This window comes from Bombus vancouverensis, chromosome 2 (assembly GCF_051014615.1).
Source record: "Bombus vancouverensis nearcticus chromosome 2, iyBomVanc1_principal, whole genome shotgun sequence".
NCBI classification, from domain to species: Eukaryota; Metazoa; Arthropoda; class Insecta; order Hymenoptera; family Apidae; genus Bombus; species Bombus vancouverensis.
This window is the reverse complement of record NC_134912.1, coordinates 9,989,019-10,202,123: the sequence shown is the minus strand read 5'-3', so window position 1 is coordinate 10,202,123 and position 213,105 is coordinate 9,989,019. Positions and strand designations below refer to the sequence as shown.

General features: G+C 37.1%; 8 protein-coding genes and 1 long non-coding RNA gene across 18 annotated transcripts; 5 read left to right on the top strand and 4 right to left on the bottom strand.

Annotated features, from left to right (window-relative positions):
* The first annotated feature begins 10,387 nt into the window (after positions 1-10,387).
* LOC117163250 (uncharacterized) lies at positions 10,388-122,456 on the top strand. Of its 4 annotated transcripts, none has more exons than XM_033345358.2 (5): positions 10,388-13,491; positions 101,655-101,896; positions 118,986-119,101; positions 119,904-120,234; positions 120,876-122,456. In XM_033345358.2, exons 2-5 carry the CDS (start codon positions 101,864-101,866, stop codon positions 121,080-121,082), a joined length of 687 nt encoding a protein of 228 aa, XP_033201249.1. In that variant the 5' UTR covers positions 10,388-13,491; positions 101,655-101,863; the 3' UTR covers positions 121,083-122,456. The 4 variants fall into 4 exon arrangements, with proteins under 4 accessions (XP_033201249.1, XP_076482671.1, XP_033201250.1 ...); XM_076626556.1 differs by lacking the exon at positions 10,388-13,491 and adding an exon at positions 63,730-63,845; XM_033345359.2 differs by lacking the exon at positions 10,388-13,491 and adding an exon at positions 80,602-80,832.
* Positions 122,457-124,255: 1,799 nt separating this feature from the next.
* LOC117163191 (BTB/POZ domain-containing protein 1) lies at positions 124,256-127,555 on the top strand. Its single transcript, XM_033345248.2, is given in 7 exon segments — positions 124,256-124,364; positions 124,367-124,655; positions 124,772-125,458; positions 125,539-125,698; positions 125,777-125,934; positions 126,014-126,248; positions 126,314-127,555. Coding segments are annotated over 7 exon segments (1,719 nt in total). The 5' UTR covers positions 124,256-124,336; the 3' UTR covers positions 126,476-127,555.
* A 277-nt stretch (positions 127,556-127,832) lies between these two features.
* LOC117163190 (uncharacterized) lies at positions 127,833-136,086 on the top strand. Of its 7 annotated transcripts, none has more exons than XM_033345245.2 (16): positions 127,833-127,892; positions 128,180-128,315; positions 128,386-128,518; positions 128,631-128,744; positions 128,817-128,938; positions 129,025-129,221; positions 129,301-129,449; positions 129,526-129,591; positions 129,665-129,822; positions 129,908-130,849; positions 130,919-131,146; positions 131,236-131,288; positions 132,477-132,580; positions 134,049-134,093; positions 134,185-134,397; positions 134,716-136,086. In XM_033345245.2, the coding sequence occupies exons 2-16, from the start codon at positions 128,274-128,276 to the stop codon at positions 134,982-134,984; spliced, it is 2,835 nt and encodes a 944-aa protein (XP_033201136.2). In that variant the 5' UTR covers positions 127,833-127,892; positions 128,180-128,273; the 3' UTR covers positions 134,985-136,086. The 7 variants fall into 7 exon arrangements, with proteins under 7 accessions (XP_033201136.2, XP_076483987.1, XP_033201135.2 ...); XM_076627872.1 differs by having other exon boundaries at positions 127,858-128,018; positions 128,185-128,315; XM_033345244.2 differs by having other exon boundaries at positions 127,858-128,018.
* On the bottom strand, positions 134,583-135,151 carry LOC117163194 (uncharacterized). The gene is made up of 2 exons (XR_004465431.2): positions 135,022-135,151; positions 134,583-134,962 (listed from the first exon to the last, which is right to left on the bottom strand). It is a non-coding gene; the product is annotated as an uncharacterized LOC117163194 (long non-coding RNA).
* LOC117163192 (uncharacterized) lies at positions 135,728-141,173 on the top strand. Its single transcript, XM_076627874.1, has 6 exons — positions 135,728-135,865; positions 137,791-137,921; positions 138,167-138,462; positions 139,122-139,315; positions 139,435-139,675; positions 140,130-141,173. The coding sequence occupies exons 2-6, from the start codon at positions 137,793-137,795 to the stop codon at positions 140,701-140,703; spliced, it is 1,434 nt and encodes a 477-aa protein (XP_076483989.1). The 5' UTR covers positions 135,728-135,865; positions 137,791-137,792; the 3' UTR covers positions 140,704-141,173.
* Positions 140,918-146,328, bottom strand: LOC117163310 (uncharacterized). The gene is given in 12 exon segments (XM_076627086.1): positions 140,918-141,552; positions 141,609-141,869; positions 142,378-142,431; positions 142,575-142,815; positions 143,188-143,366; positions 143,407-143,482; positions 143,544-143,693; positions 143,765-143,865; positions 144,313-144,370; positions 144,499-144,623; positions 144,747-144,831; positions 145,306-146,328. Coding segments are annotated over 12 exon segments (1,653 nt in total). The 5' UTR covers positions 145,396-146,328; the 3' UTR covers positions 140,918-141,319.
* Positions 146,329-147,167: 839 nt separating this feature from the next.
* Positions 147,168-158,000, top strand: LOC117163244 (modular serine protease-like). The gene is made up of 9 exons (XM_033345353.2): positions 147,168-147,393; positions 148,092-148,665; positions 150,773-150,877; positions 151,387-151,598; positions 152,708-152,923; positions 153,366-153,530; positions 154,105-154,403; positions 154,750-154,906; positions 155,352-158,000. The coding sequence occupies exons 1-9, from the start codon at positions 147,336-147,338 to the stop codon at positions 155,537-155,539; spliced, it is 1,974 nt and encodes a 657-aa protein (XP_033201244.2). The 5' UTR covers positions 147,168-147,335; the 3' UTR covers positions 155,540-158,000.
* Positions 158,001-168,274: 10,274 nt separating this feature from the next.
* LOC117163269 (NAD kinase 2, mitochondrial) lies at positions 168,275-171,791 on the bottom strand. The gene is made up of 4 exons (XM_033345397.2): positions 171,312-171,791; positions 169,287-169,371; positions 168,934-169,192; positions 168,275-168,638 (listed from the first exon to the last, which is right to left on the bottom strand). Exons 1-4 carry the CDS (start codon positions 171,671-171,673, stop codon positions 168,409-168,411), a joined length of 936 nt encoding a protein of 311 aa, XP_033201288.1. The 5' UTR covers positions 171,674-171,791; the 3' UTR covers positions 168,275-168,408.
* A 6,201-nt stretch (positions 171,792-177,992) lies between these two features.
* On the bottom strand, positions 177,993-184,832 carry LOC117163243 (uncharacterized). The gene is made up of 9 exons (XM_033345350.2): positions 184,789-184,832; positions 183,589-183,637; positions 182,971-183,515; positions 182,554-182,622; positions 181,728-182,468; positions 180,667-181,091; positions 178,496-180,231; positions 178,136-178,346; positions 177,993-178,051 (listed from the first exon to the last, which is right to left on the bottom strand). Exons 1-9 carry the CDS (start codon positions 184,830-184,832, stop codon positions 178,008-178,010), a joined length of 3,864 nt encoding a protein of 1,287 aa, XP_033201241.2. The 3' UTR covers positions 177,993-178,007.
* Positions 184,833-213,105: the final 28,273 nt, after the last annotated feature.

Below are 213,105 nucleotides of genomic sequence, written 5' to 3'. Positions count from 1 at the left end.
TTACAGAAAGCATGTCCGTGAATCATTCTGAAATGAACAAAATTTTCATGGTCACAATATATGAAAATCGTCTTTCTCTATAAATTACACAAGTATTTTAGGTCAATCACAATATTTTTTCTCATATATATATTTCTTTTAATAATAAGTTTGAATTTTTCCACGAAAAGATTGATTCTTCCAATAGTACACGCGACGCTGAATCTTTCCCTCTACGAATTTCCTTGACTATCGCTCACTTAGAAAGCTATCCAGTCTGTCCCAGTTTCCAGAATTACCCTGTACAACGCCGGTGGCCAGGTCCAAGTACGAAACTGGTGGTTCGTTCGAAGAGAAAGATCCGAACGACAAGTAACGAACCTTCGAAAATAGTTACGTAGGTCCACGCAGTCAAATAAAATCAGTGACAAATTGATGCGTGCGATAAAACAAATTTTCTCAAAGAGAAAGTAGCAGTTGGACATAGACACAGAGACGATCAAACAGAGATTTAATTATTTTCAAGACGTTTCGGTCAAAATAAATATTTTATTACTATTTAATATCCATAGCAAATTGTCTAAAAACTGCTTTTCTCTTTCCTTTCATTTCTCTACTTTTCTTCAGACATTCTGCTTTGCTATTGTTAAAATTGTTCTCACCATTGAATACGCAACTTTTTCTTAAATAAAAACATACGAAGAGTAAAGATCATGTATTAAATTCGAAATTGAAAACCGTTCATCCATTGAGACGAGAAAGCTCGGTTTCTACTAATATCCAGAAAAATTGCGTCATGCGTTTGTTTAAAAAGATCGACACTTTTATTGCAATTTATTTGATCTTTTTTTGTTACATATCTTTAATTATAACATTATCGAGTTACGTGTCGGAACGACTCATTCTCACCTTCCCACACAAAATACCAACTGAACGTGTAATGAAACCTTCTGATGTATAAATACAAGACATAATGAATCGATTTAAATGATCAAATGTACCGATATACATGTTCTATGGAAGTAAGGATAGCGTGGTCGTCAGCTGAGAGTCACGTTACTCAGGAGCTAGCCGGAATAAAGCTATATAGTGCCAGAAGAAGGAGAGAAGCAGGTGACGTGCATCAGATATGGAGGCGACGAAAGTGCGTCGGCGAAGATCCTATCTAAAAGAGGTTTAGGTGTAAATTTTCAGTCATTATAGTTGCCGATACTTCGACATTCTCAGAAAAAGATCTGCATTAGTGGACGTGGCTAGGTTAATAATCTATCCGGCTAACGTGCTATTAAGTAGGCGTTCATGAACTATGAAGATTTTCTACGTCGTTGACATCACGTATGAAACAGTGCAATCCAAAGACTAACGCGAATCTCTCGTCTTCGTAATCAGCATATATCAGACTGATTAATAATTACGCTCGACCCGTTTCACTATCCTCTCTGCTTACATACGTAACCGATAATTGAACAGTATTCGATCGAAATAAATTTCTACGTGTTCTGAAAAATCTGCGTTCGTAAGTTATATGCGATTCAGTGATAATGTTGGTAACTTATATCAAACAGGCTAGAATCGCTTTCGTAATATGCTTTTGCTAATATGCTAAATGAGAGAACTTTGCCGAGTATTATCGTAAAATAATGAAATTTGTCAGTTAAGAAAAACGTCCTCGTTATGGCTTTCAAAAGACAGTTACACGATAAGTAATTAGGAGTATAGTACTTATCTCCATTCGACGTCGCGGAGATCTTGCTATTCCATGAATTAAAAGGAAATCAATTTCGTGATTTTACGACGTTAATTTAAGCTTCTACGAACGTTCACTTCATAGAAATCTCATTATACGTGGATAAAAAGCCCGATTTATGAATATTTAAATATACACGGTGGATATTTACGCGGCAGTATAACTGTGGTAATCAGTTTCACCGTTTCCCGCCGCGTGTGTATATCGACGGTGACAAAAATTTCAGCCTCACCCGTCGAACACCACGTGAGAGAAAGATAAAGCTCGACGTTGGAAAATTTCGTAATATACGAGGAATTCACGTCTCATAGCGAACGGTACTTCACTCGGAACGGCAAAACGGAATTCGTCGTCACAGACGGATAGGAGAGCGCAAAATGTCTCGGCTACATTGCCGTATCTATTTTCATCCGACATGTTTTAGATGCTCCACTATTGAATCCGACAGGCGAAACGAGTTACGCATTGGCTTATGGCAGAAGAACAGACCAACGGAAAATACGAACGAAGAGGACTGATGTTGTATAGTGTGGTTGAACAACGGGACATCCGAGGTATTTCATCCGCCTTTTTACCAAACTGTCTTTTAATTTTTCATAAAACTTTACCGAAAGTAGGTTTTTGATAAAGTCATTTTTATTTAATATTCGTATATCTGTATTCGTATACCTAACATTTTTTCATTTATTTAATTACCGTTTCACGACCGTAACACTCTAATCTAATCCTATGAAAAAAATTTATTTGATATTCTCTACGACATATACCGCTGTTCTTAGTTAAAATGTCTTATCTAGCAGTTTTCCATTTCTCAAAATATGTTGAAATATTTGAAGTTGCCCGTGTTTCTCACCTTTTAAATTCATTAATTTTAAGTAAAACTATGTTGGTGTATCTTAGAGATTTTTAAGAATAGTACAGTTAGCACGAGAAAGGAGAAAAATGTTTAGTACGCTATTATTAATGAAGTCAAGAAAAGTATAGTGGAAATGTCTACAACTGTGTAAGCAACTGGTTACATCTGAAAGATTTTATCTCATAATAGAGGAAGTGCATGCTTACATATTATTAATTTCTTTGTTAAATAACAGATTATTGATCGCACGATTGCAACGTCCCAGTTAATTTGATAAATGAACTGACTTCATAAATATGAAAAGCATCCGCATTGTTAGCACAGAATACAAACTCGTTTCCTAATACATATTCAAAACCATCCGAAAGGTTAAATTCAACGAATTACACGCAATCCTCTAACCTTTTAACAATTCAACTAAACTCAACGTTATATACAAAAATTCGTATGTATCAAAGTTTAGACGTTAAACGCTAAAAATCAACAGTGAGAAAATTTCTCTAAAAGGTCTAAAAACATTCGGATCAAACTTCACGTGGACAAAGAAACATAATACATATTATCTATCGATTATTTTAAACATTCATAAATAGTTCTATCAGAACTACAAAAACGTATGATTCAAAAAATACATATCACGGAGATAGTTCGACCAAGGATGCTTAAACATCGTATGAAATAATTTACAGTTGACCAACGGTGTTCAAGCAGTGACAAAATCGTAGACGCATGTCGATACACGGCGTCGTGCTTGAGCAACGATGCAAGACGAGTTGATACGCTTATCGATGCGCTCCATCGCGAGATGTCAATGTTGAACAGTACCGCAAGAGCGCAGAAAGTATCGATTCCTGGTCGATTGCTCGCCAATTCCTGACCAATTTCTGCGGTTCTCTGATTCAGGGCAACGTGACGGTCGCCTCGCCTCTGGCGCCGTGGTCTGTTTAATTTTAGGGTATTACGCGTGCAGGCGGCAGCCTGGCCGATGTTAAAGGGTTCCTCAGCCTCGATATTTGCCGAGATATTATCGTGAAAAAGGGAAAAGGGAGAAGCCGTGGGTAACAAGGAGGGCGTGACCGTTCCTTGGAGCCGGGCCTCTAGGATGCCTCCGACACCGTTTCGCGAATTAGCCCCGTCTCTCATCATCATCGTCCATCGAGAACCGAGGAAATCGTCGTGACTCGGGGCTACTCCCCAATAAGCTGAAAACGTATCCTGTTCTTTGAAATCGTACAAGTCTGGCTCGCTATCGTTCCAAACAATGATACATGCTATTGGTGCGATTGCTTTAATTTCTTGGACATTTTCTTGAATACTTTGCGTATCATGAAGTTTGTATTGACTTTTCTGATTTTGTTATGTAATTATTTAATTGTTTCTTGCGAACAAAATTTTGGATAGTTCCTTGTAAAAGAAATGTTTCAGATTGAAATTCTCGTCTTCGTGGGACTGTATGTTTGTTTTTAAATTATAATAAGTATCAGAAGTTAAATAGAAATGTGCAAGAAATTTGGTAATAAAATGTTGGCAAAAGTAGGCTTAGGAAAAAGAAAGTACAATGACGGTGATAGTAACTTCGGATAAAGAAAGAGGAACTCGCAATGCATATACTGCTTTCTCATTTTACGTTTCTCATTTCAATCAATCCAAATAATTATTTATTCTTACGTGAATGATACCATCGTTTAACGATCAAGTATTTAGAATGTGTAAATATGCAAATGAAAATTAATCTACGTCTAAAATTTGCTAGATTAAAAAGTCAAAGTTAAAATATTCCTCAAAGTACGTCTACATTAGACTTGAAATAGAAATCCTTCTACCTGAGCTATCAAGGCGCCGTGCCACACCGGTTTTTTATCTGCCGATGAAATCGCATAGTACGATTATGATATTTGCATACATTTCTTTCTGGCTGCGAGCGATCGATATTCGCGATGTAAATGAAACCTTCTATTCGAGACAATCATCTCCGATTTTAATTTGCGGCTCCGAGGGAAAAAGCAGGCGTAATGCACATCGTGTTTTCCAACGATTCGAACACGTTAATCTACACCGCGATCGGGTACCTATGTTTCTTAGATGCGATCGGTAATAATTAATAAAGTCGCATGATAGATCATTTCGTGGTACGTTAAAAGCGTGTATGTAGCTACTAAAGTATAACTTGAAATTACTTTTTGCCTTTAGGATGAACAGACATTGAAGACACGCGTTTAAGTATGTTAAGTGATCTGCAATACAGTAGTCTCTTATTATAGGCGATTTAGTATACATGTGTATCTAAAACTTAAAATCTCATTTAAAATTTAAACGATCGCAGTTACTAGAGAATTAACTTTACCATGTTCTTTTGCATGATTGCTTATGCAAATGTATTTTTCCAACGTTAAAAAATATCTCGAGCTTGAACAAAATATGAGAAAATCGTTGTTGATAAGTATGATTCTTTGTTTTAACTTGAAATTAAATATTTTTGTAAAATATTAAAAATCTCTTTTGTTTGCTAACAAATGAAAGAAAGGTAAAAATAGAAAAATTCGAGGATTACAGAGAGATTAAATAATACTTACAGATTTCAAATCTTTTAGTTCATGTATATTTTGTTAACTCGATTATTCAATAAATAGATAGGAATTTTTCAAATTGAAAAATATGAAAGGATTAAGTTCTTAGTATCTTCATTTATGAATTAAGATTATTTGTTTTATCTAACATTCTCAAGCAAAGTTCTGATTATTTGCAACAGGAAACTGTGTTATCAATAGACAATTATATTCGATACGACTATAAATCTAATCAGATAGTTGCTATAAATAATACCTTTAAAAAAAGTCTCGAAGGCCTAAAGATACAATATCTCAATATACCAAACTTCTTCAGCATTTCCATAGATCAATCTCTAAGCAGAAAGGACGAGCGGCTCGTACGTTAAAGGAATATCGACATGAATTATTATACTAAATAACCACACGTATAATTATATATCGCAGGAAATATATTATAAAAGGACGTACTGTTGAATCTTCGGTATACTTAACAGTGACTGCACGATCGAGATATAAGTTTGATATCCCGGTTGCGTGCAGAACCATCGAATTATTATCGACTTACAGCGATTGAATTGCGAAGCGTGCCAACGATCGTGTATAGAATTTATAATCGATTTTTCAATAAACTCGAGAAACATCTATCCATTTTCGTCATACTCAAATTATATAAGTTTCCCATTCATCACAGAGACAATACAAGAAAGAAGCAACCGTTACCACATCAAATCAGATCTTTACACTATAGCAAAGTTTTAAAAAAACTGAGAAAACCTCAGTCAAGCCAGCTGGTCATCAAATGAGATACAGAAGGTCTTCTCATCAACCATCATCATAAAATATAAAAGATCTAAACCTAATCAGCAAATTAGCCTATAGAATCCTCATTTTGATTCTGATTACTGATATAAAAGGAACCAAAAAAGATTATATAAGCTCGTTCAATCGTTAATTGTGACAGCATTTTGTGAAATTGTATTTTCTCAGTATACGCTTTATTTCTTTACAAACAACTTATAAAAAACATTTATTTCATCGAAAAATTCGGTTATTAAATGTAAACCAGCTTAATATGCAACATACGAATACACCATAGAGCATGTGAGTTAAGTAGCTGCAAGAATGAAACGAATTTAACGAGACTAGAATAATGGCATCATGTATACACGAAGATTTCTCCTTCCTTATGAATTGCAAATAGATCTGAAATGGAAAATCTATAAAACTAGATCAAGGTCAGGTATCTAGATATTTAGACCTGGAAATCCAGAATCGATGATCTAAATAACTGAAATAACTAAAGCCTAGACTCGAGACTTTTAACAAAGGTTCATACATCTAGAAGCTAGATCTGCCGATCTTAGGTTGTTCAAAATGGACAACCAAATCACAGTTTTCAAGCCCAGATCTAGATAATTATGGGATAATTACTTCAAGTATTACTTATCGTTTAAAAAGGACTTCAGATCCTAGGTTTTTGACTCTGAACTGATCCTAAAACTTGGAAGACTTGTTCTAAACTTCTATATAGTCTTCTCTAGATTTCTATCCAGCTCCCGGTCTTCGGACCTAGATAACTCTGAGGCACAGCTTTAACGTCAGATTCGATTCAGACTTTAAAGTCGTAGTACTGGATCTCATTGCTGAACTCTCTTTGATATAGGTGGTTTTGAGATATATCAAAGAACCACTTTTCAATTTGGAGTTTGCCATTGAGACACTGATCAAAATCATAAAAATCTTTACTTTTTGTAAGGTTTGATAGCGCTGATATGGAACTTGACAAGTACTTTTTCTAATAAAAGGAATTTGCTGCTCTATGATTTAAGTTCGAATGAATAAGCTCATACATAAATTGTGCCTATGCTTTTCTATTATTCAATGTATGCACAAGATCTTGGTATATTAAAAAATTAGGTAACTAACGAGTTGAGATACGAATTGCAGACCTGTGAAGTACCCAAATCATAAATTTTCGCATTAGTAATGCTCTACCAAGAAAAATCTCTGTATCAATGTAAGTAGTTGCGTAAGAAGAATGATCTAGTGACTGCGGACAGTTGTTAAATTTGACAAAAATCATAATCTCGCGCTATAAATCCAGCCAGCACGGGCTTCCTAAGAGCTTTATCTGAAAAGACAGTGCGGATGGAAGGAACTACTCTAATCGAAGTTTAATCCTGTTGTAAGCACCAGCTGAATGCGTCTCGTTTCTCGCTTTATATCGTTCTTAAATCTTTCTCGAGATAAGCCTTACCAGTCTACCAGATTCTAAGGCCGTGTTTCCCTTCGTGAAGTTGCGAAAGAGTGAAATTTGCAGGTGGCGTAAATTCTAGGGTGGATGCATCCATTCTTGGAACGAGAACAAGGATAATTGAAGTGGTTGCAGTGGCGGGAACTGAGATACCGAAACGGATCATAAACGAGTTCGAAAGATGAGATAAGGAGACCATAATGCTTGACAAGATGAATTGCACAGTACATGAAGGGTAAATCCTCGAAGGTTCCTCGTATTTTATGGTTCATTTTGTTACGCTTTGCTGTTCAGTCCTTACATTGACACCCATCGTTCTTAAATCCTAATTGTTTAAAGACTAGTTGTCTTCAAAACGTACATAACTCGTCAAACGTATTGATGACTTTTATTTAGTATAGTGCATCATACCGATTTCTACATGAATATAATGTTGGACTGTTTGGTGCGAAAAACGCACTTGTAGATTATGACACAACAATAAGTAGTAGTATTCTACGATAATCATATCTTGTAACAAAATTTGTTTTCCCTAATCTAAATCTACTTTTAGTTTTGTACAATATACAAAGTTGAGTAAGTTTATTGCTTAACGTTTATTTGCGTAACGTCTCTGGTATCTTAATTGAAAAATTAAGCAAAATGGGACACATGTGTATAATACATATAATTTAGACGCAATTATTTGTTGCTCTATTAAAACTGCAATGAAAACAGATATAAAAACTGTTCAAGTTAAGAAATAAATAATTTACTATATTGCGCTCTAATCTTTTATATTTAGAGAAATAACTAAATTTTAGGTATTCTTAATTAATTGGACATACGTTTCTAAATAGATCGAAACAAACAACATTGTCAGTCATTTTTAATTCACCTTATATTAACTAAATATATATTCACATTTATAAGATACCTTCCTATTTAAACGCACACATATTTACGTGTTCTAAAACGACTATTCTTATTAAATTGACAAGTGATTAATCACAAAAGATTTCGTTCACTTTGATAAATTTATCCTATTTCTTACGATTATAACAAAGTATTTACGAGAGATTATAGTTAATGGATTAAAATGAATATAGAATTTTCCAATCTCATTAAATACACAAGAAATGCTAAATTACCATGCTTCCTGTAAACCAAGCAACATTTAAACATAATCCTATATAACCGGTTAAAGAAAAATCCTTGAAGCAAGAGTGTAAGCTTTAAACGATTTCGTGAGACGAAAATAATGTGTATTCAGAAAAACGAGGGGGTTAATATTGGCGCAATTAAAAGGAATCCAGTAATTCGCGTGACTCCGCGTTAAAAATTTTTTCCTGCTATTTTTAGTGCGGCGCCCTGTGTAGAGCGACCAGTATCTCCACGCCTGGTGCATCGAACCCCGCGATCGGTTCCAAGATTGAGGTAAGCGGCTTGCGAAGAAATAAGTAGTTTAAGCCTGTTCGCGTGGACGGAGATTGGTCTGACGTCGTCTTGAAACCGAGAAGTGGGGATGTTTTATGCATGGACCCTGCGTTATGCATCATTCCAGGTGCATCTCGAACAGAACCCGTCGAACTCTGGTTCCGTGCAAAAGACATGTCACGTTCGATCGACGAAGTGTTTCCGATAAAATATCGATTACGTTCAACCGATGCTGCGGTCGAGAAGTCACGTTGATTCAACGAATACGTTCATCCTCGGACTCAAAAAAATAAGTGGTAAATTAATGCTATAATTAAATCGATAAAGTGCTGTTAATTAGCTAAAGACTATTAGTTACAAAGATATATTAGTATTACGTGGACTGTGCAGAATATACGAACATTTAATATTAATGCTGTGCAAAAGTTGTTGAACATCGCTGATCTGATAATTTTTAAACAAACAGACAGTGAAATGTATCGTTATTTTTAAACTCAAGGTTACTATATGGTTCTAAAATAGCCCTCGGATTTATATAGCAACGTTAAAAGGCAACGCGGTTCACGAGTGAAACAGTGTACATACACAACTTTTCTAAAATACGGGAATTGGTTGCGTGACGGTTGATCTTCGGCAACGGGGATGTTAGACAGAAGCGTATTGGTGGGGAAACGTCCGAGGGAGAGTGGGGGCGTGCGTTACGCAGGATTTAGGGTTCTACGTGGTGGTGAGGAGCCACGACAGCACGGTACTCGTACCGTGGTGGAGAAGCAGCCAACAGCAGCACCAGCATACACGGTTTTGCCGTTGCGGAGAAGCCTCGCTGCTCTCGGTCAGAGCAGTCTGCGGCGATCATCGGCCCTCACGGTGTTCCGTATGGCCATGCGTCGTTCCAACCTTCCCAGCACCACGCCAAAATTTCTCATCGACCCTGCGCGAAATTACACCGCCGGTAACGTGACCGAAGACACTTTGAGAGCCACGCTCATTGAACCACGTCGCCGAAACAACACCGGAGGACGAGATACCGCTTCCAGTGTTTCGATCGTTAATCGACAATCAGGAGATCTTTCTATCAGGAAGCTGATCGTATTTTACATACGCGAGAAGATAGGAAGAGACACAACTAACGTCGCGAACTCTACGTCGTTGCAGTTACTCGTTAATGCTTGCTCGAAGAAATTGTTCAACGGAACAAACATAACCTTACTTGGTAGTAACAGATTCCCGCGAAAGTGGCGTATAAAAAATAAACTTACCATCATTCCTGACTGGAGTACTGAGAATTCTTTTGGTAATATCGTCGTTTCATCCAGAAAGTGTAAGCGCAAATGCGACGACGTTGGTGAAATCAGGAGAAACTTGAAATTCTTGGCCGGTGTTGTTAAACGAACACGAAGTACTCTTAATCACGAGGTCGGTCACTTGGTTAAAAGGAAGGCTATAGATATCGTATTTGTCGAGAACACCGTTGACGCTCTCACCATTGTTTATCCTATCGATTTTATATCGAGCGGCGTACGCGTTGCAACTATCGCACACGCACCCCGAACTTGCTACGCTTCGCATGCGGGAGGACCAACTCGCACGTACGGTCCACCTATCGCTCCACAACTCGACGATCGAGTCAGTGTTACTCTTGATTTCCACGCGAGCGCCGGTCTCGCCTTACCGGGGACGATACCATCGCGCCACTTCATTCGTTTTCGACGATTCTCCGCGTTTCCGTCGTCTCGCGTTCGGATCAGTCAAACCATAGATCGAGAAATCGAACGAACCGAATTTTCTCGAAAATCGAATCGTGATCGATACGAGCTGCCCACTTTGCCGCCTTTTCTCCGAACGTGGGACGTTCGCGTCGTGTGAAAACATTGAGAAAATGTTCAGTGTCGCAAGTTTATGGAGTTTTTCTTTCGATAATCGTTTACATCGAAGAAACTTTCTGAGAAATTCGTAGAACGCGTATTGTAATTGTTCGAATTTAATCGGTAATTTCGTTGAAATTCGTAATCGTTAAATCGGATTACACGAAGGTGGACGATAAAAGTACAAACGTTACGCGAAATGTTGAGTTTCAAAGTGATCAAGTGAATCTTGTGACAGAGGTATTCGTCGAAGATAAACGATATTCGAAGATTTCCGATTGAAGAACTTTGACGTTGAACAAGGTTAAAGTGTTCGCTTCGAGTTAAATCACACGAATCGCCTAACGACATCACACGAGATAACCCGTTATCGAAGTATGTGTACCGCGATCTGTATCGATTCGATAAACGTAATTCCTCAGTTATTTTCATGCTTGATGAGAAATTGAATTATCCGCGAGTATTATATTTCTTCACGATTCTTTTCGTTATTGAGGACACGTGTCAGCTCGAATAATCTTATCCATGTTTGAATCAAAATTAATATTCGTTTCGTATGCATTTCGTGTTGATGTGATATATTTTGTCGCGAGAACCACGGAATGGAAAAAACTCTTGGAATGGTTACGTAGACAGGCAACGACTGCAATTATGCATTGAACGAGACTAGTGGTGATTTCTCGTAAAAGAAAGTTAAAAGATCTCCGCAAGTGGCGCCAGTATTAACTTCTTCCAATGCATGGTGCAGCGTCGATATCGAGATACATAATTATTTAGAGCCACTTTTGCAGGGAATCTATACCCGTTGCGTAACAGCGGAATTATCCTATCTCGCTACGAACGTGTGTGCGTGACGTCGTAACATCGAAATTGTCTAAATTTGTACACGCGATATATATAATATATACGTCGAAGAAAATTATGTGGAAGAACAGGAAATTCCAATTGGTAAATTCTGCAATTTATTAAAAGCCAGCAAGCACTTCATTAGAAGGATTAAAAAGAGCGTAACTGGTTTTGCAAGAAGATTCAGGGAACTTCTTAAGATGGATCAAAATATAAACTGAAAATTCGAATATCGATCGATGACAACGGCCGATCGATGACAAATATTCTACGCAATCTCATTGGAGCAATCTTCATCCCCTCGCACACCGTCCGAATGACTCGTCCAGTCGTCGCGTCGTCTTAGACATATAAAATAATCGTTATTATCAGCGACGCTCAACAGCGGCGAGATAACGCGGACAAGAAACCTACCGACCAGAGATCAGATTGCGATCGATCTCGAGAAAAGAAAATTACAAGAGATCCGAACACACCACCTTCTGCCGGTGAATTCTATTACCGCCGGGGGGGAGGTTTCGAGGAGCATAGGAAGGATCGGAAGGAAGTAACGTATAGTCTTCGTCGTTAGCATCTTGGAACGTCATATATCTTGGCAGTAATGCGCACAAATTATGCGTCTCGCGCCACCACGGAGCAACGGCCATTGAGAACCGAGCAACGGTTGCACGTTTACTCTTACGGATAATCCAACATCCATCAATTCCTTCGCCTTTCTTGCTTTCCATATTCTTTCTACGCCTTATTCCACCACGCGTTTCTCCTTCTTCTCTCTTCCATTCTTCCCACCGAGCCCTTTCTCTTCCCTTTTGACGTTAAAGAAACGATCGTCCCATCCATTTGTTCAGACATCGCTTTGGGCGTCGTTTATTCGTGAAATTCGTTCAGTCTGCTTCGACGCTAACGCCTCTGCGGGGCACGAGATGCATTCCTCATCTACGTGACGTGTTGTGTCTTTATGCCGCGTGAATCGTCCTGGCAACCGAGCAAGGTGCACGCACGTGTGACCGGTGTTCCTAACAGTTTTCGTTGTTCGAGGAAGCCTGTTTCGTGATCGTTGTTATTTGGCAAGATCGCACGCCAAAGTGCCAACGAAATTTCCGATTTGGATTACTAATCTTTCTACATACGGATAACGATGTTTATATCGTGTAGAAACAATTGGTCAAATATTTATCGACGTTTCATAAGGTAATTACCATACGATGGTAGTTTCAAAAAGACAATAGAGATGCTGAAAGAAAGTGAAAACGCGCGATCGAATGTTTTCGAGACGAACAGAAGATCGTGAAGTTAGCGAGAACTTCAAACGTAGACTACAGCGACGCTCTGTCGGGGAACTTTGTATTTAAAATTGACATGGTGCAACGGAAACGTGTGTAGCGATGTTTATTCGGAATCGAGGAGATTGAAACGTTACGAACTGAAACATCTTTAAATATTGTAAGGTAATCTTTCTGCCGACTGTCTGGGGAACTTTTGTGACACTGTTGCACAGCTGTCAGTGAAGATAGGAAACATCGCGTACCGTTATATAGTATTCTACCGAGGCATCGTTCGTTTACCTAGATCTCGAAAGTGAACAGGCACGTGTCGAAAGTGCAATTGCTTCGCATTTCGAAGATTGTCAACATCCTCGCCAATTGACTCTGAATATTTTTAAGCATTACGAAAGCGATTGTGTCCAAACATATCAGCACCAAAATGTTCAAGTGTCTAATTATTATATTATTTATACACTTCTCGATATTTTTTATGTTACGGTAACAATTAAGTGAAGATAAAATGAAACATAAATAAATCGTGGAACGACAGTGAAATTGTTCAGTGAAGAATTCATAGAAGAAGAATAGAATTTCGACTTCCAAGATTTTCATCGAAAAAACATCATCGCGTCTGTGTTAAGGATAACATCAAGCTTGTAGTGACGACATTTGCCACGAATGGTATCTACAGAATTTCATGCAGTATTCGGTTTGGTGAGTACATATCATTATTACGCTTTTCAAAATTGCAAAATATATTTAAGGCTTTCGATGCTATTTGACATTTAATGCTTTGAATTGAATTAGAAAAATAGGTTAAAATTTACATTTCAGTATGTAATTATATATATGTCTACACATAGTTAAAAGATGCTTTAGGTCTTTATTCCTATTAAGAAATGGCACGAAATATCTGAATACATAGAAAATTATATACGTATATATATATTCTATTTAGGAACATATTTATTAAAATTAACTATTAAATTATAATAATAGGAAGATTTTTATTTACTTATTATGTAGCATTAGATTAAACATACTACTTGTGAGATGCTTAATGGGATGTATATTATTTAATTATTTATATACAAATTTATTTCCTCGTTCGCTTATATTTTATACAGCCGAATTTCTCAAGAGATACATTTAAAAATTGTTTGCTTATCGAAGTATAAACAATCCAAGTTAACGAAGATAATATCAATCAAAGATAGTAGATCGTCAAAACAAACGATTCATTATTACCGAAGTCTCAATATCGAAATATTTCGTCCTATAACTCTGTTATTGTAAAGCAGCCATATTTCACGACTAATTGCAACTTGTGTCTTATAAAGTGTGGAAAACCCATTCGTTTGCATGCACAGACATATGAAATAAAAATTTCGAACACGACGAGAATGCATGGTAGATGTCCGTTCGTTGACTCTGCTCTTCAAGTTTCGGCGAATCTGTGTTCCGCGTTGTTTCATACTTTAATGCGTTCCGTAGCTCAAATCAAGTTTTAAGGGATGCGATTACATTGATAATAAACTATGGCATACCATAGTTAGAACATAATATTTTTAACCACTATTTTGTCGCGACTCCAATGACGTAGCATTTAGAGTCCCGGTTGATGCTAATGAAACATCCAAATATATAGTTCGATATCAATCGAAAGATTAAAATTTTTGCTATTAACACGTAGGTTCTGATAAGGTATGTTTAACAGTTAAATAGAAAGAGAGACAAAAATTTTATAGAAGAATCTGGCATATTTTTTATAAGTGGGACAAGTTTATTGATATATCTCTGAAATTTCGGAATTTTTCTATTTAGTTTTATTTTTTTAGCGTTGCTAATAGATCTTAATTTCGAAGTACTAGTTAAGGGATATTAGTATCCAATGATCTAGTTAAAAGAAAATGGTTTCTCATTTTCCCTTCAAATAAAATTTCCAACAAAATCTGACAAGATCAAGCAAGTGTTTTCTACGATTATTGAGTAAGATAAGTATCCTTTCGCGAAACACGAACATTCACGCGATGCTTTATTGATTAACCATTACTCCACTTACGATGCCGCCGCGCAGCGATATTACCATGAATTAACATATACGATAAGAATGACGTTAGCGTTCTGTAAGTACTTCAATCGTATCTAAAGCTATTCAATCGTTAGTATTGCGAAATTGTGGCGTACGCGTGTTACGCATAGGACACCTCGATACAGTTTGATTTAAGTATACGCGGGCAAGCTTAAAATTCCCCTGTCTGAATATATGGCAAAACCTTGTCTTCAATACGCTACAACAATTTGAAAATGATATTAGAATGCTATTACATTAGAATTCCAGAATTATTAGACTTCTATTACGTTGTACATTCCATCTTATTTATTCGTCACAATTAGAACCGTTCGCAATGTAACACAACATTTACCAAGCGTATATCTACACACTTTATTAACTAACGTTAACCTAAATTCGATTTAGTAAAATCAGAAGTAATTCCTATATCAGCTCTCAAGTTGAACGTAACTTTTCACCGTTTAACGTCTTAATATACCGCTAAATTTTTCAATTTTTCGCATTCCAAGATACCATTATGAACTGAATCTGTTCTAAAATGGCTGAAAAGTGGCTCAAAACTATTCAATCTTTAAAACGCAGCCACGCGTTATGCAGTCACCCTAATACCATAAACATATTCGAACACGTACGATTGATATCGCCGATAATATTCATCCAGCCTGAATAAACACATCGAGCGAAGTTTAATACGACCACACAGAGGGAAACGAGCGATCGAAGGGAAGAAGCAGGGTTCAGTGCACGTGCGGGCACACCGCGTTCGCGCGCGTTTTCTGTGTAATGATGGTCCGTTAATATCGGTAGAAGAAACAATAAATTCACGTGCGTACCGAGGAAAGGTGCGCGGGTTTCGTAAATGGTAGATAGAAGGTGCGTGAAACGCGAGAGTGTAAATCGTAGTCTTACCGTTTCACCGAGGCACGCCCCGTTAACTCGTGGGTTAAACGTTAAACCCCGCCCATTTTTGGGGTGAGCAGCCAGATTTTGTTCTCCCTTTTACCAGACCGCCTTGTATCTTCCTTCTCTTCTTACGTCAAACACGGTTTTACACGAGAGAGAAGGAGAGGAACGTGGACGACCTCTCCACCGATTTTCTATCGGGTTAAGCAAACAGCGACTGGTTCTCACCTTTATCGTGATAATAGCTGTAATTTCGGCGGTCCTCGTCCTGGCGAGACGCGCACCACGTAAACCGCGTACGTGCAGGTCTTGAGATTGCAGACGCATCGTTGGTTGATTGCATGGCGCAGCTTCTTCGCGCGACCGCGATTTATTACGAGAACCTGTCCCACTCGTGCTGCTCCTCGATCGACACCGGCTGGTTCCCTTAACACATAACATAGGGTGTTCCGTGAATTTGTTTGCGATTGGAAGGAGCAGCTTCGCGATCGTGTACCTTTTTTTCACGGTGTTTATTTGTGTCGTTACTCGGTGCGGTATAGAGGGCGATGTGAAAAAAGAGTCGGGTAATTTAGGGGCGTGTAGTATTTGTTAAAGGAAGCAAAAAACATTCCATCAACGCAAATTAATCTTGGAAATTAATCTGGAAATTTGGGTATCTTTTTTTTGTTTGTTGCCACAGAAATTTAACTTGAAGTATATACTTATCTTCCGAAATATGTTTGTTTATCTATATCGATAGGAAATTGTTTGATTTAATACGTACTGTATTTATGCCTCTCGGTTATTCGATCATTTTTCTCACCATCCTATATTAATTTCTTGACGAGTTTTAATTATCTTTACGATTGTTTTATTAGTAATTTAAACTCGAAGAAGTATTTAGTATTTAAACGATACGGCATAGATTATTCATTTATCGTTAATTAGTTTCCTCGTTGTTATTCGTACATATAATATCTAACACTCTGAACAACTTGACTGTTGTCAGTTCGATACTTTACCGATAGATCGTCGAATAAATTTCGAAAGAACATTTTTCGTCTGTTTTGTTAATTAAGTTTCGATAGTGGTTCTTAATGAATTGCCAAATAAGTGTTCGTCTCGCCATGTTCTTTCCAAGATGTCTACTATTCCTTATCCATATCTTATCCAAGAAATTTCTAATCGTAGACACTGAATTTTTGTAAGACCTTTCAAAATACTGGTTTTCCATATGATCAACTTATTTATGCAATTTATTTAACTAGAGAAATCTTGAACTTTTCTTCGATATCCCAAGAATTTCTATTATCAATCGTACGATCTTGATAATTAATCGGTTATGTTCAAGGGAAACTAGTGTCATTTCTTATTAATTCACGAAGCTGTAATTTTATTAGAAATTTTCCACATAAAGGAAGCCTGAACGGGACTCATTGCACCCGACGCGAGCAAATCCACCTCGATCGACGTGTTTTAGTTGTTTTATTCGTTCGGTGTTTGCGCTACGCTGCTTACGAAAGACAAGCGTGTACGCGAGTGTACCCGGGGGTTCAATGAAGTGCACATCCGACAAGCGTGCGTCTAGACGTCGAGGTTCGGTGAGTAATGCTAATGTGGAATACATGATAATCGATGGGTTTGTACGGTAAAAAAAAGCGAACCTTTTTGACGGCCAGGTTATTTCAAGTGAGAAAACAGCTTGTCCCTGAAAATGGTGTATAGTACTTTCATACGGTATGCCTTTGACAATCTAGCTTCAAGAAGACATTTAATCCTAGAAGTGTAACTTTATTGCTTTTCTTCGATCGATCAGTGCCGATTAGACGATGAAATAAATTTTTCTATATAAATTAGTGAAGAAGTATGCGAGGAAAAGTTTGAAATTCATAAATACGAAGCTTCAGAGAAGTCGACACGTTTACATAAAATTTGCATCTTTTTATAAACATTACTTATCTCGTACATTAAGAAGATGTTGATAAAATTGTCTATAAACATCTATTGCAAATATTATACTTGCTCGTGGAAGATTCGAAAGATTCTAAATCATTTCAAGAATCATGCGCTCGTGATTGAAATTATACAACACCTATAATCACACTATAGAGAAATATCGTGGTTATATTCGACGATCGCGAACCTTGAACATGACAATGTAAATATTACGTAAAGTGCTTCACCGTTTTAATGCATATTTATATAAACGATTATTTCTCCTTTGCGCGGTGCGCCTCTTCAAATTTGCTATTTAAATAGGAAATCGAATTAGGCTTGACGATTAGCACGCGCATCATTGGCCGCCGTTCGCGGGACACTAAATGTCGTGAGCCATGTTTACCTAACGATCGTTCATTCAACGGTTAGTTATCCACTTATTCTTAGTAACTAGTTCCCGTCGCGGAACTATCTCGTTCTCTCGGATTCCTTTTATTTTTAAAAGTTCAAAGCTGCGAGTTGACCGTAGGAAACCGACTAGTAATTCTAAAACTTCCAAGGCTCGGTATGGTTTACTTTCGTGGCCGTTTGAAGTGGCGCTCATCTGCACGGGACCAGACGCTCGTATAGTACACATACGCTTTAGGATTAACGCCTTAGGATTCCATCTCAAAGAGTAAATTTAATTATCCGCGAGAAGAAGTTTACCTTGCGAGGCAAAATAACGAACACAATGTTAGTTCGTAAAAAGGTATTCCATAATAAATAATATGAAATAACGATATTTCGTAAGGTCGGTATTCTTTAATTTCATAGTTTACATATACTTTATTTCACTCAATAAATTATGTACATATATCTATAGTCAAACATTCAAGGAACAAATCCACATATTATAAATCGTTGCCCTCTACCGGATATGTAACTCCACTCCCATAAACAAACTCCCTTCCACACCCATCGATAGCCATTTAAATCGTCAAATTAAACCTACCAAAACTTTCCATTCATTTACAACGAGATTTATTCTCTCGGTCGATGCAACGTCATCAAGGAAACACGTAATAATAAGAAAATGGTTAATCGAAACGTCACGGAGAAATGATTCGAATAAAAAAGGGACGCGTTAGTCACGCACGGTTTGGCAAAGTTGAACGAACGTGGGGACCACGACCCGATCGAAATTGGCTCGGCACAGGGAAATCAGCGTTTACCGTTTTCGCCAGTCACTTCCGTTAGTGTAGATCCGGGCCAGCGACGGCACCCTACAGACTGTCCATCTAATTTCGAATGATCTAAGCGCGCCGGTTGTTTAGGCACGACGCGCGTCTGGCAACTACACATAGTAGTAGTTAGAGGAGTGAGAGCGTGTCGAGGGGTGGGGGTAGCTGTGAATGAAGCTAACCACGCGCTCTCTGAATGAAGGCGAAGCCACACTCGGTGGATCTCTCGGTGTATTTCCGTTCGTGTTTATACAGGAATGCGCCCGAGGAGCCCGGGACATTTGAAACGTAGCAGAACCTCTATCTAGAGGCCATCCTTTCTCCAAGGGTGCAACGGATATCCCACGAGGTATCAGTACCCACCGACTGTCGTCGTCCAAATAACGACTATTTTCGGACGCCTACTTATACTCACTTTTACGATCAACGATCCAACTGTTTCGCGCAAAGGGGTTTATTTTCAGTTGATTTTTAATATAATAGAACTGTATTTATTTGAACGGGATTTTAGTTAACGCTCAATTAAATGAACTTAAACCAGTTGAATCCACTTATATATATGCTGGCTCCTATTACACGAACGAATTATTTTTGGTAGTGAGAAGAATTTAATATAATTATTGATAATCACATGTAGCGTAGTTGAATAATTTCTGTATAATTTTTCTTGAATAATTTCGTTTCCCTTTGATTTACAGAGCGAATAATAATTTCGTAATAATTCAAGATATACAGATCAATTTTTTTAGAAAATTCTTCAATCGTGTTTTAATAAGTTTTCTAGTCAAATTTACTCTTCAAGGTGAAAGTCAAATTAGGAATATCTTAAAATAAATTTATTTGAAGTTTCAACTAAATCGATAAGTTACTACAGAGTTTTAGCGTCTTAACGTTTTAGCGTCTGTCTTTTTCTAAAAAATTTTGATTTTTATCTGATTTTATAGACGAGATATCTCGCTCATAAACGTAAGCAGCTTATTACCCGACTTTCGTTTCGTTTGTCGCGGTTCGTTTGCAAAAATCTGATTTACAGTCAGTTAGTTTAGCTGCCCCTGGTCCTCCGTTTCGCGACACGCGGCATGCCGCCTATTACCTGACATTCATTGCGAGCGATTAATGGCGCTTATCGGGGCTTACAGCGTGGGATTCGGTGGTTCTGTCGGTTGTTTTAAGCAAAAAGGTGTGGTGAAGGTGTGTACTGAAAAGTGGGCGCGGAACCTCTTTATGTAGTGCTTATACGTAGTCATGATTTTCGATCAGAATTGCTCTTTTGTTTTTTTGGAGAAAGACGAACACGGACAAGGGCCGTCTTTGTTTCAAGCCCTTCGATTGATTTTTCTTTTATAACATTTCCAACACTAGACATTCGTGTTTATAAAATATTTCCCAGAGAAAGTTGTTTATTTCTCCAAGTGTCACTCGACGTTTCAAGTCGTTCGATAAACAAACACATCGATTCTATGCAACATACAAGTTTCATTATCTCTCGATAACGGAGCTTAGAAAAAAGTTTTTAATGAGAAAAGGCAGAAACGATGTAAAATTCACTTCGATGATAACGCGTTGTTATCAGAAAACGACGCAAAAGAGGTAGTATTTTAGAAAAAAGAAAACAATAGATGCGCTGGCACGATCGATACCATAACTATGATACATTATATTCCTTTCACGAGACACGTATTCCTGCGTTTTGCTCCATTTCGTGATGGTATACTGGTATACGCCACGGGAACATTAGGTCTTTATCGAAATTTTCACGTGAGATAGGAGAGCTTCTAAGAGAGTTCTGTTTAAATAGAGATGTCCGACGCACACCTGTGTTACTGTAAAACGTTCATTAAAATCTACATAGGCGCCATACGGCGCAAAGAACCAATAGAGGGGGTCGTCTCCTTATCTGCGGAATGTTCGATAAAGAGTTGGCCGATAGTGTTCCTCGGTGTTTTGCTGTTTTGCTGTAAGGTAAAAGTTTCGATCTATGGTATGAAACTGGTACGTTTCACGGATCGAGTCCATCGCATGTTGTTTACATCCATAACCCTAGCTTTATCGGAGAATTTGTTGACCAAGGCGCCCTATCGATCAATTCGAGATATCTTTCAATCCTTTTCTGCAACAATATACCTCTATCGATCACCTATTGGACGTGATTCTGGAAAATCTTTTATCATTTCGCCATCAAACACGATGGAATTTTATCAGCTGCCTCGAGTGTCCACGTTTTCCAATTTCTTTTTTCCGCTGAGAAATTATCGGTCGAAGGGGCACGCACTTTTTAAAATATCTTTAACATCTAGATATAGATAACAAATAAGCGTTGCGTAATTCAAAGGTAATGACCCTTTCATCGCGATTAACAAGTTCGCAGAAAGTTAAAATCTCCCTTCCAAAGACTTACCGGTAATACATAAAACGGAGCAATAAAATGGCAGACGAAAGACTCGTATAAATTCTCGTAGATCCTATGCTGACCGGTGTTTACACGTTAATAGTCGTTGTTCGTAAAACGGATCAAATTATCAGCTCGTAAAACGACGAAATCAAGCCGCTTATCCCTGACGATGAGAGCGACAGTTAATTAAGGAACGAAACTCGCGTGTCCCAGGACTGGTAATCGCTTTAAAGGTAAACGCGTGTGTAACACGTATGGTTTGGTCGACAAGTCTTGGACCATTTCCGTGGCGATAGAATAAAAGACAAAATATGAGACAAACTGAAAGGTGGGATAAAAAGGAACGGTGACCAGGAGCGATTAATATCTCTGGGATCCGCCATACTATCGACCGATTTCGTGTCGGTGGATCGATGTTACGGTACCATTTCGTCTACCGTTATAACCGTGTCCACGATGAACCAATGACGGAGCGTATTCGACGCGACGATACACTGCGATTGGTCGATTACGATGGCAATTAACGAGATAAATTAACCCGGTGAGGTGGCTCGACCGGCTGCTTGGCTAGCTGTCCCCCGATCTCGCCACGGACTTTTCCGGAGATTCGAGCCGGTAAATCGTCTTTACGATGCCGCGATAATTGCAGGCGTCGGTAAGGCGATCACTTTGCCGATCGACTGAAATAGCTTTTGTAACTGTCAGGATTAATTAGTTATGCGCCAGCGATGCGCGGAACCGGCACGGCGTGACAGTTTGTCTCTAGAAGTTGGTGCGCGTCGCGAAATTCTCCCTCGTTTGGTCGCGCCTGCTTATCGGCCTTAACGTTTTAAGCTGACAACCGTGAGCTTCGCGGCCGCAGAATAAAACCTTTTGACGAAAGGTCACACTGTACATTTGGCGTATATTCGCGATACACTCACGAATCGGTTTCCCTTTTATTCACCGACAACTGCGCATCAAGGAAAGCTATTTGTCATAGCAAGTGAGAATTTTGGCCGAAATCCTTAGTCCGCCAAATCTATTTATTGCCATCCATAAAGTCGTATTTGGATAGATTATGGCTTTATTTGTCGTTTAACGCGAAATGTGGATTTTTTAGATCTCTTTTCTGCAGACGTAATATATGTTTATATTGGAATTTTCGGATTTTGCGACTTAGGTGTAATTATCGGTCAAGAAGATTAATTTGTTTGTTGTATGAATCATAGAGCGTTATGTATATTTTTATTATGCTTGTTAATCAATCTGTATTTGGAAAGTGTCAGAGTCGATACGTTCTCTCTGGAGAAATACATCTCGCAAAAAGACTGGAAACGATATAGGAAAAATAGCTAAAAGAAAGTTTTTTGGCTCGTTGCTTGACAAACCACACAAGCCACGTGCTTTTGTACGGAAGAGAAACTATTTCAATCAGACATTTATTGTAAAAATGCCACGAACTCGTAATTCATAATTAAAATTGGCAAAAACTAATTCTCTATCGTAGTTATTTTTCCATACGCAGAATAAATTTATGTTCGTAAATATATATATTAAATACAAAAATTGCTTTCATATCAACAGTTCAATACTAAGATGAAGTATTCAGATATCTTATAAATACATGTTCGTATGTGTCTACAGTGTATAACCTTTTAAACTGAATTTGTAGTGACTATAAAAAGACAAATGAAAATACCACGAACTGTGAGTGACGGCAAAGAAGCACTCGATGACATGGCGGTAGTACTCAGATTTAAGTACCAAGTACTCGAGATGGAGACGCGAATGACATACACTTTAGGCATTATAATTCCGTTTGTGGACACTTTCTCTTTACGATTCGGTATGTTCTTCTGTAAAAATCGTCCGGGAATTCGAAGCGCGACACCTCGTTCGTGGAATCTGTGTCAAAATACTCGAAATCATATGGGTCGAGATTCTGGAACGGTTTTCAAATGTTTCTTTTGGATGTTGAGTCTCTGTGATTTTCGAATCGTACGATCATGTTAATAATCTTATACATTTTGTATTATGAATATTCAACATTATTTTACGTTCAATATTTAATGAATTTAATTAATGCTTATTTAAGCAATTTGAAATGTTTGATCTTATCGTTTGAAACTCTCGAACTTAGAATGTCGAATTTTTGTTATTTTGTATTTTTGAGATTTTGAAGTGTTAAGTTATAAAATCTGCATTTAAATTCCCAGAATTTCCTAGAATTATTTCAATAACGTTTCATGCAAAGATATATTAACACGATCCAATTAAAAATTCTAAACAGAGTATTATTTTAATGTCTATTGCTATGAATATCACGCTTTGCTATTAATGTCTTCCACTTAACATTCGAAAGAATCACAACAAGAAACTCAATTTTTGTCGCTTGCTCGGCTTGTGCAACGATCGTTGCGAATTAATGATACAGCCTATAAAAAAAAAGTACGAAGACAAATGCTATCATTTTATCCGTGGGTTATGAAAGCGCATAGTTCGTTCCGTAAGGAAAACGCACGGTGTAAAATCAGTCATCGTTGCGGGCGTTAAGGTCGTAATTTGTTTCGAAACGTGCGAAGTATGCGTATTAGAGCTGGTATTATTTTTATCGACTGGATCGCGGCTAAGTGGAGCTTTATGCGCGATTGGGCACAATGATGAATTTAATTGAACGTTGATAATTAATCGGTTCTCGGCACGTTGACTGGGTTCACGGTGTCGATTTCAATATCTGCAATCAGCTTGCCTTCAGGTGGTTTGCCGACTAATGTCGATAATTTTCTTTCTAAAAACAGTGCTATTTCTCTTATGCAATATGTCTAATAACGAAATTGCCTCCTATTTTCGCCATCAATGCGTGTGATTTAAAAAATCACATCTATTTTAATCCGCGATTCGAGCGTAATACATAATTAAGTTTCGTTTAAAAACCGAGTTCTTAGAATATAATTTCTAATATCCTTTCGATACGTGGAACATTTTATGCCACCCTTAACCTCGTGTATAATAAAATATAAGTAAACAAACAACATTCGTAATGGACGACGTTGTATAATCGTCTTTCGATATCACTGCTTGGGAAACGTGTACAAATACTTGGTCGAGGTAGCCCGATAATCTTATCGATGCCGATCTGTGACCCACTTGAATGATTTATAAAGTCTCGTCTCGAGTATAATGAGTTTTTATACGTTTCTAAAATCGAATAGGAGATACGTATAGATCCAAAGAATCTTTGCTATTAGGTTTAATTAACTATTAAGTGTAAATCTGTTCATGTTAAAAACTGTAATTATAATTCAGTGCACTTAACCCACTAAAACGAAGCATTCGTCGTACTGTTCATTTATTCATAGGTTGGAAAGGAAATTCGTTCTTTACGTATCATCATTAAGCTTCAAATAGGCATTTTTGCAAATTAATATTTTTATGAACTAAAAAAAAAAAAAAAAAAAAAAAAAATGGTAGCTCTCTATTTTAAATATGTTTGCCTATTCTGCACATTTTCACACCTTTAAATTTCCTATAGATGAATAAAAACCCGGCAGTCTAAGCGTAATTAATTATAATATCACGAATATTTCGTATTTGAATTATTTTCGAATTAATTATCGTATCTTACGATTGATATTCATGTATTACGATCGTTGACTGTAGAATTACGAAAGGTGTTTTTAACTGAATGTAAATTTCAGTTGACGCTGCGACATCGCGGAAATCGATTCATGAAACCGCAGAATGTAATTTGAGAATGAACCATAAAGAAGAACGTTTCGGAGTAAGCGACGATCGACGGTGCGTTGACACGTGCCTCTTTATGCGAATTTACGCGACTTTAACCTTCGTCGTATTTTAGTTCTCGGCGTGGAAACGTCGTCAGGTTCGCGTAATGAATTTGTTACCGCGCCATCGATACCGAGAATTCATTTAAATTCGAAGACCAACCGCTTGAGATTTCAACTTGCTTGGAGAAAATTCGAGGGAAAGAAATCCTTTGTGATTGCCACGATACGTTTAAGTCACGTGTATACAGTGTAGTATACATACAATGGATCACGAAAATATTTGAATATCATCTTTGATTCTTATATTGGCCATGTTATATAAATCATTTTGAAATTTTCTTAGCACTATAGGGAGATACGATTGTCATTATCATATTGATAAAATTTGGAACTAATCTGAAAATGTATCTACGATATAGAAGTTATAAGATATAAGTCACAAATATACATTGTAAACATATACATGTTTAGTAAAGCCAGTATGACTAACCATCATAAACATATAATAAGAAAGTGTTTTATCGGGAGATTGAAAATTAAATTTAAAGAAATTAATTTTTATTTGAGAAATATTTTTAGATTGCTCGCGTTACTTTTATCTTTATTTTATTTGATTAAGATAATTGAAAGGAACGTAAAAATATTTCAAAAGACATTTTTCCTGACTGATAAACATTTGAAAAGGTATTTTTACTATTCGATTAATATCTGAAGAGATAAGAGGAGGAATGACGATGAAAAGACAAAAGAGATTACGAAAGGGGCATTCGTTCTCACTTAATCGAATTACTATTTCATGTATAACTATGTTCACTTGATGTGTCGAGTTTAATAAAATTACATAACATTTAGAATATTTGCATGAAAATTAATTTGAAGAAAAATTTCGAAATAATATCGGAATTTCCATCGGTGATTCTGATAATCTGATTGGTTAGTCGTGAATTACCATCGTGAAACGCGCGAATTAAATGTCGAATAATCGAGGGGCAACCGCAACATTAACAGTACACGCGCATGGAAACCGTAGAGCGATTATTATAAAGACGTTCGCGGTAAGTTTACGAGTCTCAACCTTACACGGGGATGCCATTAAACAGCTTGACTGATAGTAGGTACAAGTTACGTGCAAGTCTTTTGCGGTAACTAGTTATCGTCAGCTATGTAGATGATTTTTCGAACATTAAATAACACCCCGCGGAGGATAGGTTGCGAAGTGATCGCTGTTGGAAGATCGCTGTTGGAAGATCGCAGTAGAGATACGGAAGAAAATCATCTTAGAAAACTCGACGCACTTGAATCTCTACTGCAGAGAAATAAAATTCTCGTAAAATATATTTAAAAATTATTCTACCTCTCTTTTTATGAATATTTAATCTTTGAATATTCATCTTGCTATCTATAAACGCTTCCGATTATTCTTCATTATTCGAACGAATAAATATTATTAATATTCAAAATCATTTAAATTTCATAGCATTATTTCTATAATACATTAGGTTGACGCATATGAAACGTCTGTTATCAATTATATCGAAAAAGAACCAGTTTCATTACAAAAAGCTATGAATTCTAAAATCGACGATTGACTGAAGCGACGAAACCAGTTATTTGTTAAAAATATCTATTGATCAGGCTTATGTAAAATATTTTAAAGAAGCCATATCTGGTTAAAGATTTATCTTTACTTCGTTTTTTATTTTTCCCCTATTCTACATACCTGATAGGTTACAAATTACATACCGCGTTACATTATTAATTAATTACCATAATATCAGCATAAACGTCACTCTTTCCGAATAATTAACATCGCGTGCTGCCATTTGTACAATAACGTGTGTTTCATATTTTTCGTTCAAACGTGCGTATCGTGTCGCGCGAAAGTTTATTTCCACGGGAATTCTTGTCGGTATCACGAAACGCACTAAATCAGCCTAACGTTCGGAGGGTCAATCGTTTTTCGCGTATTGCGGGAAAGCCAAGGGTCAATTAGCGGCGATTTCACGAGCGAAATGATCGAAACGTTACGAGCGTTTACGCGGCAGTTACGATAAGCAGCATCGTAAATACGATTCACCACGCCACGGTACAATATGATGTTTTGGCACGCCTCGTTTAATGTTCAAGGGTTATACTGTTTTGACAAGGCGGAATTACTGCCATTTTATGCAAACACCGGTTTCTCAGTACCTTGGTATGTAGCAATCTATGTATCGTGATACATCCTGAAAATTGATGGGGCTGACGTGCTGCCATTTTTATAATTTCCCATAATTTTAACTCTCTGTAATATCACGTGACTTGAGAATTTATTTTTTAATTCTCATTTATATTCAATTTTCAGATCACAGTGAGAAGATATGATCAATTTTTTAAAATTACTTTTCCAATGATTCAAATGTATTTGTTTCTTTCCTATTAAAGTTGTAATATATAATTTACGTTAATCCAATCAATGGATACGTACGATGTTACGAAAATAATAAAAGGGGGGAGAAGGTCGCGGCAAATTAATTCGAGAGGATGATGCTTCGCTGTGAAAGTGTAGAAATGTCCACGACTGAAAGTGAAGGTTGTTAAAATTGACACACGATCTCACCTTTGAAATGACGTAATAACGAAGGACTGGGCGGTTTGTTCAATTACATGTGATTGTTTGCTGCGCGATAAGGATATAGAATGTTAGGAATGAACTTAGAGAAGAACAGAAGCAATAAATATTTTAATTTATCGGTTTAGGTATACGTAGATGCCCAAAGAAATGCATGTAGTACTATTTCACGTGAATTTTAAAGACTTAGTTATTAATATCAAAGTTTTCTAATGTATAAGTAAATAACATTATTGAGTGAACTTAACCACTGAACATTAAAGAATAATATCCATACTAAATGAATAAATTCACTGTATCAAAAATTTAGCAATCTCTAAACACATAATACATTCACGATCTTTTAAACAGATTTCCAGATTTCTATAAATCAAAGAATAAATTTTTACGAACCACCTCACCTAATGTAGTCAAGTAATCGTTCGAGTAAGCAAGTTCGACAAGCAGGAAACACATAAATAAGAACGCCTTTATTATTTCCAGTTTATTGATAACAAGGTTCCGTTTAATGAATCTTTCAAAGACTTCAAGCACTGGTATCAGGCGCAGACTGAACAGGACACATGGATATGAACGTCGGCTATGCAAATCAGGAAATTGACCGTGGGGTTCATTAGCCATGCGTGTAAGGCTAATTTTTGTAATCGGCATAATTCCTCATTGGCGCATACCCTTGATGCGAGCAGCATCAATTAAACACATGTAGGATGCTTGATAGACGCGTAATTAGTAGATACGGGTCGCTTATCCAGTTCCTGTTTTCTCGGTGTTCGATGCTGAATTATGAGCAGGCGAATTTGCCTTGCACGCTATCATAGTCGCCTGGTGCACACGAAAGTGGAACGTGATCTTTCATTTGAAAAATATTTGGCATACCTGCTCGGATACGAAGCTATCAACGTGTTATAGATTATGCGACTGTATAACACGCGACACGATCGTAGACCATCCACTTCTATCTATTAGTTTGTTTTTACGACAAATGATACATTAATGTCGTCCAAAGAGCTTTCTTGTAAAGAAAATCAAGTTATGAATACTCTGTATATTTAAAATTGTTGAAACGTTGATATTGGCTGATTAAGACATTTGGGATATGTTTGGACATTTTATAATTAACTTTGATTAGAAGATTATAACGACGATTTATCTGACAAGGAATTTAGGATTTCGATACAATCATTATAAATGAAAATCTTCACTGTTAGCTTTCCATTTCGTTAATTTTCAAATTGAAATTTTCTTCTGAAGATTCTAAATTTCTTAAGCTACTCGACGAGATTCCAATACTTATTTTATATTTTTCTGTGTAAATATCTTTAAAGATCTCTGAATTAATAATAGAGTAATTAGTAATATACAGTACATATAGAAATACACAACACGTAAAACACTCATTAATACGAGAACGTTTAGACTTATGAAACAGGCACAAAAATAATCCCTCGATTAACTCTTATCCCTTGTATTTTCGTATAATTCTCAGGACCACCTACACTCGGCTGCATCGATTAGCATCAAGCAATAAGTTACCGAATCCCGTAGCTCGAAGCTATGTGCGTTCCAACATTATCGGCTCATTTGATTCACACTGTCCTGTAATTTTGGTCTTCGCGGAAGAATAATGGTAGAATCCGCAGACTTTCACCCGAGGCAGCCGGATGGAGCTTTTGCAGGTCGTGAAGAGTATAAACCACGTTCGATGCACCTGCCAGATTTACATGACACTCGTTCCCGGTCGATTATCTTAATCACTATATCGTCTTGCACAGTTCGAGAAATTTTCTATTCTCGTAAATCTGATAATTCGATTTTGGGAATTGCTCGTTTCGTTTCGAAATTATTATTATTATTATTTTATTTCAAATGAATGTTATATTTCGATATATTTTATTAAAATATAGTTAGTTTCTAAATACTTGATTTTATTATTCGATATAATTCTTCTTATGACTAAAATATTTCAAAAAGAGAAAATATCTGAAGAGATACAAATATGAGGAAGAAACGAGAAGAACAGTAGCGTTAAATCAAGTTACGAGAAGAATATAATAGGTGAACAGAGTTTGAAAAACATTAATGTAAAAATATTAAATGTCGTTCGAGTGAAAATCGTCCGAGTTTGTGAAGTTTACGGAGCACGTTGGAGCTTTACATCGATATATAAATTATTATATCTTGATTGGGAGACTGGTATTTAGTTTGCGAAACGCGTTGAGTTTAGACGTTCGTGGATGGGTGCAGTTGATTGACTACGTATGATTATTCTGTTCAGATAAAGCAATCACACGTTCATAATCTTCTCGCGGGGAAATTAATTTGCACAGTTGCGGCAAATTTTGCTTGTTAAATTATATTTCCTCAACGATGCAGAAAGTTAAACTATCGGATTTAATTTACCTTAGTATAAATATACCGATCGTTTCGTTTCTTCGTCTCTACTTAAAACAGATTATATCAACGTACAGTTGACGATGAAATTTCAAAGTGTTTTGTGTAACACGCATAATATATTCACAAAAGATGTCTATAAGTATTAATATACTTTCTGAGTCACGGTATATGTATCTGTTGCACATTTAACGCAAATACAAGTACCATGCTTGGCGTCTGTTAGAAATGCTTCAAGCAGATACCATAAATACGAACAGATTGGAAATTACGCGGAGTTATCGAGTTTAGTTAATAGTTGGTCATTTAGCAAATCATCGAAACAAGCGAACCGCATTATGAAGTTACTCAACATAGGGCGATTCGTGAGTAAGTCGTTGCTCGTTCCACGCTGAGTAGATCGCCGATGAATATTTCACGTCGTCACACGTGGAGCAAAATGACCGATGGCCAAATCAAGAAAAAAGTTTGATTGTGCATCTAAAAGCTTTCAGTAGTACGTTTAATAGATTATATAACAGAGCCAGTGTAAATTAATTACCCAACGAAGATCAATACGCAGCGCATGAGTGGCGGTCATTAGTGAAAACATCGGATTCGATGAACTTCCAGGCGACAACGATACACACTCTCCTTTTCCTTCAAGGACAATGTCGTCGAGGAGGAGAGAGAACTTGCTTAAGAGAACTCGTGCGCTTCTCTCGTGACGGCACTCGATTTCTCTTCATAATCTCGGTTGAGCGCGGATGGACAAGTCTGGACGGAAAGGACCAGCGATTTATTTGGCGATTTAGATTTAGGATCAGAAGAAATCCTGATAAATTTCCGTGAAGAATTCCTGACCCGTGAAGCTCCTCTGCGAATGTGAACAGTTACCTTTTCCATTGATATGCTAATAAAACGACACACGAGTCGGAGATCCCGGATATTTTTCATTTTTACGGGAAGCTCGGACGTATCGTTCATCCGACCTCGAGCAACGTAGACATATTCCCCTCGTCGTAAAATTGCATAACGCGTAGCACCGTTCATCGAGATGTTCGTTCTCTTTAATATTTTTTTGTCATTCCGTTTACCACGCACGTGTGTGAAGGACTCACGGATATAGATTTTTGAGCGGCTCGAGAGGGCCTATAAACGTCGTAGGTAGTTTCTTCGGTCGTAAAATCGGCTTTTCCTGTCCCGTGCGAGAGTTTTGCGACCTCGGCGTGAAATTCGTGGGTTTCCCGTGTGCGATGGACGGCCACAGCGTCTGCGTGCCTAACAATAAGTACCTCGAAGATCTCCAAATTACCGTCGTAAAATTAGCAAACGGTAAACGACTGGGCGGCTAACTTTGCCTTGTAGAAATTTGTCGTCGTCGCCGCTACGTGTAATTTTCGACAAGCGCGCAGCGGTTCAGAACGAGCGGCTGAAAGCGAACGTTTAATGGTGCCATCCCTCGATATCTCGATTCGATGAAAATATAAAGTCTCGTAACGAACGAGTTAAATGTTTTCGTCGGTATGCACGTAAGAGTGCCAAGCTCGTTTAAACTGTGCGTGCGGAAAGGGTTACTTACGTTTCCTGAACTAAGTTTGGATTTCTCCATACTTGACACTAACAATAACTGGCGCGCGATAGCGTGGCACGTTCGCTTTTAGTGTTTGCACGCATTCGAAAATATCGTTCTGAGAACTTTGAAGCACCAATACGAGTATGCTATGTAAGCTTTTTTTACTATTAAAACATGAAATATTTTTCAAATCATGAACATGATGGAACATATATGTTCAGCTGGAAAATCAAATAAAAATAATCTTAATAACATGTTCGATTTTGTTGAATTCTAAAAAGTGACTCGTCGTGTTCGTTTTCCGTGGTCTTCGTGTTCCAATAATATCTATTGAAATATTTTCATTCCGGGTCATACAGACTCAAGGAGGATAGAAGGGTTACGAGATTAGACAAGCTGCATGACGTTCTCGAGGAGAAGAGGTCTGAAATAATCGTTAAGGTCGTACGTCAGATTACTAATTGAACGAATCAATTGTTTAAATCCTATCTGAGGGTCGATCGGCTGTTGGAAAGCTTTTAGCGGCGGTGTAATAGCTGTGGGTCTGATTTACGAATGTTTATTAGATAAACGGCTGTTGGACCGCTGCAGGCACTTCTTGGACCGGTGAAATTCACGCGACCGTATTTACACGTTGACAATTACGATCACATTGGTACGAATGGCGTAGTCGTTAACGACATTTTATGATTCGCGCAAATGTTTGAAAATATACTTCGGCGAATGATTAATATATTTAGTCAGTGGGATACGTTCACAGTAGCGTTGATTGTCTAAAGTCTAAGTAGATCGATCTTGGAGTATTGTACATATATATAAATTATTGTTTAGATCGCTATTGTTAAAATCTGCGAGTTTGAGGAAAAGAGAAAGCGAAAATCCAGTTATTTAAACGAGATTTTAGTTAATGCCCAATTGACTCAATTCTTATGGAATTTATTTACTTTAATGGGAACTTTTATTACGCAAGCAGAAGCAGTAAGTAGCGAGATGAAATGACGAACTGCATTATACGAGCTTCAATTGTATAAATTATTTCTTCTCTAATGAATTCAAACGAGTAAATTTCTACCATATAAAATAGATATAATTTCTTGGAAATAATAAAATGCTAACTTTAACGTATAAAGTCACAATGAGTGGTAAGATAAGGGATTAGGAAAATAAATTTGCATAAGATTGAAATAGATGAGGCATTAAAGTAAGAACATTTTTATAAATATAACTAAGTACAGTTTATTTATACTTAGCTGTGATTTTATAAGACTCGTTTATGTGTCTTTACATCTGATTGGGATGGAATGAAAATTTTATTAACTACGCGGAATGTTTTCAAGTTCTACATGCTACAAAGCCTATTTTATTGCTCGTTAATATCCTACGAATTCTCTTATTTTCTCTATAAAATTCGCTATATTAATGGTAGCATATATTTTTATTCGATTTTATGTACGTATCGAACGTGTTCCATGAGAGGAAAAATTCAGATGACGTTTGACAGGTATAATATTTAATGGTTCTGCATAATGTACAAGTCGTGAGGACTATCTATGAAAGGGTATTAGATAGAGTAATTATTGTTGCAACTATTTACCGTTTGTAATAAATGTATCAGTGCCAGGAGAAAAAAGAGACCGCAACACCGATGCTTTATGACTGGACGGATTTTTATGACAACAAGAAATGTCAAAAGACCGCTGTCAGATTAGTTGTAAATTAATGCTGGCGCCAGAATTCATTATAGCTTATGACTCATTAATACCACCACATTTCTCTGCCATAAATAGTGTGTATACTTCTTCTGAAGCGTGACTACGCTGTTTGACATTTTAGATCTTGCAACCTGATGCGGTTGATTGTTAATAAAGCCGTCTCTAAAATATTAACGTAATGTCCAACGTTATGGACTATTACCAACCAACATTTCAAAAGTACATAAACGATACTTTTCCATTCCTGTTTTACTCTTGACAATTCTTTACAAGTTTCCTTATTATGACGTATATGTATATACATATTCAAGGTGTTAATCTTACTACAGTGCGATTATCTCGTTACTATTTATCCAACAACATGTCCATTCGCATTAGAACTTTCTAACAAAACTCTGATTAAGATAATCGTCGTGTCAATAGAGCTAACTCGTTACTTTTTACCGGTTCACCGTTAAAACATACACGTTCCTATTAACCAAACTCTACTGCAAGTCTATCTACTTGAAGAAACAATTTGAAACAAGGTAGGAGACACTAGTTATCGAACTTTCACTATTGCTTTTATCTGAAGATATTCCAACAAAGTCGCATCTTCTTCAAAGATTCTATTCCCTTCGAAATATCCAGGAATTCCTTAAAACGGCACCGAATTAGTATAGTTATCGGTTTCGTTCAAACATCTAATTGTGGGAAATTCCCACACCGTACCAGCCATGGACGTACACGTACAAAAGAAGATAACGAAAGAAATAACAGAGGACGATGCAGCATAAAGATGTTTCATTTTGACGCCTGCACAGATTCCCTTTTATCTTAATTAAAGTTCCATCGGTATTTCTTTTGTAGTACCCTTTTGGCTAGGATCTATCGGGTGTCGGTCAGATTCCATCGATCCTTTTTCTTAGCGTTGTTTCGAATCACGAAATCCATCAAAGCGGTACCCCTAATGTCCTTAGAAAACCAAGTCGGCAAACAGGTCACATTAGTACAATTATCGAGCCCCTTTTCTAGGATCTAGCTGTGGGAAAACTGTCCACCGATAAACGACACGGTGGCGAACAATCCGTGCCCTTCGGTTTGTACAGCCAATTATTATCTTAATGCAGCGTCTTGCTAAAGCCACTGTCACACGTTGTCATTGACCGAGAAAGGAAATGCCTTGCTTCGTCAAAATAAAAATTAATAATGACATTTACGACGTATCTTCGCGTCGGAGAAACGAAAGTTTACGAAGTTATTCGGACACTTGCGCGTAGAAACTTTCTATGAATATACTACACGTGTTATGTAAAATATTTTGAAACTTCGTCGCTACCATAATGGAGCACAGCTATCGTGATTACGTTTGGTAAAATTTGAAACCAATCTAAAAATACGCATAATCTATCGGTCCTCGATCATGGTCGATAAAAATGCTGAATGTAATTGATAGAGGAGGTTGATTACACACTCGGTAAAAATTGGAATTGCTAGAAAGTTAGGAAGAGATCGGAGAAGTGTGACGTTCAAGAAAGATTGCTCTTGGACATTTTACGCATATTCGATTGGAAGCTGCGTTATGAAGGATTGACTCGATTTAAGATTCATTGGTTTCCAACGGAGAAAGTTTCTGTGGTTATTTTCTATAACTATCGAGTGCAATCCATACATCATGGGTCAGATACATGATTGCTAGTCTGCGATATGTCAATGACGATTACTAAAAGTTGTAAAAAGATACAAAGTAAAACCAAAGGAGGAAAGTTAAAAACTTTGATATCTTGACTTATAACTTTACGTTTCAAACGTAACGATTCCGATAACTTAAGTAGCTAAATATCAATTAATAAATTCTTCGTAACCACCTAAATCACTCTTCACTGTACATATGTTTAAACTGAAATTAATCGACACTTTCATCCCTCACGAAGCATTCTCGATTCCAAAAAGGACGACGCTATTTCACCAACAGCATTCCGCTTAACGGTAACGCGTCGTAAATATTCCAGGATCTAAATCTTCTGGCTGGCATCGCTGAAACGCGATCGGTGAATGCCGATGACTCGTTAGAATCGAAGCTGGACGCACGGATTATACACGGGCACGCCGGTTACGAAGTGCGTAACCGCTTTTCAATATGCATTTACACGAGGCGAGATAATATCGGGACGTTTATAACAGCCCTGGGCCGGTCGACTGCACCTTGTATCTTTACGGCGCTCGCAAACTTTCAGGTGCCTCCGTCTGACGCGACCGAATGGAGCTACCTTTCGCGACTTTTCTCGCCTCAACTCGCCGATAGGCGTTTCCCCTTCTTATCCTATGGCACACGCCGCCGCCTTTGCACGTTCAAACTCTGTATAAATCTACGTATGTTCAAACTGCACGCCTTTCGAAATTATATATATGTAGGTTGTATGGTATTTTTCTTTTCTTTTTTTGTTTTCCTCCTCTTTTTTTTTTTTTTTAAACGATAATCGAGTATTGTAGAACGGTTTGCATCACAACATTTCGACATCACGATAGTATTGTTCGCATTTTTGGATCATCGATATGAAACGTAGTTCAGCTACTTGATAATGGACGTTTATCGACTTATGGATAAAGGTAGTTGACGGCTATATGCAATTCTGTGGTTTTGTAAGTTGTGAACCTTTGCGTAATATGCGGATAACGATGACGATTGTTTTGGAAAATATGTGTTTACGTAACGTAGCCGGGAACAATGATCGTCGTCGTTCTGATAGATAACTCGTGTTAACCTTTAGGTGAAGATATTTAAATTCGAATTGGCCCATAGGTCGATAGAGTTTATTCTTATTCACTGTGAAGATCAACAGTGTATATATTAATAAAACTAAAACATCGAAGGTTATGTAATTTTTTTTTAATTGTAATTTTTCAAGAACAATTGTAGAAATTGGCGCTAAAAATGAACCCATTAAATGACTTATTAATATTTTGGCGATCTGTGAAGCGCTAGTATATATCTTGTAACTCCCATATATAGGAAACTAGTTTTCCAATTGATATTTGACCAATACGATCATGACAGTCCTGTTTTATTACAGTGCTAATTAGACGAAATTACAATACGTTTTATATAGCGCACGCGATACATAACATAAATAACAGGTTTTTGTGGTAAATGTTCAAATACATTCCTAAGCCACTGTACGTGTACACACGTAATGTATAGAGATGTATAGTCCGCAAGGAACAGATGGCTATCTGAATTATAGCACGAGGCATAGCACAAGTTACTGCATGGACACGTGGTTGAAACTGAGTGTTCAGGTAATTTGTTGCGGTGTACGTGCTCTCGAAGCTAGCATTGGACTGGATCCAGTATCACGTTCTCTGGAGCATCCGTGATATCCCGTGGTATCCCGATATCCGTCTGTCTCCCGAGATATCGACATGGTAGACAAGTAGCGACGATGGAAGCATTGCGTGATTGAAATTTCTAATCGTCGGCCTGTCGGCTGATTTGATATTCCATGCACAGAAAATCGTCGTAGGTTGGCTGTGTTAAGGGAGCCGAGAGACGACGGTGTTCCACATAAAGAATTCGTAGAAGGACGCGAGGATTATTTAACGCGAGCGGATTCTTAATTGACGGCCGTCTCGTTACCGATATGATATGTCTTCCAAGTTTTGTTTTCATTGTTGCCTTTGATTGGTGATGTAGTCGGTTGTTATTTTTTTGGATTGTTTATGGTTGTTATCAGTTGCAAACAGGATTGCTTGGTCGATGATTTCATACGTATGAATATTGATTCGAAAAACTGGTTCATTTGGTTCCAGTACCTTTGGCTTTCTTATTTTAAAGGATCGAACAAAAATATTGTTGCGTGCGTGTGTATATATAATTTTTAGCCTAAAAACGTTTTGAATGTTAGTCTAGTGCTTTTCTTAATAAACTATTTCCGGATGAATAGAATAAGATAAATTATGAACGTCAGTATAGACAGCGCACAGTATATTGAAAGGATACTATGATAGAAGAAAATGGAATGCCATCTTATTTGCATAAATATTATCCACGGTTGTCAGAAACTACTCTGTTCCTCTTCTCAAATTCATTCTCTGCGTAATGTTAAGAGTCAAAATGTTGGAAATATTTTAAACAACTAAAGACTCTAGAAAATTTTTATTTTTAATTGCATTATATTCTTAACTTTGTTACATTCCTCTTTACTAAATAACCGCGTACAAAAGTTTCAAAAATTTAGAATAATTTAAAAAGCTACTGGTAAAGAAACGGGATTTTCTAGCAAGCACGCGATTCCTTTGACCTGCAATTATCCTGAAGAAACTATCTGTCATCATACGTAGAGCATGAAATTGTGGAAAGCTGGTTCCATGGACTCTCCATGGGGTTCCTTGGGTGCCGTCGTTCGCGTTGCCCCAGAACCCGGCGAGAAGAGGGGCAGAAAAAATGGCTGGTTTCTTAAGCGCCAAGCAGGTTTACGAGACGTTTATTTCCGCTCGGTTGGCGATCCACCAGGCGTATCAGAGACGCACGGTGGCAGTTCTTCGTCCGAGTACGAGTCCTTGTCGCTCGTAAATCTTGCTCGCAACAAGACTAAAGGATACGTTTCGTGAATGAGTTACCGGATCCTCGCTGCATCGGCCTAACGAAATTAGCCCTCGGGGTGGAGTCCGATCGTGAATAAATTCTTCTTTATCCTCGTGTCACTAATGGACGCGATACTGACACCACAGCAGTCGGCCTTTCGCGCTCCAGCACGCCGTTCAATTTCTTTTTGTTTGCTTTCTTCCTTGATATGATATATGTTACGAATATGTTGGTTTAATGATTTTAAGATGATTGGTTTTGCAATGAAATATACTTCAAGGAAGGGAGTAATGGAATATAATTCATGGAAATTGGTTCGTGTTGGACGTATGAAATATTACGAATTCCTGGTAACCAATTTTGATGGATAATAGAAAATATCTGCATCGTTTTTTAGTAACGTTAAAAATTGGAATTGAATCGAGCGGTTTTAAAATATTTCAGCGCAAACGTTCTTTTCACTAATCAGATTATTATCAAAGTAGAAAGAAATAATAATTTTGTATAGAATAATCGAGTTATATTTATAGGATTAGTTCTGTACCTTAAAAGCGCCCGTCGTTTAAATCGTTTATCAACTTTAATCCAATTGATCTATTGAAACAACTTTCTTGATTTCTGAACAACAGAATATACGAAATTAGAACTTCTTGTCTGTCTTAATCTTCGTGTATAAACCTAAAAGTACAGAAAAATTTGTTTTGATTCGAGCCTATTAATCTGATACCGTACTAGTTTATCGATCAGACGTTTGTTAATACGTACAAAAGAAATTGTGAAACAAGTTTCAAAGGAGATACCGTTTTGAAAGTCGGTTTGTGACATCCTGATTGTCGATTACAAATATACTTTATATCTCTGTCTCGTATCTTGTCACAGATTCACTCGATTTAATTTACTCGAACGGATACACAAACGAGTAACATGTTTATCCGAGTACAACGTCCTGTTTGCATCGAATGAATTCATAAACGACACGACGAAAACGAAAGGGTTAGACATTCATTAAAGACACTACGGTTGTCGTCTCGCTATAAATGAATACTATTCGTATTATAATCACACCGTATAACTTTCGTCTTTCCCTATTGTCTTCTTCTCCAACTTCTGTTTTTACGATTCTCCAGGACGTGTCGCACGCACGTTGTTATTTCGCTCCGGACACAGTAAAGCCATTTATCGTAACGATTCGGTACTTAAGCCTGCCATTAGTATTCCATTATGATTTCGGTATACCTTGTACCTTTGGGAGACTTGAATTACATCGGTAACATGTATTACAAATGTGTAAATTCATGAATCGTACTATGAATATATATTAAGTATGGATGCGCCAGTGTTATTTGGGAAAAGAAATTTTCATGCATAATCAAACAGAACGAACTAGCTAGGAATTTTATATAAATAAACTAACCCCTCTACCTTTCATGAAATGTCCAGTTTGAAGATAGAGAAACATTCAAAGTTTGGAAACTATTTAATCTATTAAGGACCGAGCAGTAAAAGTTGCGTAACATTGTTAAAAAATGTAAGTGAGATGAAAGAATTTCTATAATTTGAGAAATATAGGTAATCGCATTAATAGAAAATATTTATTCAAATCACATAAGAAAATCCCTGAAGTCTCTTTCAATCTCGGATGTAGGTAATTATAATATTATGTCGTCTGAAAAGTGTCTTTCTTTTACAGACGTCTTTTACAACAACGCATCTTTATACAAACATGAAACCTAATCTGTCAAACGTTGTGATCTTTATCTTGATAAAACAAAATGGATCATACGTAATTCAATAAAATGATACAAAACGAAAAATGTTGTGCATTCATTATTTCCTTGTAAAACGAAAGAAACTATTCGGACGACCTAATATATAGATTCGATCGATCGTAATGATGTAAATCGATTAAAAAGAAATTGCAAACGAAGCGTAGCGTTAACGCCTTAAATTAATATCTTCCCAATTTCATATTTCTGCTTTCTGATTTCTTCACACTTCTCGAAAGATAACGGGGGGTAAAAAATAGGGAAACGTATCTACGTACGCAATTTGCATATTAAATAGCCTCAGCAACGAGACAAAAAGTTGATCGTAATGACACCATGTGATCGTTCGTGTCAAACAAATTGAGCGTACCGACATAGGGAAAGTCTGTGCGTAAGATTTCGATATGAGAGCGACGTACTCGAAGGTGGCTCCTCTCTCTGTGGAAGGATATCCGGAGTAGCTGGCATTATTTTACACGAGAGTAGACACGTAGACGACCGGTACCAGGGGAAGGCCGAGCTCGAAACAACTCACTCAACCTGATCCAAAGCCGGCAGGCATCAACATGGTTTCTCTCTACTATGTTTGGTCTGTCCGGTTTCGTTCCTCTGTTCGTTCGTCCTGCTTGAACGTTTGTCGGCTGTCGGGCAGGATGATCCTTAACGCGTGTTTTGACGCGATTAGCGGCCACGGTTTCTGAACAACGCGGCCCATTGTTCCCGGTGCGTGATCTCGCGTGTGAACCACCTCGTTTAGACGTGTTTCTGCGTGGTCCTTGCCAAGGACATGTCCATACTTCTCCGCTTTCAAGCCTTTATCAGGATTAATCCCGTAAATCGAACGATTTATTGGGATTTAGAAGCTTTCTTTCTTATAGTGTAGGGATTTTGGAGGGAATCCTAAGAAGGAATTTTTTTAAGTATGATTATATGCTTTAATCTCTTATTTACGAGTAGCTTTGGAGGGATGTTAAGGTAATTCAAAATCACCTTCGATATATTTGTTAAGTTGGTATTTTTATTCTCGTACAATTAGTTAAATCAATCGGGTTGGTTTTAGTCCCTACAAGTATAAGCGTTGTTGCACGATTGAGATTCTTGTTCATTATTATCTTGGTTTACGATAATCTATTAATTATAAAGATATGTAGTATACAATCATTTAAATCATGCGTATAACAGTAATTCAGTTTGTCATACAATATTCATAAGAATACTAATCTTGAAACGTCAATATGATATGTTAGTTGATAGAAAATTCTCAGCAAGTAGACTTGCATTAACTCGTTTTTCCCATTCACCGATTCAATAAATTAACGATACGTAAAAGACTGACATGAAAGATCATTTTCTCTTAATTAAAACATCTAGCATACTTAATTAGTACAATTACGTCATTGTGTATTTCGTTCGCAATTCCATTTCAATTTTAATTGCATCCAGCGTCGCTCATTTCAAACCCCACACCTCGAAACTTCACTCCTCATCGATAAGCAAACCTTTCCAGGGTCGATTTCTTTTCGGATAATGATTAAATTCCTCGAACGGACGACCCAATGAGAACTAAATCACGGGACGGCGATAAAATCCAGTCACGCGTTCTTTATCGCGACACCATTGATCGAGCTCGAGCACTTAGCAGTCACGAGTCATTAGGAACTGATCAGGGCGTATTTCAGGTGCCCTGGATGGAACGAAATGCCTTTTCCACGCGACACGGTATAATCAGCGAACAAAGCGATGGCGCGCACGCGACGCGCAGAATCAGGTATCCGCGCGGAACGAACCAACTATGTTGAGCTAAGCTATGTTCTGGACGCGAGATCGATCGCGAATTCTTTCCTAGCGCCTCGAGACACCGTAACCACCGGATAATATACGCGTTGGCGCACGCATAGGAGCAGGTACGAGCAATTAGATTTTTTTTGATGCCGCCAATCGGCGCCAATGTCGTTGTCCGTCTATCATGGAACATCGATCGGGCCAATAAACGACCGGCTTCGTTGGAGCCGCGCGTAATTTCACCGCGATACGGGACCGAGTGATTGGTAGTTGGTTCGGAGGCCGTATTTATCGTTCGATCGTTAGACAAACAACGCGGTCACCTTGCATAATTCTAGCTGGAGGCAGCGGTGGCGGCAGCAGCCACAACAGCGTCCTCGCGTCGTCGTTTCGTGCGCGGTTTTCCCGCCAGACGTTAAATCAACCGCGGCGTTCTTCCGGCTCTCGCGTTCGTTTGCCCTTCGGCGTCGAAATCTGACTGATTTATTGGCTGACACCTGGTTAATGATTGCGCCGGTTCTCCTTCCCCCTTTCTTTTTTCCTTCCACTTTTTGCAAACCTCGGCTTCCAGTCGCGATAAATAGTTTGTCGTGGTTGTAACTAATTGTCACGACTCCGTTTCCAGTTCCAGAAGGCTGCCACGTGTTTCTGTGTGATACATTGGCGCACAGGGATTTGCGTGACTGTCGTGTTACAGCTTTTCTTTACGCGGGGAGGTTTTGTAGATGTTTGGTTCGATTTTAAGGTGTTTTTGTGAATTGTTTGGAATTGTTCGTGAATTGAATAGGATGGACCGAAGTTGGAAAGGAATTGTTTCGTAAAGATTGCTTAGGCAGAGTAGTTAGGGAAGCTTGAATTTGAACAGAAAATGTTATTTTTGTAAGATTTAGCATTAACGAATAATTGTTCAGATAAAAAGAAGTTATCGATCGAATTTGAATCGCGATATTTTATTTTAACTTCTTCGTGATAAATCACTGACATCAGAAGTAATCCAATGTTAGTTACACCTGACTTTGATTATTTTTAACAAATGTCGTACCATATACATTTGAAGACGTATATCCTGTTATAGATATTTGAAAATATGTATAAATATAAGATTTTATATTTGTATATTCTTTGCCAAACAATGTTATTTCCAGGAATAAGTTGTAGGATCCAATGCAACCGCGTTATCGTCATTGCGTTTACACATCCATCACAGTATTAGTAACAAGCGTAGAACTGTACTGTTATCAGCTTCAATTTCCACGAGTTAAACAGCGGATTCCGAGTATCATCCATTTACCGCTGATATTTTGTCTACGGCCCTTGGTTAGGTATAAACGTTGCTCGGGTCGCGCCACATAACGCGTAAATCATTTGAAAACGCGCGTTTATGCGTCTTTGACTCTCGTATACCTGCTGAATACGACCGTATAAATCGGGTGCTCTAACGCTTGATATATATCTTTTGCATCGGACGATTTAAATGCGTCAAGCTTGAAACTATTTTAAAATAAACTATTTCGAAATAGAATATGTTCTGATTATTCTTACAGATGTTAGCGTGGTGTGTCTTAAATACATAATATAATTTCGAATTATTCAACAATAATTTCCGAGGCCAACGATCAAACATTTAACAAAACTCTATGTTAATCTCGCAACCTATAGATATTTACAATAATACGTATGTACGTAATATGTCTCACGGAAATATTTGAACACCTACCGTAAAAATCTTTTGTGTCCATATCGTACGTGTGACGTAAAACATCTTGAAATTTCATTAGCATTGTAACGAGACGCGACCGTCACACTGCAAACATTGACTAATCATATACTTTTGTGATTTCCCTGAAATACATACATAACTTGTACTAAATATACTATTATTTCTGTATATATATTTTTAGATTTGTTTCAAACCAATTCGATTTGATTGTACTAATGTAATCACGATAGTTGAATCTCATAAAAGCGCTAACGAAATTTCAAAATGTTTCATATAACACGCTTAATATATCCGTAAAATGTTCGAATACTTCCTCGAGCCTGTGTACGTATTCTCCTACGTAAGTATCCTGTCGAATTCATCGATTGGTTCAATTCACTGTCAGTTTCTATCGCCACTCGATAATCACCAAGCAACGGAAAACCAAAAAAGGAAAAAGTACAGAAAAAAGAAAGGAATACGTACAAATAGGAACATGTTCGATTATAACTGTTTCGATTATAAGGTGTACGCATGCCAAACGGGAACTCTCACCGATAAGATGTCGTCTTGGCGTGCCGTCACGCTGGTTGACAGTGCAGTAATTGAGACGCGATTTCTCAGCGATAATCCGACAGGTAAATTACTCCAGATACGTAAGCCGTTGTCTCGTGAAGCGTTTGACCGTCCTCACGGGCCAGTTCCGGCTCGTTATATGCTCGTTTCGTTCGACTGTTCTGCTTTTGGTAACATCGTGTACGGGGAATCACCTGTGCGTGACAAAACCATCGAGGGATTATGTTTTCGTGGATTAAGAACAACGTTGCTTGTTACCGTTTCTGTCATTCATCGCGGATTCGAAGGACCGTGAACAAGCACCGATGTTACTCGTTGCTTACACCTATGTCTATTTTTGATAGAGTATGCGTATGTGATCGAATGGCGTGTAGTGTACACGAAGATAATAAGTATGCTAATTTTGTCGATGGGAACGATAGCTGCGTCTTCTTGGCGGATTAACATATAAAAATTGTCGAGGAATACGTTTGTGTAAGACTCATTTATCTCCAGGAAGATGTTTCAATATAAGATTATCGAGATCTTAATAAAAGCGTATCGTGTAACTTTTAACCAACTCTGCTGGATACTTGGAATTTGTGTTTCGTGACGCGTAGTTCATAAAGAAGTTATGCAATTATACGATATGTATGTAGATAATACGTATAAACGAAGCGTATAGACTCTGCGATACTGATCTTATTATATCGAAGTATTGTGTACTTCAATCAGGAAAATAAATAAAAATAGGTTTCAAAAGGTTGGATGTTATAATTTTCACATTTCCTTTCCTCTTGCCACGAAACATAGATATTACTTAAGAATTCGATATTACAATTTATACATACGATATTTTTACATCTACCTTGTTACGTATTATGAAATTGGAACGATCGAGCCAGTTTTCATCTCTCGTTTAATCTCGACTTATTCGACTTAATCTCACCGCAGAAAGTTCCGACATTTGCCAATAAAGACTTCGATCGGAGAGAAAGCAGTGTCGAGATGGAATTATCTCGGACGGTTTATTCGAACGCGTGTTCTTCATCTTTCGATCGATTCGATTTCACGTTGATTACGGAGCAAACTCGGCCCGAATTTTAAAGCTTAAAGGTAAACGGAACTGAACGCTTGAAATTATCCTGCAGCACCGCGATCGAGAAATTGGAACGTCAACAAATTGTTACGAATCGAGTTAAACTGACGTTTATCTTAATTCCGTTCGAGTACGTTCTTGAATATTCATCGACATTACGAGCGTGCGGTACTATCGATTAGTTCAATTATTCGTGTGGGATAGTACGATACGACGGCGAGAAAGATACGAGCCGCTTTTCCACGTCGTAAAATAAGTTTCTTCGTTTCGTTTCACCATTATCCTGTGTGGTTGGTAGATAAATTTCGTATTCAAACGACCGAGTAGATTCACGGTCCGGTGTACAAATTGAATGCTCTTTCGACCACGAGCCGAGATACCACGGCCCGTCTCTCACGATAGAATCCGAATTTTAAAAGGGGACTAGAGGGAGGAAACTCTTCGCCCAGTGCTAATAAATTCTGTATCTTATTGTGACGCCACGATAAATTCCTGGGGTGGATAAAAGGAGGCGCCGAACAGTACATGGCGCCTTCTCACACTCCCTCTATACAAGTAATCTCTTTTATACCTGACCTTTCTTCCATTTCCTTCTTTATATCCTTGTTACAGTTATAATATACAATGCACATATCGTATATAATGAAACAATCGTAATCAGATAGTTATCTATCCTAGGAAGTAAACGTATATACAGGGTGTTCTAGCTTTCTGACTAAACTTCCATAAATGAGAGAGGAAATGTTACATAAACATCGGTCACTTGAGACTTTATTAATTTATTAAATTAGAATAAAAGTAGGAAATATGAAATTATATTAGGTTGTTTCGTTTTATAAGAAAATAATAGACGTACAACATTTTTGGTTTTATATTATTTTATGTGTATTTGTGTATTTATTATTTCTTCATAAAACTAAAGAACCATTTAGGGCAACTTAATACCATTCGAAGTAGAAATAGTTGAGCAATATTTACCTAGTTAAAGACAGAACAGTATTCTTAGTACTCTTGAAAATAATTATTACGTAATTGCAAAATTACTGCACCCAAAATTCGCTCCTTGCCGAAGAAATAGAAATAGCTGATCGAATTTTTTCCTTCGTGAAGTTAAAAAAAAATTTCAAATTTACCAAATGTCCAGTTGGACAAATTGTAAAGTACAAATTAAATAATAAAAAAAAAAGTTCAATTTCATTCTTTTTTCCTCTTGATACAACTAATGGAAGTTACATCCAATGCATAAACGAACTAGATGTAAATATCGCCAATCTATTTCTGCTTTAATACCATAGTAATTTTTCTTATTCTTTTAATTAAGCTTCGAACAACGTATGTTTGTATAATATCTTTTTTCCCCATCGATATTCACAGAATACAGCAATAAAGTTGAGAAGACCTGGGATCCTCTGTATGTTTATAAATTACTCACCTACAGTACCTACTAAAAATTAATATAGAAGTCCTGTGAGTCTTTGTAGATGACGTTTCCGCTTAAACGAACGAGAATTTATTGAAGAAAGATATTTATGCATCTAAACGAGACGCCATTCGAGCGCAATCGTCAGAGGACTAGAATTATTTTAAGCGGCGGGCATCGGGCTTAGTTGAGGGAACCAGGAGACAAATATTTTCTTTTCGTCGGGTAAACGCGACAAATCGTGCGTGCTGCGTGAAAGTGTGAACGCATGCACGCACGTCGCACAGAGTTGTTCACACGGTGCATGCGTGCGTGCCTGGAAATCGGAGAATTTTTCATGAAATATCCGTGAACCGTAAATTATAACGCCCGATCCTCTTGTATCGAGGAAAGCGTGTTTGCAATAGGACCTATTCAATGGTTCTAAGCTTCAAGGAAATAGAAGCATATGGTCGACATGCTGCTTTCGCGTTCATCACACTGTTCGTCGCTGTTGCTTTTGTGCTGAATCTTCGAATTTTTGTCAGTTTTTGAAACACTTTTCTGATACATTTTTCTATATCGTTTGATACCACATTTAGATATTTTAGGTGAAACTCGTATAATATTAAACTAAACACTTGAAGCATCATAAATTCATTACTTTGAAAGTTAGCATTGGGTTTTATTTTTCTTAAAATCTTCAAATCTTTTTATTCATTCTAACTATATCTCTTTATAATGCAAGTATGAATATACTTCATTAGTATCAGGTTGTTTCAAAAATTTCTTTCGTTTTATAAAGAAATAATAGATGCACAACTTGTTTTATTTTGTATTATTTCATTGAATTGTGTATGATTCTCCATCTAGTGGAACAAAATGGATCATACATAATTCAATAAAATAATACAGAACAAAAAAACTTGTTCATCTATAAAACGAAAGAAACTTTTGGGAAAACCTAATAATGAAATCAATAATTAGTATTAATTCCTAGTATTGATTATTTTGCCAACTTTCTTTCGAGGTATTATATAGTTTTCCATGTAGATGGAACTGCTCAAGTTTTCCCAACGTAAATACGTATTAATCTCGAGATTACAACGCAACAAGGACGGGAGATGATTCTAAATGAACTCGGGAAGATCATAAGGGTATTCCACTAGGGAAAATCCGACCAGTCACGCTGCTTAATCCGAGGAAGCAACCACGCTAGCCGCAAGACTGCTCCAAAGAACAAATTGTGGAATATAACGAGTGGTCGAACGAGATCGACCGTGGCTCTGACGGCGGGAAAGAATCGTTACTGAAGTTCCACGCGGAGAATTAATCCGATTCATTGATCGACGACTGATATTTTTATTAAATAAATATGAATCGAACGTGGAGGCACGATGTGTCGATCTATATATCCAGATTAGATGAACTTAATTCCTAGTTGACAACAGTAATGCCCTGTAAACTGCTTTGTCGCGTTAAATATTCGCGCCAATAATCCGTAACATTTTATATTTTGCGTCGATTTTAATCCTTGTTCGATTCTAATCGATTTGATGTAAATTAAAGTTCTTCGATGACGGATGTTTATCTCCTCTTACTTCGTTTTAATGTTCTCTAACTTTATCGCAGCAGTAGACATTTTGTGAAAGTTTCGATGTGTATGCGTATTTTTTATAAATTTTTCACTTAAGGACACTAAGCACTATTTCGTTCTTTATTTAATATGTAAATTGCGTGGCTTCTGAAACGTCTAATTTTATGATACCCACAATTTCCTACGGTTCTTCATATAATCCAAAAATCATACACAATATACAAAGACTTGTCAACGCGATAAAAAAAACCTATTCGAAACAGATACTAGCAGAATTAAATCCTATATTTACACACAAGAGCAAATCCTCTTTGAACGATACATAATAAAGTTAATACCAAACTCGATATATTCGCTGCTGAAATTCTACTTAATACGATCACGTCCAAAAGTTGAGTCCAGCCAATTTCTCTGAGGATGCAGTTAACAAACCAGTAAAAAGAACACTTTCGGTTACGTATATGTACTACGTTTGCGGCACAGATAAGTTAAACACAGCGTGGAGAATGCGTGCAGCGAGCAACAAGTTGCAAGTTCAATGGAAATACAAGACGTTTACGATTGATAAATACAGATTATATGGATGAGTCGATTTCGTCGAGAAAACCGAGAATCGCACGAGTCAATAATAAGCGTGTGCAGCTACCTCCATGAACGATCCTCATTTGCATGCGTTCCGCGGAGTCCGTAATATTCGTTTATTTCTTAATAATACGGGAGAAAGCATGCGGATATGCGTACGTGCACGATCGCCTCGTCGAGCATTCATTGTTGCAAACTACTATTCGTATTCGTATCACATATATGTATATGGATCGAACTAACATAAATCAACAGCTTGCAAATATTCTTCGAAATATCGATTTTTATCGAGTTAAATACCATCTCTGCAGACACGCGGGAACTTGTAAAGATAATACAGGGTGGTTGGTAACTGGTGGTACAAGCGGAAAGGGGGTGATTCTACGCGAAAAAAGAAGTCGAAAATATAGAATAAAAATTTTTCGTTTGAGGCTTTGTTTTCGAGAAAATCGACTTTGAATTTTCGCTCGGTACGCGTGCGGTACGTTATAACGGATCTCTCTGTAGATCGTTGTCTCGATGGAAAAATAAAAAGAGAAAATTTAAAAAAAATTTTTTATTCTACATTTTCGACTTCTTTTTTCGCGTAGAATCACCCCCTTTCCGCTCGTACCACCAATTACCAACCACCCTGTATAATACGAGGAATCTGCGATACGTAGAAACGCGGTACGTCTAATTTCTTTGCCATTCGAATACGATAACCTGGACGAATGATTTATTCGTATAACAATAAACGGTGGAGCAATTCGTTAGGTCATCTAACGCAACGACGTTTCAAGAGGTTATTTCGTGGAAGGGAAACGCATAAACTGGAGCAGAATTATTATACGTGCAATCTCGTAGCAAAAATGATTCTCTTCTGGTCTAATTTTTCACTTCTCAAAGTTATATAGATTATTAGGAAATCGTAACCACCAGGATATTCTAAGCTTGTCGCGGAACTAGAGAAACCCTGATGATAGTCGTATTTCTTGCGAGTGTCGATATCAACGTGAAAAAGATTCTGGTCTAGCTCGTAACTGTGGAACGACGGGGACGCACATTTATGACGGACATAATTCTTATTAAATTACGCTTCTCGTTACGGATGTGGCCCCGTTCGACGTGGCTACATTCCTGGCTGCGGCGTGACAATACTTTCGAACATAGAGAAATATTATATATTCCACGGCTCGCACCTTCGTATCCATACGATGATTCACGAAAGTATTCGAACATTTGGGGACACATTTTATATATATTACGCGCGTTATGTGAAACATTTTGAAATTTTATTAGCACTGTGACGAGATCCGATCGTCGTGATTCTATTATAATATATATATGTACATTGTCCGATTGGTTTTAAGTGGAGAATCCAAGAAGTTTTATGTAAGTCATTAATCTCTAAATCAAACAAAAAAAAAAAACATGTTAGGTAATATGGAACTATATAGTTTATAGCATGTAACATTATATCTTGTGATAGCTTTCCTATAAAAGACGGAGGTGTATTTTATCATGTTTCTCCTCTGAAGTTTTCAAATATTATCGACATAACAATAACGATCCTGTCTCATTACATTGCTATTGAAATTTCAAAAAGTTTTATATTAACACATGCAATACGCATATAAAAACTTCCCGCGATAGCTGTTCGAATACTTTCGCCAACCATTGCGCACATATCGGCCGTGTACAATTGTCGATTGACGAACCCGATCGACCGGACTCGTAAAACGAAAATAGCGAATTGAGAAACGCGTCGAACCTCGAGCACGGGATTCGAGATATCGAATCTCAATCGGCGGTCGTTTGGTAGTGTTCCAGGAACCGGAGGGCCTCGTCAGGGGGTCCTCTAAGACAGGACCGACTATGAAATCGAAATCGAAAGCGAAGCGTGCCGGTATTAATCAATTTCGCGCCCCGACTCGAATATATGAGCGCACCAGGCTACCTTCTCCGGGTCGAGACGCGAGTCGGATTGGCTCGTAGCACGGTTGATCGATTAAAAAGGAGCAGAGCGAAAATCGTACACGACCCGGCCAATACGTCGCCACGCATGCCACGTAAAATGTAAACGGGATAGGGCGGCGACGCGCGTTTCTTTGCCGTGGAATTTCGCTAACCTGTCGTGCAAACACGCGGCAGACCCGAGGAACGGCTATTGACTAGGCTGACCATTTTAATGGCGCCAGAAATACCGCACGGAACGGTCACACTTGAATACGTCTTAGTATTTCCTTCAGGGTAGTTGACTGACGCGAGGAGACCACTTTCTATGGGGATGATGACGATTCTCGAAGATGACAATCTCGTGTCGTCGAGTGATGAACTTTGATCGTAAAAGGATGTTTTATGGCTGACTTGCCGAATCGTCGGGAATGTATCGATTACGTACTTCGGTAGGGGCAAGTGGGATGAAATATGATGGTAATAAAGTTTTAAAGTCGGCGTATTTATTGTCGTTGGAAGTTAGTCGTAGGTTTATGTTGATACGTTGGTTCGACTGAAATCGTGTTTCGAGGTTAATAATCGGGGAATATTAGATTTTATGGCGGTTTTTATTTCGATGACGGTTGGCTTGATGGTTTTAATACGCGTTGAATAAGCTCCTGTTGGATATGGACTGTTTTTAATCCTGTGAATGCTTTGCTCTTAAGAACGTAATTCAAGCTTTTCGACGTAGTAGAAAATAGCAAATTTAGTACGTAAAATAGCATAGGCTTCCTTTATCTTTAGTTTTTTCTTTTTTTATAAATTACAAGCACAAGTTTGAAACGTTTAGGACTAATCAGAAGGTAATCGAAGAACGAAATAACTCTGTTTAAGCATGAAAACCATCGTTTGAAGAAAATTGCAAACTTCGCGAAGCTCGCGCAGCAATTTAATGGTAAGAAAATAAGAACGAAGAAATAATATACGTGCTATTGAAAGCACTATACTTGTCGAGGAAAATTAATACTCGTCGCGAGGCATTCATTTTCAAACATAATTACTTTCCTTCCTATAATTACAATAATCGTTGCCGACGTGCAGGTTTCGATTACCTACGTTTAATATAATTTAGTATAATTTAGTCGTCCTACAGAAACTCAGATGTTTCTCCTATCGTTTACGTAATATTGTCTCTCTGAGAATTTTTTCTTCGCGTTCGAGTCGCGCGAATAAATTATGCAACGACCAGAATTTCGTGTTTGCCTATGTAATACGAAACCCAAAATTAATCTTAGGTATACCGATACTATTGTCCAGTCATTCTTTCAACATTATATCTCGTAGTTCCCCTTTGATTCTTTAAATTTAAAACTCTAAATCTAGAAATTTTAATTTAAACGAAGACCACGCGTGGAAAGACACGATGACGTGAAGACACGTGAAAGGGCACATTTCCTGTCTTTTATAGCACAGCAGTTTTAAAATTCAGTATGTTGTCAACTAATTCTACATCGAAATTATTTTTGTCATTTCACTTTGGCATCGAATAGCTGTGTTTGTCTCTTCACCGTTGAAAAGATATTAGGAATTTTAATCATTATATACAGTCTAATATTAACTGAGTTAAACAGAGGCATAATAAACATAACAATTAAACTGTTATTATTCATCTATCTTTAAAAGATTTGTTTCTCTAAATCTATTAGATTATTCTCTTTTTCAAATATTCAATACTCGGAGAATACTTCGTTCAACCTCCAAGTGACATAAAACTGAACGGACAAAAATGAGCATCGTAATATCTTTGCCGTGTAGTCGTCAAATATAGAAATCCAAATGTGAGAAATGTGTTGTTTCCTTCTTATGAAGTAACCAACGTAGCTTTTACGAGTTGAACGATCAGTTTTGTTAGGAAAAATAGCAGAAGATTCATAACGCGATAGTGGACGAGAAGTCGGAAAGGAGGAGTCGAGTGGAAATATGTAAAGTGGTTGCTGGCTGGTCGTCTCGTTGCTTGATATGATTCACTGGCACGATAAGAGAGAGAATCGGCCTGCGAACGAGCTAGTTTTACGAACAACGTTGTTTCGCGTTTAGCGTCGAAATGCATGCACTCTGTCAACGACGAAATACAAAATAAAAATGAAACAAGATAAATAATCAGTGCATCATCGATTGGTCACACCTCCTGGTAACTTATTATTCATTACCGTAGCAACGTTGAACTGGTTTAGAAATTGTGCGTCTCCGTAAATAGCGGTCTTGTCTTCAAATTACGATGGATACGTCGACTTTGCTTAAGGTGAAACAAAGGCAACAAGTCGACGTAAGATCATTGATTAAATCTACCGCTTAATTTTACTTGACAACTCGTTATCATAGGTCTATCGTGGCCGTGGAGGAATTGTGCTACATCGTATGTGGCTTCCATACTAATGAGCGGGAAAATTGTTTATGTAGCGGAGGAGCAAAGGGCATGATACCGTTTAATAAATTTGAATGTATTATTACAATGTTACGAGCGAATATTTCTTTCGAGTATCTTCTATTTTCCGTTCATTCCTTCGTTTCAATTTTGCAACAACGTGCATAGACGTTGAAAAACCGGAATGTGAAGTTTTAATTCTAGTTATTCTTTCGTTTTACAAATTAGCGAATCGAGATTTAAAAAATAACAGAAAACATATAAAATTTGTATCTTTGATTAAAAATGTCTTCGTAAAAATATATTCTCATAGAACTCGTTGCAAATTGGCAATAATTTGAGCAAATTTGTTAATAATTTGTGTTGCACGTAGTTCGTTTAATGCGCGATCGATTTCATCTAGCATTCGATGAATTTTGTGACAATCCAAGACCCTACCACGTATACACGCAACTTTGCTTGGAATGTCGCTAACTGGGTATGCAAATACTCATGTCCGGTACTTATACACTGCTATTGGCCGGGCGTGCCATTTAATGGCATCAGAAACTTGAAACCTGGTTCGCGTGCTTCGAATGCACGCATTTCGTGTCTTCGCCTCGTAGAAATTATTTTTGATCCCTTATTACGATTTACTAATCCTAATCGTTCAATTGAGTACAAAAAGAACTTGGAATGTGCATAACGACATGCTATGAATTACACGTTTTATTATACACTATTTCCTAAGAAAAATAATTACAGTCATTGACAAAAATCTCTGTACATCTTGTAAAAGGTCAATTTTCCCCTATTATTATTATTTCTTTATATGTTAAGGAATAAATATATTTTTATACATCACTATATCTATATAGTTTGATAAAAGTTATAGATATATTCATAGATGATTATTTTATAAGATCCGCTTAAATAAATTTATTTATTTCTATAAAATTTATTTCTAAAAAAAAAAAAAAAAAAAACTGATACAGTCATCTTCTAAAAGGATATACTAAGACTTTTACAGACAACTGTGTTTAAAATAACTCCTATCACAAATACCAAAAGAAACCATTCTCTAACGAGTTGTCCAGATTATTTCTAAAGACCTTTGAAACAAAATTCTCTGGACCCACTAAAGAGAATAATAAAAGCTAGTTTCGTTAGAGGACATGTGGAAGCAATGTGGTTTGGAAGCACGCGACCGCGCAACGGTCTCTCCTCAGGAGGGAAGAAAAGAGATTTATAAAGCAGCGGAACATTTCAAAGAAGTCGTCCTTCATGGTGCGTTGACATACAACCTCGTGCGACCTACCCATCTAGAACACTACCTAGAAAACTGAATTTGTCGGCCTGGAAACGCGGAACAAGGTAAAGACGCAAGGCAACGGCGTCCCGCTGTGCACCCCGTTGCGAGGGGTCAGCACCCTCGTGTTGACCACGTGTATTCCGTACCTTCCAGGCAAATATGCCCGATGAAATCATATCCGTAATATATGTGAAGCGGTCTCGTGTTGATTTCTTTGCCATACGAATTGCCATACGAATTGTCACACACACACAGATACGAATTGTCGATTCTTCGACGTTTCAATGACCGGCCTCGCTATTGCGAATAAATTTCGCTTTCGAATAGCGTTTCATAGAGATAGAGATGCAAGTATATTGTTGGGTTTATGGGATATGATATTTTGCCTAATAGAGGGAATGCGATATAGATATGGAAATGTGAAAGAAAGAGATGTTTAAATTTCTTAATTATTTCGTTGGTATCGTTAAATTGAATTTAGCATCAAGTCACTTTGCTTATATCGAAATATGAAAGAGAGAAACGTTTAAGTGTCTTAATTATTTCACTGATATCGGTAGTTTGTAATTGACAAATTTCGAATAAGTAGAGTAGTAAAAGTTGTCAGTGCTGTAGTAGTTATATATTACGAATTCTGAATAGGTCATAAAAGTTTCAGATACAGTTAACGTGATACATTAGTCCATCGTGTAATGTACTATTAGAGATGTTTAGGTTAATGGCATAGCGATCAAAGTTACAGTACTTTAACTTCCGTATGAAGAAGTTTAGTGCTCGGTCGTTAACGAGCTGCCGCTATGAATTGTTACTATGACTAATAACCAACTATGACTTATACGACGCTGTATATTGTAAATTTTAATATTATTTAATATCGTTATTTTATCATAGAAATCTCGCAGGTGACACGTTGAAGCTCGATTTAATTCTAAATATAGCTACACGATTAGAAACGATCTGCGCGCAGGTTTAACAATATTCATCAAATAATATCAATTGAACTTGCAGTGCACGTTCGACACAGAACATTGGTTACGAAATGTATTATATCGTAAACTTTGTTCTTTACTGTCTGATAATTCCGTTCACAATACCCAATTCGAAAAGCTAGAACAAAGCTAGAACAATACGATATCTTAAAACAAAATGTTTATACGTTTGATACGCGCATAAAGTTTATTCTATTCTCGTATTAAAATTGAATAATGGAATGTATTGAATTATTATTAGTAGCTAGAAGCAATTGCATTCCACCGTATAGGACGCAGATGTTGATAATCGCACTTGCTCTGTGATATATCATTGCGTAATATCTTATTTAGCCGGTGCGCGTTTCCTCATCGAAACGCGGACATTTTTCCGCTCGAGAAAACGCGAACACGTCCATGAACAATACTCTCGATCTCAGAATAAGGAAAAATATACGCTCTATTTATATTCGAATATTTTCTTCGATATCACGTAATCGATGGTAAGTTCAAATAAATTCAAAGCGTTATGTTATACCGGAACGATAAGTGTACTTCTTGTTTCATAAGAGCATGAATAATTTGATAGGAAACAGTAATATTTAAATAAACGACACTGTTTCACATTCATCTACAATTCCTATGCCACGATTTCTACCTTCGAAAGGATTAACATGTTACTATGATGTGAGACTAGTTAGAAATAATGGTTCGACTGTCAACCCACCCAAGAGTGAGTAACCTAAGATTTTAAATCGATATGACAAGGAACGAACGTTATTGCAATCGTTTAGGAATAATGAATATATCTTTATTAGAATTTCAAATTCTTTAAGGACAACATGAAAAACTGGATAATTTTCCGGATTTTTCTAACGATTCGATTCCACACGTTTACAAGTTACCTTATCCTACATGAAGAACTTTCATAATTCATAAGGATCAATTTACATATGAAGCAAGAGACACAGTGCGTACAAAAATTACTCGCATACTATTGTATTTATTATAACATTTACATACTAATTAATTAGGTCCGGGCATATCAAGTTTCGTATCATTTACTTTTTAAAAATAAAATGTAGAATTTGCTGAAAAAGAAAGAGAAGAGAGAATTTTCATTGGAAAATAATGATATACGCAAATATCTTGTTATATTTTTGTAGCCACCGTATCGACAAGTATTTATAATTTCTTGATCAAATTTACAAAATAGCCAAAAAATTCTACCAAATGTCCAAATCGGACAAATTGTGAATGTAAACAACTAAATAAAAAAATTTACAAATTTTTTACTTATCTGTTTTGGAAACTCTGAAATACTCGAAACGCTAAATGTTGCATAATGCAACGTGACACACGAATGCGGTTCCACGTGCATCCATGTGTTTTTCTGTTTTACGAACCACTTGTGGCCCAAACGAGATTAACCCTAGCTTTCAAAATAAGTGTAAGGAGAAAGTATGTGACTTGCAGTGAAACCTTCTTTTTTTCCATGCATGTCGACTGATTTACATGGCAGCGCACTGTGGATCGTAATCCCCATAAGCGCCACATTTCTTTCATGCTCGAGGAACCGACACATGGTTTTGTATTTGTCCCCGGGTGCACCGGTAAAATTACGAGCTCGTAACTGTGAAACGTCGAACGATGGAGAATAATTTATGTGCTTGATTCGATGCACCCCCATTTTTACCCATATAATTTACTTTTAATTCGAAAAATAACTATGTCAACGTTGAGAAAGTGATTCTGATCGTACGACGATGATTCGATCCGGATTTGTTTCATAATAACAACGGTGATTGCTCGAACGTGAATGCATATATAATAGAACCGTGGAAACGTTTTAAGTTGAAAGCAGATTTTCGATGAGTACAGAGGACAGTGAAAGCAGCGTGAAGTATAGCCGGCATTTCTGTTCTCGTTGAGATTCGAAATATCGAACGTCTAAACGGTCATTAATTAGTAGGCAAATTAAGAGTAAACATTTAAAAATCGTTGGAATTCTTTTTTTTCAAGGGCCCACACGTGTGATGCCTGCGTGTGATTCTGAAGTTAACCAACACATCGGTCCTATACACACGCATGTACGTGAATATCATGGCTGTTAGTACTTAACATACATTTTCATATGTCGAGTCCCACACCGGTGATTTATAAATTCCCTTAATGAACCTGCTCGAAAACGAGCACGGTGGACACTTGAAGGCTTTTCTGTTCAAGTTCTGCTCTCTGCTGAAGAAGATATCATGTTTTTCTGTATATTTTTTTCCTTTCTTTCTTCTTTTCTTTTTTTCTCTCTTCTTTTTTTTTGTAACGAAAATTAGAGAAGAATTATTAGAGAAATGGATACGAAGCCAATAATCGCAGCATGAGGTTCACATTTTATTATCGATTGCCACCATATCACGGTTCGTGCTTCTCCACATTTGCACATATCGTAAATTTGATTTTAGGGTTGGCAGGTACATCGTAATAATTTATGTGCCACAAGTTGACGTTAAAGCCGTTGCTTCGATTGCGCTGCAAATCAAAACAGTCGCATAATCTACGATCAAAGCTAGTTCCACCGCCTGCGATTCCGAGAAACTCTTGGCACGACGCGACGCTGCTTAGAGACTTGGTCTAACAAGACGCCATTTCGAAACTCGTTCAAACTATCCGGGCTCTTCACGATCATTACAAAAGTGTATCTTTGATACACCATGTCCCTTAAATAATTTTAACGGCGATGTCAAATTCTTGCGAAGAAATAAATAATGGCAATATACCGTCTATTGAATTACGACGAACATAAATCTTTAATTGTCTAGGATTAAGATAGAAAATCTATAATTAAAGTAGGAAGAGTTTTTGTCTACGGCAGACTTGCTTTCGCGGCCTCTGTTCTCGATTTATTTAATTTTACTTTCGTTCGTTTCCAACCAAATTTCGAATATTTATACAAACTCGCGTTTTCATGAATACGACTAAAAAACTAGCATTTGTTTCGTTTATTAACACTTTGCACTCCGAATTTTATTTCATTTTCGTTGCCAGTCAACGCTTTTAAGTGTTTTATTTGAAATTTACTTTAACTAAAAAATAAGACAATTTAAATAAATAAAGGAAGAAATAAATTCGCTTAAATACCAGTTCTATTCACGCTATTGTTGTATTTTGTGATTTTTAAGCATATGATATATCTTGAAACAATTTCCAGAATGCAATCCTGCTTTTCTTTCGCACGTTTCACAAAAAAAGGTGGCAATGAAAGAATGTCGAGTGGAACTCGACAAAGGAGCTCCTGAGATAAAAACTGTCGAGTCACACTGGACATAGGAGTGCAAAGGATCAAATATCATAAGGATATTCGGATATTTTATATTCCGTGCATTTTACGTATTTGCATCTCTTTAAGCAAAAATTATAAAAATTTTGGAATCCATTCTTAAATCTCCTACTAAGAAGAAGCGAACCTTCGAGCACTATACTTACGTCGCACAGAATGTAAACACGTTAATGATATTCACATTCGTTCCACGTGCATTAAAAGTATGATGTATAAACCTCTCTCTAGAACTTTTTAGTAGTTTTTAAACGACGGCTGTTTATCTGGAAGATAAAGGATCCCGAGAAGTTGTGGTAGAACGTGCAGCAGCGAACCTCGTGGCATGACACGAAATGGGATCAATTAGGGACGCTTCTTCTCGGCAGATACAAAGGGCGGGCTAAAGGGGAGGGCGGTGGTTATTTTATTTTCTTGCGAATTTCCATTGCGCCAGAAGGGGCTCACGCCTCTCACCGCCCACAATCCTGTCGACTGTCAGAACTGTCAGTGTTTCGTGTGTCGGTCGGCTCGCTGGTTTTAATCACCAGGCATATCTCGTGTTCTTCGTTTCTCTCCGATTCTTTCATTCTTTCCGTTCTTTCTTTTTTCTTTTTTCATTTTTCTTCTACCTTTTATTTTCTCCTTTTCGCATTTTTTCCCCGTCAAGCAGGCTCGTGACCGTCCGACTTTGATGGAAGTAATTAGTACGTTTCCTACGGAATTAGTCTATTATACTTTATTACCGTGGTTAAACGATAACCAATTATTATCACAAGTTACGACGTTATAAGCGGATACACTGTTAGTTTCGCCCTTAAATTTCTGTTTGCCTCATTTTCGAAACTCACTTTTACGTTGAATACTTTTACGTCAGACTTTATCGAAGGATATTTCCGATATTACTACCTAATTGTATGAATAATGCTTCATATAAAGTATACTTTATTCTGTCGTTGTAAAACACTAACGATGATTTCACTTTCTACGAAAATTATGGCAGTAATTATAAAAACTAAATACCATAACAGAAATTTGAAGAAGCAGGACTTTGCAACAAATATGATGATAAACAGACATTCGAGTAAATTCCTATGAGAATTATGAAAAGAATTTCAGAAACTAAATACTACAACAGAAATTTGAAAAATACGAGTTTCAACAAATACGATGCGGAAGAAGAAAAAGGACTTGTAACAAATATGATGCAACAGACATTCGAGTAAATTTCTATGAGAATTATGAAAAGAATTTCAGAAACTAAATACTACAACAGAAATTTGAAAAATACGAGTTTCAACAAATACGATGCGGAAGAAGAAAAGGGACTTGTAACAAATATGATGCAACAGACATTCGAGTAAATTCCTATGAGAATTATGAAAAGAATGTCAGAAACTAAATACTACAACAAAAATTTGAAGAAATACGAGTTTCAACAAATACGATGCGGAAAAAGAAAAAGGAGTTGTAACAAATATGATGCAACGGACATTCGTATGATAGCTTGTAGAAGATTTATGATTATTATTAATCATGCAAGGAGACGTTGGAAGATCAATCGCAATTATCATTCATTCTTTCCAATGATTTGATTTGGTATAAAAAATTCGTCCTAGGAGCAAAAATGTTTCTCGTTAACGCAAAGGTTTCCTTATCGTTTTAAGAAAGGTTGCGACTATTCAAACAACCGGTTAAGTACCACACCGAAAGCGTTAAGATGTGCTAAGAGCCCATGGCATTCACGCGTGCACCCTTGCGGCCGGGTATTTCCGCGGCTCCGTAACGTACCGTTTGACAATATTATAAACGCCTTCGTTTAAGCTGCATTCAGCTCGGATTTACGCCATGCAGCCGGCCCAACTTTGACACTTGCTATTTAAGCGATTCGCATTTTCAGAATTACCGACCGAATTCACTACAACTTATTACGATTCTCTTTTTCTCCTTTCAGTTATATCACTCGGTGTGTTTTAAAATAGCGACGACCTCATTTTGTCAGTTACATACGATATATAGCTTCTGCGATATTGTATGTGCACAAAGAAAATTATAAGAAAGAAAGTTATCACGTTATTGTCCTCGCTGTGATAACGAATTCCAACGAACATTTAAAGGAAGAAATTTTCTTTTAAGTTTGACTTCAATGTAGACGTTAATTGCATCGAACGATATATGTAACATTCTTGTCGTAAGATTTCTTAAAATTGTCTCATTGTTCCCCCCCTCCTTTTTTAGCTACAGCATTTTCAAAAAATTGTCAACACGTAGTAGCACTTTCTTAAATTAACAAGTAGCGATTTACTTGATTAAATTTGCAATTTACAAATTACCTTTTTTTTGTATTATGTAACGTTGCCTAAGATTTTATTAATTAATAGCTTTTAGCGAGACTTTCAAAGTGAAATTAAAAAATTGAATTACATACCTGATTTGAAGGAAAACGTCGATACTGTTGAATCTTCGGCTTTCTCATTCAGTCCTTTCAGACGCGTTCACCTCGTTGAACTGAATCGTAGAACATCTTGTATCTTGTAATAAAAATTTTACTATTATCGTGGGCAATCAGCGTGACACAGAATTCGTTGGCCTAGTCGACGTCAAATTTCTCACATTGTTCCCCACCAACATGTGTCGTAACATAAATTCCAAAGAACTTGTATTTAAACGCTCGAAACAAGCTTTAATTATGAGACGACTATTAGAAGATTTACGCACAGCCTTGTCAATTACATCGTCTTGTTCTTATCACAGAGTGCTGATAACTATGAACCATGAATAAGCAAACGAAGCCGAGCCTGTCCGTGGCAAAAGTCGTGAAACCACTTATCGTCAACGACTTCTGTAATATCGTCCCCGATGCAGCATGTTTCATTAAGAAATTTCAAAGGATCTCTCTTTTACTCAGCATTCATTGAGACTACGTCCAATAATGATATTTGATAACAAATGAACGCAGCATCTTGTGTACTGATATGACAAGAAAATTCCGTTGGCTATCTATCTTTTAAAATTTAAACTACGAGGATTTGGTTAATTGTGCGGAATTGTTGACTAGTTTACAATGAAATGAAGAGAATAGATTATTTGATAATTGACTGGAAATATTTATGAATAAATGTTCGCTGGAATTATTAATATTTAGTATTCTTTTATATATATATAAAATAAATTATATTAAATAAGTACATATATATGTATTTATTATGACAACTTTTCTGGCTCATAGTTAATGCTTTTTCGTTTTATTGAAAAATAACTTGATGTTTCTCTGAAAGAAAATATGGAATTAATTCAAGGTAATCGTGAAACTTGTCATTTTTGTCTGATTAATCTTTTTGAATAACGAGCAGGTACATGTCAATGATTCGTTAATCGTTTCTGCTAATTATTTCAATTAGTAAGTTAGTAAGAAATGAGTAATTTATACTCCTCCCTGTTCAAGGATATTAGTACGTGAAAAGGCAACGTGAACGTGTCGTGCAGATTTCTGAGAATGCATTACGTTCAAGTTAAAGTAGAAGATAAAGCCATCGTACATAAACGGGAAATTAGTCAAGCATCGAATGAAATATTCTTCTTGAAATAAAGATTCTTCGTTATCTAATTAGTCAATTAGCGAACGCAGAAGAAAAAGTGTTTTATATGTCCCTTTGCCGAGAACGAGATAACTATAGAAAATGTTATATAATATTGCTACTCACCTCGAGAATTTTATTACGAATTTTCAAATTTTCATAAGTTCGCATAAGTAAGCACGCACATTTTTCTATTATAATTTCACTTCGCTGCTAGTTTTTCACAAATGAAAAATTTGTACGACCCTTCTTCTCCTAAAATCCCCCAATTAGTAGAATTCTTTGCACGAGGTATCCACAACTATTTTACAAAATCAACTTACACCGCTGCCTGTAGACCGTAGACTGTAGACCCTTGAACACATCGAACAGCGACAGCTAATCCAAATGTAAGAATACTTTCCAGGTTCGTGGCTCGAAACAATGGTTTCACGCCGAAAGTAAATACACGAAGGTGTTTCTTATCTAGTGGAAGGGTATTTGTTTGGTCGGTTCGTGTTTCGAACCCTTCTAAAAATTTACATAATTACTGTGAGAATGGTAGCTTCTTGGCTAGCGCCACTCCACGAACCACGAGATATTCCACTCGTGTTTCACTCACGCCCTTTGATGGATTCGTTTGCTTAGGTGGAAAGAGGCCGATCTTTTGTTTCTGTATCTTGTTGCGCGCACAGGGGATACACTCGTGACGATGGGGTGTGTGCAGCGTCTTATTCCTCGAAGAGCAGCCAAATCGTGGCTAGTTGGAACGCGAAGCTTTTCAGCTTGAGAAGAAGATACGCAGGTAACGCGTCATCTCTTCGAACAAGACGGAATTCCTTTTGAGCCATTCGTCTTGGGGAATTAAAACGTGAGAACGATAAATAATCGAGCCGACGCGAGAAATCGCCTGGTTGATCGTGATCCCGATGGATCGCTCTTTTTAAGGAGCTTTGCTTGTATGGCGCGAACAGCGGGAAATTTGAGATTTCACGCGGCGGAAAAAAGAGGCGCGTTTTTATATTTTTATTCAAACAACTGTAATCGAATAATTTTTAACGTTTCGAATACAATAAATCCAAAGTGGATACGTAGATGTAGTTTGGAAATTCGAACGGGACTTCACATTGACACAAGTGTTGTTCGAACGATGAAAATTTCGTTGTTGGTCATTTCTCGTTAAGTTAATTTTCTTAAAACGAATAGTTAGATGTTCGAAATTTCATCTCAGGGAAGAAGTAAATTTCAATATTTCGGTTGAAAAGTTTTGCGCACCGATACCCTAATCAAACAATTTCTAATGCGTATTTCAAATATGATAGATCGAGAGTCGAATCTTACATATAGTCGGAGCTTGATGAATGGAACAGGCACGGAACGAGTCTCGGTTTGTAAGAAGCATACAGTGAATTTGAAACGTCGGACTAGATTAGATACTGCGAATGTCAGTCAACCGAAATCCAACTCGCTTATTACGCACTCCCCTTCACCCACGCTTAAGAAAATAACATTCTTCGACTTCCTCGAGGCAGCGGGGGTGGCCGGCATAAATATTATTGAAACAGTGCGCTCCGCGTGACGCTCCACAGATCACTGACGTTCCCATATTTTTTTTCTTTCGTTTACCACGAACCACCGGATTCGTAGGTGGCGATGACGCACGTCATCGATACGTAAGAACACTTGGTGGTGACGTTCAAGTACAGTATAATCTACGGCGGGAGCACGTTGAACGTTATCTAAGAGCGGCTGTCGGGCCGCGTAAGTGTAATCTACGATCGAACTCTGCAAAGTGTTAGATAATCGAGTGAGAACGTCATCGACTGCCGGCTGTTAACAGGTCTCTTCGTCGTTCGACCACTCATTCTTGTTACGGAGAGATTCATCGCCCGCCGTGTCGTTCCCTTGTGGGGTCAATCACGAGCGATGTTTCATCGTTTACCAGCAACCAAGCTGGTGATATCCACGTGTTTGATGATATGACATCAGTCGTCTGCGAAACAGTAAGTTCTTTGTGGAATTTCTTAATCTAAGAATAGATTTCCCCTTTTTTGTACATCAATTGCTGTATAGACAGGGTTGTATTTTCTTATCGATCAGCTTGTAATATTTGCTACGTACGCTGAACAGGTTCTAAAAATTGCGAGGGAATACTTTCATGATATTTTTTTAGTGAGTTATTCGTAATATCCTCCACGACGTTTTATCGTCTTTTAATTTACTACCCATAAGTCAGGTCAAAACGAACGAATCAGAAACTATTTCGAAGCGGTTCTATCTAAAATCTAAAGCTCATTACTAGATTCCATAGATGTAATCGAGCGTTGGTTTTTGTATATTAGACGAGAATGAAAAATTATCCGTTGGCGATGAATTTCCTCGTATTTTCTATAACTCTACCCTTTTCTATGAGATCTTCCTTTCCGATTTTACGATAGTAACAATCTTCATAGCATTTTTACATCGAACTCTGAAGAGATCATATTAATCGTAGAGTAATCTGATAGAATTATCTATTCAAAATTAGAAGAAATACTCTTTGAATATTTGCTGTGCGTGTCCGCACCTTTCAGTTTCCCACAAATGCGTAACAATCGACAGGCTAACAATCACCAACGTGCACGTACGCGATCAAAGAAAATGGATCGATTGAAACGACGAGACAGAAGCAGAACCCGTAGGATGGAGTCGATTAGAGTGGCTTTATGGTACACTGTGTCATATGTGACAGGAACGACAGTGGTCGCAGAAACAGTTCTTATTATTAGCCGGCATCCCCTGTCTCGTACATTGATTTACTTCGACTGTCACTGCTCGATAAGCTGGTCGTAAGTCGTAATGCATTGCCTGGCGGTGGGTTTGCCGTACGGATGCAAATATATCTCGTGGCACCGGTTGAACCCGGTTCGTTTCTTCGTCTAGTGGCGATCGTATAAATGTTCGTCACTTAACAAGATTCTCGGATTTCAGAGAGGCAGTTCCGCACCGATATGTTGCATTTAGACGTCGCGACAGCGCGTTCGTCAGTCTTTTCACGCAGGGTGGTTCGGTGGTCTCCGACAAAGATTGAGTTGGTACAGCTGAATAATGAAACTGTTCATTTGTTACGTGTAAAGTATTCATTTATCTGAAAGAACGTTTCAGAAATGAATCGAAGTTGTAAGAGTTGAAATTTCCCTGTCTATTTCGAGGATTTTCTATTTGTAGTTTCTTGAAATTCAAGAGGGAATATGTAGAGTGGAACATGGTAAACCTATTTCTTATTTTCCGAAAGTAGAATATGTGATTACTCATTCTATGTAAGCATCTAATATAGCACATTGAATAAAACATATTTCTTCTTATCTGCTTTTAGATTTACGTAAACGTATAGGAAACAGAGAAAGTTCATTAATCATAAAGAAAGAGAACAAATTTACGCTGTCAATTACCAGTCACGTTCATTTAACATATCCTTCGCTTTCTCAATTTCGTGCCCAATGGACTTCTATCTAAATACACCTGCTTATTATTATGATATACTGGATACATAATATATTAAATATATCGATATATCGACTGAAATACCAGCGTATGAAAGAAATTATAACACCAGATATTATCAAAGAAACACACTTCATAAACTTCATTTTTATGAAAATAACATTACCATGAAAAACCATTATACCAACTACTAATCGATCAATTTCTCAAACCAATGAATTTCTACAATCTTCCTTAAAAAAGAAAGAGGAAAAAAAATGTCTTCTAATATCTTCTTCAAGCACGTTTAGATGCATTCCTTTGAAAACACGAAACTACAGCGAAGATTATTTTACATTTCGATAGCAATAGAATTTAACCCGGGGACCGATAAATCAATTACAGATTTGTTTCCAATAAATCGCGTATCTTGAATCGATTCGATTTCTTTTCGAGCGTAGATTGCATGCAAATATCCTCAGGGCCACGGAACATTTCAATCAAATCCGGTTCGCCTGCCGTCAATACGCATTAACGTTCTTCATTTACACGGCACTTGTTAAGTCTTGACATTTTATGGTGGCGCCGTCTGACAGGCGTGACAGCATCGGCGCGGCAATGCACGTTGCGACCAACACTTAATTGCCGCTTAATAACCACCTGAGAAAAGTTCACTGGCATTGTCTACAACCTGGAAAAGAAACGTCGACGATCGATTTGCGATCGCTTTTACTACCAAGGATCGAGAAAGGCCGAGAAAGAGCAAGAAAGATCAAGAAAGATGAATAAAACGCGCCTAACTTTCTCTCCATGCCGGTTTTACCGTGGGTCGATGGTTTTTCTTTCACGTCATCGGAGAATCACCTTATCACCGATTTAATTAACATTTCGCCAGTTGGCGCAGTATTAATGCTCGTGGAATGTTGATTAAAAATTCCAGGAACAGGGGGAAAAAGTCGACAATTCGCTGGTTTCACGCGTTCACGTGTGTCTAATAGCGTCAACAGTCTGGTTTCGTTTCGTTCGCGATCCAATTAGATATCTCCGATATCTACGATTTTAGGTTTGCCAATGTTCGTACTCTAAAACGTTCGGTTAATCGTACGCCCGGTATAATTAGTTTCGATTTTATCCAGGAAAAATGGCTTGTTACCACAGGTTCGATTAGAGGCGACACTTACTAAAAGTGCCACTTATTGACTCCACTCGATTCCACAAGATTTTTCCAATATTCGTAAGTCGATCGTAAGAAGGTATTGGCTGGTGATAGGAGTTTCTATTAGATACATTGTATGTATTGAGCAATGTTAACTCGATTCGTTTATCGTGAAACGGAGTTACGAGTCGATAAGATAGAACCGCGTTGTTCAACTATTTTCAGAGGTATGCCGTATAGTATATTGGTATACCGGACCGATTTAGCTCTTATATTATGAATTCGCAGGCAGATACGATCATCGAGAAAACCAATCGATTTTCAATTTTACTTACTGCCCCTTCAGGTTAATGACGTCCGAGAACTGCACGATACCGCGTTGTACAAATGTGATACTAACACAGAAAGTAAGCATTACTAATTTTGACATAACCATTTCGTAACGTGGTAGAAATAGTTTGCCGATGAAATTTATTCGACCATGAATCACGTGCCGTTTGTTACTTATCGACAGAATTAACTTTCGAATGATTCCTCATACTATTTTCAATTGTGTTCTCAGATATTATTCCACCAAAATATTAACTTACTATCTTCGTCGATTCTCATCGATAGAATATTTGAAAAATAGTCTCGGATTTCAGAATTCTTTTCGTTTAAACAGGATATTCTATTTAAAAGAAATTACGATATCGTAGTTCAGTACTATATCTGTGGTAACAATACACACGCTAGAAAGAGAATTATTTTCTTTGAAACCTTTCATACTCCATGTGGTATACGTGTAACGTCGTATTTTAGCATTAATTAAGAAAATAAAAGATGAATGTATCTGCCTCCGGTAAAATCGATCCTAAATTTTAGCATCAACATCGGACAAAATTTCTCTCTATAATTAGTCATTGATAAAAGAAAATTCTTTCACAGCTTGAAATAAATTCTTTCCTGAAGGGATGAATTACAGTTTCTCTTATCTCGAAATATGTGAGGTACATATAACTCGTATATAATATAAGATGTGAACCTTACTATCTAGTTAACGTTGTTTACAAGTGCGCATAAATTTTGTGTGTCATAGTAGCCTCAACTTAATATGAATAATTCTTCGTATGAATATGCTAACCCTGATACCAATTAAATGCATATCGATTCAGTTCCGTTTTACTTAATTTTGATCATCGTCCAAAGACGCACTCGACTTCATTATCACATGTACTAAATCTCCCAGCTAGTTAATAAAGGCAACTGAAGATTCCTTCCTTTACGAATTGCTCAAACAAACTGTCTAACCGATTTGTTCCTAAATCGATTTGTGTCTAGATCGATTTGTGTCGACTAGATATACGAGCGTGAATAATCTTTTCATTGCTAAATATATGTATGTATATTACTTGTAACACGTGCCCGTAGCCAAGATTTAACCATGACGCAAATTCACGCAGTGATTATAGATTAAAAATCACAGAAAGTCATGCACAGTGACAAGGGAGATCGGTCGATGTAAATAGAGCGAGAGAATTTTTAGGGAGCGGCTCTTTTACATCGAAAGCTGTTCTCAACGCATTTATCATCCCCCTGTTCAATTTAATCCTACTTAATAGCGCGCATACGATAAAACTGGATCGCTTTGTAATATCTAACACCAGGATTATTTTTTCCCGATTTTAGGTTAATCCGTGATGATTATCTGTCTTTGACTTGCGTTCCATTTTTTCTTCTTGTTCTTTTTTTCTTTTTTTTTGAATAGGAAATCTTGAATATAATAAGAATGTAAATGATGGTAATTTATAAAGGCGAAAGGGGGCGCAAAAATGTTAGAAAAAGAATTTTATTAGGTTTCTTTCATGCTAGGAACAGCATGTTTGGAATAAAATTAAATTGAAAAAAGAGAAACGAGTGCCATTAGAATTACCTACATAAATACCGAATTATATTGTTATATCCATAAAAGTTGTATTGAATTTGATCTGCTTCTACTTTTTAATAATACAAATATTGAACGTCGTTATGTTTAATCTTTAAGAAGAATCGAGACACATTTGATCAGCGTTCGCAAGCAGGTTTCCAATCGTGCGATAAGCTGGCGCGTAATTGGTACAGCTAATTATAATCATATACGGCCATTTCTAATTAGAATCGTAATAACTTTAATAATTGGTCGTGAAATATCGAATCAATGCGAGATAGGTACCTCACCGCGATATTTATTCATGCTATTTATTATTATTTCGCTTATCATCCGAGTGTGTTCATATCAGGTTATTATATTATAATTAATTCCAGTTTTAATTTTAGCGTACAACCCTGCGCGCAATTATTCACTAAAAGATTCTCGTTTTTGAACGATGGAACTGGTTCCAGCGGGATAGTGTTTCACCCCTCGTAATTGCCAATGCTAATAAATAATTTGCTCTAGCTATCATATTAAAAAGCAAATTTTCTCGTAAATCAAGCTGTGCCCGTAACAAAATGACACGGTAATCCATTAAAAGGAGTAGGATAATAGCGATCTTCGTGGAGCAGCCGTGATTTAAATTAACATTCCTTGATAGTTTGTTTCACTTCAAAATTGCTCTAAGTGGCACAATGTATCTATGTATACCGTGCCCGTATAAATCGCATTGATATCGTTAGAGAGTAAGGATATCAGAATCGTTTCAATTTTTAATCAAGCAGCATAAATTTAGCACGTTGGAGTAATTTATGCAACTTGTCCATTATGGAAATTGGGCCTGGTGATTTCCATAATGACCTAACGTAGGCTTTTCGCGCAAATCGGACTTTGCGGAAGGAAGCTTCTTCTTATGTACGATGATAAGCGTTTATCTTTAGCGTTGCCATATAGCTGTACAAATAGGAATTGATTCTTTGTTTTGAAACGAGTAAATAATTAATAAACTAAGTTATGAAATAGGAGTTTGGGATATTGATTATTTAGGAGCGAGAATTTTGATTTCATTGTTGTCAGATAAATTTCGTCATCGTTCCACCTATTTGACATAAGACCTCTATGGGCAATTAATCTTATTATATATATCGGGCCCACTCCTGGGTTTACTCACAATGGGACATACGTTATAAAATGGTAGAGATTAAATGTAGGAGTAGACATTTACGATATAATAAATTGTTTACTCGATAACCAACTTCAGCGTTACAACAAAGTTTTCGAAGCATTAAACGACCCACTAACATTCTCCATTACTTCGAGTAGGCGATCCTCTCAACAATCTATCATTCCATTAATCATTCCACGTTACAACATTCATTCGATAATTCATCTTTCTACGTTACTTTTCAATCGCATCCTAATTGGTCGTTAATTGGAAAACATTACCAACTAATGAGCATAAATAAAATGAGTATATGAATCATTAATAAGTTGGACTAGCAAGGATCGAATTAAGTAGAATCAGCCCTTTATAGACAAGTTAGACCGTTGAATTTATAGGAGGGAAATTATTCCATTCTTCAATTTCTTCCAGCGAAATTTTTATTTTATTGAGAAAACGTTTCGAACATTTGGCTTCAAAATTGGCGATATAGTATAGCAAAGACATCAATGAATATTTCAGAATTTTGAAAGTCTAGAACAGTAAAAATGTTTCATTGCGCGGGCATAAATGGTCCAATTTGCTTACGCAGAGCTAACAAATACTCGTCAAATGACATTGTTCAACGAAAACTGTCGAACCGATCGAAATAACTAATTTATAATTTTTCATAATATCTTCATAAATGATCTTTTGTGAACTATAAATGTTTGATTTTGTGTTATATGTAGATATATCTTTTATGTATATAGATACATTTTACACGCTTCTCGTGTGGCTTTCTTGGATACAAATCTTGTACGTATGTCGTCGATAATCCTACTGTCAATGCACCTTAAATCAATGAGAAAGATGAAGGTGGTATAACAAATAAAAATTTCAGAAAGAAATGGAATAAAATCGATAGAAGTCTGATAGAGAAGTAACTTCAAAGTGCACGCTTAATGTACACTGTTTCGCAATGCAGAGATCTCCCCCATGTACCGACGCGATTTATCAAGTTGTAAAACGGCCAATGGATGTTAGCTGTCAGGTCGGCCGAGCAACGATTTGTCATCCAGCCGCGGCAGCTGACTCCCGCTACGCAACAGAGGGTTCCACTAACTTTGTTAGGATTCCGTGGCAGTCGGTGCTGATCGCATTCTGACATAGCTTTTACGCGACTGTCAGATCGATATGGGCCCCGCGAAATCATCCGATAAAAGCGTGACAGTCCCAAAAAATAACGTGCACTTTAGATGTCACTTAAGTGTGAATAATAAGCTTCCAAAAGGGCAGAGCTGAATAACCTTTCTAGTCTCGAAAGTTTTGTTGCGCGAGGACATAAATAAGCAAAGAGACAGGTGTTTCTTGATAATTGTAGAACTATCGTCTTAGTCATTCTAAACAGGGGAAGATAAATATAGCAATTTGGTGTATTTAGAGGGCACGAGTCACTCATCATTGAAAAGATTATAATCTTGTGTATGATTGAATTCGTGCTATTTAAAAATTTTTAGAAAATTCCTGATCAAAGGTATCTAATCTTTTGCTTTATTATCATTCTTTTTTTTTGTGTGATTATGTTAGAGTTTGTTATTTACGAATTAGAATGTCTAAAGTAAAAAAAGCGAAACATTGAAATTTCTTAGACAATTTTTATCTGGTAATTTACAGTCTTGTAATTTAGAATAAAAATCAAATTTAATAAAATCGAATTTCGTTGAATTCACTTTATAATAGTTTAGTTTTAATAGTTTAGAGATCTCGTCTTTCAATTTTTGATTATCTTCATACTACGTTGAAACAACGAATTGCTATTTAGAATAAAATATGGCTGATTTGGATGTATAATAAAGTATAATAAAAGATACTTTATAAAAGTACAACAGGCATTTCATAACACACTATTTGCACACATACGTTATAGTTATCGTAGCTTATAGCTTAGGTTGCTCGTGTGTCGAACGATAGAAACATTCATTAATGGTAATTCAAGACCCTTTAAGCTTGTGCATACGACGAATGGAAAGAGTATTAATATTAAACAATAGCTGTCAGAAATAAATAGCAGCGCGTGTCTTATTAGTACCTTTTCACGCATGCTTAACGTGTCTCACGGAGCTCGAGGCCATAGATGAAATAGTAACTCTCCGAGCGAATTTGCCTACCGTGACATTTCATTTTACTCGGGACAATTTCATTTGAATTCACAGTAGCCTTCGTTTTTGAGCCACTGTCGCGATATTCAGTCGCTCGATAATATGTAATTAGTCGCAATCATGTCAACAGATATTAATCCTTAGATATCCTTTGAGTAGAAATGACAGATCTGGACTGCACGAGATCTGTCACGTGAAATTCTCGTATCCGGAGATACACAAACATAGATACATTATACATAATACGATGATACGAGACTTTAGTCAGATCATCTTCCAGGAGCAAATAAAATTATATCAATTTTCGACGGAAGATAAACACGTCTCTGTGTTTTGTTTAAAATAATAGCGGATTATTTTTCGACAATTGTTTCTAAGCTAAAATAAAGGCGTATTTGAATGGGAAATTTAATTAATTAAAGGACATTCGTAAGAGAAAAATTCTGTTATTAAGAATGACAAAATCTTTGATTGTAGGAAACTTAAATTCCAACAGAGAAACTTTTACGCTTCTCAACATGCTAACGCATAACAGTACTTGTTCGTAAAGACTTTGAAGCCATAACAAAATCCTTTGGATGAATAGGATGTTACGTATCGTTTTCTGTACGTAGCTATTTCATTATTAGAGAAACATACGCTTACATATGCGCATTTGCACTGATCTCTTCAAACGATCCAAACACATTTGCTTCAAAATAAGTCGTCAGATAATGAGTTAATGTATGAATGAGACGTAAGTAATATACATGATTGATAGTGCTGCCTGTCAAGACAGTTGCTAACCTATTTGAATTACCTGTAATTATTACTCTACATTGAAATAATCGTCTTTTTCTTCGTCGACGACTTAACAAGCCGCTTTAACCATTACACAAACCGACGCAATGATAGATACGAGAAAATCTCGCAGTGAGTTAGTGGTCTCGCAACAATGAGAAATTGGAAGCGGTAAACGAAGCATATGGTCGTAGCGGTGCGTTTCCATGCATATTAAGCAGAGAACCCGAGGGGCTCGTAACTATTCCACGTACAAGAATAACTCCGACGTGCTACGCTACTGAGGAGAACCAGTAAGCCGCGTAAACGACCGTAACACAGCCGTAATATTTTTTCACACGGCTGACAATTCGCCGTGTCTTTGCGAACACGGCTCCTTACAACTTTATCTACGCCGAGAATCTTGGGAACGACGTCGCGGAAACTATTCGAAACTAAGCGTTCCATCGTTCGAACGTTTCCTTTTCGTTTCACTTTGTTAACTTGTAAACAACTGGTATGGAACTTGCTACATTATCTTTTCAACGTTACCATTACTAAGTTCATATATTATCGTCAGACCTTGCTTTCAAATCAAAGGCATCCTCACATCCGACGAGTAATGCGACTAACACCTGTGTTAGCGTGACTAAAAAAATCAGGACAATAGGAGACTCTGGTATGCACCTGCACCGTGTAATTGGAATGTTAAGACGGTCATAGTTCTACGATTGTCTCTTGGATATCTTCAAAATTTAATCGTTCGATGATAAGTAATTGCTTACACTTAATTCTAATAGAAATATAGTAATAGAAAAAAGATACGAATAAGGCACAGTGTGATAAACGAGCTATACGAAAGTCAAGTTCATCAACTCTATCGAGGGGAATCATCTGGTTCCTGAAAAGTTAAACGCTGTTCACGAACGTATTTTCAATTTTGTTTATCGAATGTTTCAGGAAATGAAGTTGATCTGGTTGGTTTTTAGTAGTCAGTAAGTTAATGTCAAAATCGAAGTATTAGGTTGTCCGATAAGTTTCTTTCGTTTTATGATGAAATAATAGATGCAGAAGATTTTTTGTTTTATATTATTTTGTCAAATTACGTACGATCTATTTTGTTCTGTTGAGATAAACACCGCGATATTTCACAGGCTTATTTTCACGTTTGTACGAAGGTGCACTGTTGCAAAAAACACGTTTGCGAAAGAAAGACACTTTTCGGACAACCTAATACATATTATCTTGTATATAGTAACTAAAGGCAATCACGAATATGATACTTAATAAAGGATCCAGTTTAGTTTGCGTGTATCAAATTTAACCTCGCACGTAATTGCTCTCGAAGTTAGTGCTGGAAGATGGAATCATATATCGAAAACTTGTTCCCAAATTACCAAACCAAACTGAACAAGAGTAAGTATCCGCTTAAATCCCCTGGTTGGTGTTCGCACCTGTTTTTGTGAAAGATCCACCGGGAATTAAGGCTGTGAAGAGATTGCGGAATGAACGAGAGCTCTTGGGATTCAGGCTCGTTGGTATGCAGTCGGCTTGGTTTCTTGTAAATTCGCAGTCTCTTTACCGCGTAAAATGACGTTAGACCGTTACAGCTTCCTCGTGTTTTCACCCCGTTTATGCATTATGCAAGTAGAAAGCGGGAGGCGAAGAGAAGGTGAGAGGGCCAAGGAAACCGGGCACGGATAATAAGAGGGCGGTCAATGATGCGGGTTTAATCGTCTCGTGAAACACCTAAAGCCACGTATCCACCGGATATCGCTACTCAAAATATAAATATTAACTGTAACGTTCATCAACGTTCGAATTTTTTAATTTAGATATCTGGCAAATTTTAACAAACATTGACAAATGAAATATTACATTCAGAATATGATCAGTCAAATTTTCTATTTCTTTCTTCTTTTTTACAGAGAAGCTATTTTAAAACTCAGCGCATTGTTAGATCTCAAAATTATTATTTTCTTCAACTTTCTACGGACGTAAAGGAACAACACAATTTTCTTTAATGTAACAACATTGTTTTAAAGCCATACAAATTTTCACGATCGTTCACAATTGTTTACGCTCTACGTCCTCTATCTACCGAAGAAAATTCACTTTAACGAACGTTAGCGAACGTTTGCAAACATTGACAAAAGTTTTGCCCGACCAATGGAAATCTGCCTTTAAAAAGCATTCGCGACGAATATCTGTTAACGTCAGATACGCGATTTATATATCAATTTCCACGTGCATAACTTTCTAAAGGCTGAACCGTTTCATAAACGTTCATAAACCACTTGCGTCTGACCAGTGGATACGCGGCTTAATGGCTATTCCGCGCAGACGTCATTGACCATCTTCACTGACGACGAACGTCTCTCGTCTCTTCGAACGCCAGAACGCTGTTTTACATACCATAAATCACTGTAACAATATCGGCTCGACCATGTTAATTTGCCTGATATTTTTCATTATACCGGAAGCGATATATCTGGACTGGTTTTTGGCGACGCTACGCTTTTATGCGTTTTTTTTCCCAGAATTCCTTTCGCCAATGATCGAATGGACACTTTCGTCGGTGTGGATTTTGATGGAAATTCAGTTCCGGTCAGATGTTACTAAGAAGCAACGAGAACGTTCGTAATCGTCGAAGATAAAAAGTGATAATCGACGATATCCGATTTTTACGAGTACTTAGTCTTACATTTAACATGTTGCGTTGTAAGACGTAATTAGTATAGTGGTGGTTTTATCACGTAGGTAGAAACATTGGGAAATTTACAACGGGTGGTACAGTGAGTTACGCAACTGCTTGTTCTCCCAAACTGCCTATTTCTTCTTCCAAATTACCTCAAAGATAAAATTTTTTATGGTTTCATAAAACCCATCTTACTAATTATGCATTAAAATTTCTATCAAGATACGGGAAAGAAGAATTCTTCCGAAAAGTATGCCAGCAAGATCGTAATTCGTTATTGATCATAATTTATAAAAAAGAAATATAAACTCATTTCCACGTCGAGATTTATATGAAAAAGAAATACTCTTAATACATTGATAAATATCTTCGTTTCATCGTTATCTCCTAAATTTCCCATATTATTTATGAAATAACTTGACTCGAACAATCGTATAGTACCGTTCATCCCCATTGAAATGGTTTTCGAACTTGTTGGTACGCAATATCCGGCGAACGATATCCTCGGACTGGTTCGTCGGTTACTGCACAATACGTGCACGCGCTTTCAAAGCAATCCTCGCAATCAGGAGCACGCAGAGCAGTGCACTGGCAATTTCGTTAAGTAGCTGTTCTCCCAGTCCCGGCTATTTGCACCAATTGACCGTTTACCGTTAAACAGTTTGTACATACCAGATTCCGTCGCATATAATTACAAGTAGATTGGATACACACGGTATCTGTCGGAGGCTCGGCGCGAAATTCCGATCGTTATCTGCCAGCTCGGACTTAAACGGAACTTATTACTCGTCGTGTTCCCTTCGAGGTCCATAGAATTCGAACGACCTATAAATACCCACCGTTCCACTGGTCTCCCTTCCTTTCTTCGTCCGCTAATCTATTCGTTCTCTTCTCCTTTAACAAACTTGAACCGCTCCGAGAAGAGAAGGTACTTCTTCGGAAGCCACGATCGACTCGGGTAAGAGCGTAAAAGCGGGCTGACCTTTAGCCAATGTGTAACTCGTCGAGATTGGACGTATGGTAAATTACCAAACGACAACCAGTCAGATAGCATCTGACACAACATTTTTACGGTTCTCTGGTTGGCGCACGAGGGGCCATTACTTACTCGTAATGGGATTAAGGGCGCGCTGATGCAATCCTTGCCGCGAACATCGACGCCAGGAGCCGCCCGATCTTCTGGCTGTATTTCTTCTACTACCACCCGCGCTTTGTGGCTCGTATTAACGTCGGATTCGAGTATCTAGCGATAAAACGTTGTCGCCAACGCGACGTCACACGAGCTATCTGGAATCGAAGCGCGACGGCGTTAATCCGTGAAATTGTAATTAAATTAGCCCCTGTCTGGTCTTGTGTGCCGATAATTTGCATTATGCGAGAAAGAATACAGAAACGTGACTGCTTATCGATTGCTACCGTGAATCGAACGGTTGCCGCGGTAGGTTCGCGTGTCCCTCGTGCATTGATTATGTATTATGGAGATTCTAACGTTTCCTTACGTGACTATACACGTACGCACGAGACTCGTTTTGGCCATCCAATCCTTTATATCGTGACTTGTTTCATGGAATTATATCGCATGTCTTTATTTTTATCATTATATAATTATATCTATATATCTCATATATTTCAGAAGTGACGCATACAGCTCGAACAAGTTTCTTAGGAAAAACGAAAAGCTTGGAACTATTTGCAACAGCGGTTAAATATTGTTTTTGTAATTTTCTGTTCTTAGTCTTTGAAAGCCTTTTTTGACGATCTTCTTCTAACACAGGATTCAATTACACGTTTTAAATTACCACAGTTTTTAAATACACGTACGATGTATGATGATTTAAATCCGAATAGATTTGTCGTACAGCAGGAGTTCATTTTCGTCGATGTTTTAATCGTGTCGTAACGTTTAATCTTCCATTATCAATCTAACCCACTCAGCTTACTATTACACCCACAAACAGTTCTTTTCCTCGGAACTCTACACTAGGACACCTGTCTCGATCCAACCTCATTCACAAAAATCACATCCTGCACAGTACACTCTATAAACAAGTCGAAACAACACTTCGAACCTACCTTGGAACATTAACTTGGCCGGTTCGTTACAGCCGCGCAACACCATGATCACAAATCTAATTGAGCCAGTCGGTAACGAGGTTTCGAATATCCAGCAGCAGAGTGACACGAGAGAGTCCAACATCTGGTATATCTCTCCCCCCGCGATTTCGAAACGATTCATTCATTCGTCCCACACCGACCGGTTATTTTCATCGCACGAAACTGTTGCTAGGCCCTTGTTATGTGAACACAGGGCACGCGGTTCCCTCGCCAACAATGAGTCGTTGTCGTTGCCACAGTTTACCAGATAAGGCGGACGGCTACCGCTTGGGATTACTCGACCCCGTTCCCGTGCAACTGGTCTAAAAAGTCGAAATCAACGACACCCGTGTGCCAAGCATTGTCGACTGTATCGACAGTGAATAACGTAGCTCTGCTACCCGTAACTATGGCGTGAACGTAGGATTTCCTGTGTCAAACAAGAGCGTCTAGACGTAGCACGCAGACATGATCAGACAGATTTTCTCTAAGGTTACATGGTTAGGACGTGCGTTCCGACAAAGTGTCGTCTTGCTAAGCGAAACATCCGGAGGCCGAATCTGTATACAGTGGCTGCAGAAATATTTGCACATATTTTTGTTTCTTAATGAAATCTTTTCCTGTCAGAGTCTATACATTCTTACAGTATCAAATCTTCATAGTCACGCGAAAGTAGTATACTGTGTGACACGAAATTTAATATACTTGGAATTAATTAATCGATATATAAATGCTATAGTAGATAACGGTGTGCAAACACCTTTTGTAGCCACTGTATTTGATTGTTCGCGTGTTCATTGGGACGACAATTCGTCACAACGCGTATTGACTATAACCATAGCCGTGAACATACACTGCCGCGTCTCAAACTTATCATCGTTCGTTTCTAACTGTGGCTTGATTCCATGTGTAATATTTAAAGTTCCAAGAAGTTCTATCAGCCTGCAATCTCATTTCGAATTGCCTACAACTGGGAAACCCGTTCTGGAATCGTCCAAGAAGCCAATCAAACAGTAAAGAGCAAAAAGTCATCGACATTTATCGCCGATAAATCTGCAATCCTCGTTAGTCGACAATTAATCTAAATCCCCGTCAATTAACGCGACGTCGCGATCTGGATCGCGGTTGTCCACAATGTCCACGCCTCGAGCACGGGCGATCGAGACCGCAGATTAAACGTCTCTTTCTCTTCTGCGACGCGTAACCTGAAAAATCGCCGTGACATCGGTCCTTTTAGAATTCTTGTTCCCTTCTTTCCGCATCACAGACTGATCGATACGATCTCGATCGACGATGTCGCTCGATAAATCGATCCCCGATGCGATCTCTTCGTTGGCGTCTGGGATCTTGTGGCGGTGACATGACAGCGGAAATGGGCGCAGCAGCTCGCTTCTGGGTAGCAGACATTCACCGTCTGGTCAACTTTGCTTTCAGTCGTTCAAAAGTCAATTATATCTCTTTAACGTTGAAAAATGTCTCAAGTTTGAACAAAATATAAAAAAAAATTGTTATCGAGACGAATAGTTTCTCGTTTCAATTTTATATGAAATATCTTCTCAAGTCTTAAGCCATTACAAATCCTTGTTGATTGCTCAAATTAGAGCAAGTACGAGATATAAAAATTTGAGGATCACAGAAGATTTACGGTAGGATTTCTGCCAATGTTGTCAGACGCGTTTATACCGATTTATATGTTTGGACATGATCGAGTACGTGTAATAACGTGATTTTGAAGTATTTAACAACGAACGTGACTTCCAAGATTGCAGCGAAACACGAGAGAATTGTGAACAACAGAAGACAATTTACTTATGCATAAAAACGTGTTTACCTTGGAACGAAAAGTTTTCTGCATCGTCATAATTTAAAAAAGATAATGAGATGACTTGCTTCGAGCAAAACACCCTGTATGTTCTCACTTTGTTGTATTAACTCATCAAAGAGTTTTAGTGCTTTTATTTCCGTAATTACCGTAAAAACATCATGTTGAACTGTTATTGAAATAAAAACGTAATTATACATTTCTTCCCATTGTACTTTATTAATTGTAATCACCAACACGTTTATATAGTGTACACACATGACGGTACGCCTAGTACTTCTAGGGTTAAAAATAACAACTCAACCAGCTCGCATAATCACTCTTCTCACAAGTAATTACCTTTCTCTGCTCATTAAGATAAAATATTAAGCGTCGTACACAAAGCGACCGAGTAATGAAAGCAAATATAATGTTACCGTGAACCGCAAATGGAGCCGGATAGTTTCGACAAATGGCGGTAATTTATATCGTAATTCATCGGTTTGTCGGTCTGTCTTACGCGTCATTCTCACCAGATAAACACGTAAATCGCCGTCCATGGCTAACTACCCTCGTATACATCATATCGGCTGTATTATATTCCTCTTCCTCATCCTTCTTTTCATCCGTTTTCTACGTTCACGTACGATCCATCTTGTTTGGCGCGTGCCGAGGGCGATGAGCGAAACGCGCGTTCTCCAACGTGTGTTTAGACCGAATATTTCTTCGGGAACGTGAAATTGCAACGGGAGATATAATTCAAGGCCCATGAAGTCACGTTCCATTCCGTTAAGTCGACTCTCGGCTGCTCGATCCGATCGACAATTTATTCGAGAATTATTAATGCGCTGTAGAAAGGAGAAGCAAAAATTGAAGAAACCGTAAAATATGGTTTGAAGCCTTACAATTAGTCAGATTAATCAAGTTACTCGAGCTTAAGACTTCTGAGTTTGTTGAAAAATGTTGGATGCGCGTGTATGAGAGAGAAATTAAATATTATAATAGAATTCCATGAATGGAATTCTTATTAACTGGAGTTCGCGAGTTAAGTTACGTAAATTTGAGATGTTTGAATTCATAAAAATTATCGGATGAAAATAGGCTCGTAAAAATTATATAATATGATGAATATTTTGTTGGAAAAAAGGGAAATGCGTCGAACAAAAATTGAAGATGTGCTTCCTTTGGGAGCATTGCCCAAAATTTTGTTCCAATAAATGAAGTTCGACCGGTATAATCTAACGTGGTGCTTTCATCAGAGCAACAACAATTTTACGCTACGTACGCTTAAGGCGTAGGTATAGCTAAGCGCAACAAACTAATCGTAAATTCTGTAGAACCGACGAAACAATGACGCTAACTATCTGAAGCAACGTATAATTATCCCCACACGTGTTCTGCTTCCGTACAATAAACGTTTATGCATATTTCATAGTGATTGTCATTTAAATCGGACCTGAAGCAGTTTAAACGGATTCCAGGAACGATCGAACGCTTGAAATGGAAGAATGAAAAAAAGAAAAAAAGAAAAAAAAAGGAAAGAAAATGGGATCGTGAGAACTACACGGTGGAAAAAGTGGAAAAAAAAGGGAAACTAGAAAATACTTGTGTCGCGATCGAAACGACGGAAACATTCCCTGTTTAACTTTGAAGTTTACCGAGACGTTGACATCGATACCGTGCTATAGTGATGCAAATGAAGCCGCAACGCGGTTCCCTGGTACTAGTAACAGACCTCGTATGTTTGAACGTTTGTCGCGAGGACGATCTCTACGAAGCGAACGAACTTTTCACGGTTGACCCATCGCTGGAGACGAGAATTTTCAGTGAGTACATATATTGCCCAAAAAAGAAAACATAGCACGTTTGTCGTTCGTTTGTCACTGTGCAGGGGACGGATACTTTGAAACACGGTTCTCAGAATGGTTTTGTTTATGTCGCGCGCTTTTGATTTTCGATTAGAAAGTGCATTCTCCTGAACTATGTTACCTAGACGTTTCTACATAGTGATATCTGGCAACTGGATTCTTATACGTTTGGAGACAGAAAGAGGAATGTTTTCGGGTTTCGTAATAGTTTGTGGTATTGTTATTACACTGCGGAATTTTACGCGCTTAAGGGAAATTTAAATGTAAGAAATTTATAGAATACGTGTAATATGCAAAAATGGTAGGTGAGTTTAACGATGAGTTTAATAGATGAAAGAAATTTCTGTTACTACAAATTATAGATATAGAAAATATTCAGAAAGTCGTACATTTAATATTCTATGTTTAATAATTCTAACTAATATTTCCCATTTCTTGAACTATGTAAACATATAAAATTCCATACACGTCTATAGTTTAGTCATGAATAGACTATAAATATATCCATATTGTCCATGCATTTATGGAAAATTTCAATTTATGTAGAAATTCGCAGAGTACGTATAAGATGCAGAAAGATTGAAATATTCCATGTATTAAGTAAGTGAAATAAATCTCCATTTAGGCCCCGTTTCTTTTATTATGTTCATAATGTATAAATATGAAATTGCGTAAATATTCGCAATCTAGTCATGAATATGTATAATAAAGAACAAACTCTGTCGATTGCATGACCGTTGTCTAATATAAATCGTGAATAATAGTAGTATCAGATATACGCAAGTGCGAATAGAATCGTCACGATACGAAAGTATATATTTTGATTCGTAACATGTGTTTTGTGCCGGGGAACGGTTGTTTGACTCATTTCGCTTTTTATGCGTAAACCGAGAAGGTTGAGCGTAATGATTTATAGCCATTCGAATATTGGATATGTCATAAACTGTGCTTGCTTGTTCATGTGTTTAGAAATTCTGATGTATGAATACCGAAATGTCTTCATTTTGTGTAGCCACGGTTATTTAAATGCACGTATGTTGACAGCGTTTCAATATTCAAAGATGCTTGAACCGTATTCTTATGAAAATTTGAAAATCCAGTTCTGTGAATTTCTTGGAAGATTATCGCTTTCTCCAAAAATATTATCTACTATGTGAAAAATGGTTTATAAATCACTCGTACATTATTGAGATATATTAAATTCTTTTCAATTATTCCAAGTTTGTTCACGATTATGTCAATTCGATGAGTGATATATTACTCAAATGCAAACTTATTCAACGTATATTATTTGGAAATATACAACGAATCAGTTTAGTAAACTACGTTGTACCTCGATCTCTTCTAAACTTTGTCAGATATGTCCAATTTTCCGAATCAGTTTATTCCTTCGAAACGAGATTCGTTTTAATATATAGCAAAAAACTCGACTGTTTTGTATCATAATTCATGCTACGTGCGATTATATATACAAACTATTTAATTATGTATGAACAAACGCACGCTCACATAAAAATCATACGAACGATAAATTATAAAATCCACAAACAATATCAAATATTGCTTATGTCTGCGTTTCAATTTTTAATAGTTGAAACCCGAACGTATTCTTGGCAATCTACAGCAAAAATCTCTCGTATCTCATCTCCATAGGAGATAAGTTGGTCGAAAATTTCAGAAAACAAGATTTAGGGATTACCAAATGATGTAGCGAGGAAAGCGGTGTTTAATCAGAGATGCCTGGCTTTCTTCTTTCTTTCGTTGGATTCTCTCGTCTCGTTTTCGGCGTGGCTCTACCTGCCGCATTGCTGGTGGCCGAGTTTCACGTGCCGTTAACCTTGAATCCGGATTTAACGGCTGCGTTTATGCTAATATACCAACCCAGCGAAGAAAGCACGCCGCTCATGGAACACGAAGTAAGTTCCCCGTGCACCTTTTTATCCCGCGGGACCACCGTGAACTAATGACAATCGGTTGGAAAGTTGCGTTTTGCGAACGCGTTCTCTCCCCCTTTCTGCATCATTTTAAATGCATCGATAGCATGTTAGACGATAATTGGTCGTAAAGGACGATTAAAACTGTATGCAAATTCGATGTAATTCAGCGAGCCAGGCTTTTCTTTTTTCCCCAGGCAATCACGTGTAATGATAACCGGCGAACATCGAATGTTTGCTTAATAATTTTGAAAGTTACGCTAACCTTGTGTGGGATCGTGATTATAGATCAGCTGTGACGCGAGAGAAACCTGTTGATGGAAACTGATGTTGGCTGTTGTCAGAAAACGAGGTTCATGTGGATGTTTTAACCTGTTAACTGGGTTATTACTTTAACTAGAAATTTCTATAATCACGAAATTAAGAGTTACAAATAATTGAAAGGAAGAATTTAAGGAATAAAAGTAATTTTTGTATACGCAAATATGATGTTTAGCTTTAATGAAAATGAAAGAAAATATTACAACATAGAAGATTTATAAACACAAACATTATTATGTCAAAGAGATTAGGAACTCAATGGAAGCATTAAATTCCTCTTCGGTCAACAGATTAAGTGCCAGTTTCTTGCGTCAAACTCGTTTGTATCAGAATGGCGAATAATCAGCTTTTTGTATACAATTGCATATGATGCCCGAAATTTAAAATCACATAATACGTAATCTTTTTTGCACATTGTCACCGTTTTGTAATCGTTTTATTCATTTTAATTTTAAATTTTACGCGGTTTCGCTTCATGAATTTAAATTCGATTTCAATGAGACAACACGAAACATTGTTAAGATATGGATGTTTTCAATATTTTTATAGAAGTGTGTATTCATTATATATTCATACGAAGCAACTGGAAACATCGTATAAAACTACACTAATTTTCATATTTATCGTTATGATGCTTTTAATAAATTTATATTTCTTTACCAACTGTCAATCATCGTTGTTCGTTTTACAAATATCCTCGTTTAAAATCAAAGTTGTGGAATTACTTAATGGTCGTCGTCTTTATGCTAATTCAATTTTTTATTGAACTCCTTACACATGATTTAAAAAAATATATTTCATACGTCATTTCTTGTTAAAGTAAGATTTAAAATTAAAAGTACTTGAATACTATTTCCACAGACAAAATGTTTGACGTTGCCATTTTACAAAACTGATCTAAACCAATGCTACACGGAAGCCTTATCGAGATCAACGATCGAGTTTCTAAAATTTACATACCAATTTATCGCCTCATGTTGGCTAAACAATAGCACGTTCAACGTGGTCGAAACATTGTCTTCGAAATGTCGAAAAAAATATTTAAACGACTGTAAATGTCCTGGTTGCGGTTTCTCAACGCTGTAGTTCCGTTTTACCTGTAAATGTCGCGGGGGTGGCTTGTTTTAACGCATTTCGCGGTTCGAAGATTTACATCGTTCTGTTCTCTTCCCTTGAGAAACGACGACGTTCAGCGGTTAAAGCATTGTTTGCAACGTGCACCAACTTTCACGAAGTCGATGTCTCCGTTTGTTTTTTTTTTTTTTTTCAGACAACGTGAACGTCAATCTTCATTTTCTTGCTGAGCGATTTCTGCGCGAGCCAACTCCGACAGGTTGGCTCCTCGCCGACAGAACGTCAGTTTCCTATTGAATCGGTTGTATACGATATTCGGGTTTCGTTTGAGTTGCACTTGTGCAAGGAATGCATTTCATGATATCGGTAATTGATTGTGATCGTGTAAAATGTGTGGTAACAAAGATTTATTTACGTAACCCAGATATTCTCGAGCGCACTTTTCTTTTAAATAATGCCTTTTCGTGTTTGAAATTTAAGTCGAATATGCGATCGTTTATTACGTTACAACTACTTATTTGTCCCAACTACGTGTACATTTATCTGTGATCAAAATTCTTCAACGATAAAACGTTGCTTGTACAAATTTCAATATCGCTATCCACCGAATTTGTTCAAAAACCATTAGAAAATTCTTATCTTTTACATTGTGGCAAATATCGTTTAAAAGATACCAGATATTTCATTCCTGTAAACGCCAGAAGCAGCGTCGAAGTTTTTCTGAAAACGTTAAAACACGTACCATTTGTTAAACCAAGAACGAGAAGTTCCCATAAAAATTGAAAGAATTTGCCAAGGTTAAGTATGATTTCTAAAGTCATGAGTCTCTTTCTCAGAATATGAAACAAGATACCAACGAGCGGTGATTAATTACAATGGTGTCGTATTGTCCTTACGGTTCATTATTATTAAACAAATCCACGGTCTCGCGGATGTGGCTACCTCGATTTCTACGATTCGCGGCGCCGCATATATCGTGGTAATGAAGGCAATTCATTCGCTTATTCACCGTGCCGTGTTCGTAGGAGTAAGACATTAATGTGTGCGCGCGCGCGATTACCGCTTCGCCAAAGCGCACCACGAATCTTGCTAGAGAAATATAAACGGCGGGGATGACGTGGGCGAAAACACGCATTGAGATGTGTTTCTTTTCTCGCCGGCTACCCACCCGCAAGTACACGTTGCCCCGTCAGTTCTCTCGTTGATTTTGCACTCTCGGGCCTGCGACAGGAAAGCGAATTGCAGCCGAATGATTCATGTGGTCACGGTGGTCGCGAACGCGTGTGCTTGCTTTCGTTTCACGCAAAGGGTGCTGGCCTGTTATGTTTTGTTTCTTTTTATTTAAAAAAAATTTCTTTTTAACGTAATTGGTAAAAGATGGGAGAAAGTTTTTGGACGATATATGCATTTCACGTCCGATAGCTACGTGAAGTATTATACGATTTTACTTTACATAAATTTTTCTCTTATTTTTTAATTCCTCTCTGTATCTTTATTCTATGGTTTTTCTAAACCTTGGAAAGTTTATGTTAATTTTTATACAGTGTTTTATGGTCTAGTATTTTAGTCGCGAACTTGCGTTCTGCAAGTGGCTGGTTTTGTTTAACGAAAACCGTGCTGCCTATTTTTATTTCCTTTGTATTCTTGAGAAATATTTTTCACCGCAACCGCGGAAAAAAAGCGCGAGAGATTTTCCTGCTTTTATCTGCCTTGTTCGGTTTTTGTATTTTGGCTTGTCGTGGGTATTGAAGAGTTTATGTTAAATTTCATAAATGCAAGTTTGATATCATTAAAGTTCTGTTTCAATGTTTCTGCAAAATTGCAGTGTTGGTATTTATTCTGTGAGAGATGTGAATTTTAAATACGTATAGATTTATCAGTTAAAAATATATATAGTTTTACTAGTTAGAAGAGTTGATTATCTGATATCGAGTTTACGGTGTGATCGAAGATAATGAGCTGGCTGACACTAGAACGTTTATTGTGGCTAATGTCAGTAGGGTAACATTTGAAATTAAAATTTGTTATTTCAACAGTTCATACTACTCCCATTCAAATCAAAATACGGTGAACGATCCATCAATTGTTCTAGTAGCGTACTATATTTCTAAATTAACACTGAAATATCTGAATAATCCATGTTGCTTTTCGTGTATCTAATTATTTATCTTTCTCGAACCAACGAGAACCAAGAACCAAGAAGAGAACCAAGAAAGAAAAGTATAAAAGCTATTAAATTATATTTATTTCCAATTCAATATTAATATATCTGCATAACTTATGGTACTTCTTTTGTATTTCGCTATTCATGATCCTCGATAGCTTTATTGATTCCGCTAAATATCTTCCGAGCAATTGCTCATGCTCGTAGCGTTCGCTTGTATTTCGTATCGACCAATTAATCATTTCCCAGCTGGCGCGTGCATAAAATGTTGAAATTGTCCTGGCTGATCGCGTCGAACGTCTCAACCAGTACTTCCACTTACTTAATCAATCTTCACGAACGAATGAATATTGAAAACTCGTGTATCTGCCGGAAAAGTTCTCTTACACGCGTGTTCGACTATGATAATCGCATGGATGATGAATTCAGGTAGTATCATTTCTAACGATGCATCGTTTATCCTCTTTTCATTTTAATTGACTTATGGAATCGGAAAAAGCACAGGTAGGAGTTTGGTAAACGAGCACTCGTTTAGGACGGAGTATCAATATGCGTTGTGCTATTACTCGTCAATTAATTGTACCAGGTATTTGAGTTTATATTTGTAACTGCTTTGTATTAATAGTAATTGTGATTCGAGCTTGCTACGATCTTTGGATTCTAATCAATTTAATCAGATTTTTATTATTTCAAGAGACTTTGTAATTGTATCGTAATTGTAAGGAAGAAAAAATAGGTATTCTTCCTATCTTTTTCAAGATCGAGAGATCTTAAAAAATTACATAAAATATATTTATCTGTTAAACGAAAAAGATTTCAAGAACCTTGTTACAGGGTGTTAGTTCTGATATGTTAGATTCGTCGTCGAATGATAGAAATCTTTTGTTCGATAATAACAAATTTTGGAGAAAATTAAAAAACACATAGATAAAAGACAAGGATTCGTAGGGAGAACTGGATGTAACACGTGCGTAAGTTCTCAAAGCGAGAAATAAATTCCAAGATAAAAAGATATTTCAATCGAAAACTATCCAGGAACCGTAGCAAAATGAAAAAAGTTATAACTAAAGAGTTAATCGCTTATCGTATAAATCTATTCAAAAAAGATCTCACTTTATCCTTCTTCGTTCTCTCTCCGACTGGATTCGCGATTAAATTATCGTCCCATCAAAACGTGTACCTGTTCGTCCACACATAGAAAACACTACGAAATAGCCATGTTCGAAAATATCGAGGTCACCGTGCAATCACCAGGACGAAACGATGCAACGAACACGAATTTCAGGTTTTCGTGGCGAAAAAAATTATTAGAATGGGTTAATGCGTAATAAAGTTGGTCCATCGTGTTTCTTAGCCTGTGTCGCTTTAATTGGCGACTGGTTTTGGAACCAGTCTTCTTTCTCTCTCTCTCCTGTGTGCCTTCGCTCACCGATGCGTCGATCTCGCGTACCATTCACAAACAACGTCATGAATGAGTTCTCACCCTCGTCGCTCCATCGAGAACCATCTTTTCTTTCCTTTCTTCTTTATTTAACGATACACGCAGTCGATATAACTGTATTGGTATAACTGCGCCGTCTATTCGTACGTCATACTCGCGTAAAATTGTAAATTACGCTTCTCCCTACGAACCTTGATTGCATTTTATGATCTTAATCCTCGGTATAATGCTGCACGCCGAAGCGTGAGGTATATTTATTTTAACGATTTAAGTAACACGTCGCGAGAGTTCCTCTTCTTTCCTTTGTCGTTTATTCTGTATGGATCAGAGTTGTTTCGTAGAAAGGATTAGTAGAAGTAGAATGAACATCTTTTATGCGGTCGGTTTACAATGTCCGAGCGTGAAGGCAGCGAAATCCTATGTGGAAGAAACGATTTCGACGGGTAGTAAAACAAGCTGGAAAATTGCTTTCGTACGTAGTACGTTGCAAAGCGGATCAAGGGATCGTGAAACGGGTACTAAATTGGCAAGCACTTGGTTGATGTTAAATTGACTCTTATTAGACTCGACGAATGCTATATCGACTTATTTGATATACGCATATCAATCTCTGGAATTGAAGAGTTAAAGCGTGTTCCTTGTAAATTAATTAATTAATCGTAGCTTCGATACTTTCTAACGTTAATAGGATTTCACTCGTTCTCTACTTCCGTCAGTTTTAGCCAAGGAACTTATCCATATCTTTGATTGATAAATTATTTATAGAGCTCGGAGAGAAAGTGGTGCGTGTAACGAAATCTTTAATTTGAGTAATTTCATAGAAAAATCTGTATGCTTTCGAACATTAAAATACATCGCTACAGGCAATCATAGAAAGGTAGAAATTCATTAACCGTTTCTAGTAGTGGCCATGGTAATAATAATGGTAATAATAATAACATGGACTAATCACTTAAAAAAGAGTACGTGTAATTTTTAAAGTAGTAAAAATGAAAAAATGAGAAAGCTATAACAATGTAATCTCATTACAAATAATATTGAGACGCATAGTGGTTTTTGCAAGAAGCTACATATACTCACTGTATTATATACCACTTTTCCACAGATCCTCGTCATTTAATTATATCTATTATTTTTCTGTCCCGTTATTTTCCATTACATACATTATCTATTACTCCTTCGCACCGGTAACTATTAATAAACCTAAGAGGAAAAAATACTAGAAATGGCTTGGACAGCTTAATTAGTCAAAACTCTGATCGCAACTTTCTTCACGGATAAATTTCCAGGGTGCCACTGGCGAACGAAGTTTTTCAATTAAGCTCGTCTACCCCCCTGTTGCGTGCTTTCTCTGTGGGGTTTCCTCGCATGCTAAGACGTCAAATCGCTCACGTTACAAGCCCTAATAGCCAACGTCCGCAAATTGCCGTACAGCCTCGCTTCGACGGCTGGAAAAATGCGCGATTGTCGAGGGATCACTTTGGAGAAGCTGGTCTTGCGAGGCGTGTCTGAGCAATCGCGTATAAATCACGCGACGACCAGGGTTAAGGAAGTCATTATTAAAGTATGGGCGAGAATCACGTCGTTGTGCGCGAGTCATGAGTGATACGACGTCTAACGGATTTGACGATTAGCCTCGGACACGTTGCTCTTGCTCTACAGCTACTCGTGGGCGTTTTACACCCGGTAGTTGTCAAACGGTTACCACTGGTTCTTATGCAGTTGATTAAGTGCGTCGAGCACTTGACCCTTGCTTCCAGAATCGCGAAAGCCGCACGATGAAAAATCGCGGGACGCGATTAGCGGCCTGAATCCGATTCACGCTCTACTTCGCGGTTTATGATGGTTTCATCTTCTTTCGGAAAAGGTAAATTTGTTCGTTGACGTTGGCAAAATATACCGCAACTACGTGAACTTCTTTCTTATGAAAGATTTTACAATTAGATCGTAAATTTATATTTGTTACACGAGATCCGGGATTTTGTCATTTCTCCAGAGCCCAGCAAAAGATAAAAATGAATGGCATCGCATCATAAACCGTGAAAAATATTTGTATGTATGTTACAATATGTAATACTTGATTTAATTCCACTGTTTAGTTAGACTTTAATTGTTTTACATCACATCTACAATTAGATTCCTGAAGTTATTGAGAAATAGAAATCAGAGAGTCTGATAGATTTTGTTTCTGTAGAATTCAGGAGAAATTTAGGTTCGCTTGAGTTTGCGTGTCAGCCTCTTGAAGGGAAAGGGTTTGAAGCATGGAGCGATGTAGCAATTCGAATTACAGTATAGCAACGAACTGGAAGTTTTCTTCCAGTTATCGCGATAACAAAGGAGTTGTCAAGTTAATTGCAGAATTGCAGAATCTCCGATATAAGAAATTAGAAAGAAACGAAGAAACTTACGAATCGTTTTCTACGGACTGTCGATTATATATTCGCTTCCCGACTCGTAGCAAAGAAGCGCGTGGTCCGCCAAGCACCTTGTGCATATTACCGTTTCTTCGACTGTACAGGAGCAGTGGAAGAAGTCGGCAATGGCTGGTAATGGGACAACTTCTTCGAGCATCCAAGGTATCCAGGTGTTACGGTATAATTTACAAGAAGGGGAGTAATGTTACTTCTCGATGTAACCTCGTTCCAGGCATCGATGTCCCCTCGAGGGCAGCGCGTAGGAGAGTTTATAATACGTAGATCGAATCAGGTTCGGCTCGTCTTACCGATCTCGAGCTTGTGCATTAATCGTTACTTTATGTAAATTGTACCAAATCGATTGGAATATTGAAAGAGAAAGAAAACGAGGAAATCAATGGAAAAAAGGCGGCGAAGGATAAAGACGAGGAAATGCCGGGGGACGAAGAAAGAGAAATCGTTTATCGAATAATCTCAACTCGTCCCGTGCTTATTTATCGATACTGATAAATACTTTTAGCTTATATTTGCTATGCGTTTCTCGACTCATTAGAAAAATCCATTCGACTAGTTCTTCCTTGATACACGATCATTGGGTAGGAGTAGCCTTTATTCGTCTCGGTGATTATTCCATAAAATCTACGGCCATTGAAACGCACGCTATGAAAAGAAGAAAACGAGGAAACAAGAATGAATTAGCAGCTCGTTATCGGTGGAAAGACTCGCGAGTATGAAATTGTAGGTTGCTTGGTGACAAGCAGAAACTATGAATCACATTTTGTAACGTTACCCTAGTTGCTATATACGCAACGGTGTTTGGAACGCAGACAGATAGCGAGATGGACAGGAAACCTCGCCAACAACGTTTCCGCGCGTAAAATCCACGCCAATCGTCCGAACGCTGTTTGTTTTACTATGCTTCCTCGTTACCGAACACCGTAAGCGACGACGTAAATGAATGGTTGCACGGTCATTAAGACGCGTCGTCTAACCAGGAGTAATTGCGATGTCAAGGGGATCGTAAAATCGTCACGACGCAACTGTTGGATTCTTGCAGCCATTCTGTCAATGGTTTTCCACTCTGACAAGGATATTTATAACAACGAACACGCATTCAGCTTCGGGTTAAGCGACGTTCTTCGCTATTATTTCAGGAATTTGCAATCTGTAGGGTCTACCGCATAAACGAACTGTTGGTATTCTTTGCCTTTTTTAGTTTTTCAAATGTTCTCTGTAGTTTTTTCCTGGGTTGTTAAATGATTACCAAGGAAGAAAATTGAATATAACAAGCTAGGGTTATTTGAGTCGGTTAAGTTTCGACATCTTGAAATTCAATCTTGAACTGCGTGTAGAATAATCAAACTTGTTGCATATTATGAAATACCATTGGTCTTTGCTATAACGACGAAAGAACGAGAAAATATCGCGTACTTTAGGTTTCTTGAATCAGCAAGGAGGCATTTTACGAGAACTAATAAAATGAACAACAAAATTGTACACAGGCTACTGAATTATATTATTATAATTTCGAATGGGGATATTAATATTTGACGAACGAACAACTTCTTTCACCTCGATGAGTGAAAGTTACGTATTTCGAGAAAAATGATGCCCATCAAGCTGCCAATCTATAAAATATATTTCGCTTTCTATCACACCACCAATAACCAGTTAAATAGTCCATTTTTTAATGTAAATCGCTTAAAAATCGTTCATAAGCATATTTGGCGAACTTTACGAGGCAAATTATAATACTTAGCTTGTTTGAAATATCCTTGTAAAAAAGGTAATCGCGTGTTTCATTCGGATCTTTATCATAATCTGAAACTATATCTTGCATTCTAGACTGATCTACACGAAAGCAGCTTTTTCTTTTCTCTCTTGCTACAAAGAACGAACGCCAATGTGCATTAGTTCTTGGCATTAAATGAATCCTATGTACAAAGGATTTATCGCGTTATCGAAGTGCTAAAATAGTATCGTTAATATCCGATTTGATCATTGTTTAATATATTGCAAGAGGCATGCTTTTATGTGTTTTCGTTATCATTGATGTTTCGCGATAAGGAATTAGGTATTAATCATCCGTTTCCTTTTGTTACAGTAGAATTTATGTTTCGTGGAAGTGCCAGTAAAAATAGTGCATATATTTTAATTAATAATTCCTGGCATTCATTAACAAGCTTGTTTATTACATAACGAAGTATGTAATTAGGCTATAATTATAACTTCTAATATGCACATGTATTGTAATTCAGAATCACAAGGCAAACACGTATGAATTCATTTTTCTTGATGTTCTAATTGTAATGTAAATTTAAATGTTATTTGATGGTTAATATACTTACAGAATTGGAAAGAAGACTTTTTAAATACAAAGGTACAAATCTTGCGAAACTTCCTGAAATATTTTCATTACGAAAATATCTACGAAGTTTTATAATGAACCCGATCGTAGAACGTTATGACAATCGTAATTCAAGATGAAACAAAGAGAAGAAAATTGATAATATGAAATGTAAAATATGAGAAATGTCTGTTTGTCTCCTGTGATCTTCGATTATATGATAATTTATTATTGGATGGCGTGTAACGTGCAACGTATAGCAAGATAATTCGAAGTGAAGATCCAAATCGTCTAAATAAAAAATAAGACCAAAAAAACGTGGTACTTTCAAAAGGTATAAATAAAAAGTGATGAAGTAATCATACATAGTTACGAGATTATGAGGCGCCAGTGCTATCGCACTGGATAACTGCAAGTAATATACGTACTCATCGATATTATCGGAAATCAGTAAGATCTTGTTGGTATATGATTCAAAGCAAGGCGTCTATCAGTTTCCTTTCTGCTAAATATCGACATCCTATCGCGAATCTTCATTTATCGATATTTCATAATAATGTCTATTGCACGAAGAATTTATTCTCGGAGACATTCTCAAAGTTACCAATCACTTTAGATATACCTCGATCGATCGTTCCTTATTCTTTTAAACAATTAGAACAACTAAAACCGAAACTTAATTATTTATCCGAGTTCTATGTATATAGCAACTTGTGTGATGAATTTATCATTTATCTCAATACGACCAAATTCGATCTTCTAAGATTCATATTTGAATTGGTGTGAGAGGTGATCAGATATTTCCTCTGTGAAGTATAAACATACAATTGTATATGATATCATCGAAATTAGAAAAATATAATCGAACTTTGTCCTATGCAATTGAATTTTCTGTAACCAGACTTATCAGATCTGACCAGACGACTGTAGAATCTATTGTTACTAGACTCTATCAGACTTTATTGAAAATAATCAAATTACAATCCATTGTACCCTATCGAGCATCACTAGGATCTATTGAACGTCACAATAGTCGATTGGAGTCCATTGATTTCATAAATCATATTCGCTCGAAGCGTTACGGACTTTATCAAACATTATACAACACGATAAAAAATTAGTAGACTTCGTTAGACCGTATTAAACGCAATCTAATGTTGCTTGACTTTCTCGAATTTGATTAATCATTCTCGGAATTTGAGAAACTCGATTGAACATTGACACGACGTTCATAGCCGTAACAATAAATTGAACTTACAATCATAGATGATTAACATGTCAATTATGCTATCATCTGAATTTGAATTCCACGGGTTAAGGTTAATGTCCTACTTTGGAATTTTGAATCTTCAATTTAGATTTGCAATTCGATTTGTTTTTCAGATTCAGATTTTGTATTCGAGATCGAGTTCGTGATCGAAACTTGAGTTTCAGATCTGAGTTTATTATACCGAATGTTAATATCTGTGCGTTATGCGCGAGTTGGATTCTCGACTGAACTGGTAGTTGAAATTTAAGTCAGAAATTTAGCTTTAAAATTGGAATCATCGTCGACACTTAGGTTCTGATTCTCAGATCAGAATTTAGACCTGAATTTATTGCTGGAATCCATCCAATTTCGATGTTCGTTCATAGCTGAGATTTCTGTTTCTTGGCTCTTTAATTTCGGTTCCTGACACTCGGGAATTAAATTTAAAATTTGGTTTGCATCGGAATTTGAATTCAGATGGTCTAGATCCAAGCGTCAAGGTCTCGATTTACATTTACCGCTATGTACTTTGTCAATGTACAATTCAGTACGATATAATCTTGGTTGTGCGGAAGATCCGTAAGATATTACAATTGGGAGTCTATGATAGGATCTCTTGAACCTTATTCCAATTAAAATCTTTTCGATTCATTCTTTCTGATAAAATAGTGTGGATTGATGTCGTTCGATACGCGATCTAGCTGTATGTAATTGCATGCAATCGTATCTGATATGTTAAATTGAATTTCATCGTGCGATTAGATCTCCAATGATTAACTAATGATATAGAATTCTATGCAAACAAGATTGACTACATTTTTCGATATTTGTTATTATGTAGCGATCTGCTACACTATGCACTAAGTTATAATTAGATCCAGTGACTGTGTTTTAATAGGAAAGCTATCTAGTGCGACTAACTGCTTCTAGATCATATAAATCATGAACGACAATATAAAATATAAATTTTTCTCCATACGTAAACTTGAATCGCGAGCCACGATTGGATCGCGTTCCATTGTGTGTAACATTTTAATAGCTTCTTATCTGTCATACGCTATCAATGTCGCCGATGAAAGACAATTTGTATGTCAAACCGAATTATCTTCATCGATCAATGATCTGTGACCACACATACGTTCATGCGACCCTCTATACCTTCATTTAGCTATGTAATGACGATAATAACGATCGTTATTGCACAACTAAAATGAGTAATTACATAACATTGAATACTATCAGGAAACCTAAAAAAAAATAAAAAGAATAATGGAGAGATTATTATCATTACGAGATGCAATTTACTTGTAATCCCGACGAAACTCGTCGAACTATAAAGTTTCTTGTACAAGTTTAAATCGTTCTCGACTGGCAATTAAAGTGCAGCCTTTCTATCCGGTCCGTGATCGAACAACACGACCTGATCACCGTCGATCGATCCGTAATATTCGCCAATCGATATTTCACTATGCCTCCCCGATAATGTACAGTAATAGCGTGCCATTTGCATTCGAGTCGAATACGCGGACCGAGGCGATACCAAACGTCACAACTTGTCCATTATTCATAAATAACATTTCAATTAAAGCACGATCTGCCTGAGCGTTTTGCAATTTTTCCGCCGTTTTACGAGGACACTTCGAAGCAAGATCGTTTGATTTCTTCGCGATACCGTAAATTACAATTATTTTGATTCGCGTATGTAAAAAGCCGTTCGAGTAGGACAGAGGGGATTTTTTAAGATTCAATAGGAAGATTGTAAATTATTCATCTACGACGCGTGTCGCAAAAGTAAAAGCCAGATTACTGTATCGTTATCGTACGTCGAAATCGAGTTCGTATATATTCTACACAAAGGGTTGTTCCAGGAGAAAGTTCCTCGATTTTCGATCGTAGGTGGATATTTTTCATGCACATCGTGATACGGTTTCGTGATCAGTTTCACTTTCTACCAAAAGCTCGCTTCCTGCCTCCGCACTTATGACGAAATGCTTTACGACGCGGAATTCCTCGGTTTATCTTTCCCGATGAATCACGTGCTTGTTCCTAGAGCCGATATTTCTAAGGATAGACGATTCATTGCTCCTAACGAATCTTCTAAATGCTCACTTCGATATATTCTCCTAGATAATAAAAGGAAACTCTGCGTAGCTTAACTTCTCGTATTCAGCGTTGTCCCTATTTCTACGTTTCTTCGTATAAAGCCAGAAGAGCTAACTTAACGGTTAATCACACGATAAATTGGTACAATAACGGTAAAATAGAAAATTTGATTTACTTCTTCGTTTGTTATATTCCCTATCGACTATGATAGCTTCATTCTTCTTTTTTTTAACTTCTTCCTTATTCGTTTCGAGAATTTCTACCCCTGTGATGAACGATCGATCAAGAATGGACCACTCAACGAGCAAATTATTAAAAATATCTGAATTTTTGCATATGTGGGTAAAGTTTAATTCTTGAGAAACCAGACTGTTAATTTATAGAGTTGATCAATTAAAGTTTTGCGTGTTTCAAATATTCCTCTCTAAGAAGATTATATTAAAACATACTATAAAAATTATCTAGTATCTTCTTCCAAACTATACAACCTTCTCAAAGAGGAAACTGTATAACAACATTTGTAATACTTTTACGTTGGGATTTCGATGCGTATCTTTACACGATGTTACCGGCATTTACCAATCAAGGTAGGCTCATGCAAAAACGAATTAATTCACCGCACAGCGTGTCGAATCGGCGGACACGTGTTCGCGGTTTCGTGAGTCGGGATAACGCAGGAAGGTGTTCGTGACGTTCGGAGCAAGGTGTTCGTGACGTGCCGCCAAGTCTACATCCGATTAGCCATCCACGTCGACGTGCATCGCTGATAAGTCGCGATGATGCAAGCGACGTTCGAAATGTCAGTGCAAGAGGAAACGAGGGCAAGTATGCCGAATTCTCCCAGCTAAACGGTAATTCGATCATCACCGGTGAAAAGACCTAGATAAGAGATTCCGACACCGTCTGTCGCCGAATACCTGTACGTTATCAACGATTTCGTAAGAGGAGCAGCTATAAATGACCGGTGATGTTATTATATGCTGTGGTCATACGAGTAGCGAAACGATGGACGTGGATTTCGATGAATATCTCAGGCTGCAGTGTAGTAGAATTTAGTTTTATATTTAATTTATTTGAAAGAGATTTTGGTTAGTGACTGGTTAACACGTTGGATACGCAAGACACGGATCAGAGTCAGTATATATCTTTTTTTTTTTATTTCATTCTTATGTACTTTTTCTATTCTTAATACGCCTTAGATTCTCATGATAGACCTATATACGCACTTACTTTTAAAAAGTCACAAAAATGTGGAATTCAAAATTTGCTCGTTAAAACGAGAGTCGTATTTGTATCGAATGTGTGAAATGAATTTTTATGATCGAGTGGGTTTCTTAGTGAGAAATCTTAAATAGCGAATCAGTGAATTTATTCGATACTATTGTCTGACCTCTTAGTGTTATACAAACTCCAGCTATAAAATCCTATGAATTCCACATATGACCGCTAAGTATGATATCATTCCTCGATAAATGAAGTTTTATTGTAATATCCATTTAAATGAATTCCCGTTGATCGAATCCGTTTTTCTAAATGCGAACAATTATATAAAATGATGATAAATCATAGGGAAACGATTGGATTCCTATGATATGAAACCGCTCGTTCTACGAAAGGTTTAAGTAATCGAAGGTCTGCCGTAACATGAGTATCGATATTATTACAACGTGCGTCATAACACAGGTTTTTTTCAATGCTCGAGTGAGCACACCGATAATCCGAAATTATAATCCAAATTTCCAACGTGGCGGCGATAATCCGAAATGATATTCCTAATCCGCTTACGATTACGCGGTAGCCGGACTTTCATCAAACCGGTGAACGCCCCCTCGATTTCATCGAACTTCCCATGAGTTCTTGAGCTACTAGCGAAAAGAGGATTCGACTGAATGATGATAAACAGGCTGATTCGTGGAATCTGTTGGTGAGTTGGTTTCTCGGTGACGGAGACCGTGATAATGGTTTCGTAAGATCTGTTGATGGATCTTGCGATTATGTAGATGAGTGCATATTTTGGAATCTTTGAATACGTTTGATAGAGTTTGTCAAGCAAAATCGATCCTGTAAGATACGCTCACGAATGGTTTGTATTTAGAGAAGTGAGGTTACTGGTGAAATAAATTACATTATTTGAGAAAGTGGGAAAAATGTATATTTTAAAGAAATGTTTGTGTAACATTTAAATTATATACCGAGTATTTGGTTGTGTCATAAATGCTTCTTGTACAATACATGTACGAAAACAGGATTAATTTATGTATGTTGCAAAACAACCCAATATTTAGTGTCCATTAATGATAAATATTTATTATGCAATACTTGATAAATATCATGAATGTCATTTGAAATAGAAAACGAGCAGTTAATTCACTCTAATTACTTACTACTTTTACCGACAAGCGTTCTCTACTATTTAGTAAGAATTTTTGACCGACATTCCTCTGTTTCCTGTTCTTTTAATTGCCGTTCGATCGATTTCACAAGTGTTTGGCAATAGAGACGATCCACGATAAGACTGTTCTCGGATCGCTGTTTAAAAGTAGATGCAATCAGATCGAGAGTGATTTGCATGGAATAAGCTTTACGATCGTAAAGAAAACACGACGCAGTTACGATGCAAAGCAGTCGGCATTTTAACCGAGCCGTTTCGTGTTCACGATGATATTTAAAAATCGTGAAGACCTTTCCCTGTTTATAGTCTCGTTTGACTGTTGCAATCATTTCATTAATTAAAAAAAAAAAAAAAAAAGAAGCGATCTTAAAATACCGACAGAATTGGAAATTTGAGTACACTTGACAGGCTATAATTATTATATCATTATACTGCATAATTTTATAGTATAGAAATGACAATTGTATTTTAAAAAAGACATTTATTCACCTCATTTTTTTTAATGAAATAATTTATAGTAATTGATTTATAAATCACTTCACCGATGCCATTGACTCGCTAATACATTCGCCTAATAAATTGGAAAATTAATAATTCAGTGCAACAGGTTTCCGTAATTTAACCACCTACACAATATTTTATATTGTACACTCAGGTGTGTGCGCTTCTTGCTTCGGTCGTCGGAGTCGCGTGGACTTTTTGTCACGAAGCCAAACTGGTTCCGCGAGACTGTGTAATAGGACACCATAAATCTTCCTTTTCTCATCAGAAATATTTTAGCCTCCCTCCTTCCGCAATTAATAAAGTCGCGCCGTTACTTCTTCGCCGTTTAAATTAATATGTAAAAAATTAATCGAAACGCTTATGAGGTAAACGCCTATAATGAAACAATTGCATTCCCGCTGAAAATTTCTTCTCATTTTGTTTTAACGAAGCTTCTGTATTTGATGTGATAAATTATGAAACTTAAAAAAAATGCATACAATCAACTTGGTTCCTGAAAGACTCGTTTTTAAAATACATTGATTTGTCTTAAGATTTTCGAATAGCGACGTATCATACTGTGTCGATTACAAATGGACAAATTCAAGTTCTACGAGGTAGAAATGCTCGAAAATACATTTAAACGAGTATTTGATAGATCGCGCGCGTGAAACCGTGGAAAATCGCTTGCCACCCCGTTTACCGTTCGAAATGTAACTCTCGTCCATTACATTACGTGAGAAGGCGTGTTTACACGGTGTGAAAGGCGTCGCGGCTTCAGGACGGACCAATCGATGATTTCTCGAGAGTCATTAACTCATATAACGAATGATCCTGAGAGCGGTGAGCGTTTGCTGGATCTGTAATACCGCCATGCTATAGCTATGCCTGTCAATCGCGCCGGTTTCAAGAAATCACGGACAGTTTCGCGATCTAAAAACCGACAACGACTGCTCGTTTCACCCTACTTTCAGGTGAAAATCCATCGAATTTCTTTCCGTGTCTTACTGCTGTCTAACTCTCTAACTCCCGTACGCATTCAAATTGCAAATTGATAATTCTACTCACTGTGTCAATTCATAGCAGCGCCAGTAGAGTCTTTGGTTTCGCTTGTTTTTCAATCTTTCCAGTAAGAAACTATGATTTTCAATAGAAAGTTTCCGATAGAAATGGAATATCGTGGTTTGGAAATCGGAGGATTAAATATTTCAAAAATTATCCTCAAATTTGGCAGAGTAATGTGAAAAATATCAAAAGCTACTATATAGTTAAACAAATATTATAGATTATCGATAGAAGATCGATATTAATATATGCCTATAGACGTTTAAAAAATTGTCTACTGCGAGTAAATCTGACAGAATAAATTAGCGATAGATATTTTTAGCTATGAACGGCTTTCAAGACATTTTCATGTAATTTATTTATTTGATCGTGACCGGAAAGCGTAGGTTCAATGTTTAGATTCGGATTTTTATATCCTCTGATTTTACCTGTTTAGTTATCCTTGAAAGCTTTTCCATTTTATTTCATATATATAATCATGTACATAATATCGCGACATAAACTCGTTGGTTTAGTTTTGGGGATTTTAGTTTAGTTAGCGTTTTTAATTTTTAGTTAACGAAGTAAAATATTTACTGTCGTTAAATCACGCGGAAAATTGGTAAAAATAAAGTCGAGAACCATGTTCGAGGGAGAATGCCACACGTGCAACGCTCGAGTTTGAATGCATCACTTCGATAGGTCAGTGCATGTCTGACATGAACGTAATTGGTATCTATCGGAAACACGTCAAGATAAGATATCGGTTAACAACGTTATCGTGCTCGTCCGTGTGACGCGAAACGTGGTTGTCTTCTTTTAACCGAAACGCCGGCGTTTAACTTGGCCTCGTTACTTTTATCGACAAATCTTAAAGATCGATCCAGTCTAGCGCAACGTTCCGCGTCGCGCGATCGTGTCTTCTCCCAGATATTAACACTGTACTCTGCTATTTGTGATACGCCGTTTTCAGTCATCCAGTGAAATATATTCTCAAATAATCGAAATAAAGTTCATTATTTTCGTTGTGCTCCATCTCGCGCAATAAATATAAGCTTCGTGACAGGTTGCTCGCTCTGCTACAATTGTATTCAACTGAAGTAAAATTAAGTTGCGGTGCGAGTTTATGATATCATAAGTGACATGTATCGTACAAGGTATATTTTTCTTTGGAAACGTATACACGTAAAATCGAACTGTTTTCACCGTGATACGTAAACTAACACGTTTTCAAACGAAAGTTCCTGTGGATAGACGTTAATTGATGATGTGCTACTGAGGTGTTAAATTAATCATCGACGGAGGTATCGATAAGACTTTATTAGAAATTCCTCTATTACGGGCTCTCTCGTTATAAATAGAAACGAAGAAGAGAAATATAATACCTTAAGTCAATTTTTCATTACCAAGATTAAATCTTGATCGACCGGGCTGAGTTGTACGGTTGTTGGGTTTCTAACCATTAATCTTGTTTATCGTTTTCTTCTTTGTTTTCTTTTTTTTTTTCGTACGTCATTTATTATTTTCTGTTATCTTTTTTACATAATATAGGTTATTGCAATTTTCTGCTTTCTTGTTTTCTTCTTTTTGCATTTATGTGACTGTGTATGTATATCTGGTAATAAAAGAACTAAAGAAAACGAGAGAGAAAGAAAGAGAGAGGAATCGTAATTTTCAGTCGTATTATTGCTAATTAATTTATACGTTAATCATATTGCTATTAGGTGTATTACGTATAATACATTTTAATTATATATTTATATCATTTATTTATGTTTTAATTTTTACTGATTATAGTTCTCTTTTTTTTACAGATCGGCGCAGGAGCCATGTCATCGGATCGGCACCACGGATCGCGAGAAATCGACGTAGAACCGGGAGAATCGGATCACCTGCCGGATACTTTCCGAACCGAGTGAAATCGAATACAAAAGATCGTCGGCCAATAATCGGGGATCGACACACGTGATCGGCCCACAACAGCTTGCAACCTACGGCCTCCCCGCTGGCCTGGCCAGCTACTATGCGAATTGAAGCTCTCAGCACCCTCGTCGCGGTGAGTTTGCCGTTTTCAAACCTTTCAACGCGATAGATATCACTTCTTCTCGGTCCATTCTTCGCTATGATCGATATATTTAATATTTGAGAACTGTATTGTCATTTTTGCGTGACCGATTCGGTTTTATTGCGTGAGTTGAAAAAAGTATACGAAAATGACGTTTGTTTTATTTATAGCAGAATACATATACAGGGTATTTCACCTAACTTGATCATCTTAAATGTCTTGTTTATTTTTTATGATAGGGGACAATTTCAGAGGAAGAGAATATTCGGTTCAAAGGGGCAAATGTAGTGACGGGCAAAACAATTTTCTCGAGGGCACTTTTTTCGAGATTCAACGATGTGCAATGTGTCGACGAGAAAATCATTAATTTCAATACTCGTTCGGCGACGGTAAACGAAGGAATCTCAATTTCATTGGAACAGTGTGTTGTGTAATTGTTCCTGATGCTTAGAAGCAGAATGTTTCCCGATCGTTGAATGGAACGTGGTGCAAGAATTTGATGGCCAGCTCGATCGTCAGGTCTTACGCCACTTGATTCCTTCCTGTAGCGTTTAATTAAAAAATAAAGTTCACAACGATACTCGCACAACGCCAGAAAACATGCGAGAAAGGGTTCTATACGGATGTGCATCAATTATTATTATAAGTACTTAAAAATGTAGAGAAATCATTCATTTGTCGTCTCCAAAAGCGTATTAAAATTAATTTTGAACACCTTTTGAAATAAATATTTTCCACTGAAACATACAAATCTTACCTTTACCTTCTCTCCATACAAACGCGATTTTCTCGTCGAAAAATACGCGAGGATCAACATATTGAATTTGTTTTTTTATAAACTATAAGACTGTTGCAATGAAAATGTGTAGTCCCATTTAAAAATACTTCGATGTCTTTGAAATCTCGAAAAAAGTGTCGCTGAGAAAATTTGTTGCCTATCAAATTTCCCCCGTCGAACCGAATATTCTCTTCCTCTGATACCTTTTGCTATCATAAAAAATAAAGGAGGTACGTAAAATAGATCAAGTTAGGTGATCTATGCTGTATAGCAACCTCAATTTTAAGGTAAATTATTGGAAAGAGTATATCGAACGATCCGATATATGTACCTAATATGAGATTAAATAGGATTGGAAAGTTTACAAATTTCTTAATATGAAAATTATCAAGATTTTTTTATTTTGGACCAATTACTTAAATTCCAATATTCCCCATTAAAAACGTAGTAGTACTCTTTATTTCATTATCTATTTTCTTTTTTTTTTTATAGCTTTTTACGGCGATAAAATTTAAGTAAACTTCGTCCGTAACAAACGTAAAGAAAAATTACGAACTACGATTTAACATCTACGTATATTAAGAAGCAGGCTAAACTATGGTTAAAGTCTATGAATTAGACTTTCCCTGTTCTTTTTATATCAAATAACAGATGTAGCTCGAAAGCACCCCTAAATCGCTTTTGCCAGACGTTGTTGATACAAGAATGTTTCATAGTTTTATTGGCAAAACAGTGCCACGTTTATTTGGCTAGCAGGTGTTAAAATAACATTTGCATAAATCTGGCTTACCGCTACAATAAGTAATGTTGCGCGCATGTTAGTGCCGTACAACTCGAATGCCAACACAAACGATAACCGTGATAACTATCCGGATTTAAATCATCGCCCATGGAGAGTGGGTGTAATTACCGTACTATTCTCACGTACTTTCGACGACATTCAGCCCACAAGATCAAGAATTGCACGGTTGAAATATATTCCATGATCCGAATGAATATCAAGATTCGTTGTTCGCAGGATTATAAAATTTTACAATCATATTCTAACGCCGGCTCATCCTTTTTCTCTCACTCATCATTCCTTTTAGCTCACTGCTGGGCGTCGTCGGTTTATTTTATTATAATTTTCGGACATAAATCCCTGTGGTCAAGCCAACCAACGATTAGGTTTTTCTAATGACCAAAAATTTCCAACCCACGCGTTCTTCCGTTCATCGTCGGCGACGTGTCTTTCTTTTTCACTATTCTTTCACGAGCGTTAGGAAATAATCCGGCTCAGAGGATAAATAAAGCAATACGAAGTTTAGTACCTGATAAATCAACGTCAACTTTGTTGCACTCTGTCCTCTATTACAGGTTTTTATAGCCAGTGTGCAAAGCAGTTTCTTCGTGGCTTTGAATAATTATAAACATTCAGTGTCTTGATTCAATAAACATAATACCTTTGAACAAAATATGTTGGAAGTAATAAGATGTAGAAATTTATGTCAGCCCGCCATGAGTTGGTCTTTTACGACCTGAACTATCAAGCTTCGATGTGCATCTAATAATACTAGGTTTAACGATTACAATTAATGTTTTACGACGAAAATAGATATTCGCCTTCCGTACATACGTATACTGCCATGCTCTAAAAATCGTAATGTTACAATATCGAATACTACTACATGTAATAAATAACCAGAAAATGTCGTTGTCCCACTATAAATTCCAGTGTGTGTTAAATTAAACCATAACTTCAATCATCGTCTGTCGACCCACGTTTAATGATATGAATAGCGTGTTCGATACCTCAGTTATTCACCCTCATCGTGGAAAAATTTACAATACTCTGGCACCTGCGTGATATAATTCGCTATTCTTTTCGCATTCCACGGTCCGAGATTTTAACGAGATTACAGGAGATATACTGTTTCTTACGGCTCGAGACACGTTACACTGGACTCGAGGTGTTCGTGAGCTGTTTTAATGACACGGTTATTCGGTCGGCGGCGTTGCGAGAATATCGGGAACGCATTGATTTTTGCGGCGAAGATCGATTACCGTCGGTGCAAATTAATAATACTGCCTTTCACCGCGAGATTTCCAAGGCGATTCGCTAGTCTCGACGCGTAGATCATAATATTAAAACGCATTACGAGCAATGCGACAATGGCGGGAATCGGCGCCGGTCTGGCGTTCGTTCTATAATCAGAAGTCCCTAAAACCAGATGACTCGATATCGAATAGTATTAGAATTACTGAAGTAGATTTACGACAATACATTTTTGAAGATTTGTATGGTTGTTCGTGTATAGACGAAGATCCGTTCCTTTCTTTATCTCTCCCCTTATCTTTCATTCTGATTTCTTTGGTGCAAGATTTCTTTGTACTTTAGTCATTGATAACTTTAGTATACATTGAATTTATTGGAAAAAATATCGATATTTTCATGTTACGCTCATTGAATATTTAATTTAACAAATCTTAAGAATAAAATCAAAGACGTTTATTCTAATAAGAAATCCTAAAAACTGAAGAAATCTATGGCAAATTATCTTACAATCATTGAACCATCCACTATGATTTGAGCGCATGGAGAATTCTTGTCATCGACGTAACGAATAGCAAATAATTACAATACGCTTGGAAACTATTGGAATTCCTTCTAAACATATGTATGTTTTATATTTTTATCTTTTAGAATTTATCACGTATGGTAAAGGGACGTTTAATCCCCCAAAAATCTTGCAGCCAACTGTAAATATACCATGCTCCAACATAAATTCCTGCTCGTTAGACTTTGCATCTGAAGATTTCGCGAGGAATCACGATCCTCTGGTTTTAAAGAGATTTGATTTATTACTTGCCGCTGCGAATTTGCCTACTCCTGTTTCGTGGAGGTAATTGTGGTAAAGAATGCGGAAGTTAGACATGCTAAGATACTCGTGAGTTTTCGCGTTGCTATGTATACATGTTATACTCGTGGGAGGTGATTTAAGCGGTTTATTTAATTAGTTTCTTTCTATTTCGTGCCGCTATCCATTCTTTGTCTCGAAAGAAACGATTATATATCAGTTCTTGGAAGCGTTATCACGTTATTAATGGAGAAAATTCCTTTCATCTTGTAGTAAATTCAAGTGCTTCTGTTTGACGAATCTCGTTGTTTGAGTTGAATTCTTAATTGGCTAATTCGATACTGTTTGATATCTTAAGTAATTTTCTTATCAGCCTCCTTTCTTATAAATAATCCACAAAGATATCTATATATAAACGTTATTAAATGTTAATACTTCTTTGATATAATCATTTCAGTTTATATTACCAAACACCGTAAAATTCATAGTCCATCAGCCAAACTTTATACGTATTCCCTATTAAAATATTCAACAACCTATCATTAAAACTAACAATCGATAAACCACTATTTACGATCGAACTGAAAGTTTCCTCTTCCTTCGATCCACACCGCTGTAATCATAACCCCGATATGAACCAGACGAATCCCATTACCATATGTATAATCGCGATTTCTACCAGCTAATTAGGTTTAAAGCTTCCTCTTTCGCACCTGGAATTAATCTATTCTATACCGCTACGCGAGGCGTCATCGAGTTTCCTTCGATCAATTTCTGACCGGAAGCGCACCTCGATCCCAATCATTTCGCGGCTCGCGCGATCGCTATCCCTATTAAAGGCAACGGCCGATATCGCATACCAGTTTTATCTGGGCGACATTACGTGCTGACGTACGAATATCCCTAGCCGATTAATATCACCATCGCGATGTTGTCCCATGATATTGATAAATGATAATCGCCGGTGCGCCGCGGCCACGGCGCGCCCCCTGTAACGCAAATAATTTAATAATGGCAGATTAACACTGTCGCGGACGAGAGGTAGGATCGGCTTGCGAACGACGCAAGGAAAATCGTCGAGGACATTAGTATGCTAATCGTTTCGTCGGCGCCAATGGCCCCAATAAATAATTCTCTTAACGCGAGAGTCGGACGACAGCCTGTCCGCTGCTTGTAACCGCTACCGTTACCTGTTCATCCCCCATGTGCACTGCCAGCCTCGGTCACGGTCTCTCTTCGATGATTTTCTAGGTTTATCACGGTTTCACTAAGAAAAAAGAAAGAGAAAAGAAAAAAAGGGGAAAAAATGCAGACATCGGCGATTCATCCGTAATCGCGCGATAAATTACATAAAACGCTATATTTCACTCGTCGTGTATCATTCGGCTTGTCCCTCGTGTATCATTATCAGGATTCAGGATTATTTTGCTTGCCACAGCGGTTAAAACTCTCCTGCGGACGCTCGAAGCGAGACGAGTAAACACGGACCTGGCGTTCCAGTGATAAGAGTTGTTAAGCGCAGGCTCGTTGTTGAGCAACCTAGCAAATCGAGATTTTTCTGGTTTTCTTAGCTTTTCTCCAGGGGATTAGGTGATTGGGAGATTCAGGTTGTGAGTGGAAGATCTTGGAGCGTGATGTAAGGCTGTTTATAGGCAAATCTATATTTATTGCTTATCGACCTGAGAAGGATACGTTGGGCATTATATGAATGACTGATCGATGTGCTTATCGACGTATTACGTGTGTATTTGAAAAATTTTATAAGACTTTGCAGGTGTCCTGTTATGAAATGATAATTATTCCTAAATCATGATAAATAAAAATACATTGGAGTAATTGTATTTTAATACGATAATTTTAGGAACATGATCATATCGAAACGTAACACTTTGTGCATTTGTCATGAACGCGACCCGTGTTTGCCAATATTATCACACGACGTGTGTTACTCGTGTGATTCGATATTATAAGACAATGGGATAATATGACTAGCAGAGGTGTAACAACGAGTAAGAAAAATCGATCAATCATGAGGACGAGGGGGATTGCGAGTCTAACAACGCTACGCTATAGCATCCAGTTACTTTTATGAAACTTTCACGCTAGTTTCTCGTTGATGAAAGGATGACGTTTCGAAAGAAATCACGGTATGTTCTTTTTATTAACCATTAGCTCTTATCCAAAAGCAACGTGAGTTCTTCTCGGATACTGGTTTGAAAATTTCGCCAACGAGAGATAAGGCGAGCGTTAAAAATAAAATTCATCGATCACGCGGTGATTTTGTGGAGCAAAACAAGGCGTAAAAATGACAGCACGCGTCAACTTTGGCGTTAGGAAATTAAGTCACGATTAAATACATCGTGTAATTTCTCAGTTTCGCCGGTGTATAATTTGCCCCTCTAATGACAGTGACTGGCTAATTAATTGATCGGTAGCGAATAAATCCATGATTAAATGATCGCGTGTCTCTCGATAATGATACTTTGAATATCGCGCCGGTTAAGTGGAATAAGTGTGCTCTTTCACCAAGCCTCCTGCGAAGAATACCTGACGATCGGTCGAATACACCTGCGATCGAGGAAAAAAGGCAAGAGATCGTCTTTCAGGGTTTCGAAGCGAGCACGATTGAAATACCACTCGATTCTATTGGGAATCATACGATGACGTTGTGTATCGATTTCAAAGCAGCCGGCCTCCTCCGGCTGAATCATCCACCCACGCGTGCTTCTTACTGTTAGTGATCTCCATCGCATCGTTCAACTCATCGATCAGTTCGTTCTTTCATTGTTAATTCGTGGAACTATGAAAGTAGGTGCGAAATTTTCACGGTGTCAAACCTGTGTAACTTTGAATTATATTTTCGTCTTTTTGAAATTATATTTTAGCTACTTATCACTAGATTGTAACATTATATTAGCACGAATTGATTTATTTATAATAATTATTAATTTCAATGTTGTTATAGTTGGTTGCTTTTATAGTGAGAAATTCTGTTTATGAAAGAGTAACGATTTTAACAATCAACGTAGATTAATGTTCATGCAATAAGAATAGTTTGGTGGATATGAAAATTAATTGTATCACTGTGTGTCTACTTTAGAATAATTCAAAGTATAAACAGAAATTTGAGAATTGAGAAACGAAGAATTTAATAAGATATTTTTATGCCAACCAAATTTCTTTTTTATATAATTCTATCATAAATAATTAAACAGAATTCTCTAATACTTACACGTTTTCCTCTTTTTTAATTTATACAAGAATATCATTCAGACACGTACAATTAGTGTAGAACGCCTTCTGCTATTATCATCGAAACGCATCGTGGCTATCGAGCCTGTAATTTAAAAGAATTTAAAAATAATATATTACGAATCGTCGTTGGAAATATAAAAGAGGGTTGGTCCACACGAGTGGACCCTGTGTTTGCTTTGTTCCGGTTCTTTATCTTCCGGTGATTTAGCGTGTCGTGGGTGGATTTTCGCCTCTGGCGCGTTATCCTGTAGAAGGGCTTTTGGTAGAAAGCCTCTTTCGATAGAAATCAATTCACAAATGGATGACGTTTCACTATTGAAAAAGTGCACATTTACTCGTACAATATGTTTCAAAGCTTGAAAGGAATATGCTTTTTTAAGGATTTTGTCTCGTGATAGTAGTCCGATTAATTTCTACTTGATCTTCATTTTATATTATATAAGTTAAAATTTTATTGAATTTCAGCATTTCAGTCCGCTTAAAATATTTTTAACCAACCAGATTCATAAATAAGAATTATGAACGAGACGAAGACCATTTTTACGATATGTGGTAGAAATTCTTTTTTACGTAATCATCAATTTCCACACGTACCGCAAAACGAAAGGTCCAAAGTTACGCATCCTCGAGCTTCAAATATGTGTCCCCCCTTTTTTCTGTAGAAATCTTTTATTTCATCCATGTACTTATCAGATTTCTGTTTTTATCATGTATCGTATTATATCACATTCTTTGTAGGAATATCCAATCATTCTATATTAATTTCTGCTTCAACTATAAGTAGTTCTTCCAATTAAATAATTCTCATTCAAAATATTTCCGCTCCTTATTTCCAATCTCAATGCTCTGATATTTTCTACGATATTCAAATTCTTTCTTTCACGCATACAAAAATAAATTTCATCGCTGATAAGTCACAGTACACTTAAACCATGGAATTCGATTCGTTTTCGATCTTTACACTCCTAAATTCAACAAACCACAAAAAAGAAGCGATTCCCAGGCATCTGCGTGGGTTTACGCGTGGCGCAAGAATCGTTAATTTGTCGCGTCGGGAAGTACAAGCGTCCTGCGGTCTCATGTGGTCCTACTCGCTCGTTTATGAACGACCTTTACTATTGTAAACGTACGCAGGATACGTGGTGCAGGATTTACGCGTGTACGATACACGTACGAAACGGTGAAGCGACTAACCAAATATTTATACATGTCAATCATAAGAGACGACGAAGCGTCGTACGCTGTCTAAACAGGCCGCAGGGGCCTCGTGCAACGCGCAAGCCATCCAGTAGCGTTCAACATCGTGGACCTTTCCGTTGCTCGTTGCTCTATCTCTAACAAGCCTCTCGATAGTTACCGTTTGTCATGCGCTCAAAGTCGTGTTTGCTTCCCCATGGAAGAAAATCATAGGCCGATCTGTAAGGCCATCTAATTTTCATCTCGACTGTTGTTTAAGTGAAATTACAGTAGACTAGCCTACAGTAGCATTGCCTGTTCAGAATAAAGAATGTAATGTTTCTGATTCAAATTGTTTCATGAGCTCATTTCTTAGGTATTTCTTTTGTTTGATCTTTCTATTTGTACTTTTACTTTATCTTTTATTGACTTTTCTAATTATGATTACCGGTATATTTTCCTTTTCTTTAATAAATAATAAATGTAACGTGCATGTTAACACGCATTTAATTCAATTATTATTTCTGAAACAGTAATCCTTATATCTATATCTACTTCTGACGTTAAATTACCAGCTAAGGTTTATATCTTTCTTCGTACGAAAGAAAAAAAAGAAGAAATACAATTAATCCAAATCTAATTCAAATTTGCACGAGAGATATTAAACAATGGAAATACTACAAAGTAGCCCAGAAAATGGCAAAAGGCTGTTGTTGAAACTCTCGGTAAACTGCTATAAGTCACAAGTGCGTTCGCTCGTGGCAGATGCACAAAGAGTATGCTAATAATACGAGTCGTTGCATTGACGTTCAATAAACACGAGTTTCGAATTCTATCACGAGTTTATCCAGTAAACCGCTATTAACGTTTGCACACGACAAAACGCGTCAAGATGGGAGGATGCTTCACTTCAAAGCCATTCCATTTAATTCAACGTTCATTGTAACTGCATTTGCACGAATCCTCAATAATCGACCATCACCACGTCGACCACATCATAGACGTCGAGAGTTTCGTACTACTTCGATCATTTAATCATCGTAAAAGTTTAAAGTCTTAAAAAAAAAAAAAGAAGAAAAAAGAAGACGGTGTACCATACTCGAAGAAACCTTGCTTTCCTCCATTATTTTATTCGATTAGTTTAAGCAAACACGTATTTAGGTGTATGTATGTAAGTCGGTTACCAATTAACGGCCTGCTTGACAAATTTATCGACGACTCGAAATTCTATCCCGATCTGCTCGCGAATTTATGATGCGTTCCGCGTTCTACACGCTTTACAACTCTTATTACGCTAATTGGTCCTGCCATGTGTACGTATCTGTTTACTACCGTTAATTTGCACCTTGGTTTTTATTTCTCGCGTAACGAGCCACCGATCTTTCTTTAATATATGCATACTCGACTGGAGAAAGTTCCATACAACGGATTACATGCATAATCGACAACTTCTTTCCACTGTCTGTGAGCTGTTGCGATTGCGGAACCCTATACAGGTCCGTGGATCGAGCCTTTTCTGCGGCTCATCGTGTGATCGCAGGTTGTCAAAGGTTAATAAGTTCTGCCACTGACATTTTCGGTTGCCGGATCTTAACACTAGTTACGTCTACGGTTATATGGCTCCTAGGGAATAAACTTAATGCTTAGGAAGGATTAGAGTGTACGATTAGCATAATCGAAGTTTACTACTAAAGTACATGGTTGGACAAGTGATTTATGGTAATAAGTTATTATGTACTATTAGTTCAGCGGCTCAACTACAATTTTATTAATACTCGACCTTTTACGATCAACCGTGTATTTTGTTTCAGTCTATATCGGTAATTTACGAAGTTAGAGATATTGTACTTAGAAAATCATTCAAATTGTATCAAATAGTATGAAAATATCTTAATATCTACAGCTTGACACTTGATCATGTTAATTCAATTAGTTGCATTAAATTTATTAATCATGTTGTTTATGGAGCACGGCCAACATTTTAGATTTCGTTTATTTGTTTATCGAAAAGGGAGCTAAGGGGCTCCCAGATCACGTTCTACAGTTTAAACTTTTCGTCTGATCTTGATATTTTCCTATTATCAGCAACGAGCAAAAAGTAAATACTTAATACTACAAATCTTTAACAACTAGTAATACAGAAGCGTAAAGCATTCGATATTGGATGAGAGGCAAAGGAAATAGCTTGTCATAAGCCATGAAGATAAAAGCGACAAAAATTGGTGTAACAATGGATTGCATCGCCGTCGCCGTATCCTGGTGGCAACATAGCAATTAGGCGTGTCTATGATTTTCTCACGTTCCACGCGTCGATCCGCCGCAAAAAGCGAAACAGGGACGACGGGGATTGCGTAAAATTTTTATGCACATTTCGAAAGACCTTTCGTCGCAGCCAACGATGTCGTAGACGCGATATATTCAAATCACCGCCACCTTATTACGATACGACAAGCTTATTACGATAGGCAGACGGCGTATATCGAGAGCCACGGGTGTATACGCGCGTCTATCTCCGGTTATTTGCCATATAACGGAACAGTTCTCAGCTCTACGGTGAAACGTTGAGGCTCGTGGAGACCTATAAATTATTGCCGTACGTCTATCCAATCGCAGCTCGGCCGGCTGGTGAGTTAAAAAGAATCACGGACCAATGGTGGCAGAGAATGTCCAACGCTCGTAACTACCGCCTCCGGTTCAGGACGGGCGCAGTAAAATCGGAAATATCGCCGTAGAAATGCGTTACGCTATCCGATCGATCGACGAGCGTATCATATTGTATGATAATCGTGGCCGATATCGGTTGTGGCGATCCATCATACGGAATTCCATTCTCTGACCTGGAAATTCGTCGCCCTGTCGCGCGTTGCACGCGAAACGATGCCAAGGATCTCCAGGAGTAAAAATTGTAGGCGGTAGCCATTTCGATGGTTGATAGGCGAGCTGGTCGCGATGCGATTTCATTGGTTGAAACGGACAGCTAGGAAACCGTGGAACGATTTCCAGATTGTGAAAACCGTGTCGATTGATCTTGTTTTCTATCCCGGGAGATTTGTTGCTTCGACAGTCTATGCAGGATTTAAGAGACAGTTTAATTAGATGCAGTGTCGTGCTGTGCACGGTGTATGACTTACGTCAGAGAGTAAGAAATAGATTATTTTTTATTTCAGATGAAATTCTATTGCCTCTTTGTTGTATGCCAGTTGAATGTCTTTCAGATTTTATTGAAGAAGTATTTCTTATTGAAAGTACATTACATGTACTCTTTGATATTTCATAGAAAGCAAATCTTATTTTACTTAAGAACGTTCCATTCAAAATTATTATCTTTAATCATTTTAATCACTACTTATAATACTTGTTTCTCTTTCAATAAAAGGGTTAATTACAGAAATGATGCATTTTCACGTAAAACAAAGTGACTCGGTAAAAAATTTCCCCGTTATTCCATCTACTCTTCACCTACAAAATGCTTGTATACTCATTATTTTAAAATCGTAATAAAATCAAGCGACTCTAGGATTAACTCTTAATTAGCTTTTTCCGTCTAACCACGTTGATCCAGTATATCGAATTAAATTAACTCGGTGCGTACTCGTTCAACGTATTCTTAATAGACCATTAGGCACGACTTGTGGTTGTATTGCATCGTCACTTAGAGCACCACGGACGAGTTCTTCAGGTAGCATAAGTTTTCGCGTGAAATCGTTGCGTCGACACACCCTCTTCGTACGGTAAACCCTAAACAGACAACACGAACGCATAAACTCTGGTTGTAAGAGATAATCCGGTGTCCGTACACATACAATCCTGATTTTCGACTGGTAACCCAAAGTACAAAGAACCAGATACCACGCGGGTGCACAAGCGTGAACAGACATAAAGAAACACGTCGATAGGTCCCGTCTTTTCGATACCAGCGTTGCCTCTTTGAATGTTATCGGTCTACCCTGCACGACGCGGTTCATATATCGAGATGTATGTGTATATCGATAGTAGTCTCGCTTGTACAGAATGCTGGTTTCTATTTAGTCAAGGCTACCTGAAATTTTAAATTTTGTTTAAATAATTGATGGTCGTTCCTGGCGGTAATAGTATTATTGTATGGAGATTAGGAAAACGATAGATTCCTTACAAGATTCTTTAATCGGATTAAAATACGTACTTAAATTTATTGTATAGACAATTTTTAAGTGGGAGGCTTTAGTTTATATAAAATTTTATTCGCAGATATTAAGAAATAAATATCGCGTTCTTACGATAAATTAGCTGTTTCACGTACGTGCAATATTGTGTATGCATGTTACGCAATGTACAATATTGTATATGCGGTATTTAATAAGCTATTGATTAACTAGATAAATTTCAGTCTCCAATTTTAGTGCTTTTTACGTCTTCTTTACAAGACCATTCAAAAACTATATTTCTTTTATTTTTAATATTAAATTTATTTTTCTCGCACGTTAAAGAGCGACAGAAGCTTGTGTTTCTTGTATTTAACGTCGACGGTACAATATAATCGATCGTAGTAGCGTGGTTTTGCTACTACATTGATAATTTGGCGATTTATTAAAATACGAGATTGCAGAAGTAGAAGCTTTTACTAACAAACCTACCATAACATCGTTCAACCGCAACAGAGGGTAACGAGGAGATATCGCAAGTTTATAGTGGCAGTTCATCCAAGTCCCAATATCTTCCCCGGACCCTGATATTACGAGGTTAATCTGAAAGTACGTGTCCAATAAATCCTCCCGCCGAATATTTCGTATCTCACATGTAAAAACCACTGGTTGCATTGAACCTCTCATTCCCTGACTTATAGCAGATCGGCTCGTATTTTTTCTCATACAAGAAACCTCATCCCTCTACAGGTACATAATCAGGAAACGAGTTTGCAATTCAAATGCCATACTTCATAGCCTTTTTATACTTTGCGTCTCACATGGATGGTCTTAAATATTTATCCTCTAACATTTTTCCGATCTTAGTGTTCTTGCGAATTAAGAACGATAATCGATGACACAGAACGTGTATCTTTACAAGCTATAGACTATGTCACAGCAAAATTAGCACGTTCTTTTTCGTTTATTTTGTTATTTTGATGCATAAGAGAGATTATGCTAATTTATGATTGGAAAATTACAGTTAGAATTAAAAGGAAAATGGCGGAGCATGGAGGATGTTATAAAATTTAGTATTCAGTAGATGATAGACTTGTGTACTGCAAGTACGTAGTAAGTAGCGTTGTAATAGGTTTGATCAGCTGGTAGTTCATGAAGTGATTTTTATTCTATTGATAAGATCGAAATATATTCGCAAAGAATGAGATCTGCGAACTACGCGTGAACAGAACAGATTTTCGTGAAATTTAACTATTTTTATTTTTTAACCATTTACAGGCAGATCGTTCCAGATCGTTCGTTCGATGGAAATTTCACTCGAGAATTAAAAAAGACCCTTACGAGGCTTTTAAACATTTAATTGAACAACTATATAATTGCAAGATTTTAAAGATATTCTGGAAATCTGAAACAGAAAAAAGATGAATATGGACGTAAATACGAGAAATAGGAACTTACGCTTTGTCATCGTAGGATTAGTTCATCGAATAAATGGTTCACGAAAAATTTCCTCGTCGATTGAAAACTGCACTTTGCAATTTCACTTCGATGATGTGATTAGGGTGAAAATTAGCCGTCTTTCAAAACGTGCCAGTGCACGTTGCTAAAGCACGTCGTGGAGACGTGTCTCGTGGAAATATCCCACGACGATCGTGCGTACGCGAGCTGCCAACGAGCGACCGGCTAATTTCGACTTTCGAAAATACGCTTGGCATACCGGCTGACTGGGCATTTCATTATCAGGCGGAAGACGACTCCGCAACGAATTCGAGACGCTAATTAGCGTGTTTCGGGCCGTGGTTTGCCTCCTAACACACTGGTGGGATCTTTAAATGCGTCGTCGACTCGCAGTACCGCTCGTGAGGGGATGTATACGATTTAACGGAGTTACAGTATCCGCGACGAACACGATGTTACGGTACAATATACTTTATGAGCCGGAATGAGTAGTGCTTTTCAGTCTGAAAGGAGTTTCGTCACTGTTTGTATAGATTTTTTTAACGTGTCACCATAGATACACTCATGTGGACGTTGTTCGAAATACGTTTTTTGTTCGGTCTCACTCGTTAAAAAAAGGTTTACACGATGGAAGCTCAGGGCTTCGATTGAGTTATTGCATCGAAGATAGAGGAACCTTGGAATAACGATACAATTTATGATTATGGAAATGTTTGAACAACGAAGTTAAAATTTACGTCATAATAAAAATATGTGCCTCGATTATTGACTATTCATTTAGCAAGGAATAAAAATTGCTTTATAATAAATGGAATTATCAAGTTCGAGTAAGCAAACTCGACAAATTATTAACGATAACTATTTTACAACTAACGAACAAGATTAATAACTTTGAGTTGTAATTTGTTGCGAATGAAAACAGACTGAGCGATCGTAACAGAGTTTGGAAGATCGAATTAACAAATATCTAATGTGTTAATTGCCACTGTCGTCGGATACTAAAAGAATAATTTTCACAGACATATATATACTTAGAGTATTTAGTGGAGGAAAGATGGTTTTAGCTCTTAATTGCTACACGAGTTGGGTAGGTCGTACTTTGCATAAGTTAAATTTTTAAGCAAAAACAGGCGACAGTGATAACAACAACGTTCGGCAATAAATTCACCTTCAGCAAGCACAACTGAAAAATAAAAAGTAATTATCATTTTCTGATCTTGCTAATAAAATCTCCAAAGCGGTTGAAGTATTCGTACGAAATACCCTAACGACGTGAAATTAAAAAAAAATTACTCGGAACCTTTAGGAATTCCACGTAAATAGCGTTTGCCCAAATTTGGCAAAATCGATAAATCGAGTCTCTATTTCCTCGTAACTTCCACCGACTCGTGCTGTATCTCAAATTCCAACTCCCACATTCGCAATCAGCACGAAGCGTATCTCTTCGAGTACCGTTCACTTGGCGATGATTATTCCAGTATTTCAGTGGAGTCAGCAATTAACGATAAACATTAAGTCGTCGTCGTAGTCGGCGTAATGCCGCGTGTATGACGCGGTTCGTATAAGGAGGATCGATTAAAATCGCAGTGCCAGTGAGAGGAGGCCGGTCGGCGATGAGGCAACAAACCGATAAGGATCCGAGAACTCGGTGTGTGGTCCGTTTGTGTGTGAATATCCGGCCGATCAGAAACAGCGTTGGCCACATCGCGACGTCGAGTTCCTCGTACGGGAGGCGCCAGTTAGTTAACCGCCTCAACCCTGAGGGACGATGGCTTAATTAAACGACACGGGCGTCGAACGCTATCTTTTATTGTCCCATTTCTATAAATCTCTGGAAACCGAGCCCTCTTCGCTATTCTAGACATCGTTGCCTGCCACTGTGCGGGATAGACAGACAACATCGTAGGCGCGACACTGTTGAAATTCTAATTTGTGCTGCTGTATTCGTTGAACGTCGTGAAAAGGAGGGCGTGGAGATTCGTTACGGACGATTGGTGAGACTCGTGCATGTTACAGAAGATTGATAGCGTCGTAAGATAAGCACGATAATGGGAATTTGCGCGCGCTCGATGGATCGTTAATGCGCTAATTTAGAATTCTGATGTGACGATGATTGAGGATTATGGGATAATTAGTCGTTGTAATGGTGAAATATCTGTGAAATAGGATTTCTAGTAGTTAATGGAATTGGATAGGAGTAGCCTCTAATATGGGAATATTTCTGATACATCGTTTTAAATAATCATTAATGTTAAATGTACGAATTGAATTTCTAATTCAATACGGAAGTTACCAATGCTGGAATAAAATAGATTTTCGTGTAGTTACTGGAATTTTTCATTAATAAGCCTACAATTTTTAACGGAAGATCTGTATAAAAAAAGATAAATAATATTAATAGCTGTTTTTTAACACGATATAGATGCAGGAAAAACGTGTTGGATCTTTACCTATTTATTTAAAAAAAAAATGATTTTTCATATTAGTAGTGACATGAAATATTTTAATATCTGAGGACATACGGATCCTTTTATCAAAGTTTCAATTCACCTAGAATCTTCTCAGTTTGAAGATTTTCTTACGTATAGCACTGTTCACTTGAACCCCTCAATCAGTAAAACTAATCAAATTTTACAAAACTCCATTTCATTTCTAATTCGCGAAGTTAATCACGACTTAATCAGACAATGACTTAAGCGATTTATGCAAAATTTCGTAGGACACGATGAGCGTATTCTTCGGATGTTCGTAAGGGCGACTCCATAGCATCTCGTGAGAAAGTACCGGTGATACAGGATCGGTATTAACGTGCAATAAACCACTGTGTTAGTCACGCAGCGCACATGAGCGCTGGTACGCGTTTATAGAGGTGAAAACATTAATTCGGCTTATAATTTTTATGCAAAACAGGCCTCTCGGGCGTTCAGCTTCGCTCCGTACGATCGCTCGTCTTCTCTTTCTCCCCTCTTTTGCCAAGACTTTCGGCTTAATTGCGGAATATATCTTGTCGCTAAGAATTAGAAGCCGGCTCGCGCGATTCGTTCACCACCGTAAGCCATTTAATTCAATTTTATCGATGTTTCGAGAGAAAGATTACCCGGTGCTTCCTTCTTCTGGTTGTTCAATGATTTATGTACATTCGTTGCTCGACGAGTAGTTCGATGGAATCGTAACATCGAAGTTAGCGAACATAGCAAGCTATTGCGTTATATTTGAAAGTATTAATTTTCTATGTAAATATTCAGAGAAAGTTTAAAGAATCGGAATGTATAAAAGAATTTAATTGGCTTATCCTTATCTTCTCGTGTATTTATTTCGAGATTCTTAAAAAATGAATTTTCAACAAATTCCATTGAAACTAATTTGTATATAAACTTCGAGCACTTTTATTGAACGTTCACACCGAACCAACGATAAATTAGAGATTCAATGGAACTTTTTCTTTTCTCTTGCAGGTGGTTTGGCTGACCGCAGTCCTGTGCCCGCGGCTTGCTGCCGCCAACAACTTGACTTTATCCTTCTCGTCTCGTAAGGCCAGGCAACATCCATTCAGGGGACATATCTCTCGCTGGTAAGTTTTCACTTTCCTCGCTACTTCTCTCCCTTTCGTTATTATAATATCAATAAACGCGTGTTCTTCTAACAGAGATATACTAATTTTATTGTAAGACATACTATGTGTATCGTAAAACGATCGACGATACGATCGAGAATACGGTTGACAGAACGAACGACGAAATACCTTGGCATCATTCAAGCTTGGCATCGCGCTCGCAAATTATATCGACACGCCAGTGACACTATTTTGCACGGTTGAATTTCAATTTTCAATCAGCAACCGTGGCGCCCGTATATCTCCTACGCTCCACGACGCTACGCCATTATTTATCCTGTCTGTCACGAACTGTCTTAATTATTATTAATGACTCGTACAAGAGGTTCGACAGGTGAATACGGAATTAGGGGCGAATTATCGGTTCTCGAGCGGCTTTTTCACTTGTCTTATGCTACATTCTGTCGCGTGTAGTTTAGACACGAGTCATTTGCTTTTAGAAGCACGCGTGAAATGTTATGCGTTCTCTGTCGGGTTTCAAGTTCTTCGATTGCCATTGCTTTGAAATGTTACGCATTCTCCCGAGTTTTAAATTCCTTGATCGGTCGTCGTGCTTCTCTTCTTCGTATCGTAAGCACAGCTCGTAGCGAAGCCTCGATGGTTTCAAGTTCTTCGATTGGTTTTGCTTTGAATGGTGTGCATTCTCGCCGGTTTTAAATTCTTCGACCGGCCTTCAACTTTTTCTAGTTCCTATCATAGCTCAGTAGTGAAATTTCGATGGCTGTTTGAATCTTGTCTAAATGTCATCTGAATGTTGCAGGACGCAGACCTTTGAGGACACGACCAAGCGGATGACTTATCGAGAGATGAACATGATTCTACGACACGAAGGAGGCGAGGACGGCCTTCCAGTTGATTGCTGCCCTACGGTAGAGGAAATGGTGGAACCGGTCGGCGGTCGAAATCGGGAAAACATGTACGTCCAGCTGTATCGGGATGGTCAGAACGCCCAGAGGTTCTTCGAGTACTCCTGCAGGCCAGACGTCCTCGACAAGCCGTGCAGGTTCATCGACCGGAAGTTCACCAACCAGTCCAGATGTGTGCAGAAGTTCTCATACACTTACGCTATCATTGAAAATTCTGGATCGACGGTACGTAATGTAAAGTGATCCTGATCTAGTTTCCATTAGGCTTTCGCGAGTGCGTCTATTCTGTCGATGCTGTGCGATGTGTTCGTTACCCGTGATACGTATTTCGAGCGATTTTTACTAAATGGAGCCAGAGATTAAAAGAATCTAATTCGTCTATTATTATACATATATTTTTTTAATTTATTTACTATCTTTACAATGGTAGTGAAACTGATTTGGTGTTAATATTATTGCGATTGAAAGGTTCGATTAACGGTAGATCGGAGAACAAATTTAAACCTTAAAACCGATTAAAAAATTGTCCTTATTTTCAACGACAGTATTGTCCATGTTTTTCCTCGATGGAAGAAAATAGGATGAATGGAAATCAGTTTTCATCAGTACAGTCATCGATCTAATCATCTCAAAAACAGTAACTTTATATTATACAGACAATTATTATAATACATATATGTAGATATTAGTATGAACAGAAACTACTTCAAATTGTATGCCAAAAATATCATCAGTTCTTAGAGTATCATAGCGAAAGTGTAAAACTAGCTATTCTTGTTCTTGTTCTTGCCGAGGTTTCGGCAAGTCAACACGACTTTAATGTAAAAGAATATATTATCCACTTGAAGAACGTGTTCTGCTCACAGGGCGGAAAGGAGGAACGCGGGAGGCATCGGCACAGAGAACGCATGATCCCTACGTTTCCCGGGAACACGGTGGGTGGATCGATGTGGACGTTGGACTACATTAAGGTGCGAAGTGGGTGCAGCTGCGAGGTCATGCCGAAACCGAAGAAAAAGAAGAAGTACAAGAAGAGCAAGCTAAGGGACCAAGATTTGGATTCGGAGACCTGAGATCTGTATTACCGTGGGATCAGAACAGATCCCTCTACCTCCGTGCACGCGATACCACCGATAAAAAGAAGATTGCGATCCGATCGAAACGCGTTCCAAACCGATGCAAAATCTAATGTGACATGGAGAGTATTCGTTTTTCGGATTGTACAGGATTAAAATGTTACCAATGGAAGGGTTCTCTCTTTTAACGAGGATTGAATATTATCGTTAAAAGTACTTTTTTTTACGTTAAAAGTGCCTTGATGGAAGCTTGTATCGTTTCTAACAATAGATCATCGACGATAGTTATTATTTTAGAACGATTCTATTATCGTATTTATTATATACATATAAGTAGATAACAAACTAATTCAAGAGTATGATAAGATATTAATAAGATTCTAGAGAGGAGGTTCCGCCAAACTGTATTCCGCTTATTTTTAGTAAGATTGATATTTTTAGATAATGGTGAAATATAAAGTGTAGTAGTACAACAAAGTCAGTAGAATCTCCTTCGAATGAATAAATAGTGGATAGACTGATATTACGATTCCAAGAGTTGAACGTGAAAGATGTTTGAATATCTGCGTTTTCTAAATTGTTATTGTAATTTCAGAAATGTAATCGTATGCTAAAGAGGAAGCGTACTTGATACATTGTCTTGTATTAGTAGCAGACGAATGTCTCGATTAAATTTGTATTTAACATTTAGGAAATATTTTCATTTTCACCCGCGGCCAGTTATTATAGTGTGCTCCTATAATGCATGTACATTCTAAAGTTACGTTTATTTTTAAGTTGGAGAGGAGAGGTAGATTTTATATTTATAGATTTTATCTCTAATTGTAAGGTATAACGTATTATGTTTCATAGATCTGCGATAGATATGATTCGTTATATATGGATAACGAGAACCAAACAAAAAACTGCTTAAATTTATTTAACGTAATAAAACCCTATTTAATTAAGCGATTAAGTCTGTTTTATCTTTTAAAGCACTGACTAGAAGAATTAGAGGGTGCAACGAGCAAAACGTTGCATTAGCTAGTAACCATGACGATTATTAATAAATCTGAATATATGATAAGAAGAAAGGAATAGAAACTTATTGTATAATCTAAAATATAAGTTACAGGATATGTAGAATTTATTTTACGTATGATGATATATAGGTACTTTTATACGAGAAGATAATTTTTAAACATATATATAGACAAAAAGTTTACATTAATTTAACGCATACGTTACAAATAGAAAGCTGCCATTATTTTAATAAAACTTTACTGATTTATCTGTCGTTTTGTACATATAGAAAAGTACATAAACATTAACATAAATACGCTTTTATGCGTTATATTAGTGTAATGTATAAATTATAAGACAAATAACTTTTACATTTAGAACTAAAAACGTTCGAGAATGTTGTACTTAAATAGTTAAAATCGTATTAATTAGATTAAATAATGAACGTATTATAATACCAGTTTTTTTAGTTTAACATATTTATGAATGTACTATAGTAAATTACGTCGTACGTTTAATTAGCGAGGAACCTTTCCAATAAGCATATTCTCTTTTTCTATCACTGTAGTTGTCGTATTAATATTCTAACAAGTGGTTTCAACTTGATAACACTCATGTATTATAATCAAGCATTAGGCTTACAGATTTGTTTTCTGTATGCCATGTATACATTGTACATAAATGATATTAATACAATTGTTATAAAAGTATTCGTTATTTCTCTTCCCGCGCTGAATGCAGTAATTGATTTACATTTTTATTCATAATCATATTTTCTTTTTTCTATTATAAATTCTTTATTAGTTAATTTATTAAATATATTTGTTGATTATAACGCGTTACAACGCGATCTACCGAAGGTTCCGTTAGGCAGGGCAGATTTATGCCACCAAGAACAATCGGAAAAATGAAATTTTATTGCTACGACCGTAATGTACTACGACAAAAGTACATGAGTAATTTAATGGATTCGCAGTATCATGTATTTTTAACTTCCTCACAGTACTTTTCCACAGCTCAATAGCTGAGACCTTATGGTAACTAATGGTTCCTGAGATATAACTCATACACTTATACTCCATCGGATATTCCACAGGGATGTACATTCTACCACCTTGACGTACATCTGCGCATAATACTGAACCCAGCCTCGATACCTTTTCTAAAGGCATAACGTGCAATGAAAGTGAGGACACGAGGTATTAAAAATGCTGAAACAGTGCATTTTAGCGAAACTGCAATCATATCTCAGAAAAGTCAAGTTAAATTGTTATAAATTGCTCCCTAATTGCTTCATACGTCGCAAAACCATTTAAGTACATATGATAAAAACATCGCTGCGCATTTCTATACACATACACACACCAATTTTGTGCGTGAATATATTAAAAAATCACAATCAGTCAATCGTCATCAATCTATCCCCTTCAATCACACATCGCGGGAGCGAACAATTACAATCCTTGACCAAGCGTGAATCTTTCAGTGGATTCTAAAATGTTTATATTTAAAACGTTGCGAAGATATTATAAGATATGATTGTAACTAGTGAGTCTATTATATTTGCAGTAAATTTGATAAACTATTCATATTTACAAAATTAGCATTAATATTAGAATACAATATAATATTTTAATGAATCAAAAAAATTATCCATTGCATTCTTAATACCTACAGCGTCCTCTGCAAGAAATAACGTGAACTATATTTGCAAACCACGAGTCAATTACGTAGATAACAGTTTTCAACATCTCGTTCTTTTGTTTGTTATCTAATAAATATAGAAATAATTATCAACATCATGTAAAAATTCATGAAAGTTTATCTCGAGTAAATGTTAATTGCATTGATTTCATTACGTACTTCTGAATAGAGTAAGTATGTATTTGCGTTATAGATGCACTGACTATACTATAAGCGATCGAATACCTATGCATGAATATCCTGTCGTAATAGATACGGACGCTACGGTATAGTCTGTGGCAACTGGCAATCTAGCAAGCAGAATTTATTTCAGTGCCATTCGCCAAAGCACATGTATGTAGCCATTATGAGTGGTACCTGCCAGTGAACAGGTGAAAAAATTTTGTCTATACAATGACATTTCTAGTTTTTAATCATTTATTTTAATACTATCATGTCCAATTCTTTGATATTCATTTGTGCAGAACGTTAAGTGAGCGCAACAAGACCAACGAACTGATGTGAATGATCGTGCCGCTTTTGTTGACACGATTCTGAATACTTCGATGAAACGGGATAATACATCAAAAATAATCCGTTTCATTGTGTGAAAATGTCCTCGGAATCTCCCTTGAGCGATGTGCCAACTGTCGTGTCAAGACTGCATAATTTGCGCTTAAGTCAAGAAGACGGTGACGAACTTCAACAGAATGTAAATCTCGTTGTATCTGGCGATTCGTCTCCAGAACCTGTACGAAATACCCAACCTATTGGCAATGTTATCCTTTCACGTGCCAGACGTGCGCTTAATTTCGTTTGCGATGAAGATCAATCAACTTCATCAACAGCAAGAGCTGGAGAGTCTTCATCATCGAATGGTGATAAGTAAGTACTTTAATAAATCTTTCGTGTTTCTTAAAAGTGATCAATTTTAAATCAATTACTATTATAATACTTCTATAAACAACATTTTCATAATTTTCTTGATATTAATTTTTTAGTAGGCCTCCAACAAATGTAGCAAATACGTTGCATTTGGTAGGAATATCTCAAGATACTGCTACTTTGGAAAGTACTTCTACGAATGGTCAGGCAACAGTGGCTTATAATTGGCAAGGTACAAAAGCAACAATGCGTGAAAGAATTGTTTTTCTTTTTAACAATGAAATATTGTCGGACGTAAGCTTCATAGTAGGAAGGGGAGTACAAAAGCAGCGTATACCAGCTCATAAACTAGTCTTGTCTTCTGGAAGTGCCGTTTTTGATGCAATGTTTAATGGAACACTTGCAACAGCTTCTTCGGAAATAGAAGTACCTGATGTAGAACCTGCTGCTTTCTTGGCAGTACTTCTTTTTTTATATACAGATGAGATACAGATAGATCCTGAAACTGTGATGACTACGTTATATACAGCTAAAAAGTATGCAGTGTCTGCTTTAGAAAAGCACTGTGTGGATTATTTGAAAAATAATTTAACCAGTGATAATGCATTTTTGCTCTTAACGCAAGCTCGACTTTTTGATGAATCACAACTGGCTGCAGTATGTTTGGATACTATTGATAGATTTACTACAGAAGCTTTAAATGCAGATGGATTTACAGATATTGATATTGATACATTAAAAATTGTTTTGGAAAGAGACACCCTTCGTGTTAGAGAATCTAAAATATTTCAAGCAGTTTTAAGGTAGAACAGTATTATATATGAAGTATCTGATATTTGATGAATATGCGTATGTATAATTATTTGTTATTTCATCTGAATAGATGGTCAGAAGCAGAATGTATAAGGCATCGTTTACCAGTTACCCCAGAAAATCAGCGGTTTGTTTTGGGTAGTGCTTTTTCATTGATTCGTTTTCCCTTAATGTCAAAAGAAGAATTTACAGCTGGGCCAGCAAAATCTGGACTTCTTAATTATTCAGAAGCTAGTATCAATTGTATCATTTAATATATATCCTATATATATTTATGAAATTACTTATTTAAAAACTATTTGTTTTAGGTTCTTTCTTTATTCTCATATTTTATATTAAATCCCAAACCAGTGGTAGGATTTCAAACAATGCCTCGCTGTTGCATGACTGGTAAAGAACAAACTGTATGCAGATTTCAACATACCAAAAGTAGATGGGGATACAATGGGACAAGTGACCGTATAAGGTGATTTTCAAGACAAAACGTAAAGAGAATTTCATGTTTATAGTATTTTATATAATTTAGATATATTCTTCTTTTTTAGATTTAGCGTTGATAGACGCATATTTCTTATTGGCTATGGTGTCTATGGTAGTATGCATGGCTCTGCTATATATGAAGTATTAATAGAATTGATACATACTGCTTCTGGAAAGGTGATTGCTACAAATTCAACAAGTTTCAGCTGTGATGGTTCAAAATACACTTATCGATTAATGTTTAAAGAGTTAGCAGAAATTTTACCAAATACAATTTACACTGCATCAGCAACATTTAAGGTCGGTATATGATAGTTATTTTCAATGTATTCTTACGTTGATTATCATTGTGCATTCTATTTTAGGGCCCCTATTCTCATTTTGGAACTAAGGGTTTAAAAACAGTCATGGTGGATAGTGATTCAGGGAATGGAAAAGTTAAGTTTGAATTTAGTATTGAGACTGGAGATAATAATGGAACATCTACCGATGAAGGACAAATTCCTGAACTTATATTTTACACTTAATAACTCATGTACATAATAACGACATTCCTTTTTATCAGCTTCATTGTCTTTCAGATCTTATTACATTAAATTGTTTTGTATAACAAATGTTATATATCAGTTTCTTTGTCAACTATATATTTTATTACAACTGTGTGCAGTTTACATAATGAGCATGTTTAAAAGTTTTTTAAGCTCTGTTTGTACTGCAAGTTAAAAAATGTTTTATATCTTATATTTATAATTGAAAATATTGAAAGTGGAATTTGTAGATTTTAAAAGGGCCTTATTGGGAGAAGAGACTGATTCGTGCCACTGATGTAAAATTAAAATTGAACTAAATTACTTATTTTTAATTAATTATTTTAATGGCAAATTTCTTCAAAAAGTAATTTTGGAGAAGGTAACCATACATTGAGTAAGTTACAAATATTAATATATTTATGACTAAGGACAATCTATTTTTCTATTTCTTCAAACAATATGTACATGAGTGGTATATTTATACATATAATAGTTAAGCTTTATGTGGCAAAATAATAGATGAATTTTCATTGTCATTGTTTAGGACGTCTTTCTGTCAAATAACTTTTTTCCTGAGAAATATATAAAATAATGTAAAATTCAAATAAATAATCAAAATCATTATATTCTGCATGAGAAAACAATATAATAGAGTTTAAAGCTTAACAAATATTTTTTAGAAGAATTATTAATAAAAATGTCTATAATTTTTGGTAGGAAGCTATGTATTATCTAAATACGTACATATAATAACTAAATAGAAACAATATATTGTTATTTTTTTAGTATTATTCAAGTTTAGGAGTTGTAAATGTAATATTTTAAGAAAGATTAACGCATTTTTTGTAACAATAGTACATAATGAATTTTTCAAGCTGTTCTTTATATTAATTAAATGCGCAAACTAGTCAAATATGATTTATTTATATTTGCACAATAAACGAAGTATATATATGCATGGCGGCGCGATATTTCTGTCCATAGCACGCAATTATTTATATTTTAATTATATTATAAAATAAGAAGATGCACATATTATAATGAAAAAATTAAATAAACTATTTATTCAATAAAAAATTCCTTGTATTATTTCTTTCTTTTCCTCTAAACACATTCTGGAAAACTATGCTTTAATTTTAATTTAATCTTGATATTCACTGTGTGTAATATAAAAAGATATTTCCAATACTTTACATGCTACTTCGATTAAGGGGATAAAATCTATAATAACTTATCGTAAAATTTTTTAAAATCATAATTAAGGAATACATGAAAAATTGAAAATATTACTTGTTTAGTTACATAATCTTTTGTTTTTCATATATGTAAAATTAACATGGCAACTTTATCTAATACGCGCAAGTCTGTCACTGTCACAGCGTCTCACACAACGATAGAGTACTAAAAAATGGTAGTAAGTGATTTGTAGTACCGATTAATAATTTTGCGATATCATTTTAAAATTAATTCGCTGTTAAGTATTTTGATCGCGAGTTTGTCATGTGAAATCGTAAATCACTCTTAGATTTAGTAAATAACGGTATGTGTAGCAATAAAATTCAAGTCATTGGTGTTTAATTGGAAATTTATTACTATGTATCTGTAATAACCTAAAATTTATACCATTTACGTGATTTACTTACAGCTAGAAAAGGAAGTATCGTAATGGAGATATTACAATCATTTATTTACTTTTTTTAGTACAGTGAAAAATGTTCGAATGACGTTAATCTTCTGTATGTGTTGACGTTATGAAAAAAGAGATATTCGGCAAAGTTGTATATATTTTATCCCTATGGCTAAAGGAAAACTAAGGGGTTCAGATTCAAACAATAAGGTATGTTCATGAAATAATTTAATTTTGGTATAAGTATTTTTTAAGTTAATTTTATTTCTACAACAAATAGTTAACAACTTCAAATGCAACCTTTAAAAATGGGGAAACATATACATCAGAGTTTGAAATTAATGAAATACCACCTAGTGCCCGCACACTGCTTACGAAGGGTTACATACAAGATGAAATTAATTCTTACTCAGGTATATTTTTTATATTTTATAATATTTTCTTGTGGAACTTTTTATGCTACATGTTACTTAAATCTATTTTATATAACAATTATTTATGTTGGACATGTTAACTAACTTTTAGGTGCTACTGTTTCAACACGTGGACGTTTTATGACAGAACAAGAGAAGTTACGTTGCCCTAATGAGCGACCTTTGTATCTTTATATACAAGGGCATGCAAAACATAATGTAGATTGTATGTTGCTTTACTTCTGTTTATTTCTCTTTTGCAAATTGTTAATAATTTAGGATTTTATCCTCTTTACAGCGGCTATACAAAAAATTAATGAAATTATTAAAACAGAACATCAAAGTTCTTTAAATAGGCCAAGTAGATTTACTAATGCACCGCCACCTCTTATGAGTTTACATTCCGGAGTTACATCTGTGGTATGCAGTACTTTTATATTATGCATAGTTACTAACTATGTGCATATATATGTCTTTTATTGTCATTAACACAATTATTTTTATAGGAAAAAATCTGTGTTGGGATAGAAAATGCTCCAGAAGGATTTGATTTAAGAGGTAGAATTATAGGTGCAGGTGGAGCAAATCTATTATACATTAGGGGTGAAACAGGTGCAAATATAACTTTAAGGGGTAGAGGGTCGCAATTCATTGATCCTGTTTTAGGCACTGAATCTCCAGAACCACTGCATTTGTATATAGAGTAAGTTGAATTATACATTTTCTTTATAATAATTTTGAATTTATAATAATTAATTATATTATACATTCTGTTTGTATAGGCATCCAAAGCCAGAAGCATTACAAAATGCAAAACAGTTAGCAATTAATTTAATCCAGACAATGCAATCGGAATTGCAATCATATATACAGCAGCAACCACCACCAGTACAATCACAGCAAGTTATAGAACAGTCGCAAATGCCACAAAGTATGAATCAATTACATTTTATAAACATTAAATGTGATTATAGATTTTCATTTGTTATCACTTTCATCTTTTATAGCACAATTTCAAACCATGAACATTGGTACTTTGGGACAGCCTAATGTTGTTACTATACAACATCAAGGTAGAGCACATACACTAATAGTTCATGGCTGTTAGAAATTCTGTCTGTAATTGTCGCAAATCATTCTTAACAGATATTATACAACACCCACAAAGTAGTGTAGTAACATTGCCAGCAACCATTCTCACTGCTACAGTGACTGGTGCACCAGGCTCTGGTATAACAGTTCCTCCACCTGGAGTACACATTCCACCCCATTCTGGACCATTGGTACCACCACCACAAACACAGGTAACAAACAAACAAATTTATAGATTTATTTACTACCTATTAAATCTAATATTAGTTCTGTTATAATGGAATGTTTTGCTTGAAGGAAATACAAACATTTATGCCACCCCCGCCAGTTGGACAAGTACAATTAATTGGTCCTCCATCAACAGTCAGTCAAGTGCAATATCAAATTCATCCTGGGCAACCGCTACAAATTCAAGGGATTCAACCTGGATCACAATCATCACCGCAACCTGTAGCCCAAATGTATGTTATGAGTCAACCACCGCCACAGAGTCCAGCTCAACAAAACTTCATTACAAGTAGTAGTGCGCCAGTTAATGGTGCAGTTTCTTATGTTTATACACAACCAAATGTACAAAGGCCTTCTACACCGCCACAAGGGATAATCGAAGCTGTTAACGTGAATTTACAACAGCCACCTCCAGCAGCTCCAATTAACATAACTCAACAACCACCTCCACCATTATTACACCTTCATTTTCCTCCGCCAAACTTCCCGCCAAATCAACCACCACCTCCAGTACCACAAACTTACCAAATACAATATCAGCAGGTGCAAGCAGCTGCATCACAATCTCAAACACAGTTTGTGTTACAACCTGGGGAGCATATTGTTCCACCACAGTTGCAGCAAAATCATGAACAATCTCAGGCTGTGGCTCAGCATATGTTACCACCACAGTTTGAAAGTCATGCTCCCCAATTTCATTTACAAGTACCTCCTCCGTCTACGCAAACATTTTTGGTCCCTAATGCTCAATCGCCCCAACATCCTCAACAACATCCTCTTCCTCCTGGTGAGGTTCAACATCAACAAGAAGGACCAGTGGATCAAGGGCCACAGCCACAACCAGTACCACCTCCGCAAATTGTACCACCGCCTGCTGCTCAAATGTCGAACTCTATGAATGTTCTTACTAGTATTCCACCGCCGACGCAAGCACCTTCTTCACAAAATGCTCCATGGCTATATCAAGCACAACAACCGCAGCAAATGATGCAATCGCAGGGACAACTACAGGTAATGTTATAGTATGTATACATTTTTATGAATTAAAGTATATATGAATAAGAATGTAAAATTTAATAGGTTCAGATGCCACCCGCAAATATACCTTTACATAATGTACCTCCACCGCAAGTTCAAGCACAGATACAGTATCATGCACAGCATATGCAATATCAGAATGGTCACATACCTCCTCAAGTACATTATACAGTTCAACCACCACCTCAACAGTTTGAGCAAAAGCCTGATTCCCCAGAACAAAAGTCTCATGGCGTAAAAAGAAGATTTTCAGACGTTGAAACAAATTCGGTTAGTTTTTAGAATTCATGTCTGATAAAATAAAAATTTACTACTGTATAAGACATTAAAAACTCAAATAAACTTTTGTATTATAATAGGAAACATCACCTTATCAGTGTGGTCCTCTACCTGCTCAGCGTCATGGAACAGGGTAAGTAAAATCGTTGAAACTTTTATTCACTTACTTTTATTAGATATAGTTATGTCATTTATACATATGAAGTAAAAGTTTCTTGCAATATGCGAGAACACTAAAATTTATTAGGTGAATAAAGCAGGTTTAATGAACCTCAATTATATTTAAATACATATTTAAAATACAAAATAAACATGTTTATTTATAGTGTCTGATTAATATTAAAGCTGAAAAAGAAATATGTATAAGTATACACATTTAATGTTTGCAATTACATTTTGTATTAGTACCAACTGTGATGGAATCTCTAATTTTGTGAAAGCTGCTTAATAATTCATTGCTTAGATACGAAAAAAAATTGTAACTTATATATAGTCATTTTATTTTATATTATAGTAAGCTTAAACACATGCAATTCAATAAAATTAAATTTTTTTCAGAAACCTGCTTTGATCAAGATGTACCAAACTCAATAGATAGCAGGAAGTTTTTTAGTTGTTCCTTACTCACAAATTTATAATTATAATGAAAGAAAAAATAAAATAAAATAAAAAATAAAAAAGCAAAATATATTTGATATTATAGAGTAAGGAACATCAATTTATTCTTGCAACTATAATTTGGTATAAAAAATTTTACATATTCACAATCAAACTATTTTCAAATATACTTATTCTGTTTTTTACTTGTAAAAAAGTATAAAATTAGTATAAAGATAGATCTGAGTAATCAAAATGTTTAAAGTAAATGATTGTGAATATAACTAATTTTTTCACAGAATATTATGCAGAGAAAAAATATTTAGGTATTTATATATTTCTTCTGGTAAATTTTTTTGTAAATATATACACTGTCAGTATTGCTTATTTTGTTATTATTACTCTCAATGAAAATAATAAAATGACATTACAATAATAAAATTACAATACTAAAATTACAATACTAAAATTACAATTTATAAATTGTGTAAAGAGTAATCTAATTCTTTTAGTATAATATTCTGTGCTATTAAGTTATAACACAATTAAGTACTTTTTAGACAAAGTTTGGTATCATTAACTATAACCTGGAGACACCAGGTGCTTTTAACATTTCAGAAATATCCATGGCTGTGCATCAGGTGATATTTGCTTAAATTTTGAAATGTTTACTTTATAATCATCAATTGTGAATTAATAATTTGAAACTGAATTGTTTAAGCAGAGAAGGTGATCGACAGCAACAAGTCTTACATGGTCCATCACAAGCAGCTGCAGGCCTTCCTCATGGAGATCGAAACAAGCTGCTAATGCCACCTCCACATCAAGGTCTGTAACTAAGAGTATTCAAAATGAAAGAATGCTGGATACCTTTTGAAAATTAACACGAGTGTAGTTCTTCATAGATAATAATGATTAAGTGCAATATATTGAATGTATTTAATAATATACATATATTTCTTCAAAATAAATGTTTTAATTTCATTACATGAATTAGTCGGAATTAATAATTTTTATATTTATAACTCAGTACTGTCTTTATATTTTCATTTCAGATGGGTATCTAGCATTGTTTCTTAATACTCTTAGCTTGTAGTACATTACTTACTGTAAATATATTTTTTACTAAACAATACGAATTTGCCCTTACTCTTAATCCATATGTCTTAGCGATTCGCTTTTTCATGTACTCATCCGGACACATTGCAGATAGACTTCCGGAATTGTCTACGAAGTTTACGATACCACAGATAGATTGCTTTCCATTTATCTTTATTTGTTATTATTTAGAATTAACAAAACTTTCGCTACATTATATTATATAATTAAAATAGTTAACTTAAGCATCCTAATTTTAATGCTTTTTCATATGTTTTTTATTAAAGTATGTATATGTGTTTTCAGATCTCTGTGCAATGAAGTGATTTTATATTTCAGTGATTACTTTTAACCAGTATTAACTATAATTATTATCGTTCGTGTTCTGTTGAAATGCATTCTATGTTTTAATATGAGTATTTTAAGTTTAACAAGTCGAAATGCCAGGGATATGTATCTTGGAATTAGATCTCTGACGCTGGACATGTGAATACATGGAGCAGCAGCCTGTCATATTGACATTAATGATTCATGGTGTTTACAAATTATTTAATGTAGCTTTTTCTATAAATGTGTACAAAGTTTACAGAGTAAAAATGTTGGATTTGTTAAATAATTGTATGCAATTGATTTCATCATTTGTTTTACAGTGAATTGAATAATAATCTGATGGATGTCTTAAAGCAGGAATTTGGGTGATGGAGATGAAAACAAATTTTTAATAATAAATTTTATTTTGCAGATCACGAATGAAACAAACAACATAAACTAAGGAGGCTTTACAGCAATCGTGACCTAATGTCATGGATATATTTATTATGCGCTTCCAGATGCATTTAGTCGTCATAATCACTATTTTTTTTCTTTCTTAAGAAATGGTGAACAGCGTGAAATATTGTTAGTGTTCCGTAGAACTTTAAGAAATACTTAGAGAATTTATCACTGCGCAGTATTGATTTAAACAAATCAACTAATATTTTAATCTGCATATTAACAAATTGTAGCTTGAGTTTTAAGTAAAAGGAAAGGATATATTATAATTTTATTTTATTTTTAATTTATCATTAATTAATAGTTGTATTACAATATTTCATCACGTTATTTGCCATATTTAATTTTATAATATACTTTACATATAGTTATTCCACATCATCTTGTATATGTACTTTATTTCATTTCATGAATTTTCATTATTTAGGTGAGAAACGCAGCTTGGATCAAAAAACTGCAGGCATAAATACAGGTATATCTAACATTTGTTCTGGTATATTTATTTTTATGTTTCCTATAAGCTGGAGAACAAATTTCATTGTATGTATAAATGTATGTAATAGGAAATGAGCAAAATCCGATCGGAGATTCGATAAACATACATCCTGGAGGACCGCCTCTGCCTCCTTCACTTCCACCACAGGCACCATGGCAAACACATCATGTTAGAGTTCCATGGGGCAGACCACCACCAATGCCAAGGGATGGAGAGCATCAAGGAGTGTGTCCTACATTACCTCCAACAAATATGCCACCACCACAAATTAGACCCAGAGGTATTCACAACGAATAACGATACTGTCGATAATTGTATAGTTGTATATGTTTGTAAATAAAATCCACATGATTATGTCTCGATTTTAATATGGAACACTTGATTATGTCTAATAAATATCTAAGAGAAGCTTTTAAAATTGTACGCCTACAATTAATGTGGCTTTCAAATTATTTAAAATAATCATTTATGTTTCATTATGTTTTGAAATAGCTCTTCATTTATTTGTAATTTTCTTTACAAGAGTGTTCATTTTTTATATTTTACTCCTAAATTTCTGTGTATAGAATAATGATTAAATGTTTTCGTAATTATCTAGGACACATTGAAGGTAATCGTTCGCCTATACAAAATGCGATATTGGAGCATCCGTTGAATGTTGAGTATAATCAAATGCCACCGTATACGACAAAACCTCCTCCTTACAATTCACACCCATTGATGCAATCCATTTGCAATCCACCGCCACCACCACCGCCGCATCATCAGCAGCGACCGCAGCATCCTCCTCAAAATGTGCAGCATTATCAGGTGCCAATTTCACAGACATATCAACCACCGACTTCCTGTCCACCGTGGATGAATTAAAATATGATAAATACGAATGGAGTTCTTACGTTAGTACCTTAAAAGATGGTTGATGCAGTCCGTCCGATTTCACATCGTGTCTATCAATAAATTTGTCACTATCAATAAATTTATACGAATGTCGTTGATTCTAAAGAGCATAATGAACGTAAATGGATGGTATTGCATTATCTTATCTTTATCGAATTGTTCCTTGCGATAGTAACTATTTCATTGCTAATGTGTCGTTGCAAAGATGCTGTTCTGTAAAAAATGTGTATATTTTACAAATTATTTATAGCGAATGTCTTAAGGGTTTAGATAGCGAATGATAGTATAAACGAATTTATAAATGCAGCGTTACGAACGAACAATGCGCGTGATCAGTGAGATAAGGAATTTGATCTATGATGCGTAATCATGTAACGCAGAGACCGCGAATGTGATTCGCGATTTGCTAGAATGAGTATATATGTGTTGGAAGCGTGGCGGGTGCATACAAGGAGAGACGATTCTGATTAGTTCCAAGAATTGCTTTAGTATTCACGCACATACATAATCACACGAGGACTTAGAAGTATAATTTTTTGTATTCGTAGAACGTAATTAATCCAGTCTCAAATTTATCGTATAGGCGTCTATTCCTTCTTTTGTTGTTGGCATACTTTATACATACCGTACTTCTATCTAAGATAGTGTATCCCTATGGTGTATACGAGTTTCTATACAAACGTGAATAAATCGTTGCCTGTAATTTTACCAGGCGTTGATATTAAAATCGCGGATGTCTCGTTCATGTGAAAGTTTTTCGTAATTCTCATACGAATCTGTCAAAGCAAAATGTAAATTCATTAACTGCTGTTATAGTACAATATTTTTGATTTAACGATTAAGTAAATAGGGTTAGTATCAATTATCATCATTCGTGTTTATATGAAGTGATTCTTGATGCACTATGATATTTTATCGTTATAAGTTTAAAGCGTCAAGCTCGAATCTATTGAATTCTGATCGATGTATGAAATCTTTTGTTTTCGTTTAAGTCATTATATTTTTATGATTTAGTTATAAATATAACTTTCCGGCAAAAAGTAACTTTTTCAATAAATTAATTTGATAGCAATAGTTTCTTTGTATTTTGGATATTTTTCTTTATGTATAACTCACGTATAACTCATTTAATTAGATCTAAAAGATCTAATACTACATAAATATCCATATCTCTAAACAGAATGTTATTTCTGAATTAATAGTTTTAGACATATTTTTAATAATTTATTTAGAAGAAAGTATCTTCATTCGCTACTTTTATTACAATTTATTAATAAATAGGAAACCATACTCCGCTCTTGATTGCGCAATTGCGCATTATCTTTTATGCTCGTATCAGTCGCACGAACTGACAAGCTACTTCTATCTGGAACGAGTGATCATACCAATGGGAATTGTAGTCTGTATAAGATCCCCTGCTGGCGTGTACATTGACCCATGGACACAATAATTTGAGAATTTGCCATGGCATAATTCACGGAAACGATTTGGGACGAACGATTTATACATCGGGTTAGCTTGGAACATTTACAAGAAATAAAGTAGTTGATCCTCATATATGTACGGTAATGGCTATTTTCAAATAGCTATTACTTTAAATTACAACTGTTTTACTTTGATATACTGATGTAATCAAATTGCAAGAGTTTTGGAACTATTTTATTGAATGATATTAAGTCCTTAATTTTTTAAAATCGTCAGCGCACTTTTAATTAACTTCAACCAATGTCAAATAACATTCCTCAGTTATTTCATCGTTAATTAAAATTCTGATAACGAGAAACGATGTATTTTCTGTTGATTATCGATCACGAGATTCGTTCTTATTATTTTTCACCCATTTCCAGTAGCGATTATTTTATTGTGCCTTGTATAATTAACTATGCAATTTTTCTTAAGACTGAGAACGTTATCAGAGAGTAATATAATTTTCCTTTCTAATGGTTTCTATTTACTTTCATGAAATTTAAATTTATTTCGTTGATGAAATGTTAACTTAATAATTATCCGATATCACGTAGAAGCTTTCATATACGTTCAACGGATCCACATGTTTGTTTTGCAATTATTCATTTTGACGAAACTTGAAATTAACAAGATTTACTATTCCATTTAGTCAATGGATGTTAAAACAGATCTGTTTTTGCTACCAATCGGCTATCGTTCTAATTAAAGTCGTTAAACGTTTCGATACGGAATGTGCGGTGATCGAATATTGGCTTAGGTTTTCATACTGCACGAAATTCTGTTTAATACAAATCCAATGAAATCGTACGCTGCCGGAATTCTCTATCGTTATACAGAGCGAACTGCACGCCAGAGGCTGTAATAGAATCAGATATCGTAAAATCGTGCTGGTGCAATTAACAGAAGACTCTTAGATTTTCTAGGAATAATATACATTTAAAACGGGCTATCTAATTTAAAAATCTTAATTTTTAAGTGATATAATTTCAAATATATAAATCAACAAAATTCTCATTCAATAGTTTTAGTTTTAAGAATCGAAAATTTTTCAATGCAAAAAATTAAATTTACAAATAGAAGACTGTCGTTAGTTATTGTACTATACTTGTCATTTGTATTAGTTTCGAATTGTTCGCATCGATAGGAGAATCGAATTCGATTTTTTGCAAATTATTCGTGAAATAGCGCGACTCACTTCAACGTCGATTACCATTTTCCCCATAGCAAACTTAACCAATTACTCCGAATGATAAATTGGACATTTTTAAAATTCGGGAAATATTCGAACCGGTTCATACGACTTTTTCAGCCATGTCCCAGGTTTGTCCGTCATCCTCGCATCAACTGGTCGCAGCCGCGGTAGCTTTTCGCCGGGCTCGACGTAAATTTCCGAAAAATTTTGGTTTGTATAGCAACATAGAAGAAACAAAGTTCGATAAGGTAATTTCACTGCTAATATCCTACAAATTTTTTCGGTATTCGTGTTTATGTCATATTATATTGAACCAGGTTATAAATCCAAATTAATTTTTTTATATATCATTCAATGGTTCGATCTTAAGAATTGCCTGGTCTTGGGATTTGCAGCTGCTTGATTTAGATTGTTAAATTTAGATCAAAGATTTCTGAAACGTTCTTAATAACATTTCTTTGCAAATTGTTGTCTTTGACAATGTTGGAATCAGACTGAAAGCGTCAGCGGAAACGAGGAGCTAAACGATCAAGAAAATTCGTCGCTTCCATCGAGAAACTGTTCAAACGGAAGATCGAATCGTGTGGAAGCAAAGACATTCTGGAACGATGAGTGCGGCGAAAGTGGCTCGATCAAGGAAAACTTACTCCAGAAGCCAATAATCTGCAGTTGTTGTCGTAAACGTAACGATCAATGCAATGCTGGAGATGCACTCGACATCGTCCCAAGCAAAGAGCACAATGGGATCACGCAGAAAAGCGAATTTTCTAAATCGGAACAAACAGAAAGGTATGGCGCATTTTGTACACGAGAATCGATTAGCAGGAACGTTTTAATTTGACAAATATTCTTGTGGCCAGCTGTTTACAGTTTTCGTAGTAATTTTAGAAAAATACGTTGTAATTATAAGAAGAATATCAAATTCTAATTTAATTGTAATATTTCATTCTTCTATATGATAGTAGTGAGATATTCTGAATTAAATCACACAATTACGACACGAATTTATATGTAGTATAGTTTAGTATTCACAATTTAGATTAATCACAGACGAAAGTAATATCATTAAATCAACCGTAATATTATTTTATGAGTCTTTATCATTTTTAGCTTCAAGCAATTTTCAGAATGTTATTAAAGACATTAATTTATAAATGATATATTGAAAACTGAGAATTATGTCAACATCTAGTTCATATCTTATTGTATATCATACATTGAGCGATTTTACCCCGAAAATTTGTTGATGTGGTCGTTCGATAATCGCAACACGCCTCCGGACAAAATTTTACAAAATTGAAATTTTTAACCTTCTCCTTTTTTGTTTCAATTTTACGTCGGTGAAACCAGAATGAAATAAGAATTTTATTATCTGGTTATCAATTTTGTCGTATAAGCACTAGAAGAATACAAAGAAGTAACACATACTCGTTTGCTTCTTTTTTTAGTTGTAACGCGAAGGCAATAAAAAGTTTCATAACGGAACCTCGAAATTCTAGTCGTTGTCGTGGCTCATATTCTTATTTTCCAAGACGAAACCCGAAAAAAACTTCCACTAAATTGGATTCCGTTAATCTTCTGTACGGCTGCGATCAGAACGAAGTGGACAATGTTAAAAGCAGCGACTCGTCCGAGAAACGAAGTAAATCAAAGTTCCTCGCGTTCTTGAATCTGCAGTTGTCGATAAATCGAATTTGCCATTGAATTTGTCGATGTGAATTATATTACTGTGAATTATCCTAATAATTTCGTCTTGTTTAGATTACGATAAAGACGAGCACGAGTGTAATGCCGAAGGGAGAGATCATAAATCGTATCATCGAAACTCGCAAAAGGATAACCACCCATCGTCGTCTAGTATTTCGCGCACATTCCGTTGTGCGAAACATTCGACTCTTGATCTTCTACGACCTCATCGGGATTATTGGTATCGTCAGAGTCGTCATTATTGCTGCCATTCTCACGATCACTGCCATCATCGTTGCGACAACGAGTACAACAGGTTAATAAAAATAAGGTTACAGCATAAGACGGGATTAGTTTGTATTATTACAGAACTGTGTCAGAATGGGACTATCTATAACTCCTTTCTTGTTATAAGCGACAAAATATGACAAAAGTTTGTAGGTAACGTTAAATTTTTATTTTACATTCATAAAAGTGCTTGTAAAGTGCACTTGGTGATAGCAGGTAAACGTAAAACATACGAAATATTTATCTGTTATTTTCTACATTTATCCTATTGAGGATTCAAATCTTCTATATTTAAAAATACTAGGGTTGTAAATTTTGTTATAAGCGAATAATGGGTTAAAATGTATTTGGAATAAAGTACACTCGAGTTGTACATTTGCAAATTATATAGATTAATCGATCAGACATGAATTTTAATCATTCAATATTATAAGTCGTCGAAGAGTTAGTTCACGATCTTTATTGACATTTTTTCCAAACAGTTATTCATCAAAGGAAAAGCGTCTCGCGTCAGACACGTGTCTCTGCTCCTCAAACTCCAACAATCGGAGAAATTGCTGTTCCAATGACCAAACCCCGCACGAATCTATCTGCAGTCATAAGTGTTGCGCGAACAATTCAGAAAAGATTTCGACGGTGCAAGAGCAAAACGACGAGGAACTGGACGATTCCGTGGGCACGATCAATCACAAGGACTCTTTGTGTATTCTGGTGGAAAAGTACAAGACTAATAAAAAGTGCAAGCACAAGACATACCTCGGCGGCCCTGAATTCTCGAGCGAACGAGCTAAAGACGAATGCGATAAATCGTTCACCTCGGAAACCAGTTGTCAACTGGATGAAATCGTGAACGCGAAACAAGGGGAGAAATATTCGAGCAGCAATAAATGCCGTTTCCGAGACAATCGTGTGTCGATGGGGAGAACGTGCAGACACGGCTGCGGTCCGATCTTCAGGGAAGGGGATTGCAATCAATTCAAAAACCTCAAGTCTCGTTTAATAAAGACTGGTACTTGTTGTTCAGCGAAAGGCACACCGTGGAGACACACGTTTTAAATTCAACGAAGATTCTTCACTTCGAGTTCCACTTTTTCATACCAAGTTTTTGTATTTATATAGTTTCTAGTTCGCACGTTCGTTTGCTACTCGTCTTTTTTACATACAGTAGCTAGCTGCTATAGATGTATTTATATCGCTATTTATTGGTTATTATTTATTAAGAAATTCGAGTTTAACAAAAAAGGTAGAAAAAAAGATCATATCACATATATATTTTGCCTTTGTACGAAGACACCGCTCTATGTATTTAACAAATTTACATTAAAACCACTATAAGATTTCTGCGTACAAATTTTCATTGTAATTTTTATCTTCACCCACAAAAAGGGACAAAGAAGTTTCGAACAGTAGTTCAAGGTTGGCGCACCGTCGCTCCTCCGGATGGTTATTTTTTAAGGTATATTGCGCTAATAAAGTTAATAAACTTATTTTGGAAGTATATTGCTTTAATAAAGTTAATAAACGAGCGCATTTATATCATTCCGCTACAACGGGTTCTGTACCGCCAGCCTCTTGGGCATCATTTGGACACTCTTGCGTCTCTCCTTTTTTTCTTTTCCATCTCTTCCACTTTTCGCTCCGTTTCTTCTACTTCTTTTGCCTTCTTTTCTCTCTACTCTTCCTCCTTCTCTTCCCTTTCTTTTTCTTCTAATTTTTCATCCTCTTCATCCTCCTCTTCTTCCCTCTCTGCTTCCTTTTCTTCCTCCTCTTCTTCCTTCTCTGCTTCCTTTTCTTCTTCCTCTTCTTCCTTTTCTGCTTCCTTTTCTTCCTCCTCTTCTTCCTTCTCTGCTTCCTTTTCTTCTTCCTCTTCTTTTTCCTCTACTACATCTTCTTTCGTGTCACGCACTGTAAAGATTTCGTTATTAATTACCATGCACAGCGTATAAAATTATCATTAATACCTTCGTCTTCCTCGATTTCGTCGACGAGTTCTGACCGCTCTGTTTCGGGTTCCGTTTGTAAATCCGGACTTACGGTCAACGGCTCCGTAATTTCAGTTTCTGTCGCTTGCAGTTCTTCCGTTTCTTCTTCTTCTTCTTCTTCTTCTTCTTCTGTCAATGGTTCTTCCCTGTATTCTGTTCTCGATGGTGGAACTCGTGGTTCTACCGGGCGATATTTAGGTTTGGGCGCAGGTTCAGTAGGCACAACTTCCTCCACGTCTTCTTTAAATTAAAATTTTCAATTTGTAGCGGCACGCTAATAAATTCAAATCTTATTGTTGTTTTGCCTCGGAGCATCAATATCGTAGGACACACACATATTGTATTAATAATCAAAGTCCGAGGCAAAACAATGTCGCTGTTACTTTCAACCGTAAAACGCAGTCGAGTTCAAACTTTCCGACTGTCCCCCGACTGATATAAATAAACGAGCGAATTAACAAGCGAGAGAGTTTATCAAGCGAGAGAGTTCAGCAGTCGAAGATATCAACGCATCAAAGTGTATACGAAGTTTCTCGACACACGCGCGTATTTATCACGATTAATTATAGACCAGGACTTGTGCTTTGTATCGAGGCATTACAAATAAAGTGCTCACGACACTTAGAATATTATATCGATATTTGAACTACCTCATCCTCTACTACCTCTACAAATCCTGAATTACCTCTACAAATTTTTCTCTTATATTATTCTTATATTAATTTTTTGAGTGAAATTTTCTAGTTACTTTGCTCTTCGTATTCTTCCTCGTCCTTCTCGTATTCGCTAGATTTTAAGTCATCTAATAAATAAAACCAGTATTATTATGTACATATGGGAAAGTGTAATTTTTGAACAGTTCAGTTAGCTTGTTATTTCAAAAATACTAAATTTACGTATCACGTATAAGTATCGTATATGTATCATATATATTAAATGCTGTACTTTCTTTTATTAAGCGGCTCATCCTCATATGTTCTTTGAAAGTAATCTGAAGTTGCGTGCTCGTGGCCATCATTTCCTCGCGAGTGCCATATTCAGTGGGGATGTCTGGGCGTGAGGTGATCTTTTCAAAAATCTTGCGATGTACCGTATCGACGACAGCTTCAGCGACCATTGTCTGCGTTGTCACCAATTGTTGCACGTCGTAGCATCGTCTTCTCGCACGATATTCTTTGTAAGCTCTCTGTTTTAAGAAGAAAAAAGTAAATCTATCGATCATTCGTATTTCCATAAAAAATCCATTAAGGCATTGCGTATTTTATAAGATAATTTTACGTGAATTCAGCAACGAATTAAGATCAGCTAGGTAAATTTATTAATTTTGCTGTGGCTGCGGATAAGAATGCTCATTATCATGAATATGGCTAAAACTGTAGACCCTACTATTTCCCAGAACCTACTTATTTTCTTATCTATTAAGTATTATAACGAGTACTATACCTACTTTGCATATTGCATGCATTCTGTGCTCTTTTTCACTTTCAAATTTCCCATAAATGTATAAAAATGCGCAGTCTCTCGTTAATCACTAGAATCATATGCATCGTATCGTTACCTGGATAATTGCAGCAGCCTCGTTGGCCTTTTCCAATGTTAATCCAGAGTCTTGGTACATCATTTCCATCCAAGCGACCGCTTGAACAGCTTCCACGGGTTCGAGTATACGTTCATCCTTCTTCAGAGGCGCTTCTTCCGTTCCCGCTGCGAACATCAACAGTCAACAACGTCGAATTTCTCAACGTATGCAGAATTTACACCGAATTCGTGATATCACGATCGTGACGTGCGATTACAATCTTACGAGCGTCGATCCTCTGATTTCTTCTAGTGTAGTATCCGCGATAGGCAAACTATGCGTGATTAATTATCAAATGATTGTTAGTAGCGCCGTGTTAAAAAAAGGAAAATTACTTTTACGAGTCTTGCGGCTTTAGAAATTTCCTCTTGCGTTGCACCAGCTTTCCTCAGGATGTCCAGCGTATTCCCCACTGCTCTTTGCCACTGAATCTTCCCTTCAGCTTCGTTCAACACCATTCTCTCGTAATGGCCACGAAACGCAGCCTGATTTTAATTTATCGATCCGACATTTTAATATATTTCACTTCGAAAGTACTTTTAATCGAAACACTGACTTGTATCACTGTGGCAGCACGCTCTGCATCTTCTCGTACAGCTCCTGTAGCTTCTAGAATATCTCGTATCGATATCATAGATTTTTCGTCGCAGGTTGGATCTACGTTTAAGATAGTTGTACGGGCAATTAAAAACACTCGATATTACTTTGCTGCAATTGCTGTAATCGCGTGTATTATATTCTTTCATCGAGAGTTCGTGATATAAAATGACGTAGATAATACTGGTATTTTTAGTTTTACAACCCCCGTTATATCCACTTTATGATAATATAATAATTCTGAGTTAACATATCAAGCCATTCCTCAGCTTTTACCTCCCATATAGATAACCATTCGCATTAACCGAGGGTCGTAAAAAAATTTCGATCTAAAGGATCACTAAATTTCCTACGATAACGATCATGGCTACCGAAAAGCCGCACGTATCTTTATTCCGCTTCATTTTATAACTTTACCCTCAAACGAGTCCGCGTTACAGCCGGTCGCTTAAAACAATAACGTTTACCTACCAGTTTCTTTTTACGATTCATTCCCAGTTCTCTTACCTTCGCATGCCTGTACCGGTTGCGTGTCAACCTCGTCCAAATACTCGCGGAATGCTTTCTGGGAAATGAAAAAAAATAAAAAGGAGAGAGATACTAAAAGGAAAATTGCAGAAAGGGAAGGAAAAAGGAAAAGGAAGAAAGGACTGGAAATATCGCGTAGCCATCGACAAGCGGTCAGCACGCGACAATAAAATTCACTTGGATCCGCGGAGCCGCGACTGCGATCTGCTCCAAAGTGAAACCAGTCCGGTAAAGTATGCACAGAATGGCCTGGCTCTCAAGTAAAATGTTGTTTACCACTTTAACCGCAACTGAAACGATAGACTGTTAATAACATGGTCACTCGTACCGAAAATAAAGAAATAAATAAAGAAGAAAGTAATGAAGGAAGAAGATTGCGGAAGAAGAAGGATACATCGAGAAGAGAAATGTACCTTTCGTGTTTTCGCGTGTGATCAGAAGCGTATCCACGTATTCGGCGATAAAGGCGATTAAATTGGCTGGCTGGGAACGAAGAACCTGTTTCAATTATTAAATTAGGAATTAACTGTTAACACGAGATTAGAGATTACCTCGATAGGAAATCGAAGAATTTATTGCATTTATGATCGTATTTTATGATAGTCTATTACGAAACGTTCAGCATTCAGTAGAATGTGTATGTGCTACTTACATATGCAGATAAATAGTTCGTTGTTAACGTTAAGTGCTGTCCACGTTATGCGATTGGAATTTCTTTCGACGTTTAGGAATGTAGATTAAAAAGAAACAATTAAAAAGAAAAAAAGGTATGGGTTTTGCAGATAGAAAGAACTAGACGTAATTCGAATGAATATCTTTTTCTTTATTGAATTTCTATGTATGTATTTATAAAAATGACTAAAAGAAATTATTAGTGATTTACATTAAAGAAGTTTTTGTAATTTTATCGCGACCGTAATAAATTTTATATAAAATCGTAGAGTATTTTACGAATTTAGTAAAAATGCTTACTTCCCGCGAGATATCAGTGCACAATTCCCTTAGTCCTTCTGGTACCTTGTATATATGCTTCGCCCCGTGTGTCTGAAGCACTACGTTCATTTTTTAAATCTATTCAATAGCTGAGTGTAAAAAAGAATCGTGATGTCTATAAAAAAAAAACAACCCTCTATTATTTCGGGCGTTTTAAACGTCGTACTCGATTTTTCAGTCGTTGTTCGAGGCGAAATGAAGTTCTCTTTTGTTTTGCAATTTGCATGACGGCTGCATTCAATTCGTGCTCTAAATGTTCCACGAGATCGTGCTATCAACCTACCGGTGCTTCTACTTTAGAACTACTAAATTTATTAAAAAGGAAAAAAAATATATAATATTTGGTATTTCGATTGTTTCAATGCCCCTGGATGATACTGCGCGGCGGTCTATCATTTTTTCAGAATTTCCACGACAAATTGAATTATCCTCGAGAGTTCGTTAGTATTTGCTATTGCGTTAATCAATTTTTTTCCAAACTCGCTGTCTAGTTATTTCGTTTTTAAAACGAGATTCACACATTCTACGATATTTTCGAGCGAGCGCAATCATCGCGATGACTGTGTTGAAGATGCCTGAAACTCGTAGCAATCTAACGAACGAACACACAGATTCACTCGATGTACAAGCGAATACATACATACATATGTGATGCAATGAAGATACAGATTCACGTAGAGAATTACGCAATCGCAATCTGTCTTGCGCAACGAATTTCGCATCATCTTTGAACAACTTCATTCAGAATTAATAACTTCTCTGGAAATGCTGGTACACGCGATAAACATCTGTTTTCATCGTAGACAAGCATAGCAGTTCATATTAGACGCTATATTGCCATATCGTCTCCTCCAGGAATGGAATAAAATGTTCTCAGTGAATTTATCTTCTAGAATCTAGAATATTCGCGACGAATCGATTTAAAGTGGTATGTTTGTTATATTACGAATATACCGTATATATATATATTACTGTTTTGCATATATATATATATATATATATATATATATATATGCAAAATATATATATATATATATATATATATATATATATATATATGCAAAATAGTCGTCCACGAATTGTTTCGTATCCATTTATAGAAGGACAATTTGCATGTTTGATTGTGAGCTCGCTGATAAATTGTTTCGTGGAAGTGTCATTTTAAAACATTTTTTCGAGCTTCACACAATAGACGTCTATTAAATAATCTTAGTCTTTTTTTTATAAATGTGATTATTTTTTTTTTTAATGTTCCTTACGGTTTTGTTTATAAGCCGAAACTTTTCTCGCGTATAGTTGATAATCGATTTGGTAATTTTTTAATATTGTTTATACGAGTTTCCGATGAATAATCAATCAAGGATACCTTTTATTCATTTTATCGAACATACCAACATCACGTGAGTTTGTGACATTTCAGCGATGATTAAAACAAATTACGTAAAGAGATCAATCAATTACAGATAATCGAATAAAGTCTAAATAATACAATATCAAATAGGAAAACCATGAATATTCAAAAATCCCAAAAATCCCAATAATCGATAATTATAATCAGCCACTCGATTCCACGAAAGCCACTTTACGAACAGTTACACGATTTTACGAAATCACTCAAAAAATCTTCCTGTATCGATTATTTTCTCCCGAACTTTTTTTCTTCCTAAATCACAACTAATTACATGCAAAAACATATATGTATATACACACACATTTATCAGATTGGAATTTTCTGACATGTTCACGGTCATCGTGTAGCCGCTACACTGTAGTATATTTTTCGAAGGATCCTAGAGTCGACTTTCGGTTTGGTGACGACACGAAGTGAAGGCGACCAGTTCATCGTTGTCTGTCAAGGTTTCCAGTTCTCTTGGAACTCGTGTGTGTTATCGTGGCACGCCCCAGATATCCGTGGACGAGCAACAAATCGGTTTTTAAGTCGCCACGATTGTCAGTCATTTCTCGACTACCGTCGATGGTCGCAATGGTATTGCGGAGTTAGCACAGTTATGAATGCGCGCGTTGTACTTTTGGTGGTCTTCTTGTTGACTGATCTATCAGCGTCGCGTGAGTAGCTGATGTTAAGCTCGATTTCCACGACTGATCGTCATCGAGTTTTATGGGGGCAAAAACATGTGCATGGCGTGCGTGGGATACATAGGGAGTGCAACAGTTGCGCTCCGAGCGATTTTTAAATGGTTGCTATTGGTTGATGCTTTTTGGAAAAGTTTACTTTTTCTTTTTTAATATAGGGTAGAGAATTTAGCGAACGAAAGATAAGAGCGCAGTGAAGATAGTTTTGGTGACTGGAAATTATATTTTTTGAGATGAATAATAGTTCAGATGTGTGTTTGCATCATTTTGAGAGATCTGAACGTTTAGCAACACTTTGTAAATCAAAATTACCATTTTACGAAACAGAGCTGAGAATTTCAATAGTTTATCATTTTTATCACACGAAGACTTATACACTTTGAAGAAATAGCATGTTTTTAAATTTATAATTATATGTAGGTGTTCGTCTTCGAACGAATGGTAGATTAATTAATTCACTCATCTTTAAAAAAGGATTCATTGCATCAAACTTTAGTTATCTTTTCTTAAACGCTCACTGAAGTAAACATTTTAACGAGTTCTTTCATAACTCACGCCTCTTCCGGAAGCGACTCGCATGACAGTCACGAACCGGCTCGGCATAACAATGTGCTCACGATAACGTTTAGAAATTTATCATCACGATGCAATTATTATTTCTACCTTGTTAGCGGCCGATCAGAACGACGCTGGCAGATTGAAAAGAAGCCCACAATGGGGACATTCCCCTGATCCTCCTGGTCGTGGACGAAACAAATTTAATGCACAAAGAGGTCCTCCAGGTGGTCGAGGGCCTCCTGGACTTGGTCCACCTGAATTTCCACCTGGATTATATCGTGGTGGTGGTCCTCCTGGTCTTCCACCTGGATTGAATCGTGGTGGTGGTCCTCCTGGACTTCCACCTGGATTAAATCGTGATGGTGGTTCTTCTGGATTTCCACCTGGATTAAATCGGGGTGGTGGTCCTCCTGGATTTCCACCTGGATTAAACCGTGGTGGTGGTCCTCCTGGACATGAACCCTCTGGACATGGGCCTCCTGGACATGAGCCTGGTCCACCTCCTGGTCCATCTGGTTTATATAATAAAGTTGATAAAGAAAGACAGAATTTCGATTATGACAACGACAAACCACAGAAAAACGATAACGTGTCAAAAGATTCATCTTCGAGAGATGGTACACCGCGTGATGATGAAGAAATTGAGATGTTCAATGAACGATTTTCTGATGACAAAACTCGGTGCAGGTGAGTTTTGTTCTTCAACTAAATAAGAATGAAAAATATGATTGGTAGATTTCTCGAGGTTTTCAAGTTTCATTGATCCTTTTACAACGGATTAAAATATCGAAGAAAGATAAGATAAATGAAATAGAAAATAATTTCTTCATCTGTTACTTCCAATTTTGTATAGAAAATAAACGTTAACAACTGCGTTATGTATGCACATGCCGGTTTTTCTGATCGAGTCTCTGTCAGACAACGTTGCTTAAAAGTGTTGTATTTAAAAGTGTAGAAACGTGAAAGCTTAAAACCGTATACCAAACGTACGTGTAATACGGTATTTGCATATGTTGAAACGCGTAGTCACAGACCTGATCATAAGGACTGTATTGGACTGCGTGGTTGATAAGTATGCTTGTGAAACTGAGCAATTCGAACGTTCAAGAATAGCTAGTGATTCGGTCACGTAGCAACTGAATATTATAGAATTGATTATGTGAAAGATACTTGGAATAATTTAGAGATGGCAGGCAGCCTGATGTTAAATGTTATGTTCGTCTAAAATAATAGCAACATTGTTCCTAGATGATCTCGATCCATCTCTGGAATAAGGAATTATCGCAAATTAGAATCGAATGAATATCTAAGTAAATTGTTCACTCTTATACCATAATCGGAATATTTCTTTTTATAATTCCTAATAGTCACGTTAAATTTCGATCGATACGAAATAAAATTATTGAGTACGAAAGAAAAAAGTAGGACAATAGGGATATGGTAAATTTTAATTTATAATTAAGCAAAATGAAAAATATAGCCGATGTATAGCTTGACAGGTTGATAAGTCTGTCTGAATATCCAAGTATAATAAATGGACTCGTATATACTCGGCCGTAATATTTCATAATTTGCATGAAATAAAAATTAAGTATCTATCAATTCATCCATAGACGGAAACGTTTTACTTTAGAAACGAAGACATGTTTTTGGTATTTTTAATATTGCACTTCCAAGTGTATTTTTATATATATAGTAGATTGTATTTTCGTTATCTGCATAATTCGAAGGAATCGCGTAATAAGCGTGACATACGATACAAATGACAAACAGATGAACAATAAAATTCGTAACGATTAAATACGATACGACATGATACGATACGATATCATACGATACGAACGGTATCGTATCGCGCGGATTGCTTTTCAGTAAACGCGTATTCGACAATCGAGGCAGTTTTGCTATATCCGGCTATGAAATATTTCGCCCATCCAAATTGTCCTAATGAATTTCAGTTAACTAAAAGTGACAAACGCGCGCCATGGTGAGATTACTGATGGAAACTCGATTCGGGGAACACGATCTACTCGGGTAAATAGCGATAGAAACAAGTGTACGTTTGTAGCTTGATTTCGAATCGTTAGTTTCGCTTCCTGTTAACTGATACGTGAAATCCGACATCGCTATACGATACCATTTTGTATCGAACAATCGTTCTCCTTTCTTTTTTTAAATTCTCGTAATTTGTATATTGTAAGTGCTTCATTTTGTATCGGATTTTGTTGGAAGTTATGAGATATTCGAAGAGCAAACAGTTTGGATCGTTAGATTGAGCAAAATGAATCTGAAGCGGAGGAAAATTTTGTATTAAAAATTCCAGTCAGATGATGATTCTAGATTTAGTTTTTCAGTGAACGTTATAATATTATGAAGTTTTAGATAAAAGAGCGCAGATAATGGAATATAATATATTTATATTTTAATTCTTTCCAGCTTGCACGTCCAAGGTAGCTTTTAGAAAGATTTATTGCAATACAGGATCTCACATAATAATGGCCCTTACTTTAAAAATTATCCTACGAAAATTAGCCTGTCATTATTTCTAGAATTACATTTAATCTATCTCTTTTCAAGTTTGACCGTATTAGAGTTAATGTTATTACATTAACGCGTTATGATTAGGAAGAAAAAATTCGTCCCGAAATGGTTAGACAAATTTCTCGAATTTTTCCCTGATTCTGTTTCTGCTTCCTCTACTTTACCTGAAATGCAACGATACAATCACAGAAATACACTGCACACCATGTGTTTTCAAACACGTAATCAACGTTTGTTGTCATTTCGAAAACAGGAAAAACGAGTTCCGTTGTGGAAGCGGCGAATGTTTACCGAAGACAGCAAGGTGCGACGATAAATTCGATTGTCGCGATTTGAGCGACGAACGCGAATGTGACAAGTAAGTTAATTTACTTGGATGAAAGATAAATACAAGTCACGACAAAATATTTAAGAACCAAGAAGAAGTACGTGTTACACGCGACATTTTTCGATTGTTTGCGTAGAAAATGTTATCAAAAATGCAAAGATAGCGAAACTCAGCACGTTGATTGTCGCAATGCTCGTCGATGACCCACGTTACTAAAGCTTCGATAATGATTAAAATAACTTTTCTTTTTTTTTTATTTATGATATAAATTTCATGAACTAAAACTTTTTACAATGTAAATGTCTTAGATAACATCGTCGCAGAAAAAATGCACCAATACAATATAATATGTTGTAAGAATTAAATGTCATAGTATAGTATATTTTATTCCCAGGGAAAAATATATAAAAAGCGTGTGACAGTCAACGTGCTAACTAAGAAACGGCAAAAGAAAACTCTGCTGTAACGAATTCAATTATTCTCTTATTTGCTGTCCGTTTAATTACGACACTGTTAATTATCGTGGCTGGACATTGTAGAAAATCGGGAAACGGCTGCGTCCTTCCCGAACAACCCGAAGGTGGAAGTTACGAACTGGGTGGCTGTGGTAAACCTTGCCCGAAACGTCCCGGAGATAAAGTTCCTAGTAACAGCATTCTGAATTACACCTGTCGGCACAATTACATTTTGAACGGAAGTGCCGTTCCTGTTTGCTTCAACGACAAATGGTACAACCTGCCCTCGTGTCTCAGTAAGTTCATTAGATTACAGATTTTACTAAATTAGCGAAAGTAATTTACGTCGAGAGTTCTGTAAGAGTAAAACAGTGTCGATGGAAAAGAAAATTCAGAGATCTCGATTTAGAATTATCGACGAATTTATTTTCCGACAAATTCCAGCTTGATTTTGATGGCTGTAGTTCCTTGTTTTATGTCGCGCTTTATTCAATCTATATTATGTCAACGTATAAGTGATGTAACGATTGCATGTCTCCATGTAATTATTACGAGTTATGATATTTACAAATAGTTAAATATTAGATGTGTGCAACAATGATTACTGTCGTGTTTGTGTTGGAATAGTTAGAGATCTAGCGCTAACGTAAAAAGAATCGATTAACTATGCGACTGGACTAATTTAAACGATGAAAGATAAAGAAATAATTGTACAACATCAAAGGTTTAGTCTTACGAAATGCTAAAATTTCAAGCTGCATGTCTGACATTTTTTTAAATCTATCTTATGATTTATACTTCACGCACGTATAAAACTGAAATTTTTCGAGAAATATTTATTTGGTGAAATATATTACGATAGAAACGAGCGTGAGCCATAAAGATTTCTCGGTTCTACCGTTTACCATTCTACCATTTTCAACTCGAATGATAGTAATAGATTCTAGTTGAACTGATTTCGAATCCGAGAATATTCGCTCCATTTGTTTAAATTAAATCTATATAGTTAACTAAATAGGATTAAATTTATTTAATTCACTGGTATTTCGTAAATTAATTGATTAATTACTGTGTTATCCAACGTGTTATTTGAATTATTGATTATTCCCTCTTCGCTGCAGTTTTTCTATCCCCAGCTCTCCTGTATAAAATATACATAATTAAGAATCACATGACTATAGTTTAAATAATGACATTTCAAATATAATCAGAATAATAACGTTATAATATAATACTTAATAAATGATATATTCAACAATATTTCGTATAAGTGGAACAAGCTTTTTTATAAAAAATATTGAATTTAAAGTAAAAAGCGAGAAAAATAGAAAGAATCTTTTTATTATTTGTTTAGAAATTAATATTTCACCAATATTTCTCTTTCATCAAAATTTCATTGCAACAGGGATATGTCCACCATTGAACAGTACCACGGTGAATATTTTATGCTCGTACCAAGGAAACGAGGTGTCTTGCACCGATCGAATTAAACCTGGAACGGTGGCGACTTTGTCGTGCAAGTCGTCTTACAAATTGTCCGTGACGAATGACCCAGCGTATCGTACAGTCACTTGTCTAGAAGACGGATTATGGGACCGTCGTCTTTTCCGTTGTCTTCCAGGTAATGATGATTTTACGTATCTTGTTTCCAACATGCTGCTCTGATTCTTAGAACAGAGCAAAGACTAATTTACACGCTTGTAATCATAAATAGTACGTTTGCAAAATTAATAACAGCAGTTAATACATTCTTGATAAATTTTGGTCATTGAGACTGAATAAATTTTGTACAAAACAACAGACTAGCCACAAACTGTTAAGTGTTTCCCAAATGCATTTTGTACTTGGAAGGATCTCTTTTTTTAAATAAATTAAATTTTTAGAAAAGTGAAGACATAGAAACGACCAATGTTATTGCATGTCGCTAAAAAAAGAAAAAAAAATCTTTTATGAGAAATATGAATCAGACATTTTATGAATTAGCCTTGCTTGTTTCTCCACTGTTATTAATTCAAGCAAGGTCTAATGTATTCGATCTAATTTAATTTATTCTGCTTCGTCAGAGTGTGGAATACCCATTTCACAAGGTAACACGTTGGTCGTGAACGGATTCGAGGCAAAGTTCGGAGTATTTCCGTGGCATGTTGGCATCTACCGCAAAAACTCCGCGAACGAGTACGAGCAAATTTGCGGGGGCACACTTATAAGCAACAATCTAGTTGTATCAGGTAATTTCGTTCGAGAAAATAAATTCCTACTTTGAAATCACGCGAATATGTTTGGCAGTTGCATTTCATATTCACAGATAAAATAAAAGATATCACAAAAAAGTGCTTTCCATCAGCTACACTGGCGTTAAGTATTTGCAATTAGTGTGCAATTTAATTACACGATATTTAGTACAACTATACATTTCGCATAGAACACGGAACTATTTAAACAGACAATTATCCAATATATTATTAAACATCGACATTCAACGAGATGGCTATTCACGCTGTATGTTAATTTCCTACCAAACACATATGTTTGCAACGAGGATCTTGTAATTTTCATATGCATTTTCAGATAATTTTTGTGACAGTAATTGTGACAATCGTGTCTCATAATAATGCTAGTAGTATCTCAAAATATTTCATATAACGCATACCATATGGACGTTTTCTATGATAAATGTACCTTTGAACCAGAGTATATATTTTACATATTTGCAATAATCTGAAAGTGTCCAAATACTACTCGCATGCAATATACACAGTAGCACATATCACGGATAAAGGATGGCAAACATTGTTTCGATAGCTGCCCACTGTTTCTACGACGAGGTGTACAATACAGTGCTTGACAAATCGAAGTACGCGGTGGCAACGGGCAAGCACTATCGCGATTGGAACACGGACGAGAATTACGAGCAAAAATCGATGTTGGCCGAGATTTTGACACCGGAACGATATATAGGGGCGAGAGGGAATTTCGCTCAAGATATAGCCCTTTTGAAATTGACTAGTTCTTTCGAGTTAACCGCTCAGGTGCGTCCGATCTGCATGGATTGGGACAATATGTACGAACGGAAACAGCTGCAAGTTGGCCAAAACGGAAAGGTAAGATCTTGGTTATTAATTAAGAAATATCCAGCTACGGCAACGTATTACCTTGATTAATTTCAGCCAAGCTGCAACGCTATTTTCTCGCCAGATTTCCGGCCTTTTTACCTACCTTTCCTCTTCCGTGACTGGTTTCAGCTGGCTAATTAAGTCACGCTGGATTATATTTCCGTAATTAATTCACACGCCCGTTATGCCGCGACATCGTTCTATTTCAGCAATTAATTTGATTCCCATCTGCCTGCGATTTTCTTTCTTTATTTTGTCCGCTTTGTTATGAAAGTAATGTGCTTCTAATTGGGAATCGTGAATGGTTCCAGGCTTTAGACGTTGTTCATTTCAGGCTGTTGGCTGGGGCAAAACGATTGAAGATACGCCTAGTAAGGTCCTGCAGGAAGTGAGCATGCCGTATATACCGTATGACCAATGTTTATTGGCTGTACCATCTGATTTCCGGGGATACATTACGTCGGACAAGTTCTGTGCCGGTAATTTGAATGGTAAGTAGACGTTTAGAATGAATTATATTATCAATCGGTGAATTTTATTAATTTTTTTCAACTATTGCACAATTCTTATCTATATTTTTAATTAGATGTTATATACCTTCAGAGATTATAATCGTATTAATACAGATACTTGATACTTTAATAATTGTTTTTTTATTTTGTTTTTTCTTTTTTTTTTTTAATAGGTGATTTATAATTTCCAAGAACCTATTGCAACGAACATAATAAATATACCGTGTGATTCTACGTTTCAAAATCAAAAAGTCGATTAAGCAGTACACACGCACAGTTGACTTGTATTTCAACGTTTGTTTCCATCGTATCGTACAAATGCTAGTAAAGGAAATACATTGAAACTCAGTCTAATTGCTATGCTATGTTTATCAGCAGCGGAAATACAATTGACAATAACCATGATAAATCATTCTATTCGCAGGTTCCAGTCTCTGCGAAGGTGACAGCGGAGGAGGACTGTTCTTTCAAATGGGGGAAACCTGGTATCTACGTGGTATAGTTAGCGTCAGCCCAGTGAAGGACTATAAGTGTAATTACCACACCTACACGGTGTTTACCTCGACTGGTTTTTTCCGGGATTGGATTCGCGATGTTTTTATCGCTACTTAAACAACACGCACGTCCACTCGTTTCGTAAACTTACAAGCTCGTTCAATGATCGAGAATTGAGCGATTCTGTATCTGATGAACAGCGAGAGCGTGTTCGTCAAATTGGCTTTCGTCTGAGAATGGAAAACGTCACCTCAAATGAGACGAGAGAACGTCATTGTAGAAAATGTTATCTTCGAAAAATTACTTCGTTACAAGCACCAGAATTGCTTTTACATCGGTGAAAATTTGCACACTTGATCTGGAGTAATCATTTCGAACGAATAAACTTTCTATTTTTAAATAAATTAGATAAGTCGATTTATGTCGATTAATAGCTTGAAAAAGTATTTGTCGCGAATTTCTTTTAGAAAATATTTTCTATCATTTATGTGATTATCTCGTTTAATAAATTTCGTAACATTTTTAATTTTTCCAATATCATGCGTAGTTCGTAAACCTTGGCAACTTGGCAAGCGACTGCTAATCTCGCGTAAATCGTACTTTCAGTTTTCAGGAGTGCAATTTTATAGGGTATACGTGCAATATTTTTTGTGCGTCGTGTTTTCGCAGCAATCTCGCCGCGATAAACGTTTTACCAGAGCAACAGCGCTGTAACACAAACGGGCAAAGACATTTCGATGATTCACCAAAAAACAAAAAAAAAAAAAAAAGAGTGCTGTTTGATCTACGACAAAAGCGCGATGGCTGTGGCGCTGAAACGGTCCAACCGGGCTCTAGAACGAATACTACCTTTGATATTGGCTTTATCCGGCCAGGGATCTAAATTAGCACCGACTCGTTATTTATATCGCAACTCCGTTATTTATGACTCCGGCTCGCCGCTACATGAACTTTTTTGTCCGATCCGAATGTATCGTATTTCCTGTAGGAATTTCCAAACGGTGTCGAGATTTTTTTTTATCTACGACGATGTTCTGCACCGTAATCCGCGTTGACTTTTATTTCACGGCTTCGTCGACTTCGATCACTTTCATTTGCGGATAAATTCAACTACGAAATGTGTTTACCGTTAATAGATTTTTTAATCAGTCCATTGCGGAGAACGCATATTTATAGGGAAGGAAATGGATGCCAGTTTTATAGAACGGTGCACGAAATTGGGAAAAGTCATATCTTTTTTCTGTTTGCTGTTAGAAACAAATGTCAGAGGACAAAAAGGAGAATAGTTCCGGGAGGACTAGTTTTATCTCTTTATCGATTTAGAATCGTATATTTTCGTGTTTACAATAGGAGGTGTATGTGCATTATAAAGTTATTAATTATACAGAGTGGTTGGTAACTGGTGGTACAAGCGGAAATGGGGTGATTCTACGCGAAAAAAGAAGTCGAAAATATGGAATAAAAATTTTTTTTATTTTTCTTTTTTTAATTTTTCCATCGAGACAACAGTGAGATCCGTTATAACGAGACGTGATAAAGTGCACGCGTACCGAGCGAAAATTCAAAGTCGATTTTCTCAAAAACAAAGCCTCAAACGAAAAATTTTTATTCTATATTTTCGACTTCTTTTTTCGCGTAGAATCACCCCCTTTCCGCTTGTACCACCAGTTACCAACCACCCTGCATATGAAATTTGTTATTAAAATAATGTAAACTTTTTGGTTTTCGTATTAGTAAGATACTATGAATTTTGGATATCAAGTCAACCGTATGTGAATGTTAACGATGATAATGAACAGCGAAAATATCGTGGAGATTAGATCTTATTATGAAATATTGTACATTTTTTAAAAGGAGAACAATTTTGAAATTTTGTTATTCACCAAAAATTATCTTGATCTAATATTTAGAACTAAACTGTAATATAGGATAGCTAAACAGAAGGTTCTAATCGAACAGTATTTTAGCAATTAAAAACATCATACGTTGGTGAGTCATATTAGAAGATTAGATGTGAATGTGTAAATCTAGCATTGCTAATTCCAAGTCTATTTAGTATTATCTACTGTTTACGATCAAGATTTGCAATATTGAAAAATTCTTACTCATCTTCTAGCGCGTGCGATGTTGCGAAGTTTTTCTATTTATAATATTGTACGTAATTAACGAGAAAAATTAGATAAGAACGAAATCGTATTTTGATATAAAGCAAGGATCGCAGAATCTGCGTGTAATAATGGTCCAATCACATTGGTCTGTCTAATACGATAACAATTAATTATTTAATTAGCTGGTTTGCAATCGTCGACGTCGAATATTGGCAGAATGCTCGTATTGAGCAGTGTGCGAGACGCGGTATACGTTTGTGGCAATCGATGTTTGCTTTGCATACTATTCATACGTTTATGGCTGACGCGTGTTTGCCCATTTGTGAACGGGCTTGCGATTGTGCAACTAAAGGGGTAGATGGATTATTTGATAAAATTGATACTCGACGTTTAAAACTTTTGTACGTATCACGGACAGCATGAATACGAATACAGCAAATAAAAACGATTCACCGTTTTTTTTATACATATGTATATGTATATGTATATGTATATATATATGTTTCAATGTTGATCGCGTGCATGGCAGCGAGAAATTTTCATTTGGAATTGATAAGCGTGAACACATACAGATATTTAAATCGCAACAAACGCGCGCGTAGTGGGTCAACGTTTGCCTGGATCCATAGTTTACGCGAGCGAGATATTTCAATATTTGAAGAACGATTGAAATTATTATATAATAGTCTCACACATTTATCTAGGAGGGGAAGGGATCAAGCGATTTGTGGAGTTTGGATTTTGAAATAAAAGACTGCGAACAATTAACTTCCATATTCAGGCTAAATTCCAACGTTGATTTTTCTCCTTTAAATGATTCAAAGTAGATATTTGAATAGCCTGAAAGAATTTTAATATAATGTTCGTATCTTCTATCTATATATGTACATCCTATAGAGGGTGTACTAAGAATACCGGCCAATATGCAAAACGAAATGAAGATATTCTTTGGTTTGTTGGCAATCTGGTCGATCTTCGACGTGCTCAATGTTTTTGGAGTAACGGCCCTGTGAAATCCTTCGTCCGCTGTTGAAAGGAAGTAAGTGTGACGGATTATGTCTTGGTAATTTATTATGTAATAAAAACGGTGACACGTAGTCGATTGGTACTTTAGATGTTGAGATCGTAGATTAATAGCGAAGGTTTTCCTCGATGTCGAAGGGTTTCTTATAAAGGCGAACGATTTATTTCACAGACTTTCAGCACAGTAACAGAAGGTATTTCTCACAGGATCGGCAGTTTTGTGAGCTCGACCTATCATGTAACCAGAAATATGTTCGGACACGTGTTGAGCGCACTACAAAAATTACAGTGACAAGTGTTTCCTTTAAATTTAACAATACACACGATGGTATATTTTTTATCGAAACAACGAACGATTGTTATATTTGTTTTAATGTTTCTGGTTATAAACATGTAGTTAAATATGTTTACCATGTGACGTGTTCGTATAGTGGCGTGAAATATAATCAGCCGTTTTTATTGCAGTCGGAGATATTAATTTTGTTAAAAGATCTGGCGAAAAGGCGAAAACAAAGAAGAAAGTTCTTTTGTGTATGTAAAGACAGCTTGAAGGAAGCTGTAAGGGATTCTCTTCTGGGTTTTCTTGGTCTCGCAATCTTTCGGTACATTATTGAAGAAAGATCAACAAATGGAAAGCAACTTTTATCCAGAAAGACACAGAATATTACTTCTGTTGCCATTTCTCTTTGAAACTTTAATATTTGTTGTTTCATTCTTTTACACTGGACCAGAGATATTTTCCTCGAAAGATTCTTCACACTTTTAACGCGTACTATTTTTTTATTAGAAATCCAATTATCGAAGAAAATTATTCACATTCACATTCGCATCCATATTCGTTTAAAAATTAATTATGATCAAAAATCAATTATCCTCTATCTGAAGGTACAAAGAACGAATATAGGAAGATGGCGAACGAAAAAGTTATTAGTCAGGAGGCAATACGCGTTTTATCATTTCTTTCAATTACCACCTACGATTTACCTTTATGAATGAGCCTGGAACGAGTATTTTAGAGACCTCTTACGTCGACGGCGTTAGGGGTCGGTTGGCCGGCGCGTGGCTGTATTTTTCTTTGGGCTTTTAATTAGTCCGGTCATTAATTAAACACAACTTAGCCCGGTTCGGAACCCGGTTGCCGCCGCTGCTCGACATCAGCCGGCTCCTAACCCTTTTTTTCCGGTTCACCATCCACCTTTTCTGTTCCGCTTTGCTACACTCCACGAATTTTTACCTAGAATGCCTCCAACGTGTAAACATGCCGGCGCCAATTTATTTCATCGCGGGGAACATTTTAAAACAGCGGTCCAGGGGATAGTTTCTTCCTTCATCCTGCTCTCTTCGCTCTTACAACGCACCTCCACCGGTTGTTCCTCCAGTCCCTACGAATCTCCATTTTCTCCAAGGATCAAGTTAACGCTATGCTATGTCTGCGAGCTGCGGTTTTTACTAAAAAATGTATTTTATCAAAACTTGTGTTTAAAACGATCAAACGGGTTTGTAGATGGAAGTACACATCGCTGACGTAGTACGTATTAAAACACTATAGTTTTATTGACAAACTCTAACAAGCTTTGCTTCGTTTTAAATTATAAGATACAAAGGGAGAGATTTCTCACGAAAGAAAATTATAAAATAAAAGACTATAATATACAAAAAGCACATTTTTTAATGATAAAATAACTAGAAAGTAGAAGTAATTAAAAGAATGAAATTTGTACTAAATATTGTTCCCTGATGCTTACAACTGCCAATGCACGTATTCTTCTTTCTTTCAATTTCTATCAATCATTTCACCGTTTTATCAACCTTCTTCTCCATCTTTAACTTGTCTTCTGTCTGTTCTCCGCTGTCTGTCTTTTGCCAAGCACCAGTTTTTCTCCTTCTCTTTCCGTATGCTTGCCTCTCTCGTCGCGATTTACGAGGTTGCGGAATAGCCGCAGGCTTTGAAACGGAGAAAGCCCGGCAGGGATAAGTGGTCGTTTTGTGTCTACGCCGGCTAGAGGGTGGTATTTCTTGTTCGGTGATTAATGCAGAGTTTTATAGCGGCTAGTATTATCGGGGAATATAATATTTATGTAGGGTGTCGGAATTGATGTTGTACGGGCGCCATTGGTTCCGTGAAATTACCCTTCCGTTGTTGCGACAGAGCGCAATAACGTCGAAGCAAGAATTTGCCTGCGGATACAAGAAGTTTATACTCGTCGGGTTTCAGTATAGGTTACGTATATATATATACATATATATCGTTACGAAATAAGAAGGCTGACTTGAATTTTCGATTTATAAATTTTCTCTGGAAGTCAAACAGAGAAGATGTTTCCGATCGAATACGAATCGACCTCAAATATTTCTTTCGTATTTGGTGTGTAACGAACGGTGTATACGTCGTGAGGATTGGTCTTTTCCAAGCTTCGGAAGCTTCAAATTTCTTTCATTAAATTTACAGACGTAATTCTAAATGTTATCTTAAAACCGGGGCCAACTTGTATCATTCACGTCGTCGATTAAGATTGGGTTTCTTCTAACTTTCAGGATTCCTTAATATTCCTTCTATTAAAAATAAGATGTATCATAGTTACATTTGCAAGAACTAGAAGGAAATTAATTGGTCTTTAATAAAACTTCCTGTTCCGTGATTGTTCTGAGAAGCTCTTGCATCAAACAGAATATAAGATCTGATTATTAGATTAAAGCGACATGTGAAAAACGAACATGGTGTTCAAACAAACAGATTTACAATGTATACTATATATAATGTATACCTCGTCCTTAGACAATGCCCATAGATAAACAGGTTAAAAGGTACAGCGATCGCGACGTCTAAGACCGAACAAAAATATCTTTTACAATAATTTAACGATCATCCTCCTTTCAATTGTATTCTTCGAGGTAGGAGGATCTCTTTTATGTTCTTATCCTTTGAAATCTTTTAATGGGAATTTTCTACGCGGATAGCAAGGTGACTTAACTGACTGACTGATAATATTATTGTACCCTGTAGAAATGGAAGAACTTTTAATACGCAAGTCTGGAACGAATCGAGTTATTTCAAGGCAGAGGCAAGGCCGACGCGACCTCCACGGAGGATGGTAACTGCTTATAAATTGATTTCTGAAGAACTCTTGGATCTACTCATTCTTGTTTCCTTTATTATGAAGTACGATCGATGGTCAAGAAGAACCTTCCTTGTTATAATTGCTTTGGAAATTCGAGAATTGGACAGATTTTGACGTTTAATGTTATTTTTCAATTTACTAAAACGCGATATGATTTCCAGTCGTGATTTATATTCCTATCCGTTTGTATGTTTCGACACTGACTATTATTATTTGTTGCTATATTATTATATAATTATCGTATTATTGTTTTATTTCTAAATAATTCAATTACGATAGTCATTAGTCCTTGTTCTTTCGCTAGAACGAAAAATTCCAATCAATAGCAATCCTTTATTCTGAAAGAAAAATGTCGGTTCTAAAAGTTAAATGATCAAAACGATTGTCGCGCATATTTGGCAAGCTCTCGCATCTTCAAGATATCCGAATAAAAGGTAGACTACTTGTTGTAGTAAAGCAGTTGAAAAGTACAACTGATAGTACTTCGATCACAGCTGTAATTACAATCGCTAATTAAAGAAACGATATCACACTGACAATCTTATCCATTCCACGAGATACAAAAGCATTCGACGCGTTTTCGCTTTGAATTCAACGTCATTGATACTCTTTGAAAAGCAAAGAGAGAGGGCACAGTTTAACGCGATCGCCTCCTGCTGTTGGAATGGTCGCACTGATAAACCGAATTCCCCGTCACTTCGATAAGGCAGCGAAACAAAATGGTCTATCGCCATCCCTCGCTAGCGTCTGCTAGGAAAGAATCGCGTTGCTTTCGTCGGTCTTATTGTGATTTCCGATTCCGTTCGATTTGTCGTCTCGGCCGATTCCGTTCAGTCGCTGAACTTGCAAATGCAGCCAGGTGCATCGATCGCGGACACTCGGCAGCACGACGCGACGCGAGGGTGCAACCAGAGGTTTGGGCGGATGGGGAGGGGAAATGGTCTGGAGGCGTACCTGTGTAAAGGGGAAAACGAGCGACGAGAAACGATCGTGAGAGCTCGTGGAGGGATAGAAACGGGCTGCATAGAGGCGCGCGAAAGAGAAATGGATAAGAAGAGGACGTCCTCGTTGGTGGAGAGCAGACAGAGGGCATCTGATAAAAAGAAAGGGGACGAGAAACAAGTGACGGTGTGAGAGAGACACGTGTAGAGACAAGACGGAGACGACGAGTACAACGAAATGTTAGAGTGAACGGTGATCGTTTTATAGAGAGAAGATGGTGGCGTGGGTCGATCGGCGAACAAGCGACGACCGATGCAAACGAAAGGTAAGATAATGGAAAATCAGAAAGAACGAGCCGGTTGGATTGTCGCGGGGCCGGAGACAGGTGGAAATGTAAAATGGCAATACTTCAAATTCATTTGCGTGACAATCTCCGGTTCCTTCCGCTCGATCGACCGTCTCTCCGCCTCGATAAAATCAGAAGTTCGTCTGCTCGAAAATCGGAGGGCTGATACTAATACGAGAGGAGGCCGTTGCCGAGGAAGAAACGTAACACGTAAGGCGGCAGGAGAATCGTTGGACGAAGAAAGAAATAGGGGAAAAGAAGGGAACGAGATGGAAATCATAAAGAGGAAAACGAGAGGTGAATATTCTTGATCCTTTTCGGTAGTTCCGCGGTTCGTTCGCTCCGACGATTTGCCCTCAAAACTCATTGGTCGTGGCAAAAGGGAAATGAGCCCCGGCTCTCTTTCGTTTACCTCCATCGTTCGTCTTTTCGCCCACCCTCGTAACAGCTATCTTCCGAGACACTCGCGTTAATTCGCCGCCGTTGTACGATTCCTTGTACCACGATTTGGGGTATAATTGTCAGATCTACAAGGCTCCATAACATCTTTCGCGTATATTTATCAAGTATCACCGTAGATACATAGAGCTGGAAATTAGTAATAAACGTTAGAAACGAATAAATTCTTGTACGCTGTCATAACAGTCGTTAAATATTTAATCTATTCTGAGAAAAAATTTCGAAATATAAAATAATCAAAAATTCATCCATCATCGATACAATATGAACGTGATCGATCTTGAACATTGCGCTCTCAAATTGAAATTATCAAATATTTATAAAATTTCCTTTACCCCAAGGAACCGAAAATCTTCTCGATATCGAAATAAAACTTCAACGATACGTACTTACAATTTTTATACCGCTATTAAATACTTTTATCGGATCACGCGTTACGAAAAGAACATTAAACACGGCTAAAGTATCGAGATTCATTTAGCTTTTGTTTCTTGATAACATCGACGAGTCCAATTTCGTTTTACCGTTCTCCCTCACTCTCACGCGGTTACCGTAGCCATCAAATTTCCCTGCAAAGCCGAAACAGCCTTCACAGAAAGAAGCGGAACAAGAATGAATCAAATTACACAGGCACGCAGGTGGATTAAAACGCTAAAGAGGAAAGAATTTCCATTGGCCTGAAAAAATGACATTAGCGAAATCCCCGTCGGTCCTTTTCGTTTTCACCCTTCCCTCTCTTCCTTCTCTCGTCGCGATTCTTTGTTTCTGCCAGTATACGCTCTTCCTTCTTTCGTTTCTCTATCCTCCTTCGTCATTCTCATTTCCCTTGGCCGTTTCGTTTCGGTGCGCTCGTTTTATTTCACCCGCCTCTCGTTCAATGATCCTCCAGCTCCCTTCCGACCTTTTCGAATTAACGTTTCACCACGAATCCGCAAATAAATTTCGCGAACCACTATTACCGGTCCGGCCAGGGCAAGGAAGTAAATCTCCGGATAAGAGAAACCGACCACCGTCGTAGTTATCATTGAAGAATTTATGTGATTTCGAACGTCCATTAACTAGTTTCGTATCGGTGGACAGTTAACCGAGAATAGAAATTGAAATCAAACCGCGAGCGAATCGACTGAATCTATATAGATGAGTGTTCTCGAAATAGGATACATGAATCATCCTGATGGTATCCTGATCTTTAATTATTTCGAAGGGAACGTTCTCGATGGCGAAGCACTCGAGCTTTTCTCTTTGCCAAAAACAACGTGGAACTAGACGTTAAAGATAGTATTCGAATGTATTTGCGCTCCGGGAAGATTTAAAGCTTGGAAATTTTAAAGACAGTCTTGAGGGTTCTAGAGTTTCCAATGCTCCAGATTCTCATTGTGAGCGGGGTCAAAGACTTGATGTTAGATTCAAGATTTCGATTGGGTGTAAGGTTTCCATCGGATTTTCAAATTCAATAGGCGATTCATGAATTCGATTGGAATTGAATATTCAGTTGAGTTCAAGGGTCTGATGAAACATAAAGAAATAGAAATAGTTCGATTGAAATTAAACGAAATATATTAAATTGGATATAAAGATCCAGTCGAGTGGCATTTCAGAAAATTTTATATTGTATCGGTTTTTATATTTTGTAGCTCTTACGTTGCACGTTATAAACTCGAGCAAATACCGTAGGCATTGTTATTTCGCTAATGAAAGTAAAATTTATCTGTCAATCTACGTATTGCTTTAATATTTGTATTGCGCTAAGTAGGTTAATTTATCGTGTCACGCTAAAAATAGGATAGTAACAGAGAAGGAAAGATGAGTCCACGAGATGGGTCCACGAGAAGAATAAGACGGAAAGTAAGGGAAGAGAAACGAAGAATTATAGAATTTAGTAGTAACCAAGGGTACAGTGCATTCAGGTCGAATGTTGGGCAACGTACGCAAATAGAATGCGAAATGTCAATTACGCCGTTCGTACTGTGCTTTATTAAATTCCGTTTCAGTTATTAGAGTTTGCAGAAAGTTCTGGAAATGCTCGAGACACGATACTGTTTCGTTAATGCGATACAGGAACGTAGAAAGGACGATCAACGAGTACACTTTAAAACCATTTTCATCCTCTCTTCAACAAACTTCCGATATTGTATTAGTCAGTGTTTCAATTCAATATGTATTGAAACCATTGTGTTTTCAGTTTCTTGGTATCTCGTCTAATCCCCAAACTGCTTTAACTCGTGTTAAAAATTTCGTTTACGTTTTTTATCTTTCATCTTTTTCACGTCGATTTCACGTTCATTGCTTTTTATAAAATATTTTACCTACTAACTTGGTTGTTTTTCAATTTTGTGTTCAATATTGGAACAAATAGGTCTACAATAATACAGTGTATCTTCTCTTAATCAGATCGTGTAATCGTTAATTTCAAAATAAATTTAATTTGATATTATGATATTATTTGATGAATAATTAATAATAAAAAATAATCATCGATCACTATTATCGACCAAATTAAGGGTCAATACAGAAATTGAACAAATTCTGAGAAAGGGGACGATCGATATACTTGAAGTTTCTGTAAAAGTATCAAATTTCGCTGTTCCAAAATTCCCAGTTCTGTTTCCTTTTAGCCGAACCTTTGTTGGGTTGGAAGCGTCTAAAACTTGTGCGAGCAGAAGACAGCGGCGTTCAATTACGAAGTACAAAGGCTTGGTCGATGTCGTCCGTTGTTCTTGGTCGGCCGTGCGTTTGTTTGTCTTCGATGAGTCCGTCTGGGGCGGATCTCCATTGTTCTTCACGGATTGGGTCTTTCGTAGGGATTAATGAGACTGGTTCTTGGTTTCTCAGACATCCGATTGAGAACCTATTTTAATAAGTTAATGATTCTACTCCCGAATTTTGTTGAATTTACCCTAATTAGTCTTCGTAAGGTTGAACACTTTCTAAATCCATTATTCGATCGACTATTCTATGAAAACAAAATTATCCGAAATCGCATGAACTGTTTTTGTCTTCTACGAAGAATTTTTCCAAACAACTCTATTCAAATTACTATTCTGATGTTTTCTTGTTCTCATAAGTAGAATAAAGAAATTCAGATATACAGTCACCTATAAATGTCCTCGTACACCAGAAAGGCTATTTCTATTTAAATAAAGCACACGTAACACGATAACATATTTACTTTCTAACATAGATATAAAGCAATAATAAAATAGCTTTTAGACGTCTTGGCATAAAACAAACCACCTTTGCACTGAATTTTTGTGACATTTTAGTTTAATAGAAGTAGACTATAAAACATTCCTTTTTATAGAGTATACGAATATTTTTGACGATGAATTGGTGCAATGAACTTTTGGCTCAGTTATATTCAAAGGGCGAAAAATATTCTTCAAATTGCGAAGTGATTATTGACGCAAGTTCAAGGATGAGAATTTTCGGGCATCGTTTTAAATAACACTAAAGTTTCCGACACATTCGGTTGGTACGCGTAAAGCCCGACCTTTACAGCCTTTCAACTTTTTTACAACGGCTGCTTTACGTGCTTGTCCCGAAAATGTCGGTAGTGGCTACTTTACTTAGGTATCCTGTGTCTCAAGTATCCGCAATTTGCGCTCGAGGAGTACGAAAACAGTGCACATAGCCGAACGAGTATGTATACAGTAATCTGCATATAGGGTGTGTTGTTAACTGACAAATTTCGTTTTCAAGCTTCCTAATTACAATTCATTTAATACATTTGGTAAATTAAAACAATCTTCCGCCAGTTTGAAATAAACAGAATTAAATGGAACGCCAACAGCGCGCAGCAAAGAATTTCTCATTTAAATAATTACGAAATCTGCTGCAATTAACCTTTGACAAAGTGTACTTATATTTTATTTTCATATCTTTTCATTTCTTTCATTTGTTTGATATACTTCCAGGTTTATTACTACCGTTTTATGACATCGTCTTCTTCCTTGTTCTCGAAATTGCCTGTGAAGTGTACTATTTTAGAGTTTGGAGCGGTGCCACGTATCTTTTTATTTCTATTATACCATTTCTTATCTCGTCGTTTTCATTTTATAACTTCAGTCTTTCCCTTAGAATTTTAAGCTTTTTCTTTTTCTTTTTTCTTTTTTTACTCTTGTATAATTTCATTTTTAATTATCACAGTTCCAGGCGTACTTTCATGTAAGAATACATTTCTGTGAAAGATCTTATCTTAAAAGATATGAGATAGGAGACACGAAGCAGAGTTAACTATATAATAAAGTGCTATTATTTCTGGTTAAGAAATCCAAACCAGGATTCGCGTATTTGACCAGAGCAGCAAGTAAACCATCCTGTATACCTTGCGGACTGTGTGAGTATCTTTGAATGTTTATTCGTACACAAACAGCAAGTATGAACACCTGATCTCGAAGGTCGGGGTGTCTGCGGTTCAGCCAAAACCGAAATTACGGGGTTAATGGAAGTCTGGACGTGGTTCGCCTCCTTGCAAGGAAACGGAAAACGGAGCTGGAAAGGTATTTCACTCTCCCTCTTGTTGTAGAAAAAGACCAGGCTGCCCTTTGCCGGTGAAATAACCGGCTCTTCCTATCTTTTGGTCTCAGACTACCTTCATTTTCGGAACAAATGCGCGCAATTACTTGCTACTTTGCCCTACGCCTCCGTCATTAGAGATAAATAAGAAATCGGACTGCATTAAAGCCGAAACCGGAAGATCGTAAAAGGAAAAGCTCGCTTGCTTCGTTTGTCCATATGAAAGAAAAATCGTTATTTATTAGAGAATTTTTATATGCAATTTTATATTCCGCATAAAATAAATTTTCATAAATGGAATAAGGTTAAACAGTAGAAAATAAAAATACGAAACGGGAAGTAGAAAAGAGAAATGCGAGAAGAAGTTTACTTTTAATTTGTCGATCGGACACTTATATTCCTGTGAAAAGATCTACCACATAAGCTCGCTTCCTGGAGAAACTTGTTTTAGTGCAGCTACATGATAACTGTACATCAAGTGAGCATGATGCTTTTCAACGAATATTCAGGTTTGATATCGAAAGTTGCGATAGTACCGTCGTTGAAGGGCAAAGAAATGCTACCGTCTATCACCAAGCCAGCGTCAAAGCCACAGGATTTCACAGTAAGCTTGTTGCACTTTTGTCTGTCCGGGCAACATTTCTGGTTCTTGCACCGTGTAGTATGATACATTTCGCGGATCATGTATACCATGTTCAAATCCTCTGAAAAAGCATCTGCACTAAAAACGTTTTCTCAGAGCAAGCAAATTCGAGACAAAAGGTTCTATTATCATTTCTTCTACTTTATCTTATCATTTCTTATATTATCAGATTTTATCAAAGAGAGTTATAATTGTAAATTCTTCATTCACTATTATTATTTAGTTGACTATTATTTTAGTTTACTATTAGTTCATTACTATTTAGTTTAGTTCACTATTATTATTATTATTATTTAGTTATTATCGTAGCTACTATTTACTTGATCGTAATTACTGACGGTGAACAATTCAGTTACCTGGAGAATAGATGAGAGCTTGATGATATTTGTGGAGTAATTCGTTGGTTTCCTCGTTGCTTAATTTAATGCCGGTGGCTATTTCGACGATACATCGAACGGTTTCGGCCGATTGAATGTTAATAGATTTGTACCAGAATTGGGAGCCAGTACCTGTACAAACGCACATACCTGAACTTCGAATTTGATGCGGCTCTTGATCTTCAACTCTGATTTGTAATGTTATTGGTCTGACTGCCAAAAATTCTCCTATAAATACCTAAATTTCACGTAAGAAATATTGGCCATGAATTATCGAATATTCTTATAAATGTCGTATAACGCAGGATTAAAGGAAATTTCGTGCAACTAACTTCGTTCAATGCCAGCCAAGGCAAAGTCCTCTGCCGTGGTTGAAGTGAGTCCGCTATTTTCCTTTGTGTCGTTCGCGCAAGAGCTCTGAGAATTCAATTAACCTTAATTAAAGCGGTTAATGAGATTGATCAATGCTTGGTCGTGTTTTACATTCGTTTCTTCTTGCGTTTCTGCAGGAACGAAGGTGACGAAGGGAAGAACTTCTCGTCGAAGAATAAGAATACGTAAAAACGTATAAAGCGCTTGGTGCTCGGAGAAACGAGCTTATTTAGTTTTAATGGCATTAATGAAGGACGAGCGTGGAAGAGGACGAAGAAATTTTAATGAAGAGTAATGAAGAACGACGTTAATGATGAACTCTCGATGCATTTAGAATAACGAAACTCCAGCGATAGAGTAATTACATTAATATTAAACGTTTTCCTATAAATAGAAAATTCGATCAATATTAACGAATAATTGTTATTAAATTAATTAATAAACTTTTGTTACGTGTTACAATAGGTGAACTCGGTTGTAAAATATCCACAATATATTGATAACTGCGTGTATACAATATAATATTCACGATAACAATTATTAATAACTGGATATCATTTTTCATCGACTTGTATTTTTTTCAGTAAACTTTCTTTCTCTATGATGCACGAGCAAAGATTTGCGATCGATCTGTACAGATTTATAAATTTTACCTTTACGTTGAGCAACCTTTACAGTGAGCAAATTCGATTATCTAATATTCCTATATGATATAATAATTAAAGATATCAAAGTGACGATAGCATCTAAACAAACTGAATGCAATTTGTCTCACATTTTTCCGATAAATTGTACAAATAAATAAAAATCCACGATTCTGTTTTTTTCCATCCGTATAAATTACGATTTCTCGTAAAATTCCTGTTATATACAATTAAAAAGTTACGTCTTCTTTGTATAACTCGTAACTACACGGTTATTGTAATTTACAAGTTCTAACTGCCGAAGTTCCGGCGTACAGGAGGTTATAACTTGAAACTACTCGGTAGAGAGGACCTGCCGTGAAATGAAGACGCATTACGGCCTTTATGAAAACGTAGAATCGGCGATACGTACGGCTTACTTAAAACTTAAGAGAATAGATTGCCCGGAGAAAGAACTCCGTTATGCGATTCCTTCAAGGAGAGAGTGAGAGAAAGGTAGCTTGTTGCGGGCATTTTATCGTTTTTACCAACGTAATTTAAGTGCAAGAACCACCGAAGGAACGCGTAAAGTTTAATCTGCAGAATGGGAGCCGAAACAAAGACTCGAAACATAGCGTACGTAACAAATTCACGAGAATAAGAAAATAAATATTCTGTTGCTCGCGTGTTATTCTCTGCCTACGTTTTGTTGCGCACGTTTTATCAACTAATAATATTAGAGGAGTAATAATATTATGATGGAAGTTATGGCTTATAGATTTCTGTTGCATAATTTTAGTACTTCACGTGATTAGATGGAATTGGATGGCTTGCAATTTGTAAAATTGACGTGTAGAGCTGTACCTGATTTATTATCAAACATGTTACCGTGCCATATAAAAGAATTTATCGACGCTACTAATTTGCAACTGGTTGTTTGTAAAACTTCGCTAAAGATAGATATTATATTGCTTCAATTGCAATTCTGTTGTAAAATGGACAGAGTAATCTATATCGCTTTGAACAATTTTAGAGTTTGTATATTACAAATTGATAAAAAATGCGTTATGTGAATTTCAAAACGCGGTCGTAGATTTCAAGATGCGATAGAACGGAAATGACAGGAATATTTTGAACATATAGGGCATAATGTAAGTGTGTATGAATTGACAGGAGATTAAAAGTACATCTTGTGAACGAAAGTGGGGAGGAAGGGAAGAAGAGGAATCGAGAGTCTCGAAATAGAAAAATTTCCTGCAGCTACCGCATTGTAAAAGTAACGAATAAAAATGCACATATTGATTTCTGACAGGGTAGAACAAACGCGGATCAGAGAGAATAACTTCTCTATAATGTACCCACTCGGCTCTTTTCTCTCCTTGTGTACGGCTCTTCTCGTGTATATGAAAAGGTCGTCTGTAAAGTCCTTCTCCATTCATCACTGTTCGAATGCGACTTCGCATCAATAGCGTGTATTTTCCTGTATGAAGTCGCTCAAATATGCTTTCGATGTTCGTCGCGTATTTCGGAGGAAGCGTAAAAATGTTATTGTCGTTCGATCGGATGCTCGGATTGATGCCCAACACAGGTTTCACGTTGTCTGTAATTAATTTGGAGGATAGCAAAAACGTGCCATCTCCACCTATCGGAATCACCAAATCCGCCCAATTCATAAATTTCCATGCGTCTGCTATCCTGTGCAACGAAATATAAATAATATACATATAACGAAAGTTCGAATATTATCGTAACAAATATTATCATAGCTGTAATATCGATACTATCATCGCACAATTGTCTTAAGCAAACAACGCGAATTGAAAAGTACCATTCAATATTAAAAAAAAAAAAAAAAGGAACAAAAATATTAATTTGAAAATTTGGTAGAATTTATTTAGATAAGAATATTTTGCTGCAAATTTTTAAAATTACAAAAATCGTAAATTTCTTTTTATAGAAATTAATAGATAATATAATAATTCGAAAATAATGTTTATCGTATCTGCTGAACAGTATTGAAGAAGAAAATTTAACGAATACGAGTGAAGTTAATGAATAAGAGTGAAGCATCGTTTCTTATAATATGACGAACGATGAGATACGAAATGATAAATCTATTCAAACGGTTGTCAATGCGTTAACTACAGAGATAATTAAGCTACTATCTGAAAATATAAAAGTGAGAAATCATAAAGTCATAAAGGGAAAGAGACGCGAACATTTCTGAAGCACCCGCTCCATTTTATCTTTCTTCTTTATATTTGTTGCATACAGGCGTAGCCGTTTCATCGGGCATTAAACTTTATTACGTAATAATTTTTCGCGTTACCTTTTCGTAATAGAAAAATTGATGTTGAGCTTTTTTAAAATCGCTGCTAGATTTTGTTCGCAAGTAATCTGTTGTTGATGCTCGGTGAAAATTTCGTTCGGATCTTTTCCACGTTCTTTCAACATTGACAATATTTGATCTTCGTTCAGATTGGGGTTCTGTGATCGCAGGAACTCCAACGAGGATAGCTTCGAAACGCAGAGGACTCTACGCGGTCGATAAGGCGTATTGTTTAAACAATTAAAGATTTTCATGATTAATAGCGAAATTATTCTCGAATGGCACAAACTTTGCCGATTTAGGTTAGATTATACGAAAAATATTGAAACCTTTCCGAGCAACGCTCGGCGCAGTCACTTCAGATCAATACTAATTACACGGGAAAATTAGTTCGGTTTCGTTATGATATTAAATATTGAATCAAGAGATTGTTCCGTTGCCGTTGCTTTCAAATCAAATATCCAATGTATTGTGTAATATTTAAACACTGGCGAAGTTTCAACTTTATTGTAACGAATTATCGGCGAGTTTATCCCGTTTATTGAGGGTTGGAAATTTCGTTTCGAGCGCCTTTATAACAACATTATTGCTTGATAAATCCTGGAGTAACCAGACACATTTACCCTTCTCGCTGATGGTTTATTTCGTTACCTAATTCAATTCTATGAAATTGAGTGCTTCGTCCGATTTCTAAAAGCATGTCCGAATATTGCGTTTAAATTACGAGTAACATTAGGAAATTATAAACGAAATTAAATTTACACATAACGAAGAAAAGTGACTTTGAAGAAGACAGCCATGTATAAAAATTAAATAATTAATATAATTCCTACAATCTAGTTGCAACGAAAATGGTCAATCTGCATTTTACCGTATAAATTAATATTCAGTATGAATTCATTTTATTTGACGGACATACGATATAGAACGCCAAATATTAAATTGAAACGCGTGGTTCTAAATAAATTAATTAAGTTAAAATATATTTACTTACATTTTCCTTCAATTTTTATTTATTACCAATTAAGGATATATAATAATAATATCATTGAATTTGGCATCCACATGATTTCAATCATCGATAAAAAAATTTGCTGATCATCTTTTTTCGTTCAAGCTTCAAAATCTTTCACCATAGTCCTTACAACCGTTCTCGGTTTTCAAACTCGCGTCCTCGTCTCAACTTTGCAAATCACATCGTCTCTCTGCGGTTCCGTAACTTGCCAGCCAGAGAGTATTCGGTACTGATGACGACGTTGCATCGAGGTATACGTGTTCTTCTCAGGATTACTCACGTGTCCTAAGTGATACTTGGCACTCAGGCGGTGGCAGAGGCCGCGTGTCTTGTACGCTGGCTTCTGGCAAACTTCGGGGCAAAGTTGCTCGAAATTTTCGTCTCAATGGACACTGACCATTAAAGCCACTTAAGGTACCAGGATCTTCTCTTAAGCTCGCTCGTACGGGGATGTTACGCCGGCCACGAAATATTCCTGAACAGCGCGCTGTCGAGATTTTAGCCGAGGGACGCTGAAGAGTTCTCGAGTTTCCTTGAAAGCCATCGTTTTATGAGCTTCGTGACATTTTTACCTCTTCCCTCATATTTCCGGATACGCAGTAACCGCTTGGATTCACCGTTTTTCTCATCGACCTGACCGTGCGATAGTTTTTTCTCTTAGAAAATAACGGGAAAAAGGAGAAGAGAGGAAAAAAGAAGGGAGAAGAAACGAGTTTCCTTGGAGAAAAAATTATAGCGAGGTACAACGCGAGAAAATCGTACCCTCGGTGGCGGCGCATCTTGTACACGGTTTTTGGTCGAGTCGAGGTGGTCTAGTCGAGTTTCCGGTAGCTGGAAGACAGAAGAAGCTCGCGGTAAACTTCGTTGAAGTTTTCGTCTCGAGTATAGCTGACCGCGAAAGCCATTTACGGTACCGGAATGTTCTCTTAAGACCCGTTGTCGCGAAATATCCGAGCGTTTTATATTTTACGAGCCGCAGACTGCTGTTGCAACTTTGCTGCACAACGTCCGCTGTGTTCGTGTATAATATTTCTTTCGCGGGATGTGTGCAATTTCTTCATTGAAGATATATTATTACCGTTTTTATTTCTATTATTACTTCTATGTGTGTAATTATTGTTCTTATAGCTATAAAACATTGTTTAAAAATTAAAAAGTAAATAGAAGAAACAAATTTCTATGTACATAAGAAGCAGTGCTAAAACTATTTTAGAGTTGTAAATAATAAATAGATGTACATTTTCTGTAGATGTATCATTTATTTGCAGTATTTTAAAAATAAAATGAAAGGAATATAGTCAAAATATTGAGAAAGTATATGAGAAAAATTGCATCGTGTTTAAGCTGATAAAGATAATGTACAGGGTAAAATTACTCTTTGCGACAGTAATTATAATTACTTCTTAGCACGGCCCGAATAAACACGTACCTTTTTTTTTCAAAGCAACAAAAATATCACATTTCCTCCCTAGTCTCCTAGCAATTTTCTAAATTTCATGCATATGCAGCGGTAGCGTTTAAAATGCCTTGTTAAAATTGGTACTGCGGGACACGATAATTGTATTTCCCTAGAATTTTTATTACACTCGGCGACATGACAACGAGCCACCCGACAGTAATTACACGTCGTACGCAGGTTTTAGCTTGAAGCGGATGCTCCGGCTCAGAATTTCTGGTACGTTGGCCGTCGACGAACTTTGCAACAAACTTTCACGTCCTTTCCTTCTCCTTGTAGTTGCTGACCACTAGGACCACTTATAATGTCGCGACATCCCTACGGTGAAGAAATTTGTTTAGTCGGAACTTTCAAGCTCGGTCCAAGGAACGCTTCAACTTCTAGTCCCTCCGTCAAAATTATCCTTTCAAAATTATTGCACGCTAGGTAAAACGTAACATGTCGTGCAAATCATTTTTTATTGTTGTTGCTGGGATTCACTGGGCTATATTAACGTATTCACTGTGTCACATAATTATGCTTTATGTTAGAGCGTACGTAATTAGTGGGTTAATTAAACCTGGTTCAATTTGGGTTGTTGTTTAAAGTTACAGCGTGTTTTCACGTTGCTTTGTGAAAGTTTCAAAACGATGTTCCAGTCTTGTACTATAAAAATAAACTTCCTTTAAAGAATTTTTACGCTGCGTATTTTTATAGTAAGAAAATAAATAGACATTGCGAAAGAGATATTAAATGGATATGTGTAACTATCACTTAGTTATTATATCTTACTATATGTATAGTTTTATTATATACAGTTATGTGAAGAAATCTCTATAATATTATATTTGTATTATTATTGAAAAGCAAATAGTGTGATTCCTGTCGTCTTCACTTTTTTATTATTTTTTGCAACGTTATTATGAACAGCCGCGGTATCGTGGCATTGTGAACATGAAAATTACGTTGTCGAATAATTACAGTTTTGACCCAGCTTAAATACCATGTCAGCACCACGAGTTAAAAGAGTAACAATAACTAGCAGGAGTGTGACGGAATGTCTGATTTGTAGCTGTGTTGTGGTACATATTCGCGTTCCAAATATTATAGCCACTGTTGCACGGATAGTTCCTTCCACTGGTATTGTAGGCTTTGTCGACATTTAAGTAATATCGACTGCACGCATTGTTACAATTCGGAGAGTACCGCGCGCAAATCTCGAGCGATCCTCCAGTTATCGAGCACCCGTAGGTATTATTTATCCTGCCGAGCTGATGGCTTTTGGGGGTCCAACAGTCTGCTGTCGACCAATATTCGTTCGGATTTCTCCATCTGTTCGATAGAACGTGACACCAACTATTGGCAAATGATTCGCAAGAATTTATCTCAGTGGCAGTCGAACAAGTAAATCTTGGACCGTTTCTAAGCATTTCGCATTGCGTCATACAATGGCTGGTCGATGGGCGAACGTTAGCACAGTAAGACAGGTGGCCGCTTATTCTCGCGTTCGAAGAACAGCTTTCGTTCGTTCGAGTACAAATCGCTCTGCGATTCTTCTCAATTCGCGGTCTCTCGAACCAGATAGACGAACAATTCGATATTATCGTTTCTGTTTCAAATATATTCCTGCGTGGTTTCCGCGAATTCGTGTCGGTTTCTTTATCAACAGGAAGAAAATCCGCTGGGCCAACACAGACACTTCGCCTTTCATTCCATTTTTTATTTTGTTTTTCATCGGTATTTGCCGTTTCGAGAACTTTGTCGTCTGCCTCCTCCGATTCCTGCACCGTCGATAAGCTCCTCTTACATGCAAGCTCCTCTTGCAACATTGAAATCGTAGACGTCGTGACTATTTCTAAATCGTCGTCCTGTTCTTCCGATTTCAAGGATACCGTGTCTTCGGTTTGCGAACATTCGGCTATGGTTATATTTGGACACGTTTCTTGACACATAGGACCGCCGAATTGCGTTTTGATCACCTCAATTGGTATACACGGAATCGTCGCTACTAGACGAAACAAACGAACGTCTTCACCTTTGCCGTTCTTCTGGAACGATTGGTGGAATTGGTCTGAGGAGATTTTTCGCTGACAGCTTTCGGGAAAATCCGATTCTGTTACGTTCACGCCTTTGCATCTGTACGCGCGAAGTATCGCACATTGGTCCCCGTAATACTCTGGTACGATCGTTCCAGGTTCTGGTTCTGTTTCTTCGTCGGCTTGTAACGAGGACGGCAGATTCGTCATGGAATATATTTCCGTGGTTATTTGTATATCATCGGTTTCGATGCGTAATTCAGTCGAAGCGTCTTTAGTTCCACTCTTCATCTCGTAATTCGATCCTTGACAGTATTCTATTTCTGACCTTAGCAAGGATGCGTTTCCATGTTCTTTTAATTTCTTTATCGAACTTTCTTCATTGTCAGTGGAACTGTGTTTGGACTTAAAAATGGTATTCGTAGGCATTATTATTGTATTTTATAGTAATTTTCTTTGCAAGAACCGTTTCTTTGTTATTCTTGTATCTTTGAAGGAGCGTTTAATAAGATGGATTATACCTGATATCTATCTTTCCTGTAATCTTTAAATGACATTTTTGTTCTGATACATGTTATTACGTTATTTGTAAGGATATTTATTTAAATACATTTTTTAAAGTTTTGCTAAGTAACCACTTTTTGGGGTCAAGCATCGTTCAAAATGATAATTTGTACTGGTAGCTTCACAAAGATGTTCGGCGTATCTCTTGGCTATAAGCTTCGTTAACTGTAAACATGATGAATTACACTTACGATTTATCATGTGTGTCGTATGTTCCAAGTTTTAAGGTTATAAAAAATTATGTCATTTATCCATAAAGAACTTGAATATGTTTACAGTACTGTTCCATCTATGTAATGAATACAGGAATTAATTATAGCTCTTTATTGTTGCACTACTTCTGATACTTTTCTCATCCTATAGAGGTAGCTTAATATTATGCTTGAATTATTTCAAGGTTAACGATAGGATACAGATATAATAGTAAGTAATAGTAAGATATAATATTTCTAGAATTATAAATATAAATATAACAAAAAATAAAATTTGTATGTCATCAAGACATTTTACAATTAGATAAGGAATTATCGACTAAAATTTACAAGCTTCAACAAATTATTCAAACGGAGTATCCAAAAACAATATCCAACCGATCCTTTCATGATCTTACTCTACACTTTCACAACACAATAACTACATATATATATATATATCAAAAGACTTCTTACCACTGATTGAATCATCGCCTCTTCTTTCCGCAAGGTCCGCACACATGATTCGTCCCTAAAAACCCGAAAACCTTTATTCGAATCAACCATACTCCGTATAAGATCTATATTTCAGTAGATAAATTTGTAGACATGGCACCGTTGGTCGTGTTGTTTTCATTCTCTGGCGAATAAGTTGTTTCGGTCCTCTCATAAGTCGCGTGGTTGACCGACGCGTACATCGATGAATCGTATGTACCCCTCGATGTCAACGTTCGACGGTACACGGATGGACTAACGGTAACTCGTCTTATTCGTCTCTGATGATCGTAGTTGTCATATCTCGGAGACTGTCCTTCAGTGGCCGCCACCTGTATAGAATATTCAATTTCATCGTTCCGTTTTGTCTGACCATTAATTTCCACCCCTGCCTCCGGTGTAACCACGTTCAATGAATATTCAGCGGAATTCATCCGTTGATTGGTTACGACGGAAGCAAGACGCAAGCTTGTACTCGTACTTCGCTACCGTTCGAATCTGACGATTGTTCTTCATCCTCGCCATTTCCATCCAGGTTCGAGTGCAATTTAATACTCATCAGTACCTGCCGCTTTTTGTTGCCTACTTGAAACTCGGACAAGATCTGCGTCAGAATCGTGTTCGACGTTTGCATCTGCACGCTCACGTACATTTTCTTCCCGTTAAAATCTCTCGAGAACTCGATCGGTGCTGCACGATTGTCGACATCGGTCACCTCGTCGACTATTGGCGCTACGATCAATTCTTCTTCAAGTTTCTTTGGCGTGTCCATGGCAGTTTCGTCTATCGTAGATTCATCTGGTATGGGAACTTCGGCTGTTTCAATGGGCGTTACATTAAAAGTTTCTAAAACTTCAGAGTTTCTCGCGGGTGCTTCTTCTATGGATGATTCTGCTGTGGTTGTTTCAATCGCAGGTGTGTCTGTATGTGTTGCTTCGCTGTCTGTAGGGCCATCGGTTGGATCTACGGTCGTTTCATCCTCGTCTATAAGTGGCGTTTCTGCAGATGACTCAACCGAACGTACATTCTCCTCCACAGGTTCTTCAATATTTGGTTCTTCATTAGGTGCGTCCAGAATGACATCAGGTGCGTTCACAGTTGCATCAGATGTGTTCACAGTTGCATCAGGTACGTCCACAGTCGCATCAGGTACGTCCACACTTGCATCAGGTACGTCCACAGTTGCATCAGGCACGTCCACAGTTGCATCAGGCACGTCCACAGTTGCATCAGGTGCGTCCATAGTTACATCAGTTGCAGGAGGACTTTCTTCTCCGATTTGAGAAATTTTGGATGGTGGTTTATCTGGGCGTGCCATTCCTTTCTTCGGGATGCACGAACAAAGATCTGCTACCGGACCAGTCACCTCCGGTACAGTTGAACATATTATACGCACTTCCCTGATCAGCGTACATTGGACACCTTTTCCGATCACCGTGGATTTTGATCTCATTCTTTCTTGCTTTACTATGTCTCTTTGTACATCTTTTCTTGGAGTCGATACTCCTGTTCTAGCATTGACTTCCGGTCTCCCAGGCGTGAATGGTTGTCTTTGATTCAGAGACGTGGGTGCCTGTTTTGGCGTTATAGGGTTCGGCGATGGTTTCTTTTTTGACGAAGTAGCTGATTTTCTCGGTGTTTTCATGTTTTCTTTAGGAGAAGGGTGCAATGTGGATTCCACTTCTTGAATCCTAGGACACTCTTTTCTTTGAGGAGGCACCCTACTTTCATCTACATACGGTTCTAATCGGTTCGCGGTTCTTATTCTCTTGTGATACTCTATACTTTCTGTGATGTAAGGAGCAGTCGTAGGATCTAGTACCGCGCGAATGGAATTCGCTTGAACGCTCACGTCTAGTTGTATGTTAGTTCTATCCGTTTGTTGGTCTTGAGGAGTAAATTGACTCGTCGCCTGATTTTGTTGCTTAGTTACTTGACTTCTCGTACTGTTATTTTCGCGATTGCACACGCCCGATGGTTCGCCGCGCTTGTTCAGAGTCGGCTGTTTTTTCTGTTGATTGGAAGTATCGCCACCACCCTTTTTGCGAACGCTACCGTGTTTGGGATACGGTATTTCTTTAGAAGCTGCTTCGTTAGGAGAATATACGTTTCTGTGAACGTTTCTGCTAAGATCAAAATAGCACTCCCTCTCTGATTGAATCTGTTCTTGCGTGTCGCAGTTAGGTTTCCAATAATCATCTGAAGACAGGTGATAAACTTTAGAGGGAAATATAACTGGGATTAATTAGAGACTTTGTGTAAAAAATGATCGAATAAATGTAGAAATACGAAATATTCGGATTTATAAAAGGAACTATTTATTTCATGTAATAGTTACAAGATAGTTTGTCATATATTGTTAGTATTCCATCGCATTAGAAGTGTTAGGAGAATTTAACCCTCACACTGCATCCCTGGGCGATTCGCGTCCGTGTCATTTCTTCTTTTTCTTGGAACTGCAACGAGCGGTTACAGATTCCGTTTTACGTGTACCCTAAAAAAATTTGCCAGCTATGGAGACTGCGAGATGTCAAATTCATACAGAAAATATGAAAAAATAATTGATCGTATAATTAACAGAAATCCGACACGAGACGTTCTAGTACATGCAGTGTGAGGGTAATGCAAAAGTATTTTAAGGGAGAGGCGTACTTTGACACATAGGTGTTTGACATTCAGGCAATCCAGCGAGGCCGTCGCAACAGACATTTCCACAGCAATGCATATCGCAGTTGTTTGATTCCTGTCCTATTATTCCTTGCCAACACGTCCCTTCGTACATGCATTCGCTGTACATTTTCGATTGATTGCATTGGTTGGCACATGTATTTTCTTCGCAATTTTTCATGCATGTTCCACACGTGGAACGATCCTTCGTGCTCTTCTTCGAACGTTTCAATTTCGAAGATTGTTTCACAATCTGGCCAACACTCGTCGTCACCATTTTGACGAAACATTTATACGTCTCCTGTACCTGTTTTCGGATATCGCCCAATAAGGAACGTTCGTCTGTTTCGCATTGCTGACTACAACCAGTTGTCTTTCTCTTGATGTACATGTCACTTTCCGTTTGCGCTCTAGAAAATGGTTAGAAAATCATTTAAATGCATTACACTATAAGTATTACAATGTAAGTACTATAAGTAAATGATTGAATATATTCGAATATTTCTGCAGAACAAGTACTCTTCTATCGCGTTTCGATTTGTCTAAATTGGAATCACAGTCTATTTAATTTTAGTCAAAAATCGATAGAATCAAGAATTTTAAACTATCACAGTTCAAGTGTTTTGACCGTAAAAAATACTGAATAATAATATATCTCAACATTTCGATAATCAATTGATAAATTAATTTCCACGGAATCTAGTTATGATTAATAATTAGACGCGATTTACACTTAAAATCCTCGAATTATTACAAGTGAAAGGGTTGCTCCAAGAGGAAGATCGAACGTATAATATAAATTCATAATTAACTACTAATCGTAATAACAAGCTTTCACACTTTTCAATAAATAAATAAATAATAAATACAACGTAAATATCGAAGTTGCTCCGTTATCGTTGTAAAGGCTTTAATTACAGTGAAAAATTGTTTTCCTACGTTGTTGCAAACTGTTAGAATAATCCTACGTATCCTATATAATCCTAGTATAAATTCTACGGTAAGTTGCATCAATATTATACAATCTGAAACACGAACAAACTCACTTGCAATCACGTAGATCCTGAAAACTCACGTTTGACTGCACGATGCCTATCATCTCAGGGCTGAACGGTTCCTCGGGCATCTGTTCGATCGTGTAATCATCAAGATACATGCTCATGCTCGCGATTCTATCCGAACAGGTGCGTTCCACGGCACCTGGCCGACCTTTACAACTGGAACTGCATTTCGGCTCGCTCTTCTTCGATTTACTACGACACCTCAACAAGTCAGACTTGTTCCTTTTTACGGCGCTGTATTCTTTCCTCGGAGCGTCGTCTTTCAATAATCCCATCGAATCGTCGCATTGAAACGCTTGGACGGAAGTCAGGTTGCTCACGTTTGCCACGCTTTCGCCAATTTCCACGAACAAACTCGCTTTGGACGGTGTGCACTTTCTCGAGCAGAACGAACACGAAGAATGATCAGTTCTCGCGCAATTTTCAGTTCCTGCGAAATGGACGCGCTGCAGACACTGTTTGCTGGACGTGTGACAATCGTCGGGAGGGAAATCGCATTTTGGCTCGTTCTCTTCGTGAACTACGCAAGGTTGTTGAGAATTCACATCGAGAGGGCAGTAACAATCGTCGAAGCACTCGTTTTTAGGAGAGAAATCCGTGTTCTGCCACTTTTTACACGAGCCACAGTCGTCGTCCTGTCTTTTCACAGCGTAGGGTTCGCAGTTCCCGCAACAGTTCTCAAAGGTGCAACGGTAGTTCTGACGGTTTCCAGCAATTTGTTTGCTCCTAGGTTTAATTGGAAGCGAACTTTTTCTATTGAGAATAAACTTTTTCTTGGTTTTAGGTTGTGAGATACCCGCTGTGTTCTTACTTTTTACCGGCTTTTGGTTTGCTCCTGGAAAAAAATCTTCTTCGTTTCTGATCAGATCTTTGATTGGTGCTGTAATACAGTGCATGTTTCTTCGTGTGAAGTATTTGAGTACAATCTTAGTATAGTATTATGAAGATTTTTTATGTCAAAAGAAGTGAAACGTGTAAAAAAGAGCTTTCCTGTTGTATCGTCAATTTCTGTCATTTTAGAAATGTTCGAATATATACAGAATTAAAAACACAACTATGAAAATAATTTTAGCTACATTAACAATCATACGAACAATTTAAATAACATAGATAATTAACTGGAAAGAATAGGAAAGAAAATCGCTGCACCTTATGCCATATATCGCAGAAAAATATTACTCCACATTATCTCATTGTCATAATTACCACGCTAAAATAATGTACTCACTTGTTATAGCAGTGTTTAAAAGAAACGTTGTACACCGGTTTTTCCATTCCAACATTTTCACACGTTGGTTGTCGCGAGACAACGCTGATGTTTATTCCGCTTTTGCAGTTTCTGTACGCATCATTAGCTCTATTTGCATCGTATTCAATCACGCTGTTCCCATAATTATCATAAGACAGATTTGGATTTTCATGTTGGCAAATATTTTCACCCGTGAAATTGCTCGTGTTTCTATCGGGACAGCTTCCCTGGTAGCTCGAATCTTTTCTGTGTTCGTACATTTCCGCGTAATTTTCTCTCTGCTGGTTCCCCCTTCGATATTGCTGATTTCGGTGGAAATCCCGTTCGCCACCGTTTTTCACCGACTCGTTCGATCTTATCGGACCGGTTCCTTGCTTCCTTTTCTTCTCGTTTGTCAGCTGCTGAATTTTTTCGATGTCGTTGTCGTCGAATGTGCCCTGCCGCGATTCTTCCGATCGATTTCGTTGTTCGTCGGCGTAAACGTTCCCGTTGAAATCCATCAAGCGGCTGCCCCGCGCTGAAATCTACCGGCATGCAGCACGTTTATTTCGAGCGGGTGTGCGATTACCGAACGGCTGGACGATCATAGTGTATTACCGGTATTATTGACGTAGGCCAAAGGGCACGTACAAATGGCCGGTAATCTCTGAAATAAATTAATCACGGTCGATCGAGATCACAGACTGGAGAATGCTTGTGGTGGATAGGCTAAGGGTGGTTCGCTTTTTAGCGCATTATTATCAATCTGCGACGGTCACGCTGCTTTGCCACGTTCACTCTATGGGTTCATTGTGTCCGGTAAAATGCGTAATGCGCTCTCTGCAAACGTTTATGTGCGTTTAACGTCAGACATGATGAAATATACGTATAAGGTAGATTTCTGATTATTAAGCGAGTTGTTTGTCGCTGTCTACAGTACGAGTTATTTTTACACATAGCGAGCTGTAAACCATGACGGTGTTAGTCAAGATTTTGTGGATTTGTATTTAGTAGAGTTGAAAACATCGTATCTTTAATTTCATAATCGATTAGGCTATAACTTTATTCTTTGTTGACGGTACGTTTTCATGACCTAAATAGAAAAATATGATCAACTGTTTACAATAATAAACGTAGGATATTATTTCATGAAGACTAGCAGTAGACAAGCAATACACCACTATGATTCTCAATCTACGATGGAATATTTTATTATATAGTTTGGTACTTAAATGTCTCACAACAGATGTCATATATTGTCTCATTTTTTAAACATATTTGCACTATCACATTCCTTAAAGCGTGTGCATTCATTTACTTGTATAACTATTTATTCCAAAATTATAACAATTAAAATATACCTATATATTTCAGTAATAATATATTTAAAAGGCAAGAAGATGGCACAGATATTTTAGATTGTATAGACTATTCAGACAAAAACTTAGAATTTTCTTTGGAACAACTTTGAACATACATTAATTATCAAAGAAATAATAACATGTTTCGCAATGTTTCGTCAAATAGTTTCTGACATAAACCCAATCCGAATGCTTTTTCAACCACGCATCTCTCACACTCCATTTAACTCGCTTAACTCATGCAAATTGTTCGTTCACCAGAAAAATACATTTCCAAATGCTGAGTATCAAACTATCCGTAGCTGTAATAAAATTTTACACGAATGTTCACAATCCTCTGTGTGTATGACGGCAATGTAGGAAACGAATGTCCACGTGGCCCAGTAATACCAAAAGTTTGCGACGATGCGATGGTCCAGTTAGTCACATTGTCGAAGCAGCGAAAGGTAACGTTTACTTTGGAACTTGTACAATTTGGAATTTTCCGGGGTTAGTTGTCATTGCCGAATCGAGGGAGGCCGAAGGTTTGGTTATGAGAGATCGGGAAACATTCGCGACTGTTATCGTGAGGCGCAGTTATCGCACGATGTATTTTTACGCTCGCGAGCGCTCGCGCGTGCGTGCGTTCCCGCGTCGCAGAATATTCAAAGGACACCGAAAACAAACGTGGCGCACGACCAAAAATATATTCCATATTTTTATAGCACGTTCAATAAATATTTTGAATGTCTATCCATCCGCAAGCTTAAAAGAAGAATTCTATGAATATTTGTCAAATATTGCGAACATCATGGCTGCGATATATGTATCGCGTGTTCACGATGAACGCGGCCGCGTGATATGAATACGTTATATTCGGTGCATCGAAAAACGCTCGGATTACCATGGAAATTACCGTCTGTACGAATGTAATTAATGCCTGTGCGTATTTTGCCACCGATATGTAATGATAAATATGGCGCGCATAACGCGACATTGCGCTTTCGCGAAACTGCGATTCTGTTTAGAAAACACAGTAGAAAATGAAGAATAGAGGTGGGAACGATACTTTTCAATGGTAAATATACGAAAGTTTTATGTAACAATATTTTTAACATTCGTTCGAATAAAACTGATGATAATTTTTTATAATTTCCATATCTTCAAACTGAGGAATTTCAATTCATAAAATTTGTTATTTGTTGTATTAAAAATTCGAACTGCAAAAAATTTGAACAACGTTACCAGATATTTGAATCCGTTTCCGATTATTTTTCGATATTTCTTATTTCAAGTATACTTTCTTTTAATAATCAGGGAGAGTGTGAGTAAAGCAATGAAATTTAAGTTAAATGCCCCTGATTTGAATTCCGGTCCTGATTAATTTCTAATTAAACTGTAGTTAAATGAGACAGATTTTGACAGATCGATGAAAAGCACGCGACGAATAATCTTCTGGGAAAAGATCATGGAAAATGCAACAGGCAAGAAACCGCTCGTGACTCCTGAAATGCAAGTTGGTTTCCTCGTGTACACCATCCTCGTACATTACGCGTTCTCGTATTTCCTTCAATAAACATAGCTACTACATGATAGAACGTACATCAATTGAACAATATATATTCTCAAAACTATAGATTTATCCAATGAAAAATATAAGTATATCTACGCTTCTCTCCACGGTATTAATGCAAACATGTATTCATTACATACTTCATTTGACGTTTTACATCAGTGAAAAGGACAATGATTCGCCGACATAATTATTTCAGTAAGATTTAAACACATTAATACAAATACGTGTATAATACAATTAGCTCGATAAATTCCATTTTTAACAATATCAATAACGTCTATAAATTAAGACAAAAGCCACGTCTTAATTGTCAACTTACCCTTTATAGTTTTATACTTTTCACATTTTAATCAAAATATACACTTTCATTGTAAGTAAAGTATATATCTTGCACCAGCGCGGATACAATTCTAAAGAGACCATTGCCGTTTCTTTAATCGCGTAGAACGCGTGGTTTCTTTTTCTCCATTGTATCCGTGATTCTTTTCTCTTTAATCCTTGTGTTTTTTTTCCTTCTGTCTTTCTCCAACGATGAATTCGACGATGTTACCATGGCCACAATTTCTCGGCACACAAAAGCCTCGGGTACAGAAAACGCGCACACCGAATGAAACAGCGAAGCGAGTGGCACACCGGTACACGCATGGTCGCATTGTCGCGCAAATTGGAAAAGGAAATAAATCATTGAAGGGACTTAAACGTTCGCGGCTTGAACGTTTACTGTTGGCCTGCGTCGACGAGCGTGGAAATAATAGTGGCGTTCGCTTCTAATTAAACTGGCCGATGCACGGATGCACGCGAGCCGGCCGCTTAAAAAATTTACATCGACAACGAGGTCCCTGTTGTGCTCTCCTCCGCCTCTGTTTCGTTTTCTCGCGTGTATATGCGCGAGCGCGCGCGCGCTCTCACGCGACCTCGAACGAGCGCTGCGTCGCGAACAATACTGAATATTTCACTGTAACGAAGGGTCATGGTTCTCGCGTCTACAGGTCTCAACGTATCGACAAAGGTGAATTTTTGCGTTCATTATAATTTTGCATTGTTTACCGGCGGATAATTCCACTCCGACGAAGAACATGGTAGCTCACGGTTCGGGAGAACCAGCCGGATTGTAATTTACGGCTTTCAGGTTTAATTCGCCGCCGCTGCAGTCTTGCTCCAACAGCAGCTTGTTGGCGTTGTTGTTGTTGTTACTCTTTCTCTACGCTTGAAAGTGAGTTCCTCTTTTTTAATAGAGAAATTGAAATAGCGGCTCCGCTGTGTGGCTCACGAGAGCAACGAGCAAAACGAACACTGAGTTTAAATTAGCTGATTCTTTTTCGCAGATCGAACTGTGTATGAGTACTGTGCGTTTCTTTTTATAATTCTGTTACTCTGCGTTCTTGTATTTTGTTATGGCAATGATAGATACATATCGTGTTCCTGATTTGAAAACGAAACGAGACTCGAAATTTCTGGATCAAATTTATGAGGAAGAAAAATAATTGTTATAAAGTAGGATCGAATGTACGCATCGTAATAACTCAATGACCGCATTTGCAACAAGAGTACGTAATTAATAATTCAAATTGATGTTGTATTTAGTAATGTACGTTCTACGTGAAATTTAATTTAATATGCTACTTTTATTCGTGTATGGAGTAGTTCTTGGAACAGCAATTAAACGAACAGCTTATCAAGTTTCAGATGCAAAAAGATCGATCTTGAATATATCCACACCGCTTCCCTGTTCCATTCTATCTGTCTCTATTTTACATCAATCTTTTAGCAGCGTGTAACGGTCGTAAGTGCAAAATTTTTATAAAAGAGGTGTTTGGAGAAATTGTTCCATTGACAACACAAGATTTCCCTCCACGTAATTAGATCTTTGTACGTCTTCAAACAAATAGAGTTCTTCGTTACGATACTCGATAATTTTCTAACAAATAAGCCATAAACGTCGAATGCTCATCTAGTTTCTCACAAAATTTTCAAATATACACAGAGCAAAAAATACATTACCCAATAAATAATACAAAAACAACGTTTCAAACAGCAATTATTTCTCGTTCAACAATCCCTATTAAACGATGCACTTTCAAATTAAAAATCTTTCACATGTCCATTGTTCGGTAGACGATGACAATATCATTGGAGGTGTCGTTCCCTTCGAGACGAGTTCACATGACGGATCACACTTGACGAATCCGCCGACGAAACATAGCTTGGTAAGCCATGCAAAAAAGCGTGCAGTCTGGCAGATCTGTAGGGGTTGAGGTGGTTAGCTGTCGCGTATAGTGATGGATGTCTGGAGGTTAAAATTTTGTAGAATTTCTACCGCATCCTGCTTCGTCCTCCCTTCATCGCGAACACCCTTCCCTTCTGCTCTCTCGTATATTTGTGAATCTATCTCCTAGTACATTTACACCCTTCGAGGTGGCCTAACTCACGCGTGGGGTTGGTTAGGCTTCGAGGGAAAAGGGTCACGCATCGCAGAAAGGAGCAGACGTTCCGTCCCCGCTTTTCCTTCTCTCATCTTTATCCTTTACCCCCCCCCGCCCTCTCTGCATCTCTGTTATTCTTTTTCCCTTTTTCAGGTACACTTTTTCTTCCCTTTTCATTCGCGTCGTTTCGTGTCTTCGTTCAACCAACGAGAGTCTACGAGCATCTTTCTTAAAAAAAAAGTAAGCCATAAAATTGTATTCCACGTTTTTCGCAAAAAGGGGAAGGATCAAGCAACCCCCGCGAAAACGGGGAGGATCCCCCATGTATTTTGTAAAGGTAATCCGTGGGTGCTTTTCATCTGCGGAATGAAACGTCTCGAGAGGACGGGGAAGCACCGGAAGCCGGATAAATTTCATCCTGCAGGTGCAGAGCCGACGGAAGTTCTGCATCTGAAACGCGAGAACCTTTGCTTATACTTTTATTCCGCGTATAATGTGTAATTCAACCGGTTCGGATGCAAGGAACCCGTAACACAGAGCGCAGCTTAAAACTTTATGGTCGTCTTACAGTTTAATGACATCCTAATGTATGTTGAACTCTGGATAGCTATCTACTAGTGAGTATTAATTCCATATTTTGGAAATGACAGTGTCTAGACGGAGATACGTAAATGATTCAAGTCTAATTAGAATGATAGTTATCAATTTTTATTCAAAGGAATTCTATATCTTGCATTCGTTTTACACTTCCTGTTAACATCTCTAATATCAAAATTATTTCTCTTTTAAATCTAGTTTCAACCAAACTCAAATTATGTATAAAATAAATTATGCCAAAAAGTGCAATTTTCCACGCTAATTTATAAAACCCATTAATATAAAAAACATAAAAAATGCCAGGACGCAATAGTGATACGTTAATGTTACATGAAGAAGTTACTATTTATGAGTACGTCACTCTGGCAATTTTTTAAATAAATATACGCCATAAAATTCCACGAAACCACTATAATAATCAAGATTTCTCGTTTTCGCAAACATATCTCCTCTATGAAGAAGAAATTAAAATCCATCGAGAAAACGTTCGAGTGTTCTTTCGGTAAGCCGCGCTGCACTCGATTTAATCAACGACCGATCGATCTCACCTCGCGTATTGAATCACGCCAGTACGTGCTGATACGCGCAGATACTGTATGCATATGTATGGGTACGCTTAAGGGTACGCATTTGTCTTAACGCAACGCGTAAGGGAAAAGCCCGGAGATGCGCATGATACACCGTAGAGTGGGGCTCTTGAGACACCAGACACCCTCTCGCTGTCTGGTCACACGGCAACCCTTTTTAAGTGGCGAGTATTATGTCACTCTTGTGCTTTAATAGACACCTACGCTTCTGCCCTGCCCTGCCCCTAGTCTACGTGTTCAGACTGCGTGCAAAAATGCTTCCCTTTGCGAGCCGAAAAATAAAACGCGGCTCGGAAGGGGCGAGACGCGCCGGAGGATGTCGCGCCTCCTTTCTATTATGAAAGATACCGAGGACCCCTGCTTGCCGTTTTCAGTTACCTTCCATAACGCTTTTTTAGCGGCGGCACACCTGGGGACACGTAAGTCTGCGCACTGTTTTCTTTTTTTCCACCGCGTCGTTTGACGTTCAACACCATAGAAAGGATGGCTCCTAGCCGCCAGCAAACACAGCGGAAAACAATTCCGGACTATTCAACTTTCGACTGCAATGTCCTTAGTTTATTTCGACGTATGTTTTTGAAGGCAGCGCAACATTTTAAAAATCGTAACAGTTTCAGTAACTTTAAGTTTTGGTAATTTAAGACTTTATTTAACAGTCGCGGTATATATTGGGGTAGTTTTACGTTTACAAAGAAGACAAGGCTCATAACACGGAGATACACGTGGTTCGAAATAATAAACTAGAAATTTTAATCTTTAGAATCATATTTATATTTGCTTTAGTTGATCGGTGGGTGTACTATTTAGACATTTTCCGATGCGTGTAACAGGTTGTTCGTTATAATAATATTGTTGGACGTATCACAGACGTCTGTTACCTCGAGCAAGCTTCTTGTTACCAAAAAAGATTAAAACTCACCATAAAAACAGACCACGTTGTGTCCGTAAAAAAATCTGAATATTCATGAACCCTTCATAAATTAATCTTAATTTAAGCAAGCGAATCATAATTAAATACGAGTCGCAATAAAACCCGCATTTTCCTCTCTATCTAAAACGATTTACGCGATTAAAGGCGGAGAAAGAGGTAAAACAAATTGATACGGAAAGACGAATCATGTAGGAGGGTAAAGTAGAGAAGAACTCTTGGAACGGTCGGCTACACCAGCCTCAATTACGCGGTCCTACGTAAAATGTGCAATTTTCATCGTGCCTTGGGAGGACAGTTTTTGGGAAGGGGGTATGTGCTGCACCGACGCAGAGAAGAGGGATTTAATACCGCAATTTGAATGATACGGTGGTGGGTGCCGCGTAACTGCGGGGGTGGGAAAGTGGCAGGTAGAGAGGCAAGAGAGAAAGTGGACTGAGGTGAGTAAGCTGCAGACAGGGTGGAGAGATAGATAATCAAGGCCAGACTGGAGGCCAGCCAGACATGTTAACCAATCAATCGCGTACGTAGCTAGGCTATACCATCGATGGTCGTACATGCGGGGTGATTCTGGTGTGTACGGGGGTTTGCCGGTACGGCGGATGGAGATCGGAGGCTGGGTGGTGGAAGCTCGATGCTCAGGCAATTACCTAGACCCGATCTAGCCACAGTCCCTCGAGCGTAATCACCAACACGTGCTGCTATTAGGCGTGCACGTGATCGATGTGTTGGACTCCCTGGAAAACCGGCAGTCTGCCGGGATCGGTCAGATTTTATCCGAGGGACAAGAGACACACGCGTCTCGTATCGCAACCCGTTTCTGTCCTACCTTTGCCTTTTACTCTTTTGGTTTTTCTGTTTGACGTCAAGATCGAAGACTGATGTTAAAATAGAGATACCATATTCTATACTTTTTGTGACCAATTAACGATGATGGTTTGTAGTTTGTTAGATTTTATTTTTAAGCAATACGAATGATTGTATATCTTCTTTTCTATTCTATTTATATCGGTGGCGTGCGGGGCAAAAGATTTATGATCGAGTAGCAATTAACGTTTGAATTTCATATTTTCGTTTTGACCGAGTGAAATTGGAACGATGAAAGGGATCGAGATAGAAAGCAAAAAAAGGGCTGTAAAAATTGGGAAAATAGAAGAGGTACGTTTAACGAGGTGAACGGACCCTCGTTTTCTCGCATCGACGAGGAAAAGCGTAGCATTTTTTCAACCGAGTGACACACATTTAACACATATATTCAATTAGCGTGTAGCGATTGCTCGGTGTGTTTGACACTCAGGGGGCTGTAACGATTCAACAATTTCCTGGGGGCTAACGCGGATACTATTTGGCGATCTCCCAATTGCGATACGCGTATTTTCAAACTTTCCTATCGTTTTCGAGTGAAATTCAGCGTAATCCTCCCAGTAAAACGAGCTGATTTATCAGGCTGATTTCAATCTTCTTACGTTTCGCACGCGAACGACGCATAAAGTACTGTTTCGCACAAAAATACGTACCGGTTCTCGAATGGTATAAAACGTATCGCTTTATCGTAACAGTTGGGAACATTATAAAGGTGTAACAAAAGGCTGGCAAGGAGTTACGATCTTATATACTGATTAATACGCGGAAACGTTGTGCAATAGGCACAGTTCGTTATCTTCAATTGCATCAGATTCGCCGTGTTCGTACCCGCTGATAAATGAAATTCCCTGGAAATTTAATATTGTTACCAGAACCCAGGATTGTTACATTTCATAGAATGCACCGGTGGCGGTCAACTGGTTCGTTCTAGCCGGCTTTCTTGTCCTCGCTAAGGAGAAGATATTGCCAGGATTGTACAACAGGATTACGAGGACGCGGTTGCTGCACACGCTTCGAAAATTTATATCGATGTTTCTTGCCGGCGCTTTCGAATCGCGTAGCCAGGCAAGAGGTTTAGTTATTTCAATTTGCAAAAACCAACTCTATAAAATACTGACCGAGTCCTTGGCTCGAGCTGCTGGTCGTGCTGGTGCATCCAGTGCTGGTTTTCCCAGTTTGATTAATACGAAAGTGGATTTTATGTGTATTAGCCGGGTGATTGTATCGAGTGTTCTCTGCTACTATATGTTCTGCATCACGTCGTTCGAATTTACTGGAATTTGTTCTTGAGTGGATTTATGAGGTTTTAAGATTTGATAGTAGATCGTAGACGTATTTCATCTTGTCGAGATTATTGGTTTCAAACAAGATCTTTATGGGTCAATTTGTGAAATTATTTCCGAGAATACAAAATGAAAATTCTACATTTGTAAACGTTGTGATTTAAAAACTAACAATTCACTGTGACTAGATAAGAGTAAAGGCTATTTAACCAAGTTTTTCCTCGAAACATTTACGGTTTTATAAATCTTAATTCCTGAAACACATGATAATAACAAACACAAATTTATGGCAATGATATTCGTATAAAATATCTATCTTACAAATTTTTACATAACTCCTGTGACAAGTTTATTTATTATTTAAGCTTGTTTAGCTATCGTATAAAATTATTAAAGTCAAGCACTCGCTGTGTTCATAAAATTATTAAATTTTTCCTTTGACACGACAGATTATATATTCCGTATAATTTTTTACAAAGCTCCGATCACGTAATTGAAATTTACCTATAGAATGCACTCGATAAAAGTCAAATAAAACTCTGATCGTTGGGAAACATTTTTTCGTTGGCAAATCGGAAATCACTTAACCGACGCGTCGCGACGTAGCAACCGCTTTGCCTGGACTTTGCCAGTAGGAGCGGGATCAACATCGAAAACACGAAGCTTGGTTTAGCTATTTAGGTAGCTCGGTTGCCGCGCGTCTGTGGGATTTTCAGGATTTCATTACATCCTGTGGGAGAGATCTTATTGGGTCGCCATGGAGACTATGCACGCTCGCTGTAACACACCACTGTCGCCGCAACCACGACCGCTACACAGCCACCGACGCGATGTCCCATCTCTTGCTTAGTTTTTCCAGCGTCGTCAAGTAGGTAAGGAGCTTTTGACAACAACCAGCGTCGTCGTCGACGATGACATCGACGTCGACAACAGCGTCGACGATAGCAAAGAAAAGACTGTAACTTTATCGAGTGATCTTCTCATATTACGCGACGGAACGAAGACTGAAAACGCCTTAACATCGGCCGCGCAAGCTTTCCCTCTTTTCTCTTCTCCGGTTTTTCCTACGTTCTTCGACGCCCTCGTCTTCTCGTTCGTGTCGTGTCAACGCGCGTGTGCACCTCGTCACGATAAGTGTGCGGTAATTCGAACGCGCGACGATGCACGACGACGACTGAAACGAGAGCCGGAGAACGCGCGACGTACGAAAAGGGTAAACTCGCGACGTATAACTTTCTGAGTTTGTACACTTGTTAAAACTCCGCGATGTAAGAAATGTTTTCAACTCGAGTGACTAACAAATTCTCACGTACTGTCGTTGAGTCAGAACGAAATATGAGACACCGAGTAGAGTAAATTGAAATTGATAGTTCGAAATTGAATAATAAAAATGTATTGATCATTGACTTGCCGTTTAGTCCGCCTTATTAGACCCGCCTAAATAATAAAAAATAAATAGTACATTTATATTGTACGTGTGAGAGTGAAGGAGCGAAGAGCGAGCAGACGTCCAGGTCTCAGTTGAGACAAAAGAGCGGTTAGAAGAAAACAAACAAGCAAGCGAGTATGTTGTCGAGTCCTTCAGAGAATAACCTACAGTAGAGCTAAATGTAGATAATATGTAAATAAATTTTAACTTTTTCTTCTCTTCAAATTCTCTCTATACATTAACAAGATCGCCGATATATATTTAAATCACAATAAAGAAGCGAAGAAAATGGAGGATAACGACCACATATTTTGCAATTTGTCTACCTTTTGAGGAAGAAACCAGAATACGTGTATTAAAAAATTATTTTATCTTACCGATATGTCTTTTTTTTAGTTAACAGAATAGTGAAGTTAGAACACACTAAAATTCTTCACCTGAATAGATATAAAAAAATTGTATACTCTACATATGTATGAACATTTTCGACAATTAAATTTGCAAGCTTAAACATATATCTTTGTATTATATTGACTTTTACCATGTCACTTCGCTATATCAATCTTATACCAAAAGGCAAACAAAGTTGTGAAAATGAGGGACAAAGTGAGGTTAATCATTGTTCGCACGCAGCTGAAGTCATCAATCGAATTGCCGATTCGTTAGAAATCGCCTCTTATGTTTATATTATAAGCCATGAAACTTGCTTACGCGGTCAGGATTTACATACGTTATTTAATAACACACGGTTGTATGTAAATATGACATGTAAGCACAATGGGGCCAACGACACGAGATTAACTGGATATCGCGTCTGACTCGCGCGGTCTAATACTACTGTCGTTAACCCAGATTCCAGCAGCCTTCATCGCGAAAGCGCTACTTTCAGAGCCTGTGAGGACGATTTGCATAAATATCCCCGCAGTTTGTATAAAGTTTCATTGGTTCCTATATCCTCGGCTTTAACGCTATCCTGTTAAACAAAACTCTGTTGTTTTTCGTTAGTCTCGCTGTGCTTGTGTACCGATTTTTTGAATTTAACCTTGCATGTTGGTACTGCTTTTTATATGTCGGTTAAATCTGTTATTGTTGTTACTGTTCATAAAGGTGAATCGATTGACGCTACGTTATTTTTATGTTACGCTCGATGCGTGATTCATAGCGCTCGATATCGGTTGAACAGCGGCGACACAAATTGGGTGAAATTCATAGTTTATTGGACGATTATGTCACTAAGTGAGCTATCCGAAGCGCCGTTTTTAAAATATAGTGATTAAACTCAACGAATTTATATGTTTTTATTCACTTGCGAGAGTAGAAACAGTTTAATAAAAAAAAAAAAAAAAAAAAGAAGGAAAAAGAAATATACTGGAAATACACCACATTGATAATGTATCTATTTTTAAACAAGATAGAGAATGTTTCAGAACTACAGATGTATTAAACAGAATATCACAAATAAAATAAACTACAAGAGATAGTCGTCACATTTTTTAAACACATCGAGCAGAAAATTATACATTACTCGATACGAACGTTACGTTGTTTTGTTTTCATATTCAAGTTACGCGTGATCTTTTAATCCTTCGATATTTTAGATTTTTGTACTGCCTCTATATTCTCTATGGAAATAGCGAATCTATGTAAATGTTAGTCGAATCGCGTGGCTCGTCGCTAGAAAGTAAGAGGTGCTTCCGATCTCCATTTTATTGCGAATTTTCGCCGTAAATCGGACGTAAAATTTTGCTTTTCCGCGCAATTACTTGTTGAGAGACCGAGGTGTCGAGGTGCTCCGCCCGGACGGATTGTAACGTTAAAGCTTCCCAAAGTAGAGGAAGCATCCACGGATCTTGCGTTTCCCTAACCCAGTCGTTCGGCCACGCTCGCCTCCGTTAAAACGAACGATGAAGAATAATCATTTGAATAGAGTGGTACGGATGAAGGGGCAAATTTAATATGCAAATAGCGAGGCATTACATCTCTTTTATTCTGTTCCTGCCGTGGAGAACGAAAGGTCGGGCAAACTGGGAGTGGCGAGAGACGAAGAAACGCTCGATGCAAAAGACGGACCAGTCTGAACGGGTCGAGAGGTAGATGAAACGGGCAAGTGAAACAGACAGTTGGATAAAAGGAATAGAACGAAATGAGGAAAACAGCGAGATGGACCGTCGTGAAAATAAGAGGTGGAGCCAGGTCCAAACGTAGTTTTGCATATCTGCTTCATTATTCTGAAGGAACACGAAGGAACAAGGAACACCTTATATCTGGCTCTGTGAGCCGCGCATTACCCTTTTCCAGCAGCGTCTACGGCTCAACAAACGCCAGGCGAAATGATTACGTCCTCTCGTCTCTTTTCGAGCGGTCCAGTCGTTGAAACGAGGGCTGCGACGAAGGGATGAAGGAGGAAAGGAAGAAGAAAAAAAAATACGTCGAAGGACCCGATGAAACCCCTGAATCGTTGAAAGGTGGTCGTAAGAGAGAGTTGACAGATTCTCGTTTGACGACCACCATCACCGTATGTTACTTAAATTTTTTAATTTAATTACGAGTGTTAATGCGACGATATGCCGTTCTCGTCCAGCCGTGAGAGCGTGTCGGGAATGATTAACGTGTTTGCTGGGACGTGGTTTCGTGGCCGCAGACGCGTCGATGACGTGAGCTTCAACGAGTCGTTGCCGCCTTTTTTACTTCTTTTTACCTTCTCGGCATGCTTTTTTTTGCTCGCTTTTTTCCGCAATTTTTTTAATTTTATTTTTTCGGTACTCAAACGCGATTTGCACGCAGGGCAGTCAAGCGTGGCTGAAGGATCACGTTTCCTTGATTTCTCACCTCTCGAAAAGCCCGTCGACGATGTGCAAATCTCGCAGCCGGTAATGTTTGTATTGACGCTTTAAATTGCATCGTCCACCCGGCCAGATTGGTCTGATAATTTGATAATTATATTTACTTTCACTTGTGTCGTTGGATAATTATTTCATAGGCAATATCGTGATCGTCGAGGGAAATTATCTCATTTGCGTCCTTTTGCCTTGGTTACAGATACGTCATTATACGTATAATTCAGGCAGATACGTCAAGGATATCTATATCTGTTTAAGTAAGAATCTTTCTCTCGAGAATTAAATAATAGACGTCCAAAATATATCACAGACTAAATTTTTGAAACTTTCGGCGGTAGAATGCCATTTATCTGAAACCAGCAAGGAATAAATAATTCAAACACTTATTGCTCTATGATTTCATAAATAAATGGATTCAGTCGACAGAAGTTCATTTAATCGTCACTAATTGAAATTTTGTTTCAATAAATATTGTCGAGATAAATGAAGTTCTACCGTATCTACATAATACCAATCATTGAACTATATTTAAAAGTTGAATTCTTCAATTATATTCAGTTAAATAATTCAATTTATTCGTCTTTACTAACACCTCTTAAACACACGAGCTTCATCTCCGTGAATTTCCCATCCTAAATGTTTCGAATACTCGAAACTAAAAGCGGCTTCGTTATCCAAGACTGTTTGGCGATTCATTTCCGTGCAGTTTCCAGCTAAACAGCGAGTTTCGTAAATCAGAGAATTTGGAAAACAAAAGGAGCCAGTGGTGTGCGAACCGAGAAAACAAAGGTGGCAGCCGAACGTCGAAAGGCAGGAGAGGAGGGGGCGTAGGAAGTGGGAGACAGCAGGGGAACCGGAAGTCAGGTTTCTCCCTCTCCTCTAGCCTTTTCCGTCCTTTTGTCGTAAAACTCGAGGCTGACTGTTAGCTGCGTCGTAGCGGGGTTCCGTTGATCGAACCGAATGAAAGGCTCGATCGACGTTTTTGACGTCCCACGCGAGAGACCGTCCAGCACTTACCAGATGAGCTTAAAGCACGAGAACGATAAAACCAAATGGCAGTGCCAAGAGAAATTCAGGGAATCGCCACGAGGGTGGATCGAAAGTGACCCTGTACTAGATGGACCAGTCCGAGCCAGTTATTGGTTTTATTACGTGCTTTCGACTTTGGTGAATTTTCCCGTTCTCATTCTCCGAGACGCTCTTTACGGCTCCATAGATAGAGCGGCAAGTCTTTGAACGAAGGAGCCAAGAGCTTTCGAGAATTCGCTTGAAAGACGTATATTATACGCATTTTTGAGGGTTAACGTTAGAAATTGGGACGACCGAAAGGTTGAAAGACGGTTCTTTGAATCGGAGGTTCTTTAATCTGGTCCTCTCATATCATTCGTTTGCGAAATATAAATATTATACATAGTATAAATATTATATTGCTGAGATAAATTGAATCAAGTCAACATCGTATCTTCATAATCATCGATTTTTTTTTGAAATAATAATTCTATATACAATAATAAACTAAGTACTTAAATAATGAATCTTAAAGTTTGATATTACGTATCCTAAAATACCACGTGTTTTAAAATATCGTAAGCGATACAATAAGTTAACAAAACTCAACATAAATCAACTTGAAATCAATCAAAATCAAATTACGTTTTAAAAGGTCTTACAAGCTCATGGCCAACTAATATTCTTACTAATAAATTTTTACATTTTTTAAATATGAAACCTATAGCTTTCTTCGTTTTTCAACAAACACAGTAATCTATCTTCGGTAGTGACAAAAATTCGTTTTCGCATCGCTGGAATTAGTTTCCGAACTGTTCCAGCATAAAACGAAAATTACCGGAGGTAGTCTTTTACTCGTCATGTTCAGAATTCCTCGATACCCTTTTACATGCATAAAACACTGAGGCGCGTTCATATAGACGCGGGAAGATATGCTCAAAGCGTACTTGGGCTCGAAAAGGACGCTCATCTGCCTTTGGTAGATCGAACACTTGCATCACTCACATACGCGGGATTACGTATATCGAAATAAAACTGGTAATCTTCATGGTCGTGCATCTTCGAAAGCGGAAGAAAGAATGGAGCGGCGCGGCGTGCTTTTACTCGTCTCCACAAAAGCACTTTCTTCTTGTTTACTTGGACATCTTTTATCCTCCTGATCAGCGGCCTTTTCTTCAGCGAAAGAAGCTCGAAATTCGGATGGAACGTGATCGCCGAGAGATCCTCGCTAGCCGAAAGTTCGTCTACTGACGAACCAGTGGATGTTCAAAAATGACGTGACAGCTGTTGAACGTTCTTTCTTTATTTTGTGAAAAGGAGAGAGGAGAAAGGGAAGCGTCGATGTTACGAGATAAAGTATGCAAATTGGAGGAGGAAAAGTTACGAGGACGAGGCTTGACGACACCCTTCCGGGAGTTTCCTCGAGGATATTATTATTGTAGGAATATTATACTTCCGTATTGGCCTCTGTTCATATTCCAGTATAAAAATAACTAATCTCGAGTGATTGCAGTGTAAAGTTTGTATCTTTAATTGTATTTTATGACTTGAAAATTTTGATAGTGTCGAGCGTATAAATATAAATTTCATGAGAAGGACTGTACACCACAAATTGTCTTAAATGTACCATCAGATATGGAGAGATCAATCCCAGAATTGTAACAAGGTTGAGCCACGATTGTAACCTTCCTAATGAAATGCCGTTCATTTCTTGATGACCACGAGGGGTCGTGGTCAACCATCTTAAATAGGGGAGACGAATACGAGCAAGCAGGAATCGGACCCTTCTTTTCTTCACTCGTAATTCGATCAGAGATATCCGGATTTCGATAAAGTTCACGGCGCGATTCGGAAAAAATCGGGAAACGAAGGGAATACCAAGAAGACATAGAAAGAGACAGTGAGAGCGAAACATCGGTGATAGAATGTGGCAAGTGTTCCAGGACTTGCGGTTCGACCAGAAGATTTAACCTGACAGGTTACGAAATTTATCCCTTTCTCGCGGTAAAAGACCGAGGCCACGGCACAGTCTAGAGATTGAGAACTAAACCCTAACTGATACTTGAAGAAGCGCTTTCTTAGGTAATTTGTGTGGGAGCTGCCAACTGTGTCTTTTCCTTCGAGCTCTCTCGCTGGCCTCTATTTTTACCATCCCTTCCTCCTCTGTCCATCTCCTTCCTTTCGTTCTCTCTTTTCTTTCGCTTTCTTTCGTCTTATTCTAGCCGTCTATCTTTACAACTCGCACCCACTCGACCCTCTTCTTCCGTTTCTACTCCTCGATCTCAGCCGGTCCGTAGGTTACGTGCTTCACCCTACAATTCTCCCCCTTTCCAACTTTTTTTTCCTTCTCTCTTTATCCTTCTGTTTCTATCCGTCCCTTCAAGGTATAACTTACAGACGCCATTAAATGCCAGCAGCAGGTTTAAACCTCCCAAACCGAGAGCCCTTTGTACCAGGGTGTAAAGATTCCTAGGTCTTGCAGAAGCTCCAGCACCAAGGCGTACCATCCTTTTCTCCTTTAACTTCGACCACCCTTTGTACCTGTCACCCGATGAAATTTTGACAATCTCCCGGTTGCGCAACGTACACTACACAACCGGAGGAGCGTGAACCCTTCGTTCTCCAACTGGGGCGAGGGTCCTTGAGGAACTCGTTTCGTGATTCCTGCGAGACGAGTGTAACCAAATTGCTTAATGCATCGCGGATCTGCGCGAGACATTTCAGATAGGGCCGATTGTTCCGCGATAATGAAGCTTCTTAACGGCGAATTAATTAATTCGAGCCGCGCAGATACGTTCGTTCGTTTACGCTTCAAAGCGAGAAGGGTTGGAAACTCTAATGTTTACCTTAGGGCGCGATTAGTCGGTTTCCTCTCGCCCCTTAACTTTGCTTGTTGCCTTTTCATCGTGGCTAAACGCGTTCAACTTCGTTCTTGTTGTATTAATGATAGATATTGTTGCAAACGTACAGATTTCGTTGATTTTGCTGAAATGTAGGAAACTCTTCTGAGAAGAAGAAAGCTGCTGGTTCTTGCTGACCGGAAGTATCGATTGGTCAAAAGACAGTTCACCTCGATGTTGTAGAATCGTTAATTTATGCAATAAGGAATGCAATATAATCATTTGTGTTTTAAACGTTATTTTTTCAAAGATTATTCAACAATTATATTAGGTTATGATGTATGCAATGTCTGATTTTTAACGATTCATATTCCACTGGATCGATGGAAAAATATATCAAAAATATATTTTTAAGAATACATCACGCGAAGCAAAACTTTCAAATGATTGGCCTTGTTCGACAAAGATTTGAAAAATCGGTTCAACAAGATGGAAAATCTCATATCTCATGATCTAATAATTAGTAATGCGCGTGAGGAGCGATGATATTATTGGAATTCGAATAAAAGTTGTTATTAATTGGAAGACGCTTAGCGAAAATTTCTTAGTGAGCGATGGTTACACGATTTTGATCGCAACCAATGCCGAATTACGGTCCCAAGTGCGCTATATCTCGAATTGAACGCGCGTACACCCTCCATCGGGAATAACCGTTATTGATCGACAAGAACGACACCTCATATCGACAAGAATGACATCTATTTCCGTTTGCTACTTAAACGTGGGATGAATCAAATTGCGCCACCTGTATAAATCCTTGGAGTTACGCCGTTGTGCCGCAGATGTTTCGCAGTGATTGTCCTCCATAAAAAAGCTTCCCTTAGTTGGCGATAAAGCAGTCTTGGGCCTGATGGAAATTGAAAAATGCAAAGAACCAGCTATCTCTTCAGCTGCCTCGCCTTTCTTTCTTTCTCTCCGAACGCATCTGACAACGTTGCTTTTCTTTGAAAACAGAGAGAGTTGCAGCGAGGATTTTAAAGCTGTCTGCCAGGATCTTTCCTTCCCTATTCTTTGAATTCCTTCCGCTTTTCCTTACACCTTACATTTATTTTAATCAATATCTTACCGTTGTTAAAATTTTCATGTTACGTAGACAATATTTGATATTAAATGATACCGATATATTTAGAAGATTTCGATATCAAGAGGTAGGGTAGGGTAGGGCAGGAAGATCACACGATACTAGGGATAGTAATTCGTTTTGTGAATGATGCTTTGCAGATCGGGATGACGCGAGATTGGGGTTGCTCTTAATCTCTTTCTTACCATACCTTTTCCCTTAACGTACCCCCTATCACAATAAACTCAATCAAAATTCCATCGATTGATTTTATGAAATAAATTTGAAACCAATAGTCGACGTTCTGGATACTAAATATCCATGATACTGTAGGGAAATTAACTCTGATACGATGTTTTAAACTACGTTCTTATCTTGAAAAATACCAGTCTCCGATATAAAGTTAATAACGATTTATTCACGTTTGTTTGGAAATTAGAGAGAGTGATTTAAAACAAAGACTACGATTAGATCAAAAACGACCCAGGAGTCGTAGCAGAATAAGCAGGGAATGCTATAGGGAAATCAATTCCTTTATAAAAACGGAAAATATGGTAGAACCCAATTTATTTCTAGTACGGAATACGAACGTTTTAAGAATCAAATGACGCCTTATAATTTTCCCATCCTTCGTTAAATTATCGAAATAAGATGCTTCACTCTATTTTACTATTTAACTGGAAACACAAATTCGTTTAAAAAGTAGAACAAATGGAAGCGATTACATTCCTCACACACAAATACCGGGATTTTACACGTTAAATCCTTCCGCCGTTTCGGTGGATTCAAAACATCCCCTTTTCCCGTAACCACTAACCCCTGACGTGTGAAAAAACATTGCAGGTTATCGGAATAAAAAATATTGATCTTATAACACGTGTCTCGCAAGGGCTAGCCTACATTCTTCGCGCAGGTTTGTCGTCTGCCGGTCCTAAATCAACATGGACCCATGGCTTTCCTTTCGCGGCGTGTTGACACCGGCTTTTTGGCCCGTTTACGTCACCTTTACGACGCTCTTCAAGAATATACATGTTGGTATCGAGCAATCTCCGACGGCCGGGCACAAAATCGAACCCACGAATATTTCATTTCCGTGGATGTCGGAGAACCGTAATCCTGAAATGTGCTGATCGAACTTTGAATTAGAAAGCGCTTCAACGGATATCCTCTAAATCGATAAGATTATCCAGGAGTTATAAGCCTCGCGTATCGTTCTGCGCGAATATGGAATCTCTATCGGCGGGCTTTCACCTACGAATAAATTTTCGTGATAATTTTCGGACGTTACGTGAAAAATTTCTGGATCCTGCATCGATTAACGAAGCGTCGTCCGAACCGAGCCAAGTAATTTCACGGAAAAGTAGTTTCCTTCGATGCTTCGATTCGACGTTTCTTGATATCGAACAGAGTCCTGAGATTTATTTTACTAATTTTCCTTTCAAAAATATTATCTGCTTGGCCAACGATGATACTAGGAAATAAGCGAATATATAATACTTTAATATATTATCGAGGAATTTATTGCATGGTTATTGTTCTCCAGTATAGAGTACTGAAATTCCACCACTCCAATCTTGCTGGAATTTATAAATATTTTATTGGAAATCTATCGTTCTCTTCGAACACGCACTTTATTTCGCTTATCGCAAGTTGAGAAATGAACAGGATTTTACCTTTAAGGGACTGATACATAATTTCATAAACGTGAAAAGGACAAGGAACTTCCAAAACGGCAAACAGAATATCGTTGAACATCAATGCAACGTTCATAGTCACGTTACACGGCTTTACGTGCGTTTTAGCATGGTACCATGTACGTTGTCTAACCAGTTAATCAATTTCACGTCCTGTACTCCTATTTTAGGGTACGCACATCAGTCCATTTGAATTGCGAGGACAATTAGAAGCCTGCCGTGTAATGGGATCCTGGATCTGTCTACCGGCTTGTAGATCATGGGTTTGTACTACTTGACGGTGCATCAAGTAAGAAATAATTAGTCCTTTATTTAAAACCACGACGGATTTTAGCTCTTGTAAGACTCAAAAATTCATCTTATTTCCTACATTCATTCATGGATTAAATACAGAATGTCCTTACAATGATAATTTCGAGAATTATAGGAATTTTATTCTAGTTAAATAATTTATTCTCTGATTATTTATATAATTTGATCACTTTAGTGCTAATAGCTTGTAGTATATTTAAAAATATACAGGATATACAAATAATATCACGAATGAAAATAATAATTTTAGTTGAAATCTGAATTTTTACGTAGATGTTTTTAAATCCTTTATCACGTTACATCTTTAAAGGAATCCAGCGCACACGCGGAAACCATGCATCTCTTTGCGCGGAAAATTCCATCGACATTCCTAGAATTCATTTATACAAATATTTCACCCGTAACCGAGCCTTAATGCCAAACAGTCGCTCGATTATTTTCGCTGTTTAACGAACATTTCTTTGCATAATGTTCGAATGATTCGTTCATAGATAAAAACAGAAACATTTATTCGTTTACAAAATGTTCAAGCATTAATTCATTTAACAAAAGTAATTCCATTGTCAGAGTCACAGAAAACTTTTTACCATTTCTCGTTTAAGCCATTGTTGCTTGAACATTCAAACCGAGCAATTGAACCACTTATTCTGGTAGTTTCCACTACGATTATCTCACACCTGTGCTCAACGTGATCTCTGTGATCTTCTGCTCCGTCGAAATCGCTCATGCAGAAAACATGTCGCTGTAACTACCCGCCATACAAGCGTGTGTTTGTACGCGTATGTTAGAGAGGTGCGAGAAAGATATACATGGACACAAAAGATATACATGCACGGGAGATTAATTTTCGCCCATGGCGCTAAGTCGGACTGATAGCACAGCCACTCGAGCCACTTGAGACATACTTATTCACACCCTCGTCAAGGGCACCGTGCACCTTCTCTTTCGACCACCGACAACTCTTTTTCACCACCCCATTACGGAAATTTTCTCTAAGCCCTGTCTGAGGAGGCTCGCCGTCTTTGAATTCGGTCCGTACGCGTTGACGAGCCGTGCATCGACGTATCTCCACAGCGTTGCTGGTGGGGAAACCAGCGATATGATAGAACTCCGAGTGTTTCATAGCCACGACGATACGATAAGTATTCGGATAGAAAGTGTGCGGCGTCGCGTGAATAACCACAGGGCTTACAATTGCAGCTCTAGCTATTCGAAAAGAGCGGACCTGGTCATTTTCGTCTGAGATGGCTAAATGTTTTGTGGTCGTGATATACAGTGGCTATAAAAGGTATTTGTACATAGCATGTTATTATAGCATTTATATATTAATTAATCAGATATAGGTATACTAAATTTCGTATCATTTAGTTGTTCTTTCATATGACTGTAAAAATTTTATACTATGGAAATGGAATATAGAACCTGATAATAAAATGCTTCAGTGGAAATATTCTTTGTAGTAACTGTATGTGATAGAAATGGGTGGAATTGTCGGATAGAAATATTGATGATTTTATGTAAAAAGAAAGAAATAGATATGATTATACAATTTACTACAGAAGGAATATGGAGACTTTCCGAATTTGATACAAGAAGAAATAGATGAAATTAGCGGATACTTAGATTTATGCAAATGTTGGATTTTGTTAGATTCGAAAGCGATGAATTATTATAGTGGAACTAATCAGAAATAGCGTCTGTACATTGTAGCTTCATCTGCTTGAGATCAGGCGTGGCTATTATTCATCTGTTCATAATGTTTTTTAGTAGCAGTTCCATCGTTATATTAATTAATAAAAATTGCGGCAACGGACCAGTGAAAGAGGCATAAAGGGGGATCGTAAAGGAGACGAAGATCCAGCGGAAATGAGCGTTAGCGCGGTCCGCGGTTGAAAGAGATTGAATCCTTCGAGGAGACGGAATCACCTGTTAGGGCAACCGTTAAAGGACTTCGTCCTGCGTCCTTCCTTCAAAGGAAGCTGAGAAGAAAGGAATTCTGCCGTTCTCATCACGTCAAATTGCCAACCCTCCATCTCTTCCTCTATTAGTGGCGCAAAGAAAATCTCCCCAGGCTGTGTAATTAATTTCAAATGGCTTGGTTCGTCGGGACGTGTGCGATGTTGTCGTTAAATTGATAATATACTTTCTCGCGGATCATCGGACGTGTTTCTTTCAACACCTTACAGATTATTACTTAATTTTATTCATTTATTGTTTATTCCATTAATCAGGAGCGACAATTAAACGTTACATTGATCTAAATTTGATAATATAAATTTAATAAAAGTGGAAATAACATGTATTTATTTTTATAATTTATAATTTATATTCTTGATTAATAAACGAAGAAAATTGTATTAAGATTCATAGAATCTTACTATTGAAAAATACATTATTTAACATTTAATCGTAAATATAGAACAATGATAAAATTAATCAAAATTTATATATCAATAATTATATTAATAATATTGTATAGGAAATACATTTATGTGTATAATGATTCCTAGTATGTACTATGACACATGTAAAGCTATGACATACGCGAAGCATCAGTGTCAATTCTCATGCCATTACCCACAGGATTAGCTTTTTATTAAAAATGAAGTTTGATAAACGAATGTCTCGTTGTTCTCAAGGACAATAATCAAACGATGCTAACAACCCTTATGGCAAGCGACGCTCGTCTGAACTATCGAGTAACGGTACTTAGGATCTCATTACTCGCAGCGTCCTATTACGACGTACTGGGTTAACGAAGGGAGCCACAGATTATCTGTCTTCCGTTACGATCTCCGCATCAAGATCTTCTATCCACTTAGGCGAACAAGGACGTTATGTACCCAACCTATTTGTGAATATAACTACGACATAATCTGACCGTAGAAATTGCATTAACCCTGATTATTTCCTGTTCCTTGTTATCTGGTTAACTTGTCTTCAGTGAATACTAACCGACTGAAAGGAATACACAATTTTACTTTCACCGTCCTTGTTTCATTTTTATCTTTTTCATTCTTATGTCGAGTGCCAGCTGTCGAGTTCATTAATCTTTCAATTATTTAAATCAAAACAAGATAGATTATACATAATTATTATTCGATCGGTCGAAATTATTCGCTCCTGTAATCGTTTAATTTGAATTTATAAAAACCTAATAAATATCAAACACCAGAAAAATTGTAGAATTTTGTAGAATGACACGAAACTTTTAGAAATGAAGAATGGAAAATAAGACCCAGAGTGTACATTTTAATTCAATAAAAACGAGAACATCGCATTTAAACAAAATCTTCATCGATGTTTGTAAACGTTACAAAACAAACTACCCTCAGGCGTAATATTCGCGCGGTTAATAACGCGCGTGCATACGTTCGATCCATCGTACGCTGGTTGGCTTATGGTTCCGGTTTTGCCCCGGAATCAAGAGTATATTTTTAGGAAATCTTTTTTTTTTTGTCGACAGTGGACACACAGAGAACGTCGGGACGTTGTCAAAGTTGGAACAATTTTTCTACGCGTCTGCTTGATGGGGAGCCGTATATATTCGAAGCCGTGGGCACGATAAAATTTAAAATATACGGCGACACCTTCGCGGCTCCGAAGTGGCTTTAAATTTCCGTTATGCGCCAGCCTAGATATTTCGAGTTATGGACTTCTTTCTGATCCGCCTTGCGCCCGCCATTTTTTACTCCCCTTCCGCACGCTGCGACGCCAGGGCTGACACTTTTAATACGTCGCTACATATAACCGTAACACCGTACAACCTCGTTTCCATCTCGCATCTATCTCGGAAAAATTGTCTGTGTTCGTCTCGCCGGCGCAATTTATTCTTTGCCGCCCCCGGATAAATTTCTCGTCGATCGTTCCGTGAAATGAGATCGCGCCTGTAGTCGTGCGGTCAACGGCCAAGTTTTCGTGTTTTCGTATTCGTGTGCGTATACGTGCGCGCAGTCAAGTATGCGTTGACGTTTTCAGAATGAATGCTTTAAAGGTTTCCGCGTAGACGAGTCGAAGATAGATGGAGTGGTGATAAAAGGTGTAAGGAGTATTGAAGACGTCGATAGGGTTGAAAGGAGGAATTCGTTAAAAGGTACGTTTGATTAGGTAGAAGATCTTTGCGTGGAAATTCGTGACTGGTTGCGTAGACTGATTCGATTAGGGATGACTTTCCTATTACTTCGATTTTGAGAGAGGCACAGCAGCAAGTGCACTTAGGGGCCGTCCAAGTTCGTATTAGGCGTAGTCAACTTGTTAAGGATCTATCCCTCTTGCTGAAACTTGATATACTGATGTTCATGGAGCGAAAGCAGTATGCGAAGTTGAGTATTCTAGACTTTAGACAGCTAATAATTCAGTACGTAAGTATGCATACTCAATATATTTTTTCTTTTGTACTATATCGTCAGGAGTTGTTGCTGATATCAAATCCGGCATTTAAATCGTTATTAAATACCTTGATTAGTTACCATTTATATATAAAATGTACTACTCTAAGTTTTTAAAACACGTTTATATAGATAAGAAATACTACGTTAGCTTTTCTCGGTTCTTTTATATTGACTGGATAGAAAACATCGATTTATCATATAAAATTATATTTGGAAGATAATCTATTAATCTTCTACTATGCTTAGCGAAGTTTATGAATGGTCTACAAGTGACAAAGGAGACAAAAAGTTTTGGATCGATTGTCTATAAATATCTGATTGATGAGAAGGAAGAAATCGGATACAGTTGTGATTTAACTTAAAACGCACAGGGAATAGAACAGGGTGTAGCACTGCTTCGCGAAACTCACGTGCTCGCTTCTCTCGATACTTTTATTACCGAAAAGAACAAAAGCTCGTGAGTTTGCACATTATGGTGTTAACGCATCACAGATTAAGACATAATAAAAGCACTCCTATAAAATTTCGACATCCTTAAAGCATTAATCTATTTCATATTATATCACACATTAATTTATTTCCTGTCTACCTAGAGATCCCAACATTTTACCATGCAATTCCCTTTCCCATTTTTCAACGTGGCTTTTCTACCAGTACCAAGTGCCTTTTCTAAGCAACGATGTCCTATAACTGTTAGAAATTTCCATCTACCATCCAGTAACATACAGTAGTTATCCACCTGCTAGTTTGCAATTAGATGGAATCGAAGATGACTATCTGATTTTTCGGTAGCGATGATCCATGATTGTAATTTCCATAGAGGTCAGCGACGCACACGCGAATGACATTAATAACAATACGCTGGTACGGGGGAGGAGGAGGGATGGCGAGGGTGGTTGGAAGAATAACGAGCTGCATCCAGACCAGCCACGGTCCAAAAATTTCCTGGATCGAACAATTCATCAGCCGCTTTGTTCGTGTTTGATAGATGGTACCAGTGCAAATACACGAAATTCCGGCTGTGCCCGAGCAGCGCAGTCGCAAAAGTGTCACTTTGATTCCGCTGATTACCACGAATTAATGGACTATTTCTATTTCGAGATTGAATACAATTTCGGTTTATTACGAACGCGGATTCGTTATTCAACTGACGGCGAGCTGCAACGATTATTATTCGTTTTGTTCGTTTGATTCGTGCGAACAGGGGGAGGTAGACGGAATTAGTATGTATAAACCCAAACCAGAATCGCGCTGTGGATATATTAGCTAAAGTAATCCTAGCAACTTGACATGATGCGATTTTCATCGGAGTCATAATGAGAATTCCGTGTTGTTGATCGGTCGCTGGTTGTTACACGTTGATCCTACTTTATAACGTTCCATTTCTCGAATAATGACGTTCGATCGTAATTTATCTGATTGTAGTTTGCGAATCTGTTTTGGCAGACGTATTAACACGAAGCCTATGAAATTGTAGTTTTCGACCGTCAAACATGCCGTCACACAATGCGGCATTTGAATGGGGATACGAAGCAAAAATTAAAATTCGCAGGCCACGTTCGCACGTTTCACAGCATGACATTTGAATGAGGATATGGGACAAACATAAAAAGAAACGCATATAATGTGCAGTTCTCCAGAAACCTGATAACAAGGGATCCGCAAAAAAATCATTTATCCTCCCTTCCGTTTCGTCAGATATGGCGCTGACATTTATTAAAGAACAGAGTTTTTATGCAACATTAAAACTTTTTTTTAATATGTGTGGTTAGAAATGCGTTCTTTAACCAAATCGCAGTTACGAATTTATTTTACTAAACAGTTTAAAAATATCCAATGTAGCAGCTTTAACAGAAAAGAATTCTATGGTAATATACCACAATGCATTCTTCGTACAAAACAACCAAAATTATAGGATGGTTCGAACGGTTCTCTTAAACTGTTTTATTTAAAGAAAGAAAGAAATGTTCCGACTAGTAATTAAAATTATACATATTTCTACTCGAATTTTCCATATGTAAGGTGTGAAAAACACTACTTCACAAGAATTAACAAACAAGAATGTATAACGAACGAGTGAGCTAGTGATTTTCATTAGTTGTTTAATCCTCTACCCGATTTTTGTGGAATTATTGCTTTATTATTATATTATTTGTATTAGTTATTTACATATTGACGATGATGGTCGTAACGAGCAAAATTTATGTCACGACAGCTTGCATCACAATTACACGAGAGAATATTCGTGCGAATCGTTTTGAAACGCGAAAAGTCGAGCAGTTTTCGTTACTCTACGAGACGTCTATATTAAAAACTAGACCGGTATTAACATTAGTTAGTCGTAATTAAGATTTAAGGAGGGCTGTAAAAGAGCTCCCCTATATCAGAGGATTGGCTCAAAGCTGGTAAAAGATATTACAACCGAACCGTTGCCTTTCAGCCGCTTTAAAGATCTTATTCTATGGAAATGTTTATTAAAAAATGGGAACAGACCGCGATTATCGAGGAATATAAAGCAATGAGGGTGGCGGTCCGAACCCTCTTTTAACGATATACCTTCCCCGCCGTGTTTCTTTTAGAAAGTAAAATATAGTAATTATTCCGGGTTAAGAGAAATGATGGTGACTCAACGATGGTGGTATTAACAATTTTTTGGGAGCAATACTACATTATCGTGCGTGTAGCTCCGGTCAACTCGTAAATCAAGGAACGAATGAATATTTATGGTGGTTATTAATGGGGTTATGTTGTTGAGGATTATTCGTAGTGTACCGGCGAGGGGTGAAACGACACAATGAGAGAACATAATGCAACATGCGGTCTCCCAATACTATCGCTTACTATCCTGCAGAAAGCATCATATATACATAAATCGTGACGCGATTTGATCCTAGGTACCTAGGTATCCTACTATGAGGTTAGACGACTGTTGAAAACGCTTTTATGATTATGGTTGAATAGTTCTTTACAATAACGATATTTATGAAAAGGAAGTGGATAGTAATTCTATTTATTTCTGTTTATCTAGCGATACGACGTTGTTCATTTCTTATATATTACGTGACAATTATGAAATTTCATTTTAATTATTTCCCACAGCTATAATTTGCGGCTCATAAAGACAGAAAGAACTGAATTTGTTCGACTTCTATAATTTTCCAATCTGTAATTATTAATTCTATAAATTTCCAATTAAAAATTGGATTTTTTAAATCCAGATTTTAATTAATCGGGAATTGACTAGAAGGAATACCTAGCAATTATATAGATGAAACAATCAATCACGAAGTATACACGAATTGTGAATATTACGTGAATATTACTATGAATATTACCACCTAACTTGTTTACAAGTTTTCAAATTAAATAACGTTGTGTATTTTCTAGTTAAATTTTGTTATTAAGCGATTTTGTACGCGCGATTAATGATAGTTTGTCTTTCTGTAGAGATCTTTCTCATTCTAGCGAGAAAGCAGGACAAGCGTATCGGCTTTGGACGTCGGTCACTTTGAGCGATCGATGGTGTGGGTATGAAATTGAAATAGCACTTTCAAGTGCACTGTGGTGCGTAGCGACAACATTACCAGCAATCCTATTTGCGTTGCCTTCGTCTATCAATCAGGGACAAAGGGATTTGTGGATCGGTGAATCCATGAGATGCGTGGATTCCAGCTCGTTTGTGTATAGTCCATTCAACGGCTATTCCAAAGTGACACCATCGACATTTTATGTCAGTAACATTCCTATAAACGTAAACGATCGTTTTGAATAGGCAGAATTTGCGGAAGTCAGTGAGCTAACTGCGATACAGTTTGATCATCGCCAATTCACCGATGATTTAATAATGCAACGTACCAAATGGTTCGAATTTTTTTAACCCCCTTTTATCTTTTATTTTTCATTTCCTATCTTTTGCAAATATTTAAATATATCGTTTTTTGAAATTAAAAAGTAGAGGAAATACGCGATTATTAAATTTTCCCATTTTCGCATTTTCGATATCGCATCTCTACGTACAAACACGTGTGTTACGAATAAATTTATCGGTCGATTTAATGCAAGCGATAAATCAAAATGGCGTGTAACGATGAGATTTTAATCCACAGCATAATTTATTAACAAGATATTTTAACGCAGATTATCGTCACTGCAACGCAATATTATAATACCTATAATATCCGCGCTATTACATTACGCTAAATAGCATGTTACCTTAATTTAATCCTGGATTATTTCAATTTTCTAGAAAGACGTACGTACCGAAACGGTTCATCTAACGTAGCGAGCGGGTAATGAAAATACTATTAAAAATATGGTAATTCCGATTGCATTTGCTTACACAGAAAGAGTAGATTTGTCGTTCACTCCGTTACGGTATTAGCTTCATTATTTCACTTAATGATGCGTTTGATCAAACGGCGCTGCGGTGACGCTATTTGTACGAGTAAATTGGTTGGATGTTACTAAAGGGAAGGAAGCTGAGGTACTTGCGTGTGAAACCAAGCTTGATGGAATGCAGAGTTTGGCAGGGGTTGCACGCACAAGGGATAGAGGAATAGAAAAGTGGAGAACAATTTAAGGCATGGCAAAGCACGAAGATATACTTCAAAGTCTCTATTATCAATGAAAAATTGTAATACCTTAGAAGAAAATTATTTCACATAAATTGGAATTACTTTTACGCATGTCAAATTTCAACGTTGCGCGTTGAAGATTTAACTGAACAATTTTTCACGCTAAAATTTATTCTAGATTCTACTAGATTCTTAAGATTTCTTCTAGATTCTTAAAATTTATAATAGGTTAAAATACCCAAACATTATCTATGACAATTTTTCTTCCTTTAGTAAATATCAAAATATATGTGTACTGTATTTAAACTTTGATCTATACTACTGATCTA

What these genes read in the sequence shown, in the direction of transcription:
- LOC117163250 (XM_033345358.2), top strand. Translation starts at nt 101,864, where the DNA reads ATGCGAATTGAAGCTCTCAGCACCCTCGTCGCG. An exon ending in CTCTCAGCACCCTCGTCGCG is followed by an intron (nt 101,897 to 118,985) that starts GTGAGTTTGCCG and finishes TTTCTCTTGCAG; the next exon opens with GTGGTTTGGCTGACCGCAGT. An exon ending in AGGGGACATATCTCTCGCTG is followed by an intron (nt 119,102 to 119,903) that starts GTAAGTTTTCAC and finishes TGAATGTTGCAG; the next exon opens with GACGCAGACCTTTGAGGACA.
- LOC117163190 (XM_033345245.2), top strand. Translation starts at nt 128,274, where the DNA reads ATGGCTAAAGGAAAACTAAGGGGTTCAGATTCAAACAATAAG. An exon ending in CCACTGCATTTGTATATAGA is followed by an intron (nt 129,222 to 129,300) that starts GTAAGTTGAATT and finishes CTGTTTGTATAG; the next exon opens with GCATCCAAAGCCAGAAGCAT. An exon ending in TGTTACTATACAACATCAAG is followed by an intron (nt 129,592 to 129,664) that starts GTAGAGCACATA and finishes CATTCTTAACAG; the next exon opens with ATATTATACAACACCCACAA.
- LOC117163192 (XM_076627874.1), top strand. Translation starts at nt 137,793, where the DNA reads ATGTCCCAGGTTTGTCCGTCATCCTCGCATCAACTGGTCGCAGCCGCG. An exon ending in AAGAAACAAAGTTCGATAAG is followed by an intron (nt 137,922 to 138,166) that starts GTAATTTCACTG and finishes TGTTGGAATCAG; the next exon opens with ACTGAAAGCGTCAGCGGAAA. An exon ending in TGCGACAACGAGTACAACAG is followed by an intron (nt 139,676 to 140,129) that starts GTTAATAAAAAT and finishes TTTTCCAAACAG; the next exon opens with TTATTCATCAAAGGAAAAGC.
- LOC117163244 (XM_033345353.2), top strand. Translation starts at nt 147,336, where the DNA reads ATGAATGCGCGCGTTGTACTTTTGGTGGTCTTCTTGTTGACTGATCTA. An exon ending in GATGACAAAACTCGGTGCAG is followed by an intron (nt 148,666 to 150,772) that starts GTGAGTTTTGTT and finishes TTTCGAAAACAG; the next exon opens with GAAAAACGAGTTCCGTTGTG. An exon ending in TCTTTTCCGTTGTCTTCCAG is followed by an intron (nt 152,924 to 153,365) that starts GTAATGATGATT and finishes CTGCTTCGTCAG; the next exon opens with AGTGTGGAATACCCATTTCA.
- LOC117163269 (XM_033345397.2), bottom strand. Translation starts at nt 171,673, where the DNA reads ATGTATATTATTTATATTTCGTTGCACAGGATAGCAGACGCATGGAAA. An exon ending in CAAGGAGAGAAAAGAGCCGA is followed by an intron (nt 169,372 to 171,311) that starts GTGGGTACATTA and finishes TTGAATTCTCAG; the next exon opens with AGCTCTTGCGCGAACGACAC. An exon ending in CTTGGCTGGCATTGAACGAA is followed by an intron (nt 169,193 to 169,286) that starts GTTAGTTGCACG and finishes CGTGAAATTTAG; the next exon opens with GTATTTATAGGAGAATTTTT.
- LOC117163243 (XM_033345350.2), bottom strand. Translation starts at nt 184,832, where the DNA reads ATGACAACTAACCCCGGAAAATTCCAAATTGTACAAGTTCCAAA. An exon ending in TCAAACACCTATGTGTCAAA is followed by an intron (nt 180,232 to 180,666) that starts GTACGCCTCTCC and finishes TTCCCTCTAAAG; the next exon opens with TTTATCACCTGTCTTCAGAT. An exon ending in TGAAAACAACACGACCAACG is followed by an intron (nt 178,052 to 178,135) that starts GTGCCATGTCTA and finishes TCGGGTTTTTAG; the next exon opens with GGACGAATCATGTGTGCGGA.